This window comes from Pinus tabuliformis, chromosome 7 (assembly GCF_031772625.1).
Source record: "Pinus tabuliformis cultivar Carrire ecotype Pingquan chromosome 7, CPIR1, whole genome shotgun sequence".
In the NCBI taxonomy this organism is placed as follows: Eukaryota; Viridiplantae; Streptophyta; class Pinopsida; order Pinales; family Pinaceae; genus Pinus; species Pinus tabuliformis.
Window position 1 is genome coordinate 1,721,774,192 of NC_142293.1, and position 288,358 is coordinate 1,722,062,549.

The 288,358-nt window shown below is 39.9% G+C and overlaps 1 pseudogene; it reads left to right on the top strand.

Annotated features, from left to right (window-relative positions):
• The first annotated feature begins 19,422 nt into the window (after positions 1-19,422).
• On the top strand, positions 19,423-19,911 carry LOC149255209 (expansin-A10 pseudogene; annotated as a pseudogene).
• The last annotated feature ends 268,447 nt before the right edge of the window (positions 19,912-288,358 follow it).

Genomic DNA, 288,358 nt, shown 5'->3' on the forward strand with positions numbered 1-288,358 from the left:
AACCTGATTCATTAGAGAAGGCATTCAGGTTAGCAAGAAAAATGGAAAGCAAAATTATGGCAACCAGGAAGCATACCACTCACAACTATAAAGACGGAAGTGTTGTTGCCCCTAGTCTTCCACAACCTATAAGGTTGACACCACAACAATTGGAAGAAAAAAGAGCAAAAGGGCTTTGTTACAGTTGTGATAGCAAATACACTAAAGGTCATAAGTGTGCTGAGAAGAAATTATTCTACATAGATTGTGAAGAGGAAGAAGAAAAGGAGCAAGAAAGGTCAAAAGAAGAGGATATACTCCAGGAACAAAGCCTAGATGAAGAACAAATAAATCCGACCATATCTTGTAATGCATTGGCGGGAATTACCACTCCTCAAACCATCAAGATAGAAGGACAAATCAAGAAGAAAAAGGTAATAGTGTTGATTGATTCAGGAAGCACCCACAATTTTATTCATTGTAGGGTAGCAAAAGAATTGAATTGCTTCCTATATCCAGCACCAGAGTGTCAAGTGATGATTGCAAATGGAGGAACAATAAATTGCTCTGGAAAGTGCCATAATATCAAGCTATCCATGGGAGAATATGTATTGACTAGCCCAATGCTTTCCATTCCAATGGGAGGTGCTGATGTTGTACTAGGAGTCCAATGGCTACAATCCTTGGGTACAATAGCTTTTAATTTTCAAGAACTTTTCATCAAATTTTCTACAGAAGGAAAGGAAGTTGAATTAAGGGGTATTGCAGGGAAACCAGGAAAGATAATCAGCTCTAATGGTATGACAAAGCTTCTAAAAAAGGAGCAAAGAGGTGTAATTGCACAATTATGTTCGCTAGATGTTTCCACATTGGAATCATCTATTTCTCCAGATCTCCAAAAAGTCCTGGACAATCATTCCAAGGTATTTGAGACTCCCAAAGGTCTCCCACCTATGCGTGATCATGATCATGCTATTCATCTGATTCCAGGAAGTGTTCCTCCAAACATCAGGCCGTACAGATATCCCTATGTCCAAAAAAGTGAAATTGAACGTATGGTTGCAGAAATGCTAGAGGCTGGTATAATTCAACCGAGTCAAAGTTCTTTCTCTGCTCCAGTAGTATTGGTGCACAAGAAGGATGGATCATGGCGCATGTGTCCGGATTATAGGGAGCTCAACAAGCTCACTATTAAAGATAAGTTCCCCATTCCTGTCATTGATGAATTACTGGATGAATTGCATGGATCAATTTACTTCACCAAGTTGGATCTTCGTTCAGGATATCATCAAATCAGAATGAAGATTGAAGACATTCCGAAAATAGCATTTAGAACTCATGAGGGTCATTATGAATTTTTGGTCATGCCTTTTGGCCTTACCAATGCACCTTCAACATTTCAAGGTTTGATGAATTCAATTTTCAAACCATTCCTTAGAAAATTTGTGTTAGTATTTTTTGATGATATACTAATCTACAACAAGTCTTGGAAGGATCATGTTGAACATGTTGACAGGGTGCTACAACTATTGGAGGAGAAACAATTATATGCAAAAAGATCCAAATGTTTCTTTGGAGTCCAGGAGGTGGAATATTTGGGTCATATTGTATCTCATGAAGGAGTTAAGGTAGACCCTAGCAAAATTAAAGCCATTAAGGAATGGAAAATCCCCACATCCATAAAGCATCTGCGAGATTTCTTGGGTTGACAGGGTATTATCGCAAGTTTGTTAAGAATTATGGGAGAATAGCAGCACCTCTAACAACATTATTGAAGAAAGATGCATTTTCATGGACTCCGGAAGCAACAAAGGCCTTTGAACATCTTAAAGAGGCAATGTGCCAAGCACCGGTCTTAGCTACACCAGACTTCACAAAAACCTTTATTGTGGAATGTGATGCTTCAGGAAATGGAATTGGTGTTGTTTTAATGCAAGATGAAAGACCCATTGCTTTTGAAAGTCGTCCAATCAAGGGAAAGTTTTTAAGAAAAGCTATTTATGAGAAGGAAATGTTGGCAATACTCCATGCACTTAAGAAATGGCGACCCTACCTAATGGGAAGACACTTCAAGGTAAAAACGGATCATGATAGCCTTAAATACTTTTTAGAACAAAGATTATCCTCTGAAGAGCAACAAAAGTGGGTCACAAAGATGTTGGGTTATGACTTTGAAATCATCTACAAAAAAGGGAAGCAAAATGTGGTGGCAGATGCACTCTCAAGAAAGGATGAGGATGTGGAAGCATTGTTGTGCGCCATTTCTATTATCCAACCAGATTGGATAAATGAAGCAAGGGAGGAATGGAAGAATGACGAAGAAGTGTGGGCACTTATTCGAAAGCTACAACAAGATTCCAGTACATCTGATACATTTAGCTGGAAAAATGATTCGTTATGGTACAAAGATCGCTTATACCTCTGTAAGAATTCCCAGCTAAAACAAAAGATTCTTATGGAATTGCACACTTCTCCCTTAGGAGGGCACTCAGGATTTTTAAAAACTTACCACAGGGTTAAGAAGGAATTTTTTTGGGATGGCCTTAAATCAGATATTCAAAAGTTTGTGGCAGAATGTTTGGTTTGCCAACAAAATAAAGTTGAAACAATTAAGACACCGGGTCTATTACAACCTTTATCCATTCCAAGCCAACGTTGGGAGGAGGTTTCAATGGATTTTATCACAGGTTTACCCAAGTCTGAGGGAAAGAGTGTCATCATGGTGGTAGTTGACAGACTTACCAAGTATGCACACTTTTGTGCATTATCACATCCATTTAAAGCCAGTACAGTTTCTACTGCATTTATGGAAACAATTCAAAAGCTACATGGAAACCCAAAGATTATTGTAAGTGACAGAGATCCCATTTTCACTGGAAATTTTTGGACAGAATTATTTTCTTGTCTTGGTACTCAGTTAGCTCATAGCTCATCTTATCATCCTCAATCTGATGGGCAAACTGAGATAGTAAACAAATGTTTGGAAGGATATCTTCGTTGCTTTGTATCTGATAAACAAACACAATGGGTCAAATGGTTGCCTCTGGCTGAATGGTGGTATAACACTTCCTTTCATACAACAACAAAAATGACCCCATTTATGGCACTTTATGGGTATCAACCACCATCCATCACATCATATTTAAGAGAAAATTCTAAGGTTCAGGCAGTGGAACATCACATCGAACATCAACAACAAGTCCTCCAACTCTTAAAGGATAACCTCGTGTTGGCACAGAATAGAATGAAACAACAGGCAGATCAACATCGCAGTGAAAGAAGTTTTGATGTAGGTGATTGGGTATTCCTACGGCTACAACCATATAAGCAAATGTCCCTCAAGCAAGCTAAGAAGGATAATAAATTATCACCAAAGTATTATGGTCCGTACAAGGTGTTGCAAAAGATTGGTACTATGGCATACAAATTGGAGCTTCTTGCAGCTTCTCGATTGCACCCAGTTTTCCATGTTTCATGTTTAAAGAAGGTTATAGGCGACAAGCTCCCAGTTCAAACAATATTGCCAAACTTGACGAGGAAGGAAAAATTATATTGGAACCGGAAGCAGTTATAGAAACAAGAACTCGACAGCTACGAAATCGATCAATTTCAGAGTATCTTATCAAGTGGAAGAACTTATCCGCTGAAGATTCCACATGGGAGGATGAGAATTTTATGCAGAAGTATCCAGAACTACTCAAGCGTTGAGGAAAACACTTTTTTGAAGGAAAGGGGCATGTTGGGTCCCTATAATACTAGTGATTGCCCCGTTACTATTGTAGTTATACCCCTTATTTATACTGTTGTGCCCCCATTGCCCCCATATTGTTATTAATGTGCCCATAGAATCCCTCTATTGTTATTTTTGTGGCTTTATATTATTATTGTTAGGTCGGCTGGATTCTATTGTGACTCCTTAGACTCCTATATATAGAAAGGAGGTTTTGTCATTTGAATCATCCAAGAATTGTTCATTTATGTAATGTAAAGGAGGTTGCCCCCTCGAAGAGGCTGAATTCTAAGGCGTTGATCTATCTCTTCTATCTTTTCTTGAGCTGGTTTCATAACATCATCTCTGTTGTAAATTCTCTCTACTCTCTGTGTATTTAAATGAGAACAGAGATCAAAGAGAGGAGGGAGATTATTAGAGATAGGATAGGAAGGTGGAAAGTGTTGAAAATTGGCAACAAGAAATTTATAAAAATAGAAGTGCTAAAAATAGCACTGCTATAGATAGCAGTTTGGGCATCAGCGCCGGATTGGGCAACAAGGAATGAAAAATGAAAGTGCTAAAAATATAAGATCTATTTTTAGCAGTTTAGTGTGGATTCCTATTTTAGTCAGTCCCTAGACTAGAAATAAGAAGTAAAATTTGAATTTGGTCTTACTAGTAGTTTGAATATTTATTAATTAATTCAATTTGAGTTAATTAGTTAAGGAAAATCAAACTTGAAGTCTTTGTGAGAACATGCAATAATTTCTCCACTGATGTGTCCTTGATTTTCTCCACTGATTGAGGAATTAAGGATGAGTTCTATATTGAGAGGATCAGTTGACTTTGTTTAACTTAGTCAAGTCCAGTTAGATTAATTTAACAAGTTGTTAAATTAATGAGATTCAGTTTGTTGATGCTTGCATGCATGTGACAACTGGTATTTTGATATAACTGAGTATTCACTCATGGATAACTGTTGCATGGCAGTTCAGACAGAGACCCAGTTGAGATCAGATGAGGGACAATGTACTATGAGTTGCTAGGATATTCCAAGTGAATATTCCTTGCATGAGGAAGGAATATTATGCCTTCTAGTACTGCGTAGTTGGACCTAAGGTGACAGCACGTATGATTTGGCCAATTCACACATGTTATGTAATTGGACCCCAATCAAAACTCTGCAAGGAAATAGGGGCTTGGAGGACTTGTGAAGCCTATATATATAGGCCTAGGTAGTTGTTAGAGGGAAAAGTGTCTATGTAGAACTGCTAATTCCACTAAGGTGTGGTAGCTACCTTAGAAACAAACAAAGTAAAGCTACTTTCATTTTCCTTTATGAAATATAGATGAGAGAAGAATAAAGGAGACCAACCTCTGTCTTGTGCTTGGTTCCTAATTCGATTCCTCCCTCTTCTGATAGTCCTTTTCTACTTGCTTCCTTGTACACCCAGCTTCACAGAGTACCTGTAGAATCAAAGTAGCATAACACTATACAAGAACATGGATCTATTATCATAAACAATCTAGGATCAGATGTAAATTGACCATACAAATGCATGAAACATAAATGACACAAGAGTATGGAGGAAAACTTAAATAACTTTATTGATAATTAGGAAAGAGCCAAGAGAGTTACAACCAGTTGTTCTGACCCAGCATCATCCTCTCAGCAAGTAAGCCCTTCTTCACCTAATGCAAAGCTTAGATCACCCAACATTATGATGTTGCCTCAAGAAACCAACAGCAATTCCTTACAAGATGCAAAATTCCAGCCTATAGATCTCTGGGATGAGGGATCCATATATAGATATCTGTAAGGGAGATGATTCAGCTTGTGATTTGATTAGTGTCTTCCCTCTGATAGTTCTTGCTTCCACTTGGAGATTGATGATCTCTTACTCATCCTTGGTAAAATTCAGAATGGCAAGTGTCACAAGAGAAGTTTCTGGAAGATTCCATGCTTTTCCACCTCGCGGATTGACACTGCCATTTGTCACTTCTCACCCATCGCACCCCATAGAAGGGATTTTTGAATGCAACGCACCCACTGAGTGTACTTAGGTGAGATGCAGTGCACTTTTCCTATGGAGTAGGTGAAATGATCCTGTTTTGACCAGTTCTGAGTGTTCTTTCATGGAGAACTTCTGGGAGAATCTGTAATCAGTTGACCTTGTTCCTTTAGGGGTTGGAACAACACTTTTAGGGACTTAGGAGCCCTTGGTTTATGGACATTTTATGCTTGGGGTTGTAGTGCCCAAAAATGTATATAACATTAGTCCATGAGCTACATCATCAGAGTACAGAGAGAGCAGGATAGCTTTTGAGCTGATTCTTTTTGTATGTTGTTGAGGATTTCCACTTGATTGATAATACAGTGTTGGGGTTTTATGCTGGTGCTTTCCCCAGTGATATATTCAGTGTTATGCGTGATTGATTCCTTCTTATCAGTTATATGTGTTCATTCTTGATGTTTCTCATGTTCACTTAAGCTTCCGCAAAGTTTATGGTAGATGTAGATCTAATATTATGCTTTAGTACATTGCATATATCAGTTGGATCTACAGGTGAAATTTCTACATGATATCAGTGAGCTAGATGATTTGTAGAGAAAATTATACCTGGTATCAGAGCACAGGTGATTAAGGAAGAATAGTATACAAGAAGGAATTCGAAGTTTATCAATTGGGATATATATCTAAAGTTCTTATCACATCTATTTCACCAATGGCATTCTCTGGTATGAGGCTTGAGTATGCCCTTGATGGCATCTCAAACTATATAGCATGGAAGGATCACATGGAGGCAATATTGGAAGATAACAACCTTAAGGACTTCATTGATCAAGAAGTCCCTAAGCCTACTGATGCTACTCAACTGACGGAATGGAAGAAGTGTGTGGCTAGAGCTAGGAGAATTCTCTTGGAGGGAGTGCGAGATCACATTGTCTCGAGCCTCCATGGGGAGGAAACTCCGTTTTCGATGTGGAAAACATTGAAAGATATTTATCAAAATAGCAGTGATCGGAGGAAGCTGGCACTGAAGGACAAACTCGAAAGATCAAATGTGAAAAGGATGACACGATCTCTATGTATCTGAACAAGCTCACCTCATGCAGGGATGAGCTTGCAATTGTAGGGGTTGTGACAAATGATGATGATATGGTGAGTCTAGCACTCCTTGGCCTTCCTAAGAGCTGGAATAGCTACTAGGACTTAGTTAATGGGAGGGAGAAACTACCAGATTGGGAACAATTATGGTCGGATTTGATGCAGGAGGATATCAAACGGAGCACTAGAGACGGTTCTTCATCCATGGAGGATGAGGAGAACTGTGCCTTTGCAAGTAAGGCAAAGAAGGGGAAGGAGAAGGTTTCTCTTTTCAAATCTAGTGCTTCCAATGTTGGGAAGAAGGTTGATAAATCGAAAGTGCGATGCTTTTGTTGTCATGAGGTGGGCCATTATGCTGCAAATTGTCCACAAAGGAAATTGAAGAATGGATCCGGGGAAGGATTTGAAGGTGAGGCACTTGTTTCACAGTTTGAGTTGGATTTCACACTCTTCGCATGCATGGTGTCATCCATGGTGGGAAGTGGTTGGTTTCTTGATAGTGGAGCTTCTTTCCACATGACTGGTGACAAGAGTTTATTCAGTACTTTGGAGGAGAAAGATCTCCAGATACTCATAGCGATGGGTAATGATGAAAAGCATAGTGTCTAAGCTATAGGCATGGTTATCTTTTAGAGGGAGCATGGAGCTCGCCTTACCTTGACCGATGTCAAGTACGTACCAGCACTGAAGAGAAACTTGGTGTCTATCGCGATGCTGGAAGATAGAGGCTGTGATGTAGTATACAGTAAGGGAAAGGTTTTCCTTAGACACATCATCACTAGACAGGTGAAGCAAATTGGTTCACGGGTCAAGAACTTGTATGCTCTTGAGGTTCAAGATGCATGCAAAGCCTTGAGCAGTAAGGCAAAGGTTAGATACTTGGTGGTTGAGAGGAAGAGTACATTACCTCTCAACATGTAACACCAAAAGAAGTCTCAGACAATTGTGGAGGAACCACAATTGGTGAAGCAGCTTCAGGAGGTTGTGGAGCAGCCACATCTAGGGAAGCCTAGAGGAGATAGATTGGAGGCATCCACTCATGCAGAGACCTCTAGTAGGGGGAAACTTCGAGCTAGGTGGGTTGAGGGATCACTTTAAACTATACCTCTAGGTAGGAGGTGGGGTGATGTGGAGTGATCATCCCAAGGAGGGGCAGGATCCTTGAGATACCCAACCTCTTTGATTCAAATTTGTTACAGGAGCCTTGATGAGGAGTAGGAGGACTGATTGATTGGGTAGAGACAGATGTTGATGGAGTGGCAGAGAGAGCTACAGTGGAGGAATCCCAAGACAGCGCAGAGCTAGCAGGCTGCAGCAATGCAAGAGGCACAAGTGTGTTGCAACAGTGTAGGATGGCACAGAGAGGTGTGCAACAGTGCGAGATGCATGGAGATGTTACAGTAGCGCAGAGGTCAAAGAGGGAGCACTTGTCAGCAATAGGTAGAGCTTTAGCATCAGAGTATGTTTCTAACCCAACAGAGAGGTCAGTTGGAAGTTTTTTTGTTCTGAGAGTTGCTGGAGAAACCACACTTGGTAGATGTGTTGCATGCAGAAAATTCCAGAGGTATAGGATTGGGTTCGAGAGGAAGCCTTTCTTGTTGAGAGCAAGTGTTGAAAACTTGCAAAAAGAAATTGTTAAAAATAGAAGTGCTAAAAATAGCAGTTTGGGCATTAGTGTTGGATTGGGCAAAGATGCCCCATGAGAGTTGTGCTTTGAGGAACACGATCATATTGTAATGAGGATTGAGTTCAATTATTAATACATAATTTACATTGCTATTCATTTGTATCCTCTGAAGTAGCTCAACAGTATTCATTGGTGGCTAAGGGCCCGGCCTCTGGTGGATCAAACTGCTAACCCTTTGTGTTATATTTTCTAATTTACGCAAGTTTGAATGGTTTGATGTTTTCCATTCTCTGTGAGTTTCTCTTATTTGTTATTTATCGATTTCCTGTATTGAAGTTAGTTTACCTTCCTTATGTGATTCACAACTTTGTTATTTAATTCCATTTATGCTTACTGTAGATTAAAATGATCATTATTTAATGCATTGAATCTTGTTGAGTGTGGTTATTATAGAATTAGCTGAAAGAGATTGGTTAATGCTACTAGACTCTCGGTTGACATCATTTCCATTTGAATTGCTTAATTGAGATCAAGTGTGGTTAGTATAGAATCAACTGAAAGAGATTGGTTAATACTACTAAACTCTCGGTTGATGCTATTTTCAATTGAATTGCTTGCTTTAGATTTGATTATGATTTCAGTTGAAGATTAAGTCTTGATGCTTGGATGTAATATTTCCATTAACAGTTGTAGCTTGAGTTTTATAAATGCATCCGTTTACTCTTGTATCAAGTTTTATAGTTCAACTTAAAAAGCATTACTCTATGGATTTATAGCTTGCACATATTGTGTACACTCTTGAAACAAAAAGACTTACCCAGGTTGATAATTAATGTGAAGCAATTATGAGTTTTAAAAAACACCCTTTACCACCCAATATTTTGGCGAGAGAGTGTTGCCATTTCACAAAGATTGATGTATGTTTGATATTTGTTGCTGGGAAAGAATTGGGTATTAAAAATGGAAGGTAAGAACCTAAGTAATTGTTAAACACACACATGGCAGAAAGAGTATGAAAGATAAAACATGAGAGTACATTTTTTATTAACAAATGATCTACATTTATAGTACATGGAGTGACCGTTAGGTTCCACGTGCCAAGGTCTCTTGGAATTCCTTAGTCTATTCGGCTTCCACACTAACCCTTAGAGGATTAGGTGTCCAACATTCCCCCCCTAATCGGAAGGGTTATGTATGAGTGCAAGAAGAGAGATGTAATACAAAATGTGCAAAAATGCATGGCAACACTAGGTTGAATGTGCTCTCTAAAATGTTGGTATAAAAGGCAGTGGTTTAAGGATGACCACCGACACTGGAACGCTTAGTGCAGTTCCAAAAACTCTTCCAAGTCTAGCATGAAGCTCAAGTCTTCTGCTAGAGGAAGTGCTCTTGATGTTTTGAAGAGGGAAACCTTCAACCAATAAAGGGAGGTCTCACCCCGCATAAAAGGGAGACATTCAACTTGAAAAGGGAAGTCTCAACTTGTGATGGTTTAGGGATTACCACCAACTTTAGAATGCTTAATGCAATTCCTGGAAATCTTCCAAAACTAGCAAGAAGATGAAGTCTTTTGCTAGAGGAAGTGTCCCCAATTCTATTCCTGGAACTCTTCCAAAAATGGCAAGAAGATGAAATCTTCTGCTAGAGGAAGTGCCCCAAATTCTTTGAAGAGGCATTACCAACTGAAGGCATGCTCAGGGGCATCTTTGTCTCTGGCTACAACTCTAAAACTGATGTGGTAGGTTGTGGCTCAAGCTCGCTTGATGTGGCTTTGAAGCTTGTAGATGACCATCATTTCCCCCCCGTCAGGTACAAGGTGAGATGACGGAGAAAACTCAATTGCAACACTGTTCAATACTCTAGAACAAGTTCTAACATGTGACTGGAATATTTTCTTGGCTGTTGATGCCCATTGCCAAGAAGCGATCCATCTAAGATGAATCTTTGTTCTTGCAGGACGTTTGTTTCTGAAGCGTTTGTTTGAAGAATGACTAGTTTTATCATAGTGCTTACATGGATTGATCTGATATTCACCCTATGAGTGACATCAGTTAAAGATTTATTTATTTAAAGTTATTACAGACTCATGTGATGGTGTGTGTTCTATGTTATTGAAGCAACAGATCGATCAGATTTCCAATACACAGACAATAAAATGGAAAGACAGCAGAGAAATACAGTAAGCAAACAAAAAGACACAAGAAATCAATAAGGAGTTCACCCTATTCTACAGGGCTACATCTCCGGTCCAACGTTCAGTGGTGGCCTTGTTTTATTGTGCCTTTAAGCAGAGAATTACAATACAGGGACTCAATGTGAGTTCTCCTAAAGAAGGTTTTGCTTGGCAGGGTGGTTCCTGGATTCCCCAAGCCACTAGAGTGCATAGACTCTTCTTCTTCCTACCAGCTCTGTGACCTTCTAGTCTACAGTGGAAAGAGCCAAATGTGGTGCTTAGTCTAGACAGATTCCTCTATGGAATGGCTTAAATCTCTCAAGCTCTCTGCTGCTCGATGCTGCCTCTGGTTAGCTCGGCCCTTTGTCTTCTTTCTGCTTTGCTTTACTCTTCTTTCTCTGTGTTCCGTCCTCCTCTCGGGATTCTGGTCTCTCTGTCTTTGGGGTTCTCTGTTCCTCTCTTTATCTCTCGGACTCCTTGTGTATCATGTCTCTGTTCATGGCCTTTAGGACATCTATTCCAGAACTGTTCGGTTCCTCTTCTGCCTCTATCGATTCACCTTCTGCAGCTGCGCTTGGATTTCCCTATTCGTCATCATAATTAGCACTCAGGGAGTGGCCACATGTCCTCCTCTAAATGGCGCTAGTGTGCTTCGTCGGTTTGTTTCTTCAGCTACATTGCGGATGAAGTCTTTCCTCCACTGTGGTGGTCAAATAGATTCCAAATCCTTCCAAAACACAGTGTATTCCCTTGTTGATTCTGCTTCCTCCATCGAGTGCGATCTCAGCCATCCAATCTGGGTCCTCCAAATCCAATGACATATGCATGTTTCATGTGGATGACTTGCTCGACCGATAGTGCGTGATAAATGGTGGTTTTCTCTCACCTCCACTTGCCATGCATCGATCGATGAATGGAATCGCTCTGCTCTCGTCCAAAACCTTTTACTGTTTGAGGGCACTCCGATCAAAACCACTGGTTTCTAGAGCGCAAGACCTGCCTTTGTACTTTCAGCACTTTTTCCTTTCTACCCGCGGTTCTTTGGATTCCCATGCGTCTGTGTGCTTGGGCTTCTTCCTTCACGGCCCTGTTCGCCCAGCGATGTGCGATTATCACTAAGTGCTAATCATGCATCAAAAATCACCTTATTTTCCCGATCCGGGGATCCCAGGGGCTACTTTGACCTCCTGCGTAGTCTCCACGGGCCTCGGTCAATGCACTTTGACTGAGGTCCTCTTCATCCCATGTTGGCTACATTGCCACTGGTTCAAGGTGTTTTTGATCGCTATTTTGGATTCTTTAGAGATTTGTTCCAACCTGATACAATCATGGTTCTTTGACAGTCTTCTATGGATCCAATTCGGATAATGGCCTTCCCACTGAAAAATCTTTTGGACCACCAAAAGTTGGTTTTCAAGCATCGAATAAGTGAGGGTATTTCTTTCTCATTTGTCCAATCTCAATCCACTTTGCACTGCTTGGCTTCAAACCTTTGAGCCCAATCTTGAGGTATTCAACATCTCCCCTACACGTCATCCTCACCTTCCTGTCCAGCATTGTGTCTTCCTGCAACCCATTAAGGTATTCAGGTAGCAGGTCATCAATAGAAAGAAATTGACTTTGCTCTTCATGGTCCTCAATCATTGAAGGTTCAAACAATCTCAAGCAATCTACATTTACGACTGAGTAGATGTGCATGTAAGCTGGTAGATCAAGGTGAAAAGCATTTTCACCAATATTCTCAAGTATCCTAAAAAGTCCATACCTGATAGGCTTTAGCTTTTTACCTTCACCTTGCATCCTGTCCTTGCTGATATACAACTAGACTTGGTCTCAAAATTGAAAACTATGCTCCATTCGATGCTTGTCATGCCTAGCCTTGTACTTGGCTTGGCTCTTTTCTAGCTATTCCTGTACTGCATGGTGGATCTCCTGGATCTGTTCAATGAACCTAGTTGCCTTGTCCACATCACTGTGTCCATCAACCATGGTATCTTTACCAAAGACAAAATCCAAAGGAGACCTTGGTGTGAAACCAAAATAGGTCTCAAAAGGAGATCTCCGTGTAGAAGAGTTTTTGGCTCTATTGTAAGCATGCTGTACATAACGCAAGTGTTCATCCCAAAGCTTAGGATGTTTACTGCAATATCCTCTCAGTAACCGGATCACTATCCTGTTTACTACTTCTGTCTAGCCATCTGTTTGTGGATGAAATCTATGCTTTTCTTCAGTTTGGTGTCCATTAGTTCCCACAAACTTGACCAAAACTTCCCCACAAATCGGGTGTCTCGATAATATACAATGGAAGTGGGTAATCCAAAATGAACCCATACATGTTCAAAGAACAATTTTGGAGTTTGTTTAGCTGTAATCTGCTTACTAAAAGGTACCAAAATACACATCTTGTTGAACCTATCCACAAAAACATATAGATAATCATGACCTTTCCTAGATTTAGGCAGTCCTCCAACAAAATCCATGGAAACACTTTCCCAAGGGTGAGAACGAACTGGCAATGGAGTGTAAAATCCTAGTTTTCTATTGTTGGGCTTGCGCTTAGCACACATGGCACGCCCTCTTACATATCTAGAAACTATCTCATTCATTTTTGGCTAATAGCAAAATCTTTGCAGCTGTGCAACTGTTTTACTTACCCCAAAGTGACCTGATATCAAAGAAGTGTGTGCTTCCCTAATTATCTTTATCCTCTTCGTTTGTGGAATGCAGAGTTTCCCACAATGGTATAAGAGTCGGTCCTTCACATGATAGTCTAATTCTTCTACTCTTTTGCCTTGACTCAAAGTTGCATAGACATCTTTAAAGTCCATATCCTGAGCATATTGTTCTACGTAACTTTCATGCAGCACAAAATTATGATTAAGTATGGTAGATGCATTTATAATGGGTCTAGATAACATGTTTGTAACCTTGTTATGTATGCCCTTTTTATATCTGATGACTAAATGAAACTGTTGTAGAAAACCCATCCATCTGTAATGTCTTGATTGTTGCAACTTAGTTTGGGAGTGTAGATATTGAAGTGGCTGATGATCAGTATGTATTACTGTCTCTTTGCCCATTAAGTAATGTTTCCACTTTTTCACACTCTAAACTAATACATACAATTCTTTATCATATGTAGGATAGTTAACTATTGCAGGATTAAAAGTCTCAGAATGATAACATATGGGTTTACCGTGCTATGTCAACACTGCTCCCATGGCATAGTCACTGGCATCAGTTTGGATCTCAAATGGTCTTTGCAGATCATGCAGTGCTAGTATAGGTGTTGTACTAATCTTTTCTTTCAAGGTGTCAAAGGCTTTCTGATGCTTGCCTCCCCACTGAAACACCTTATCCAATCCTGTTAAAGCATGTAAGGGAGCTGCAATTGAGGAGAAGTTAGAAATGAACTTTCTCCAATATTGTGCTGCTCCTAAGAAGCTTCTCACTTCTGTAGTAGAGCTGGGTTTAGGCCAGTTCACAATGACTACCACTTTAGAGGGATCTATTTTCAATTCACCTCCCCCTACTATATGACCCAAGTAGTTTAGAGATGTTTTTCCAAATTCACATTTTAAGAGTTTAACATAAAGTTTTTCTCTTTTCAAAACATATAATGTCCACTTAACATGCTTTAAATGTTCTTCCCACGTTTTACTAAAAATCAGAATGTCGTCTAGATACACAATAACGAAATCATCAAGAAAAGGTCTGAGTACATCATTCATTAATCTCATGAAAGTAGTAGGAGCATTAGTTAAGCCAAAAGGCATAACCAGCCATTCATACAATCCCTGCTTTGTTTTGAAAGCAGTCTTCCATGCATCTTGCTCTGCAACTCTGACCTGACGATATCCACTATGCAAATCCAGCTTGGTGAAATAAACATCTTCCTTTAATTGATCTAAAATATCATCTATGTGAGGAAGGGGATAATGATTTTTTATTGTTATCTTATTCAATGCTCGACAATCAATGCACATTCTCAACGAGCCATCTTTCTTTCTCACCAAAATGATTGGTGACCCACATGGTGATGTGCTAGCCATGATGAACCCTTTCTCAAGCAACTCCTGCACTTGCTTCTTGATCTCAACATTCTTTAAAGCAGACAACCTGTACATCCCAATGTTAGGAAATGGAACATCTTGCTGCAAAATAATATCATGTACTATTCCCTTTCTTGGTGGCAAACCTTTAGGTTCTTGAAACAAGACATCATACTCTGAAACAACCTTTTCTATATTAGCTTTGTTCAGCATTACAACCCTCAAATACATTTGTTTTATGAGTTTTCTTTTCCTTTACAACCACCAGTAAGAATTGTTTGCATGAATTTATCAGTCTTTTCATTTGCCCTGAGTTTATGAGAGTATAATTATTCTTGAGCTTATGAGCTCTTACAAATTATTCGATTCCATCTTTAACAAGTAGATACTTGTTCTCAACTCTATAGAAAATAGCCTTTCTATCATACAAGTAAGGACTTCCTAAAACAATTCCACATATATCCAAAGGAATTATGTCTAACTCAACCTCATCTACAAATGCTAACCCAAGAGAAAACTTGAGTTTGCACTGTCTAGTCACTTTTTGTTGTGCTTTATCATTCAACCATCCTAATGGGTATGGTTTCTTGTGAGGTGTAATTGCTAATCCTAATTTCTTTACAATTGCTTCAGAAATTAGATTTACTTGTGAGCCACTATCAAACAAAGTATCAATCTTTTGATTTTTAGAAATAACTCGAATATGGAAAAGCTCATGTCTTTTTCTCTCGTTTTCTTCATCAATTATAGATTGAGCAGAATTACTAGTGGATGCTTTAGAATTCTTACCTTTTATACCTGTGGCTGCTATAGTTCTTTCATCTCTTGAGTCTGACCCCAAATATTTCTAAATAGCTGCAGTAGTCTTCTTCTTCTTACCCTCGGACTTCTTAGGTCTTAGCTCTGGATGCAGAATCCAACAATGCTCATCATCATGGCCCTCCTTTTTACAGTGAGTGCATGAAGCTTTGGCTTTCTGTGTAGTGTTAACCTTCCTTGCTTTCCACTTCTTTTTTCTTTTCTCCTTGCTCTTGCTTACAGTGGGTTGGGATGGTCCCCCAACTTCGGGATTTCCATTGTTTCCTCTAGCTTCTAGATGAGTAGCTTGTACATATACCTCATCTATACTAGTGGGATTAAACATGAGGATGGTATGCCGCATGTAGTTGTGTAGAGCACCAATGTACTTCAAAAGAGTCTCTGGTGAGTCTAGTGAGATACCCAACATCAATGCTCTCTTTCTAAATTCTTGAGTATACCCTTGCACACTTTTCCCTTTCAACTGTCGAAGAGTTTGCCAACTCATCTGGCTTGTTGCATGTAGGCCAATGGATAGAATTGCTTTTTTATTGCAGCAACAAATTCACTCCAGATAGATATGGTCTTGCCATGTCTTTTCATATCAGCTTGGGTTCTGCCTTCCCACCAAACCAAGGCAATGGCTCCTAGGCATAGGCTTGCTAGCTAAATATTACTCTTGTCTGAGTCTATGTTCTGTACCCTGCAATACACATCAATTTGTCTAATCCAATTGTCCAACTTTTCAGCATTTAGCTCTCCATCATATATAGGCAAATCAAATTTAACATCTAGCTTAATCAAAGATGCTTTCTTATTATGCATAGGGCTATTCATAGGTGTGATAAAGATTTCCTCTTCCCCTTTCCTTTTGGAGTGTTCATGGAAGTGAGACTCATCTTCTTCCTTATCTTGTTTAGAACCTGATGAATCTTCTACCTTATGCTTTCTAAAGTCTCTGTACATTTCTTCTACCATAGACTTTATAGCTAGGAAACTCTCTATGAATTGAGGGTCTGGCCCCATAGAACCTTCCTCTGACATTCTCTTCCGAGGATAGACTCTCCCAATTTCAAGATTAGTTTCCGCCAACTCTCCTTCTCCTAATTTGAGCTTTGATCTAGTGAGCATTCATAGCTAAACCAACACAAGCTTGTCTAACCTTACAGCCTAAAGCTCTAATACCACTTGAGCTGATATTCACCCTATAAGTGACATCAATTAAAGATTTATTTGTTTAAAGGTATTACAGAATCATGTGCTGGTGTGTGTTTTGTGTTATTGAAGCAACAGATCGATCAGATTTCCAATACACAGGCAATCAAAAGAAAAGACAGTAGAGAAATACAATAAGCAAACACAAAGATGCAAGAAATTAATAAGGAGTTCACCCTATTCTACAGGGCTACATTTCCGGTCCAGCTTTCAGTGGTGGCCTTGTTTTATTGCTCCTTTAAGCAGAGAATTACAATACAGGGACTCAATGTGAGTTCTCCTGAAGCAGGTTTTGCTTGGCAGGGTGGTTCTTGGATTCCCTAAGCCACTAGAGTGCACAGACTCTTCTTCTTCCTACCAGCTCTATGACCTTCTGGTCTACAGTGGAAAGAGCCAAATGTGGTGCTCAGTCCAGACAGATTCCTCTATGGGATGGCTTGAATCTCTCAAGCTCTCTGGTGCTCGATGCTGCCTCTGGTCAGCTCGGCCCTCTGTCCTCTTTCTACTTTGATTTACTGTCTTCTTTCTCTGTGTTCTATCCTCCTCTCAAGATTCTGGTCTCTCTGTCTTTGGGGTTCTCTGTCCCTCTCTTCGCCTCTCGGACTCCCTATGTATCCTGTCTCTGTTAATGGCCTTTAGACCATCCGTTCCAAGACCGTTCAGTTCCTCTTCCACCTCTGTCATTTCACTTTCTGCAGCTGCGCTTGGAGTTCCCTATTCGGCATCATCATTAGCGCTCAGGGAGTGGCTACATGTCCTCCTCTAAACAGCACCAGCCTGCTTCATCAGTTTGTTTCTTCAGTTACATCGTGGATGAAGTCTTTCCTCCACCGTGGTGGTCAAACAGATTCCAAATCCTTCCAAAACGCGGCGTATTCCCTTGTTGATTTTGCTTCCTCCATCGAGCATGATCTCAGCCATCCGATTTGGGTCCTCCAGATCTAATGCCATATGCATGTTTCGTATGGTTGACTTGCTTAACTGATAACGTGCGATGAACGATGATTTTCTCTCACCTCTGCTTGCCATGTGTCGATCGATGAATGGAATCGCTTCGTTCCCGTCGAAAACCTCTTACCGTTTGAGGGCACCCTAATCAAAACCGCTGGTTTCTAGAGCGTGGGTCCTACCTTTGTACTTTCAACACTTTTTCCTTTCTGCCCATAGTTTTCCGGCTTCCCATGCATCTATGTGCTCGGGCTTCCTCCTTCATGGCCCTGTTTGCCCAACGATTAGCACTTAATAAGCACTAATCGCGCATCAAAAATCACCTTATTTTACCGATCCGGGGCTCCCATGGGCTACTTTGACCTCTTGCGTAGTCTCCATGGGCCTCGGTCAGCACGCTTTGACTGAGGTCCTCATCATTCCATGTTTGCTGCCATTGCCGCTGGTTCAAGGTGTTTTTTATCACGGTTTTGGATTCTTTAGAGATTTGTTCTGACCTGATACAATCATGGTTCTTTGACAGTCTTCTATGGATCCAATTCGGATCATGGATGAAGATCAAAACAATGACTTTCATATGGCCAACTCGGTCATAGTGTTGGCATTTCACAATCTGTTGTTGTTGCTGTGGAAGAGGAGTGAAATCTGGAACAAATGGAGATGAACTGTCATGAAGGAATCTAGCACTCTGAAATTGGACTGGTTTGGAGTAGTCTAGAATATGAAAGGACATGTCCTTGTCATATCCAAGACTAGTTCTATGCTTGTTGTGGACAAGCTCTTCCCAAGGTCTGATGATGGGCTTGGGAAGTGTAGACTGAATTTCTACATCTGCATGTACAACTGCTACTTTATTGGGCACTGGATATGAATGAACTTGTTGCTTATGGGAGTCTGTTTCAATGTTATAAACAAAAACAGGTTCATAATGATGATTCCTTTGTTTTAATTCTTCTTGATGAAGCTGAGATTCAAGCTCTAAAAATTCAATCTTGTCATGTACATCTTGTAAACAAATGTGAATATAAATGAGAAAATCCTTGCTGATTTTGATTGTATTATCCATAGTAGAGAGTATTAGACTGTCTAGTGACTCTACTATTGCACCAATTGGAGTCATCCTCCAAAAATACTAAAACAATGAAGATCTCAACTCACTCCAAATTCTAATACAATGCTAAGACAAAGAAGCTCTCAATAGTCTCCAATCTCCAAATTAGTTCAAATATCGAAAACCCCACATGCTATTCTGTCCATAAAATGAATTGATAATTTTGCATTAAGATAGAACATGGATTTTTTTTTTACCACCATCCAAAAATCTCATTATATAACCATTATATACCACCATCCAAAACATTTCAACGAACTTTAATAGACTACCACCATCTTTAAGGGAACTTAATCCACATGAGTGATGGCTTTAAAAAGGATTTACCATATGTCTATTATAACCCATATACAACCAATTCTAATCCATTTTCTGTACGGTTTCAAGGTATATTTGACACCATCACACAACTTCAATCAAAATAAATACATACCAATTTCAATGAACAACAATCAACAGAGGGTTTGGCGCCATATGGTATCCGTTCATGTGCAGGAATCATCAATGAATAGCGTTCCAACACCATTTTTTTTTAATACACAACAACATGCACAGTTTGACCAATGTTCACCAGCAACCGAATATCACAAATCCACTTTCAATACCCACTTTCAATTCAGGTTTCGATGGAAAAAGTCAGTCCGCGAACAAATCCAACATGATGTCCTTCAACAACATGCATATCCATTCCCTGCTCTTCAGTATCAGTATCAGTTGAAATCTGTTGCAGTTTTTATTGTTTTCTCTGGAAATGGCGTTTCTATGGCTGGTTTCATTGGGTCTCCTTTCAATGCTCCGAGCTGCGCATGGTTCCGGATGGACCAGTGCTCATGCTACGTTCTACGGTGGTGGTGACGCTACTGGCACAATGGGTGGTGCTTGTGGTTATGGCAATCTGTACAGCCAGGGCTACGATACCAACACCGCGGCTCTGAGCACTGCATTGTTCAATAATGGTTTCAGTTGCGGTGCTTGCTATGAAATCCAGTGCAACTATGACCCGCAATGGTGCCTTCCCGGCTCTATCGTTGTCACTACTACTAACTTCTGCCCACCCAACAATGCGCTTCCAAATGACGACGGTGGTTGGTGCAACCCTCCTCTAGAGCACTTTGATCTCTCGGAGCCCGTTTTTCAGCACATTGCTAAGTTTCGACCAGAATCAACAGAGGGTTTGAATCTTTAATGCTGTCAACACATATGGTCTGCTTCAATCCATGACTTTAATCAATGGAGAGCTTATATACCAGTATATACAATTTCACTTTAGAATTAACTCACGAACTAGGCTTGGGTAACTACACACCAGATTTTCCTTTATATGCCATGGATTACTACCAAATTACAAAGCATAAAAGCTCGATTTCACAGCGCAAAATTTATTCAGCTCTACTATCTGAAACCGAATTCAATCACAGGACTGCTAAATTCAGCGATCTGGAAATGGCGGAATGGGGTATGGCTGAGGTGAGCAGCGCAGCGTGGGAGGAGAGGCGTTCAAGGCAGCGTTAGAATTGAACAATGCCCGCAGGGTCTTCGCTATGTCCTTCAATGTTAAATCACATCTTTCTTTCATCTGAGCATTAGATATCAAGTCCAAGATAGTTTTCTGAAAATGAGAGAATGCTGGCATTCACCACTGCAAGCTGGAGTTTTGCGAACACAACAGATTCAAAACAATATAAAACCACATCGTATACCACAACTTCAAAACAACCAGGTGCGGTGAGCGTGGAAATGGAAGCAGAGTTCAGGACCTTCATTCAATGTAACTGGAGCATGCATCATACACTATGTCCGATACCATTCCGCTGCGCCATCACCAGAACGACCTTCAAATGAATATTCCGTGGCACTATCACTAGAACGACCTTCAAATGACCATCACCAAAATGACCTTGTTGTTCAACGCAACATATATACCACAGTCTTCGCATAGTTCAATGCAGCATAGGTTGGTTTGCTATGCCAGATTTCAATATATTTTGACCGTAGCCCATTTGCATCAAACAACTTCTTCAATTCCGATAGCGCTTCCAAAAAATATTCGACGCATAGTTAAAGGCGACGGTAAGAGCGACGTTATTAGACTATGTCAGTGAGCATTTTGTATGCAGGTGGAGCAGCGACAGGAGCAGCGTAGCAGAGAATTATAGTGAATAATGCGTTCAGGCCAGTGGAAGCGTCAGAGCTGCCAGGCTAGCCAGTCTGCATAGGATTCAAAATACCATAGGCAGAATAAGGAGTTACAAAGCAGAGGGAAGCCAAAAATGGCGCTGGAGAAATGACAGAGGTTGCAGCTAGAATTTAGCTGAGAAAATATTCATGAAATGTAGAACTGATGGCAGAAATGACCTGCATAGAAAGGCCATAAAACAAATGGCTCAAAGTAATTATGCAGGGCAGGAATACGCCTGCTCTGATACCATGTTAAACACACACATGGTAGAAAGAGTATGAAAGATAAAACATGAGAGTACATTTTTTATTAACAAATGATATACATTTATAGTACATGGTGTGACCATTGGGTTCCACATCCTAAGGTCTCTTTGACTTCCTTAGTCTATTCGGCTTCCACACTAACCCTTAGAGGATTAGGTGTCCAACAGTAATGACCAAGTAATGTGCTTGCTCCTCTGCCCGCTTTTCAGCACAATTGCATAAAAGTTGAAGTAGGTGTTTGATGTTTGTCTGCTGTGAAAAAATTGGGTATTAAAAACGGAAGGTAAGAACTTGCGTAACGAGCAAGTAAAGTGCTTGCTCCTCCGCCTGCTTTTCGGCATAATTTCGTAGGAAATTTAGAGGTAGGATTTTTGAAAAAATCTCATAATTCCACTCAAGTGGTGATGTAAGCACCACCCATTTCACTAACCAATTTATAGGAACATTTGAAAGAGGAGCCTCAAAGAAACACGTGAAAAACATCTTCTATTATCGTAAGAAATGGATCACATTTCTACTTTTGAATTCTCTATCAGAGATCTAGGAGGAGTGACACAAATGCACATAATTCCCCCATCTTCTCTACCAAATTTTCATGGTTTGACAAATGAAGATCCAAATACATTCTTATTTGAGTTCAAAGTACTTTGTAGAGGATATGATTATTATACTAATGATCAAAGGTTGAAATTGTTTCCTCTTACTCTAAAAGGAGCATCTCTCTGATGGTTCATGAGCCTAGGTGGGAACTACATCCAAACATGGGAGGACATGAAGAACGTATTCTTGAAGAAGTACAAGGACTATTTCAAGGAAAATGAAGATATTTTTGATATGATACAAGGGGAAGATGAAATCTTGGAGGACTATGTGGAGCAATTTTGATACAACCTTCAAAAATCAAAGCATAAGTATTTGGAAAAAGAGATCTTAAAAACACTCCTATTCAAAGGAATCAAAGATGAATTTTCAGAAATCTTAAATCTGATAGAAGAAGGTGATGTTTTTCTGTTGTCATATGATGATGTTTTTGAATTATGCATAAGATATTCAAGAGGAATATCCAAGGCTGATATGAATTCTAGAGAATTTTCTTCTTTATTTTCCAAATCTAGTACAAGAACAGGAGACATAAAAGTTGAAATCAATGATTTATTCAAAAATTTTAAAATTGATTTTATTAGCTCTCTAAATTCAAAATTGGATGTTTTGTAAGTTTAGAAAATCAAGAATTTGATGAAGTGTTTTTCCCTCATTACCGAAAGGAGCATCCCATAGATAGTCACTCTTCCTTATCTAGGATGGAAGTAACATATCAAAGAGATGTGGAAGCTGCAACAAGGTCAAAACCATGGAAAGCATGGCCTATAGGTATGGTTCAAAACACTTCCTCTCCATCTTCTTACTTGCATAATCCATTATGGAATACTCATTTTTTAGGGCAGCCATGTCCATCTCAATATAACCACCACCAGGCTTGTCTACAAGTTTTGCATGGTTCATCTTATGATTGCATGACTACTCTCCCTCATCTTGTAGCACAAACACATCCTCCATATTATTCACCAGCTTTTTCATAACATCTTTCTTGCCTATCAAAATCATCCACTCAACCCAATCAACTACATCATCAAAATGATCCATTCCCTACATAATTTCCTACTCAACTCATTCCACACCCTCACCAAACCAGTACAACATGCTTATAGTGTTGAACTACAAAATTTACCCACCCTTCCCACCCATTCTATCTCACATGCACCATTGGAGAAAACTTATATTGAGATTCAAAATGTTTCAAATTCAAAAATTGTAGAAGTTATGGAAGAAAATGAGGTTTCTTTTAGTCTGCATCAACAAGCCATTTTAAAAGCTCAAGAACTTCATGATATGATGGCTACAGGAAATCAAGAAAGTAAAAATTATATTGAATATTGGTTTCACTCCATCATTTGTTTGCAGCATCACTCCATACTTCAACAATTTTTTGACACCATCTTTTCAAGGGAAGTTGGTTTCTCATACCCTAATATTTATTAACATGCATTTTTCAAATTTGAGTATGTACATACTTGAAGCCTTATTTCAAAAATGGTTCCACTGGAAGTAATCTTATATGTAATCATATTCATTTTTCAAATCATAATAGGTTAGTGTAGAAAATAAAATAAATAAGGAAATAAAATAAACACATTTTTTTAATGAAAAAATAGTTGTTTTTGTTACAACACGCTATGGAAATCAACATCGGTGATAAATATTTTAATTTATTTATGGATGTACATGTATTATATTGAAAATAAAATTTTCTACAAAAACTCATATTCATTTTCATCACCAATTTGGAAAAAATTCTTGAATATCATATTTTTTTGGCTCATGGGCTTGATGAAATTTATGAAAACACAGGCGGGATAATCATGTTTTGAGGGACAAAAAGGGAATATTTTTTTAAAAATATTTCTATCCTAAGTAGCTCTTGATGTCTACTTTCCAACCCAATTTGAAGCACTCAATTTGGATTTGAAACTAAAATGTTAGAACCAAAACATTGAAAGGGTGTCTATTTGGCAGCTTAGGAATAGAAATGGGACAGTCAGTTTTTGGGGGACTAAATGACTATATTTTTAAAACCTATTTCTATCCTAAGTATCCCTTGATGTTTAATTTCTAACCCAATTTGAATCACTCAATTTTGATTTGAAACGAAAACGTTATAACCAAAACATCGACTAGGTGTCTAGTATGCAGCTTAGGAACAGAGTTGGGACAGTCCGTTTTTGGAGGCCTAAATAACTATATTTTGAAAACCTATTTCTATGGTACATTCCCCTATGAATATAGTTTACAATTCAATTTGAATCACTCCTTTAAGATATCGTATGAGAAAGTTATGACCAAAATATTGACTATCTACTGTAAATCAACACTCTTAAAACTTTGTTTTTCCGGCAGATCATTAGAGTATTTGACCCATCAATTATTTTTGTTTTCAAAACCTGTCTCTATTAGTGATAAATTAATGAATATAATTTCATTTCCAATTTGAATCATTCGAATCTGTCATCAAACAAAAAATCTATGCTTAAAATATCCATTGTTGTTCTATGTGGGGAAATCGAAAATGACTCTGTTATGCAGGTTGTTCTAAGTAAAATTAACATATCATATCATGGAATTTTCAAAACCTATTTCTATTTGTGATATAATTTTGAATTAGATTTCACTTGGCTTTTGAGTCACTCGAATCAGACCAAAAAAAAAGGAGTTGTGATTAACCATCGCTGGTTAGTATGATTGGCCACTGCTCTCCTGCAAGTAATAAATAAATTTTACTTTGTTATTTTTTCCATAGATTTTGTTTTACAGAGTAACTCCTTGTTAGTTTTTCTGCATAATTCTTGGATTAGGGGAGCCCGGTCACCTCTCTTTCTCCATGATTTAATGTTTTATTGCAAGTAGACACTCGTTTTTGCAGGTCTTAGGAGAATAAAGAAGGTCAATTTATGGACGAACAATTCTTGAAAGAAATTTTAATGAAAGAAGGGAATTTCATTCAATTCATCACCTAACGAATTCATAAAAGAAGAAAAGAAGAATTGATTTCCATTTGAAGATTCATGTCACTGCTGCCAAAACATTTTTCCAAGAGATCATTTTTTTTCCATTGACATATTGATATTCCCTTAGGAAATAACATCATAGCTGTTGTAACTTAATTTACTTATTTATATACTATTTTTTTAAATAAAGTGTTGTTTATTTTATGTTTTTGTGTTTTAGATGTTGCTTCCTTCAAATTGTAGTTTCCGCTCCATTGACGATTGAACAATGAGGATCCCACCATGCAAGTTTCAGTTGCAGAAGGTAACTCTTCGACAACACCAGTCCAATAAAGAATTTATTTTTGAAACTTGTACATACAATTGTTTTTCTAGTTTCTTTCTATTCGATTGTATTTGCTTAGAATAGTAGAGATGATTGTTTGTCGGTTTTTTTCCTGATTTTTCTTTGTTGTTCCCTACAGGGAACAACTGATGTTCCCTATAGGGAATAACACTTTTTGTGTGTATTTTTCCTTGCTGTTCCCTACAGGGAACAACTGTTGTTTCCTATAGGGAACATCACTTTTCATGTGCATTTTTCTTTGTTGTTCCCTACAGGGAACAGCTGTTGTTCCTTATAGGGAACAACACTTTTCGTGTGTATTTTTCTTTATTGTTCCCACTTTTGACGTGTAGTTTTCTTTGTTATTCCCTACAGGCAACAACTGTTGTTACCTATATGGAACAACACTTTTCGCATGTGATTTTCTTTTTTTTTCCCCATAGGGAATAATTGTTGTTCCCTAGAGGGAAAAACACTTTTCGCGTGTGTTTTTATTTGATGTTTCCTACAGGGAACAACTATTGTTTCATATACGAAATAATACTTTTGGCATGTATTTTTCTTTGTTGTTCCCTATAGGGAACAGCTGTTGTTCCCTATAGGGAACAACACTTTTCGCATGTTTTTTTCTTTGTTGTTCCCTACAAGGAACAACTACTCTTCCTGTTGGGTAGCGGAGGCCTCGCGTAACGGTTTTGGGTCTTAAAGCCTAGAAGTTAGGGAAATATTATTGTAAATCTCCAACATGCGCAGAGCGTTCAATGTAATAAGTCGAGTTAAGGGGTTTTCCGCCCAAAAAAAAATATAGAATAATATAAAGTAAGTCGGTTTGCCCATGGTCTGTGGACCATGGGAATGTATAAATAGAGCGAGGCTCTAAGGGTAGAAGGCAGTTTTTGGTTCTAGATTCAAGCTGATGTATTATGGGTTGTTGAAAGAAATCAGAGTCTGCATCTGTAAGTTCAAGTGAAGGGTGTTAGTGGGTAGATAGAGGCTCTGCAGCTGTGTGCGCAGAGGCCTAATAGTGTCTGCAGTTGTGTGCGGGGACCCCTACAACTGTGTGTGTGGGGAAGAAAGAAGGTTGTATTGGAAAGAAGATAGTAATAAAGATAAGTTGTTTCTGAAATATTGCAGATCTGTTGTATTCTAGTTTATGCATCTGTTATATGAATTTATACCTTTTTATGGTTGCACACACTGGGTTTATGGTTAAATGTTTACTTAAAGACTGTATAAGAAGATCAGATCTATAATAATTTCATTAATAAGAACGTACACCTGCGCGGATCTACGCAGAAGCCTGATACTAGTCTAGAGTGGTGCGAGGCCACAGAACGGTTCGTGACCCCTCCAGACCACATCAAGACATCCCAAGGTGCGGGAACCTGGTTCCAACACCCTCCCCTACTACCTCAAGTGAGACCTTAGTCTGCACTCTGCGGGATTTGTTTGGTTAATAACTCTTCCGAACCTGGGTCAGGGCCCAATAAGCCAACAAATGGTTTCGTTACTGGGACCGAGATCTGCCTAAAGGATGGTTGATGTCGAGAGTTTGGAACTATACGAAGAAAGAGATTGAAGATTGATTGGATCGATAGTGGTACGAGTTCCTAGGTGGCCTGAGTACACATGCGCGCAAACTAGAAGTTTAGCATGGTGAACGCAATCAAGTTTCTTGTATTCAAAGGAGCAGGAAGTGAAGACCCAGAACAATTTTGATTCATCATAAGAGCAATATGGGAAGTTCATGGAGTTACAGATGATAATATTAAAAAGGTTATCCTGGTGAGTGCACTACAAGATCACGCACTGACTTGGTATATTAATCATTGTAGCGATCACCCCAATGCTGGAATAGCAGAGATCCGGGATGCGCTAAAGAAGGTGTTTAGTTGACCGAAATCAGAAACGCAGTCGATTATAGGATTCAAGGAGATCGTGATGCTGCCAAGGGAAACCCCTTGGCATCTAGATCAGAGATTGAAGAGTACGATCCGAGAAGCTAAAATGATGCTAATAGATGCACAACATCACGCATGTTTTGTGGCATCTTTAACGCCACACTTGAGGACAGTGTTGTCATAGCAGAAGATCTCGACCTAGGCTGAAGCATTAGAAATAACGATGAGGTTGCATGAGACTCCAATACAGGATCCTGGGTTGGGATTTCAGTAGATCTACGCACAAATATAAAGTCTATTCTTGGAAATGCAGAGTCTAAAACAGGAAAAGGCACCCAGGCCAGAAGTATGCAAGGAGGTATGGTGCATAAAGTGTAGAGGCCAGAGCCACGATAAGGATCATTTTCCGATATTCACAAACAACTTTACATTAGGGGGACTAATGTTGTTGCGACCAGAGGCACAAACAGGGCCAAGAGTGGCACCCTTGATCTGGTGTGCAATCTGTCAGGTGGGCAGAAAGCACAACATGGGCAACTGTCATCTACTGTAAAATTTTACCTAGACCCCCCAGTAGTTATTTTGCAATTTTTCAAGATCGGTGGGCCACGATGAATGAGACTGCCATAGTTATGAATTACTAATGGACCACACTCTTTCCTATAGGATGCAGACAGAAGCACAAGGTTAGGATCTAGCTGCGATGGCAGCGCGTAGTGGTTGCAAGGGCAAGGACTAGGACGAGGAGGAATGAAGCTAGGAAGGGGCCACGGGCAGCTAATTTGTTACAACTGCGGAGGACCAGGGCACTACGTGCAAGCTTGTACCAACCCGACCAGAATATCATGCCCCTATTGCGACCAGTTCGATCATGAAATGATAGATTTCCCCACACTGATAACGCAGATTCATGAGAAAAGGGTAGCACAACCTACAACGACAAAAAACATCCAGATGATGAGGTTCGAACCGTGTGAGGAAGATCCTAACGTGAACATGATGCTCAGAAGTGGCACAGCCACAAGGGAAGATAAGGGGGACCTAACCAAGGAAGATGCAGGGGTCCACAAGGAGACATGTCTGGAAGCTAGGAAGAGCTTCGCGGAGGTCTCTACCCCAGGTAGTAAGGATCAACCTGAGCCAGAAAGGGATCCCTCGATGCTAACTACCTTTTTAGAGACATGTATAAAATTTCTTTGTGACAATAGGGCGGTTAAAGGATTACAAGAGCTAATAACTAGGTGCCCAGGGTTGGGTGAACCTCCCGTGGTATGAAAATTTGGGAAACATGCTTCGTGTACTGGAGGGAAATGCGATTAATGGCGTAGATTGGTGACTATGAGATGGACTAGATCATTCTAGACTTAGGCTCAGATGCAAATGTATTACCTAAACAGACCTGGAACGCATGGGCAAGCCCTCACTACAATGGTCTCCTATCCAATTGCGGATGGCAAACCAACAAAAGATCCTTCCCATGGGAAGAATGCAGGGAATTAGAGTAGATATTGAAGGCGTGAGCACCCAAACGGACTTTGAGGTAATAGAAATCGTGGATGAAAGTAGCCCTTACTCTGTGTTGTTGGGGATGGACTGGGCCACTGATATGAATGGGGTTATTAATTTAAAGAAGTGGAAAATGATATTTGAGAAGAATTCACTCCGCGTAGTCATTCCGCTAGACCTGGCTGAAGGACCACATTACAGTGAACCCGTGCGCGATGAAGGAAGCAATGATGAACTGGATTGTATCTACAAGATTACTGCTTGAAATCAAGATTGGGTCAATCCAACTATGGAAGGAAGAATATCATGTGGGCATGCAGAGTCCCGCACCGAAGATTCAAATGAAGAAGACGAGCAGTGGCATAATCGATTGAACAAAGTAACAATGTTAAACTGCAATATGCTAACCATGTCGTTGTATTTTGTAAAAGCTCAGGATCGCAATCTGCCAATGTATGATGGGCTGACAACAATAGATGAATTCCTAACCACGTTTGAGAGCATAGTACTAAAGCACAAATAGGCACATGATGCAGATAAGATTTGGGAAGCTGGAATTACGAATAACTAAGAAATATGATGGATGTGATGACCTGCACATGCACCTTACCAGATGGGTCCAAGCCTATGGAGAAGAGCCTCAACCAAAGTGGGTACACTTGTTTTATCATTCCCTGGATGTCATCCCAAGGAACTGGTACACTGAAACAGAGCTCCGACATGGTATAGGCGAATGGGATATCTTGCACGAAGGGTTTTTATTAACATTCTTATTTGAGGACCAATGGATGGACACTGTTGACAATGCGTTGCAAGTAGTAAAGGCTGCTATTTTCAAAGTACCAGTGGAACTGGAAGAAATAGTGCAGCCAAACTGGTCGCACCAGCTGAGCTGGGCCCTTGAATGTTACAACGTATAGATCGAAGATGATGAGGACGATCCTAGAAACATCAATATCCCAGAAACAAAGGGGAGTCGCGAGGTGCGCAAACCGGAAATCGAGGACCTTGACATCACCGCGTCGCTGAAAACGAAACAAGTGAACATTGGTATGGAGGAGGAACTGAATTATGCAACACTTGGGTACTATTGGGATGATGCGACAGTGGATAAGGTTGTCGAGTTACTTCGTGAATATCAGGATTTATTCCCAACCAAAATCACGAAGCTAAAAGGAATCCTCGATGACCTGGGGATGATGTAGATAACTCTGAAGCTGGATGCGAAGCCAATCAAGCAGTAGCCCTATCAGTTGAATCCTAAATATAAAGCAAAGGTCCGTGAAGAATTGGATAAAATGCTTGCAGTAGGAATAATTGAACCAGTAGAGGAATCTGACTGGGTAAGTCCTATGGTTGTATAGGAGAAAAAACAGAAGGGAGAAATATGCATCTGTGTGGATCTCAGGAAGCTCAACGATGCATGTGTTAATGATCCATTCCCAACGCCATTTACAGATGAAGTCCTGGAAAATGTTGGGGGACAGGAAGCCTACTCCTTTACGGATGGTTTCTCGGGGTACCACCAGATCAAGATTGCGCTGGAGGATAGGAGTAAAACAACTTTCGCTACCAAATGGGGTTGTTTTCAGTATACGGTGATGCCCTTTGGACTAAAGAATGCACCGGCGATATTCTCGTGCATTGTGGTAGCTGCATTCAAGGAATTTATACATAAGTTCTTAGAGGTATATCTTGATGATTGGACTGTATTTGGGCTAGTTAAGAAACATACCGCGAGTTTACAGTTAATGTTGGATACCTGCCGATGGCACCAAATTGCACTAAATATAAATAAGTGTACTTTCCTTGTCCCCTTCGGGAACTTGCTCAGCCATGTGGTATGCAAGCAAGGCCTGATGGTAGACCCGACGAACATTGTTGCCATACTCAATTTGCAAGCGTCGCGAAGTGTCAAGCAGCTGCGCGCCACGCTGGGACACACTGGTTACTATCGAAAGTTCATCAAGAGCTATGAGCAGATTAGGGCATCGATGGAATAGTTGTTGAAAAGGGATGCTAATTATTGCTGGAATGAGGAATGTAACAAAAGTTTGGAATCGCTCAAGGAAAAGATGGCATCAGCTCCTAAATTGGTCTTTCCAAAATGGGACATCAAAAGTCATTTGCATGTTGACGTGTCGTGTATCACACTGGGCATAGTAATCACACAAGAAGGAGCAAAAGGAATTGATCACCCGATCGTGTTCGCAAGTCGAAGATTGTCCAAAGCGGAAAAGAACTACTCCACTACTAAGCATGAGGTATTGGCAATGGTATACGCACTTCAAAAATATCACCACTATCTACTCGGCGGAAACTTTAAGATGTATACTGATCACTTTGCGCTAAAATACCTAGTGAATAACCGTGTGTTGGGGGGGAACATTTTTAGATGGTTGTTATTGTTTCAGGAATATGATTTTGAAGTCATCATAAAGCTGGGGCGTATAAGCATAGGACCAGACCACTTGTCCCGAATTAAGAATGGCGAAGAACCCACGAATCTGGAGGAGGGACTATCGGATGCACAACTCTATGCAGTGTGCGTCATGGATGGCCACTTTGAGGATATAATCCACTTCTTAACCATAGGAACCATGCCACAAGGATATTCAGTGCAGCAGAAGAAGGAATTGGTGATATGCACAACAGACTTTACTTTATTGCAGGGCACCTCTACAAAATGGGCAATGATGAAATATTATGCAGATACGTACCGGAATTTGAGTGAGGACAGATCCTTGCTGAAGTGCATGGGGGGGTTGTAGGAGGACATTACATAGGGCACACTATAGCACAAAAGATTCTTTGCGCAGAGCTTTGGTGGCCAACGCTACATCAAGACTCAAAAGTGTACTGTCGGGCCTGTGACGTATGCCAACGAACGGGGAAACCATCGTAGAGGGATGAGATGCCACTCAAGCCACAGATGACATTGCAGCCATTCAAGAAATGGGCAATCAACTTTGTATGGCCTATCACACCTCTAGGAAAGACGGGGGTGCGCTATATCATCACTACGACATAAGACTTGACCCGATGGGCATAAGAACAGCCGATTAAGGATTGCACGGCCACTACAGTAGCGAAATTTTTGTTCAAGAATGAGTTAACACGGTTTGGATTTCCAAAAATACTAATGAGCGACACTTCCTAAATGAGACTATCAGTGCACTCACTAAGGAGTTCTAGATATATCATCAACAAATCACACTATACCATCCACAGGCAAACGGGACCGTTGAAGCTTTCAACAAAATCTTGGAGATTGTGTTGACAAAGGTATGTAATGCACAGTGGAATGATTGGGATTTGCACATACCTGCTATGTTAGGGGCATACCGAACAACGTGCAAGAAGTTGGCGGGCCAAACACCATTCCAGTTAGTATATGGAAAGGAAGTCGTCATGCCAATGGAATACATTGTACCTAGTTTGCAAATAGCAGCGATGATAGGCATGGTAGACCACGTGGCTTTGGAGGAGAGGATGGTGCAACTAGAAGAATTTGAGGAGGAATGGTTTCTTGCAGGATTCTATCAGCAGGTACAGAAGTAGAGGGAAAAAGTGTGGCATGATTGCCATACCAAGATCTGCATGTTCAAAGAAAATGATCTAGTATTATTCTACAATAGCAAGTTCGAGAAATTCCCTGGAAAGCTCCGAATGCATTGGTTGGGGCCTTATGTAGTACAAGAAGTCACAGATGGTGTGCGGTCTAGCTTGCCAAGTTGAATGGAGAACCTTTCCCAGATAGAGTAAATGGCATTCACCTGAAGCTTTACATGGGTAGGCCGACCGCATGACTAACCGACCGAAGGACAATCTTGTTGGAAATAATACTGAGAGGGGGGGTGAATCAGTATTATCAGATTAATCAAACTTTTCAAATGCCCAGAAACATATACGCTACTTCAGTTAAGTGAACCAGCGTGTACACGCTACTGTGACGAAGTAAAACAGCGTATAAGCAGAAAACTCACAATTTAGTTAGCTTATTCTTCAATTAAGTGCATCAGGACATTATTCATCATATTAACAGTAAACATGTGCAGTATAACAGAACAGATAAAAAGCCACACACATGAACACCAAGATATAAGGTGGAAACCCAATGTGGGTGAAAACCACCTGCTGCAAGTTGTCTCTATCTTTCTTAATATGAAACTTCAGTTTACAATCTTTTGTACTGGTGCAGCCTTATACCAGTACGCAGGCTACAACCTGCAGAAGGCTTCAACCTTCTCTCGTTCTCCAAACTTCCTTGGAAGGGAGCTCCAACCCCCTTTGCTCTTGTACTAGCCAAGATACTAGTACGTAGGTGCTGACCTACAATCTTCCTTCTTCCAGGTATCACTTTTCATACATTTTCAGACTTGGATATTCCTGAAGCACAACATTACAATCTGAAGACCACAATTCATTCAATTTCCACAACAGATCATTGAAGCATAAAACAACCAAACTTTGAATCACTGAACCACTGAACCCTGTCAATCACCAGTTACCAGAACACAGAGCAGACTACAGAACTCTGCAATAACAGTCAGACCCCACTGTAAACCCAAATCAAGCTTCAAAAGATATACGCTACTTTAATGAGCAGAACCCGCGTATACACGCTCTTTTACCGAAGCCAACCTGCGTACAGATATAAAAATAAACTTTCTCAATTTGCAGCTGTACCAGACATTAGTTAGACTCAGAACGTAACATTGCGACAATATGCAGATCTAGAAATACGCATAATCAACCATATCATGATAGTGCATTTCAAACCATTAGATCCCGATCTATCCTTAGATCTAGTCTTCCATTAACCGATGTGATCTCTCCTTGGCTTAGATCATGCAACTCAGAACCTGCATATCAGATCTCTTTCTTTCTTAGATATTCATGCCTTGTCGAAAGATGATTTTGCCTAATGATCTTCTTCTCCTTATATAGCCTTAGGCCTTTCTCAATACCAAGAGCCAAAACCATAGTAACACAATACCATCAACTTTAAAACTAGGGATCGACACGCCCGTCGAGGCATAATGGTCCGAAATCATAGGCACAACTTCCAAGGACTAACCACCATGAACCAAAGGAACCTTTCCACATACACGCGCTTTTTCTGAATCGAACTAGCGTGTACACGCGACTTGGGCTTAACGAAACAGCATGTATGAGCTTCCTTGGCATGCTGTACTGAGATCTGTCTTCTGATTAAGTTGCCATCACCTGTACTAACCTCGGAGCACCTGTACCATCCACTGAGTGAGTTGCCATCAAGGACAACACTTGAATCATAATGCCAACAATCTCCCCCTTTGAACTTGATGGCAACCACCACACCAAGTCACTCTCCCCCTTTGACATCAAGGGCAAAGGGCTATGCTCCCCCTGAGGACATGCTGATACTGGCTGTGCTGACTCGTGCTCCCCCTGACAGTAGGCCAGATCTGCAAAAGATGTTCTTCAACAAGAACCAAGACTTATCCACCATATGGGACCTTTCTATCACCAAAGGACTCAATACATACAACCATAACATATCAGAAACAACCAATTATATGACAGCATTCATCCCAGGCATAGTGGGGAAACCAACAAAGGCCGTTACATGACCTTGACACCATAAAAGAGACAAGAGAGATACATGACATAGAGACAACAGATCTAGACCAAGACTTAGGAAAGACATCAGCAGCATCTGATAAACATCTTGTTAGATCAGCAACTAGAATTTCTTTCTGAGCTCCTTCTCCTGAAACCAACAACCAAAAACATCTGAATGCCAACAATGCTTTATGAGACTTTTGAGCTGCTCCCCCTGAACCTGTGCCTGTTGCACTCCCTGAAACTGTGCCTGAATAATTCTGACATTCCTATTGCTGTTCAGAACTTCATATACGCGTTTTATCCTGTATAAAACAGCGTATGTACGCGGATATTCTTTCTGCAACAAGCGTCCAGCATACACGCGACTTACCCATCATGAATCCGCGTGTATACGCTCATATCCCTTCCGTAACCTGCGTATACCAACTTTTCTGTAGAACAAACAAATTTCAACAACAGGATGAAGCATTAACTACTCCCAGCTTTTGTCTGAGATATTCAAAAGTTTCCCTGCGCAGTGGTTTTGTGAGAATATCAGCAACTTGCTCCTTAGAAGGAACATACTCCAACTTGACCTTCTGCTCAAGCACTTGTTCCCGAAGAAAATGGTACTTGATTGGTATGTGCTTGGTCTTTGAGTGCATGACTGGATTCTTTGAAATGCTGATTGCACTTGTATTATCACATAAGATAGAGACAGGTGGAGTGCAAGTGATTTGAAAGTCCTGCAAGGTCTGCATCATCCAAAGAAGTTGTGTGCAACAAGATGCTGCAACCACATATTCTGCTTCAGCTGTAGATAAGGCAATCGAACTTTGTTTCTTGCTGAACCAAGATACTAATCTGGAACCCATGAAGAAAGCACCTCCACTTGTGCTTTTCCTATCATCCACACTTCCAGCCCAATCTGCATCTGTGTAAGCATGAAGAGTGAGATCTGTATTTCTAGGATACCATAAGCCATAGTTTTGGGTCCCTTGAAGATATTTGAAGATTCTTTTGACTGCCTGAAGATGAGTTTCCTTTGGGTTGGCTTGAAATCTTCCAACCATTCCTACTGCATGTGTAATATCTGGTCGAGTACCTGTCAAATAAAGCAAACTCCCAATCATGGATCTATAAGTGGGTTGGTGGACTGCTGCTGATTCATCATTTGCACTGAGGCTGCATCCTGTAACCATGGGTGTACATACTGGTTTTGACTCTTCCATGCCATACTTCTTCAAGATCTGCTTGAGGTATTTGGTTTGAGACAAGAAGATACCTCCTTCATTTTGTTGGATTTGCAATCCAAGAAAATATGTCAATTCTCCAAGAAGTGACATTTCGAATTCTTTCTGCATAACCAAGGCAAAGTTTTGACTCATAGTCTCTTCATTGCTGCCAAAAATAATATCATCTACATAAACAACAAGAATTAGCAATTTGTTATTTTCAACTTTTATATAGAGATTGCTATCTGCTGATCCTTTTGAAAAGCCTTGTTGGTGAAGATATTTGTCCAACCGATAGTACCAAGCCCTTGGAGCTTGTTTGAGCCCATAGAGAGCCTTTTTCAATCTGCATACAAGGTTTGGATCATTCCCAAGAATGAACCCATCTGGCTGCTCAATATATACTTCTTCTTCTAAGTCTCCATTCAGGAAGGCTGATTTCACGTCCATTTGAAATACCTTGAAGTTTTGAAAGCTTGAGAGAGCAAGGAACATTCGGATGGCCTCTAGTCTTGCCACAGGAGCAAAGGTCTCTTCAAAATCTATTCCTTCTTGCTGTGCATACCCTTTACAAACAAGTCTGGCCTTGTTTCTAATTACTTCTCCATTTTCATTTAACTTATTCTTGAAGACCCATTTTGTTCCTATTACATTCTTATCTTTTGGTCTAGGAACTAATTCCCAAGTGTTGTTCCTTTCGATTTGCTCAAGTTCTTCATCCATTGCTTTGACCCAACATTCATCTTTGCATGCTTCTTTCACATTTTGTGGTTCAATGGAGGAGAGTAGAGCCAAGTAGCTTGAAGCTTCTGCAAGTGTCCTTCTTGTTTGTACTCCTGCTTCTTTCTGCCCCACAATCTGAGTTTCTGGATGATTCTTTTGGACATATCTGGATGGAGTCTTCTCTTCTATTCTTGTCTGCTCCTCTGGTTCTTCTTGAGATTCTTCTTCTTCTTGAGGTTCTTCTTCTTCATCATTTCGCCTTTGAGAGTAACCTTCATCTTCTTCATGATGAACTTGCCTAGGAATATATCCCTTCTCATCAACCACTATATCAATACTGTCAACAATTCTGCCAAGTCTTTTATTGTAGCACTTGTATGCTTTGCTATGTGGAGAATAACCAAGAAGAATGCCCTCATCTGCTCTAGGTTCAAGTTTGCCAAGTTGCTCATCAGTATTCTTAATATAACATTTGCTCCCAAAGATTTTGAAATGCTTCACGGAAGGAGTTTTACCACTCCAAAGCTCATGAGGTGTTTGAGTGCTGTTTACTCGGACATTTGTTTTGTTAAGAATGATAACAGCAGCATGTGCGGCTTCTCCCCAGAAGGTTGCAGGAGTACCTGATTCATCGAGCATAGCACGAGCCATTTGTTGGATAGTTCTGTTCATTCTTTCCACAACCCCATTTTGCTGAGGAGTTCTAGCTGTAGAGAATTCTCTTCTTATCCCATGTTCATCGCAGAAATCAAAAAATTCATTTGATGTGAACTCCCCACCTCTGTCAGATCTGAGGCACTTGATTTTGTGTCCTGATTCATTTTCAGCCAATGCTTTGAAGGATTTGAATTTTTCGAATGCTTCATCTTTGTGCTTCATAAGCCCTAACCAAACAAACCTTGAGAAATCATCAATGAATAATATCAGATATTCTTCTCCTCGAGGTGTCCTTTTCCTAAATGGACCACATACATCTGTATGGACTAGCTCAAGAGGCAAGCTAGCTGATCCTTCCTTCTCTGGAAAGTTAGTTCTGGTTTGCTTTCCAAACTGACAAGATTTGCATATGGTGTTGTCTGGAATTTTGATATCTGGAAGATCGCGAACTGCCTGATATTTGCATGCTTTCCTTATTTGTGAGAAGCTTAGATGTCCCAACCTTCGATGCCATAACCAGTGCTCTTCATCCTTGCTAAGATAGCATTGTTGTTGTCCTTCTTCAAATATGTACAGATTATTTGGAGTTCTTTTGCCTTTGAGAACTGTTTTACCTGTATCAAGATCACGAACAAGACATCCATTCGATCTGAAAATAACCTCTGTTTTTTGATCACACATCTGGCTGACACTTAGAAGATTATGCTTCAATCCATCAACATACAAAACATTTCCAGCCTTGACCTTTTCTTTCAAAGGAGCAATACCTTTTCCTTTTATAGTTGCAGGAGTATCATTTCCAAAAGAAACTTTCTTTCCCTTTTCTAAAGTAGAATAAGATTCAAGTTTTTCTTTATCACCTGTCATATGTTTCGAACATCCACTGTCAATGTACCATAGATTTTCCTGTCCTTCTGCATAAAATGCTATCCCACATCTTTCTGTTTGAGGTTCCTTTATTCTCCATGTTTTGGTGCTTGTGGCTTGTTCCTTTTTCTCCTGAAACCTGCTCCTGCATTCAGAGTCTTTATGACCAAAATTATTGCAAATAGAACATTCAACTTCATTTTCAAGCACCGAAAAGTTGTTATAGGTCCTTTTTGTAATCCCTGTCATACTTCTTTGTTTTTGAGCTTCCCTAGTCATGATTGTTTTATATGCAACACATTGAGCTGCTCTGTGACCAAAGTTGTGGCAAGAAAAGCATTGTCCATTGAAGAAGCTTCTGCGGTTATTGAATCTACCAGCCAACTGATTGTAATTTCTATTTTCATCTATTCTTGAGCCAAACTGAGAAGATTTTACCTGTGGTTGGTTGTAGCTTTTGTTCATCCTTAAGGAGGATTGTCCCTGATAGTTTCTGTTTGTAACTCGTCCCTGCTTTACCTGATTATCTTCATTGTTCTTTCGCTCATTTCCTCTTGCTGCATCAAGATAACTTTTTGAGGTGGATGCTTGAGAGGTTTCTCCATTATAGCCCAAACCTGTCTTGTTTAGAGGAGACCGCTGCACACTGATAATCTCATCCAAAGTTTCAGATCCTTTGACAAATTTAAGATTAATAGCTTTTGTTTTCTCAATTTCTTTTCTGAGACCAACAATTTCACCTTCTAGTTTTTCAAGATGTTTTTCCTTTTCATCAATCTGAAATTGCAAAGTATCAATGATCACATTCTTTTCTTCTATGCCTCTCTTGAGTCTAGTGATTTCATTATAGAGATTATCCACATCTATAGCATCCTCATAATCATCATCTTCAAATGCCATTAACAGCTTATATTTATTACCTTGTTCATCTTCATCACTGTTTGATAAGCCATCACTATCTTCATGGGTGTAGTAGCTTTTCCTATTTGCACTTTGTTTCTTGTTCCATCTAGCAGGTTCTTTTCCTTTATCCTTATAAGGACATTTTGCAGCATAATGACCTACTTTCCCACAAGCAAAGCATTTGAAAGGTAGCTTACCTCTGAACCTTCCAGAACCCCTTTGAAGATTTCTGACAAAATTTGATTCTTCTTCCTCTTCTTCTGGAACATGGCTTGCTTCATAGTAATCTTCTTTTCCTGATGCCTTAAAAGCAGCTTCCCTTCTGTCAGATGGACCTCCCTTTCTCATTTCATAAGCGGTTAGAATTCCATGTAGCTGAGACATAGTGAGAACACGGAGATTTTCTTTTTCTTCTATTGCAGATACTTTAGATTCAAACTTGGGGGATAAAGATCTTAGAATCTTTTGAACTACTATAGTTTCTCTTATTTCTTCACCCAAATTTTTCATACAATTAACAATCTCATCTACCCGAAGAAAATAATTAGCCACACTTTCATCATTATACATCTTGAGAGTCTCATATTGAATCCTGAGTGTTTGAAGTTTAGCTTGCTTTACCTGTTCATCTCCTTCATAGCTAGTGATCATTTTGTCCCATATTTCTTTTGCTGATTTGAAGTGCATGACCTTCATGAATTCTGTTTGAGATATACTTCCTAATAGAGTACTGACTGCTTTTGCATTTGTTTCATATGCCTTTTTCTCAGCTGGATCTGTAGGAGTAGCTGAAGGAAAAGCATAGCCTGTTTCTACAATGTCCCAAACTTCTGTACCAAGAGATTGAAGATATGCAGTAACTCTTACCTTCCAATAATTGAAATTTGTTCCATCAAAAACCGGTGGCCTGATTGATGCTTCTTTCTCGTAGTTGCTCATGATGAATGATCTTCCTTCAAGCGATCAAGCTTCTCTGAAGGACCTGCTCTGATACCAATTGTTGGAAATAATACTGAGAGGGGGGGTGAATCAGTATTATCAGATTAATCAAACTTTTCAAATGCCCAGAAACATATACGCTACTTCAGTTAAGTGAACCAGCGTGTACACGCTACTGTGACGAAGTAAAACAGCGTATAAGCAGAAAACTCACAATTTAGTTAGCTTATTCTTCAATTAAGTGCATCAGGACATTATTCATCATATTAACAGTAAACATGTGCAGTATAACAGAACAGATAAAAAGCCACACACATGAACACCAAGATATAAGGTGGAAACCCAATGTGGGTGAAAACCACCTGCTGCAAGTTGTCTCTATCTTTCTTAATATGAAACTTCAGTTTACAATCTTTTGTACTGGTGTAGCCTTATACCAGTACGCAGGCTACAACCTGCAGAAGGCTTCAACCTTCTCTCGTTCTCCAAACTTCCTTGGAAGGGAGCTCCAACCCCCTTTGCTCTTGTACTAGCCAAGATACTAGTACGTAGGTGCTGACCTACAATCTTCCTTCTTCCAGGTATCACTTTTCATACATTTTCAGACTTGGATATTCCTGAAGCACAACATTACAATCTGAAGACCACAATTCATTCAATTTCCACAACAGATCATTGAAGCATAAAACAACCAAACTTTGAATCACTGAACCACTGAACCCTGTCAATCACCAGTTACCAGAACACAGAGCAGACTACAGAACTCTGCAATAACAGTCAGACCCCACTGTAAACCCAAATCAAGCTTCAAAAGATATACGCTACTTTAATGAGCAGAACCCGCGTATACACGCTCTTTTACCGAAGCCAACCTGCGTACAGATCTAAAAATAAACTTTCTCAATTTGCAGCTGTACCAGACATTAGTTAGACTCAGAACGTAACATTGCGACAATATGCAGATCTAGAAATACGCATAATCAACCATATCATGATAGTGCATTTCAAACCATTAGATCCCGATCTATCCTTAGATCTAGTCTTCCATTAACCGATGTGATCTCTCCTTGGCTTAGATCATGCAACTCAGAACCTGCATATCAGATCTCTTTCTTTCTTAGATATTCATGCCTTGTCGAAAGATGATTTTGCCTAATGATGTTCTTCTCCTTATATAGCCTTAGGCCTTTCTCAATACCAAGAGCCAAAACCATAGTAACACAATACCATCAACTTTAAAACTAGGGATCGACACGCCCGTCGAGACATAATGGTCCGAAATCATAGGCACAACTTCCAAGGACTAACCACCATGAACCAAAGGAACCTTTCCACATACACGCGCTTTTTCTGAATCGAACTACCGTGTACACGCGACTTGGGCTTAACGAAACAGCGTGTATGAGCTTCCTTGGCATGCTGTACTGAGATCTGTCTTCTGATTAAGTTGCCATCACCTGTACTAACCTCGGAGCACCTGTACCATCCACTGAGTGAGTTGCCATCAAGGACAACACTTGAATCATAATGCCAACAAATCTCACCACTCTAGGCAGTTGAAAGAGAGCACGGGATGTTAAAGCAGTTTGTGGGGAAGATGCGCGACAATCAAGGGCTATGCAGAATTAGTATGTCACCTAGGTCGCGGTTGCGCATAAGGGGCTGCACTGCTGCATGGACAAGCACAAAGGTGACCGTCGCTGACACTATTCATGACAAGATGTTTGACTTATGGCAAAAGGGAGTAGGTGGCGGCTAGTTAAGAGACACGGTAAGAGTTAGATCTCGAACGATCTATCGTAGGTTTAACATTATGGCACAAAAAAAAAAAGGGAACCGACGAATTTGAATTTCGAAATGCCTATAAATCACAGGGGGGCATCTGCCAAACGATCTGGAATTTTGAGGAAAGTAAGTTGTTGTGCCTCCCCGCCGAGATGGAATTGTTCATTATTTACACTCAAGGAGTAAGCCCATGGGTTGTGATATGGCCAATGATGATACAGGAGTTTCTGCATATTATGGTGTTGCCAGTTGCGGGCATCGCGCAAAGTTTAGCACCATCAATAGGGGATGTGCCAGAAATTCGTAGACATGAAGCAGAACTGGTCCGGATGTCGTTGCCTAACCCCTGGGTTGGACGACAAACCATCAAAGAGAAGGGAAAGCCTATAAATATGGAGCAAAATGATGGAATTGCAGTTAATAGTTTGTCTCTTACACACCTTGAAGATTGTGATCTCGCGGATAGTAGCAATTGTCTTGCAAAATTGCAACACAGGTTGCAGAAGATAGTGCGTATAGGCGACTAGAAATTGGAGACTGGCTGCATTGGCACGAGGAATTCCCGTATGTGGCACCCTAGCTAGAGCTAAAATCCTATGAGGGGGTGCTCTGTATTAACCAAGCAGAGCAGAATGAGCATCATCAGTTGCACAAAGTAGTGAAGGCAATGGATCAGGAGCTAGCAGAAGAGTTGCAGGAGACAAAGAGGGAGCAGCAGCATGAAGTGTGTCACTCACATGGATGGTGGACTACGAAGCCTAGGTAGTGCATACCACTACACTGATGAGTGACTCAAGACGAGTCACGATGATTGTGTTGGGGGCCTGTTGGGTAGCGGAGGCCCCGCGTAATGGTTTTGGGGCTTAAAGCCTAGAAGTTAGGGAAATATTATTGTAAATATCTGACATGCATAGAGCGCGAAATGTAATAGGTCGATTCAAGGGGTTGTCCGCCCAAAAATAATATAGAATAATATAAAGTAAGTCGGTTGGGAATGTATAAATAGAGTGAGGCTCTAAGGGTATAAGGAAGTTTTTGGTTCTAGATTCGAGCTAATGTATTATGGATTGTTGAAAGAAATTAGAGTATGTGTCTGTAAGTTCGAGTGAAGGGTGTTAGTGGGTAGATAGAGGCTCCGCCGCTATGTGCGCATAGGCCTAATAGAGTCCGCAGCGGTGTCCAGGGACCCCTGCGGCTGTGTGCGCGGGGCAGGAGGAAGGTTGTACTGGAAAGAAGATAGTAATAAAGATAAGTTTTTTATGAAATATCGTGGATTTCTTGTATTCTGGTTTATGCATCTGTTATATGAATTTATATCTTTTTATGGTTGCGAACACTGGGTTTATGGTTAAATAACTGCTTAAAGACTGTATAAGAAGATCATATATATAATAATTTCATTAATAAAAATGTACACCTATGCGGATCTACGCGGAAGCCTGATACTAGTCTAGAGTAGCGCGAGGCCACAGAACAGTTCGCGACCCCTCCAGACCACATCAAGACATCCCAAGGTGCAAAAACCTGGTTCCAACACCCTCCCCTACTACCTCAGCTGAGACCTCAGCCCGCACTCTACGGGCTGTTGCTGAAAGGACCGGTAGCTGCAGGATTTTTTTGGCTAATAACTCTTCCGAACATGGGTTAGGTCCCAATAAGCCAACACTTCCCTATAGGGAACAACACTTTTGGCATGTATTTTTCTTTGTTGTTCCCTATAGGGAACAACTGCTATTCCCTATAGGGAACAACACTTTTCGTGTGCATTTTTCTTTGATGTTCCCTACAAGGAACAACTGTTGTTCCCTATAGGGAAGAACACTTTTGGCGTGTATTTTTGTTCGCTGTTCCCTACAGGGAATAGCTATTGTTCCCTACAGGGAACAACACTTTTCGTGTGTGTTTTTCTTTGTTATTCCCTACAGGGAACAACACTTTTCACGTGTGAATTTCTTTCTTGTTCCCTACAGGAAGCAACACCTTTTGCAAGTATTTTTCTTTATTGTTCCCTAAAGGGAACAACACCTTTTCCATGTATTTTTGCTGTTCCCTCCAGGGAATAGTTAGGAACAGTGCTTTCTACGAGTATTTTTTTGTTGTTCCCTAAAAGGGAACAAAATTTTTTTATGTATGTTTTTTGTTGTTGTTCCCTCCAGGGAAAAACTATTGTTCCGTAATGGGAAGAACACTTTTCCGAGTGTTTTTGTTGTTCCCTTAAGGGAACAACACTTTTTTGGAGTGTTTTTTTGTTGTTCCCTCAAGGGAACAACACTTTTTTCAAGTGTTTTTTGTTGTTCCCTCAAGGGAACATCAATTTTAGAGTTTTTGTTGTTCCCTCTAGGGAACAACTCTTTTTTTAGTGTTTTTTGAGTTTTTGTTGTTCCCTCTTCGAAACAACATTTTTGCTTCTTGTGAAGTTTTGTGTGTTGTCAATAGCACCTTTTTCCTCTTATGGGATTATTCCTAGTTCATCTCAACCACATTTTACTGATTCCCTTTCATGGCATGAAGTACACTACTTTTCTGAGGACAAGAATTATGGATTCTATTGAAGCGAGTTAATATCATTCACGTTATGATCTTTAACATGACAACTCTTGGATGAGAGATTCTTTTTAAGAAAAGGGACACAATTATTTATATACTACTTTACTGCATCATTTTCTGTTGTACATGATACTAATTGATCATCTTAATAACATGTGGGTTTCACCCTTCTTGGTTATAATTTTCTTTGTCTATAATAAATGGGATTATGGGTATAGTTTTTTCTATTGACATCTTCAACTTCTTCCAACATCTCTACTCTCAAGGAGTAATGAGCCTCCCTTTATTTATCATAAAAATGTGTAATATCAGCAAAGTTTTGTTTGCAGATGGAGGATAGGGGTTCTCATTAAGAGCCAGCCTACCATGTTCATAAGGTTGTAACAGAGTGACATTCCCATTATGGCCACCATACCAGGGTTATGATCCATTGGATAGCTAAAATATCCTTGGAATAGGAGGTCTCATCATGAGCCAGCCTGCTCAATTTTGCTACATCCCAGTGAATGGTAGTGTGGTTATCTGGTTACCACGCCAGCAAACTGATCTCTTCTATAGAACAACACTAGAACTCTCCATTTATAAATTGAAGATCCTGGCTCATATGGGTTAAAAAGAAACCCTACCGAGGCTATGGATGCTTGTTGGCAGCAGAGGCTCTGCTTATGGTATTGAAGTTATATATTATCGTCAATTATTACTATAATACCCTTTTCCTATTCTTTTTTTTTATTGGAGAAGTTATTTCCCTAATTTTTCCCTGTTTTCAACCTTTACGCATGAGAAATTGTTTTCCAATCAATCACATCATTTTTAGCTAGAAGACCATCAGCAAAACATATTTTTGGCATATTGTTCTCCTTTTTCTTTTTCGCATAACTTATCATCGATCCAAAGCATCCTATCTCTTATTCATAACTATCTTTACACACTCTGCTCTCATTATAACTATACCTCTTGCTGTCCTATCGTTGATATGTGTACTCTACTTCATTTACTATCATACTATTCATTCCCTTGCCTTGCCATCAGAACAACACTTTTCCTATGCTTTATGGTCATGAATTCCCTTTTCCAATTGGAGGGGGAAGGTTATTCAAAAAAAAAATCTAATTGAAATTTTTGCATGTGATTTATATATTTCTATTCAAAACTAAAACTGTGGATTCAAGAAATTTGCATACAACGTAGTGATTTGTTTATAGGAGAACAACAAGTATGGGGGGGAAACTATATTCGCAATAATTCCACACTATTGCAACTAACAGAAGAGGCTCGAGAAATTCACGAACGCGAACAATTGTTCATACATGATGTGCTTGCCTGGATTCCACCTTTTGCATCACTTTCGGCGTCAACTCAACATACATCATCTTCAACAAATGCTAGTCCATACATGTCATTCCACATTTTTTCAGAGGTAAAACTTGAGGTAAAATAGCGTAAGTTTCTGATTTATTGAAAATTTTGGAGAATTTCATGAAAATTCATTGAACATTATTTATCATCATTCATTCCACATCTTGACCACTTCCCATTTTTCAGAGACATATAATCTTTCAGTTTGGAGGAGTGTTCCTTTCACTTATTTATTTACTATGACCATACCATTATTATTCTTTATCATCCATTGCTCTTCTTATTCATTCTCAACACCTCCCTTATTCCATGTTGTTTTACACCAAGCATAGATTTCAATAGCTTGTAGCAACCACCTCCATTTGTTTTCTAGCATTGCATGAGGGCATGCTAATTGATCTGGATTTAAATAGGAATGAAACAAATTATAGAGATAACCATAAACACATATATGCAGTGGAAATAATACTTCATTTCATTAATGTAAAATACTGAAATATGCTTACAAACAGTAATGGAAATAAACTAGCTAGGGCGATGGTAGCTTATCTCTGAGAAGAGATGTGGTGGCTACATGCCTCTGAATTGTGTTACAATGAGGCTTGAAGGCCTATTTATTGTTGAGAAACAATGGAAAACCCTTCACATCCAAAACCCTAACCCTAGAAGATGAAATGCCAAATTGTGGGCCCCATTTGGGTAAATTGGTACATCAATTTCCGGGGGTTGTAACTTTGGCATACACTCTCCGTTTGACGGGTATAATAGCTCGTTAGAAAGATCTATCCAAGCACTACAACTTTGGGAAGGGAAAAATTGGTACATGGACCCATGTTACCCATAGATTTCCCAAGAAACGTCATTTAGGGCTTCAAAGTGGCTCTGGAAGTTTAGGACCCAAAAAACTGCTAAAAATAGTAAACTGTGCTACAATTTAGGAAACTGAAAAACTGAAAGAGACAGTTGTGGGGGTCCAAATGGGATAGGTGGGTGGCCATCAACATCCACCTGGATCATTCCTCCCCCCTTAGGAAGCAATGGTCCCCATTGCGTTGAGTTCCTCCATCTGCTGAACTTGGTCCCTGGTGAGTTGTTTTACAATCTCGAATGTGTCCAGTAATGGTGGGAAGCATGGCCGAGGGCAATAAACATTGAATACTTGGTGTAGGAAAAGGAATGGAGGAATTTTGTGCTCCAAATCATTCTTTCCCACAACCTTAGTAATGGTGTAGGAACCATGTCAGTGTGGTCGAAGCTTTTGATGGGCTCTTGTAAGGCGTTATTTTGGCAGATGCAACCAGACTTTGTTGCCCACCTGAAGCTTGTGTGGTACCCCTGTGGGTGAGGAGAAGTTGTTCCTGTGTTCTGTCATGACCGTATTCCTTTGTTGTTGCTGCTATGTGGAGGAACCCTTTGCGGGGGTCATGGATGTGGTAACGATATTCCCCTTACTTTGGGAGTGAACCAGACAGATGAATTTCCTAGTTTGGGAGATCAGCTTGCTGCCTTTCTTAGGAGTGATCAAATAGGTGGCGATATGTGGGGCTACCTCTGGTATTCTGTATAATGAATCACCCAAAGAAATGATGACAGAGCGAGGCCTTGACTCATACATAGCATGTTGCCTCCACAAGTATGGTTGGCCTAATAGTACATCACAAACATCCAAAGGTGTAACATCACACAATACCTCATCTATGAAGGGCTTCATGCTATAGGGAAGGCGACACTACTGGAAAAATTTGAGATCTCATCCTTCATGAAGCCACCCGATACTGTACGACTGTGGGTGTGGTGTAGTTGATAGGTCCAACCGCTTCACGACCTCTACTGAAATGAGGTTCTTTTGGCTGCCACTATCGAGAATGAATTGCAGTGGTGAACCCTTCACCCACATCTGTGAGTGGAAAAGATGTTCCCCCTCCTCCAGATCTTCGGGCTCATTTTTCTGTATCATGGCAGTGGCAACAGTGGCATTGGGATCTGCATCAATGATCTCCTTCCCTTTGCCATTTCCCTTCTCGAGTTCTAGCTCAGGGTCAGAAAATGCATCTAATTCAGAAGCCTTCAACTCGTCCCGCAGCGACTGCTTGGTCCGACACTCACTTGTGTTATGAGTGGGACTCTTGTGGAACTCACACCACTTTCCTGTGTCCTTCTTCAGCTTCGTGATGTTGTTCTTTTCTTGCGGCTTCAACAGGTTGTCTTGCATCACCCCGCCTTGGCTTTGTCCTTTGGGCTTCAGATTTGCAGATCCAAAGTCTCGATTCTTCTATTTGAACTTTTGCTCGATTTTAACAACGTATTGGTACATCGTGCCGAGCGAGGAGATGCTCAGAAACTCCATCTCTTCCTGTATGCATTTGTGTAGGTATCCACGGTATTTGAGTACCAGATGCAGATCAGAATCTTTGATACCCAACTGTGTGTGAAGGGTATGAAAAATGTTTGTGAACTCTGGCACATCTTGGTCCCTTCTCTGCCGTAGCATGGTCCACTTTATGTATTTGTCCTCATAGCTTTTGACAGGGTAGTACAGCTCCTTGATGGAATCTCGGAATGAATCCCAAGTGGGTGTGGCTGAAAATAGTGAGCCTGTGCTTTAATTCTTATGCTCACAGTAGGTTTCCCACCAGTCCTTGATGTGGGGGGTTTCTTTGAGAAGAGTGAAAACAATATTTTCCCGACTTGAAAATTCATGAATAGAAAAACACCCATCTAGCAGATTTAACCATTTATCTACAACATTTGCATCTATTTGACTCTCGAAGATGGGGATTTCAAAATTAACTTGTACCTTAAATGGTGTGGTGTTTCCAGAGTAGCTATTGGTAGTTGATGCGTCGCCTCTATATAGCCGCTGAAGGATCTGCGTAAAGCTATCCATCATCACGTTCCTTTGTTGCTCGAGGGCTTCTTCGAGCAAGATTTTGGTAGGATCTCCTACCCCCTTGTCTTTCTTCTCATCCGCCATGGGAGGCTGTCGGCATTTGCGAGGCTAGTCTTGCAAAGGTTCGACCAGTTCAAGCCCTAACTCCTTATATCCCGACCTTGTTGGGGCAATGCAAAGAAAAACATAGAAAAAGTAGACCACTCTGATACCACTGATCCGGATTTAAACAAGAATGCAACAAATTATAGAGATAACCATAAACACAGATATGCAGCGGAAATAATACTTCATTTCATTAATGTAAAATACTAAAATATGCTTACAAACAGTAATGGAAATAAACCAGCTAGGGCGATGGTAGCTTATCTCTAAGAAGAGATGTGGTAGCTACATGCCTCTAAAATTTGTTACAATGACGCTTGAAGGCCTATTTATTGTTGAGAAACAATGGAAAACCCTTCACATCCCAAAACCTAACCCTAGAAGATGAAATGCCAAATTGTGGGCCTTGTTTGGGTAAATTTGTACATCAATTTCCCAGGGTTGTAACTTTGTCATAGATCTCTGTTTGATGTGTATAATAGCTCGTTAGAAAGATATATCCAAGCACTACAAATTTTGGAAGGGAAACATCAGTCCATGTGTTACAGGGAAAAGTGTCTATTTAGAACTGCTCTATCCCACTAAGGTGTGATAGCTGCCTTAGAAACAAACAGAGAAAAACTACTTTTGTATTTCCTTTATGAATTATAGATAGAGAGGAATAGAAAGAACCAACCTGTGTCTTGCGCTAATCCTTTGATCCAATCCCTCTCTTCTTTGATAGTCTCCAGCTACCAGCTCCCTTGCATGCCCAGCTTCACAAAGTACCTGTAAGATCACAAAAGAAGAGCACTATACAAAGACATGGATCTATATTCATAAACAACTTAGGATCAGATTTAAGTTAACCATACAAATGTAACAAGCATCAATGATACAAAAGCATGGAGGAGAACTCAAATAGTTTTTATTGATAAACAAGAAAAGATCCAGGAGGAATTACAACCAGTGGTTCCGACCCAGCATCAACCTCCCAGCAAAGAAGCCCCTCTTCACCTCAAACAAAGCATAAATCACCCAACAATCATATGTTTGTCTCTAGAAACCAACAGCAATTCCTTACAATATGCAAAATTCCACCCTCCAACCTCTGGATCTCTGGGATGAGAGATCTATATATATATATTTGCAGAGTTGTGAGTCAGCTCTGGGTTTTTGATTAGTTTCTTCTCTCTAATAGTTCTTGATGCCACTTGGAGATCTCATTGATCTCTAACTCATCCTTGGGCGATTCTGAGAGGCAAGTGTCCCAGGAGAAGTTTCTGGAAGATTCCATGATCATCCACCTTGCAAACTGTCTCCGCCACTTTTCTTTTCTCGTCCATCACACCCCATAGAAGGGCGTTTTGAAATGCAATGCACTTTTTGTGTGTACAAGGTGCAATGCATCGCACTTTGGCCATGGAGCAAGTGCAATGATCCAGTTTTGACCAGTTCTGAGCAGTTTCTCATGGAGAAATTCTAGGAGAAGTTGTAATCTGTTGACCTTGTTCCTTTAGGGGTTAGAACAACACTTTTAGGGACTTAGGAGCCCTTGGTTTATGGACATTTCATGCTTGGGGTTGTAGGGCACAAAAATGTCTATAACAGTTGCCCCCTAAAGTATGAGGCCGTTAACCTTTTGGTGTCGGGTGAAATGCTTTATTATGAGGGTCCGAAGTTCTTTCAATGCTGGGACGAGACCTGTAATAAGATACAATACAATACATTATCTTCATAATATTTTCATGATCTAGCTGAGGCGGGAATTCCCATGCTCAGCTTTATAAATTCATTTTCATGTACATAGGACAAACAACCGTCTGAGTGTAAACTGATGATTCTGATAGAGCCATCATCCTTTTGATAGGATGATTATCTGTGTTGCAATGATGTACATTTAATGTCTTTATTTCCCTGAATATATATCGCAGCCTGGATGGATGAAACTAGACCGGGGTCTTCAATCTCGTCCAATCTTTACTCGAAGTACAAGTCGATCCATGTGAGAAATGTTCTGAAGTCAAACATGGAAAGGCATCACTTGATTACCAGTCAATGATGTAAACTGTTAACAAGCACGAGAGGAATCACCGATAATGATAATGACCCTCAAGGTACTGCAGTACAATTCACGTGGTGTGAATAAAGGACTTGGCATCGAACACCATGCAAAATCTTTCAGTCGAAGGCCATTGATGTAAACCTGTCGCTGGAAGTGAGAAACTTGCCATTGAGGCATGCAAGCTTCAAAGTACTGAATGGGGTGTTCCTATATCAACTTCTTGGATAATGAGCTGATGTCGACAAGAAGTGCTCCATCACAGGAGGGCCTTAATGAATCCCACATCAATGACACGGAACGGAGCAAATGATTTTAATGGAGGTGAAAACGATCTGGTGATATAAGGTTCAGGGAGGCGGTCATGAAAGAATGGAGTATAATGTATGGTAGTGGGTGAGACACAGGTGACTTCTCTGGATGACTTCTCTTGAACATATCGGTGACACTGATGTGATGGATTGGTAGCATTATCCCTAAATGTGGATGGTATGGTTTGACCATGGTGATGTGACCGGTGAATGAAGCAACCCAACCCGACTCAGACACGGAGTGGAAGTGTCATGTTCAAGAGCGACTTGCTACCAACAAAGTCTCTTTGAGTTTTCTTCCCAATTTTTCCCCATTCATTGCTGACCAGTACCTCTTTATTTTTGTCAAGCTTGATGAGGATAACATATGCTTGTTCTATAATTTGCCCTTCGGGCAAACCCATCGCTATGTTTTAACGAGCCTAGTGATAGTGAAACTCGTTCTCGTCTAAAGACAAGTTTGTCGCTATTGATCTTTTTAACGAGTTTAACGACAAAGATAACTCGGTCCTTTTCAATTTTAGAGAGTCTGAAAAGGAACGTAAAGGTAACTCCAAAATTCCTTTTTCGTCATCTAATCCCTTAAGTCCGAAAAAGTATAAAACAATATAGAAGGGATGAATTTTCGATAGTTTTAACGAGCCGAACAAAACAAGCGCTCGATCTTTTTGTGTAATAATCCCTCAGGTCCAAAAAGATTAAAATCTAGAGGAGGGATAGCACTTCCTGTCCCTTTAACGAGCTGGAGAGGCCAATGGCTTGGCAATCTTTTCATATTTTACGAGTCAGTTGAAAAGAGCTTAAAGGAGACTTGTCTTTTGAGGAACGAGTGATAAGACGGGTAGCAGTTGATTCCAGGTAAGGTTTGGAATTTTCCAATCATAGCAGTGTCACAAGGATGGCTAGTGAAATCACTCTTCGCAGCTGTTCCTGAAAATGGGTAAACAATCAAATGGAGGTGAATGATCGACCAATGAAAAAGTGGAGGTGACGGTGCAAACACGACCAAGGCTTTAACGGTTGAAGTACTACATTCACGATGGTTATTTACCGGGGAATAGTTCATTTTTTAACAAGCTTAAACGCGGGTGGAAACATTTGCTCTTGTCTTATGTTTATTTTTTAACGAGGTTGAACTATGTGCTAAAACTGCTCGATGCAGGTTTATTTTTTAACGAGCTTGAACCCTGCAGTAACACTGCTCGTGGTGGGTTTATTTTTTAACAAGCTTGAACCCTGCAGTAACACTGCTCGTGATAAGTTTGCATGCCCCCAGCATAATAACGAAAATCGAGGTGCATGCCCCCCAAGCTTCATTGCATTCAACTTGTTGGTTGGAATGAAGGTTTACCTTCGAGATCTTCGAAAGACTCGACTTTGATTTTACGAGATCGTAATCAAAGACTCGATTTGGAAAGGGAGTCGTTTCATTTTTTAATGAGGTTGACATAGTAAAAGAACTATCCTCACGACTCCTTGTTTCATTTTTTAACAAGGTCGACACGAGATAAGAACTGTCCTTGGAATCCACCATATTTACAGTATTTGATAGAGAATAAAAAACTAAAGGATGATTAAGGTTGCTGGAATAATCTTCGTGGTAATTTGGAAGACGGGAGCGATGGTGGTAATCTTCCCATGGTGCCTCTCCTATCATTGAATGAATGATTCCTTCGTCTGTTGAATTTACATGCGACGAAGGATTTGAAGAGGTGCCATATTCCTTGGACCTATCTATCCAAATACTCGATGAGCGTTGATTTTGGTTTGCCCCCCAGGCCAAGAAAATTGATTGCTACAATATTTCTAAAATGGCGATGATCCATGCTGACAAAATGTTTTAGGAATCTTCTGAATCCATTAGATATAGAAGATTTCATATTCCACTGTGGCCACTTCCGCCAGATTACTTGGAGGCGGTAGGGCAAAAGTACCCATCAAGGCAAGGTCTTTTAGGAGACCTACTCCGATATTTTGGAGGGAATGATTGCTTCCATGGATCATTGTAATTCTTCCCGTAACTTGTGAACTGTTGGGGAGAAATGTTTGTTGGTCGACGATTGTAATTCCTCCTTGGAAGGGAAATGAAATCTTCCTAAATTAGGTCGACACAACTGCGGCCATGGCATATATCCGGGGCTTCCCAGTAGGATGTTGTAATCGAGGTTTCCGTCGATTACTTCAACATCAATTTCTACTATTTTACCCCCCAGTTCAACTTGCAAGTTACTTAAAATTCAGTATGGAGTGTATGATCGTCCATCAAATGCTTTTAACATTGTTGACGATTGCGACAAGGGTGGTGAGCCTAAATTTTTCCAGCAACTCATCGACATAATACATGTGGATGCCCCCTCATCAATAATTGTTCGATGAACAGTTTTGTTGAGGGCTTTCACTTGAATAAGGAAAGCTAGTTGAGCTAGTAACTGAGGGTCATATCCTTTATGATCAAAGGCCACAAGATTGGAATCCATTGGGTCAATCCCACCTATTGCTGATAATAAAGCTTGCTCTTGGGTGAGGCAATTTTGCGGTACCTCAAGTGTCGACATATTGGACGACGATTGGGCCAGGTCCTCTATTATGTTATAATTCTGTGCTATTTTTTCACGAGGATTAAATGTCGATTTGTGTACTACTCCCTTTGGCGACTTTATCATTTGTTCAGGAATAATGGGTGGCACAACTTCGGTCAAAGTTGTTGTCGAACTACTAGGTTGTTCATTAGCCTTGTTATTCGACAACTGTGGATTCCCGTAATCTTTATTCCTTGTCAAAGCATCATTTTGCTGCTTTGAGATAGACAACATAAGGACTTGGGATCGGGAAGCATTTTGATTAGCAACCAGTTTGGTTCCCGGGTTTGGAAACGGATCAGTCAATACTGCTGAGGTTTTTGAACTCTTAAAGAGTTTCTTAACTTCATTTTTATGTGGACAATCTCTCTTCCAATGATCCTCATCGCATATAAAGCATGGATTTTTTGGTTTCCTATCTCCAGGAGGGTTTGAAGAAGATTTTTCAGGTGATGATTCCTCTTGTTTCTTCTTCTTCCCTTTGCCTTTTTTCTTGCTCCCTGGTTGTTTGGTTTCTTTGCCTTTATCTGTCGATATGGCATTTACTTCCGAAGCAAGAAGTTCCTCATTTGCATTTTGACTAGAAATCTTACGGGCCTTTTTGGATGTAGCCTTTGTCAATTTCGCGTCTGTTGCGCCAATCACGCCATCGTCGGCATGAGAGTCATTGTTTGATTTAGGAGGAGGAGGAACTGAGAATTCTAGTCTAGGGGCGTCAGGTATTTTATCGTAGAGCGTGTCAGACTAAGTGTAAATCAAGTCCAAATATTGCGCACGAGCGATAACTTGATCTTCTGTGACGACTCCCCCTTTTTCCACATCATCCGTGATGGAAGGTAGTAATGACTTGATAAACCATTCAGCTAAGAGCTGATCGGGGACATATGTTTTTACCATTCTACGACGACGTCGCCACTCATGTATATGATCAGATATGTGAGTGGCCATTGTCTGTTTGAAATTGGTAAGAAGTTCTGTTCCCGTTTCATACCTTATTGGTAACTGAAAATGGGTTAAAAAGGTTGTGGCTAAGATACTAAAGTTGTCGAACGAAGCTCTAGGCAATTCGATGTACCATTTTGCTGCCGGACCCGTTAACGTCCTCTGAAAGAGGCGAAGTCTTATCGAATCATCATTCAGGTTGTTTGATGAACACCATAGATGAAAGGTCATCACGTGATTCGATGGATCTTCACCCGGATTTCCATTAAATTTAGGAATATCTGATGGAAGTTTATGCGGAATTGCTGGCCACCAAGAGGCATAAGCAATTGGATCATTCGTCAGCCGGTTTAGATCTGGTAATTCTAGAGTTGCTACAAAGGGAAACTGTTGATTCAGGTTAGGCGAAGCATACCCAGGATAAGATGGAATCACCTGAGCAGTGGGTCTTTGCATACCAGCATAATGTATTTGATGCTGGCAGATTTGACAAGGTTGATGGGCATAACCATTATAGTATGGTTGTTGATAACCGCTTTGGAAATGCAGTTGCCCATTACTTACAAAGACTTGTTGCTCAGGTCCTTGATATGATTGCTGGAATTGCGGTTATTGAGATTGAACCAGCCCTGGTTGTTGGACCATTTGCTGTTGTCCAATACTGGATGATTGACCAAGATGAGGAGTCATAGTACTTGTTTGAGCCTGAGTCGCTCCAGATAAGGAGGCACTAACCTGAGGTTTTGATTGAGTCGTTGAGACAAGAGGCTGTTGTATTGCAACCTGAGAAACTTGGGGTTAACATACAACAGGTAGCGCTTGTACTTGCGACGCAATCACCATAGCAGGTATAGTGGGAATATTCGACACAGGGTGGAATAGTTGCATTGAATATACAACCCTTGGTTGCTAAGGCAGTATTGGTACCCAACCGCTGGATGTAATTCCAGTTTGACCTAAATTTTGTTGTAAACCCCCACATGGTTGTTCTTCAGGAGGGAACAATGAAAAGGTATACTGCCCTCCATATGGTGGTAATCCAGTACTTAAAGGGTATATTGGCCTTTGAAGACACATTGGATCGATTTGTTGAGTTTCAACATAAGAAATACCAGATGATAATCCGGATGAAGAAATAGGAACTGACCATGTCGTCGAAATAGTCCCTGATTGGACTCCGGCTTATTGTTGATAACTTGCCGGGACAGATGATATACCATCAAACATCATTGGAGTAGCAGCAGGAGGCTCTGCCGCTACTGCGTCGGCTGACACAGTCCTGGATGTCGATTGTTGTTCAAACATATCTAGTCTATCCAAAATATTTTCTAGCGATTCTACAAGAACTTGCGATGAAAAGAGACTGACTTCGAAGACCAACGAGGGAATGGTGATGATTATTCCGTTTAAAATAAATTTTAGACGCTTTGACACAACTTGTTTTTTCAATTTTTAAGAGTCGAGAAAAAACAAAAGATGACTCTAGTCTCCTTCAATTTTTAATGAGCCTAAAGTGAGAAGTGCTCAGATGGACCTTTTCCGTTAAAGAGTCTGAAAAGGAACGAAAGGGACTACTCTGGAAGTCTAGGTAGAGGGAGTACCAAACCAATCGCAAAACTGTAGAATAATTTTTACGGTACGGCAGTCAATCTTCCCGAATGCTGTGTTCATTGCGTTGCGATCGATAGGGCGGCAGACACAGCTTCCTATGGATAAAGGATTTAAGCCTATAGGGGTCTCCCAAAATATAATCGACGGTACGTGGGAGCACAAGTCCGTACTGGCACTTATCATCTCAAAGTGGAGGAATCACCCAACTATCAGTGAGGACAACAGTTACCAGGCTTTACGACGCCGGAATACGTCTCTAGCCTAGACCTCTAAATGTTGTGCGTTAAGTTCCAAAGCGTTGTTAGATTCATTGAATTTATTTTAAGTTGATCTTGTTTATGAAGTTTTCCTTTCGGGTTCACCACGAGATGTAGATGTAATTCCTAAAATGCAATCTAAAGATGATAAACAAACTTTTATCTCTTTTGTGCAATGAAAATCCTAGCTACTAGGGGAAAAGAAAGACAGAATCTTTTCACAAAGAGCAAAGAGCACATTATAAATGCACTTTCCTAAATCAAGCCAAACAGACTGTCTATATGCAAATGCACATGCATTTATTTGTTTTCGACTTTCTTAGTATTGATGCTAAAAAGAAAGTTGATGTACAAATCTGAATTTCTTTTCAAGCGACAAATATAAACAAGCTCTTTTTCGAAATCAAAAAACAGAGATGATTACGACACCTTACGATTTTGAAATGAACACTCGTTCTTGACACTAGAAAATTACAAATTCAGACCAAAGGCAATAGTAACAGTATAATCGACCATCAACAACAATCAAACTTTCTCCTATGATCGAAATCGACACTTGCGACAGATTCAAATCAAAGGATGACAGTACGACTATTCTACTTTTGCAATGGAAAATTGTAAACGACTCAACAAACACACAAAAACATCTACAGTTCTTTTATACAAAGGAGGCGGAATAACAGCAAGGAAAAGAGGTTTCAAATAGACATATACTGATCACTGGCAGCAAAATTCAAGGATAGAACTGGAAAGAATGAAGCACAAGAACCACAACTGCACAGAGCGAGTCTGATCAGCGCACCTGTAACACAGAGAATCTGAAATGCAGCGCAGGTTGCCCCTTCGGGAAGTGCGCTGAAATTCAGGATCTCTGAACAGTACCTACGCTGGGCCAGAAACGAGACTCTGTCCAGGTTCCGGGTCACAGTTTGCAGTTCATTCCTTGGTTTTTGGCCAAGTAAAAAGCAATCAGTAATGCAACAATCAGGGGTAGATCTAAGGAGGATCTAAGAGCTATCACAAGGGCAATCAGATAGTTTGTGAATCAGCTATTTAAATCATAAACAAATCCAGTGATTGGATTGAAGCAGCAGTTATCTACTTTGCATTTGTTATGGCAAATGTAGTTCGAAAGCTACTTATAAGTTTATGAAACAAACAACAAAGAATGATACACAAACAAACTAATTAGACATTCCCCAGTCGAGTCGCCATTTTGTTATAGGGAAAAGTGTCTATTTAGAACTGCTCTATCCCACTAAGGAGTGATAGCTGCCTTAGAAACAAACAGAGAAAAACTACTTTTGTATTTCCTTTATGAATTATAGATAGAGAGGAATAGAAAGAACCAACCCGTGTCTTGCGCTAATCCTTTGATCCAATCCCTCTCTTCTTTGATAGTCTCCAGCTACCTGCTCCCTTGCATGCCTAGCTTCACAAAGTACCTGTAAGATCACAGAAGAAGAGCACTATACAAAGACATGGATCTATATTCATAAATAACTTAGGATCAGATTTAAGTTAACCATACAAATGTAACAAGCATCAATGATACAAAAGCATGGAGGAGAATTCAAATAGTTTTTATTGATAAACAAGAAAAGATCCAGGAGGAATTACAACCAGTGGTTCTGACCCAGCATCAACCTCCCAGTAAAGAAGCCCCTCTTCACCTCAAACAAAGCATAAATCACCCAACAATCTGATGTTTATCTCTAGAAACCAACAACAATTCCTTACAATATGCAAAATTCCAGCCTCCAACCTCTAGATCTCTGGGATGAGAGATCTATATATAGATATTTGCAGAGGTGCGAGTTAGCTCTGGGTTTTTGATTAGTGTCTTCTCTCTGATAGTTCTTGATGCCACTTGGAGATCTCATTGATCTCTTACTCATCCTTGGGCGATTCTGAGAGGCAAGTGTCCTAGGAGAAGTTTCTGGAAGATTCCATGATCATCCACCTCACAAACTATCTCCGCCACTTGTCTTTTCTCGTCCATCGCACCCCGTAGAAGGGCTTTTTGAAATGCAACGCACTTCCCATGTGTACAAGGTGCAATGCATCGCACTTTGGCCATGGAGCAAGTGCAATGATCCAGTATTGACCAGTTATGAGCAGTTTCTCATGGAGAACTTCTGGGAGAAGCTGTAATCTGTTGACCTTGTTCCTTTAGGGGTTAGAACAACACTTTTAGGGACTTAGGAGCCCTTGGTTTATGGACATTTCATGCTTGGGGTTGTAGGGCACAAAAATTTCTATAACACCATGGACCCATGTTGCCCCCAGATTTCCCAAAAAACGTCGTTTAAGGCTTCAAAACGACTCCAGAAGTTCAAGACCCGAAAAACTGCTAAAAATAGTAAACTATGCTACAATTTGTGAAACTGAAAAACTAAAAGAGACAGTTGTGGGGGTCCAAATGGGATAGGTGGGTGGCCATCAACATCCACCTGGATCACTAATTCTCCAGTTTGGGGGAGGAATTGCTACACATGATGGATGTTTCTACTCTCTTTCTCATTTAAGACATACAATTTCATTTTTATACAGTGCAAAAATGGATTTGCGTATATCTTTAAAACTATGAATTGAATTCTTATTATTTCTGGAAAACAAAGAGGTATGATTAAAATACACAAACCTAGAAAATTTCAAGTTAAATTAGTTTGTCAAATTTCAGAAATCATGCACTATCACCTACAACTATTTTGTTTATATCTCATGATCTGTGCACCACAATGATTTAATTTTTGGATCATAGAAGCATTACTATAGTGAAAATATACTTGCAAAATTTCAGCAAAATCGCATTTGTAGTTTTTTGAGAAAATTGTTAATGAAATTTGTTGTTACTTATACCATATTTTGCTGCAACTTCATATGCATATAGTTGAACGTCAATGTAAAAATTGTTACGCCTTCATCAACATTGATAAAATTGAATATTCATTATTTGAGGAAGAAATCATTTGTTCCATCCATTTCATGAGTTGGGATGGACAATTTTTGTATTATTTCTTGGTTAATATAGAGTCCTTGGGTTGCATGAGGACATGCAATTTATTCAGTTTGGGGGTATGTTGGGCTGCTAGTTTGTCATTATTATTATCACTTTTTAACACCTATTTCATCCATTTCTACCCTTCTTTATCACATTATTTAGCATGATTTATCATATGATTCCATTTTATAATTATTTATGCTCTTATGGATAAATATTATTTCTTCTCCTTTATTTTTAATAAATTAATGATTATTATGCATGATTTTACCAATGATAGTTTATTAATAAATTTTTTGTAACATCACTCACCATTTTAGCCTCCAAGATATTTTCCAGATTGCAGATTTGATCTCCAGCTCATCATTAAATATTCCAACTCAGAAATTCGCTAGAATAAGAAGTGACAGTTTTGTATTAGACGTTTTGGGCAAATGGAGAAGAATCTGGAAAATCCAAAACATGGGTTTTGTTCAAAACGAACAAAATTAGTTTTGTGATAAGTAGTTTTCCAAAATTTAGTCTGTATTAAGAGAAATAAAAGGTTCTCTGAAGATTTTTTTCTCAGATTCACTGTTGTGGTCGGTTTCCAAATTATCTTAGTTGCAATACCAAATTCGACCTATTCTTATTGAACGCTAATGTAAAGATATTTTAGATATGATCTTGCTAATCAATTTGTTATGAACAATCCAATTTTGTTATGGGAATAATTTTGTAATCATCTCTGTTGTAACTTCTCTCTACTCTCTGTGTATTTAAATGAGAACAGAGATCAAAGAGAGGAGGGAGATTATTAGAGATAGGATAGGATAGGATAAGATAGGAGGAAAGGGGATCGATCTCTGTTTATTTCAAATTGTAATTTTAATTTACAAACTGGTGCTTTGAGGAACATGACTGTATTGTAATGAGGATTGAGTTCAATGGTTAATACATAATTTATGTTGTTGTTCATTCGTATCCTCTGAAGTAGCTCAGCAGTATTCACTGGTGGCTAAGGGCCCAGCCTCTGGTGGATCAAACTGCTACCCCTTTGTGTTATATTTTCTAATTTACACAAGTTTGAATGGTTTGATGTTTTTCGTTCTCTGTGAGTTTATTTTATTTGTTATTTGCCGATTTCCTGTATTGAAGTTAGTTTACCTTCCTTATGTGATTCACAGCTTTGTTAGTTAATTCCATTTATGCTTACTGTAGATTAAATTGATCATTAGTTAATGCATTGAATCTTGTTGAGTGTGGTTATTATAGAATCAGATGAAAGAGATTGGTTAATGCTATTGAACTCTCGGTTGACATCATTTCCATTTGAATTGCTTAATTGAGATCGAGTGTGGTTAGTATAGAATCAACTAAAAGAGATTGGTTAATACTACTAAACTCTCGGTTGATGTTATTTTCAATTGAATTACTTGCTTCAGATTTGATTATGATTTCAGTTGAAGATTAAGTCTTGATGCTTGGATGTAATATATCCATTAACAGTTGCAGCTTGAGTTTTATAAATTCATCTGTTTACTCTTGTATCAAGTTTTATAGTTCAACTTAAAAAGAATTACTCTTTGGATTTATAGCTTGCACATATTGTGTAAACTCTTGAAACAAAAGACTTACCCAGGTTGATAATTAATGTGAGACAATTAAGAGTTTTAAAAGACACCTTTTAGCACCCATTAGGGCTTAGTTAAAGAATAATAGTAATAATAATAATAAAAGTCAAAAGTATGGGGATGAGTGCAAAAATCTAAATGTTGGCTCAATTAATAATAAAAATAATAAAATTCAATTTGTTATATTTTGATTTTGTTATTAACTTGTGAATAGGTTTTGTTACAATACCATGAGCCAATACCATGGATTATCAATACCTCAAGTCCAAAAACCATAACTTATTTCACAATCAAAATATTTTATAACAATATGACAAGATTCTTAACCATGGATATTCACCCCCCACTTTATAGTGGATATTATTAACTTGTAAAAAAATGGTTTTGTTATAATATAATGGGCCAATACTATGGCTTATTAATACCACATGCTCTAAAAACATAACTTATTTCACAATCAAAATATTTAATAACAATATGAAAATATTTTTAACCATGGATATTCATTCTCACTTTACCATGGATATTATGAACCTGGAAATAGACTTTGTTACAATACTATGGGCCAATATCATGCCTTATCAATACCACATGCCCAAAAACCATAACTTATTTCACAATAAAAATATTTTAATTTAATTTAATTTTATAACATTTTCTGTTTGAAGCTAATAGGAAAAGGGTTGTAATTAGTTTTGAGATATATATAAACCCTTGATGAGCCCCATAAATGGGTAATTATATGGGCTCATTTTGTCTCCTAACATAGTTAAATCAACCATTCTCTTAGCTTATTGCATGTTTTTGGATTATATTTATGCTTATGGAGTGAGTTGGGTTAGTTATGATGCCATTAGGTCTAATATGTGTTTAATGCATATTTTTGTTGAATTTTGAAGACAAAGTCAAAGATTCAATGGACAATTAGTAGCAATAATTCAAAGTGGAAAAAGGAGAGGATTTATAGGAGGGAATCTCCCTCATTTATTACTCCCCACTTCGAATTATCCTTCATGCAGCTTGAAGCACAAACAACCAAATCAATGCACTAGGAGGCAGCAGAGCAACTAGAGGATAACATATGTTTATCTCGAGTTTTGGGAGCCAAGCCTCCCCGATTTTAAATAAGATGTTGGTAGCTTCAGTTGTATAAGTAGAGAGGCCTAGGGCCTCACTAGGGAGTTGGTCGAATTTCTGTTGAATTTTTGTTGCAGTTTTGCTCTGCTCAACTTTGAGCTTACTTTTGGTGACAGTTTCATGTAATCCTATTACCATTTTGATAATAAAGATGAGATTCTTCTTGAGCTAGCACTGATTTGCCTCAAAGGGTTGAAGCTCTTGGGTTAGATCGCAATCCAAGTAGCCAAGCTCCTCTTGTTTTTATTTATATGCTTTGTTTCAGTTTATGGATTAGTTGTTGTTAGATGAATTTCTTTCTTGGTTAAGAATAGGTTTCTTTTGGTGATTTAGAAGGTTGTTTCCATTGGTGTTTTCTATAGCAGGTTAAATAGTGATAGAAAGAAGATAAAAAAGGCCAGAAATAGTGCCTTGGCCTCCTTTCCTCCCTTCGGGACCTATTAGAGTCGGTCTGGTCAACCTTCCGTCAAAGATCAAAGCTCTTTGTGCATTTCAATTTTAGGTGTCCCGCTCCATCCACGTAGCTGCATTTCGCTAGGGACATGCCATGATCTGACAGAGAAAGTCATGCTACTCATTTCCCCTCATGTCTGGCCTCTACTGGTTCGTGAATTGGTCCGTAATCAATGAAATTCATGATAGTCAAGGACTAGTCATATTGCAGGACAGAGTCATTTTTTATTGTTAGGGTCTAGAAATTCATCAGTTTGGTCTTTGAAACACATGACCAGAACAAGCCATGCAGGCCAGAGGGAGACCTTATACAGCTACGGTTTCGAAGGCTTCATCATCACCTGAAAAGACAACTACTCTTCTTCAAAACTCTGTTTTGAAGAAAAGTCAAACAAGGTCAACTATGAGAAAATTTTCCAAAAAATCGACAGTTGACATTTTCAGACGCAGTCATGGATTTCAAAGCCAGAGGCCCAGTCACACAGTCCCCGCAAAGAAATGCTAAAATTTTTATCATGAGAGCCAAAATTTCAAAGAAAAAGGAAAAAAGCAGAGTGTTTTAAAGTGAACAAAAAGTGCAAAACATAAACATTATAAAGTGGGTTTGCAAAGAAGAAAAAATCAAACTCACCTCTCCCTAGCCTATATATACATGTTATGGCCCAAAACAAAAATCATTTGTGCTTTGGCAAGCTTGGAGAGAAATTAGAAAAGTGAGAAAGCAAATTCATGATGGTTTGAGTGGAGGAGAGCTGGTTTCCAAAGGGCGCGACGCATACACCAGGTCGCACAACGCACATGGAGGGCGCGACGCATTGGCAACCAACCCACAGTGAAAAACCAGCAAGGGTGCGATGCACTCACAGTGCGCAGTGCACTGGGCTTGGCGCACGATGCACACAGCTAGGGGCATAAAAACAATGCCAAACCGTCTCAAATCTTTCTGAAAGCTATCAAATCACGAGGTAGGCCTTATGACACCTCTTCTCCATCAATTTGGTCAATGTTTAGCTGTTTGTAAGATGTTTGAAAGGTATCCAAAAGAACAATGGCCTTCCATGGAAAAAGCAACAAGAGAAATGGTTGATGGGGTTGCCAGATGGTAATGATTAGCACCAAGGTCACTTTCCTTCCCTTGTCCCCTCACTCCTCATCCTTTTCACCTCCATTCCTCCTTGTCTCCCAGGAAAACCCCCTAGAAAACTCCACTAAGCCCCTCCCCCTATTTTTCAAGCAAATTCGGGTGAAATAAACAGTGCGTGGCGCACACCCAAGGTGGCGCGGCGCACTCAGGGCGTGCAGCGCACTCAGGATGCACGACTCACTCAGGGCACGCGGCGCACTCAGGGCATGTGGCGCACTCAGGGCGTGCGGTACATTGGGAGCCCGGCCATAGTGTTAACACTGCACTGGCGTGGCGCATACCCGGCGCGCGGCGCACTGGGCAAGGCGCGCGACGCATAGGCCTGTGAGCCTAAAAAAGCACCAAATCTCCCAAATTTTTGTAAATTGGTTCTCAACATTGCAAAAGTGCCCATAAATCTTCTAACCATTGATCCTTAACTCAAGGAAAAATATGTTGCTGACCATGAAATCAAAAGCAAATTTTTTTAACCAATCCCAAAAATGACATAAAGGAGGACAAAAAGCTAGGGTTTTTGCTACAGTAACATGATAGCTTGATATGCTCCTATCCTATCTCTATCTGTTAAATTCTCCTGGAGCAAGTTTTCCTAATAGTTACCCTAACTACATTGCAAACATACCCCTTTGTCCCTTTACTCCAATAGCTCAAAATGTCCTTAACCCTACCCCATTAAAACCTTACCCCAAACACTCCCAAATCCCTGATAAATTTCTCCTTTAAACCCCTATTCCCCTTTTCATCATTCCCCTCCTAACACTCCCCTATTTTACTGTCCCCTTGGTAATAGATTTTCAGAGCATTCATCAGTGTCATTGGATTCAAAGGGCGGCACTAAACTCAGGGTACAAGCAACAGTGATGGCATCAGAAAATTCATCAGATTATGAGGGGAATACACATAGTGACACATCTTCAGGAGAGAGAGCCCATAGGAGACATCACCGGAGTGGCAGACATCTCAGAGACGAGCCCAACACCCTCACAGAGCTACAGGCATGCCGACTTGCCATGTCTTGTTTCCAGCACTTGGCATGTTATGAATTTTTCCAAAGGGTGGCAAATCTTAGAGCACATCATGAGTTGGCCCGCCTTTTTGCACTTCATCTATAGGGAGGCAAATCTGTCCTGGCTGGGGTGACTTTCACCTTGACAGCGAAGGCTATATCAGTGGCAACAGGGATACATAACATTGGAGAGCAGTGGCATAAGAAGAAGAAAGTGGAGAGGCATCACTATGAGCCTTATATCAAGAACAACTGCTTGAGCCAGCTCACTAGAGTTTTTCCATTCATATTTTTGATGGAAGAGTATGCCCCACACATGAGATTGATCATGAAGTATTTCAGTTGTGAGGGGAGGTTTTCTCACCTTTATGCCTATCACATCCGCTTGCTCATGCATTTCACCAGGGTGAAGATGATGAGCCTCCCATTTTTCATCTGCAAAAACATTGAGAAGATGAAAAACTTCATGCAGCGTAAGACCCCACGACAGTAGCTAAGCAGTGTCTATCATTTTTCTCTCATCCGGATTTTAGTGGACCATCATTTGGGATTGCAAGGTATTGCTTGGGAGGACTTCATTTCCCGTGATTTCTTCAGTGCTCCACCGGTGATGTTATCACAAAATCAGTACTAAGGGCTGCAGCCAAGCAAGATTTCATGTAACTCTTTCAACCAGACTTTAGACCAAGGATTAGCCTCCTTGATCAGAGAGGGCTCTCTCACAGACTTTTGATAAAAATCAATCACAACAACAGATGGCTAACTCTTTACAAATTTATAAAAACAAAGCTGGTTGGACACATATCAAATTAGTCTTCATTGGGCTATGGAGTCTCACACACTTAGTAAACAAAAGCACAGTCATTTCATGGAAGTCAAGGCTCTTTGCATTAGATGTTCAAACATACTTCACAAAAACCACAGCTTGCCAAACACACAGGAAGTCAGAGCATAAGATATGAATTCTGAGTGATTGTGCTATAACAAGGCTGTAAAAGAACATTAAGAAAATAAAACACTATCACATTTGAACAATATAATCCATTGAGAATCTTGAGAAGAAACAACCACTGTTTTACTATTACTGTAATAAGTCTTTACATTGGCCCAAATAAACTCTGTTTTTGTATAAAATCTCCAACCCCTATTACATCCTAGTTTTCACCATATATAGGAAAACCCCCAAAACTATCACTATCTTGAGTCTCCTCAACAAGCATGAAGGGAGAACTCGATGATCTACCATTAATTACCCTTATCTATTTCTAAACCAACTCATTAAATACATGAAGTGTTGGGCTGTAAATACATAGAAATATTTCAAATCCAACTCCATCTCCTCGTATGCATGATTCTCCTTGGATCCTTGACAGCTGTACAATTTCTGTTGTGGCTGAGACATGTTGAGGAACATTCACTGAACGAGCTGACCCTCGGGTGCTAGCTGTATAGATAACTCATAAATTGGCAAACCTGAACACCCTATTTTCATGGTCCCTGTCTTCCACTTTTCTTTACCATTTAAAGAGCACACTCCAAGTTCTTTAATACCTTTAATAACCACGCATAACACCATATGCTTTATGATCTGGATGCCTTGTGGAGTGAACAGGTGTGCTAGCCAAAATCTCGGTAACCCTACCAGAACCCTAATATTTCGGTCATAAAGTGCCTTTAAGAGAACTTTTAGCAAAAAACAAAATATTTCACTTTTTCTTCAAAACTCACACCTGTCACTATTTGAGCTGCTATGATATCCATGTATAATCTCCCTCCTATCCTCGAGACATTCTTTTCAAAATTCGCTGACCTCATCATCAAATTTCATTATTTCTTTATAAAACAGCGTTCTACAGTAGTTTCGTAGCGCGCTACGAAACTACTGTTTCTTGCCAAAACAAAACATATTCATCTTGCAGCGCTTTCAGCTTAAACTCATGACTTCTTCAGATATTTGTATAGGTGCATAGGGACCTACATAACTTCAAAATGATAGAAGTTGAACCAAAATTTATCAAAACTTTGAAAAGTACCTTTCTTCTTAAGTCAGTGAGCTAGTTTACCTAGCTTCTTCTTCAAACTGCTAACCTCTTTCTTCAAAGCCTTATTTTCTGATCTCAGGCTCATGTTCAGCTTTCATCAAGGGTATCTTCAACAACAGCTTTATTAGCACTATCATTTGAGAAAACTTCCTTCACTTCAGCTTCATATTTAACCCATAAATCTGCAATCGAACCAACTACTCCCATATGTTCTGGCTGAAAAATATGTCTTGAGACAGAGCTCGTAATTTCTCACAGAAGACGTATTTGGAAAAACTGAAGGAGGTTTTTGTGAACCCATCCGTGATTAACAAAAACCTCTTTTTTTTTTTTGAAAAACTACTCCAGCTGCCCAGAATCGATCCTTGAAGAAGATGTGTAAAACAGGAAATTAGAAACTGCATCTACAACAGTTTCGTAGCGCAACCTTTAGTCACTCGTTTCTCCCAGCTCATAATTAATTTCAAGAAAATGAAAGAGGTTTTTCTAGTTCAGTATGTTAGAAATAAAAACCTCTTTCAGTTTTCGAAAATATTCTTTCAGCCGCGCTAAATACCTCATGGAAACTGACTGCTTAAAACAGAGAAATATGCCTTATTTGCCTTGTTTCAATATCATGATGACAGGACCTTGAGTCAACACATGAAGCCTGAATGCAAACATTTGTTACAATATCATCTGCTAGTTCAGTGCCAACGGCAAAACTCAAGTTTTCTTCACGTTGTCTTGGAGAGAGAAAGCATGTGTGCTTGAAATCATAATCATTGTAATACAATGGTGAACCTTCCAAAATGCAGAGAAACTTGGGCATGTCTCAGCAATAGCACGAAGTGATGATGGCACCAAATGGTGGAAAGAGGACCACTCCTGCTCAAGCCTAGGAGAAATTGAAGCAAAATCATGTGTCTGAGTTGTGAAGATCTCATTGCCAGCCACTTGAATGAGTCGTTGCAATCGATGCTTGTCCTTCAAAATCCGTTACCAAAACAGAATTGCACAAAAATTTGCCATAAGAGTCTTTGTATGATATGAAGAACCAACAGATCCATTAGCATCATTATAATAGCTGTCCACATATTTATTGAACAAAGATTGCTGCCCAAATGGCTGTATGATAGGCATTGGTCATGCATCCATCAATAAACCAATTATTGCACCCTCTCTAAGAAACCCACACTGACCAAACTTAATGACAAGCATTGATGCCTCCAAAGAAAGGGGAAGACTCCCAAGCAAATTGCCATACAATGTTGGTTCATACTTTCCCCTATGATGAGATGGTGCCTTCAGAGCATCTAAAGAAACCAACAAATCTAGTACATCTTGAAAAACAGAACGCTACACTAAGGAACTCGGCAGTGCAATCACTTCAACCCTTTCATTCTTACCAAGATCTTTAATGTAGTCCCTGTATCTTGTTATATCTGCACCTTTGGGGATTAGGTTGTTTTGCAGCTGCAATACCTCAGACTTTTCCTTTGTCTCTGCTTGGCAACAGTGGTGGATGCAAAGCATAAAAGTTACCATCCCACTCAAAACACTCCTTCACCTGTAATATTTCCCTTCAGATTCAGAACTGATGACAAGCATACATGCAGGAGCTTGAGAACATGCCACCTGTAAAATGCATCCACCCCAGAGCTATTTTGCATGAGAGTTGCTATGGATTCGAACAAATCCCCAATTTCGTAGCGCAGCCAGTGCAAAATATGGATTATGCGCTACGAAATCACCTAGAAGATGTTGCGCTGCGAAACTGTCTTCAAGCTAGTCTGAGAAATTTTGGCATTAGAATTTTTAGTGATAACAGTGGCTCCACTTGGGATAGTGTGCCCTTGTGGTACACTAAGAACCTGCAGTTTCAGTGCCTTATCCATTTATGACAAACAGAAACTTGCTTGACAAGCATGACTGGAGGAGAAAGAAAACTACATCTACTGAAAAATGCTCAGTTGACCTTGAGCTTATTTGCGTTTACCTACCTACCTACCCTAACAATTCAAACTTCCTTCAGCTCAATCAATGTGAAATTTCCAATGCAGCCAATCATTTATCTTATCTGACATTTGAGTCCTTTGGCTGCATCGGAGTTCAGAGCTACAATGATATTGTGATGACTGCTGCCACTGGAATTGTCTCTGATCTTTATAGGAAAACTGAAACTGAAACACTGAAGAGTAGAATTCTTCCATGTAATCAGCTATAGGATCCCAGAATATATTATCAGCTTGATGACTCTTGTGACTTTCAGGTTGTGCAAATTGATCTTCAACAACAATACACAGCTCCTTAAACGTGAAAGAGAAAGGAAGTGGCACTTTCTCCTTGTGTTCTGCAGAGTAAGGAAACGACAGTCTCTCTCTCTCCTTGTGTTCTGTCATAGATAACTTCTGAAAATAATGATCATGATCATGAAAATTATATGCCTGAATTTGACCTTCTAAACCTTCAAGGTCTTTCTCAATGTCCTTGGCAAATTCATCAAAAAATCTCATCTTATCCTCTGCTTTACAGTCAAAGGACTTTAGATACGAGGACAAGGACAAAGAAAAATTTTCACCTATTTCTTTATTAATATGATCATCATTCCATTGTTTGAAACCCTCAACTGAAGGAGAGTTTGACACCAACTCTGACCTATCTATCCATTCCTCCAAAAACATGAGCCAAAGGTCTTGAAATGACTTAATGGACATGGCCGGAAAGCATTCAACCCACTGTTTGCACTTCCCTTGAAGTGAATCATAGAATAACCTTATACAAACATCCTCATGTTTAACTCTCAGAAGCTCTAAAAATTCACAAAAATCTGATATATGATTCAAGGTTAAACTCAAATCTTCTCCGTTGTATTTGGGACCATTCCTTAGAAAATATGCATCCTTGGGAAAATGATTTGGGAAACCATGAATTCCTGAGAAATCTATGCATGCATACCTTGAACAAAGAATGGCAGCTTCTGGGTCCTTCATAACTCCAGTGGAATCACCATGAATGTATAAACCTTGAATTCTTCAACAATGGAGTCGCCAAGGTAGTTTTGTAGCCTCGAAAATCATTTTGAACTCCTGCTACCTTCAGAAATCCAATCTTCAAATTTCGGGAGAGAGTAAGCTTCAGGCTCCCGGCAGACGCACCAAAATGTTATCACAAAATCAGTACTAAGGGCTGCAGCCAAGCAAGATTTCATGTAACTCTTTCAACCAGACTTTAGACCAAGGATTAGCCTCCTTGATCAGAGAGGGCTCTCTCACAGACTTTTGATAAAAATCAATCACAACAACAGATGGCTAACTCTTTACAAATTTATAAAAACAAAGCTGGTTGGACACATATCAAATTAGTCTTCATTGGGCTATGGAGTCTCACACACTTAGTAAACAAAAGCACAGTCATTTCATGGAAGTCAAGGCTCTTTGCATTAGATGTTCAAACATACTTCACAAAAACCACAGCTTGCCAAACACACAGGAAGTCAGAGCATAAGATATGAATTCTGAGTGATTGTGCTATAACAAGGTTGTAAAAGAACATTAAGAAAATAAAACACTATCACATTCGAACAATATAATCCATTGAGAATCTTGAGAAGAAACAATCACTGTTTTACTATTACTGTAATAAGTCTTTACATTGGCCCAAATAAACTCTGTTTTTGTATAAAATCTCCAACCCCTATTACATCCTAGTTTTCACCATATATAGGAAAACCCCCAAAGCTATCACTATCTTGAGTCTCCTCAACAAGCATGAAGGGAGAACTCGATGATCTACCATTAATTACCCTTATCTATTTCTAAACCAACTCATTAAATACATGAAGTGTTGGGCTGTAAATACATAGAAATATTTCAAATCCAACTCCATCTCCTCGTATGCATGATTCTCCTTGGATCCTTGACAACTGTACAATTTCTGTTGTGGCTGAGACATGTTGAGGAACATTCACTGAACGAGCTGACCCTCGGGTGCTAGCTGTATAGATAACTCATAAATTGGCAAACCTGAACACCCTATTTTCATGGTCCCTGTCTTCCACTTTTCTTTACCATTTAAAGAGCACACTCCAAGTTCTTTAATACCTTTAATAACCACGCATAACACCATATGCTTTATGATCTGGATGCCTTGTGGAGTGAACAGGTGTGCTAGCCAAAATCTCGGTAACCCTACCAGAACCCTAATATTTCGGTCATAAAGTGCCTTTAAGAGAACTTTTAGCAAAAAACAAAATATTTCACTTTTTCTTCAAAACTCACACCTGTCACTATTTGAGCTGCTATGATATCCATGTATAATCTCCCTCCTGTCCTCGAGACATTCTTTTCAAAATTCGCTGACCTCATCATCAAATTTCATTATTTCTTTATAAAACAACGTTCTACAGTAGTTTCGTAGCGCGCTACGAAACTACTGTTTCTTGCCAAAACAAAACATATTCATCTTGCAGCGCTTTCAGCTTAAACTCATGACTTCTTCAGATATTTGTACAGGTGCATAGGGACCTACATAACTTCAAAATGATAGAAGTTGAACCAAAATTTATCAAAACTTTGAAAAGTACCTTTCTTCTTAAGTTAGTGAGCTAGTTTACCTAGCTTCTTCTTCAAACTGCTAACCTCTTTCTTCAAAGCCTTATTTTCTGATCTCAGGCTCATGTTCAGCTTTCATCAAGGGTATCTTCAACAACAGCTTTATTAGCACTATCATTTGAGAAAACTTCGTTCACTTCAACTTCATATTTAACCCATAAATCTGCAATCGAACCAACTACTCCCATATGTTCTGGCTGAAAAATATGTCTTGAGACAGAGCTCGTAATTTCTCACAGAAGACGTATTTGGAAAAACTGAAGGAGGTTTTTGTGAACCCATCTGTGCTTAACAAAAATCTCTTTTGGTTTTTTGAAAAACTACTCCAGCTGCCCAGAATCGATCCTTGAAGAAGATGTGTAAAACAGGAAATTAAAAACTGCATCTACAGCAGTTTCGTAGCGCAACCTTTAGTCACTCGTTTCTCCCAGCTCATAATTAATTTCAAGAAAATGAAAGAGGTTTTTCTAGTTCAGTATGTTAGGAATAAAAACCTCTTTCATTTTTCGAAAATATTCTTTCAGCCGCGCTAAATACCTCATGGAAACTGACTGCTTAAAACAGAGAAATATGCCTTATTTGCCTTGTTTCAATATCATGATGACAGGACCTTGAGTCAACACATGAAGCCTGAATGCAAACATTTGTTACAATATCATCTACTAGTTCAGTGCCAATGGCAAAACTCAAGTTTTCTTCATGTTGTCTTGGAGAGAGAAAGCATGTGTGCTTGAAATCATAATCATTGTAATACAATGGTGAACCTTCCAAAATGCAGAGAAACTTGGGCATGTCTCAGCAATAGCACGAAGTGATGATGGCACCAAATGGTGGAAAGAGGACCACTCCTGCTCAAGCCTAGGAGAAATTGAAGCAAAATCATGTGTCTGAGTTGTGAAGATCTCATTGCCAGCCACTTGAATGAGTCGTTGCAATCGATGCTTGTCCTTCAAAATCCGTTACCAAAAAAGAATTGCACAAAAATTTGCCATAAGAGTCTTTGTATGATATGAAGAACCAACAGATCCATTAGCATCATTATAATAGCTGTCCACATATTTATTGAACAAAGATTGCTGCCCAAATGGCTGTATGATAGGCATTGGTCGTGCATCCATCAATAAACCAATTATTGCACCCTCTCTAAGAAACCCACACTGACCAAACTTAATGACAAGCATTGATGCCTCCAAAGAAAGGGGAAGACTCCCAAGCAAATTGCCATACAATGTTGGTTCATACCTTCCCCTATGATGAGATGGTGCCTTCAGAGCATCTAAAGAAACCAACAAATCTAGTGCATCTTGAAAAACAGAATGCTGCACTAAGGAACTCGGCAGTGCAATCACTTCAACCCTTTCATTCTTACCAAGATCTTTAATGTAGTCCCTGTATCTTGTTATATCTGCACCTTTGGGGATTAGGTGGTTTTGCAGCTGCAATACCTCAGACTTTTCCTTTGTCTCTGCTTGGCAACAGTGGTGGATGCAAAGCATAAAAGTTACCATCCCACTCAAAACACTCCTTCACCTGTAATATTTCCCTTCAGATTCAGAACTGATGACAAGCATACATGCAGGAGCTTGAGAACATGCCACCTGTAAAATGCATCCACCCCAGAGCTATTTTGCATGACAGTTGCTATGGATTCGAACAAATCCCCAATTTCGTAGCGCAGCCAGTGCAAAATATGGATTATGCGCTACGAAATCACCTAGAAGATGTTGCGCTGCGAAACTGTCTTCAAGCTAGTCTGAGAAATTTTGGCATTAGAATTTTTAGTGATAACAGTGGCTCCACTTGGGATAGTGTGCCCTTGTGGTACACTAAGAACCTGCAGTTTCAGTGCCTTATCCATTTATGACAAACAGAAACTTGCTTGACAAGCATGACTGGAGGAGAAAGAAAACTACATCTACTGAAAAAAGAAATGCTCAGTTAACCTTGAGCTTATTTGCATTTACCTCTACCTACCTACCCTAACAATTTCAACTTCTTCAGCTCAATCAATGTGAAATTTCCAATGCAGCCAATCATTTATCTTATCTGACATTTGAGTCCTTTGGCTGCATCGGAGTTCAGAGCTACAATGATATTGTGATGACTGCTGCCACTGGAATTGTCTCTGATCTTTATAGGAAAACTGAAACTGAAACACTGAAGAGTAGAATTCTTCCATGTAATCAGCTATAGGATCCCAGAATATATTATCAGCTTGATGACTCTTGTGACTTTCAGGTTGTGCAAACTGATCTTCAACAACAATACACAGCTCCTTAAACGTGAAAGAGAAAGGAAGTGGCACTTTCTCCTTGTGTTCTGCAGAGTAAGGAAACGGCAGTCTCTCTCTCTCCTTGTGTTCTGTCATAGATAACTTCTGAAAATAATGATCATGATCATGAAAATTATATGCCTGAATTTGACCTTCTAAACCTTCAAGGTCTTTCTCAATTTCCTTGGCAAATGCATCAAAAAATCTCATCTTATCCTCTGCTTTACAGTCAAAGGACTTTAGATACGAGGACAAGGACAAAGAAAAATTTTCACCTATTTCTTTATTAATATGATCATCATTCCATTGTTTGAAACCCTCAACTGAAGGAGAGTTTTCCACCAACTCTGACCTATCTATCCATTCCTCCAAAAACATGAGCCAAAGGTCTTGAAATGACTTAATGGACTTGGCAGGAAAGCATTCAACCCACTGTTTGCACTTCCCTTGAAGTGAATCATAGAATAACCTTATACAAACATCCTCATGTTTAACTCTCAGAAGCTCTAAAAATTCACAAAAATCTGATATATGATTCAAGGTTAAACTCAAATCTTCTCCGTTGTATTTGGGACCATTCCTTAGAAAATATGCATCCTTGGGAAAATGATTTGGGAAACCATGAATTCCTGAGAAATCTATGCATGCATACCTTGAACAAAGAATGGCAGCTTCTGGGTCCTTCATAACTCCAGTGGAATCACCATGAATGTATAAACCTTGAATTCTTCAACAATGGAGTCGCCAAGGTAGTTCCAAGGCAAGAATCAGGAGCCTAAAGGCAAAATTGAGCAAAGCGAGAAAAGAGGCAAAAGAGGCAAAGGAGGCAAAGGAGCAAGATCGGCTTCAAATCTTGGCTGAGGCTTCCTTGGCACAGCAAAGCACTTCATAGGGAACCTCCAACCAAATTTCAAAAAATTTGGGCAAATTTTGGTCACAGGCAAAATTTTTGGGCACAAAACAGGAAATTCCTCCATGTGCGCCGCGCCACTGGCGCGACGCTAAAATTCTAGCACTCTAATCGAGCTAAAATTCTAGCACTCTAATCGAGGAATGGCTTACATATTTGGATTCAGTATCATCTACTAGTGTTTGGGCAAGAAATTTTGACAAGTTTTGGGTCTCCCAAAGGTCAAAAAACACCCAAAAATGGCCTCTCTACCACTGTTTGGACACACAAAATGCAGTCTTGGGAGAATGAAGTTTTTGAGGGGAAAGTTAGCTTCAAATTCAGAAATTCTAGTTGGGTTGGAAAGTAGACAGGATAGGCTTTCCAACAAGCCCACTTGGGCACATTTTGGACACCTGCAAGTGCCCCAAAATAGGCTCCAAATTGGCGCGATGCACAGGGAATTTGGCGCAGCGCACAGGGGAAAAAACGGCCAAAATGCTCCTGTTTCGCGAAATTTCGGGTCGCGACTTCTCCAAGTGGGCCCGGTCATCTACTCTTTGGTTTTTTGGCACCAAGGGTGGCTTTTAAAGACTTTTCTCTCCAGGTGGGAATCTATCCAAGTGGCAAAAGAATGCAAAGGGTCACCATAGCCAAATGTCATGCTTGAGAGTGTTGCACCTGTAGCTGATGGTTGGCTCTCCATCTCCTTTTCGAAATGATTTGAGTAACTTCCCAACCCCTGGGCATTTCATCTCTTCTCTACACTTTCTATATATTGTATGCAAGTTATTTGCGAAGGGTTGGCTGGCTTGTAACTTCTGGGAGACTGTGGGAAAGAAACTTTGTTTCTGCACTGTGTATTTTTGATAGAGAATTAATGAAAGGCAGCGGCTCTGTTTCATGAGATTCTTGTGGTTGTGAGTGTATCAAATGTGTTCTTATGTTCCATATGTATCTCGTTATGTTCCATAATTCATTTCATGTTTCATTTCACTGAAATTTTCTATGTGAGATTAGGTAGAATTCAATTTATATTGCTCTGCCTGTGGGAAAATTTCATGTGCAGTGTTATTCTTCTGTTGAAAAGGATTCATGCGACCATGCCCTTTTCACTATCTTCAGCAATCTTTCCATTCTGCGTCACCTTAAGTTGAAATTTCTACGCTTCCCGCCTACCTTGCCTCACGGAATAATCTGTGCCTTCATTCTCAATTCTCTGTTCTTTGCTAAGCGCCAATCCCATATACATCCCAGAAGCTCAGTCACTTTCAAAAATCTTTTCCAAAATCACGTTTCATTTACTAGCCTAAGGTAAACATCACATTGTAAGTCATCTCAGACCATTTTGCCTATTCATTCATTGAGCGTGACTCGGAGAGAGCCCTCTCCTGCTCTGGTAGGGCTAGCTGCCAGACTGAGCATGGTTTGTGGTTACCCTAATTTTTTCCTTCCTTCGGCCTAAGGCAGATTTAGGTGATAACATAGTGCCGACTCCACTAGGGATCTTAAGTTGAAAATTAAATCCCCTTGTTTCATAAGAATTCTAGGCTCTCGGATGATGAGCTTAGGATTGGAAAGGTTGAGTAAGTTGGTTGTGTCCCGTAATTCCTCTCAATAGCACGCTGGCTTCAAGACGATACACCAGAGTGAATCTGGACCCGGACCCTCCTCACATTTACGAAAATCCAAGTTTGATACCAAGACTCCTTCGTCAAGAAAGCACCATAACCCTCGTATTCAAATCCCCTTCATGTCCCGATATTTTTTAGTATCTTGAAGAGCTTGAGTTTGACGAATGATTTGAGATATCACTGTTTGAATCTAAATCCGAAAAGGCTATCGATTACACCGTCTGTTACAGGGAAAAGTGTCTACTCAGAACTGCTTATCCCACTAAGGTGTGAAAGCTACCTTAGAAACAAACAGAGTAAAGGTACTTTCATTTTTCCTTTATGAATTATAGATAGAGAGGAACAAAAAGACCAACCTCTGTCTTGCGCTAATCTCCTGATTTGATTCCTCTCTTCCTTGATAGTCTTTCGCTACTTTTTCCCTTGCACGCCCAGCTTCACAAAGTACCTGTAAGATCACAATAGCATAGCATTATACAAAGACATGGATCTATAATCATAAACAATCTAGGATTAGATGTAAATTGACCATACAAATGCAGCAAACATCAATGACACAAGAGTATGGAGGAAAACTTGAATAGCTTTTATTGATAAACAAGAAAGAGCCAAGAGGATTTACAACCCGTTGTTCTGACCCAACATCAACCTCTCAGCAAGGAAGCCCCTCTTCACCTCATACAAAGCTTAGATCACCCAACAATCTGATGTTTGTCTCAAGAAACCAATAGCAGTTCCTTACAATATGCAAAATTCCAGCCCCTGGATCTCTGAGATGAGGGATCCATATATAGATATCTGTAACGGAGATGAGTCAGCTTACGATTTGATTAGTGTCTTCCCTCTAATAGTTCTTGCTTCCACTTGGAGATTGATGATCTCTTACTCATGCTTGGTCGAATTCAGAGAGGCAAGTGTCACAGGAGAAGTTTCTGGAAGCTTTCATTGCCTCTCCACCTCGCGGAATGACACTGCCATTTGTCATTTCTCACCCATCGCACCCCATAGAAGGGATTTTTGAAATGCAACGCACCCACATAGTGTACTTAGGTGAGATGCAACGCACTTGGCCAGTGCAGCAGCTGAAATGATCATGTTTTGACCAATTCTGAGTAGTTTTTCATGGAGAACTTCTGGGAGAAGCTGTAATCTGTTGACCTTGTTCCTTTAGGGGTTAGAACAACACTTTTAGCGACTTAGGAGCCCTTGGTTTATGGACATTTCATGCTTGGGGTTGTAGTGCCCAAAAATGTCTATAACAGTTGCCCCCTAAACCATGAGGTCATTAATCTTTTGATGTCGGGTGAAATGCTTTATTATAAGGATCCGAAGTTCTTTCAAGCTGGGAGGAGACCTGTAATAAGATACAATACAATACATTATCTTCATAATATTTTCATGATCTAGCTGAGGCGGGCATTCCCATCCTCATCTTTATAAATTCATTTTCATGTACATAGGACAGACAATCGTCTGAGTGTAGACTGATGATTCTGATAGAGTCATCATCCCTTTGATTGGATGATTATCTGTGCAGCAATGATGTACATTTGATGTTTTTATTTTCCTGAATGTATATCGCAGCCCGGATGGATGAAACTAGATCTGGGGTCTTCAATCTCGTTTGATCTTCACTCGAAGTACAAGTCTATCCATGTGAGAAATGTTCTTAAGTCGAACATGGAAAGACATCGCTTGATTACCAGCCAATGATATAAGCTGTTAACAAGCACGAGAGGAATTACCGATAATGATAATCAACCTCAAGGTACTGCAGTACAATTCACGTGGTGTCAATAAAGGACTTGGCGTCGAACACCACGCAAAATCTTTCAGTCGAAGTTCATTGATGTAAACCTGTCGCCGGAAGTGAGAAACTTGCCATTGAGGCATGCAAGCTTCAAAGTACTGAATGGGGTGTTCCTAGATCAACTTCTTGGATAATGAGCTAATGTCGACAAGAAGTGATCCGTCATAGGAGGGCCTTAATGAATCCCACATCAATGATATGGAATGGAGCAAATGATTTTAATGGAGGTGAAAACGATTTGGTGATATAAGGTTCAGGGTGGAGGTCATGAAAGAATGGAGTATAAATGTATTGTAGTGGGTGAGACACAGGTGAATTCTCTGAATGACTTCTCTTTAACATATCAGCGACACTGACATGATGGATTGGTAGCATTAACCCCAAATGTGGATGGTAAGATGGGACAATGGTGATGTGACCGGTGAATGAAACAACCCAACCCGACTTGGATGCGGAGTGAAAGTGTCATGTTCAAGAGCAACTTGCTACCAACAAAGTTTCTTCAATTTTTCTTCCCAATTTTTCCCCAGTCATTGCTGACCAGTACCTCTTTATTTTTATCAAGCTTGAGGAGGATAACATATGCTTGTTCTATAATTTTCCCTTCGGGCGAACCCATCACTATGTTTTAACGAGCCTAGAAATAGTGAAACTTGTTCTCGTCTATAGACAAGTTTGTCGCTATTAAAATTTTAACGAGTTTAACGACAAAGATAACTCGGTCCTTTTCAATTTTAGAGAGTCTGAAAAGGAACGTAAAGGAAACTCCAAAATTCCTTTTTCTTCATCTAATCCCTTAAGTCCGAAAAAAGTATAAAACAATACAGAAGGGATGAATTTTTGATACTTTTAACGAGCCGAACAAAACAAACGCTCGATATTTTTGTGTAATAATCCCTCAGGTCCAAAAAGATTAAAATTTAGAGGAGGGATAACACTTCTGGTCCCTTTAATGAGCTGGAGAGGCGAATGGCTCGACAATCTTTTCATATTTTATGAGTCAGTTGAAAAGAGCTTAAAGGAGACTTGTCTTTTGAGGAACGAGTGATAAAATGGGTAGCAACTGATTCCAGGTAAGGTTTGGAATTTTCCAATCACGGCAGTGTTATAAGAATGGCTAGTGAGATCACTCTTCGCAGCTGTTCCTCAAAATGGGTAAACAATCAAATGGAGGTGAATGATCGGCCAATGCAAAAGTGGAGGTGACAATGCAAACACGACCAAGGCTTTAACGACTGAAGTACTACATTCACGATGGTTATTTACCAAGGAATAGTTCCTTTTTTAGTGAGCTTAAATGCAGGGGGAAACATTTGCTCATGGCTTATGTTTATTTTTTAATGAGCTTGAACTATGCGCTAAAACTGCTCGATTAAATGGTATCTTTTTTACTTTACCATAAATAGCTTTGTTCTTTCAAAGATTGTATTGTATTCTCACTTGCTTCATAAAACTAGTCAAAAATGAACAATATATGCTTGAAAACTAAGTTAGAACACTAATATTTTACTTTGAACTACGTAAAAAGTAATGAAAAATTTCTTTCACCTCTCATTTTACCATTTCATTTGAACTTTGGTTTGTTGGAGCTTTGGAGGTGCTTTCCCCATTTGATTTTCATCAGCTGATTTCGGGAGATTCTGTGGATGATTCTTGGTGCCGTCTGGACCAGGTAGGAGCTAAACCTGAGCTCTTTCATTTCATGCTTTCCATTTTGCATTTTGAGCTTGATTCCTGGTTTTCCTGAGCCTCTGGGGTTTGAAAAACTCGTTCTTCCTTTAGAGCACCCTCTGTGTATCGAAAGGTGCGTTGGATGTTGGCCTGTTCACTGGCCATTTAACATGCAACGAACCCAGAGCACTACTGTAGGTGCGATGGGCGTAGAGAAGGAATTTTATGCACAGTTTTTGATGGAAATTTTTCCTGTTTCTTACCAAAATCAGGATCTAACTCTTCTCTTGTTTGTTTTTCAGAGATCTTTGGAGTAAGATGACTATTACATGGTGAGAACGTGAGCATGAAGAAGAGGACATGCTTGCCCTACATGATCCGGTTACAGTAAACGCACTGCGGAACTGTGGCTTGCTGAAGTTTTTCCGCATTTCTAGCATGAGACAACAGATCAACTTACTGCAGTATTTGCTCGATGCTTGGGATCCTACCAACCAGGTTTTCCAGATCAGGGGCAAATCCATCCCCTTGACTGTAGTAGACATCTATTTCTTGACTGGCTTGTCGAGGTGGGGTGCCCCCATCTCTTTATCAGGTTCGGCCCGAGGAGGTGAATCTGTGAGAGATTATGTTCGCCGGTATTGCATAGAGGGATCTCAGCTGAGTAAAGACGGCAAGATCATCATCCGTGATGTCACTGACAGGTCCCTCAGGAGTATTCTGTTTACTTTTTCTGGGATGGCTGGTGGTGCGGCTCTTCATGTAGCCAATCGATCTTATATGCAGTATGCCTTGGAATGCCTCCAACCGAAGGTGTTCAACTGGTGCGATGCAGTACTTCTTGTGACGAAAGAATAGTTGACCAAGGTAAAGACCGGGAGGTTGAAGAAATTTGGGTATGGTTCTATTTTGACCGCCTTTGCCTTGGAAAAGATACCAATGATGCAGCCGCAGTGTATTTCACTCGATTTACCTTCACCTACTGAACCACATATGCAGAGATGGGTTGACCATATGTCTAGGAATGCTGGTCAGTCTCAGATTTCATTTTCTGATACCTTCTTCGGGTGGTTTTATCGTCAAGAGATGGTTTATTCTGAGTATCTATATGTTGGCATGGACTTCCGGGGTGATCCAGATTTATTACTACTGGATGGCGAACAGTGGGGCGCCATTGGTAAATTCTTTGACCATATTCATGTTTATCGTTTTTCATTTATAATGTCCTTGTGCTTTATTCTGTCAAGACTTAATCAAACTCATGTGTTCATGCAGATGTTGGTCCTGTTCATCCAGTAGCACGCCTGAGAGTGCCAGCTGCCGCCCCAGTAGGAGAGGCTGTTGGAAAGGCTATCCTTCGCGACCTCGATGTGGCTGAGACTCTCACAGCATTACGAGAGCAGGTTGAGGACCTCACTCTTGGTATTCCAGATGTGAGGACTGACGAGCTGCCCTTGAGGTTGCAGCGGCATACTACTGGTGTGCCAAGATGATGGACTCGTCTCTTATGCATGATCGCATAGGCTGTGACTTGCTATCACGAGCATCATTAGACTAGGGTGCCCCCTAAGATTTTGAGTTTTTTGGTCATTTGACCAATTTTGTCTTGGTTACAGAACATTATGTGTAAACCATAAACAGTTATATATATTTTTGATTTTCAGAGTTTTATTTTGGTTAAGTTACATGATCCAAATGCAAACATTTATGGGATGCTACTTTTTATATATGTTGCAAATGTCTATCTAACACATAATTTTCCAATGAGTCAGTTAATGTGTTTAAGTTTCTGGAAATATGTTGATATTGAATAAAATCAAATTGTCTTTCCAAAATCTTAACCCTTAGGAACATGCGATAAATAGCTGGATTTCGAACAGAGTAGATACCAGTGAGTTGGAGTATGACAAGTTGTGAGTCTAGCCTGACAATCAGTCGGCGTATACCATGTGTGATGGCATCAGAGAGAAGTTCTATCAACGCGCTATATTCAGTGATGTTATTCGTTGATCGACCAATACATACCCCTCTGGAACTTACTAACTCGCCGCTTGGATCAAAAATGGCCCAGGCCGCGGAAGATAGGTTCCGTGAACTACGACTCGCTCCGTTGACATATCCAACACATGACTCCAATAGGTTTGACATTTGCAATAAATGTAAAAAGTGGATTACGTGACCAAAATAAACACTTTAGCGAAAACAAAAACATAACAAAGGCATATAGGTTACCATACTGAATTACGCATAGTAATGCTTGAGGTACAACCCGTTACGAGGTTGCGCCAGTGGAATTTCATCATAATCCATTAACTCGTAGGCTCCTTTTGCTAACACTCACTTAACAATATAGGGGTGTTGTAGGGAAAAGTATCCGATTCGGATGACCCTATCCCACTCTAAGGGTGATAGTACCTCAGTAACAACTGTAAAGAAAACTACTTAAGGTTTACTTCTTTATGAAAGCAAGAGAGAATGAAGAGATGCACTAACCGTTGTCTTGCGCTTAATGTCGAATCCAAACTCTTCTCTTTGCTTGCTTGCTCCCAGCTCCTTGCTCTTTTGCTGGCCCAGCTACAATGAGATCCTGCAAAATAACAAAGAAGGAAACTACAAGAAGCATGCAATCATAACTGATTCAAGGATTAGCATAAATCAAATATACAATTATCACAATACATCATTGAAACAAGTGCATATAGAAGAACCTCAATAGCTTTTATTAATGGAAGAAGTAAAGTTCTGAGAGTGTTACAACCATTGAAGGCCCCAATCCAGCAACACCTCCCAACAGAAAGAATTTCTCCTCTTCACCTCCTTCAAGCAATCACCCAATAGTTCTATAGTGAAACCAACAGCATATCATTACTTTGCACAAAATTCCAGCCTCTTGAGCTCATAGGAGAGAGCTCAATATATAGATGAATTGAGAAAGGATGAGTCAGCTTGCAACTGATGTGTAGCTGCCTTGTGTCCTCTCTCTCTTCAGTTGATCTTCGGTTATTAAGTCCACTTGGAGAACCTTGCTTCCACTTGGAGAAACAGAGCCTCTGACTCATCACAAGGTGAAATCCCTGATCCAAGTGTCATTTTTGGAAGATCCCAGAGCAATGACTCAGTGTGCCACTTGTCCCATCTCGCTCAGCGCAGGTGGCCTTTGTTCTACTTGCTTTACAACGTAGGTACACCATGGAGGAGTTGAGTTTCAGCGCAGAAGCCTAGTGGAGCACCTTCTTTGATTTCAGGATTGCTTGTTTTTTAGTGTTTTCAGGTGGAGAACTGATCTGAGAGCTGTTGGTTTGCTGACCTTGTTCCTCTAGGGGTAGGAACATCATGTTTAGGGACTTTGGATCCCTTGGATTATTGACAATTCATGCCTGATGCTGCAAGGCACAAAATTGTCTATAACAGATGCCCCCTAAAGTATGAGGTCGTTTATCGGGTGAAATGCTTTATTAGGAGGATCCGAAGTTCATTCAATCTGCTGAGAAGTGTCCTGTAATAAGATACAATACAATACATTATTTTTTCATACTTTTTCATGATCTAGCTGAGGCGGGAATTCCCATGCTCAGCTTTATAAATTCATTTCGGTACATAGAACAGACGATCGTCTGATGATAGACTGATAATTCTCTGCTGAAATTATCATCCTTTGAGAAGGATGATCATCTGCTGCAATGATGTACACATCAAATGTCTTTATATCCTGAATATATATCGCAACCCGGATGAATGAAACTAGATCCGGGGTCTTCAATCTCTTCCGATCTTCACTCGATGTACAAGTCGATCCATGTGAGAATTTCTTGAAATCGAACATGGAAAGACATCGCTTGATTACCGGTCAATGATGTAAACCGTTAACAAGCGCGAGAGGAATCACCGATAAGGATGATGACCCTCAAGGTACAGTAGTACAATTCACATGGTGGGAATAAAGGACTTGGCGTCGACCACCATGCAAAATCCTCTGGTCGAAGGTCATTGATGTATACCTGTCGCCGGAAGTGAGAAACTTGCCATTGAGGCATGCAAGCTTCAAAGTACTGAAGGGGTTGTTCCTAGATCAACTCCTTGGATAATGAGCTGATGTCGACAAGGAGCGATCCGTCAAAGGAGGGCCTTAATGAATCCCACATCATTGACACGGAACGGAGCTAGTGATTGTGATGAGGTGAAAACAAACTGTGATGTATGATTCAGGGTGGCGGTCATGAAATGGATGAAGGACAATGTATGGTAGTGGATGGGACACGGTTGACTCTTTGCAGAACAACATCTCTTGAACATATAATGACACTGATGTGATGGATTGGTAGCATTACCCCAAATGTGGATGGTGTGGCGAGGACCATGGTGATGAGACCGGTGAATGAAACAACCCAACCCGATGTGATACGGAGGACAAAGTGTCATGTTCAAGAGCGACTTGCTACCATTAAAGCTGTGAGGTTCTCCCAATTTTTCCCCAGTCATTGCTGACCAGTACCTCTTTATTTTTATCAAGCTTGAGGAGGATAACATATGCTTGTTCTATAACCTGCCCTTCGGGCAAGCCCATCGCTATGTTTTAACGAGCCTAGCGATAGGGAAACTCGTTCTCGTCTAAAGACAAGTTTGTCGCTATTTAATAATTTTAACGAGTCTAACGACAAGGATAACTCGGTCCTTTTCATTTTTAGAGAGTCTGAAAAGGTACATAAAGTCAACTCCAGAATTCCTTTTTCGTCATCTAATCCCTTAAGTCCGAAAAAGTATAAAACAATACAGAAGGGATGAATTTTCGATTGTTTTAACGAGCCGAACAAAACAAGCGCTCGATCTTTTTGTGCAATAATCCCTCAGGTCCAAAAAGATTAAAATCTAGAGGAGGGATAGCTCTTCCGGTCGTTTAACGAGCTGGAAGGCCAAAACTCGGCAAACTTTTCATATTTTACGAGTCAGGAGAAAAGAGCTCAAAGAAGACTCGTCTTTTGAGGAACGAGTGATAAACAGGGATAGCAGCAGATTCTAGGTACAGGTTGGAATATTCCAATCACGGCAGTGTCACAAGGATGGCTAAGTGAAATCACTCTTCGCAGCTGTTCCTCAAAATGGGTAAACAAACATATGGAGATGAACGATTGGCCAAATGAACGGATGGAGGTGAGACTGCAAGAACACGACCAAGGGCTTTTAATATGGTTGTCAAAGGTTACATTTACCAAGGTTATTTACCGGGCTGGGTTCGTTTTTTAACGAGCTTGAACACTGCTCAACCTTATGTTTATTTTTTAACGAGCATGAACTATGTGCTAAAACTGCTCGGATCTTGCGTTTATTTTTTAACGAGCATGAACTGTGTGCTAAAACTGCTCGAATATACCAGTCATAATACAAGAAACGCCTCAGGTGAGATAGCTATTTTTTAAGGAGCTTTATCTCACGAAGCTATGCTCCTATTTGGCAAGTTTTGACTTTTGCCCCACATCCTTTCTTTATGCAAGCTGGAAACGGCTAATCCTACGAGTTTAACGGGTTAGACCTACAGGTTTAAAGGGAGGACCTAAAAATTTAAAAAATAAATAGTCGACCCGTGCTTGCATTCCAAAAGGTTTGCATGCCCCCAGGTATAAAGTATAATTTCGAGGCGCTGCCTCTTTCTTATTATCCAAAAAATGGTTTTATTTGCTGCCGCAAACTGAACTCTCTTTTCGGCGATGTCTATCATTAGGTTGCTAAGGATGGTGACTACTTGTTGTAGCAATTTCATCTCTTTCTTTGGAGGCTGCCCCTACTTATCCTTCAAAACATATGTTTTAATGGGTGAGGCTTGCCTTCAAAGATGGTGGCTACTTGCTGCCACAAATGGATCTCCTTCCTCAGGAGAGCCTACTTACCTAGACAAGGGGAGCGAGAAGCTGATTATCTCACTCACATAACTTTGACAAAAGAATCTTATTCTAGAACAACCCTCTCTTCCTTCCTTCGGACGGGGTACAGACTAGTCATATTCTTCTGCGGAAATCAACTTTATACCCAAGGTTTCCTCTGCCCAAGGCAGGCCAGGGTGCATGCCCCCTGGGTCCCAGTTACATCTTTCCGAATCACTCGCATTCATCGGGAAGTAGAACCGGGGGTGGAGGCATTCCTTGAGTGAATAAACCGTTAAGGGATGGTATTTGACTATTTGCGATGCGTGATCCTAGAAATGAAAGTTGGTCTACGAGCTTGACCATTCTTCCTTCGTGCGGAAAACACATAACTCTGAAGAGTGAGGACACTATTGCCTCCATGCAATATATATAGTCTCGTCCAAGGAGTAAGTTATACACCAAGGGTCCTTGGACGACCATGACGTTCATATGAACTGTCTTCCCCTTCAATGTAACGGGAACATTGGGGAGAATCCCTAACGGGCGACTGGTTCCTTTATCAAAACCTGATAGATTTCTCATCTCAGGTAAAAGCGCCGGGGAACCCAGTGCTTTCCAAGCAATAGAGGAAAGGATACTCATAGAAGCCCCTTCATCAATGATAGTTCCAGCCATCACCATTCTGTAGATTTGGACGATGATTCTGAATGGGATACTGGCTGGTAACCGGGGTCTGCCTAGTTGATTCCAATCAAAGGACACAACCAGGTTGCTTGGTGGTGGGACCGAATACACGGCCGGATACGACCCTGACGATGTTCCTTCCTGCGATAAAGGAATGGGCGCGTTGCCCTGATGCTCATCAGAGTCTGTGTTGATGAAAAGAATCTGGATGGTGTCATCCTTATTCTCTTCAGTGAGGGTGTCATTCGAAGATGAATCTTCAACGACGGTGTCATTTGAGGATGAAACCTCTGAAGGAAGAACCGGGTCAACTGCCGTTTCGACCTTTAGACTTTCGTCTGGTCTGGATTCAGTAGGTTCATTCTCAATGACGGACACTTCAGCTGACCACTTGAGCGGGCCAGCTGGATTTTCAACTATCGAGGGAATAGGCACGAGTTTTTGGTATCCAGGAGGAAGTCGTAACGGTGATACCGGACGATCTTCCAAAACTCTCTTCGCCTCATCTAAGAATGGACATCGGTGGATGGCGTGATCGCCTTCACACAACATACAGGGTGATCTTGGTCTCCCTTTTCGTCCTTCACTCTCGCTAGTTGATGGACTGCAATCAACATGACTACCAGAGGTTGATGCTACCAGATTGTGCAACCTGGGGGACCAGTCCCTTAGTATCCGAGGAATACAAGGACAATCACGATGGAAGTGGGTCCCTTTGCAAATGACACATGGCGATTTAGGCCCGGTCGGTGCAGTGTGTGGATTTTTGTCAGATGTCTTTTGCTTGCCCCCAGTCACCTTTGCCATAGGCCCCTTCTGCTTCTTTTCTCTCTTCTTCTTTTCCTTCTTCTCCATGGGAGGCTGACTTTTGCCGGCTCTACCCTGCGAAGATGAAGGATCAGAGGAAGAATTGTAAGAGGTGGAAGGCTGGTGGGTAGCTCGAGACTGGTCTGACTGTTGATTCGACTGCTCAGGATTAGTGGCGATTTGAACTACATTAGTTGAAAAGAGCCATACAGGTAGGCCAATTGTCAATCCTGGAAGTGACAATGTGGCCATATGAGGCGCACCAACATCTCCCCAAGAGGAGAAGGGATTGGGACTTCCACCAAGGTGACTTCCTTGGTTGGTGGGTTCCATACTTTTCAACTGAAAGATCAATGTGGGAATAACAGGTGATTATGTTCCGATTAAAATAAATTTTATTAACGACGCTTTAGACACAACTTTGCTTTTTCATGTTTTAAGAGTCGAGAAAAAGCTAAAGATGACTCTAGTCTCCTTCGATGTTTTAACGAGCCCGAAGTGACAAATGCTCAGATGGAATTTTTCAGTTATAGAGTTTGAAAAAGGCCAAAAGAAACTACTCTGGAGTTCTAGGCAGAGGGTGTGCCAAACTTTTCGCGAAACCACAGAATATGTTTTACGGTACGGGTGGTCGATCTTCGTGAATGCTGTGTTCACTGCATCGCGATCAGTAGGGCGGCCGACACGGCTTCCTATGGATAAAGGCTTTGTTCCTATAGGGGTCTCCCAATATATACGCGATGGTACGTGGGAGCACAAGTCCGTATTAGTGCCACCGACTCTCAGGAGGAATCACCCACCTTCGTAGAGATCGACAGTCACTACGTTTAACGACGCTGGAACACGTCTCTACCTAGACCTCTATGTGTTTGCGTTATGTTTCAAAGCGTTGTTATGTAAATTGGATTTATTTTAATGTTGATCTTGCTTAGCAGTTTGCCTTTAAGGATCACCACGAGATGTATATGACAAATTCCTGATGCAGTCTAAGATGAGAAGCAAACTTTTCAATCTTTCAACTTTGAAAATCTTAACTACTGAGGGAGAAGAAAGGCAAATCTTTTCACACAGATCATAGAGCACACACTAATGCAAAATTTCCTAAATCGTCATGCAAGCAGTCAAATGCAAAATGCACAATGCATGTATTTTCTTTTCCCTTTCTTAACGTTGATGTATTACAAAAAGAAAGTTGTTATATAACTTTGATTTCGATTTAAAGCGAAAACAAACAAGCTTGTCCAAAATCAAAAGACACCTTAAGATTTACTTGTTTAATCACTGGAAATACATGAAATCAAACCATAATGACGAAAGTAAAAAGACTAATCAGCTATGGACAGCAAACAAGCTAACTCTTTAGACCAGCAAAATGCCTAACACAGGTTCAGATCTAAGAGGCCAAAGCAAGACTAGTTTACTTTCGTTATGGGAAATTGTAAATGATGTAAGAAATACAAAAGAACAAGTACAATTTCGTTATATAACAGAGGCAGAATGATGGCAAGTAAGGTTGGTTTCAGAACAGGTATAAGACTGGTAACTGGCTGCAAAATCTATAGTGAAAACAGGCAAGAAAAAGGGAGGAAACCCCAAATGCACAAGGCAAATTTGGGCCAACGCAGGTGCTGTACAGCCAGTCTGGCTCTCAGCGCAGGTAGCCCCTTCGGGACCTGTGTTGCAAAGCAGGTAGCCTGTGTACTACCTGCTTTGGAAAACGAAAGTTGCGTTTTCTCAGTTTCCGGGTCACAATTTTCTCAAAAATTCACAGTTTTTGCTCAAATCAGAAGCTATCAGTCAAGCACACACTAAGGGATGACAAGGAAGATGAAAAGCTATCACTAAGAGCTTACAAGGATCCTTGTAGATCAGCTCTTCAAATCATGAACATGCTCAGAAATGAGCTAGAGTAGCTTCCCTCTACTTCGCTTTTGATATAGTCAAAAGCTTTTCGATTTGGTACTCTTTTGTTCAGGAAATGAATAGCAAAATACTACAAACAATCAAACAGATACGATCCCCAGTGGAGTCGCCAGTTTTTTGTAGGGAAAAGTATCCGATTCGGATGACCCTATCCCACTCTAAGGGTGATAGTACCTCAGCAACAACTGTAAAGAAAACTACTTAAGGTTTACTTCTTTATGAAAGCAAGAGAGAATGAAGAGATGCACTAACCATTGTCTTGCGCTTAATGTCGAATCCAAACTCTTCTCTTTGCTTGCTTGCTCCCAGCTCCTTGCTCTTTTGCTGGCCCAGCTACAATGAGATCCTGCAAAATAACAAAGAAGGAAACTACAAGAAGCATGCAATCATAACTGATTCAAGGATTAGCATAAATCAAATATACAATTATCACAATACATCATTGAAACAAGTGCATATAGAAGAACCTCAATAGCTTTTATTAATGGAAGAAGTAAAGTTCTGAGAGTGTTACAACCATTGAAGGCCCCAATCCAGCAACACCTCCCAGCAGAAAGAATTTCTCCTCTTCACCTCCTTCAAGCAATCACCCAATAGTTCTATAGTGAAACCAACAGCATATCATTACTTTGCACAAAATTCCAGCCTCTTGAGCTCATAGGAGAGAGCTCAATATATAGATGAATTGAGAAAGGATGAGTCAGCTTGCAACTGATGTGTAGCTGCCTTGTGTCCTCTCTCCCTTCAGTTGATCTTCGGTTCTTAAGTCCACTTGGAGAACCTTGCTTCCACTTGGAGAAACAGAGCCTCTGACTCATCACAAGGCGAAATCCTTGATCCAAGTGTCATTTTTGGAAGATCCCAGAGCAATGACTCAGTGTGCCACTTGTCCCATCTCGCTCAGCGCAGGTGGCCTTTGTTCTACCTACTTTACAATGCAGGTACACCATGGAGGAGTTGAGTTTCAGCGCAGAAGCCTAGTGGAGCACCTGCTTTGATTTCAGGATTGCTTGTTTTTGAGTGTTTTCAGGTGGAGCACTGATCTGAGAGCTATTGGTTTGCTGACCTTGTTCCTCTAGGGGTAGGAACATCATGTTTAGGGAATTTGGATCCCTTGGATTATTGACAATTCATGCCTGATGCTGCAAGGCACAAAATTGTCTATAATAAGGGGCCCATCCACAAAGACTTAAATTTACTTGCTCCCAATTTATCAGATTCTTAGTCATAAAGCAAGACCAAGTCACCTTCTGAGAAGACACGGGGTTTGACATTTTTTTCGAACTGCACTTTGACTCGTTTCTTATGGGCTTCATTAGCCAAAGTGGCATCACGACGGGTTTCATCCAATTGGATTAGTTCCAAGAAAAGAGCTTCTTCTTCTGAAGTTCCGGGGAGGAGATCAATTGCGAGTTTGAGAGACGAGATTTTGCACTGGATTGGTAAGACTGCTTCCAGGCCATATACCAGTTGGAAAGGTGTAAACCCAGTTGCATTCCTTACCGATGTTCGATAAGCCCACAAATCTAAGTACAGGATTAGGTGCCATCTTCTTTTGTGAACTCCAATCATCCTTTGCAGCATGCGTTTTAGGACCTTGTTGATTGCTTCAACTTGTCTGTTGGATTGCGGATAATATGGAGTAGAGCTGTCGTGAGACAACCCTATTTTGGCAGCTAATTCGACCATCATGTGATTGCGAAAATGTGATCCATGATCTGTGACTATAGCTTGTGGTATGCCGAATCTGGCGACTACATGATTGAAAAAGAAGAGGGCAGTTGTTTCACGAGTATTATCTAATGTAGGCATCGCCTCGGCCCATTTGGTAAAATAGTCAACTGCGACTATGATATACCCATGCCCCCCGGTCGAGGTGGGGTTACATGTCATGAAATCGATGTCCCATTTGGCGAATGGCCCGACAGCAACTATTGGATGCAGAGGTGCGGGTGGTCTTCTGGTTTTGCTATCGAAAATTTGACAAGCATGGCAACTTCTGACTGCGTTTATGCAATCTTTAAACATTTTTGGCCAGAAGTATCCTGCTCATAATATTTTTTGCACTGTAGCATAACCGGATTGATGCCCCCCACACGTTCCTGAATGGCAATCATGCAGGACTTTTTCGGCCTCCTCATGCGTGAGGCACCTTCTGAGAACTGTATCGATACCGCGACGGTAAAGTGTATCACCGACAATCATGTAGTATTTTGCTTGGTATCGAATATGTTTTTGTTCGGAGCGGGAGGCATTTGGCCTATATTTTTGGGTTTGGAGATAAATTATTATATCTCCATACCGCTCATTGCTTGAAGATATCAGAAACAAACTTTCGTCCACGATCGTTTCTTCAGATGTTTCATCGTTGGACGACGATGGGAGATCGCATAATAATTCTGTGAAAACCAGAGCTTTCTTTGACTTGGATTTTACAAATTCCAGATCAAAGTCTTGTAGGATTGCTATCCATTTTGAATATTTTCCCCCCAGCAACTGTCGCAACAATATATAAGTGATGGGGTTGCAATCTGACAGAATGGTAGTTTTTCGAAAGAGGACATAGTGTCGAAATCTCTGTATCGCTTGAACAGCTGCGAGCGCTAGCTTTTCAACATAAGAATATTTACTTTCTATATCATTTAAGTTTTTACTTAAATAATATATAGGATTTTCGATTCCGTCGTCTTCTTGAACTAAAACCATTGCGATGGTCGTATCTGCTGCAGCTAGATAGAGGTTAAAATCTTTTTGATAATCAGGAGCGTACATTAATGATGCTTTCATTAGGGATTCTTTTAAAGCATCAAAGGAAGCTTGCGCAACCTGATCCCAGACAAAGGGTACTTCCTTTTTCAAAAGACGCATATAACCTTAAGCAAGTTCGATGTAATTTGGAATGAACCTCCTCAGAAAGTTTGCTTTCCCTTGGAGTTTCTAAATCTGAAGCAAATTCGAAGGTGGAGGAAAATTTATGATTGCCTGAACCTTACATGGGTCGAGACGAATCCCGTCCTTTGAGACTACGAAGCCAAGTAAACGACTAGAACTGACGCAAAATACACATTTGTGTGGATTGAGTCATATCTTGTAGTGTCGGCAATGTAGAAATATCACTCTTAAATGCTGCGGGTGATCAGTCCGCTTTCGCGAATGAGCCGGAAGGTCGTCGAGGTATGGTTGAACGATGTTTTTGATGTCATGGAAGGCATAATTCATTGCCCTCTGAAACGTCGCCCCTGTGTTCTTTAAACCAAAGGGTAATTTTCGATATGCCAATGTGCCCCATGGACAAATAAATGCAGTCTTTGACTTGTCCTGTGGGCAGATATTTATTTGATTATACCCGGAGAATCCATCCATGAATGAAAAGATTTTGCATTCGGCGCATTCATCAATTATCTGGTCGATGAAGGGTGTAGGGTAGTTGTCTTTTGGACAAGCTTGATTTACATCCCTATAATCGATGCACACTCTAATTGTTCCTTGTTTTTTCATAACAGGGACAATATTCGATACCCAATCGGTTAGAGGAACCAGGTAAATGAAACAAGCATGGAGAAGTTTCTCAACTTCTGCCTTAATGGCAGCGGCTTTCTTGGGGTGCACCTACCCTAGCCGTTGTCGTACTGGTTTGACATCTGGATACATTTTAATTTTGTGTTCAACGATACTCGAGTCAATGCCTGGCATTTCACTATATGACCAAGCAAAGACATCTCTGAATTCGCGAAAAAGAGAGTCATATATTTCCAGTTCTGAAGGAGAACAAAATTTGCCAACATAAATATTCTCTACAACATCTGTTTTGGTCGAGATATTTATGGCAATAGTCTCTTCAATGTTGGACAAGTTTCGCTCAGAATCCACCGTGTTTACAGTATTTGATAGAAAATAAAAAACTGAAGGATGATAAAGGTCATCAGGAGTATCTTCTCCACAATCCGGAAGAAGGGAACGATGGTGGGAACCATTCCATGGTGCTCCTTCAATTACCATTGATTGAACAATTCCTTCGTCGGTGTCATGCACTGTCAACCAAGGATCTGAAGGGGTGCCATATTCCTTAGACCTATCTATCCAAACACTCAATGAGTATTGATTTGGGTTCGCCATCCAGGCTAGGAACATTGATTGCTACAATATTTCCGTTGGGCTCGGAGGCAAAACCATCACATGATCCATGTCGATATCATTTTCTGAGATCTTTTTAGAAGATATCATATTGTAGGTTCCTACCGACACTACTTCCGCCAGATGGATTGGAGGTGGAAGGGCGAAAGTTTCCATTAATATAGGATCTCTTAGTAGGCCTACTCTGATATTTTGAAGTGAATGGGGGCTTCCATGGATCATAGGAATGCTTCCTGTAACTTGAGAACCATTGGGGAGGAGGTTTTGTTGATCGACGATTGTAATCCCTCCTTGGAAGGGAAATGCAATCTTCCTAAAATAGGTGGACACAACAGCAACCATAGCATATATCCATGGTCTTCCTAGTAGGATGTTTTAATTGAGATTTCCATCGATTACTTCAACATCTATTTCTACTATTTTCACTCCTAGTTCAACCTTCAAGTTACTTAGAATACCATATGGGGTATATGTCCTTCCGTCGAATGCTTTTAATGTCATCGAAGAATGCGACAAGGTTGGTGATCCTAAAGTTTTCCAGCAACTCATCGATATAATGCATGTAGATGCCCCCTCATCAATAATTGTTCAATGAACAGTTTTGTTGAGGGCTTTCACTTGAACAAGGAAAGCTAGTTGAGCTGGTAATTGAGGATCGTATCCTTTATGATCGAAGGATACAAGATTGGAATCCTTTGGGTCTATCCCACCAATGGCTGATAATAAAGCCTGCTTTTGGGATGGGCAATTTTTTAGTACTTCAAGAGTCGACATAGTGGATGGTGATTGGGCCAAATCTTCCACTATATTATAATGTTGTGCCGCTCTAGCATGGGGATTAAATTTCGACTTGTGTACTACTCCCTTTGGCAGTTTTATTGTCAATTCAGGAATGATGGACGGCGCAACTTCTGTCGAAGTTGTTGTCGAACTACTAGGCTGATCTTTATCCTTGTTGTTCGACAACTGTGGATTCCCATAATATTTGTTCCTCGTCAATATCAAAACATCATTTTTCTGTTTTGAAACCGACAACATTAGCACTTTAGACGAGGAAGCATTTCCACTCTCAACCAGATTTGTTCCTGGATTTGGAAACGGATCAGTTAACACTGTGGAGGTTTTTGAATTCTTGAAGAATTTTTTAAGCTCAACTCTGTGTGGACAATCTGCGGTCCAATGATCCTCATCGCATATAAAGCATGGATTTTTTGGTTTCCTATTTCCAGGAGGGTTTGCAGAATATTTTTCAGGTGATGATTCTTCCTGTTTCTTCTTCTTCCCTTTGGCTTTCTTCTTGCCCCCTCGTTGATTGGTTTCTTTTCCTTTATCTGTCGATACGAAATTTACTTCCGAGGCAAGAAGTTCATCTTTTGCATTTTGACCTGAAATCTTACGGGCATTTTTGGATGTATCCTTTGTCGATTTCGTGTCTGTTGCGCCAATCACGCCATCGCCGGCATGAGAGTCATTGTTTGATTTAGGAGGAGGAGGAACTAAGAATTCTGGTCTAGGGGCGTCAGTTATTTTATCGTAGAGCGTGCCGGACTGAGTGTAAATCAAGTCCAAATATTGTGCATGAGCGATAAATTGCTCTTTTGTTACGACCCCCCCCCCCTTTGCCACATCTTCCGTGATGGAAGGTAATAATGACTTGATAAACCATTCAGCTAAGAGCTGATCAGGAACATATGTTTTTACCATTCTATGACGACGTCGCCACTCATGTATATGATCAGATATGTGAGTGGTCGTCGTCCGTTTGAAGTTGGTAAGGAGTTCCGTTCCCATTTCGTACCTTATTGGTAATTGAAAATGGGTTAAAATGGTTGTGGCTAAGGTACTGAAATTGTTGAATGAAGCTCTAGGAAATTCGATGTACCATTTTGCCGTCAAACCAGTTAATGTCCTCTGAAAAAGGCGAAGCCTTATCGAATCATCATTTAGGGTGTTTGATGAACACCACAGATGAAAGGTCATCACATGATTCGATGGATCTTCACCCAGATTTCCATTAAATTTAGGAATATCTTATGGAAGTTTATGCAGAATCACTGGCCACCAAGGGGCGTAAGCGATTGGATTGTTTGTTAACTGATTTAAATTAGGTAACTCTAAAGTTGCCACAAAGGGTAACTGTTAATTCAGGTTAGGTGAAGCATACCCAGGATAAGATGGGATTGCCTGAGCAATTGGTCTTTGCATACAGGCATAATGCATTTGATGCTGGTAACTTTGGTAAGGTTGGTGGGCATGACCATTGTAAAATGGTTGATTTCGACCGTTTTGAATATACGACTGTCCACTATTTGCAAAGATTTGTTGCTCAGAACCTTGGTATACTTTTTGGAATTGCGGTTGTTGGTATTGTACTAGCCATGGTTGAGAAGCCATGTGCTGTTGCCCGATACTAACAGTTTGACCAAGATGAGGGGTAATTGTACCCATCTGAACTTCTGTCATTCCACCAGTCGGTGGTTGTGGTTGAGTTGCAGGGTCAAGGGGCTGTTGCATTACAACCTGAGAAACCTGAGGTTGGCATACAACAGGCAGCGTTTGAACATGTGACACTGTCACAATAGTTGGCGTAGTTGGTATATTTGACATAGGTAAGCATTGCTGCATCGAGTATACAACTCTTGGTTGTTGAGGTAGTATTGTTACCCAACCACTAGAAGTAATTCCAACATAACCCGAATTTTGTTGTGAACTCCAATATGGTTGTCCCCCCGGAGGGGATAACGAAAGGGTATACTGCCCCCCATACGGTGGTAATCCAGAACTCAAGGGAATGGTTTTCCCTTGAGGGCCGAACTGCCTAAATTGACCTCCAAATGGATCAATTTGTTGAGACTCAACATAAGAGTTTCTGTATATTATTCCGGATGAACAAACAAGAATAGACCATACTATCGAAATGGCCCCTAAGTGGGCTCCTTCTAGCGATTGAGAGCTAGTTGGGACAGATGGTATACCAACAAACATTGTTGGAGTGATAGCAGGGGGTTCTGTCGTCACTGTGTCAGACGACACAGTCCTAGATGTTGACGGTTGTTCAGACATTTCTAGTCTATCCAAAAGATTACCTAGCGATTCTACAGGAGCTTCCGCTGGCGGTAGACTAACTTCTGATGAAGAAGGATACAGAGTGATCCCGACTCCAAATTGCGATGGAGTACTAGTTGGAGGATCTTCCACAATCTCTTCTATGGCAATCAAACTAGGTGGAAGGGGTAGACCGTCAGGTCCGTAGAATATTTCTGGTGCCGAAGAAGGTATGGAATCGGCAGCGACAGATGTTTGAGGAGCAAGACTCTCTGAACCGGTTGTAAATGGAACTGGTTCGGTAACACAAGTGTTTACCCTCAGACTAGGATCAGTACTACTGTCCTTCTGTGGCTGCTGAACTTCTTCTGTAGAGGCAGGGATTCTAGAAATGTTTGGAGTAACCAGAGTCTCTGATGTTGTTGGAACACTTGTTCTAACTTTAACAGGAGATTTGGAACAGGTTAAACAAGTTCGCTTTGTCCGTACTAGCTTCGATTCTGGAGACAAAGACGGTTGACTCGTAAGCCTCCGCAAATGACGGGGTTTCAATTGACTTTCTTCCACGATTTCGGATTACTCGATCAACTAAAAATAAAGGGGAAGTATGTTTCCGAATTAAATGAATTTTAGACGCTTTGACACAACTTGTTTTTTCAATTTTTAATAGTCAAGAAAAAACAAAAGATGACTCTAGTCTCCTTCGATTTTTAATGAGCCTGAAGTGACAAGTGCTTAGATGGACCTTTTCTGTTAAAGAGTCTAAAAATGAACGAGAGGGACTGCTCTGGAAATATAGGTAGAGGGATTACCAAACAAATCGCAAAACTACAGAATACTTTTTACGGTACGGCAGTCAATCTTCCCGAATGTTGTGTTCAGTGCATTGCGATTGATAGGGCGGCAGACACGGCTTTCTATGGATAAAGGATTAAGCCTATTGGGGTCTCCCAAAATATACTCGACGGTAAGTGGGAGCACAAGTTCGTACTGGCACTTATCGTCTCAAAGTGGAGGAATCACCCAACCATCAGTGAGAACAATAGTTACCAGACTTTACGACGCCGGAATACGTCTCTAGCCTAGACTTCTAAATGTTGTGCGTTAAGTTCCAAAGCGTTGTTAGATTCATTGAATTTATTTTATAGTTGATCTTGTTTATGAAGTTTTCCTTTCAGGTTCACCGCGAGATGTAGATGTAATTCCTAAAATGCAATCTAAGATGATAAACAATCTTTTTATCTTCTTTGTGCAATGAAAATCCTAGCTACTAAGGAAAGAAAGACATAATCTTTTCACAAAGAGCAAAGAGCACACTCTAAATGCACTTTCCTAAATCAAACTAATCAGACTGTCTATATGCAAATGCACATGCATGTATTTGTTTTCAACTTTCTTAGTATATGAATGATAAGAAGAAAGTTGATGCACAAATTTGAATTTCTTTTCAAGCGACAAATATCAACAAGTTTCTTTTCGAAATAAAAAATGGAGACGATCACAACACCTTACGATTTTGAAATGAATACTTGTTTTTGACACTAGAAAATTACAAATTCAGACCAAAAACAATAGTAACAGGATAATCGACTATCAACAGCAATCAAACTCTTTCCTATGATTGAAATCGACACTTGCGACAGTTTCAAATCAAAGGACGACAGTACGATTATGATACTTTTGCAAAGGAGAACTGAAAATGACCCAACAAAAACACAAAAACATTTACAGTTCTTTTGTACGAAGGAGGCGGAATAACAGTAAGGAAAAGGGGTTTCAAACAGACATATACTGATCACAGGCAGCAAAATTCAGGAATAGAACTGGAAAGTATGAATCACAGAAACCAACACTGCACAAAGCCTAGTCTGATCAGCGCACCTGTAACATAGGGAATTTGAAATGCAGTGCACCTTCTCCACTCGGGAAGTGCGCTGAAGTTCAGATTCTTAGAACAGTACCTGCGTTGGGCCAGAAACGAGACTATGCTTGGGTTCTAAGTCACAGTTTGCAGTTCAGTTCATGGGTTTTGGCCGAGCAAAAGGTAATCAATAATGCAACAATCAGGGGTAGATCTAAGGAGGATCTAAGAGCTATCACAAGGGCAATCAGAGAGTTTGTAAATTAGTTGTTTAAATCATAAACAGATCCCGTAGATGGACTGAAGTAGCATTTATCTACTTTTCATTTGCTATGGCAAATGCAGTTCGAATGCTACTTGTAAGTTTATGAAATAGAAAACAAGGAAGATAAACAAACAAACTAATTCATCCCCAGCGGAGTCGCCATTTTTTTACAGGGAAAAGTGTCTACTCAGAACTTCTTATCCCACTAAGGTGTGACAGCTGCCTTAGAAAAAAATAGAGTAAAGCTACTTTCGTTTTTCCTTTATGAATTATAGAGAGAGAGGAACAAAAAGACCAACCTCTGTCTTGCGCTAATCTCCTGATTTGATTCCTCTCTTCCTTGATAGTCTTTCGCTACTTGTTCCCTTGCACGCCCAGCTTCACAAAGTACCTGTAAGACCACAGTAGCATAGCACTATACAAAGACATGGATCTATAATCATAAACAATATAGGATCAGATGTCAATTTACCATACAAATGCAGCAAACATCAATGACACAAGAGTATGGAGGAAAACTTGAATAGCTTTTATTGATAAACAAGAAAGAGCCAAGAGGAGTTACAACCAGTTGTTCTGACCCAGCATCAACCTCTCAGTAAGGAAGCCCCTCTTCACCTCATACAAAGCTTAGATCACCCAACAATATGATGTTTGTCTCAAGAAACCAACAACAATTCCTTACAATATGCAAAATTACAGCCCCTGGGTCTCTGGGATGAGGGATCCATATATAGATATCTATAATGGAGATGAGTCAGCTTATGATTTGATTAGTGTCTTCCCTCTGATAGTTCTTGCTTCCACTTGGAGATTGATGATCTCTTACTCATCCTTGGTCGAATTCAGAGAGGCAAGTGTCACAGGAGAAGTTTCTGGAAGCTTCCATTGCCTCTCCACCTCGCGGAATGACACTGCCATTTGTCATTCCTCACCCATCGCACCCCATAGAAGGGCTTTTTGAAATTCAACGCACCCACATAGTGTACTTAGGTGAGATGCAACGCACTTGGCCAGTGGAGCAGCTGAAATGATCATGTTTTGACCAATTCTGAGCAGGTTTTCATGGAGAATTTCTGGGAGAAGCTATAATCTGTTGACCTTGTTCCTTTAGGGGTTAGAACAACACTTTTAGGGACTTAGGAGCCCTTGGTTTATGGACATTTCATGCTTGGGTTGTAGTGCCCAAAAATGTCTATAACACCGTCCCCGATCGCAATTTCTTGTAGACCTTGAGACGGAAAGAGCTAATAGATTAATTGATAAATACATTGCCACACAGCCCCAAACTCCAAGTGCAAGCCACTTGCAAACTTTGCACACTCCTCCAACACCTCCAAGGCCAAATCCACCAAGAATGTTGGCTGCCCGTTTTGCTCCTCTTGTTCTACCCCAAGTCCTAGATGACATGCCAAATGACTATCAAAGTAAAATCTCGTTTTCTGATGGCACTCCTAACAATATTAAAGCTCAACAACATGTGGATAAAATGGCAGATTTCTATGAACTTCATGAGATCGATGCGGAGAACGTGGCAATGAGGCTCTTTTTACAAACATTAGTAGGTGATGTGAGGAAATGGTTCAGAGGTTTGACGGCTGCAAGCATCACCACCTTGGCTGAGCTACAAAGACAATTTTTGAACAGGTGGGAATTAAAAAAGAATCCCCTTCAAATTCTGGCCGAGTATGAACAAATCAAGCGGAATGCCGGTGAGTCGGTCCAAGATTATTATGTTAGATTTAATGCAGTCTACAATGATATCCCAGACCATCTAAAGCCACCAGTGGGACTAGCAATGATGAAGTTTTCGGATGGTTTTGATGCTGATATGGCGTACCAATTACGAGAGAGAGAACCGGCTACAATGGAAGATATGCAGAAAATTGCAGTCAGCGTTGAGGCTAACCTGCTGTCCAAAAGAGAAAGAGCAAAAGTAGAGAAGAAAACCATGGTGAAAGAAGAATCTTCTTCAATGGATCAGCTGCTCAAGAAGGTAGAACAGATGCTTGAAAGGGTAAAACTTGACAAGCCAGAGCCACAAGTTAGGAATCCTAACTTTCGTGGCCAATAGCAGCCACAATATAGGATAAGACAAAGAGATCAACGGACTCAAGAGTAGACAGCACAACAGCCAATACAAACACCTTTGCAGCAGAATTTTGTACATGGACTGGAATCAGGTGAGGACAAGAATGTAATAGGCGAAGAGAACCATCTATTTACTCCAGATGAGCTGCCTACTTACATCACTGAAGAAGAAGAATGTGCAGTGAAATCAGCTACACACCAAGACAACGATTTTATCCTAGCTAACGAAACCGTGTTGGAAGAAGAGTCAAAAGAATATCAAAGGGGGTATATGAATGCTTTGTCCACACAACAACAGTGATATTCCCTTCGAAACAGAGATGTACTAGCTAAACAAATTTAGAAAAAGAAGGAGGATGAAACAACAAAGAAAGATCTATCAGCTACACAAAGAAAGGGAAAGGAGGTAGTTGTTCCAGAGAGCAGCAAATCGAAATCAGCGGAACAATCACAACAACCGACCACCTCAAAAGACAAGGAAAGGAAAAAGATCCCAGTAAAAGAGGTAGAAATAACTCCCACTTTCAGCCTAGAGAATGAGATTTCTAAGCTAAAGGTATCCATCCCTTTAACTGAAATCATGAAGAATAGCAGCTATAGAGGACAGATTTCTAAAATGTTGAATTTCGACCCAATGTCCGACATGGTAAATGTGGAAGATGATCAGCCTGAAATGATTTTTGGGCCAGCAATAAATGGTGAGTCCCCTGAGAGTGAGGTGCCACCCTTCTATATCAGTTTACGATTGCATGACTTTGTGCTACACAATGCCATGTTCAATTCCGGAGCCTCTCATAATCTCATGCCCAAGGCTATCATGGACAAGCTTGGTCTGGACATCACCTGCCAATATCATGATCTCCATTCATTCGACTCTAGTAGAGTAAGATGCATAGGGCTCATAAAAGACTTAGTTGTGAGTCTAGATCAGCTTCTTCTGAAAAATGTTCTGATGGATGTGGTGGTAGCAGACATTCCTTCTTTCTAGGGTTTGGTATGCTTCTTTCTAGGTCTTGGGTGGCAAAATTGAAGGGGACACTACAGCTGAATTTCTCCTATGTGACAATCCCGGTGTTTGGACAGATGAGGAAATTATATCAGGAACAAAAGATGAAGTATATGATCACAAGCAAGGAGAAACCGATAAATCATCCTATAAACTATGTACATACAGATTTAGAGTCTTTTGTTTTGTTTTCAGATAGTTTAAATGAAATAGATAGTCAGATGGTAGAAGCAAACGACATTCCAGAGATAACAGAAAATTTTAGAGAGATTTTGAAGAAAGAAAGACAAGAAAAGCAACAAAAGATTGGGCAATCAGTTGGAAACGATGGATAGCAAATGAACGATGGACAGTAAACGAACAATGGACAACAAACAAATGATGGACATTAAACTAACAATTGACAGCAAAAAGATTTTCAGCACTTGCAAGAAGAAGAGGAAGGCTTATGGTCCATGGATTTTGATGGAGCAGTAGGGAATGATGGAGCTGGTATTGGTATTTGGGTACGCAGTCCTTTCTCCACCCCAAACAAAGTACCTAGTAGCATGCGAGTTTGCTCCTACAAGCTGGCCTTCGAATGTTCCAATAATGAAGCTAAATATGAAGCTCTGATTGCTGGCCTGAAAATTATTAGAAAGTTGAATGCAAAGAGGATTTCAGTCTATGGCGACTTCGAGTTGGTGATAAAACAGGTCAGAGGTGAGTACCAAGCAAAACATCCTAGGATGCGGGCCTGTCGTAATGCAGTTTGCACATCTTGAAGCTATTTTCCGAATACACCTTGACATGTGTGCCACGAATACAAAATAGTATTGTTGATGCTCTTGCCAAGGCAGCGAGCAGCTTGAAGATCCCCATGAACTCCAGCAATAAGTTCGAAATCCATGTCAAGCACCATCCAACCATTCTAGACAATCAGCGACATTGGCAAGTGTTCCAAGATGATGAGGAGATTAAGGATTTTCTGCTCAACAAAGGCAAGTTCAAAGAAACCTTAATCGATGTGGAAAATGATCAGAATAGAGGGAATGGTACAGAAGAAGTACAAATCAATCAAATTGACATATTGCAGCTGAAGAACAACATCATTCCTAAAGGCTTGATACCCCTAGAAGAACTTTTCAATCAGGATGACGTAGCCCACAAGCCAACTTTGCAGCCCACAGAGAAAGGTGTAGAAGAAGTCAACATCTGTACAACAGTAAATCCAAAATTGGTAAAATTGTCCAAGACACTACCGCCAAAGATCAAGGACAAATATATCAGTTTGATTGCTTCATTTGCAGATGTACTTTCTTGGGATTATTCTGATTTAAAGACCTATGATACGAACATCATTCAACACACCATACCTATCAAGCCCAATCAGAAACCATTTAGACAAAAGCTAAGAAGGATCAATCCAAAGTTTCTGCCATCCATCGAAAAAGAGGTAAATAGGTTGTACAAGTCAGGTATCATTGTGCCTATCAGATTTTCAGATTGGATATCTAACTTAGTGCCTGTACGAAAGAATACCGGTGAGATCCGCCTATGCATTGATTTCAGAAATCTAAACAAGGTCTCATTGAAGGAGAACTATCTGCTACCAAAGATGGACCATATACTTCAGTGAGTAGTGGGGGCATCTCGTATTTCCTTGCTTGATGGTTATTCAGGATATAACCAAATTTCAGTCCAAGAAGAAGATAGGGATAAGACAGCATTCACAACTCCATGGGGACATTTCACTATGCCAAAATTCCATTCGGTTTGAAGAATGCAAGTGCCACATTTCAGCGTGCAATGGACTTGGCGTTTGCAAGTGAGAAGGATGTGCTTTTGGTGGTGTACTTGGATGACTTGACAGTGTTTTCAAAATCTGATGAAGAGCACATGCATCACCTAAAAATTGTCTTTCAGAAGTGCAGGAAATATGGCCTATCTCTGAATCCTAAGAAGAGCTTGTTCGCCATGGAGGAAGGGAAATTACTTGGGCATATCATTTCAAAAGATGGCATCCACATAGACCCAGCACGTGTCCAATCAATTCAAAAAATCAATCTGCCTACGAACAAAAAGGAGATATAGTGATTCAATGGTAAGATGAATTTTCTGCGTCACTTTGTGCTGAATCTTGCGGAACACTTGAAAGAAATGACCAATATGCTTAAGAAGGACAACCAGGTGAAATGGAAAGATGAGGCTGTAAAATATTTCAACTTGGTCAAATTGGCCCTCTCTTAAGCTCCGGTCCTAGTCAGCCCGGATTACACTCAAGATTTCATATTGTTTTCCTTTGCTTCTGAGCACACTATGGCAACGGTATTGTTGCAGAAAAGGGATGATCATGAAAGACCCATTGCATTCTTCAGCAGGGCTATAAGGGATGCAACTTTGAAGTACAACATCATTGAGAAGCAAGCCCTGGCATTGGTGAAGGCATTGAAAGATTCTGGGTGTATATCTTACATTCTCACATTCTAGCCTATGTTCCTAATACTGCTGTGAAAGATGTTTTAGTGCAGACCAATCCGGAAGGGAGAATGGGAAAATGGATCACAGCCTTGCTTGAATACGATGTGGAGATAAAGCCTACAAAGCTGGTCAAAGGACAGGGATTGGTGAAGCTAATGGCTGAGTCAAATTTTCATGCATTGGACATAAATCTGATCGCTACCATGTCCAATGAGAATGAAGAAGGAACTTCAGTTTAGGTATCCGAAATGTTTGCTTTGTCCCCATGGTATTCTGATATAATCTATGTGCTGAAAAATCTATCACCACCACCTGGCATGGTTAGAAACAAAGCGAGAACACTTAAATTGAAGGCTGCCAAGTTTTGTATCTTGAATTTTGCACTGTATTGGAAAGATCCCGGTGGGATTTTACTAAATTGTCTGGTGGAAGAGGAGGTAAAGAAATTCATGGAGGACTTCCACGAAGGAGAGTGTGGTGGACATCTTTTTTGGAAGTCAACAGCGAACAAAATCTTGAGAGCGGGGTACTACTGGCCTACTTTGTTTGTGGATGTGCATAAGATGGTAAAGCACTGTCATAAGTGTCAAATTTTCGAAGGAAAACAGAAACTACAGCCTTTGCCACTCAAGCCTATCGAAGTGAGCGCTCCATTCCAGCAGTGGGGGTTGGATTTCATTGGGGAAATTCATCCCGCATCTTCCAGACAACATAGGTGGATACTTACAGCAACGAACTACTTCACAAAGTGGATTGAGGCAGCACCTACCAGACAAGCGACAGACACGGTAATCATCTCATTTCTCGAAAATAACATCTTGTCTTGCTTTGGTTTTCCAAACAAAATAATCACTGATAATGCAGCAGCCTTTAAATCGAAAAGGATGATAAAATTTTGTCACAGATATCACATAAGTTTTGGTCATTCAATCGCCTATCATCTGCAAGGCAATGGATTGGAAGAATCTTCGAATAAATCTTTGGTCAACATCATCAAGAAGCTGCTCGAAATAAATAAGAAGAGCTGGAACAAGAGGTTGGTCCATGCACTTTGGGCAGACTGGATTAGTCAGAAAAAGTCTATTGGCATGTCACCGTTTGAGCTGGTTTATGGTGTGGACACAGTATTTCCCGCTTCCCTTGCTGCCCCGATGGTCAAACTTCTTCAGGAGACCAGCAGTGAGGAAGATCCCATGCAGAGAAGGCTGAATCAAATGATCCACTTGCAGCAAAAAAGAGAAGAAGTTTTCAAAAACACATCCAAATTGCAGGAGAAGATAAAGAAAATTTATGACGAAAAAGCTAAAGCGGACAAATTTCAATTGGATGATGTGGTGCTGAAGTGGGATGCAAGGAATGAAGAGAAAGGCAAGCATGGAAAGTTCAAAAATCTGTGGAAAGGTCCTTTCAAGATCACAGCATACGGGGTCAAAATGCCTTTCTTCTTAAAGAATTGAATGGGGAAGACTATCCTAGAGGGTCGATCAATGGTCGCCTGCTCAAGTGGTATAATTGTTGATCTATTAACGCTACTTCCACTGTCATTGTAAATACCATTTTTATTTCAGTTTGGTTTCAGTATGTACAGTCAATTTTTGAGTTATTCCAATTGTCAAGTTTGAGTCAACTTCTTGGTTACTTCAATTTTTTAAATAAGTCAGAGTCTTGTGCTGTTTATCAAAATGATGACTCCATAGCCCAATGGAGCCAGAGGCACTATCTAGCTCCTCCAAAGATCTTTTGTTCTTGACACCTCCAAGGAGCTACCATCCCCCATTGGAGCCAATGTTAGAGTTGGTCTGGTCAACCCTCCATCAGAGATCAAAGCTCTTTGTGCATTTCAATTTTAGGTGTCACGCTCCATCCACACAGCTGCATTTCGCTAGGGACATGCCATGATCTGATGGAGAAAGTCATGCTACTCATTTCCCCTCATGTCTGGCCTCTGTTGGTTCGTGAATTGGTCCGTAATCAATGAAATTCATGATAGTCAAGGACTGGTCATATTGCAGGACAGAGTCATTTTTTATTGTTAGGGTCTAGAAATTCATCAGTTTGGTCTTTGAAACACATGTCCAGAACAAGCCATGCAGGCCAGAGGGAGACCTTATACAGCTACGGTTCTGAAAGCTTCATCATCACCTGAAAAGACAGCGACTCTTCTTCAAAACTCTGTTTTGAAGAAAAGTCAAACAAGGTCAACTATGACAAAATAATCCAAAAAATCAACAATTAACATTTTCAGATGCAGTCATGGATTTCAAAGCCAGAGGCCCAGTCACACATTCCCCACAAAGAAATGCCGAAAATTTTATCATGAGAACCAAAATTTCAAAGAAAAAGGAAAAAAGCAGAGTGTTTTAAAGTCAACAAAAAGTGCAAAACATAAACATTATAAAGTGGGTTTGCAAAGAAGAAAAAATCAAACTCACCTCTCCCTAGCCTATATATACATGTTATGGCCTAAAACAAAAATCATTTGTGCTTTGGAAAGCTTGGAGAGAAATTAGAAAAGTGAGAAAGCAAATTCATGAGGGTTTGAGTGGAGGAGAGACGGTTTCCAAAGGGCACATCGCATACACCAGGGCGCACGACGCACACGAAGGGCGCGATGCACCGGCAGCCAAACCATAGTGAAAAACCAACAAGGGCACGACGCACTCACAGTGCGCGGTGCACTAGGCTTGGCGTGCGATGCACACAGCCCGGGGCATAAAAATCGTGCCAAACCGTTTCAAATCTTTGTGAAAGCTATCAAATCACGAGGTAGGCCTTATGACACCTCTTCTCCATCAATTTGGTCAATGTTTAGCTGTTTGTAAGATGTTTGAAAGGTATCCAAAAGCACAATGGCCTTCCATGGAAAAAGCAACAAGAAAAACGGTTGATGGGGTTGCCAGGTGGTAATGATTAGCACCAAGGTCACTTTCCTCCCCTTGTCCCCTCACTCCTCATCCTTTTCACCTCCATTCCTCCTTGTCTCTCAAGAAAACCCCCTAGAAAACTCCACTAAGCCCCTCCCCCTGTTTTTCAAGCAAATTTGGGTGAAATTCACAGTGCACGGTGCACACCCAAGGTGGCGCGGCACACTCAGGGCGCGTGGCACACTCAGAGCCCGGCCATAGTGTTAACACTACATTGGCGCGGTGCATACCCGGCGCACATTGCATTGGGTAAGGCACGTGGCACACAGGCCGTGTGAGCCTAAAAAAGCACCAAATCTCCCAAATTTTTGTAAATTGGCTCTCAACATTGCAAAAGTTCCCATAAATCTTCTAACCATTTATCCTTAACTCAAGGAAAAATATGTTGCTAACCATGAAATCAAAAGCAATTTTTTTTTTAACCAAACCCAAAAATGACATAAAGGAGGACAAAAAGCTAGGGTTTTTGCTACAGTAACATGATAGCTTGATATTCTCCTATCGTATCTCTATCTGCTAAATTCTCCTGGAGCAATTTTTCCTAATAGTTACCCTAACTACATTGTAAACATATCCCTTTGTCCCCTTACTCCTATAGCTCAAAATGTCCTTAACCCTACCCCATCAAAATCTTACCCCAAACACTCCCAAATCCCTCATAAATTCCTCCTTTAAACCCATATTCCCCTTTTCATCATTCCCCTCCTAACACTCCCTTGTTTTATTATCCCCTTTGTAACAGATTTTCAGAGCATTCATCAGTGCCATTGGATTCAAAGGGCAGCACTAAACTCAGGTTACAAGCAGCAGTGATGCCATCAGAAAATTCATCAGATTATGAGGGGAACACACACAGTGACACATCTTCAGGAGAGAGGGCCCATAGGAGACATCACTGGAGTGGCAGACATCTCAGAGACGAGCCCAACACCCTCACAGAGCTACAGGCATGCCCACTTGCCATGTCTTGTTTCCAGCACTTAGCATGTTATGAATTTTGCCAAAGGGTGGCAAATGTCAGAGCACATCATGAATTGGCCCGTCTTTTTGCACTTCATCTACAAGGAACCCAATCTGTCATAGCTGGGGTGACTTTCACCTTGACACCGGAGGCTATATCAGTGGCAATAGGGATACCTAACGTTGGAGAGCAGTGGCATAAGAAGAAGAAAGTGGAGAGGCATCACTATGAGCCTTACATCAAGAACAGCTACTTGAGCCATCTCACTAGTGTTTTTCCATTCAGATTTTTGAGGGAAGAGTATGGCCCACTCATGAGATTGATCATGAAGTATTTCAGTTACGAGGGGAGGTTTTCTCGGCTTTATGCCTATCACATCCGCTTGCTCATGCATTTCACCAAGGTGAAGATGATGAGACTCCCATTTTTCATCTGCAACAACATTGAGAAGATGAAAAACTTCATGCAGCATAAGACCCCACTACAACAGCTAAACAGTGTCTATCATTTTTCTCTCATCCGGATTTTAGTGGACCACCAGTTGGGATTGCAGGGTATTGCTTGGGAGGACTTCATTTCCTGTGATTTATTCAACGCTCCATCGGTGATATCAGAGGCAGAACATGAGGTGGGAGGTCCTTCACATCAGTTTGAGCCTGAGATGGGAAGTGCTACACATCTGTTTGAGAGCCATGAGACTGCCACCATGCCAGTTTTCATCACATATCAGATAGGTTATCCGAAAGGCACCAGACCGTTATTTGCAGCAACAAAGCGAGTGTTATCTCCACCCAGGGTGGAAGGGGACTCGCTTCCGCCATCAGCAACATAGGAGCAGGGCAACGGAAAGGAGCCAGTGCAGGAGGAGGGGCCATCAGCTGAGCAAGAGACCAAGTTTGTTCTCCTCCAGGATGATGAGCCGAATGCAGAACCTACCACTGAGGAGCTAATAGAGATCATCAAGGAGAAGCAATCAAAGATTGAAGACTTGACCATTGATTTAAAAGGGCCAAGTGGAACATGAAGTACCTGGAGCGAAGAAAGAAATAGCTTGAGGACCAACAGATGATCATGGAGTTGCAGAACATCCGTGAGCAACGCCAAGTTGCTCAAAGAAGAAGGGTTCCACTCACATATTTGGAGCAAGAAATCAATGAAGACCGGGAGTCCAACCTTGAGAGGGTCAACATGCATTTGGAGAGGCTGTTGGACAAAGCAAACAGGGAGAAAGACATGCAGAGGTGCATGAATTATCACTACCAGGCCTGCAACATGAGTTCCAAGGCAAGAATCAGGAGCCTAAAGGCAAAATTGAGCAAAGCAAGAAAAGGGGCAAAAGAGGCAAAGGAGGCAGAGGAGCAAGATCGGCTTTGAATCTTTGCTGAGGCTTCCTTGGCATAGTAAAGCACTTCATAGGGAACCTCCAGCCCAAATTTCAAAAAATTTGGGCAAATTTTGGTCACAGGCAAAATTTTTGGGCACAAAACAGGAAATTCCTCCTTGTGCGCCGCGCCACTGGCGCGACGCTAAAATTCTAGCACTCTAATCGAGGAACGGCTTGCATATTTGGATTCAGCATCGAAAAATATGTCTACTGGTGTCCACACAAGAAATTTTGACAAGTTTTGGGTCTCCTAAAGGTCACAAAACACCCAAAAATGGCCTCTCTGCCACTTTTTGGACACACAGAAAGCAGTCTTGGGAGAATGACGTTTTGGAGGGGAAACTGAGCTTCAAATTCAGAAATTCTAGCTGGTTGGAAAGTAGATAGGACAAGATTTCCAACAAGCCCACTTGGGCACATTTTGGACACCTGAAAGTGCCCCAAAACAGGCTCCAAAGTGGTGCGATGCACAGGGAATTTGGCGCGGCGCACAGGGGAAAAAACGGCCAAAATGCTCCCATTTCGCGAAATTTCGGGTCGCGACTTCTCCAAGTGGGCCCGATCATCTACTCTTTGGTTTTTTGGCACCAAGAGCAGCTTTTAAAGACTTTTCTCTCCAGGTGGGCATCTATCCAAGTGGCAAAAGAATGCAAAGGGTCACCACAGCCAAATGTCATGCTTGAGAGCGCTGCACCTGTCGCTGATGGTTGGCTCTGCATCTCCTTTTCGAAATGATTTGAGTAACTTCCAAACCCCTGGGTGTTCCATCTCTTCTCTACACTTTCTATATATTGTATGCAAGTTATTTGAAAAGGGTTGGCTTGCTTGTAACTTCTGGGAGACCGTGGGAAAGAAACTCTGTTTCTGCACTGTGTATTTTTGACAGAGAATGAATGAAAGGCAATGGCTGTGTTTCATGAGACTCTTGTGGTTGTGAGTGTAGCAAATGTGTTCTTATGTTCCATATGTATCTTGTTATGTTCCATAATTCATTTCATGTTTCATTTCAGTGAAATTTTCTAAGTGACATTAGGTAGAATTCAATTTATATTGTTCTGCTTGTGGGAAAATTTCATGTGCAGTGTTATTCTTCTATTGAAAAGGATTCATGCGACCATGCCCTTTTCACTATCTTCAGCAATCTTTCCATTCCGTTTCACCTTAAGTTGAAGTTTTTGCACTGCCCGCCTACCTTTCCTCACAGAATAATATGTGCCTTCATTCTCAATTCTCTGTTCTTTGCTAAGCGCCAGTCCGATATACATCCTAGAAGCTCGGTCACTTTTAAAAATCTTTTCCAAAATCGCTTTTCACTTACTAGCCTAAGGTAAACATCGCATTGTAAGTCATCTCAAACCATTTTGCCTATTCATTCGCTAAGCGTGACTCGGAGAGAGCCCTCTCCTGCTCTGGTAGGGCTAGCTACCAGACTGAGCGTGGTTTGTGGTTACCCTAATTTTTGCCTTCCTTCAGCCTAAGGCAGATTTAGGTGATAACAGGACAATAAACTGAGGCTAAGACCTTCTTGTTGCCACAAAAACCTGAATTTTCCTTCTCCATAGGATTTCTAGTGTTGCAGTTTGTTAGAAGGTTAATGCTTTGCTTTAGATCTCTTTCACCATGTTCATTTCTATCTTTGCAATAAGTCCTCTTCCATGTTTTCTCTCATTATAGCATTTTTCAACATTTCTTCCCATAGCTCATAAGTAGATTAGCTTGATGAGAAATTATGTTTTTTGATGTACTTAATTTCCTTGCTTGCTTGATTTCATTGTTCAACTGTCAGTTCTTTTGCAGCATATTTCTTCTCACAGTAGGTCAGCCTATCAGCCGTCACATTCTCTCCCTGATCTATGCCCTACAGGTCACCCAAAGTTCACCTCAAATCTACCTTAGTTTTCTATGTTTTTCCATAGGATTTCTTCCTCTCTCCTGACCATATTTCCCTTTCCTAGTGATCCATGGTGAACCCTAGGCACCCTAACACATCATCCCAGCCTTCATCTACCATTTCCACCCACTCTCGCACCTTTAAAACCTTCCAAACTACTCTCAGCATCCTCCTATAGACCTCTTGTAGATCCCCTGTGTCCTCGTGTAGATTTTCCTGTAGGCTTCCTTTTCAAATCCGATTGCGGGAAAAGCCTCCAGAATGCCTCTTGAGACCTCCTATGACCCATCCACACCATCCTACATCCTCTCCAGACCCAAAACCACCCTCCATCACCACCTATTCACTACCACATTCACAAACAAATAAATTACATGCATGACAAATTCACATAAAAATACATAAAAATCCAAAAAGATGTTTTTTCCTCATTTTCTTCTAGAAATAGCTTGAGTAGATGTTTTTTACTTCCTTGAGTAGGTAATGGCATTCATTTCATGGTTTTCATATTTCTTTCTGCAAAAGTAGGATTAGTTGGTTAAGTAGGGTTTGCTAGGTTTACTTTACATTTCAGTCTTTTTCCTTTCTGCAAGTAGAGTAGCCTCTGTAGAGTAAGCTTCCTTTCTTTCATCCCATATAGAGCTTCTGTTGGAATCCATAGAAGTTGGCTTGAGCTCCTAGTGATCTTGCGCCCACTAACCAAGTGACAACCTGTAGTAAGAACTAGTACTTGTGCATACAACACCGTTGCTTCCAAGTTTGTTACGAACTACCAGGTTGATAAGAGTAAAGTAGGCAGCCCAGGAGTTGTAGCATTATTGCTGCAATATTGGTGCTCACCACTTTTTGGCATCGTTGCCAGGGAAGCATCAGAGTATTCTATGATTAGATAAAGATTTCGGCGTAAATCACATGAAAAGTCATTTGTCGACGCGTTTCAAACCAACCAGTGTGGTTCATCGTCAGGACAAGATGAACCACACTGGTTGGTTTGAAACGCGTCGACAAATGACTTTTCATGTGATTTACGCCGAAATCTTTATCTAACCTAATATGGATCACAGAAGCCTAAACTCTATTATTCTATGATTACTGCTTTCTTCTATTTCTTCTTGCAAAATTCTGCTAAGTAGTTTATTTGAGTAAAATTAGAATAGTTGTTTCTTTCAGTTTTTTCATTTCCTTGCTTTCCTTTTCAATTTTGCAAATTTCATTTCAGCGAAAGTAGAATAGTTTTTTCTTTCAGTTTCTACATTTCCTTGCTTTCCTTTTCAATTCAGCAAATTTCATTTTAGGAAAAGTAGAATAGTTGTTTCTTTCAGTTTCTTCATTTCCTTGCTTTCCTTTTCAATTCTGCAAATTTCATTTCAACAAAGTTCGTTTCAGCTAGTTGTAATTTGTATTGTTCAATCCATTTCAGTTTTGCAGGTACAATCAGTGAAAAAAAAACAAAAACAACCAAATTGATTTCCTTTCATGCCTCGTAGGAATAGAGATAATGAAGGAAAATTCTTGCCCAACACCCCCACTACATCACACAGCCAACCTTCTCTCTTCTTTGGTGGCAGTGATCAAGAAGAACGCTTAGGTGAACAACCAGAGATATTTGAAGAACCTATAGGGGAAGAAGAGGAAGAAAACATCCCTCCTGAGCCAATGGCTAAAAACAGAAATGCTAGGGGAAATGGAAAGAGAATAGAGGGTACCTTTCCCATTCAGGAGACCAATGGGGACACCAAAATGAAGAATATAAGTCCTTCAGCCCTACCTCACTTCCATGGTTTGAATACAGAAGATCCTGACACCTTCTTGTTTGAGTTTGTTGTCATCTATTGAACCTATGACTATGCAGAAGATGAGCAAAAGTTGAAACTATTCCCTTCTACTCTCAAGGATGCAGCATTGCACTGGTTCATGGGGTTACCTGGCAATAGCATCACAACTTGGGCTTAGATGCAGTAGGCCTTTAATAACAAATATCGAGACTACTATAGGTCAAGATATACCAAGGAAGAAATCTTCCGAATGACCATGGGAAGTGATGAATCCTTGGAAGATTATGAAGAGAGGTTCTAGCACAGTTACAAAAGGGCCAAGTGCACACTTGACCCTGAATCTCTAAAGTTGGTTCTGCTCAGGGGAATCCCAGAAGACCTTGTAGACACCCTCCATCTACTGGCCAGGGGAGACATCTGCCAACTATCTCATGAGGACATAAAGACTGTCTCTAGAAACCATTGTAAAGCAGCCATAAAGAGAGGTAGGGGGAGTCAACCCATAGCCAGTACCTCCTCTTCCAATTCATCCATCAAAGTTGAACTTGGAAGCATGTTTAAAGACTTCAAAAGTGAGATGTTGCAAACTCTTGCCATGCAAATGGATACCTTGCATATCAAAGGAAACAAGAGGAAGCAGAGAGGGCTTTGGCCATATTTTTTCCTAGATGCACCAGGAGGCATCCTAGGAATGAATTTCCATTGAACTCTATAGAGGTTTGTTCAGTCTGTGAGGAAGATCATTCTATAGATAAGTTCCCTTCCTTTCCTAGAGTTGAAGCTATATACTAGGGCACCGAAGGAGCCACTGAACCACTCTATTTCATGAACCAAAGGAAACTGCATGGACCTAGACCATACTAGCAAGGGATGCAAGGGACATCTCAGACATACTACAACACCAACCAAGTCACTTCCATACCTTCTCGGGGACCCCCTGCTCATCCTTCCTAGTCCACACCTCCTCCTTGGTCCTTTCTATCTCAATATCATGCCCAACCAGCTGCTCATTCATTTCAATCCTATGCTCAGCCACAACCTCAGTGGAATGCATCTCATCAGGGGTGGAGGCCCCAGTACAACTCTCCTCCCGCTCTTTTTCTTCCACTACCTGCTCAACCACAACCATTGCCTCCTGCTACACCAAGGAAACCCCAAATTCCTGCCCAGCCAAACCCGAACCTGAAAAACAGACAGGCTCAGTAAGTATATAGTGGGGAACCATCATGCCCAACTTATGTTGTGGAGATTCAGGAGATTAACTTACAATCTAGGAAGGTTCTCCCACATAGCCAACCTCCACCAAGGGAGGTTGAGGAAGATAAAGAGGAAAGTGAACCTAAAGCAATTCCATCCTTTCCTGAGAGACTATCTAGGACAACGCATCCTACCCCATAAGAAAATGAACTTCTGGAAGAATTGAAACAGTTATGTGTGAAGATACCACTTATCTAAGCCATAAAAGATGTGCCTATATACAATAGGTTGATCAAAGAGAAGTGCTTTAGGCATCTAGGAAGGGCAAGAGAGATGCCGTAACCATCAATGTCATAGGACAACTGTCCGACCTGATGTTGGGACAGGTAATCTGTCCAACATATTTGGACCTGTTATCACCCCAAGAAACTCTCCTAGGTTGTATATCAGAGATGCTCGAGAACATTAAAAACTCAACAAAAAATGTTGGAAAATGGTGGATGAATGAAACAAATGCTGCATATTCAAGCCAGATAACCAGTTCTACTATGCTTAACACCAGACATGGGTGAACACCCCCAGACTACAAGGCTTTAGACCACCAATTACTCACATTTTAAGGAAAATGTGATGATGGAGAAGACTGACCACACCAGCAGATGCACAGGACCCTGTGATGGTCGGCCGCAACTAGTTTAAAGGTCTGTAAATCTATTTCCTAATGCACAGACAGGATGACCGCTCTCTGGCATTAAAACAACATAAACCTACATACATATTCAATAATACATGCTAAATCCTTACATAGAGGTGGGATGACAGCCCCTCTAATGATAAACATTAACATCACATGAATAAATGCATAACAGGCACAGCCTAGAACAAGAAGGAGAAGTGTAAAGTGAGTATTAACAACAAAATAAGCTTGCATTAGCTAAAAATGAAGACCAGATGCTACAGGTATCACAATAGTTACAGTCTCCAGAAGTTGAAGCTTACAACAAAATAAAATTCATCAACGTCTTACATTCTGTTTCTGGGTATATATGGAGGTTGATTACAAACAATCTCTGCTAACCTATGCGTGGAGGTGTATTAATGGACCACCAACCACATTTACAATTAGATATGGTCTCTGCTACACTACTAATTTTAATGGACAAAATCGACCTTTTCTGGTGCCCTGCAATTCTCCTCTGATCAGGTGGAGTACTGACTGATACAAACCCATAACTGATAGATGATGTTATCTGCTCGAGGTTGTCCATTTTCCTCTTGGCCATGATCTTCTTTAAATGTATTTGGTTGCAGATTGAATGTGCCGGGTACAGATAATTGATGGTTGATTTCCTTCGTGAGCTCGAGAAAGTCAAAAGGAGTTGAGATTTCATGGCGGAAGCATGCACAGGGCGTGAATAAAGCTCAGCTGTTGGATCGCATAGATCAACGGTGGAGATCACATCAGGAGGAGCTATCGGGAGGCGGACAGGCAAAGACAATCGTCAGCCGTCAGATCGCGGGTGGGCAGATCCAACGGCGATAGGGATCGGAAGGTGTGTGAAGTTTAAACGGCGGGGACGGTGGTTTTTTGCAGCGGGCGGTATTCCCCGCACTGCCTATTGGCCCAAGGCAGTTTCCGTATAACGGGCAGCGATCCAATAAGAAAGCACTGCATGGCAGATGAAAACTGCTGCCCACGCAGGTTAACACGCACACAAGTCGCGCAATCAGGCAAAGCGTCCACAGTTGATCTTGCGATGGACAACCATATGATAGGGGATGAGTGTGAAGTTTAACGCTTGGGCTGGGGAGACGGGGACCATTGGATCAGGATGATCAACAATCGCGATTAAAGAAGCAACGAAGGGTTATATGGGTGTGATTACACGAGTTAAGCGCCCGGGGACTAAGGAAAAGGGGCTACAAGGTAGTATGATCTTGGCGCCCGGGAGTTAAAGAAAACGGGTTTATGCGTGGTTTTGGAATAAATAGAGATAGTGGGGGGCTTAGGAAATATGAGCCGGGTGAAAGGGAAAGTGGGTTTAAAAAGGATTTGAAGTTAACAGAAGAAAAGCAGAGATCGAGGGGTTAAGAGGGTATAACGAGACTTGAAGGAGCAGAAGGGGAACGACTACTGCGAGCTGCTTTCTCGGCACAAACCAGCCACCAAACCTGAATTTAACCTTTAAACACTGAAGTTGTAGCAGAGCTAACACTGGCTCCTTCTGGGGATGAGATCCTCCCTGTGAGGTCTCAAGAACTGCAGACCAATGCCTTCATACAAAATCAGCTTCCAAAACATGTCCTAGTATCCATTGGGCATGGAGTCAAATCATGTCTACATTAAAACCTGAAAAAGAAACCGCTTACAATCAACACAATTACTCAAAAGTTGGCCAACTGATAGGCCATCAGAATTGTTTCTCCTTCTCTCGACCCCTTCATCATAGAGTTGCAAAACATGATTTATTTGATCATCCACCTCAAATAGTTTAGGACATTTGAGCTTAATAGTGAGATATGGATCAAATTTCATTTCCCTTCTGTGTGCTCTCCTCCTTGGATGTTCTTCACAGGAGCCTTTGTACACCTGCTAAATAACCACTATTGTTGCGTACTTATCTTTGTCACCTGTGGCCTGCACAATATATATAAATGGTGTACCAATGTGTTCATGTGTGGAGGACACAGGGACATTATCTTCTCCTGAATCTTTGTTTGAACAATCCTCATCCAAGTAGGAATCCCACATCTATACACCCTCTTCCTCTGTCATCTGATAAGTTGCCCTTTCAATCTGTGTGGAGGCCATCTGAGCAGGTTTCAGAATATTAAGACTGAGATGATCAGTTTCATCCTTGAGCATTGAATTTTGTTCTGCCTTAGTGTTTAAGTGGCAGCTGTGAGGGAATTTTACTTGAGCAGACAGAGGGACAAAAGATGATGGGGAGCTTTCTTCTCCCTTCTTGATCACTGTGCTGGGAATGATAACAGGCTGGCTAATTTGAAAATCTACATAGCCATGTGAAGATGAGCTGTCCTCGAGCACAAATCCTTGGAGGTTTAAGGGATCTACTGTTGGCTACCACTGCTGGTCAACTTGTTGTTCTGCAGCTATAACAAATTGTTGAGCAATGCCTTTGGATAATGCTTATTCATAGGAAGCTCTGGTTAGGAAAGGAGCACCTTCCAAACCATGGACCTTCTCCTCTTCTTCATATTTCACTTATTCCATGACTATATTCTGTAAAAGGGTCTTCACCCCTTTAACTTCATTTGTAACTTTATTTCTTTGCAAAATCTGGAAATGCTCATGTGTTTCTCTACATGGATATGGAGTTGGAAAAGAAAAGGAACAATGAGCTCCTACTTCATCAAAATGCTTCTCAACCTTTAGCTTGGAAACTTCAGAGGCCAAAAACTCAATCATCCTAGCTAATTCATCTATCTCAGGCTCTAAGGATGATGAGGATTCACCTCCCTATCTTCGCCTTTCAGCATCACCTTCGAGTCTCTCTGTAACAATGATATTTGCTTCTATTTCAAAGGTTGCATCTTGCATATCAGCCAAAGAAGCACATTTTCTTTCTCTTAACAGCAAGTAGAACTGAGAATCGAAAGCATTGGCATAAGTAATCATTGTAGAAGCAGGGGTAGGTCTTACTTCAGCTGGCATTCTGTTGTACATAAGATTGAATCTGATGTTGAAATCAGACAGCAACTCACCATCTTCTCTCTACAGGTTTCCAAATTCAGTATGATAAAAGAGCAGATCTTTATTGTTTCCCCAGTGCTTTAAAAACACATCACCTAGGGTCTCAATGTCTGCAATAGACCTAGGGTGTAAATCTCTAAACCATTTTCTAGCCTCCCCATCTAGGCTTTGCACAAAAACCCTCATCCACACATTCTCTTCATTAATATCTAGATTATCAGCATAACAATAAAAAGATTCGAGGTGCCCTTCTACTGATACTCCTTCTGTACCAGTAAACCTTGGCATAAATTCTTGATAATCTCCTGCAGGCATGGCATTCAAAGGGGTAGGCAAGACTAAGGGCCCATACCTAGCAGCAACTATTCTTTCTATCTTTGTGAGGGCTTGTTGGCCTGCCATGACTGAAGTAAGTGGAAGAATACTGGTAGACTGAGTGGAATGGATCAGTGAAAAGAATGACAGAAACAGAGGAATACGATGGACAACATGGAAAGCTTCTTTCTACTGAGGACCGAAAGGGAAATGAATAGCAAGGAGCTATATGAATCTCTAAAGGTATTTCTACACTAGCAGAGATACATAAAAATGACAAGGCTTACCTGATCTTGATGCTCCTTTATACAAGATTATCTTCTACTTAACGATCTTCTTAGGATCAGGCACTGGTTCAACTGATGGTTTCTAAGGATTTCTGCAAGCATGCCTCACCAACTCCGCCAGAACTGCAATGTGGAGTCGCCAAAGGATGGTCTTCCTCCAGTGGAGTTGCCAGATAGATGATTACAACCAAATTATATGCCCAGACCTTATCTATCATCAAAATTTGGAATTGTGTCGTTCTCCTAGGGAAGCTGAGCTTTAATTCTCCTTTCCCCGTCAATGGTGCCAATTAATGTTGTCAGCCCAAGAAACTCTCCTAGGTTGTATATCAGAGATGCTCAGGAACATTACAAACTCAACAAAAAATGTTGGAAAATGGTGGATGAATGAAACAAATGCTGCATATTCAAGCCAAATAACCACTTCTACTATGCTTAACCCCAGACATGGGTGAACACCCCCAGACTACAAGGCTTTAGACCACAAATTACTCACAGTTTAAGGAAAATGTGATGATGGAGAAGATTGACCACACCAGTAGATGCACAGGACCCTGTGATGGCCTGCTACAACCAGTTTAAAGGTCTGTAAATCTATTTCTTGATGAAGAGATAGGATGACAACTCTCTGGCATTAAAACAATAGAAACCTACATACATATTCAATAATACATGTTAAATGATAACATAGAGGTGGGATGATAGCCCCTCTAATGCTAAACATTAACTACACATGAATAAATGCATAACTGGCACAGCCTGGAACAAGAAGGGGAAGTGGAAAGTGAGCAATTAACAGCAAAAGAAGCTTGCATTAGCTGAAAATGAAGACTAGACGCTACAGGTATCACAGTAGTTACAGTCTCCAGAAGTTGAAGCTTACAACAAAATAACATTCATCAACCTCTTACATTCTGTTTCTGGGTATATATGGAGGTTGATTACATAAATTCTCTGCTAACCTATGTGTGGAGGTGTCTTAATGGACCACCAACCACATTTACAATTAGATATGGCCTCTGCTACACACTGCTAATTTTAATGGACAAAATCGACCTTTTCTGGTGCTCTGCAGTCCTCTGATCAGGTGGAGTACTGACTGATACAAACCCATAACTGATAAATGCTGTTATCTGCCCGAGGTCATCCATTTTCCTCTCAGCCATGCTCTTCTTTAAATGCAGTTGGTTGCAGATTGAATGTGTCGGGTACAGATAACTGATGGTTGATGTCCTTCGCGGGCTCGAGACAGTCAAAAGGAGTTGAGATTTCATGGTAGAAGCATGCACAGGGTGACAATAAAGCTCAACCGTTGGATCACATAGATCAATGGCGGAGATCACATCGGGAGGAGCTATCAGGAGGCGGATAAGCGAAGACAATCGTCAGCCGTCGGATTGCGTGTGGGCAGATCCGATAGCAAACGGGATCGGAAGGTGTGTGAAGTTTAAACGGCGGGGAGGACGGTATTATGCAGCGGGCGGTATTCCCTAGACCGCTTGTCGGCCCAAGGCGGTTTCCATATAATAGGCAGCGATCCAATAAGAAAGTGCCCCGTGGTGGATGAAAACTGTTGCCCCCACGGGTTAACGCGCGCGCAAGTCACACGATCGGGGGAAGCGTCCACTGTTGATCTTGCGATGGACGACCAAATGACAGGGGACGAGTGCGAAGTTTAACGTGTAGGCTCGGGTGATGGGGACCATCAGATTAGGATGATCAAAGGCCATGATTAAAGAAGCGACAGAGGGTTATATGGGCGCGATTACATGAGTTAAGCACCTAGGGACTAAGGAAAAGGGGCTACAAGGCAGTATGATCTTGGCACCCGAGATTTAAAGAAAATGGGTTTATGTGCAGTTTTGGAAAAAATTGAGATAGATGGGGGGTTAGGAAATATGAGTGGGGTGAAAGGGAAAGTGGGTTTATAAAGGATTTGAAGTTAACAGAAGAAAAATAGAGACCGAGAGGTTAAGAGGGTATAAGGAAACTTGAAGGAGCAGAAGGGGAATGACTGCTGCGAACTGCTTTCTTGGCACAAATTAGCCACCAAACCTGAATTTAAGCTTTAAACACTGAAGTTGTAGCAGAGCTAACAGGACCCTAGAAGCCCAGTAGTTGATGTCCACATCAATGGCACCATGATCCCACATACCTTGATTGATCTAGGAGCTGTCATTAATGTGATGACAAAGGACACAATGCTCAAACTTAACCTCGAGGGCTCCTTAAGGAAGACCACGACAATACTGTAGCTAGAAGACCGCTCCACCATGACCCCTGAAGGGATTGTGGAAGATGTGATGGTATCCATTGATTCTTGGGAGTACCCTGCTGATTTCTTAGTTCTCCAGCCGAAGGCAAAGCTCACTGGGTATCGTCTCACCCTGGGAAGACCCTGGTTGGATACTACCGATGCTTACATCAGCTGTCAAGCTGGGAACATGACCATCAAGAATGGGCATATGTCGAAACAATTAATCCTATACCCTCCTGCCCAACCCTTGCTAGAACATGATCTACCTCTCTGGTTGGAGGAGGAGGACGAGGATGAAGTCTATTCTGCACCGCTTTGTGCATTAGAAACTGCCATGGGGGAGAAACTGCAAGATGAGGATGATATGATTGAAAATTTGATCCAAAATCCACCCCCTAGTGTCTTACCATTAGAGGACATGGTGAGAGAAACCCAACACAACACCTTAACTGATCTCTGTGTGGCTGACCCGACCTCTATCCATGTTAAGAATATAGAGTTCCACCCAGAAAGAACCTTGAAAATCAATCCATCCTTATCCACTTCCCAGGAGAAGGAGTTGTGTAGCTTATTGAGAAAACATCTCGATGTCTTCGCCTGGAGTTATAAGAAGATGAAGTGAGTGCACCCCTCAGTGTGTACTCATCATATATACATTAAGAAAGATTGCAAACTAGTTAGACAACCTCAAAGGAGGATGAATCCAGCACTTAAAGACATTGTTAAGGAAGAGTTGCAAAAATTACTTGATGAAGGATTCATCTACCCCATCTCTGATAGTGAATGGGTCTCTGCTTTGGTGATAATGCCAAAGAAAAATGGTAAGGGGCGAATCTGTGTCGACTGTTGAGAATTGAACAAAGCCACTAAAAAGGACCTTTTTCCTTTGCCTTTCATAGATCAAGTGTTACATGGTCTGGCAAGGAAAACGTTTTTCTCCTTCCTAGATGGGTTTAGCGGGTACAATCAGATTCAAATCAGCCCAGAGGACAAAGATAAGACCACTTTCACTTGTCCTTGGGGTACCTTTGCATACCGATTCCTTCCTTTTGGTTTTTGCAACACTCCCTCCACTTTCCAGAGAGCAGTATTGAGTATATTTTCTGAACTAGTTCATGATGCAGTGGAAATATATATGGATGATTTTACTACTTATGGTTCTAACTTTCAGGAAGCTTTATCTAACCCAAGAAAAATTTTGGACAAGTGTATTGAGATGAACTTGTCCCTCACTCTGGAAAAATGGGAATTTTTGATGTCAGAAGGGACCGTGCTAGGTCACAATATCTCAACAAGGATTGCAAGTGGACCCCAACAAGGTTGCCATCATCCAAAGTGTCCCACCTCCTCAAAAGGTGAGAGATGTCATAAATTTGCTAGGCTTAGATATGTATTACTGAATATTCATTAAAGATTACAACAAGTTAGCCTCTCCATTGTTTGGTCTTCTAGGCAAAGATGTCGAATTTGTATAGTCGAAAAACTGTCAAGAAGCCTTAGATACCTTGAAGAGTAAACTTGTGACGGCCCCAATTTTGAGAGGCCCAAACTAGGCCCTACCTTTCCACATTCACACAGATGCCTCGAACAAAGCAATAGGAGCAGCCTTAGGTCAAATTGATGGAAAGTTACCTTATGCCATATACTTTATAAGCAAAAATTTGTCAAAGGCATAGTTAAACTATAAAGTGACCGAGAAGGAACTCATAGCTATTGTGCATTCTTTAAACAAATTCAGACATTATATCATAGGCTATCAAACCTTCGTGCGCACTGATCATGTTGTAATTAGATATTTAATGAACAAACCATATGTAAATGCTCACATTATTAGATGGTTGCTTTTACTGTAGCAGTTTGATTTCACCATTGTTGATAAGCCTGGTAAAGAAAATGTTGTTGCTGACTTTTTGTCTAGAGTAAATTTTCCTGCAGGTGAAGAAGGAATGATGGATGATCAAATGCCAGATGAACACCTATTTTCAATCTCAATACTCTCTCCATGGTTTTCAGATATAGCAAACTACTTGGTTTCAGCACAGTTCCCACCACACCTGTCCTCGAAGGAGAAGAGCAAGATAGTGAGGAAAAGTTCCCCTTTCACCTGGATTGAGGGTAATCTCTTCAAACTTGGCCCAGACTAGATCTTGAGAAGATGTGTCAGGGAGGAGGAAGTTTTTGACATCCTCCTGACCTATGATGACGGGCTGTGTGGAGGTCATTTTGCAGAAAAGAGAACTGCCTTCAAGATCTTGCAAGCGGACTACTATTGGCCCACTCTTCATCAATATGTGACGAGATACACTGGCTAATGTGATTGGTGTCAAACGATGGGGAAGCCTACTCTAAAGGATGAGATTCCCATGCAACCTCAAGTGACCTTTGATCCATTTGAGAAGTGGGGCATGGACTTTGTGGGTCCTATCAACCCTCCTTCAAAACTGAAGTAATACATCATTGTCTGCACCGATTACCTAACAAAGTGGGCAGAAAAAAAGGCAATCAAAGAAGCAACAGAGGAAAAAGTAGTTGAGTTTTTGAGAGAAAACATATTCTACAAGTTTAGGTATCCAAGAGAATTGGTCATAGATCGAGGCAGTCAAATCACTTACAATTTGACTGAAGACCTGGTCACACATCATAAATTCAAGAACAAGGCCTCCACCCCTTACTATCCACAAGCCAATGGGCAGGTGGAAGTCACTAACAGAGCTTTGAAAGGAATTCTGACCAAGGTAGTGAGCAGCAGCGAAAAATATTGGGTGGACAGATTAGTTGAGGCCACCTAGGCCTACAACACAGCATGGAAGACCACCACAAGGTTCAAACCCTATGAATTTGTCTATGGGAAGAAGGCTTTGCTATCAATAGAATTTGAACTCAATACACTAAGGATGGCAGCTTAGCTGGACCTAGACCTTAGCCATGCACATAAGGAAAGACTACTCTAGCTCAATGGATTGGATGAACAAAGATTGCAGGCCCTTCTCCATACAAAAGTAGTTCAACTTCAGAGGAAGATATGGCATGATAAAAATATCAAGGAGAAGTAATTCCAAGAGGGATATTGGGCACTTCTCTATGATTCAAGGTATAAAGACTTCAAAGGAAAGATGAGGACAAGATGGCTGGGACCCTGCACTGTGGAAAAATGTAATGACAATGGTTCAGTTCTGATTAGAACCATTGATGAGGAAGCCATCCCCATGCTTGTCAATGGACATAGGTTGAAAATTTACAAGAAAGCGAGAATTCATTGAAGATCTGAATAAGAAAATGATGGTAGTGGAGCATGTCTTAGCCTCCATTTCACCCACTCACTAAAGAAACAAAAAAGAGAAATAAAAAATAAGGACTCAAGTGAAAACCTCCATGAGGTGCTTGAGTCCCATCATTGAGTTGAAAACCTCTTCTAAGGTAGCTCAGTGATGCCAAAAACAAAATAAAAAATAAAAGAAAATGAAAATAAGATCCCTGGGTCAAAACCTTCCTTGGATATGCCCAGGCCAAGCAATTAGGGTGAAAACCTCCTTGAGGCGCTCTAGTTGTTTTCAAAAAAAAAAAAAAAAGAGGAGAAAAAGAAGAAAAGGAAAATTGAATTTTAATGTGTATTGCAGGTTACAGGAGGACCATAGGGAGCAAGAGAAGATGGCAAAGAGCCTATTTTACCTCCTCCACACTCTTCTCCATCATTTCTGGCCTTTCTTCCACCCCACTGTGTTTTTTTCCTGGAAACTGTGTGTTCTACAGGAGGCTCCTATAGGAATCACTGAGAGCCAGAAATGGTTCCGAAAAGTAGTTTGAGGGGTTGGGAAGATTTATGAAGAACATGAAAACCCTCATACAGCTATCAACCCTCCTTTCCATCCATTCCACAGCTGCATCACATCATCATCATCATTTTTTCCCCTTCCTATCATAGAAAAACACAGAAAACCAATTTTTAGCAAAAAAAATAAATAAAGGAAGCAACACCTCAAATATCACCTACAACTTACCTAGTACCTCTCCATCTCCATCAACATCTATAACATCATCCTCATAGCTTTCAGTACAAAAATAAGCTGAAATTTTAAAGGGAGAAGCAGCTACAGGAGCTCCTGTAGGAATTCCTGTAGCAGCTGATCCTATTAAAATCAAGCCACAGCAGCAAAAGAAGTGCAATCATGGGATTGAAGGAGACATATGAAGCTTATATCTAGCCAAAGGATACCTACACAAGAGAAACAGCCACACATCAGAAAGTAGAGAGCATGCAACAAAGGAAATACAAGCATGCAACAGTAGAAGGAGCCAAAATACCTCACAAAACATACATTCGACTCACAAGTAAATGACTAACCCACTCCTCTATTGCATTTGTGTAATTGAAAGATATGAATAAGAAAATGAGATGGTTGGGGTTGAACGAGAAAAGGTGGCCAGTTAACTTGGGAACCTTCATCCAGTTGACTACACTCATCCGAAGATGTCATAGCACGTGCGCATAGTCAACTTAGAGAAAGATCCCAAGGACAGGTAGTGGAGGGTTTGAAAACACCGAGGTAATGATGAGAGGTGATTAAGGGAAGAAACCATGATGACAAGTTAGGTGGGGACCAACGGTCCAAATATGGCCAATGTACCTTTTTTCCAGCTCACCCCATCACCAGAAATATTTAAAAGAAAAAATAAGTACTCTCCTCGAAACATTCTCACCACATTTTCTTTCATTCTATCCTCATCCACTTAGCTGCAGCAAGTTCCTTGCCACCCCATAGCCTCAAAACCATTGTACTCCATCGTTCTCATCCACCCTCCTGCTATCAGCATTCTACAAGAGCACTTACAGGCAGTTCTACAGGAGGGTCAGTGAGCTATTTTTAAGAAGAAAACATGGCGTTTTTGCTCAATTTCTGGCTTGAGGATGTAGGTTCCATGCATACCCACCTTGATTATCAATATGTGCAAGAAATTATATCATTTCAAGGAAGAATTGAGTCCATAGAAGAAGAGGAATTACATAAAAAATTTCTGCATGTTTTCTTAAAAAAAGACAGTTTTCCTTTGTTTTCCTATTTTCTTCAAAATTCTTATCTCCATCTCTACATTTGGTGTTCAAAAGGGGTATAAGCACAATGACAGGAGGATTGATGAGGAAGGATCCCAGTAATTCAACCAGGCTCCATGAACATCCCCAAGTAGTAGCCATATTCACTAGGGAAAATTCGATGACATTTTTTGAGAAATTCTAAGAGTTTGATGAGGAAGTTTCTTAGGAATTTTCCCTTTCTTTAGTCCCTCACTCAAGAACCCATGCCATTGTCACTCTTAGAGGTATTTCCATGGAAATCACCCCAGAATTTATCAGTAGGGTTAATACCCTTCCTCTTGGATTACCTTGGAGAAAATCTGAAAAACCAATTGGACAGGCTGCCAAGAAAATCTTCTTCCAAATCAATGAACATCCTACAGAAGATAAAAATGGCATTAGAAGGACAAGCATACCCTACCCTTGGGATGAGGTTAGTTATCAAATCATGAAATATGTTTTCTGTGAAGGGAGGTATAGCATAGTCTATGGCTACCATTTTAGAATCCTTCATGAGCTGAGATATGGCATGGACACTCCAACACCCCAGAAACTCAACATCCCCTATTTCCTCCTGCAGTCCCTCATAGACTCCACCATTAAGTTCAAGGCAGGGAATCCAAATCAGCGGGCTCACCATGGGTTAATTAAAATTTTAGTGGAAGAGGCCTTCCATACATTCACAATCCCCATAACATGGGAAATTTTCCGAAACATGATAGCAGATGATGACATAAAGGCCCTCACCTATGATATCATTCCTTCTGATAGTGAGGAGGAAGAGTAACAAGGGGGAGAAGGGGAAAAAATTGAGGGACAATAAGGGAAGAAGAAGAAACCAAAATAGAGCAGGAAGAAACAAAACAAACAGAGATAGAGAAAAAGATAGAAGGAGGAGGAAAACGGCAGAAAAGACAGAAGTGTCCCTTAAGACCCTAGAAAGAGAGGCAACCACTACTATCACTGCCCTCAACACCCCAACTAAACCAAAAAAAGAGAGGAAGAGGCAGATCTCATTGTATTTCAAGGCCGGGAAAAGCACAAGGTTCAAATTAGGGAAACCCCAACCATCTTTAACAGTGCCCATTACAATTGAAGATTCACCCACTGTAAAATGGGAAGAGTCTCCCTCTAAAACCCCTATCACATATGAAAGAGGAACTCCTAGATCTTCCACCCTGGAAGGAAAAAGTGCAACTACAAGACTCAAAAACAGTTCTATAGGAGCCACAAGCTGTTCTACAGGAGACCCTGTCAAGACTACAGGAGACTAAAAATCTTGAAAAAAGGATAGAAGGACAGCCAAAGGGGAAGGAGGAAGCTACAGAGCCACAAGAATTTGATCCTCAACCCAACCTTGCTTCCTGTTACCATCTCATTGAAGGAGGAAGGATAATTCCACAAACATTTGCAATCCCCCTATTCTTTGAATTAGAAAAGGAAAGAATAAGAACACATAGGTGGATGCAAATAGCCAAATCCAAGGGAGTTAAGGATGTTGGCCACATGGATAACAAGCTTAGAGAAATGGGCAGGGAGTTCAGTGCTGTCAGACATAGGGAGGCAATTGCAAGAAGCCAACTCCAAACTGAAAATGAATTGCTAAGAAGACAACTAAAGGAAAAACAGACACAATTGGCATGCATGGCTAGCTAGTCCGTGGAGGCACTGCAATGTAGAACACTAGAAAAATCCTATGGATTATACCTCAAGGACCAATGGCTACAGTTTCAGATAAAGACTTTGGCACAGAGAGGCACAATGCATTTTCAAGATTACAAACAGTTTATGGACCTGTGTGACCAAATCTCATCAGAAGACAAGGCAAAAATAGCAGAATTCTATCTGCATAACATGGCCCTCACAGACATGAATGTGTGGGACCCCAATGCTAGGCTAGGGGACCTGCAACTAATGGCCATGGCCTCATGGATGAATCATGAAGAGTTAAGGGTAGCAGAAATAAGAAAGTTGATGATAAAGGAGAAGAATGAGCCACTAATGATCAAAGCTGAGCCATCAGATCCCATGGCTCTCATCAACACACACCAACTACTTGCAAATAATCCCCAAATTGCCCCTAAATATATCAATGATCAGGCTCAAGCCATTGCACATTTTGAGGATATGGAAAGGTTACTTGGGGATGACTGTATTCATGCTTGTATGAGGAGGTGGAACACCCTACCACACAGTTTGCAGATCAGGGAGTATCACTCCCCAACAAGGATGAAAGAGGCATTAGGGAGAGTGCCATTGTACAAGCACTCCATGCAGAGTTTGAAGGTCAATTGGATTGGCCTCAAATTGAGTCCCCCGCTGCTTCTAGGCATGCTAAAAGGTAGAAAAGAGGAAGAAGAGCAACAGTAGTGGGAAGAGGTGGACAGAAAGGTAGGATTCCATGACAAATAAGAGGAGATCACATCAGAAGCATGGGATGTTAGGGAGGCCATCGGGGCCATCAAAGATTAGGAGATGGACTAAGTTTCTCAGAGGATGAGCAACACCTTCAGTAGGGGGTGATGATGAGCCCCATAAATGGGTAATTATATGGGCTCATTTTGCCTCCTAACATAGTTAAATCAACCATTCTCTTAGCTTATTGCATGTTTGATATCATTTTTGGGATTCAACTGCGTTAAGAAAGTCATTCAAACGTATGACCATTTCCATGAGAGGTAGTCGTAACTGACTAATTTCTCATGATTTTTGAATAGTTCACTTAGCACTCATTGCATCGGGTGATGCTCACAGGGGTGAAGAAGTGGGATTGAAACTAGTGAAATGTGGAGAACGAATCACATAGCATCAATCATCACTTCCGGGGCTTGCACCCGGTAACCAGGACTTCCCAGGAGGTCACCCATCCCAGAACTCCTCTGGCTCAAGCGCGCTTAACTGTGGAGTTTTCCCCACAATCAAGCCCACTTAGCTTGCTACCCCATTTGCAAAAACTTAGCAAGTATTGTGCCTCATGAACCATTCAAGTAGAGATCCCTTGACTCTTTTTGAATTTAAGTATGGGGGATTACGTAGTGCATTATATTAGATATCATTTTTGGGATTCAACTGCGTTAAGAAAGTCATTCAAACGTATGACCATTTCCATGAGAGGTAGTCGTAACTGACTAATTTCTCATGATTTTTGAATAGTTCACTTAGCACTCATTGCATCGGGTGATGCTCACAGGGGTGAAGAAGTGGGATTGAAACTAGTGAAATGTGGAGAACGAATCACATAGCATCAATCATCACTTCCGGGGCTTGCACCCGGTAACCAGGACTTCCCAGGAGGTCACCCATCCCAGAACTCCTCTGGCTCAAGCACGCTTAACTGTGGAGTTTTCCCCACAATCAAGCCCACTTAGCTTGCATGTTTTTTTATTATATTTATGCTTATGGAGTGAGCTGGGTTAGTTATGATGCCATGAGGTCTAATATGTGTTTAATGCATATTTTTGTTGAATTTTGAAGACAAAGTCAAAGATTCAATGGACAATTGGCAACAATAATTCGAAGTGGACAAAGGAGAGGATTTATAGGAGGGAATCCCCTTCATTTATTATTCCCCACTTTGAATTCTCCTTCATGCAGCTCGGAGCACAAACAACCAAATCAATGCACTAGGAGGCAGCTGGGCAAGTGGAGGATAACATATGTTTATCTCGATTTTTGGAAGCCAAGCCTCCCTGATTTTAAGGAAGCTATTGGGAGCTTCAGTTGAATAAGTAGAGAGGCCTAGGGCCTCACTAGGGAGTTGGTCAAATTTTTGTTAAATTTTTGTTGCAGTTTTGCACTGCTCAACTTCGAGCTTACTTTTGGTGACAGTTTCATGTAATCCTATTACTATTTTGATAATAAAGATGAGATTCTTCTTGAGCTAGCACTGAGTTGCCTCAGAGGGTTGAAGCTCTTGAGTTAGGGCCCAATCCAAGAAGCCAAGCTCCTCTTGATTGTATTTATATGTTTTGTTTCAGTTTATGGATTAGTTGTTGTTAGATGAATTTCTTTCTTATTTAAGAATAGGTTGCTTTTGGTGATTTAGAAGGTTTTTTCCATTGGTGTTTTCTATAGCAGGTTAAACAGTGATAGAAAGAAGATACAAAAGGCTAGCAACAGTGCCTTGGCCTTCTTTCCTCCCTTTGGGACCATGAACTGAGGCCAAGACCCTCTTGCTACCACAAAAACACAAATTTTCCTTTTCCATAGGATTTCTAGTGTTGCAGTTTGTTAGAAGGTTAATGCTTTGATTTATATCTCTTTCACCATGTTCATTTCTATCTTTGCAATAAGTATTCTTCCATGATTTCTCTCATTATAGCATTTTTCAGCATTTCTTCCCATAGCTCATAAGTAGACTAGCTTGATGCAAAATTTTGTTTTTTGATGTACTTAATTTCCTTGCATGCTTGATTTCATTGTTTAACTGTCAATTCTTTTGTAGCAAATTTCTTCTCACAGTAGGTCAACCTATCAGCCATCACATTCTCTCCCTGATCTATGCCCTACATGTCGCCCAAAGTTCACCTCAAATCTGCCTTAGCTCTCTCTGTTTTTCCATAGGATTTCTTCCTCTCTCCTGACCATCTTTCCCTCTCCTAGTGATCCTTCGTGAACCCTAGGTTCCCTAACACACCATCCCATCCTTCATCTACTCTTTCCACCCACTCTTGCACCTTTAAAACCTTCAAAACTGCTCTTGGCATCCTCCTGTAGACCTCCTGTAGATCCCTTGTGTCCTCCTGTAGATTTTCTTGTAGGCTTCCTTTTGAAGGACGATTGCGGGAAAAGCCTCCAGAAGGCCACCTGAGACCTCCTAGGACCCATCCACACCATCCTACATCCTCTCAAGTCCCAAAACCACCCTCCATCACCAACTATTCATTGCCACATTCACAAACAAATAAATTACATGCATGACAAATTCACATAAAAATACATAGAAATCCAAAAATGTGTTTTTTCCTCATTTTCTTCGAGAAATCGCTTGAGTAGATGTTGTTTACTTCCTTGAGTAGGTAATGGAATTCATTTCATGGTTTTCATATTTGTTTCTGCAAAATTGTGATTAGTTGGTTAAGTAGGGTTTGCTAGGTTTACTTTACATTCCAGTCTTTTTCCTTTCTGAAAGTAGAGTAGCCTCTATAGAGTAAGCTTTCCTTTCTTTCATCATATATAGAGCTTCTTCTGGAATCCATAGAGGTCAGCTTAAGCTCCTAGTGATCTTGCGCTAGCTGACCAAGTGACAGCCTGCAGTAAGAACTAGTACTTGTGCATACAACACCATCGCTTCCAAGTTTTTACGAACTACAGGGTTGATAAGAGTAAAGTAGGCAGCCCAAGAGTTGTAGCATTATTGTTGCAATACTGATGCTCACCAACCCTCTATCCTCCGGACTACTAAAATTATTCCCATATAAATTAAATTAAGGTTTTAATAAAATTAAAAATGAGAAAACTTTTGTATTTAAAGATGTGAAAATTATATAATACAAATACTAGTAAGAACCAACATAGATCTATCTTAACTAAGGATCCAAGTGATGATAGCATGAAAAGTGAAGGGAAGAGATGGGGAGGGAGATAGTGACAAAGATGGAGGGTGGAGAGAGAGAGAGAGAGAGAGAAAGAGAGAGTGAGAGAGTGATGGGGGGAGACAGAGAGAATGAGGTAGGAAGAGAGAGAAGAAGAGAGTGGGGGAGAGAGAGGGAGGAAAGAACTAAGGCATAGTGAGATAGAGGTGGAGAGAGAGGGAGGAAAGAACTAAGGCATAAGGAGATAGAGGTGGAGAGAGAGGGGGAGTGATGAGGGATAGATGGATAGAGAGAGAGTGAGAGAGAAGAGAGGAGGGGAGAGAGAGAATAGGTGGGGATAAAGATAGGGAGAGAAGGGAAAGAGAGAGAGAGGGAGGCACAAATATGGAGGGTGGGAGAGAGAGAGAGTGATGGGGGGGACAGAGGGAGGTGAGAGAGAAAGGGAGAGAGAGGACTAAGAGAGAGGAGAGAGATATGAAGTTAGAGGGGGAGAGAGAGGGAAGGAAGAAGAAAGACACAGACGAAGAAAGGTAGAGAGAGAGAAGGAGTGAAAAGGGAGCGATGGAGAGAGGAGAGATAAAAGGAAGAGAGAGAGGCGAGGAGGAAGAGGGAGGGAGAGAGAGATAGATATGGAGAGAAAGTGTGTATGTTTGGGGGGTGAGATAGAGAGAGGGAATATGAAAGAGACACATAGATACAAATATAGATATTATATAGTATTATATAACTATCATAGATCCATCTTAATGTGGATCTACCAAGCACCAAAAAAGAGGTTTGCACATCGAGAGATTGGATCCCTCTTGGTGCTTGATAGATCTGGGTTAAGATGGATCTAGGTTGGCTTAATAAGTTTGTATTTTTATTTGATAGACTTAACACTTTTTTATGGTTCTATTTGAAAACTTTTTTCCATATTTGGTGTATTTATCATAATAATAATAATAACATAATTTTAATTTAATTTTAAGTTTACCTTTTTTATGCAATGATTTTGTTGTTATTTTATAGAGATAGATATGTGATACTTTTGGAATTTGAAAAGGAAAAACATGCTCTTAACTTGGTTGTATTGAAGACATTTAAGTGTAAGAAAGAAACATGCCCTCTTAACCTGGTTGTATTAAAATCATAAGTGTTCTTGTATACTAGGTGGGTGCAAACAAGAGAGAGTATGTGGTAAGTGGATTAAATAGTTAAAAACAAATGTTAGTTAAGGAGAAAGTTACAAAAATCTAACAAATAGGCTAGGGTTAGGATATCACTGTTTTGGGACATATAAAGTTGAAGGTACATTTTAAGGAGGTGTAGTCTAAGCCCTTGGGTGTATGGTACATATTATGGGTATCTTGGACATTTGGTGTGTGTTAGTGGTGTCAACTAGTGGTGGAGTGTCTAACCAATGAGTGGGAAAAGTTTTTCATTTACAAGGTTGGCATCAATCAAGTATTATCCCTCTCTACCCAACTCTAAGATGAGGAGTGTGCATGATGGACTTGTTATTGTAACAAATTTTAAATATTTTATTATATTTAAGTTCAAGGGCATGAAGTGGCTGCCTCAACCTACAAATCTTTAAAGGAACTATGTGTTTTTCAATTAAATCCTTGTGTTCAAGGAGCTGCTAAAGAGGAAGGCCTTATGGCTATTTTTAAGGGGTTGTAATAACCCTCCTCTTGTGGTAAATATGTAGATATGATGCTAATGGTCCTGATCTTAGTACATTCACGTATATAATGTAAATATTTTCCTATCGCCTTGCGTTGTGTAGATATGATAAATATTTTGTGGCTACCCTGATGTACATGTTGAAGTTCCACTTGCATGATTATGGGAAACACTTCTTAGTTATCCTTGTGTACATGGGGAAGATCATAATTACTCTATACGATAAAAACACCTAGTAATATTTTCACACTGAAAACTATACAATAAACATAACCCTAATATATTAGTGAAGAACAAGTAACTAGCTAGACTCTGGAAGGGTTTTTGGATTGACTGTTAGTGAAACTCATTGCATTTAGGTGTGCCAATGTGTGGTGAGTGTTAGTGAGTGCTAGGGAAACATAAGGGAGCACTAGGTCAAAATGCATGGAAATGAATGAATAAGAGTGTGTGATAGGGAGTGTCAATGAGTTCCAGGTGTGGTAAGAGGGGAGTGACATGGTATGCTAAGCAGTGCTAAGTCATTCTAGCATGCCAGAGTAACATGCAACCAATATGTGCTAGGTGCCAAGGTGTGCCAAATAGTGCTAGGAAGTGTTGGGGAAACACAAGGGAGAACTACGTGAAAATAATGCATGCAAATGAACGATTAAGAGTTTGTGACAGGAAGTGTCAATGATTTCAGGGTGTGCTAAGGAGGGAGTGACAAGGTATGCTAGGTAGTGCTAAGGCATTCTAGAGGCCAGGGAAAGATGAAAGGATGTGCTAGGTGCTAAGGTGTTCCAATGCATGCCAGGGTGAGTTATGGAGTGTCAGGGAAAAACAAGGGAGCACTAGTTTCAAATGCATGGAAATGAATGAATAAGAGTGTGTGACAGGGATTGTTAGCGAATTCTAGGTGTGTTAAGGAGTTAGTGATAAGGTATGCGAGGTAGTTCCAAGGAATGCTAGAGTGCCAGGGCGACATCCCAAGATGTGCCAAGTCCTAGGGTGTGCCAACGTGTTTTAGGGAGTGCCATGAGAACATAAGGGAGAACTAGTTCAAATTGCATGGAAATGAATAGATAAGAGTGTGTGATAGGGAGTGTCAGCAAGTTCTAATTGTGTTAAGGAGGGAGTGACAAGGGTATATGCTAGGGAGTGCTAAGGCATGCTAGAGTGTCAGGGCTTGTTAGGGAGTGGTAGGGTCTGCTAGGGAGTGGAAAATCATGCCAAGGAATGCAAGTGATGATAATGTGTGCCATGTAGTGCCAGTGGATTGTTATATGTGCCAGATGTTATGGCATGTGAAGATGTAAACTATGTTGCTTAGTTGTTTTATTGGCACTGTTGGATGTAAGCCTTGAATTGGTAACTTGTTAAGTGGGATGAGTTACTATTGGACATGGTAAGCCTAAGATGATTTATAGTCCATGAGGAGAAAAATGGATATTCTAGTTGTAGTACATGTAAATTGGTAAAGTTGTTGTATTCGAGGCAGGACTTGGTTGGGTTCCTAAATCTAAGAGAAAATAAGGGTAGTTATGAGGGAATGATAATTTAGGAGTGTCATGGCATGCCAAGGAATGAAAAGGAATGTTGACATATGCCAAATAGTTTCAATGCATGTCAAGGAGTGTTTGGGAGTGTCAGGGAATCATAGGGGAGAACTAGGTCAAAGTGCATGGAAATGAATGAATGAGATATTATGTGAGGGAGTGTCAAAGAATTCTAGGTGTCCCATGGACAAAGTGTGTTAGGAGAATTTCATATTAGGACTTGTAGGAGGAAAGCCTATGATTGTAATAAGAGGATGCAAAAAGTATTTTGAGACAAAGGGAGACTTTGGATAAGCATAACACTTTTTTTTCAATGACTTGGTTGGGTTCCCAAGTCACAAAAAGGTAAGGTTATCTATGAGGGCATGAAAACTAGGGAGCGCCAAGGTGTGCAAGGAATTTCAGGAAGTGATAACACATGTTATAAAGTTCCAAGGAATGTTAGGCTTGTCAAGACATGCCAAGTGCTAAGGAATTCCAATGTGTGCTAGGTTCTAGGATGTGGCACCAACACATGCTAGGGATTGCCAAGGCAACACAAGGGAGCACTAGGTCATAATGCATGGAAATGAAGAATAAGAGTGTGTGGCATGGAGTGTTAGTGAGTTCCAAGTGTGTTAAGGAGGAGTTACAAGGCATGCTTGGCAATGCTAAGGAATGCTAGAGTTCTAGGGCGACATGTGGCCAAGATGTACCAACGCGTGTGTTTCTAGGAAAAATAGTGTCCATTCAGAGCTACTAGTTCCACTAAGATGGGTAGCTATCTTAGAAACAAACAATTCAAAGTAACTTGTGTTTTCCTTTATGAGAGATAGATGAGAGAGAAGCAGAGAGTACCAACCTCAGTCTTTCACTTGGCTCCTTGCTTGTTTCCTGTCTCCTTTGATAGAGCTTTGCCACTCCTTTCTCACTTGTCCCGCTTCAAAGAACACTTGTAGAGTCAAAGCAGAAAAATACCATCAAAGCATAGAGATCTATAACCATAAACAATGTAGAATCTGATGTACATTAACCATACAAATTCATACACAAATACAAGATTCATAAATATACAAGTATATGGAGGAAAACTCAAATAGCTTTATTGATAGAAGTAGTAGAAGAGAGGATTACAACCCAGCTATCTGATCTAGCATCATCCTCCCAGCATGAAAGCTCTCTTCACCTCATGAGAAGCTAGATCACCCAACAATACAATGTCTCAAAGAGAAACCAACAGCACTTCCTTCCAAATTACGAAATTCCAGCCTTTAGATCTCTAGGATGAGGGATCCATATATAGATATTTGCAAGGGAGTGAGTCAACTTCTGGGATTTTGATTAGTGTCATTTCAATGATAGTTCTTGGTTCCACTTGGAGATTTCATGATCTATTACTCATCCCTGAGCGAATTCAGAGAGGTAAGTGTCATATGAGAAGTTTCTGGAAGATTCCATGATCATCCACATAGCAAATTGTCTCTACCATTTGTCTATTCTCACTCATTTCACACAACATAAGGCCATTTTAGTATGCATCGCACCCATCGTGTGTAGAAAGTGAGATGCATCGCACCCTAACCATGGAGAATTTAGTATGGTCTAGTTTTGGCCAATTCTGAGTAGTTTTTGAAGTAGAACTTCTGGGAGATGATGTAATCATTTGACCATGATCGTTTAGGGTATGAAATAGCACTTTTAGGGACTAAAGAGCCCTTAGTTTATGGACATATGAGTTTGGGGTTGCGATGCCCAAATATGTCTATAACAGCTGCCCCCTAAAGCATGAGGTCGTAAATCTTTTGATGTTGGCTGAAATGCTTTATCATGAGGATCTGAGGTATTTGAACTGGAAGGTGACCTGTATAAGATACAATACAATACATCATCATCATATTATTTTCATGATCTAGCTAAGGCGAGCATTCCCATGCTCAACTTTATAAATCCATTTTCATGTACATAGGACAGATAATCGTATGCTGTTGAAGACTGGTGATTCTTCTCATGAAGAGTCATCTTCCCTGGCTTAGATGACTATCTATGCAACTTCTGTGTACAATTGATGTATTTATTTTCTTGAATATATCATAGGCCGGATGGATGAAACTAGATCCGGGGTCTTCAAAACTTGTTCAATCTTTGCCTGATGTACAAGTCAATCCATGTGAAATGATGTTCTGAAGTCGAACATGGAAAGACATCACCTGATTACCAGCCAATAATGTAAGCTGTTAATAGATGGGAGAGGAGTCATCGATAAGGATAATGACCCTCAAAGTACTACAGTACAATTAACGTGGTGTGAATATATGAGCTGATGTTGAACGCCACGCAAAGTCTTTCGGTAGAAGGTCATTGATGTAAACCTGTCGCCGGAAGCGAGAAACATGCCATTGAGGCATGCAAGCTTCAAAGTACTGAAAGGGTTGTTTCTAAGTCAAATTCTTGGACAATGAGATAATATCGACAAGAAGTGACCTATCATAAGAGGGCCTTGATGTATCCCACATCTACGACGCGAAACAGAGCAAATGATTTTTGTGGAGGTGAAAACGATCTGATGATATGAGGTTCAGGAATGGAGGTCATGAAAAATGAAGCGTGGATATAATGCAATGGATGAGGCATTTGTTGGATGGTGAATTCTCTGAATGACTTCTCTCGAACATATTGGTGACATTGATATGCACTGGTAGCGTTAACCCCATTTATGGCACGGCGGACCAATGGTGATGGTGAACAGAAACCCAACCCAACTCAATCACGGTGATGGAGTGAAAGTGTCAAGTTCAAGAGCGACTTGCTACCAATAGAGTTCTTCAAGTTTTCTTCCCATTTTTCCCCAGTCATTGCTAACCAGTACCTCTTTATTTTTGACAAGCTTGTGGAGGATAACATATGCTTGGTCTATAATTTGCCCTTCGGGCAAACCTGTCGCTTTGTGTTTAGTGAGCCTAGCATTAGTGAGACTTGTTCTTGTCTGGGTGGACAAGTTTGTCTCTATTGTTCTAATGAGTTTAATGACAAAGATAACTCGGTCCTTTTCTTATTTAGAAAGTCTGAAAATTGGACAAAAAGGAGACTCCAACAGTCCTTTTTCGTGGCATAATCCCTTAAGTCCAAAAAGTGTAAAATAATAAGAAAGGGATGACTTTTCGATAGTTTTAATGAGCTGACAAAGACAAGCGCTCAATCTTTTTGTTTAATAATCCCTCAGGTCCAAAAATATTAGAATATAGAGGAGGGATGGCACTTCCAATCACTTTAACGAGTTGGAGAGGCCAATTGCTCGGCAATATTTTCATATTTTACGAGTCTAAAAAGAGCTTAAAGGAGACTCGTTTTTGAGGAATGAGTGATGTTTTCGGATAGCAACTGGTTCCAAGTAATTTTGGAACTTTTCAATCATGGCAGTGTAAAGAAGGTGGCTAATAGAATCACTCGTCACAGTTGTTCCTCAAAAGGGTAAATAATCAAGTGGAGGAGTATGATCGGCTAAAAAGGTGGAGGTGATGGTAAGAACACGACCAAGGTTCAAAATCTGATAGCAATGCGATCACAAAGGTTATTTACCGAATGTGGGTTCATTTTTTAATGAGCTTGAACTCTGGGGGAACATATGCTCATTGCTGGGTTTATTTTTTAAAGAGCTTGAACTTTGCAGAAACATTGCTCATTTTCCTTTTTATGTAAGCTAGGAATGACCAAACTATAAAGCTAAAAAGCTAAAAATGCTAAAAAGCTAAAAAATGAAAATGGTCGTTTTTGCTTGTATAAAAAGGTTTGCATGACCCCAGCATAAGAAAGGTCTTCAGTAACCATAAGGAAACTTATTGTGGTTAAGTAGGATGATTTTCTGTCAATACTTAGACAAAAGACTTCCTGCACTTTGTCCATCAAATAGACAAAGGTGAAAGGTCACTCAGACCGATCACATAACTTACAGGGAAACTTATCTCTACAGCTAGGTTTGTCTACAAAATAGACAAGGGTACATGTCCCCTAAGCTTCGTTACATTCACCAGACTACTTGCGATAATTAGGTGGATGGAATGAAGGTTCCTTTACGAGATTAAGTGAAATACTCGACTTGGAACTTTGCTCAGCCTTGTTTCATTTTTTAACGAGCTTGACACAAGATAAGGAATACTGCTCAGATCCTTGGTTTCATTTTTTAATCAGGTTGACACCAATCAATGAACTATCCTCTGGCGACCTTTGATCACAACTCATAAGGGGTCATGAAGGGAAGATCTAGTTCCAATGGCCCCAGTACATATTGTACCACATCACTTAATTGAGTCATGTCAGTCGGTTTTTCAACTATGAAAAGCTCACTGTGATCGACACTATCAAAATGGTCAGAATCCTTATTAATATTTGATGATGTACAAGATATCATATGATAGGTTTCCACTGTGGCCACTTCCACCAGATTACTTGGAGGTGGAAGGGCAAATGTACCCATTAAGGAAGGTTCTTTTAGGATACCTACTCCGATATTTTGAAGTGATTGAGAACTTCCATGGATCAATGAAATGCTTCCAGTACCTTGTGAACTATTGGGGAAAAAGGTTAGTTGGTCAACGATTGTAATTTCACCTTGGAAAGGAAATGCAATCTTTCTAAAATATGTTGATACAACAACAGCCATAACATAAATCCAGGGCCTGCCCAGTAGGATATTATAGTCAAGGTTTCCACCAATGACCTCGACTTCAATTTCTACTGTCTTGCCCCCCAGTTCGACTTGCAAGTTACTTAATATCCCATACAGTGTGTGTGTTCTTCCATCAAATGTTTTTAATGTCGTTGATGATTGTGACAAGGGTGGAGAGCCTAAAGTTTTCTAGCAACTCATTGACATGATATAGGTAGATGCCCCCTCATCAATGATTGTTCGATCAACAATTTTGTTGAGGGATTTTACCTATATGAGGAAAGGGAGTTGGGCCAGTAACTGAGGTTCATATCCTTTATGATTAAAGGCCACTAGATTGGAATCCACTAGATCAAACCCACCTATCGCTAATAACAAAGCATGCTTTTGGGAGGGGCAATTTTGCAGTACTTCAAGTGTCGACATAACGGATGGAAATTGGGCCAAATCCTCCACTATATTATAATTCTATGCTACTCGAGCAAGATGATTAAACGTCGATTTATGTACTACTCCCTTAGGCAGTCTTATTGTTATTTCGGGAATGATTGGTGGAACAACTTCTGGAAAAGTTGTTGTCGAACTACCAGGTTGATCTGTAGCCTTTCCGTTCGACGACTATGGATTTCCATAATCTTTATTCTTTGTTGATATCAAAGCATCATTTTGCTATTTTGAGATGGATAACATAAGCACTTGGAATGGAGAAGCATGATCATTAGCAACTAGGTTTGTTTCTGGGTTCGGAAATGGATTAGTCAACACCGCTGGTGTTATAGACATTTTTGAGCATTGCAACCCCAAGCATAAAATGTCCATAAACCAAGGGCTCCTAAGTCCCTAAAAGTGTTGTTCTAACCCCTAAATCAACAAGGTCAACTGATTACAGCTTCTCCCAGAAGTTCTCCATGAAAAACCACTTAGAACTGGTCAAAACAGGATCATTTCACCTGCTCCATAGGCAAGGTGCGTTGCATCTCACCTAAGTACACTTTGTGGGTTCGTTGCATTTCAAAAAGCCCTTATATGGGGTGCGATGGGCGAGAAGTGACAAATGGCAGTGTTAATCCGCGAGGTGGAGAGGCATGGAATCTTCCAGAAACTTCTCCTATGACACTTGCGTCACTGAATTCGACCAAGGATGAGTAAGAGATCATCAATCTCCAAGTGGAAGCAAGAACTATCAGAGGGAAGACACCAATCAAATCACAAGCTGACTCATCTCCCTTACAGATATCTATATATGGATCCATCATCCCAGAGATCCAGAGGCTGGAATTTTGCATCTTGTAAGGAATTGTTGTTGGTTTCTTGAGGCAACATCATAGTGTTGGGTGATCTAAGCTTTGCATGAGGTGAAGAAGGGCTTACTTGCTGATAGGATGATGCTGGGTCAGAACAACTGGTTGTAACTCTCTTGGCTCTTTCTTGATTATCAATAAAGCTATTCAATTTTTCCTCCATACTCTTGTGTTGTTTATGTTTTATGCATTTGTATGGTCAATTTATATCTGAACCTAAATTGTTTATGATAATAAATCCATGTTCTTGTATAGTGTTACGCTACTTTGATTCTACAGGTACTCTGTGAAGCTGGGTGTATAAGGAAGCAAGTAGCACAGGACTATCAGAAGAGAGAGGAATCGAACTAGGAGCCAAGTGTAAGACAAAGGTTGGTCTCCTTTATTCTTCTCTCATCTATATTTCATAAAGGAAAAATGAAAGTAGCTTTACTTTGTTTGTTTCTAAGGTAGCTACCACACCTTAGTGGGATTAGCAGTTCTGCATAGACACTTTTCCCTGTAACAAAATGTCGACTCCACTGGGGAGAAACTAGGTTTTTTGTTTATCTACCTTGTTGTTTACTTTATAAACTTACAAATGGAGCCTGAAGTTGAGCCAGGTAGCTTTCAAACTGCACTTGCTATGCAAATGCAAAGTAGATAAATGCTGCTTCAGTCAATCTGCAGGTTTTGTTTATGAATTAAACAACTGATTTACAAACTCTCTAATTGCCCTTGTGGTGGATCTAGTAACCTCTTTAGATCTACCCCTATTGTTGATTTACTGATTACCACTTGCTCGGCCAAAATCCCTGAACTGAACTGCAAACTGTGACCTCGAACCTAAGCAAAGTATCATCCCTGGCCCAGCGCACTCTCTGTTCTGTGAATCTGAACTTCAGCGCACTTCCTGAGTGTAGTAGGTGCGCTGCATTTCAAACTCACTGTGTTACGAGTGCGCTGATCAGACTAGACATTGTTCCTAAATGTTGGTTTCTGTTCATTCTTTCCAGTTCTATTCATGAGTTTTGTTGCCTATGGTCAGTACACCTCTGTTTGAAACTCCTTTCCTTGTTGTTATTCCCCCTCCATTGTGAAAATAACTGTAAATGTTTTTGTGTATTTGTTGAGTCATTTTCAGTTCTCCTTTGTAAAAAGTAACGTAATTGTACTGTCGTTTCTTGATTTGAAAGTGTCGCAAGTGTCGTTTTCAGTAATAGGAGAGAGTCTGATTGCTCTTGATAGTCGATTACCCTGTTACTATTGTATTTGATATGAATTTGTATTCTTTCTAGTGTCGAAAGCAAGTATTCATTTCCAAACTGCAAAGTGTTGTCATTATCTTCATTTTTTATTTTGAAAAGAAACTTGTTAGTAATTGTCGCTTGAAAAGTAATTCAGATTTGCGCATTAGCTTTCTTTTTATCATTCACATATTAAGAAGGCTGAAAACAAATACATGCATGTGCATTTGCATTTAGACTGTTTGATTGGTTTGATTAAGGAAAGTGCATATAGTGTGTGCTCTTTGCTCTTTGTTGAAAGAATTCTGTCTTTCGTTCCTTAGTAGCTAGGATTTTCATTGCACAAAGAAGATAAAAGACTGTTTATCATCTTAGATTGCATTTTAGGAATTGTACATCTACATCACACGGTGAACCTGAAAGGAAAATTTCTTAAGCAAGATCAAATATAAAATAAATTTAATGAATCTAACAACGCTTTGGAACCTAACACACAACATCTAGAAGTCTAGTCTAGAGACATATTCCGACGTCATAAAGCCTGGTAACAGTTGTTCTCACTGTTGGTTGGGTGATTCCTCCACTTTGAGACGATAAGTGCCAGTACGGACTTGTGCTCCCACGTATCGTCGAGTATATTTTTGGAGACCACAGTAGGCTTAATCCTTTATCCATAGGAAGCCATGTCTGTCGCCCTATCGATCGCAATGCACTGAACACAGCATTCGGGAAGATTGACTGCCGTACCGTAAAAAGTATTCTGCAGTTTTGCGATTGGTTTGGTAATCCCTCTGCCTAGATTTCCAGAGCAGTCCCTTTCGTTCCTTTTCAAACTCCTTAAAGGAAAAGTTCCATCTGAGCACTTGTCACTTCAGGCTCATTAAAAATCGAAGGCGACTAGAGTCATCTTTTGTTTTTTCTCGACTCTTAAAAATTGAAAAAACAAGTTGTGTCAAAGCGTCTAAAATTCATCTAATTCGGAAACATACTTCCCCTTGATTTTTAGTTGATTGGGTAATCCGCAATCATGGAAGAAAGTCAATTGAAACCCTGTCGTTCGCGGAGGCTTACGAGTCAACCGTCTTTGTCTCCAGAATCGAAACTATTCCGGACAAAGAGAACTCGGTTAACCGGTTCCAAATCTCCTGGTAAAGTTAGAACAAGTATTCCAACAACATCAGAGACTTCGGTTACTCCAAACATTTCTGTTATCCCTGCCTTTACAGAAGAAGTTCAGCAGCCACCGAAGGACAGTAGTGCTGATCCTAGTCTGAGGGTAAACACTTGTGTTACTGAACCAGTTTCATCTACAACCGGTTCAGAAAGTGTTGTTCCCCAAACATCTTTTGTTGCAGATTCCATGCCTTCTTCGGCACCAGAAATATTTGACGGACCTGACGGTCTACCTCTTCCACCTATTCTGATTGCTATAGAAGAGATTGTGGAGGATCCTCCATCTAGTACTCCATCGCAATTTGGAGTCGGGATCGTTCTGTATCCTTCTTCATCAGAAATTAGTCTACCGCCAGCTGAAGCTCCTATAGAATCGCTAGGTAATCTTTTGGATAGACTAGAAATGTCTGAACAACTGTCAACATCTAGGACTGTGTCATCTGAAAGAGCAACGACAAAACTTCCTGCTATCACTCCAACAATGTTCGCTGGTATACCATCTGTCCCAACTAGCTCTCAATCACTAGAAGGATCCCACTTAGGGGCTATTTCGACGGTATGGTCCATTCCTATTTATTCATCCAGAATAGTATACGGAAACTCTTATGTTGAGTCTCAACAAATTGATCCATTTGGAGGTCAATTTGGGTAGTCCGGTCCTCAAGGGCAAACCATTCCCTTAAGTACCGGATTATCGCCGTATGGGGGGCAGTATACCCTTTCATTGTCCCCTCCGGGAGAACATCCATACGGGAGTTCACAACAAAATTCAGGTTATGCTGGAATTACGTCTAGCGGTTGGGTACCGATACTACCTCAACAACCAAGAGTTGTATATTCGATGCAACAATGTTTACCTATGTCATTTATACCAACTATGCTAGCTATTGTGACGGTGTCGCAAGTACAAGCGCTGCCTGTTGTATGCCAACCTCAGGTTTCTCAGGTTGTAATGCAACAGCCTCTTGACCCTGCAACTCAACCACAATCGCCGACTGGTGGGATGACACAGGTTCAAATGGGTACAATTACCCCTCATCTTGGTCAAATAGTTAGTATCGGGCAACATCACATGGCTTCACAACCATGGCTAGTGCAATACCAACAACCGCAATTCCAACAAGTACACCAAGGATCTGAACAACAAATATTTGCAAATAGTGGGCATCCGTATATTCAAAATGGTAAAAATCAACCTTTCTACAATGGTCATGCCCAACAACCTTACCAAAGTTACCAACATCAAATGCATTATGCTGGTATACAAAGACCAACTGCTCAGGCAATCCCATCTTATCCTGGGTATGCTTCACCTAACCTGAATCAACAGTTACCCTTCGTGGAAACTTTAGAGTTACCTGATTTAAATCGGTTAACAAACGATCCAATCGCTTACGCCCCTTGGTGGCCAGCGATTCCACATAAACTTCCATCAGATATTCCTAAATTTAATGGAAATCTGAGTGAAGATCCGTCGAATCATGTGATGACCTTTCATCTGTGGTGTTCATCAAACACCCTAAATGATGATTCGATTAGGCTTTGCCTTTTTCAGAGGACGGTAACTGGTCCGGCAACAAAATGGTATATCGAATTGCCCAGAGCTTCGTCTGACAACTTCAGTACCCTAGCCACAACCTTTTTAACCCATTTTCAGTTATCGATAAGTTACGAAACAGGAACGAAACTTCTTACCAATTTCAAACAAACAATGGCCACTCACATATCTGATCATATACATGAGTGGCGACGTCATCGTAGAATGGTAAAAATGTATGTTCCTGACCAACTTTTAGCTGAATGGTTTATTAAGTCATTATTGCCTTCCATCATGGAAGATGTGGCAAAAGGGGGGGTCGTCACCGAAGAGCAGGTTATCGCTCGTGCACAATATTTGGACTTGATTTACACTCAGTCTGGCACGCTCTACGATAAAATACCTGGCGCTCCTAGACTAGAATTCTCAGTCCCTCCTCCTCCTAAATCAAACAATAACTCTCATGTCGGCGATGGCGTGATTGGTGCAACAGACACGAAATCGACAAAAGCTACATCTAAAAAGGCCCATAAGATTTCCAGTCAAAATGCAAAAGAAGAACTTCTTGCCTCGAAAGTAAATTCTATCTCGACAGATAAAGGCAAAGAAACCAAGAAACCAGGGGGAAAGAAGAAAAGCAAAGGGAAGAAGAAGAAACAGGAAGAATCAACACCTGAAAAATCTTCTGCAAACCCTCCTTGAAAAAGGAAACCAAAAAATCCATGCTTTATATGCGATGAGGATCATTAGACAGCAGATTGTCCAGATAGAGCTGAGCTTAAAAAATTCTTCAAGAATTCAAAAGCCTCGGCAGTATTAATTGATCCGTTTCCAAATCCAGGAAAAAATCTGGTTGACAGTGGAAATTCTTCCCCGTCTCAAGTGCTGATGTTGTCGGTTTCCAAACAGCAAAATGATGCTTTGATATCGACAAGAAACAAAGATTACGGGAATCCACAGGTGTCGAACAACAAGGATAAAGATCAACCTAGTAGTTCAACAACAACTTCGACAGAAGTTGTGCCGCCCATCATTCCTTAGTTGACAATAAAACCGCCAAAGGGAGTAGTACACAAGTCGACATTTAATCCTCGTGCTAGAGCAGCACAACATTATAATATAGTGGAAGATCTAGCTCAATCACCATCCGCTATGTCGACACTTGAGGTGCTGCAAAATTGCCCATCCCAAAAGCAGGCTTTATGATCAGCCGTCGGTGGGATAGACCCAAAGGATTCCAATCTTGTATCCTTTGATCATAAAGGATACGATCCTCAGTTACCAGCTCAACTAGCTTTCCTCGTTCAAGTGAAAGCCCTCAACAAAACTGTTCATCAAACAATTATTGATGAGGGGGCATCTACATGTATTATGTCGATGAGTTGCTGGAAAACTTTAGAATCTCCAACCTTGTCATGATCTTCGACGACATTAAAAGCATTTGACGGACGGACATATACACCATATGGTATTCTAAGTAACTTGAAGGTTGAACTAGGAGGGAAACAATAGAAATAGATGTTGAAGTAATCGATGGAAACCTTGATTACAACATCCTACTAGGAAGACCATGGATATATGTTATGGCTTCTATTGTGTCGACCTATTTTAGGAAGATTGCATTTCCTTTTCAAGGAGGGATTACAATCGTCGATCAAAAAACCTTCCTCCCAAATGGTTCTCAAGTTACGGGAAGCATTCCAATGATCCATGGAAGCCCCCATTCGCTTGAAAATATTGGAGTAGGCCTACTAAAAGACCCTATATTAATGGGAACTTTTGCCCTTCCACCTCCAATCAATTTGGCAGAAGTAGCGTCGGTAGGAACCTGCAATATGATATCTTCGATTAAAAAGGTCTCAGAAAATAATATCAACATGGATCATGCGCAGGTATTGCCTCCAAGCCCAATAGAAATATTATAGCAATCAATGTTCCTAGCATGGGAGGCAAACCCAAATCAACGCTCATCAAGCGTTTGGATAGATAGGTCTAAGGAATATGGCACCCCTTTAGATCCTTGGTCGCGAGTGCATGTCACCGACGAAGGAATTTTTCAATCAATGGTAATTGAAGGTGCACCATGGGAAGATTACCACCATCGTTCCCTTCTTCCAGATTGTGAAGAAGATACTCCTGATGACCTTTATCATCCTTCAGTTTTTGATTTTCTATCAAATACTGTAAACACAGTGGATTCCGAGTGAAACTTGTACAACATTGAAGAGACTATCGCCATAAATATCTCGAACAAAACAGATTTTGCAGAGAACATTTATGTTGGCAAATGTTGTTCTCCTTCAGAACTAGAAATATATAACGCTCTTTTTCATGAATTCAAAGATGTCTTTGTTTGGTCATATAATGAAATGCCAGGCATTGACTCGAGTATCGTTGAACACGAAATCAAGATGTATGCAGATGTCAAACTAGTACGACAACGGCTACGGCAGGTGCACCCCAAGAAAGCCGCTGCCATCAAGGCAGAAGTTGAAAAAATTCTCCATGCTGGTTTCATTTACCTGGTTCCTCTAATCGATTAGGTATTGAATATTGTCCCTGTTATGAAAAAACAAGGAACAATTAGAGTGTGCGTCGATTATAGGGATGTAAATCAAGCTTGTCCTAAAGACAACTACCCTACACCCTTCATTGACCAGATAATTGATGAATGCGCCGGATGTGAAATATTCTCATTTATGGATGGATTCTCCGGGTATAATCAAATAAATATCCGCCCACAGGACCAGTCAAAGACTGCATTTATTTGTCCATGGGGCAGATTCGCATATCGAAAATTACCCTTTGGTTTAAAGAACGCAGGGGCAACATTTCAGAGGGCAATGAATTATGCCTTCCATGACATCAAAAACATCGTTCATCCGTATCTCGACGACCTTCCGGCTCATTCGTGAAAGTGGACTGCTCATCCGCAGCATTTAAGAGCGATATTTCTGCGTTGCCGACACTTCTATGTCAGTTCTGGTCATTTACTTGGCTTTGTAGTCTCGAAATACGGGATTCGTCTCGACCCATGTAAGGTTCGGGCAATCATAAATTTGCCTCCACCTTCGAATTTGCTTCAGATTCAGAAGCTCCAAGGGAAAGCAAACTTTCTGAGGAGGCTCATTCCAAATTATGCGAAAATTGCTAAAGGTTATACTCGTCTATTGAAACAGGAAGTGCCTTCATTTTGGATCAGGTCGCGCAAGCTTCCTTTGATGCTTTGAAAGACTCCCTAATGAAAGCATCATTAATGTACACTCCTCATTATCAAAAAGACTTTAACCTATATCTTGTTGTAGCGCATACAACCATCGCAATGGTTTTAGTTCAAGAAGACAATGGAATTGAACATCCTATATATTATTTAAGTAAGAACTTAAATGATACAGAAAGAAAATATTCTTATGTTGAAAAGCTAGCGCTCGCAGCTGTTCAAGTGATACAGAGATTTCGACACTATGTCCTCTTTCAAAAAACTACCATTCTGTCAGATTGCAACCCCATGACTTATATATTGTCGCGACAGTTGCTGGGGGGAAAATATTCAAAATGGATAGTGATTCTACAAGAGTTTGATCTGGAATTTGTAAAATCCAAGTCAAAGAAAGCCCTAGTTTTCGCAGAATTATTATGCGATCTCCCATCGTCGTCCAACGATGAAACATTCGAAGAAACGATTGTGGACAAAAATTTGTTTCTGATATCTTCAAGCAATCTGTGGTATGGGGATATAATCATTTATCTCCAAACCCAAAAATATAGGCCCAATACCTCCTGCTCCAAACAAAAACGTATTCGATACCAATCAAAAGACTACATGATCGTCGGTGATACACTTTACCGTCGTGGTGTCGATACAGTTCTACGGAGGTGCCTCACCCATGAGGAGGTCGAAAAAGTCCTGAATGATTGCCATTCAAGTGCGTGTGGGGGGCATCAATCCAGTTATGCTACAGTGCAAAAATTTTTACGAGTAGGATACTTCTGGCCAACAATGTTCAAAGATTGCATAACCGCAGTCAGAAGTTACCATGCCTGTCAAATTTTTGATAGCAAAACCAGAAGACCACCCGCACCTCTGTAGCCAATAGTTGCTGTTGGGCCATTCACCAAATGGGGCATCTATTTCATGACATGTAACCCCACCTCGACCGGGGGACATGGGTATATCATAGTCGCAGTTGACTATTTTACCAAATGGGCTGAGGCAATGCCTACATTAGATAATACTGGTGAAATAGTTGCCCTCTTCTTTTTCAATCATGTAGTCGCCAGATTCGGCGTCCCACAAGCTATAGTCACAGATCATGGATCGCATTTTCGGAATCACATGATGGTCGAATTAGCTGCCAAATTAGGGTTATCTCACGACATCTCTACTCCATATTACCCGCAAGCCAACGGACAAGTTGAAGCAATCAACAAGGTCTTGAAGCGCATGCTGCAAAGGATGATTGGAGTTCACAAAAGAAGTTGGCACCTAATCCTATACTCAGCCTTGTGGGCTTACTGAACATCGGTAAGGAATGCAACCGGGTTTATACCTTTCCAACTGGTGTATGGCCTAGAAGCAGTCTTACCAATCCAGTGTGAAATCTCATCCCTCAAACTCGCAATTGACCTTCTCCCTGGGACTTCAGAAGAGGAGGCTCGTTTCTTGGAACTAATCCAATTGGATGAAACCCGTTGTGTTGCCACTTTGGCTAACGAAGCCCATAAGAAACGAGTCAAGGTGCAGTTCGACAAGAATGTCAAACCCCGTGTCTTCTCAGAAGGTGACTTGGTCTTGCTTTATGACCAAGAATCCGATAAATTGGGGGCAGGTAAATTCAAGTCTTTATGGATGGGCCCCTATATTGTTAAGCAAGTGTTAGCAAAAGGAGCCTATGAGTTAATGGATTATGACGGGATTCCACTGGCACAACCTCGCAATGGGTTGTACCTTAAGCCTTACTATGCGTGATTTAGTATAGTAACCTATGTGCTTTTGTTATGTTTTTGTTTTCGCTAAAGTATTTGTTTTGGTCAAGTAATCCACTTTTTACATTTATTGCAGACGTCAAACTTATGGAGTCATGTGTTGGATATGCCAACGGAGCGAGTTGTAGTTTGCAGAACCTATCTTCCACGGCCTGGGCCATTTTTGATCCAAGCGGCGAGTTAGTAAGTTTCAGAGGGGTGTGTATTGGTCGATCAACGAATAACATCACTGAATATAGCGTGTTGATAGAATTTCTCTTTGATTCCATCACACATGGCATACGCCGACTGATTGTCAAGCTAGACTCACAACTCGTCATACTACAACTCACTGGTATCTACTCTGTCCAAAATCCAGCTCTTTATCGCATGTTCCTAAGGGTTAAGATTTTGGAAAGGCAATTTTATTTTATTCAATATCAGCATATTTCCAGAAGCTTAAACACATTAACTAACTCATTGGCGAATTATGTGTTAGATAGACATTTGCAACATTTATAAAAAGAAGCATCTCATCAATATTTGCATCAGGATCATGCAACTTAACCAAAATAAGACTCCGAAAATCAAATATATATCTATCTATATATATATATATATATATATATATATATATATATATATATATATATATATATATATATATATATAATTGTTTATGGTTTACACATAATGTTCTGTAACCAAGACAAAATTGGTCAAATGACCCAAAACTCAAAACGCTAGGGGGAACCCTAGTCTAATGGTGCTCGTGATAACAAGTCACAACCTGTGCGATCATGCGTAAGAGCCTAGTCCATCGTCTTGGCACACCAGTAGTATGCCGTTGCAACCTCAAAGGCAGCTCGTCAGTCCTCACATCTAGAATATTGAGAGTGAGGCCCTCGACCTGATCCTGTAATGTTGTGAGAGTCTCGGCCACATCGAGGTCGCGAAGGATAGCCCTTCCAACAGCCTCTCCTCCTGGAGCGGCAGCTGGCACTCTCAGGCATACTACTGGCCGGATAGGACCAACATCTGCATGAACATGTGAGTTTTGATTAGTCTTGATAGAATAAAGCACAAGGACATTGTAAAAGAAAAACGATAGACAGGAATATGGTCAAAGAATTTACCAATGGCATCCCACTGTTCGTCAGCCAACAGTACTAAATCTGGGTCACCTCGAAAATCCATACCAGCATATGAATACTCGGAATAAACCATCTCCTGATGATCAAACCACCCGAAGAAGGTATCAGAAAAAGAAATCTGATACTGACTAGCATGCCTAGACATATGGTTGACCCATCTCTGCATACGTGGTTCAGTCGGTGAAGGTAAATCGAGTGCAATATACTGCGGCTGCATCAATGGTATCTTTTCCAAGGTGAAGGCGGTCAAGATAGAACCATATCCAAAGTTCTTCAATCTCCCACTCTTCACCTTGGTCAACTGTTCGTTCATCACAAGGAGTACTGCGTCACACCAATTGAACACCTTCGGTTGGAGACATTCCAAGGCATACTGCATATAAGATCGGTTGGCCACATGAAGAGCTGCACCACCAGCCATCCTACCAAAAGTGAACAGAATAGTCCTCAGGGACCTGTCAGTGACATCTAGGATGATGATCTTGCCGTATTTACTCGGCTGAGATCCCTCTCTGCAATACCTGCGAACATAATCTCTCACAGATCTCGGGCCGAACCTGATAAGGAGATGGGGGCACCCCACCTTGATAAGCCGGTCAAAAAATAGATGTCCACTACAGTCAAGGGGATGGATTTGCCCCTAATCTGGAACACCTGGCTGGTAGGATCCCAAGCATCGAGCAAATACTGCAGCAAGTTGATTTGTTGTCTCATGCTAGAAATGCAGAAAAACTTCAACAAGCCACAATTCCGCAGTGCGTTTACTGTAACCGGATCATGTAAAGCAAGCATGTCCTCTTCTTCATGCTCACGTTCTCACCATGTAATAGTCATATTGCTCCAAAAATCTCTGAAAGCAAACAAGGGAAGAGTTAGATCCTGATTTGGTGAGAAACATACAAAATTTCCATCAAAAATTGTGCATAAATTTCCTTCCTTGCGCTCATCGCACCTACAATAGTGTTCTGGGTTCGTTGCATGTCAGTTGGCCAGTAGACAGGCTAACATCCAACGCACCTTTCGATACACAAAGGGTGCGTTGAAGCTAGGGTGAGCTTTTCAAACCCCAAAGGCTCAGAAAAACCAGAAATCAAGCTCAGGATGCAAAATGGAAAGCATGAAATGAAAGAGCTAAAGTTTAGCTCCTACCTGGTCCAGACGGCGTAGAGAATCGTCCATAGAATCTCCTAGAATCAGCTGATGAAAATCAAGGGGGAAAAGCACCTCCAAAGCTCAAACAAGCCAAAGTTCAAATGAAATGGTAAAATGAGAGGTAAAAGCACTTTTAAATTACTTTTTACGTAATTCGAGTAAAATATTAGTGTTCTAACTCATTTTTCAAACATATATTGTTCATTTCTAACTAGTTTGATGAAGCGATTGAAAATGTAGTACAATCTTTGAAAGAACAAAACTATTTATGGTAAAGTCAAGAAATGACTGTTGTATCGAGCAGTTTTAACGCGGACTTCATGCTCGTTAAAAAATAAACATAAGCAATGAGCAAATGTTTCCCCCAGTGTTTAAGCTCAATAAAAAATGAACCAATTCCCAGTAAATAGTCATCGTGAACGTAGTACTCCAGCCTTTAAAGCCTTGGTCATGTTCCCATCATCACCTCCACTCTGTATTGGCCGATCATTCACCTCCATTTGATTGTTTACCTCTTTTGAGGAACAGCTGCAAAGAGTGATCCTGCTAGCCATCCTTGTAACACTGCCATGATTGGAAGATTCCAAACCTTACCTGGAATCAGCTGCTACCCGATTTTATCACTCGTTCCTCAAAACACGAGTCTCCTTTAATCTCTTTTCAACTGACTCGTAAAATATGAAAAGATTACCGAGCCATTGGCCTCTCCAGCTCATTAAAGGGACCGGAAGTGCCATCCCTCCTTTAGATTTTAATCTTTTTGGACCTGAGGGATTATTACACAAAAAGATCAAGCGCTTGTTTTGTTCAGCTCGTTAAAAGTATCGAAAATTCATCCCTTTTGTATTGTTTTATACTTTTTCGGACTTAAGGGATTAGATGACGAAAATGGAATTTTGGAGTTTCCTTTACGTCCCTTTTCAGACTCTCTAAAATTGAAAAGGACTGAGTTATCTTTTTCGTTAAACTTGTTAAAACCTAATAGCGGAAAACTTGTCCATAGCAGACAAGAACGAGTTTCACTATCGCTAGGCTCGTTAAAACATAGCGATGGGTTTGCCCGAAGGGAAAATTATAGAACAAGCATATGTTATCCTCCTCAAGCTTGAAAAAAATAAAGAGGTACTGGTCAGCAATGACTGGGGAAAAATCGGGAAGAAAACTTGAAGAAACTTTCTTGGTAGCAGGTCGCTCTTGAACATGACACTTTCACTCCGCATCCAAGTCGGGTTGGGTTGTTTCATTCACCGATCACATCACCATGGTCCCATCACACCATCCACTTTTGGGGTTAATGCTACCAATCCATCACGTCAGTGTTGCCGATATTTTCAAGAGAAGTCACTCAGAGAATTCACCTGTGTCTCACCCGCTGCAATACATTTACGCTCCATTCTTTCATGACCGCCACCCTGAACCGTATATCAGCAGATCGTTTTCAACTCCATTAAAATCATTTGCTCCATTTCGTGTCATTGATGTGGGATTCATTAAGGCCCTCCTATGACGGATTGCTTCTTGTCGACATCAGCTCATTATCCAAGAAGTCGATCTAGGAACACCCCTTCTAGTACTTTGAAGCTTGCATGCCTCAATGGCAAGTTTCTCACTTCCAGTGACAGGTTTACATCAATGGCCTTCGACCGAAATATTTTGCGTGGTATTCGATGCCAAGTCCTTTATTCACACCACGTGAATTGTACTGCAGTACCTTGAGGGTCATTATCATTATCGGTGATTCCTCTCGCGCCTGTTAATAGCTTACATCACTAGTTGGTAATCAGGCGATGTCTTTCCATGTTCAACTCCTGAACATCTCTCACATGGATCGACTTGTACTTCGAGTGAATATCGAATGAGATTGAAGACCCCAGATCTAGTTTCATCCATCCGGGCTACGATATATATTAAGGGAAATAAAGACATCAAATGTACATCATTGCTACACAGATAATCATCCAATCAAAGGGATGATGGCTCTACCAGAATCATCAGTCTACACTCAGACGATTGTCTGTCCTATGTACATGAAAATGAATTTATAAAGCTGAGCATGGAAATGCCCGCCTCAGCTAGGTCATGAAAATATTATGAAGATAATGTATTGTATTGTATCTTATTACAGCTCTCCTCCCATCTTGAAAGAACTTCGGATCCTCATGATAAAGCATTTCACCCGACATCAAAAAGGATTAATGACCTCATGCTTTAGGGGGAAACTGTTATAGAAATTTTTGGGCACTGCAACCCCAAGCATAAAATCTCCATAAACCAAGGGGTCCTAAGTCCCTAAAAGTGTTGTTCTAACTCCTAAAGGAACAAGGTCAACTGATTACAGCTTCTCCCAGAATTTCTCCATGAAAAACCACTCAGAACTGGTCAAAACAGGATCATTTCACCTGCTCTGTAGGCAAGGTGCATTGCATCTCACCTAAGTACACTCTGTGGATGCGTTGCATTTCAAAAATCCCTTCTATGGGGTGCGATGGGCGAGAAGTGACAAATGGCGGTGTCAATCCGCTAGGTGGAGAGGCATGGAATCTTCTAGAAACTTCTCCTGTGACACTTGCCTCTCTGAATTCGACCAAGGATGAGTAAGAGATCATCAATCTCCAAGTGGAAGCAAGAACTATCAGAGGGAAGACAGTAATCAAATCACAAGCTAACTCATCTCCCTTATAGATATCTATATATGGATCCCTCATCCCAAAGATCCAGAGGCTGAAATTTTGCATCTTGTAAGGAATTGCTATTGGTTTCTTGAAGCAACATCATAGTGTTGGGTGATCTAAGCTTTGCCTGAGGTGAAGAAGGGCTTACTTGCTGAGAGGATGATGCTAGGTCAGAAAAATTGGTTGTAACTCTCTTGGCTCTTTCTTGATTATCAATAAAGCTATTCAGGTTTTCCTCCATACTCTTGTGTTGTTTATGTTTTATGAATTTGTATGGTCAATTTATATCTGATCCTAGATTGTTTATGATAATAGATCCATGTTCTTGTATAGTGTTATGCTGCTTTGATTCTACAGGTACTCTGTGAAGCTGGGTGTACAAGGAAGAAAGTAGCAAAGGACTATCAGAAGAGAGAGGAATCGAACTAGGAGCCAAGAGCAAGACAGAGGTTGGTCTCCTTTATTCTTCTCTCATCTATATTTCATAAAGGAGAAACGAAAGTAGCTTTACTTTGTTTGTTTCTAAGGTAGCTACCACACCTTAGTGGGATTAGCAGTTCTGCATAGATACTTTTCCCTGTAACAACTGGGGTATTTTAAGTTTTTAAAAATTTCATCACCTTAGCTTTATGTGGACAATCTTTCGTGAAATGCTCGTCGTCGCATATGTAACATGGATAACGAGGTTTCTTTTGCCCAGTAGGTTTTTTAGAAGATTTTTCAGGAGGTGAATTTTCCTGTTTCTTCTTATTATTTTTCCCTTTCTTCTTGCCCCCTAGTTGCTTAGGATTTTTGGCTTTGTCGGTTGACACAGCATTGACCTCCGAGGCGAGAGGTTCTTCATCTACTTTTTCACTAGAAACCATATGGGATTTCTTAGATGTAGCCTTTGTTGTTTTCATGCTTGTCGTACCTATCACGCCATCGCCAGCATGGGAGTATTTGTTTGATTTAGGAGGGGGAGGAACGGAAAATTCCGGTCTAGGAGCATCATGAATTTTGTCGTAGAGCGTGGCACATAGAGTATAGATCATGTCTAAATATTGTGCATGCGCAATGACTTTCTCTTCAGTGACAAATCCTCCCTTAGCCACATCCTTCGTAATAGAGGGTAACAATGACTTTATAAACCATTCAACTAAAAGTTGATCAGGAATGTACGTCTTCACCATTCTTTGATGATGACACCACTCATGAATATGATCAGATATGTGAGTGGTTGTTGTCTGTTTAAAGTTTTTAAGGAGTTCTGTCCCTGTTTCATACCTTATGGGTAGTTGAAAATGGGTTAAAAATGTGGTGGCAAGGGTGCTAAACTTATCAAACAAAGCTCTAGGAAATTCTATATACCATTTAGCTGCCAGACCAGTTAACATTCGCTCAAAAAGGTGAAGCCTAATTGAATCACCATTCAAGGTGTTGGATGAACACCAAAAATGGAATGCCATTACATGATTTGATGGATCTTCACCTGGATTTCCATTGAATTTGCGAATATCAAAGTGAAGTTTATGAGGAATCACAAGCCACCAAGGGGCATAAGAAATTGGATCATTCGTCAAACGGTTTAGATCTGGTAATTATAGAGTCGCTACAAAGGTCAACTGTTGATTTAGGTTAGGCGAAGCATATCTAGGATAAGATGGAATCGCCTGAGCAGTAGGTCTTTGCATACCAGCATATTGTATTTGATGTTGGTAACTTTAATAAGGTTGATGGGAATAACCATTATAGTATGGTTGTTGATAACTGCTTTGGAAATGCGATTGCCCATTACTTACAAACACTTGTTGCTCAGGTCCTTCGTATGATTGTTGGAATTGCGGTTGTTGATATTGAACCAGCCATGGTTGTTGGACCATTTGTTGTTGTCCAATACTAGATGATTGACCAAGATGAGGAGTCGTACTACCTATTTGAGCCTGAGTTGGTCTAGATAAGGAGGCACTAACCTGAGGTTGTGATTGAATCGCTGAGACGAGAGGCTGTTGTATTGCAACCTGAGAAACTTGAGGTTGACATACAATATGCAGTGCTTGTACTTGCGATACAGTCACAATAGTAGGTGTAGTGGGAATATTTGACACAGGATGGACTGGTTGCATTGAATATACAACCCTTGGTTGTTGAGGTAGTATTGGTACCCAACCGCTGGATGTAATTCCAGTTTGACCTGAACTTTGTTGTAAACTCTCATATGGTTGTTCTCCAAGAGGGAACAATGAAAAGGCATACTGCCCCCCATATGGTGGTAATCCAATACTTAAAGTGTAGATTGGCCTTGGAAGACACATTGGATCAACTTGTTGAGTTTCAAGATAAGAAATACCAGATGAGAATCTGGATGAAGAAATAGGAACTGACCATGTCGTTGAAACAGTCCCTGATTGGACTCCGACTTGTTGTTGATAACTAGCCGGGACAGATGGTATACCAACAATCATTGTAGGAATGGCTGCAAGAAGCTCCGCCGTAGTTGTGTCGGTTGACACAGTCCTAGATGTTGATGGCTGTTCAGACATGTTTAGTCTATCCAAAAGATTTCCTAGCAATTCGACAGGAACTTGCGATGAAAAAGAACTAACTTCTATAGTAGAAGGATATAAGTGGATCCCAATTCCAAAATGCACTGGAGTACTGGGTGGAAGATCCTCTACTATCTCTTCTATAGCAATCAGTCTAGGTGGAAGAGGTAGACCGTCAGGTCCATAAAATATTTCTGGAGCCGAAGAAAGTGTAGCTTCTGTAGTAACTCCAAATAAAAAGGGGAAAATGTTATTCCGAATTAAATGAATTTTATGACGCTTTGACACAACTTTCTTTTTCAATTTTTAAGAGTTGAGAAAAAGCTAAAGATGACTTTAGTCACCTTTGATTTTTGATGAGCCTGAAGTGACAAGTGCTCAGATGGACATTTTCTTTTAAGGAGTCTGAAAGGAACGAAAGTGACTACTCTGGAAATCTAGATAGAGGGATTACCAAACCAATCACAAAACTGCAATATACACCTCGGTGGTAAATTATAGAGAAATTACCGAGGACTTTATGTACAGCAGTCAATCTTCCCGAATGTTGTGTTCAGTACATTGCGATCGATAGGGTGGCAGACATGGCTTCCTAAGGATAAAGGATATTAGCCTATTGTGGTAGCCCAATATATACTCGACAGTACGTGGGAGCACAACTCCATACTGGTACTTGTCATATCAAAGAGGAGGAATCACACAACCCACGATGAAAATGATAGTTACCAAGCTTTATGACACCGGAATACGTCTCTAGCGTAGACTTCTAGATGTTGTGCGTTAGGTTCCAAAGCATTTTTATGTTCATTGAGGTTTATTTTATAGTTGATCTTTCTTAAGAGATTTGCCTTTCAAGGTTCACCACGTGATGTAGATATGAAATTCCTAAATATGCAATCTAAAATGATAAAAAGTTGTTTATGTTCTTTTAGTAATGAAAATCCTAGCTACTAAGGAAAGGAAAATATGATTCTTTCAACATAGAGCAGAGAGCACACACTAAATGCACTTTTCCTAAATCAATTTCCGCATGCAATATAAATGCAAATGCACATGCATGTATTTGTTTTTCAGTTCCCTTAATGTGAGAATGACAAAAAGAAAAATAAGTATAAATCTGAACTACTTTTCCTCGAAGTGACACTTTAACAATTTCTTTTCAAAAAACGAAAGGAATACTAAGACGACACTTTCTCTTTCGAATGGAAAACTGTTTTTGACACTTCAAAGAATTGATAATTCAAATCAAATATAATAGAAAAAGTGTAATCGACTATCTAAGAGAGGAAGACTTTATGACACTCTTTTTCTTGACTAAAAACGACAGTTGCGACACTTTCGAATCAAAAGACGACAGTTTGATTAAGCTAATGTTTGAAAAGGAGGACTATAAATGATGAAAAATACATAAAAAAACATTCACAATTCCTTATCAATGGAGGCTGAATAATGTGAAGGAAGAAGGTTTCAATAGTGATATACAAATCATAGACAGCAAAACTACTGAATAGAGCTTAAAACAATGAAGAAAAAACCAAAATTTGGGAGGTAGAAATAGTCGCATTCAATCATCGCATCTGTCCTTAAGGAAAACAGGGATGCACCTCACTTGCAGCACACACAAGGTGTGATGCATCTAGACCACCAATGAGAGATAGTGTGATAGTCCAGGGATGAGACTGAGCTTGGTTTTCACCCATATTTTGCAGCTAAGTTCAAGGATTTACGCTGAGCTTATGATAGACAGTAAACACAAAGTATAGGGGCTGATATAATGAGGTTATTGAGCTACCACCAGGCACTCAGGATGTTTTCAAGTCAGATGTTCAGTTCATAAACCAACCCAGAGATTGACTGAAGCAACGTTGATCCACTTTGCGTTTGCATAGAAAAAGTAGTTCGAAGGCTAGCTGGCTTAACTTTAGGCTCTGTGTGTAAGTTTATAAAGCAAACAATAGTAACAAACAAACAAACTATTCGCTCCCCAGTGGAGTTGCCATTTTGTTTCCAGGAAAACTAGTGTCCATTTAGAGCTACTAGTCCCACTAAGACGGGTAGCTATCATACAAACAAACAATTCAAAGTAACTTGTTTTTTCCTTTATGAGAGATAAATGAGAGAGAAGCAAAGAGTACCAACCTTAGTCTTTCGCTTGGATCCTTGCATGTTTCCTCTCTCATTTGATAGAGCTTCGCCACTCCTTTCTCACTTGTCCCGCTTCAAAGAACACTTGTAGAGTTAAAACAACAAAATACCATCAAAGGATAGAGATCTATAACCATAAACAATGTAGAATCAGATGTACATTAACCATACAAATGCATACACAAATACAAGATTCAGAAATATACAAGTATATGGAGGAAAACTCAAATAGATTTATTGATAGAAGTAGTAGAAGAGAGGACTACAACCTACCTATCTAATCCAGCATCATCCTCCCAGCATGAAAGCCCTCTTCACCTCATGAGAATCTAGATCACCCAACAATACAATGTCTCAAAGAGAAACCAACACCACTTCATTCCAAATTACAAAATTCTAGCCTTTGGATCTCTAGGATGAGGGATCCATATATAGATATTTGTAGGGGAGTGAGTCAGCTTCTAGGATTTTGATTAGTGTCATTTCACTGATAGTTCTTGGTTCCACTTGGAGATTTCATGATCTCTTACTCATCCCTAGGCGAATTTAGAGAGGCAAGTGTCATATGAGAAGTTTCTGGAAGATTCCATGATCATCCACTCAACAAACTCTCTCTACCATTTGTCTATTCTCACTCAGTGCACCATATAGAAGGTCATTTCAGTGCTCATCGCACCCCCCATGTGTAGAAAGTGAGATGCATCGGACCCTGGCCATGAAGCAGTCAGTATGGTCCAATTTTGGCCAGTTTTGAGTAGTTTTTGAAGTGGAACTTCTAGGAGTTGATGTAATCAGTTGACCATGATCCTTTAGGGTATGAAACAACACTTTTAGGGACTAAAGAGCCCTTAGTTTATGGACATATGAGTTTGGGGTTGCAGTGCCCAAATATGTCTATAACAACGTGTAAGGAAGTGTTAGCTGGGAGTGCCGGGGAAACACAAGGGAGAACTATGTCAAAATGAATGGAAATGAACAAATAAGAGTTTGTGATTAGAAGTTTCAGTGAGTTCTAGGTGTGCTAAGGACAAATTGACAAGGTATGCTACGCAGTGTTAAGGCATGTTATAGGCTAGGGCGACATGCCAAGATGTCATAGGTGGTAGGGTGTAGCAACACATGCCAAGGAGTGATGATGAGTGCTAGGGAAACACAAGGGATATCTAGGTAAAAATGAATGGAAATGAATGAATAAGAGTTTGTTACCAAGAGTGTCAGTGATGTCTAGGTGTGCTAAGGAGAGAGTGAGAAGGTATACTATGTAGTGCCAAGGAATGCTAGAGTGTTAAGGTGGTAGGCCAAGATGTGTCAGGTGCTAGGGTGAGCTAGGGAGTGTTAGGGGTGTCAATTAAGAATAAGGAAGAACTAGTTCAAAATTCATGGAAATTAACGAATAAGAGTGTGTGAGAGGGAGTTTCAATGAGTTCTAGGTGTGTTAAGGATGGAGTGACAATGTTATAAGCCAGGCAATGCCAATATATGATAAACTACCAAGGCATGTCATGAAGTGCCATGGTGTGCTAGGGAGTGTCAAAGCATGCCAATTAATATATGGGATGTTAATGCATGCCACATAGTGCTAAGGCCTTCTAAGACATGTCAGGTGCTATGGCATGTCAAGATGTAAATTGTGTTGCTTAATTGTTTTAGACCAAGGTTGGATGTGATGAGACTTGTCTTAGTAACTTGTTAAGTGGGATGAGTGAGATTGTACATGAGTACCCTAAGATGAGTTACAAGTAGTTCTTAGGTGAACAAGGCATATGTTGAATTTCCATGACACATGAGAATCCAGGTTCGGCCTTAGAATTTTTTATGCGAACAAACTCAAGTGCCACGACACATCTACTATGCAGAATGAAATCTGCCATGAAAGTAAAATTAATGGACTGAATGCACATAGTTTAGGGTCTATACAACTTCATATGTTAATGCTTATGATTGTGATATAAAATAGCCATTTATATTTCTAGTGTAAGACTCCTCTGGAGATTTCTATCTAACAACAAGATCTTTGTGGTAAAAGCTATACTGTCAGAGGTTTCTGCATCAAAAATAACATCCAAAAGGGACCTTACTGTGCACATAGATGAAGAATTAAGAATATTGTTATCTATGAGTGCTGATGTGGAGGTATGGGAAAAAATTACACAGGCAACGAACCTTTTTGTTCAACCAATCAAGATCTCAAAATGAAAATGTGTGATTATATATACATGTGTGATAGTATTTGGAGAAATGCCAACCTAACCCACAATTTTGTTGACATTTTGCTGAAACTGACCTATAATTTTTCCTAAATTTAATAAACATGTAAAATAAGACTAACTTTTCAATACAAAATATAAATTGATAGGAACATGGCCAAATTATGAAAGTGTAAAAATTGGTATGGTTTAAAGGGACCAATCCCTTTGAAAAGTCTTAAATGTGGTAATGAAGGTTGAGCCTCGTTCTAGAAGCCCTTTGGGGATCCATCTTAGGAATTGGTGTAGGATGAAACACTTCAAAATAATTTTTGTAGTAGTTATGTCAACACTTGTATAGTGACATGGGGTTGGAGTTGGCCTTTCAAAGCTCATTGGTCTACTTTGGAAATTCTCTATGGTAATGCCTTAGATGATTTGGAGTACGAGGGCATGATTTGATATTTAGTTTGCATTGAAGAAGCTTTGGAGGCTAGGTACTACAGAAAAACCCCTTGTTCTGAACAGGGAAGCACATGCCACTAAAGGAAGTAACAAAAAGTACACAGATTTGAAACTCAAATCACATCACTATTTATTTCTCTTCGAAACAAGAAATAACTAAATATTTCAAACACTACTATTCACTTTTCCTTTAGTCTAGAAGGTACAATGAATCTGGAAACGTGTACAACAATGTCTCAACTTTCTTAACTCCTAATCCTAATGCACCTTCCTTGCATGGATAAATAAGACAATTAAAGCCTATCGCTAGTGAATATGATATGAGATATGCAAACATGTTTCCTTATCTAAGGCTGAGAATTAATAACTAGGGAAGTGCTCCTTTTAACTGTGCATGGAAAAACTAAATAAAGCAAAGAGTTTCGCTACTCCAGGTGCTAGAAACGAATCCACTGCCTAAGGTAAGTGCTTTGCCCAAAACAAGATATTAAGGACTCAAAAACTTTGTTGCTTCCTTCAACAGAGATGTATGTAAAACAGAACTAAGCTATGATGCACTATCCTCCAAATTCATTAACCTTTAATAGAAATATTTTTCCCAGAAAAGACAAGAGACCAATATCCAACAAAATTCGCTGACCAGCTAGAGACCCTTGTGCTTAAACAACGAGAGAATAAGGGAATGTCAACTAGGGTGGAATATTTCACCACCGAAATTGACAAGAGATATAAGGGGTCAAAAACTATCAGACCTAATGCTCAAGAACAAATGAATTAATCCACACTTGGTGATCCAAAATGAATTCAATCCTTCTTTATTTATAGATTTTGTAGAGGGGTTTCATATTCTTAAGTGATTGAGTAAACCTTATTCCAAACCCCAAATTTGGTTTTTTTTAAGCCCAGTTTCCCAAAAAATTGCCCAACAATGGGTATTTTGGGGTTTTTTACCCTTTATGGAGGACTATAGTCTATGGGGATGGATAGGATATTACGTCCCATTCATCCTAAATTTGTAGAGGACGTTACATGGCACATAATAAAAGAAATAGTGCTTTAGTTTAGGAGGTAATAACTAAATGCTTATTTCTTTCCACATAAGACATCTTGCAAAAATGATCATGGGGTACAAATACTACAAAAGTCCTAAATCTTACTAGCATTGTCATAGTCCAAGAATAAAAACCCTTTCAAATGAATCAAGGTCAGTACCACGTACTACAAGCACAAATGAAAAATTCAAAAACAATATACTTATTCAATGAAATAATGATGAATCATATTAGCGCACTTTAAATTTAATAGCTCTTGAGTTTCAGTGTCAATCAAAATTTCTCAGCTTGGATCATAATTAAGTACTCAATGTTTTTTTGGGTCCAATTTGGGGAAAAGGAGGAGCTCTTGGTGACAATGGGATGATCAGGCTTTTCATAAGGGAGCTCTGCTATACTTTTCAACATACAAGCCATTCATTCTAGTGGAGGAGATATAGAGAATCCTTTAATAAGGACCTTTCCAAGATAAATTTGGACAAAATTCCATTTTCAAAGCTTAAACATAGTTCTAGATGCAAACAAGAGTAGTCATTTTTCAAAACAATTATTAATTCCTAAGAAATTGGAGCCAAGGTGGCATGTTGACCGTTTATTCTTCTACTGGACAAGGAAGCAATTATGAAAATTCCTTGGCCCTTTGATCCAGTATTTGATGTAAATCTCTTGATTAGAAATGTAATAAGAGATGCAGTTTATATTAAGGAAACGAGAAAAGTAGAGGGCTAGTTAATAATTATCTCTAAAAAACTCTCAATAGAATCCTAACATATTTGAAATGGAAAAGGATAACTCCATCGTTATTTTTTTCTTTAGAAACTTTTTTAATTCCCATGATTGAAGCATGTATTCATGCTTTGAAAGAAGCTCACAAATGCTTTTGATATTGGTTGAAGCAAAGAAAATGTGCAAAGCTACACTCAGATGTATGGAAAAAATGTATGTGGAGTTTGTTGTCCTAGACTCGAAACAAAGAATGGACCAAAGGTGAAAAAACAAAATCAAAAGGTATTTGTAGTTTTTGTCATGTGGAGGTAGGTGTTAAATTCACACTTTACAACAAAGCTTTGTGGCGCAAGTGACACAAAGGTTTGAATGCAGAACTTTGGATTAAAAGTAGTGGATCTTGATGCTACATGTCCACTATTACCCCACTTTTTGTATGAGTTACAAGAGATAAAAATAATGAGATATAGGAGATACAGAGTAGATACTATTTTTATTCAAATTTAATAAAAAAGATTAGTATGTCTTCCTCGACATAAAAGAAACATCTTCCATAAAATACTTTTTCCATGAACTTGATTTAAAATGAATCTCTTCCGTTGATGCACCCAGCCACAAATAGAAATGATGCCGATGGGCCAATTTCAATTTAGAAAATTCATAATTAGTTTCAATTGTAAGATCTCCTATTTTCAGTGCAAATTTCAGTTACAAGCAATGAAACAAAACTCGCCGATCAATCGTGATTAATCATGAGTTGGAACCTGCTGGCTCTCCAAATGATATGATCTAAATATTTGCAAGTCTAACTCATGTTGACCATGTTTAACTCATGGTCAATGCAAGTTTGACTCGAGACTTGCTGATTAAAGTAGATTCATACAATTGATTCCAATTTATTCGATTTTTAGCCTTGACTCGACGAGCACGTGTTTTTGAAGTTTAGGTATGGCACATTGCTAAAAAATAAATGTCAGTCATTCCAAAATTTATTTCTCATTTCTCAGGCCCAAAACTCATACATCGAGACCTTCAGTAATCAATCACTACTCATTATTACACAGCCCAAACTCAATATCGAGGAACCACCAAGGTAAGCCTAAGTCCAGACTCCACATCGGGCAGTCGCCAATGTGTGATCTATCCATACTCCATATCAACCTTCACGCAGTCGCACGTCACCTTCAACATGTGTTACCTTTAGGCTTAGCTGCTTCACTATTCAACAATCGAGGTACATTGGCACTTGGCTTAAATAATAGGTATATTACTATATTGAAGCTTCAATGTTGTTTTCAATGGCCAGTTTCAAGTTTCACTATTCAGCAATCGACTATTCAACATATTCCTTTGGTTATGACTTTTCAACCTTATAAATTGGGCTTAAATAGATTTAAAAAATGCACTAAGAAATGGTTTCATACCAGTCATCGACCAAGTCATCAAGCATTCCTTCCTTGGTCAATGTCTTGCAAACTTCAAAGGCTTTAACCATGCATTCACAACTTTGGGTATTTTTGTTCTTCCAGAATCTATTATTGATGTATTGGTTCAGTTGTCTTATGTAAAACGAACTTGAAAATTCAAGATTACAATGCAATATATGTTGATAATATTTCCTTTATGTAGAATTTCCTCATATATGCCTAATTGTGTTTCAATCTCATAATGATATATCAGGTTGAAATGTGCTTGTGTTGCTGGATAGACTCCTCTTTGATCCTTAACAAAACCTCATATCCTTTAAAACCAACCCATTTTTTGAGAAGTTATATATGGAATTTTTAATTTTAATATTTTATTGTATTTTACAAGAGCCAAATTAAATAGAAGGCACAACTCCAAATCTAAACAGAAGCCACACTTTAAACACAAGTCCAAAACAACAACAATGCCGAGGGAGAAGGACTTTGTTTGGGCTTATTATGACAAGATTCTTGGACACCCTAAGATCCTTTGTAACTTTTGAAAAGAGAAATGTAATGGAGGCATTTATAGACTCAAGTACCACCTTGCACAAATACCTAGCCATGATATAGGTCTCTGCAAAAACGTTGGCGAAAATGTCAAACACCAAGAAACATTGGCCATTGATATGTTGAGTTAGCATAATGCAAAGAAAGAAAAGCGAAAAACAGAAATAGGAACTCTTGGAGTTGACAATATTTCTTCCACTACCCCATTGTCATCTCCCTCTGTTGAATCCTTAATGTAGTTCCCAAGTTTCCCACACATGCCTCCAAGTCCAAGTCAAACTCAAGGCCAAATGAATCCTCCTGCATTTAGCATTGGAGGTGGAAACATAAACACCTTTTTTTCTCCCTGCACAAAACACAGTTCCTAACCTACCTTGGAAACGACTGGTTGGAAAAAAAATATCCATAGTCAGGCAAGGAATCCCATTGCTAAATTTTGGTACTATTCTAACATACCTTTCCACTGTGCCATAAGTGGGTATTGGCAAGGTATGATTGATGCAGTTGCTATTGCAGGTCCAGGGTTCAAAGCTCCTTCATTAGAGAGAATTAGGACAAATTTGCAATCAAAAAGTGTTGAAGATGCCATGCTTGTGCTATCTGAGTTTCTTTCATCATGGATAGAAACAAGGTGCACAATCATGAGTGATGGATGGAAAGATCAGAGGAATAGAACTTTAATAAATCTCCTTGTATCTTGTCAAGCAGGTACAATGTTTCTCAAATCAGTGGATGCCTCAAACAAGGTTAATACTGCACAACTTACTTGTGAAATGATGGAGGAATTCGTTCAAGAAGTGGGAGAAGAACATGTTGTACAAATTGTCACCAACAATGCAGCTAATTATATCGTTGTTGATAGACTTTTTGAGATTAGAAACCCCACTATTTTTTCAACCTATTGTGTTGCCCATTCTATAGATTTAATGCTTGAGGACATTGGTAAGCTTCATTGGATACATGAGGTTGTGGAGAACAAGAAATCCATAAACAAATACCTATACAACCACATTATTGTCCTAAACACCACGAGAAAATACACTGAAGGTAAAGAAATTGTTTGACCTGTAGTGACTAGATTTGCAACAAATTTCATATCTTTGTAATTTGTGGTTGAGTAAAACATAAATCTAAAGAGGATGTCCTTGCGACTTGAGTGGATGGCATCTAAACATTCCAAGACCATTGAAAGCATTGAAGTTGTTGCACTTGTGTTTAATGACAGTTTCTAGAAAGATGTTGAAGAGATTATTGTTGTGATGGAGTCCCTTGTTAGAGTTCTTAGGTACTTCAAGTCTTTTAACTTTTTAATGTTTTAAATTTCATTTCAAGCTTCTTTTTATTTTCAATGTTTCATATTAATTTAAATTTGAAAGCTTGAACTTTCAGGACGGTTGATGGTGGCAAACTTGCTATGGGTTACATTTATGAGGCGATGGATCTCACAAAGGAGGTCATCAAAAGAAGATATGGGGATTATATGCCTCTTTGGGAAATTATTGATGCACATTGGGACAGGAAATTGCATTCCCCCTTACATACTGCTAGGTACTTCTTAAAACCATAATATTTTTATGATAAGAGAAAATTTAATGAGGATGGAGGACTTATGACATGCAAGGAAATGTGCTTCCCTGATCTAGAATTTCAAAGTCGTGTCTTTTCCCAACTATAGGATTATATAGCACCATCTAAATTATTTTCCTATACTAGTGTTATACGAGAAAGCTCTAAGGTATTGCCAAGTACCCTTTGAGGCTTGAAGGCTTTATCAGTTCATTATGTTTAAAATTTATTTTGTATGCTAAATGTTTTATTAAATTTTGTTGTCTTTTTAAGTTCTTACTATTTAGTATTTAGTACGTCTACTCACGAACCCTTGCCACTTGCTAGGTCTTTGGTGGCAAAACTTTTGGAGTGATACGCCATATTTGAAGAGATTTTCCATTCAAATATTAAACCAAGCATGTGGTGCTTCAGGTTGTGAGTGAAAATGGAGCATGTTTGAGAAAATACATTCTAAGAAGTGCAATGGGTTGACACAAAAGTGCTTAAATGACCTTGTATTTTTCCATTACAATCTACAGCTTCACAACAAGAAAATACTAGGTGAGAGCTTGAATTTGAAGGTTTCATAATCTAATTTGGAATTTAAAGTTTAAACTTTAAAGGTGAAAGTCAAACTTAAATTCACATTTCAATGTCTCATGATAATGATAGGTTTCGATCATTCACCAATAGACATTGAAGGGATAGATTTTCAAACTACAAATGCAACAGATTGGGTCCAATTAGAGGAGGCTCTTCTTCTAAGCCTACATGACTTGAAGAACTTTGAGAGTCAAGCAAGTGGAGGAGTGGGAGGAATTGCTTGTAGTTCTCACTCTTAAGAGTCTTAGACTCTTAGTTACTAATTTTTTCTAATTAGTATGCAGTGGTTTGCAAGCTTCTAGAAGCAGTTGATTCTAGTTCTATGTAGTCACTAGTTAGGAGTCATGACTTAGTACTTTGGATCATGTTTGGACTCATAACATATATGAGATGCTTATTCATTCATGATATTTTGGACATCTATTGATATTATGAATTTTTTGGACATCGCTTTATTGAATACCAATGAAAAATGTTTTTTTTTTTAATTCAATATATGTGTATATTTTTATTTATTGAATTCACTCATTTTTTCCCAATTTTTTCCCGATTTTTTTTTCGATTTTTCCCCAATCTGATTAAAACTCTTAGCTATTTTTCCTCGTCAATTTATTGTCTATTCCGAGTCTGGTAACATTGGTTACAAGTTTCATTCTTCACTTATGAGTGCTAAGGTGTGCTAGAGAGTGCCAATGCATGTTGAGGAGTGTTAGGGAGTACTAGGACAACACAAGGGAGTACTAGGTCAAAATGTATGGAAGTGAATGAATATGAGGGTGTGTTGGGGAGTGTCAATCAGTGCTAGTTGTCATGCCAAGGGAATTGCAACACATGATAGGGGAGTGCTATGCTATGCTATGCCATGCCAACATGTGCTTTAGTGTCCTACTCATGGCAAGATGTTCTAGGTATAAAGATGTTTGAGGTACAAAGATGTTCCAAGACATGTGAGATGCCAAGGAATGTTAGTGTATTGTTCCAAAGCATGTTAAGGTGCACCATGAGTGTTGAGGAGTGCTAGGTCTCTCTCATTAATAGGATTGATAGAGCTTGATTATGTATTAAATAGTATAGTTCCTACACACAATAGTGGAACTTTATTTAAAGGAAATTTGCTAGATAATAAACCTAGTAGAGATGAATCATGTGTTAACTCATAGGAAGACTATATTCTTATGACTTGAGGGAAATGATACACACTAATTACTTCTTAACAGATTGACTAGCTATTATAACCACTATGACCATGGACACATAATGAAAAATATTCCACAACAATGCTCTTAAATCATTATATTTTCACAAAAAATATAGTAATAGGTACATAGTGTCATCAAAAACTCATTGGACTGATCAATGACGACGAACATTTTTTGAATGTCACCAAAAGTAACCAAAAAAAATCATTGGTGAGGGTCAATAAAAGATCGTCACTAAAAGTGTCACCAAAGAGAGAATTAGTGAAGGGAATTTAACGACCCTCACCAAAATTGTCATTGAATGGCTTTGGTGACAAATCGTAAAGGACTGTCACTATATACACTTACAACAATGCTTTTTTAAAGACCATCACCATATGTGACATTGGTGATGGAATTTAAAGGTTTGTCACAAGCATGACCCTCAACCAATGAACTTTTTTCTTGTAGTGACTATTTGAAAGGGTGGCGTAGTAATAGATTTCTTTGTAGTAACTCTGTCAGCCCAAAGTGCATTGGTTAACTTTTTATGCCATGCTTTTTTGTTCTCTTGCAATATCTTTTTAATAATGTTGACCAAAATTTTATTGGAGGATTCAACTAACCCATTACCCTGGGGGTAATAAGCAGTGGAATGCCCCAACTTAATATGGTATTTGTTATAAAAGTCAATCATATTCTTGGATTTGAAGGCTACATCATTATCAGTTATAAGTTTAAGAGGACAGCCAAACCTCGACAGTATATTGGTTTCCAAAAATTGGATAATCACAGAGTCAGTGGCTTGTCTGGTAGGGATGGCTTCTATCCACTTAGTAAAGTAATCTGTAGCAGTCAGGATCCATTTATGTTGTCCAGAGGAACTTGGGTGGATTTCACCAATGAAGTCTAAACCCCATTGTTGAAAAGGGGATTCAACAGAAATTGGTTTTAGGGGAAGAGGTAACAATTTTCTTTTTCCTTCAAAGATCTGGCATTGGTGGCAAGAAGTGACTTTCTTATGGACATCAACAAATAGATTTGGCCAATAAAAGCCAGCTCTAAGGATTTTATTAGTAGTGGATTTCCAGTATAAGTGTCCACCGCAGTCTCCTTGATGGAACTCCTCCAAAACCCTGTCAACTTCATCTTTCAACAAACAGATTAGAAAAATACCTCCTACATCTTTCCAATACAAATTTTCATCAAGAATAAAAATTTTTACTGATTTCATTTTTAGGAACTTGGCTTTTGTTTTAGACAAACTAGGTGGAGCATGTAAATTCTGTAAAACAAAAATAATATCAGCATACCATGGTGATGTGTTGAATACTTTTGAAATCAGTGGAGTCGCCAGCTCTACCTGCTCATCTAACTCAGAAATAAAATTTATGTCTAATAAATTGCAATTAGATTATGCCATAAGTTTAGCTAAACCTTGTCCCTTAATGAGTTTTGTAGGTCTGATTTCCACATCATATTCTAAAATGGTAGCTATCCATTTTCCCCTCCTGCCATCAGGATCTATCTGAGTAAGTATATCTTTTACCACTGCATTAGGAACAAAAGCAATAATATGTGAATGTAAAACATAGACCCTGAAATCTTTGAGTGCTTTCACTAATGCAAATGCTTGTTTCTCCATTATGTTGTATTTCAGTGAAGCATCTCTCAATGCTCTACTGAAAAAGGCTATTGGCTGCTCATGTCCTTCAACATTTTTTTGCAGCAATACAACAGCTATAGTATGGTCAGATGCAAAAGAAAAAACCATAAAATCCTTTGTAAAGTTGGGACTTATTAAAACTGGTGCAGTAGTTAATGCCTCTTTAACTTTAACAAATGAATCCTTGGCATCATTATGCCATTTTATCTCAGCTTCTTGTTTTATCATATCAGTAATGGGATTTAAAATCTCAGCTAAATTCGGTATGAATCTCCGAAGGAAATTTATTTTTCCAATGAAAGATTGGACTTCCTTTTTATTCCTAGGGGGATCTATCTTCAAAATTGCTTCCACTCTGCTAGGATCAATTTTTATACCATCCTTTGAGATGATATGTCCCAACAACTTTCCTTCTTGTAGGCCAAATAATGTTTTCTTAGGGTTTAGGGAAATGCCAAATTTCCTACACCTTTTGAAAACTTTCCTTAGATGGAGTAAATGTTCCTCATCTATTTTAAAAAAAACAGTTATATCATCCAAATATATAATGATGAATCTACCTAGTTCATCAGCAAAGGAAAAATCCATTTCCCTTTGAAATGTGGCTCCAACATTCATTAAACCAAAAGGCATTTTCACATACACGGAAGTGACCCAAAGTGTAGTGAAAGTTGTCTTTTCTTGGTCATCTTGGTGAACTAAAACCTGATTATACCCAGAGAATCCATCCAGCAAAGAAATTATCCCTGATCCAACTACTTTTTGAAGAATGTGGTCCATTTTAGGCAAAGGGTAGTTATCTTTCAGGGAAGCCTTGTTTAGATTTCTGAAGTCAACACACAACGTAATCTCTTCCTAGTTGATCTGAATTTGAAACTACTTGAAATTTGTTTGCAAGGTATTCAATTCAAAATTAAACATGTTTAAAAGATTTTCATGTCTTGCAGAAAGAAAACACATGAAATTTTCAGCTGTTCATGACCCATTTAAGCATAGCAGAGTTATTTCCTTTTACTGTTTAACACATTAAAATGAATTTGATCTGCAAAATAAATCAACCACAAATGCAAAAGAAGTTGATAAAGCAGTTCACCCCCTCCATGGCTACGTCTGCTGGGTCCAAAGCTCCCAACCGGGCTTGTCCTTTTTTTTATTAAATGATCAAATTGAAAAAACAGCTGAATAGAAGAATATACAGGAGAAACAGATGGTAAAAATGGATTCAAAACACTTGAATCCTTCAGGATTGACTATTGGATCACCCCCAATGGATACCTGCAACCTATACAGTCTTCACAAAACTAGGCCCTAGTGGCTCCTAGAATTGTCACAGCTCTAAAACATCTGTAAATGACCTCAAATGGCTGTAATACCTGCACCAATGGCTTCAAAAGGTCAAAAATACCCAAAATAAAAAAAAAATTCGTCCAAAACCAACTTTCCTAGCCAATGTTATGGCCATTTAAAGTTTCTCCAGTTTGCCCCTAGAAAAACTCCAGCTAACTTTAGTTAACTCCAGTTAGCTCCGCCAATTATGGCGGGTCCGCCAAATTTGGCGCTCCTGCCAAAATTCTGCCAACTTAACTGCAGTTACATTTAATGTTTGGGTGGTTGCCTCGGATTTCGTGCTGGCGAAATATTCCTTTTTTAATTTTTTTTGAAAACTTAAAATTTCTAATGTTATGGACAACTTCTTCTTTTTGCCATAACTTCCTCATACGGCGACCGTTTTTCGAACCGTCTACGGCGTCAGAATCGGGAAGATGAGCACTTTCCAGTCATCTAACTTTGAACCAGTTCTAAGCACTTTAAATTTTGAGCATTTTACGACACTTAGGACATGAGCACCTGATCACGCCTCCCCATTCGGAAGCTTTTGGACCCCAAAAGCCTTCAACTACATGTTAAAGAGGTGAGGGTACAGCTCCCTCACTCTATCCACCTCCATCCTCTGACTCTTCATATTTGATTGAAGTGGAGTCGCCATCTTGGTCAACTTTTAAATCAAGAGCATACGATAGACGATCTACCCTTACATTTTTCAAAAAGAAATTGTAATCCTCATCAACGACATCAGTATCAACTTCATTTCTCACACCAACCTCCGCAATTCCGAAGTTATCCATCTTCTTTTGGAATGCTGATGGAACCTTGAAGTCCTTATGCTTAGACCAAATGGCATCATTGCCATCTCTGCTAAATGCAGTACAAAAGACTGAAGATTCAGTTTTCATTTTCACCAACCTTTCTCTGTCCCAACCCATGGTTAATATAGACCCTCATGTGTTGGGTTTAGACATGCAGTACATGCCTATGTTTGGAAGAGGACAATCTGGATGCAAATGGATTTCATCTTGAATCTCCCTCTTAGGAGGCAAACCTGTTGGCTCCTGAAACATCTCATGATATGCATCAACTACATCATAAAGATCTGATTTAAGTTTTGGAACACAATTGTCAAATGACTCATGATTCACATCAACCTTGGGCTTAATCATAAGAAGAACAAAATTCTTACTTGAATTGACCAGCCTTTCTACCTGTCCTGCATTCAGCATCGCTATATTTGTCTTCTTGCGATGAGCTCTAACAATGAACTCCTTGCCATCTTTGAACATATGATATTTGGTAATAAGGTATAAGAAAATTACTTGGACGGAAGGTTCCAAACATCCACATGAAGGAGAGGGCTCTTCAGGCGGTAAGAAGGATGATGATCATTCCAAGAAAGGACATGGAGGAAATGGTGATCCACCACCCCCATATTCACCTTCTTCCTCTTCATCCTCGTCTTCTTTTGTTCATAAGCATAGATCCTCTGGAAAAAGTTATTTTTTGAAGCTTGATGTAAAATTTGAATTACCCAATCCTGACATGGGGAGGTAGTGACAATAAATAACAATACTGGGCTCATCAAGTCTAGTAATTGGAATGAGTACAATCTAAATCCCTTAATGAGGATCCATTGGAGGGCAAGTCGGTTGCCAGTAGCCGCGGTAATTCCAGCTCCAATAGCATATATTTAAGTTGTTGCAGTTAAAAAGCTCGTAGTTGGATCTTGGGTCGTAAGGGTCGGTCCGCCTACTCGGTGTGCACCTGCCCTTTCGTCCCTTTTTTCGGTGGCATGCTCTTGGCCTTAATTGGCTGGGTCACGGTTCCGGTGCTGTTAATTTGAAAAAATTAGAGTGCTCAAAGCAAGCTTATGCTCTGATACCATCTTGATCTGAATTTGAAACTACTTGAAATTTGTTTGCAAGGTATTCAATTCAGAATTAAACATGTTTAAAAGATTTCCATGTCTTGCAGAAAGAAAACACATGAAATTTTCAGCTGTTCATGACCCATTTAAGCATAGCAGAGTTATTTCCTTTTACTGTTTAACACATTAAAATGAATTTTATCTGTAAAATAAATCAACCACAAATGCAAAAGAAGTTGATAAAGCAGTTCACCCCCTCCAGGTCTACGTTTGCTGGGTCCAAAGCTCCCAACTGGGCTTGTCCTTGTTTTTATTAAATGCTAAAATTGAAAATACAGCTGAATAGAAGCATCTACAGGAGAAATATATGGTAAAAATGGATTCAGAACACTTGAATCCTTCAGGATTGACTATTGGATCACCTCCAATGGATACTTGCAACCCTATACAGTGTTCACAAAACTTGGCCCTAGTGGCTCCTAGAACTTTCACAGCTCTAAAACCTCTTCAAATGACCTTATATGGCTATAAGACCTGCACCAATGGCTTCATAAGGTCGAAAATACCCAAAATCAAAAAAAAAATTGTCCAAAACCGACTTTCCTAGCCAAAGTTATGGCCATTTAAAGTTTCTCCAGTTTGCCCCTAGAAAAACTCCAGCTAACTTTAGTTAACTCCAGTTAGCTCCGCCAATTATGGCGGGTCCGCCAAATTTGGTGCTCCTGCCAAAATTCTGCCAACTTAACTGCAGTTAAATTTAATGTTTGGGTGTTTGCCTCGGATTTCGTGCTAGCAGAATATTCCTTTTTCAATTTTTTTTGAAAAATTAAAATTTCTAATGTTATGGACAAATTCTTCTTTTTGCCATAACTTCCTCATACGGTGACCGCTTTTCAAACCGTTTGTGGCACCGGAATCAGAAGACGAGCACTTTCCAATCATGCAACTTTAAACCAATTCGAAGCACTTTAAATTTTGAGCATTTTACGACACTTAGGACATGAGCACCTAATCACGCCTCCCCATTGGGAAGCTTTTGGACCCCAAAAGCCTTCAACTACCTGTTAAAGAGGTGAGGGTACAGCTCCCTCACTCTGTCCACCTCCTCCTCTGACTCTTCATATTTTATTGAATTGGAGTGGCCATCTTGGTCAACTTTTAAATCAAGAGCATACGATAGACCATCTACCCTTACATTTTCCAAAAAGAACTTGTAATCCTCATCAACCACATCAGTATCAACTTCATTTCTCACACCAACCTCCGCAATTCCAAAGTTATCCATCTTCTTTTGGAATGATGATGGAACCTTGAAGTCCTCGTGCTTAGACCAAATGGCATCATTGCCATCTCTGCTAAATGCAGTACAGAAGATTGAAGATTCAGTTTTCATTTTCACCAAACTTTCTCTGTCCCAACCCATGGTTGATATAGACCCTCATGTGTTGGGTTTAGACATGCGGTACATGCCTATGATTGGAAGAGGACAATATGGATGCAAATGGATTTCATGCTGAATCTCCCTCTTAGGAGGCAAACCTGTTGGCTCCTGAAACATCTCATGATATGCATCAACTATATCATACAGATCTGATTTAAGTTTTGGATCACAATTGTCAAATGACTCATGATTCACATCAACCTTGGGCTTAATCATAAGAAGAAAAAAATTCTTACTTGGATTGACTAGCCTTTCTACCTGTCCTACATTCAGCATCACTATATTTGTCTTCTTGCAATGAGCTCTAACAATGAAATCCTTGCCATCTTTGAACAGATGATATTTGGTAATAAGGTATAAGAAAGGTACTTGGACGGAAGGGTCCAAACATCCACATGAAGGAGAGGGCTCTTCAGGAGGTAAGAAGGATGATGATCATTCCAAGAAAGGACATGGAGGAAATGGTGATCCACCACCCCCATATTCATGTTCTTCCTCTTCATCCTCATCTTCTTCTGTTCATAAGCATAGATCCTCTAGAAAAAGTCCTTTTTTGAAGCTTGATGTAAAAGTCGAATTACCCAATCCTGACATGGGGAGGTAGTGACAATAAATAACAATACTGGGCTCATCGAGTCTGGTAATTGGAATGAGTACAATCTAAATCCCTTAACGAGGATCCATTGGAGGGCAAGTTTGGTGCCCGCAGCCGCGGTAGTTCCAATTCCAATAGCGTATATTTAAGTTGTTGCAGTTAAAAATCTCGTAGTTGGATCTTGGGTCGTAAGGGTTGGTCCGCCTACTCGGTGTGCACCTGCCCTTCCGTCCCTTTTGTCAGCAGCATGCTCCTGGCCTTAATTGGCTAGGTCGCGGTTCTGGTGCTATTACTTTGAAAAAATTAGAGTGCTCAAGGCAAGCTTATGCTCTGATACCATCTTGATCTGAATTTGAAACTACTTGAAATTTTTTTGCAAGGTATTCAATTCAGAATTAAACATGTTTAAAAGATTTGCATGTCTTGCAGAAAGAAAACACATGAATTTTTCAGCTGTTCATGACCCATTTAAGCATAGCAGAGTTATTTTATTTTACTTTTTAACACATTAAAATGAATTTGATCTACAAAATAAATCAACCACAAATGAAAAAGAAGTTGATAAAGCAGTTCACCCCCTCCAGGGCTACATCTGTTGGGTCCAAAGCTCCCAACCGGTCTTGTCCTTGTTTTTATTAAATGCTCAAATTGAAAATACAGTTTAATAGAAGTATCTACATGAGAAATAGATGGTAAAAATGGATTCAGAACACATGAATTGTTCAGGATTGACTATTGGATCACCTCCAATGGATACCTGCAACCCTATATAGTCTTCACAAAACTGGGCCCTAGTGGCTCCTACAACTTTCACGGCTCTAAAACCTCTGCAAATGACCTCAGATGGTTGTAAGACCTACACCAATGGCTTCAGAAGGTCGCAAATACCCAAAATCAAAAAACATTTCGTCCAAAACCGACATTCCTAGCCAAAGTTATGGCCATTTAAAGTTTCTCCAGTTTGCCCCTAGAAAAACTCCAGCTAACTTTAGTTAACTCCAGTTAGCTCCGCCAATTATGGCGGGTCCGCCAAATTTGGCAATCCTGCCAAAATTCTGCCAACTTAACTGCAGTTACATTTAATGTTTGAGTGGTTGCCTCGGATTTCGCGCTGGCGAAATATTCCTTTTTTAATTTTTTTTGCAAAATTAAAATTTCTAATGTTATGGACAAATTCTTCTTTTTGCCATAACTTCCTCATACGGCAACCGTTTTTCGAACTGTTTGCGGTGCTGGAATCGGGAAGAAGAGAACTTTCCAGTCATTCAACTTTGAACCAGTTCTAAGCACTTTAAATTTTTAGCATTTTACGACACTTAGGACATGAGCACCTGATCACTAGTTGGGACTAAGTTAGATACCCAATTTGAAAATCTCAAAGGTACAATGATTTTAGCATCATACAATTTTTTGACCTCTTTCTCAACTAGGGGCATGAGCATAGGGTTGATCCTTCTCAGCTTTTGTTTGAATGGTTTCTGGTCAGCCTTAGTAGGAATCTTATGTTGAATTATACTAGTGTCATAGGATTTTAAATCCTCATAACTCCAGGCAAAGACATCTGTGAATTCCTTAAAAAGTTTGATATATTTCTGTTTTGCTGTAGGAGGTAGAGTTTTGGATAATTTGATCATCTTAGGGACTTGTTTCGTTCCTATGTTGCAGTCTTCTACATTTGTTCCAATGGGTTCAATTTTGGGTTTCTTTGCAACATCATTAAAGTCAAACAAGTCCTCCAAAGGAACTAATCCTCTAGGTAAAACATTATTCTTTAACTGCAAAATTTATGTTTCATCTTGTTCTTTTTCTTCTTCATTCAATTCATTCAATTCTAATGTATTTACATTCTTATCTACAACACTATTTGCATCATTATCAAAATCTATACTAGCACACTCAAATTCATTTTTTAATTGTAAAATTTTTTGGATCTACTCATCACTGTTGAAAATCTGCCAATACCTGATATTATCAGGAACAACCGGTTTGTTTTTCACTTCAACTAAGTACTGGTGACTAGGCCGATAGGGAATTTTGCATGTACTTGCTGAAATAGCCAGACCATCGGCTAAGATGTTTTGGCTTCTTGGAATCACAGATAATTCATATGCAACAAAGTGTTCAAGGAAATCTAACACAACATTTCTATAGGCTCTCAACCTTGGATGCTTGGTTGAGTATTATCCCTTGATTTGATTAATTATTAACTCAGAATCTCCATGTACTAAGATCCTCTTGGCTCCTAATTTTTTCAAAAGATGTAAACCTAGGAGTAAAGCCTCATATTCTACAATATTGTTTGTGCACTGAAACTTTAGTTTATATGAATGGCCTTTGGTTTTATTGGTCTGTGAATTTACCACCCACACACCTGCTCCTGATCCCTCTTTTCTTACAGCTCCATCAAAATCCATGTTCCATAAGGGTTCATTTTTCTCTTCTGGTTTAAAATTATCTGTTTTAATTTCTTCTACCTCATATAGACCATTTTCTGATTTAATGCTTTGTTCTTTTACATCTTCATCATTATATAGGATAAAAGAATCCAAGTCAGAGTGTAATGAATACAAAGGATAATTATTGGGCCTATCTTGACTGCTAACCATGTATTTCATGAGATTTTCTTTGTAAAGTCTCCTAGGTTGGCCAAATACAGGTATAGTAGCATAACTCATATCCATCTGTAATGTACCTTGCAGTTTTGCACCCCATGACCTAGATAGTAGCATTCCATACTTTGGAGGTATGTTTGCCACTACAATGTCCATGACCAGCCTTTTGGCAGGTATTTGAGCTAAGGTTACACAAAGGTCTTTGATAAGACCAAGGCATCTTACCTTGCTGGAATCAAAGGAATACAAATCTTTGTATGGCCTGGTAATGTCCAAATTTAATTTTTTCATTATGGCTCGGGGCATTAAATTATGTGATGCACCTGAATCAAGCATGGCATTGTGAAGTGTTTTGTCATGGATATTAAGGCTGATGTAAAAGGGAGGGACTATTCCATCCTGAAGTTTACCCTCTACCTCTGGACCAAACAAAATTTTAGGTTTGTCATCAGTAAGGTTCACTGTATCAGTTTCCTCTCCTACTTTCAAAACTTTCATAACCTGTGTTCTGTAAACATTTTTGTTTATTAATTCAGTGAGGGGGATTGAAATTTTGACCTTAGCTAATTCGTTTTCAATACTGAAAGAAGTTGATGGTTTTTCTACTTCCTTGATGCTCTGCTCTTTCTTTTTCAGGTTCTCTTTTTGAGGATCTATTTTAGACTAGCTGGAGGATGGAACATCCTTAGTTTGGCTAGAGGAAGGGATATCAATCTGTGTTTTCTTGAATGGATTTTCAACATATTTTCTGGAAAGAATTTCAGGGGTCTTTTTAGGAGGAGCATCAACAATTTTTCTACTCCTAAGGTTGTATTGCTTATGAATTTCCATGATGGAATTTTGGTAACCCTGTTTGTACTCTTCATATTGTACTCTAGTTCCACTTCTTCTTCTACATAGTTTTCTTGGAATGGAGGCCTAAGTGGTTGATCATTGGGGCCTTGATTCTCTCTTTGTTTAATTAGAGGTGGATTTCTCCTAGGATTCTGATTTCTGTTTTGGGGATTACCCTGGTTTTCTCTAGGATTGTTTCTCTCACCCATTGTCATTTTGTCCATCATTTTCTCCATCGTTCTGACTAGATTATCTATTTTAAAATCTGATGAAGAAGAGGAGGAAGGTTCCTCCTTGTTAATTTTAGGTATGTTCTATGCTAGAGAAATTTATTTCAATTTTCATAGTTAGCTCAATATCTTTTCCAGATTAGCAATCACATCAGCATTAAAGTAAACTGCAGATAGAACATAAATATAAATCGCAGTAGACAAGCCAAGATAAGAGGACAAAAAATGTGGTGCTAGCCAGGGACAAACCCCAATGTGGGGAACTCTTGATCAATTATTCTTATATGTTCTTCAATAGTTCAACAGAGAGAGAGAGAGAGATAGTACATTTACAAAAGAAGTCAACACTTTGACTTATCTAGATAAGAGAATAGATCATCTCTAAGAAGATGATACATGAGATCAGTTCAAGACATGCTGCTTCAACTAATTCTCCAAGGTGACTCCTTCACCTATCATTGTGCTGCATTTCATCATCATGTTGCACCTCACTGTGCTGAACCATGCTGCACCCATCATCAATATGTTGTATATCATCAAACATCATTAATCATGACTGTACCCATCATTGTACTGCATTGTGTGCCATTTCTTCACCATGTTTCCATCCTGACCTATGTGTTGGCTGCACATTGCTTGCTTGTTGTCCCTTGCTTGCTTGTTGTCACTAAAATGCTTGTTGTCCTTACCATGCTTGTTGTTGCATGCTAGTTGTCCCTTGCATGCTAGCTGTAACATTGCATGCTTGGTGTATTTTCTGCTAAGTACCATACAACTGTCCCAATGTTAGTTAGTTGTCCCTTGCATGCTGCTCTCCTTCGGAGATAGATGCTCTGGCTATTTCGGCAGTTCCTAGTAGTTCCAGCTGTTCCTGGCAGTTCCAGCAGTCCCGACAGTTCTGGCTTTTTCGACAGTTTCGTCTTTTCTGAAAATTTTGCCTTTTCCTACAATTCCAGCTTTTCTGGATTTTCCAGCTTTTCTGGCAATTCCGACTTTTCCAGAATTTCTGACTTTTCTGGCATTTCCAGCATTTCTGGATTTGCCGGATTTTCCGAATTTTCCGGTAATTCCGTCTTTTCTGGCAGTTCCAGTAGTTCCGATTTTTCCGGATTTAATGGTAGTTCTGGCAGTTCTGTCTTTTCCAGCTATTCCAGTAGTTCCAGATTTTCTAGCTTTTTTATAGTTCCAACAGTTCTGACTTTTCCGGCAGTTCTAGCTTTTCCAACTTTTCCTGCTTTTTCGGCAGTTCTGGCAGTTCCGACTTTTACGACAGTTTCGGCTTTTTTGGCAGTTTCAGATTTTCTGGCTTTTTAGGCTTTTTGAGCAATGTAGATCTTATTCTCCCATGTCTACATTCAGATCTAGGGCATGTTATCTAGGGCAGCATATACCTTAGGGCACTCCCTCTAGCTCTCATCTTCATCAAACCCAAAACAGGATGAAGTGAGATCGCAAGAGTGAGTGTGTGTGTTTCAAATGACTTCAAGTACTCTTCTATTTATACTAAAACGTAGAGGTTGAATGAACATGACTGTTGGGCTTCTGAGCCTACATAAGTTGTTGGTTGACTTGACAATTTATCCATAATCAAAATAAATTCATATCTTCATAAATACTTATCGGAATCGGATGATCTTTAGATCAATTCTACACCTCTCGATGAGAGGGATCCAAGAAAAATATCAACTGCCATAAATAAGATGATCCACATGGAGTTTGGCCCTATTTTCCAATTTTAACACTCCCTCTCAACAATGGAGAACTCCATCCGCTGATCCATATGTGCGATTGTACTATCTCTGCCATTAGTGCCCTGCACTACTCTGCTATGCTCTGATCTATTGAGCTCTGCTCTGTTATTTTCTTCTCTACTCTGTTGAACCATGAAGAAGAAGAATTGATCGAGAATGTCTCATACCATTCTCTACTGACCCAAAGTCAGTTTCATTTGAAGAGAGTGTGTCACATCACTCTTACTGACCTAAAGTCAGTTTTATTGATCCCAGATCAATATCACAAGAGAGTGTCTCAAACCACTCACACTGATCCTAGATCAATGGAGGTCATCTTAGCATAGGGAGTACATTAGATACAACGATGTGTCCATTGATAGAACTACTATGGTCCCTATCCTCATTTCCCTGCTCATTGATCAAATGAGAGGTATTTCCCATGAGTCCCAGACTGCATGGGTAGGATGCCTCGGTAGGAGAATGAATCATCCTGTCCACAGGAGAATGAATCATCTTGTTAGTGGATGCCATGGAGAACGAATCATCCTGGCCCACAGTCACCATGGAGAGTGAATCATCCTGGCCCACAAGAGAACGAATCATCCAATTTCACAGTCTCCATGAAGAATGAATCATCCTCGCCCATAAGAGAATGAATCATCTTGTTCTACAGTCGTCATGGAGAATGAATCATCGTGGCCCACACGAGAACGAATCATCCTGTTCCACAGTCACCATGGAGAACAAATCATCTTGGCCCAAAGTAGAATGAATCATCCTATTCCACAGTCGCCACGGAGAATGAATCATCTTGTCCCACAGGAGAACGAATCATCCTGTTCCACAGTCTCCATGGAGATCGAATCATCCTGGCCCATAGGAGAATGAATCATCCTGTTCCATAGCACACCACCAGGGGAGGGTAAGTCACCCTGTGGTCATATGTTACTCCAGTAAGTACCCCAAGCCCCCTAGAGCTCCTAGAGCTCAATGCATGCAACATGCAGGACCCTTATAAGAAGGTCTCTTAATGACTCCAAGTCATTTGGGAAAGTCACAGATTTGACCTTTCCCGGGGGCTTTTACAAAATGTCTGCGACCTATACATCAATCTCAATGTGATGGAGCCTCCTTGCTCATAGACTTACCATATCCCAGATAAGGCAGTATCTGATTTCTATCTTCTGGAGCAATCATCGAATATGGGATTCCTCAATAATCGAATCCCACCTCTAGCTGTCATAGAGAGTCATAGTGGTATTCATCATGTGTACAAACAACTCACTTAATAGATTCTGCAACCATGTAGCTTCACACGAGATCATACTCGTAGCTGTGTATTCAGTCTCGGAGGTGCTTATAGCAACCGATTTATGCTTCCTACTCATCCATGATATCAAAGCATAATCCAAAGAGAACCAACATTCAGAAGTTCTCTAGTGATCCTCCACACTTCCTTCCCACTAAACATTCGAATAATCATGCAGTTTCATATTTCGAGAAGTGTATCTCAATCAATGAGAGATTGTGCCCCAGATATATCTCAGAAGATTCTAGGTACTAATCTAGTGAGGCTAAACTAAATATGAGCTCACCATGCTAACTACAAAACATATTTTCGGATGAAAGTTCACCAAGAACATCAATGCAAATGAGTTTATGAAACTCAGAGGCATTTCCCAAATCTGGTCTGACATCACTACCATATAACTTCTGAAAGTTAATATCCTTAAGGTAGTCATAGGCTTGCAATTTATCATTCCACATTTGGAATCCAACTCCCTCTTACTTCTGCAAATGAGAGGGTTTGCACCTGTAAGAAATAGGTCATCCTCATAAGGTGTTGGTATGAGAGTTCTATCATCCAAAACCTTTGGGTAATGGTTTGGATCGCTTTCACTCCTAGTGAATCTCAGCTTCATCAGACATCTATCAATCATCTCATACTATGATTGGGGTGTTTTTCTTCAAGCCATAGAAGGCTTTCTTCCACATGTATACATGAGATTCCTGATCATGAATCTCAAACTCCTCGGGTTGTTCCAAACCTATGGAATTGCTACATGAAGGGAATGGTCCCCTTATAAGATTTTCTTCGGTACATCTCAGACATGTACTTTCATGCTCTTTTTGAATTCAAGCATCCTTGTCACCATCTGATTCACAAACCTTCAGTGCTATGTGTCAATGGACATGGTCCCCAGTGGACTTTCTATAACTTGATACAACCCTGAACTCAAAAACATATTTGAAAATTCTATTTTCAAACACGTAACTTTCCATCGATGAATGCCACCCTGAAACCTTTGACATCCATGGCTGAAATGGACACCAGGTTCTTCTTACAATCAGGTACATAAAAGAGATTTTGTAAATGAATTGAGTTACCCTCATTCAATTGAGGGAGAACATTCCCTACACCCTTTCTGGGATAGGTGGCATCGGCTCCAAGTATAATCCCACGATTGTTTCCATCTCTACCAAATTAGAGAAATCACCCATCTATCTGATGAAGTGCCTTGAAGCACTACAATAAATAAGAAAATTCCAAAAGAATATGAAGGATTGGGACAATAAAAGAGAACGCTTTTTTATCTTATCAAAAATAACATTTGATTCTTCATACCTAGGGTTCCTTGCTTTCTTTGAAGAGTCGACCATTTCCATGATGACCTGCATTACCTGTTATTCCTTTGATCATTGAAGATGTCCTTGGAATGATTGTTATCTTCATCAAGAGATGTGTCTCTACCATTTGGACACTCCTTGGCATAATGGCTGAACTTATTGCAACCTAGGCATCCACCTTTCCTTCCACCCTTAGATCTGAACTTCCCAATGAAATGATCTTTAGGTAGGCCATCAGAAACTTCTGCTATGCCATTCTAATAATATTCTCTTCTTTGACTTCACCCTCGATGAATTTGAAGAGGGATGAGGAATCCACTGATCCTTTTTTCCTTTCCCAACTGTCTTCGGTGATTTCTCTTTCACTCTTGCTTGGTCATTGTCTTCACCTCATCTCTGATACCATGTTAATTTTAGGTATGTTCTATGCTAGAGCAATTTATTTCAATTTTCATAGTTAGCTCAATATCTTTTCCATATTAGCAATCACATCAGCATTAAAGTAAACTACAGATAGAACATAAATATAAATCGCAGAAGACAAGCCAAGACAAGAGGACACAAGATGTGGTGCTAGCCAGGGAAAAACCTCAATGTGGGGAACCCTTGATCAATTCTTCTTATATGTTCTTCAATAGTTCAGCAGAGAGAGAGAGAGAGATAGTACATTTACAACAGAAGTCAACACTTTGACTTATCTAGATAAGAGCATAGATCATCTCTAAGAATATGATACATGAGATCAGTTGAAGACATGCTGCTTCAACTAATTCTCCAAGGTGACTCCTTCACCTATCGTTGTGTTGCATTTCGTCATCATGTTGCACCTTACCGCGCTGCACCATGCTTCACCCATAATCACTATGCTGCATCTCATCACACTTCATTAATCATGACTGTACCCATCACTGTACTACATTATGTGCCATTGTTGTGCCATGTTTCCATCCTAACCTATGTGTTGGCTGCACCTTGCTTGCTTGATGTCCTTAGTATGCTTGTTGTTGCATGCTAGTTGTCCCTTTCATGCTACTCTCCTTCAGAGATAGATTCTTTGGCTATTTCGGCAGTTCCCAACAGTTTTGGCTATTCCTGGTAGTTTCGGTTATTCCCAATAGTTCCGACAGTCCCGATAGTTCTAGATTTTCTGGTAGTTCTGGCTTTTCCTGTAGTTCTTTCTTTTCCAGATTTTCTGGCTTTTCTAGCAGTTTTGAATTTTCCAACATTTCCGGCTTTTCCAACATTTTTGGCTTTTCTGGCATTTCCAGATTTTCTGGCATTTTCAGCTTTTCCAACATTTCTGGCTTTTCCTACTTTTCCAATAATTCCATCTTTTTCAGCACTTTCAGTAGTCCCGGATTTTTTGGATTTTCTAGCAGTTCCAATAGTTTCGTCAGTTCTAGCTTTTTTAGCTTTTATAGATTTTCCGACAGTTCCGTCTTTTCTGACAGTTTCAGCAGTTTTGGCTTTTCCGGTAGTTTCGGATTTTCCAGCTTTTCTGGCAGTTTCGGCAGTTCCGGCTTTTCCATATTTTCCGGCAGTTCTGGCAGTTCTAACTTTTCTGGTAGTTCCGACAGTTCGAGCTTTTCCAGCTTTTACGGCGTTTTGAGAAACATAGAGCTTATTCTCCCATGACTGCATTTAGATCTAGGGCATGTTATCTAGGGCAGCATATGCCTTAGGGCACTTCCTCTATCTCTTATCTTCATCAAACCCAAAATAGGATGAAGTGAGATCACAAGAGAGTGAATGTGTGTGTGTCAAATGACTTCAAATCCTCTTCTATTTATACTAAAACGTAGAGGTTGAATAGACATGACTATTGGGCTTCTGAGCCTACATAAGTTGCTGGCCAACTTGACAATTTTTACATAATCAAAATAAATTCATATCTTCATAAATACTTAACGGAATCGGATATCGTTAGATCAATCCAAAACCTCTCGATGAGAGGGATCCGAGAAAAATATCAGCTGCCATAAATAAGATGACCCACATGGAGTTTGGCCCTAGTTGCCAATTTTAACACTCCTTGATAGTAACCCTACGCTCAGTTTTTACTTATTCTTTTTTGGCTAATAAATTAGCCTCTACTTTAACAACATTAGCTTGCATTTCCTCTAGTGTATTAGGGTCTCTCTCTCTCAATTGGTAGGTCATGTCAACATCAAATCCTTTAGGGAAATGAATAAGGGCCAAACTTGGTGGAGGTTTAATAGCAATTGGAATTGCATTATAAACTTTATTAAACCTAGCACAATATTCTTCAACAGTTTCATTAGGTCCTCTTTTTAGGTTTTTATATTCATTCAAGATCTGAAGGGGATTCTTTTTGGTTTCCCACCTATTGAGGAAAGCTTGATGAAAGGCAAGAAGGTCATTTATAGAAGTTGCTGCTAGAGATTTAAACCATTTCCTAACTTCTCCATTCAGAATTTGGGCAAAAAGCCTCATCTTTACATCATCTTCATCAACTTCCTGAAGATCAAAGTAATCATTCATTTTATCTACATGTTGTTGTGCAGTGATAGTTCCAGTGCCATCAAATTGAGGAATTCTACTTTGATAATCTTGGGGCATATTATGCAATTTCCCAGGTAGGACTAAGGGAGCATAACGAGCTGCCATGATGGGTTTGCAGGGTTGGACAACTGATGAACTAGTGATAGGTGTGGAGGAGCTGGTTTGTGAGGTTGTTGGGGGGGTAGTGGAGATTGTGGATGTTATGGAGCTAGTGGAAACTAAAGACAAAGTTTGAGAAATGGGAGGAAAATCTATCAAAAGAGATGTAAGTTCAACTAGTTGTTGAACATAAGCTTTGTCAATGGCTTGGTTGAGATCAGTTACTAAGTCTTCTAACTTCTCCAGTTGTTGGAAAGCTTTTTGGTTTAAATCTTGATCTACTGGTTTAGGTTGAGGTTTGAATGGGCTTAAAACAGACTCATCAAGGATAGTTTCATCAACAAAGGTTTCTGATTTGGTTCTGAATAAGGTTTGTTCAAACTTTAAGTCAAACTACAAGTCTTCTAAAGTAAGCAAACTCTCAGGAAGAGAATTGGCTCTAATGGGAGGGCTTCTACTCTTTTGATCTTCAGTGAGGTTTTTCTTTCTCAAGAGTTGCTCAGGATTGTCAACGATATTAGGAGGATTTGGATCTGGGTGAGCTCTGGTATGAATCCTCTTGGGAGCCAGATCTATATATTATTTGATCACACACTAGCAGTATATATTTGAAATCAAAACTATAAAGTATTTAATCACACAGTTGCATTATATACAAAAAATTTACAGCCTTGACCAGGGACAAAATTTTGTCAGTTAAGATCCATTCATTTAGTCTCTAGCATGGTCACTAGGATGTTATCACTCTATCATTTAATAATATTGGGAAATAATTGCAGAGGTAACGACAAAAACACTTTGGGAGTTGGGAATGTAGCCCTTCCAACTCCATAAAGGGATATCTCTATATAATTTAGCTATGTTCTTCTGAATAATATTAGGCTAGATATTAGGTTCAGGTTTTGGATTTTAGAATTGAGTTGGGTTGAAACAAGGAAGATAAGCCATTGGGAAATGGAGTCACAGGTTGAGTTCAATCAAGACAGGTTCTACAGGCAACCTTACAGGGCAGGGTAGGCACCTTTGCTGGATTCTTAAGGTTGAGGTGTGATTTAGAAGAAAATATGAGGGAATCAGATTATACCAGAGAAGGTAAGAATTCTGATATTAATCATCAAGTAGAAAACATTAAGATTATTACTAAGCTGGAAGTAGAGTGTATTTTGCAACAAATTTTGTTCGTTTACTTCTTAGAATAATCTAGAATTAATGAATAACATATGAAAAACAGTGAACACAAAGATACAAAGGTAAATGCACTTCACCAGCATGAGTGACATGAGAATCCTATAATTTCTGCAACTGTATTACTGAAGTTTGATCAAATGAGGCCTTGTGAGCTACTTTACATCAATGAGTCATTCTTCTCAAAAACGTTCCAACCCATAATGCTTCAAAGTTTGAAGTATGTATAGGTTAGTATTTACAAAATATATTGAGTAACATAAATATATAATAAACAAACCCATTTTTTTTTCATTCTTACATACAATAGGAATTTGAAATCATCACTAAAGTGACTAAATTCCTCTTCAAAACATCAAAGGACAGGTTCAATAAACCTAAAACTAAAATGCAGAAAAATAGGGTTGCATTTATTAATGAAAAACTATTTTAAAACACTATATAAATGACAATTAATGCTAATAAATTCACCTGATACATCCTATTACATGCTTGCATCTCTCAGCGACCTCATATTCAACCTTTCCTTTCAAAAAAATTGAAATCTTGACAATGACTAGGCTGATTGTCATGTCAATTTTCTCTAAAAAACTGTAACGATGGTTCTTAATGTTACCCCAATAACATTCAAAATTTATGCCTTGTGTAAAACATGAGATAGGTCATTTTAATTTGCTGTCTTAGGAACAAAACCCTCATTTGGTTTCCCAAAATTCAGCTTTGGTTATCGACAAAACAATTTTCAAAATGATGATCGAAATAGAGAAATGTCTAATATTTTTGTGTAGTCAAAGTGTAGTCAAGTGCCAAATTTGGTTTTTGAAGAGGGCTGTTGACCATTGCTATAGATCCATGGATGGAAGGAGGTGTTATTTTGCTGATGTAACTCTGAAACACCTTCCTAAACTGTAAAAATTGCAAAAAGCACCCTTTCAGACTTTGCACAATCAAAATGAAGTCATGGTCAAAATTGTCTACTAACTACCTTCAAGGCACCAAAATGTGTTGCATCTGGTAGCTTTTCCTTGAGAAAATCCTTATGAAACCAAGTTAGATTTAAAAACATAAAAAAACCTTAGCATTTTATGTAAAAAAACCATACTAAAACTCTCAGGGTAAGGTTTTTCAAGTTTCTTTCTCAAAATTGCAAATGTGGCTAAAAACTAATTAGCATCTCCCTTAGCCAAAATGTCAAGGCTACTTCCTCTCCCTCCAGTCTTTGATTTCTTGATATTTCTTGGTTTCCTCTTAGTCTTCTTCAGTTTTCTCTTCATCACTCTTATCCTTTCTTTAAGACTCAGATTGATAGCATAGTAATGCCTTGTTAGGTTTCTCTAGAGGTTAATGTCTCTATTGGCCTTTGTTTCTGGGAAAACTAGTGTCTTTTCGAGTGACTAGCCATCTAGGTTTGGAAACTACCCTAGAAACAAAAATTTAAAGCAATTCACGATTTCTTCTATGTATAATAGATAAGAGAAAGGCAATGGAACCAACCTAGAACTTCCGCTTAATCCCTTACTTGATCTCTCTCCCCCTTGACAGAGCTTGCAACTCTTCCCCACACTTATCCCGCTTGGAGAGTACCTATAGAAACACAGTAGCAAAGAACCATCAAAGAATCTTGATCTATTATATCACAAGCATTATAGAATCAGATATATAATGAACATATAATAGCATTCACAATTGCATAATCATATGGAAGAAAACTTGAAGAACTTTATTAAATAGAAGGGAGAATTACAACCTAGTTGTCTGATCCAACATCATCCTCCTAGTATCAATCCCTCTTCACCTCATGAAATAGCAATATCACACCAACAATACAATTCTCTTTCCTCAAATACAAACTATCAACACTTCCTTGAAATTCACAATATTCCAGCCTCCAGATCTCTTAGATGAGGGATCCATTTATAGATATGTGCAAGGGTGTGAGTCATCTCTAGGTTTTGATTAGTGTCATTCCACTTGTTATAATTGGTTCCACAAGAGGAGAGATAACTTAAGTTTAAATCTCTTACTCATCCTTAGGCGAATTCAGAGAGGCAAGTGTCATAGGAGAGGTTTCTAGAAGATTCCATGAGCAACCACCTAGCAAACTATCTCGGACATTTGTCCATCCTTGCCCATCGCACCCTATAGAAGGCCCAAACAGTATGCATTTCACCTAAGCAGTGTATCACTCAGTATGCATCACACCTGGCCAGTGTTGCTGTCAGTATGGTTTAGTTTAGGCCATTTCTGGATGGTTTTTCAGGTGGCACTTTTGGGGAATGATGTAATCAGATGACCATGTTATTTTAGGGTATGAAACAAATATTTTAGGGGTTGATGAGCCCTATTTTATTGACATATAAGTTCTGGTTTGAAGTCCCCAAATATGTCTATAACAGATGCCCCCTAAAGCATGAAGTCGTAAATCTTGATGTTGGGTGAAATGCTTTACCATGAGGATCCAAGGTTTCAAAACTAGAAGGTAACCTGTATAAGATACAATACAATACATCATCATAATATAATTTTCATGATATAGCTGAGGCGAGCATCCCCATGCTCAGCTTTATAAATTCCTTTCATGTACATATATTAGATAGTCATCAGCAGATGTAGACTAGTGATTCTTCAGATGTAGAGTCATCATCCTTGATTTGGATGACCATTTTTTCAGCATCTTTGTACATTTGATGTTTTATATCCCTGAATATATCGCATCCCATATGGATGAAACTAGATCTGGGATCTTCAAACTCGTTCAATCTTCGCTCGATGTACAAGTCGATCCATGTGAAAAGATGTTCTGAAGTCGAACATGGAAAGACATCGCTTGATTACTAGCCAATAATGTGAGTTTTTAATAAACACGAGAGGAATCATTGATAATGATAATGACCCTCAAGGTACTATAGTACAATTCACTTGGTGTGAATATATGATCCGATGTCAAACACCACACAAAATATTTCGGTCAAAGGCCATTGATGTCAACTTGTCGCCGGAAGTGAGAAACTTGCCATTGAGGCATGCAAGTTTCAAAGCACTGAAAGGGTTGTTTCTAATTCAACTTCTTAGATAATAAGCTGATGTCGACAAGAATTGACCCATCGTAGGAAGGGCTTAATGTATCCCACATATACAATGTGAAACAAAGAAAATGATTTTCTGGAGGTGAAAACGATTTGACGACATAAGGCTTAGGAATGGAGGTCATGAAAGATGAAGGTATTGCAGTGGATGAGACATTAACTGTATGGTGAATTCTCGACTGAATGAATTCTCTTGAACATATCGGTGACACTGAGATGAATTGGTAGTGTTAACCCCAAAAATGGATGGTGTGGAAGACCAATGGTGAGACGACCAGTGAACGGAATAACCCAACCCAACTCAATTATGGGGATGAAGTGAAAGTGTCATGTTCAAGAGTGACCTGCTATCATAAAGTTTTCAAGTTTTCTTCCTTTTTTCCCTAGTCATTGTTGACTAGTACCTCTTTAGTTTTGTTAAGCTTGAGGAGGATAACATATACTTGTTCTATAATTTTCCCTTCAGGAAAACCTGTCGCTATGTTTTAACGAGTCTAATGACAGTGAAACTCGTTCTTGTTTGGTTGGACAAGTTTGTAGCCATTTTTTTAATGAGTTTAACGACAAGGATAACTCAGTCCTTTTCATGTTTAGAGAGTTTGAAAAGGGACTAAAAGGGGACTCTGTCTTGTCTAGAATTGAAAAGTTTATTGCTATAATTTTAACGAGTTTAACGACAAGGATAACTCGGTCCTTTTCATATTTAGAGAGTTTCAAAAGGGATGAAAAGGAAACTCCAAAAGTTCTTTTTCATGGAATAATCCCTTAGGTCTGAAAAAGATTAAAATAATACAAAATGGATGACTTTTCGATCACTTTAACGAGCCAAAAAAGACAAGCGCTCGAACGTTTTCGTGAGATAATCCCTCAAGCCTGAAAAAGATTAAAATGTACAGGAGGGATGGCACTTCCAATCACTTTAACGAGCTGGAGAGGCCAATTGCTTGACAATATTTTCATATTTAACGAGTCTGAAAAGGGTTTAACGGGGACTCAATTTGAGGAACGAGTGGTGTCTAGGGTAGCAATTGGTTCCAGGTAATCTTGGAACTTCTCAAAACATGGTCATTTATGTGAAGAGGTTGGCTAACAAGACCACTCGTCGTAGTTGTTCCTCAAAATGGTAAACAACCAAGTGGAAGCATATGATCAGCCAAAAGAATGGAGGTGATGGGAGGTACACAACCAAGGCTCAAAAGGCTGATAGAACGGCAATCACAAAGGGTATTTACTCGAAGGTGGGTTCATTTTTTAACGAGCTTGAACCCTGGGGGAACTATGCTTGGATTTAGTTTCATTTTTTTACAAGATTAAAACGGAAAGATATGCTTGAACTAGTTTCTATTTCTACGCAAGCTCAAAACTAAAAATCTAGAAACGATAAAGCTAAAAAGGTAGAAAAGTCAAAACTAAAAAGCTAGAAACGACAAAATTAAAATTTAAAAAGAAATTGAAAAAAGGTTTGCATACCCACAGCATGATGAAAAGGAGAGTCTCCAGTAGCCATATGGAAACTTACTGAGGTTAGGCAGGATGGTTTCATCTGTAGAATAGACAAAACACTTCCTTAGCTTCATCCGTAGAATAGACAAAGGTGAGTGTTGTGTCAGACCAATCACATAACCTACAGGGAAACTTATCTTTCAAGCTAGGTTCGCCTGCAAAATAGACAAGGGTGCATGCCCCCTAAGCTTCGTTACATTCACCAGATTACTCATGGCAGTCAAGTGGAGGAATGAAGGTTCAAGAGATACTTTTGATGCAAAAGGACTATTTAGGGATGATTATTGACTTTTAGCTATGCTTGAACCAGGAAATGAAAGCTCGTCAATGGTGACAATCTTGCCTTCATGCGGGAAACACATCACTGAGGAGAGTGTTGAAACAATAGCCTCCATGTTATAAACATAGTCACGTCCAAGGAGTAGATTGTAATCTAATGGTCTTGGGACTACCATCACGTTCAACTGAATGGTTTTCCTTCTCAAAGTGATCTGTAACTTAGGAAGGATCCCTAACGGTCGACTGGTTCCTTTGTTAAAGCCTAACAGATTCTGTGTAATAGGCATAAGTGATGGCGATCCAAGCACTTTCCAAGTAGTTGAGGAAAGGATACTCACTGATGCCCCTTCATCTATGATAGTGCCAGATATGATCATTTTGTAAACTTGTACTATGATCCGGAAGGGTATATAAGAAGGAAGGAGGGATCTTGCTAGTCGATTCCAATCAAAGGAAGGGGGTACCGAATAAATGGTTGAATTAACCCCTTGAGTTTCAAGAACTGGAGGATTTTCCTCCTTTTATGAAGGAATGGGTGGATTGCCCCCAAGTTCATCGGATTCTGATGTAACAAAAATAATTTGAATGGTATCGTTCTCACTCTCTTTGGGAAGGGTGTGATTTTCTGAAGGTAAATCTGGGTCAACTGTCACTTCGACCTATTGACTTTGGTCGGGTATAGACTCATGAGATTCACTTTTAGAGAGAGTGATTTCGACCGACGGTTGATTTAAGTCAGTCCGTTTTTCAACTAGTAAAGGACTTGGGGAGAGCTTCTGGTAACCAAATGGAAGCTGTTGCAGTGAAGCAAGACGGTTATCTAAACCTATTTTGGTTTCATCCAAAAAAGGACAATGGTGAAGGGAATGATTACCTTCACATAACCTACATCGAACTTTGACTTTTCCCTTCTGTCCATGAGCTTTCCTATCACTAGTCGAAGGAGTGTTACCAACATGATCACCAGCAGTTGATGACACTAGACAGTGTGAACGGGGAGACAATTCTCTCAAGATTCAAGGAAAACAGGGACAATCTCTATGAAAATTGTCTCCTCTACAAATTATGCAAGGAAATTTGGGTTTGGGAGCTTTAGCATGCAGATTTTCACCAGCTGATGCATCCAAAGCAATGGTTGCTTGGATGCCCCCTTTCTGAATTGGCTTTTTCTTCTTCCCCTTCCCTTTATTCTTCTTCTTAGCCACCTGGTTATTAGCATCACTATTCTCACCAAGCGAAGGGGAAGAAGGGGAGGGAGAAACAAACGAAGAAGAAGGCGAATGGTCAACTTCAATATGAGCTATAGGTTGATTCGATTGTGGAGGAATCACGAAATTTGAACCACAGAGGTTGAGAACAGCCATACCGACAGGCCAATGGTAAGTCCTGGAAGAGAAAATGTGGCCATATGAGTAGCACCAACATACCCCCAAGAAGTAAAAGGACTAGGATTCCCCTTAAAAGGGATTCCTTGATTGGTGGACTCCATATATCTCAACCTAAGATTAGCTAATGAACAGAGATGTTATTTTGAATTCAATTAATTTTAATGACGCTTTGACATAACTTTGCTTTTTTAGATTTTAAGAGTCGAAAAAAAGCTAAATATGACTCTAGTCCCCTTCGATTTTTAATGAGCCTGAAGTGACTAGTGCTCAGATGAACCTTTTCTTTTAAAGAGTCGAAAAGGAACGAAAGTGACTACTCTGGAAAATCTAGATAGTGGGATTACCAAACCAATCGAAAAACTACAAAATACACCTTGGTGATAAATTAAAGAGAAATTACCAAGGACTTATGTATGGCAATCAATCTTCCCGAATGCTGTGTTCAGTGCATTGCGATCAATAAGGTGGCAAACTCAGCTTCCTATGGATAAAGGATATAAGCCTATTGTGTTCTCCCAATATATAAGAAACAGTACGAGGAGCACAAGTCCATGCTAGCACTTGTCATATCAAGGAGGAGGAATCACCCAACCTTCGATGAAAATGATAGTTACTAGTTTTTACGACGCTGGAACACGTCTCTAGCCTAGACCTCTAGATGTGTCACATTAAGTTCCAAAGCGTTGTTATGTTCATTCAAATTTATTTTAAAGTTGATCTTCTTTAAAGTTTGCCTTTGAATGGTTCACCACATGATGTTGATTCGAAATTCCTAAAATGCAATCTACAATGATAAAATTGTTGTTTATTTTGAGCAACGAAATTCTTAGCTTCTAGGGAAAGAAGATTACAATTCTTTCAAACAAAGAGCAAAGAGCACACACTAGTGCATTTTCCTAAATCATTTTTTCGCACACAAAGTAAATGCAAATGAAAATGCATGTATTTGTTTTCCATTCCCCTTAATGTGAAAAATGGCAAAAAGGAAACCTAAGTGTAGCAAAGATCTGAAATATTTCTTTCAAAGAGACATTTTCGAAAATTTCTTTTTCAAAATAGAAAGGAAGACTAAACGATACTTTTCAATTTTGAATAAAAAATTCTTTCAACACTTCGAATATCAACAAATCAAACCAAATACATGACGAAAAGTTCGATCGACTATCTCGGGAAGGAAAAATCCATGACACTTCTCCTTTTGACACAAAATGACAGTTGCGACACTTTTTGTACCAAAACGACAAATCGATTTAAGAAACTTTTTGACAAAGGATTGTAAATGATGAACAAATACAAAAAACATTCACTAATCCTAATCAATGGAGGCTGATCTATGTGATGCAAGCAGGCTTCAATAAGGAGGCAATGTTTAGAAGCAACAAAAAACAACTAAACAGAAATGAAAACAAGGACAAAAACCCCTATTTCTTAGAATGGAAATAGGTTCAATCAGTCATCACACCTGGGCTTCATAGAAACAGGGATGCATCACACTTAACACACTCAAGAGGTGCGATACATACTGGGTTATAGTGACAGACAGTGCGATGGGCCAGGGAGCGCAATTGAAGTGGGTTTTGGTTCAGATTTGCAGTTGTTTTCAATGAGTTAAGCTGAGCTATGATGGACAATAAAGAGAAAAGTACATACGAATGTCTTGACAGGTTACTGAGCTACCAAAAGGGCATCTAGAATGCTTGTAAGTCAAATGTTTAATTCATAAACTAAACCAGAGATTGACTAAAGTAGCATTCATCTACTATGCAATTGCATAGAAAGAGAAGTTCAAAGGCTACCTGGCTGAATTCAGGCTCTGTCTATAGTTTATAAAACAAAAAATAACAACAAACAAACATCTATTCACTCCCCAGTGGAGTCGCCAATTTGTTTCTAGGAAAACTAGTGTCCTTTCAAGTGACTAGCCCTCTAGGTTTGGCAGCTACCCTAGAAACAACAGTTTAAAGCAATTCACGATTTCCTCTGTATAATAGATAAGAGAAATACAATGGAACGAACCTAGAACTTCTACTTAATCCCTTACTTTATCTCTCTCCCCTTTGACAGAGCTTGCAACTCTTCCCCGTACTTATCCCGCTTGGAGAGTATCTGTAGAAACACAGTAGCAAAGAACCATCAAAGCATCTTGATCTATTATATCATAAGCATTACATAATTAGATATATAATGAACATACAATAACATTCACAAATGATAACATTCACAATTGCACAATCATAAGGAAGAAAACTTGAAGAACTTTATTAAATAGAAGGGAGAATTACAACCCCATTTTTTGATCCAGCATCAATCCTTCCTCACCTCATGAAATAGCAAGATCACACCAACAATACAATGCTATTTCCTCAAATACAAACTATCAGCACTTCCTTGCAATTCACAATATTCCAACCTCCGAATCTCTTAGATGAGGGATCCATTTATAGATGTGTGCAAGGGTGTAAGTCATCTCTGGGTTTTGATTAGTGTCATTCCACTTGTTAGAATTGGTTCCACAAGAGGAGAGATAAATGAAGTTTAGATCTCTTACTCATCCTTGGGCAAATTCAAAGAGGCAAGTGTCATAGGAGAGGTTTCTAGAAGATTCCATGAGCAACCACCTAGCAAACTATCTCAGACATTTGTCCATCCTTGCCCATCACACCCTATGGAAGGCCCAAACAGTATGCATCACACCTAAGCAGTGTATCACTCAGTATGTGTCACACCTGGCTAGTGTAGCAGTTAGTATGCTTCAGTTTAGGCCATTTTTGGATGGTTTTTCAGGTGGAACTTTTGGGGAATGATGTAATCAGATGACCATGTTCTTTTAGGGTATGAAACAACTCTTTTAGGGGTTGATAAGCCCTAGTTTATCGACATATAAGTTTGGGATTGAAGTTCCCAACTATGTCTATAACAGCCTTGTGCAGTAGCCTCTCTAAATGGTCATTCACTCTTTCCAACCAATACTCTTTATCCTCTTCCTTGTCTACCCACACCTTATTTTCGATGGTATGTTGTGCTTGAGGTAGAGGCACATCCTCAATGTTTTTTTCTTTCTTGGCCATTGCTTTGGTCCTTGGTATTTGAGGCGTTGTTTCAGGGACATCAACCTATTCTAGATCAATCACCTATTTTCCTTTGTCTTCAGAAGCAAGTGATGGTAATTTGGGCACTGTTTCATGTTCCTTTTGTCTTTGTATCTCCCTAACTGTGTGTTGTAATTCTTTTTTTTCCTTTTGTAGAAAGGCAATGGTGTAGTGAGACTTTCCTAATTTTTCCTGTAACTCAACAATCTTAATGTCTCTTTCATCTTATTTGCTGGACTACCCTTCTTCAAATTGAACTTCTTGACCTTCATCCCAAATCTATTAATCTTCATACCACTGTGTCAAAGTTCTTTCAGAAGAAATGATATCTTTCTTGGGAATGGATTCTTTTTGATCTTTGTGGAACCTTGTTCTTCTCAAAAACTACAACTCGTTTTTCCCTTTGGAGTTCGCTTGCTTTTCTATTCTTTGCCTGTGATCTAGTGGTTATCCTTTGTCTTGAAGGCTCCTCAAATTAATCATCTTTCCATGCTGTGTCCTCAATGCCTTAGGTGTGGATTTTTTCTCTTGAATCTTTGACATGTCATACTGGTTTATGAAATTTGATGCTGCCAAGAAGTCCTCCCAAGTGCTACCTCTCTTTTCTAGCTCCTTCAAAACTAGCATCTTGATGAGGGAAAAATGAAACAAGTTGGCCTCATGCTTCCCTCCTGTATTTTGCACCTTTTCTGCCATCTTACCCAAAATTTTAAACAAATAGAAAGGCATGTTAAGGCTCTTTCTCCTAGTGAAATTCATAAGAATCCTAATATGTTATTGGTAGATCCTACTATTGGCTTATAGGGGCTTAACCCAGGTTCAGAGGCGATTTAGCCAAAAAAATCCCGGTACTATTGGCCCTTTCAGAAATAGTTCGTGGAGCATGGACTAAGGTCTCACCCGAAGTAGTATGGGAGGGTGCTAGAACCAAGTTTCCGCACCCTAAAGATGTCTGATGGCTTTTTAGTGGTCCGCAGTTTGACCCTGCATGCACGTTGCTACGTGCATCTATGAGTACCTTGCAGCCTACAATGTTGTCTTTGTGCAGCCCTTTTCAAGGCGCGATCCGTGTTATTACCCAAGTTGCTTACTATTAACCTCATAGTATCTGATTATTTAACTTATCTGCATGAGCCCAATTATACTTAACAGTGTTCTGTATTCATATAAGTGCATGATAAACAAAACAATATAAATGCATAGAAAATCATACAAAAATAGATACACAGTATTTGGAATAAAAATTCTCTTTATTATTCTTCTTCTTGGGTTACAGACTCAACTTCGCCCTGCGCACTCAGCTGCAGGGGTCTGCACAGTCAGCTATGGATTGTACTAGGCCTCTACACACTTAGCTACAGAGCCTCTTCCTACTACTATGACCCAAGACACTTAGACTTCTTCTCTATGCTCTACTAGATCATTACATCAATTTATTTATTTTTTTTAATTTTTTTTTCTAACTTTATACTTATCCTCCTAATATATATATATATATATATTAATAATAATTATTATTATTAACATATATCTATCTATTTATATATCTATATATATATATATATATATATATATTATTTATATATAAATATAAACAGATAAAGAAATAATAATAATTAAGCAAATAATTTATAATTTTAAGAGTTATATATTTATATTTCCATTTTTCTAGTTAATTATTTTTAACTTTTTATGAGACTACCAATTTAATTAAATTTACTCATGTAATTTAATAAAAATTTACTCATGTAATTTATATAGAGGTCCCTTGCTTAATTTTATTACGGGTTTAGTTGACCTTGGTCCCTAGTCAAATGTAGACGTTGTCCTAGTTAGCCGTTGGAAGCTCTGCTCTAAGTATTTAATTGGTAAAGATAGATCTGATTTTTCAACTTGTCCTGATGATGAACCACACTGGTTGGTTCGAAACGCGTCGACAATGATTTTCTGAATGTGATTTACGCCGAAATATTTCTTCTTATAATTGTTATGGATCAAAGAAGCCCTAATTCAACCTTAGAGCCTCACTCTTATTATACAATCCCATGGTCTGCAGACCATGGACAGGCCAACATGACATTACATTACATTACAAAACTTAGGGCAAACAACCCTATGACTCAACATACATTTCACGCTCAAGGCCTGCAATTCGCAGAGTCTTACAACATTATTTGACCAAAACTTAGGCTTTGAGCCCCAAAACAAGCTATGGGGGGATTCCATGCCCAACAGGCCCCCAACACAAACATCGGGACTCGTTCTCGAGTCACTCTGGCAGCGCAGCGATCTTGGCGTGGAGTCCCTCCAACTGGTCACAAACTTCTCGAAGGTCCGCAACGCACTGCTCTGTGGTTTGCTGGACCTGCTGCATGCGCTCTTCCGAAGCCTCTTTGTCAAGAGAAAATTCCTGCCTTAATGCGTACATCCCCTGCATAAGTGCGATTTTTCCTTTGATATCTACCGTGATGGTGAAGGCCTGATCAATCCATGATTGGACATGTGCCTTGAGAGCTGCCTCTTTTTGTCGTGCCACATCCACCTACTCCATTAGTGCCTTAGCTTTGTTACAGGGAAAAGTGTCTATTTAGAACTGCTCTATCCCACTAAGGTGTGACAACTACCTTAGAAACAAACAGAGAAAAGATACGTTTGTATTTCCTTTATGAATTATAGATAGAGAGGAATAGAAAGAACCAACTTGTGTCTTGCGCTAATTCTTTGATTCGATCCCTCTCTTCTTTGATAGTCTCTAGCTACCTGCTCACTAGCATGCCCAGATTCACAAAGTACCTGAAAGATCACAGAAGCATAGCACTATACAAAGACATGGATCTATATTCATAAACAACTTAGGATCAGATTTAAGTTAACCATACAAATGTAACAAGCATCAACGATACAAAAGCATGGAGGAGAACTCAAATAGCTTTTATTGATAAACAAGAAAAGATCCAGGAGGAGTTACAACCAGTGGTTCCGACCCAGCATCAACCTCCCAGCAAAGAAGCCCCTCTTCATCTCCAACAAAGCATAGATCACCCAACAATCTGATGTTTGTCTCTAGAAACCAACAACAATTCCTTACAATATGCAAAATTCCATCCTCTGGATCTCTGGGATGAGGGATCCATATATAGATATCTATAAGGAGGATGAGTCAGCTTGTGATTTGATTAGTGTCTTCTCTCTGCCAGTTCTTGCTTCCACTTGGAGACTGAGGGCCTCTTACTCATCCTTGGTCGAATTCAGTGAGGCAAGTGTCACAGGAGAAGATTCTGGAAGCTTCCATTGCCTCTCCACCTCGCGGAATGACACTGCCATTTGTCATTTCTTGCCCATCGCACCCCACAGAAGGGAGTTTTGAAATGCAACGCACCCTCACAGTGCATTTGGGTGAGATGCAATGCACCTAGCCAGTGGAGCAGCTGCAATGATCCTGTTTTGACCAATTTTGAGTAGTTTTTGATGGAGAACTTCTGGGAGAAGCTGTAATCTGTCGACCTTGTTCCTTTAGGGGTTATAACAACACTTTTAGGGACTTAGGAGCCCTTGGTTTATGGACATTTCATGCTTGGAGTTGTAGGGCACAAAAATGTCTATAACAGTTTCCCCCTAAAGTATGAGGCCGTTAACCTTTTGGTGTCGGGTGAAATGCTTTATTATGAGGATCCGAAGTTCTTTCAATGCTGGGAGGAGACCTGTAATAAGATACAATACAATACATTATCTTCATAATAATTTTCATGATCTAGCTGAGGCGGGCATTCCCATGCTCAGCTTTATAAATTCATTTTCATGTACATAGGACAGACAACCGTCTAAGTGTGGACTGATGATTCTGATAGAGCCATCATCCTTTTGGTAGGATGATTATCTGTGTTGCAATGTTGTACATTTAATGTCTTTATTTCCCTGAATATATATCAGAGCCCGGATGGATGAAACTAGATCCAGGGTCTTCAATCTCGTCCGATCTTCACTCGAAGTACAAGTCGATCCATGTGAGAAACGTTCTGAAGTCGAACATGGAAAGACATCGCTTGATTACTAGTCAATGATGTAAACTGTTAACAAGCGCGAGAGGAATCACCGATAATGATAATGACCCTCAAGGTACTGTAGTACAATTCACGTGGTGTGAATAAAGGACTTGGCGTCTAACACCACGCAAAATCTTTCGGTCGAAGGCCATTGATGTAAACATGTCACCGGAAGTGAGAAACTTGCCATTGAGGCATGCAAGCTTCAAAGTACTGAATGGGGTGTTCCTAGATCAACTTCTTGGATAATGAGCTGATGTCGACAAGAAGTGATCCATCACAGGAGGGCCTTAATGAATCCCACATCAATGACATGAAATGGAGCAAATGATTTTGATGGAGGTGAAAACGATCTGGTGATATAAGGTTCAGGGTGGCGGTCATGAAAGAATGGAGTATAATGTATGGTAGTGGGTGAGACACAGGTGACTTCTATGGATGACTTCTCTTGAACATATCGGCGACACTGATGTGATGGATTGGTAGCATTAACCCCAAATGTGGATGGTATGGCGTGACCATGGTGATGTGGCCGGTGAATGAAACAACCCAACCCGAATCAGACACGGATTGGAAGTGTCATGTTCAAGAGCGACTTGCTACCAACAAAGTTTCTTTGAGTTTTCTTCCCAATTTTTCCCCAGTCATTGCTGACCAGTATCTATTTATTTTTGTCAAGCTTGAGGAGGATAACATATGCTTGTTCTGTAATTTTCCCTTCAGGAAAACCCATCGCTATGTTTTAACGAGCCTAGCGATAGTGAAACTCGTTCTCGTCTAAAGACAAGTTTGTCGCTATTAATCTTTTTAACGAGTTTAACGAAAAAGATAACTTGGTCCTTTTCAATTTTAGAGAGTCTGAAAAGGAACGTAAAGGTAACTCCAAAATTCCTTTTTCGTCATCTAATCCCTTAAGTTCGAAAAAGTATAAAACAATACAGAAGGGATGAATTTTTGATAGTTTTAACGAGCCGAAAAAAACAGCGCTCTATCTTTTTGTGTAATAATCCCTCAGGTCCAAAAAGATTAAAATCTAGAGGAGGGATAGCACTTCCTGTCCCTTTAACGAGCTGGAGAGGCCAATGGCTCGGAAATCTTTTCATAATTTACGAGTCAGTTGAAAAGAGCTTAACGGAGACTTGTCTTTTGAGGAACGCGTGATAAAATGGGTAGCAACTGATTCTAGGTAAGGTTTGGAATTTTCCAATCATGGCAGTGTCACAAGGATGGCTAGTGAAATCACTCTTCGCAGCTGTTCCTCAAAATGGGTAAACAATCAAATGGAGGTGAATGATCGGCCAATGAAAAGGGGAGGTGACGGTGCAAACACGACCAAGGCTTTAATGGCTGAAGTACTACATTCAGGATGGTTATTTACCGGGGGAATAGTTCATTTTTTAACGAGCTTAAACGCGGGTGGAAACATTTTCTCATGTCTTATGTTTATTTTTTAACGAGCTTGAACTATGTGCTAAAACTACTCGATTAATCTAGTCTTGTGATAAGAATGTCTCATATAAAAACGGCAATTTTTAGAGATTTGCCCCACATCCTTTCTTTATGCAAGTTAGGAAACGACCAATCCTACGAGTTTAAAGGGTTAGAGGTCCTAAAAATTAAAAAAAAAAAAAATAGTCGCTCTTCGCTTGCATTCCAAAAGGTTTGCATACCCCCAGGTATAAAACAGAGTTTCAAGGTTACCCCTTCTTTAGTCCGTTAAAACATTTGTTTTATCGAGAGAGGCCTACCTCTTACAGGTCACCCAAAGATTGTTCTATTCACAGCACAAACAAAACACTTCTTTGGCGATGTCTACCGAGATAAACAAAGGTGAGCGGCGGTGCTCGCCAACTCACATAACTTTGACAAGAGAATCTTGCTCCAGTCCAACTCCCCCTTCCAATCACGGACGGGAGTACGGAGGTCATATTCTCTCGCGGAAACCTACCCTATACCCGAAGTTTTCCTGCCGAAGCACGCCAGGGTGCATGCCCCCTGGGTTTCAGTCATGTCCCTTCGAATCACTCGTGCTCATCGGGAGGATGGACTGGAGATTGAGACATTTCTTGCGTGAAAAGACAATTCAGGGATGGTATATGACTATTTGCTTTGTATGATCCGGGAAATGAAAGTTGGTCCACGAGCTTGACCACTCTTCCTTCATGCGGAAAACACATTACTCTAAAGAGTGAGGAGACAATTGCTCCCATGCAATAAATATAGTCTAGTCCAAGGAGTAGATTGTAATCCAAGGGTCGTTGAACTACCATTACATTCATGTGAACGGTTTTCCCTCTCAATGTTATGGGCACATCAGGAAGGATCCCTAACGATCGATTGTTGCCTTTATAAAAGCCTGTCAGATTTCTCATTTCAGGCAAAAGCAGTGGCGAACCAAGCGCTTTCCAAGTAGTTGAGGAAAGGATACTCATAGAAGCCCCCTCATCTATGATGGTACCAGCCATAACCATTCTATATATTTGAACAATAATTCGGAATGGTACACTAGCTGGTAAACGGGGTCTACCTAGTTGATTCCAGTCGAAGGAGAAAACTAGGTTGCTTGGAGGTGGGACCGAATAGACGGCTGGGTACGACTCTGACGAACTTCCTTCCTGCGGTAAAGGAACGGGTAAATTGCCCCCATGTTCATTGGAGTCTGTGCTTATGAAAAGAATTTGGACGGTGTCATCCTTGTTCTCTTCAGTGATTGTATCATCTGAAGATGGAACCTCTGAAGGCAAGACCAGGTCAACTGCCACCTCGACCTTTTGACTTTCTTCTGGTATGGATTCAGATGGTTCATCTTTAATGACAGATGCTTCAGCCGACCACCTGAGTGGGTCAGCCGGATTTTCAACTAGTGACGGACTCGACAAGAGTTTTTTATATCCAGGAGGAAGTCGTAACGGTGAAACCGGACGATCATTCAAAACTCTTTTAGCTTCGTCTAAGAAGGGACAACGGTGGACGGCATGATCGCCTTCGCACGGTTTACAAGGAAATCTATATTTTCCTTTTTGTCCTGGGGCTTCACTTTCACTAGTTGACGGTGTGTTTTCAACATGATCATCAGAGGTTGACGACACCGGGTTGTGCAAACGAGGATACCAGTCCCTTAAGATCCGAGGGATGCAAGGACAATCTTTGTGAAAGTGGTCTCCTTTGCAAATGACACATGGCGATTTAGGCCTGGTCGATGCAATGTGTGGATTTTCGTTAGACGACACTTGTTTGCCCCCATTCGCTTTTGGCTCCTTCTTCTTCTTCTCCTTCTTCTTCTTTTCCTTCTTCTCCTTAGGAACTTGACTTTTGGCTTTACCAGCCCCATCAAGTGAAGAGGAAGGAGGAGAGGAAGAATTAGAGGAAGTAGAAGGTTGGTGGGTAACTCTGGACTCGTCTAATTGCTGATTCGATTGTTCAGGAATAGTGGTGTTCTGAACGACAGAGGTTCAGAAGAGCCATACAGGTAAACCAATTGTCAGTCTTGGAAGCGACAATGTGGCCATATGGGGTGCACCAACATCTCCCCAAGAGGAGAAGGGACTAGGATTTCCTCCAAGGGGAATTCCTTGGTTGGTGGACTCCATTTCCTCAACCCAAGATCAACGTAGGAAAGGGGTAATGAATATTCCATTGAAAATAAATTTTTAGACGCTTTGACACAACTTGTTTTTTTAGTTTTTAAGAGTCGATAAAAAACAAAAGATGACTCTAGTCTCCTTCGATTTTTAGTGAGCCTGAAGTGACAAGTGCTCAGATGGACCTTTTCCGTTAAGGAGTCTGAAAAGGAATGAAAGGGACTACTCTAGAGATATAGGTAGAGGGAGAACCAAACCAATCGCAAAACTGCAGAATACTTTTTACGGTATGGCAGTCAATCTTCACGAATGTTGTGTTCAGTGCATTGCGATCGATAGGGCGGCAGACACGGCTTCCTATGGATAAACGATTTAAGCCAATAAGGGTCTCCCAAAATATACTCGACGGTACATGGGAGCACAAGTCCGTACTGGCACTTATCGTCTCAAAGTGGAGGAATCACCCAACCATCAGTGAGGGCAACAGTTACCAAGCTTTACGACGTCGGAATACGTCTTTAGGCTAGACCTCTAAATGTTGTGCGTTAAGTTCCAAAGCGTTGTTAGATTCATTGAATTTATTTTAAGTTGATCTTGTTTATGAAGTTTGCCTTTTGGGTTCACCACGGGATGTAGATGTAATTCCTAAAATGCAATCTAAAGATGATAAACAAACTTTTTATCTCTTTCGTGCAATGAAAATCCTAGCTACTAGGGAAAATAAAGACAGAATCTTTTCACAAAGAGCAAAGAGCACACTGTAAATTCACTTTCTTAAATCAAGCCAAACAGACTGTCTATATGAAAATGCACATGCATGTATTTGTTTACGACTTTCTTAGTATTGATGCTAAAAAGAAAGTTGATGTACAAATCTGAATTTGCTTTCAACCGACAAATATAAACAATCTCTTTTTCGAAATCAAAAATAGAGATGATTACGACACCTTACGATTTTGAAATGAACACTCATTCTTGACACTAGAAAATTACAAATTCATACCAAAGGCAATAGTAACAGGATAACCGACCATCAACAGCAGTCAAACTTTCTCCTATGATCTAAATCAACACTTGCGACAGATTCAAATCAAAGGACGACAGTACGATTATGCTACTTTTGCAAAGGAAAACTGTAAATGACTCAACAAACACACAAAAACATCTACAGTTCTTTTGTACAAAGGAGGCAGAATAACAACAAGGAAAAGAGGTTTCAAACAGACATATACTGATTACAGGCAGCAAAATTCAGGGATAGAACTGGAAAGAATGAAGCACAGGAACCACAGTTGCACAGAGCTAGTCTGATCAGTGCACCTGTAACACAGAGAATCTGAAATGCAGTGCAGGTTGTCCCTTCGGGAAGTGCGCTAAAATTTAGAATCTCTGAACAGTACCTGCGCTGGGCCAGAAACGAGACACTGTCCGGGTTCCGGGTCACAGTTTGCAGTTCAGTCCTAGGTTTTTGGCCGAGTAAAAAGCAATCAGTAATGCAACAATCAGGGGTAGATCTAAGGAGGATCTAAGAGCTATCACAAGGGCAATCAGATAGTTTGTGAATCAGCTGTTTAAATCATAAAAAAATCCAGTGAATGGATTGAAGCAACAGTTATCTACTTTGCATTTGTTATGGCAAATGCAGTTCGAATGCTACTTATAAGTTTATGAAACAAACAACAAAGAATGATAAAAAAACAAACTAATTATCTGCCCAGCGGAGTCACCATTTTTTTACACGGAAAAGTGTCTATTTAGAACTGCTCTATCCCACTAAGGTGTGACAGCTACCTTAGAAACAAACAGAGAAAAGCTACTTTTGTATTTCCTTTATGAATTATAGATAGAGAGGAATAGAAAGAACCAACCTATGTCTTGCGCTAATTCTTTGATTCGATCCCTCTCTTCTTTGATAGTCTCCAGCTACCTGCTCACTAGCATGCCCAGCTTCACAAAGTACCTAAAAGATCACAGAAGCATAGCACTATACAAAGACATGGATCTATATTCATAAACAACTTAGGATCAGATTTAAGTTAACCATACAAATGTAACAAGCATCAACGATACAAAAGCATGGAGGAGAACTCAAATAGCTTTTATTGATAAACAAGAAAAGATCCAGGAGGAGTTACAACCAATGGTTCCGACCCAGCATCAACCTCCCAGCAAAGAAGCCCCTCTTCACCTCCAACAAAGCATAGATCACCCAACAATTTGATTTTTGTCTCTAGAAACCAACAACAATTCCTTATAATATGCAAAATTCCAGCCTCTGGATCTCTGGGATGAGGGATCCATATATAGATATCTATAAGGAGGATGAGTCAGCTTGTAATTTGATTAGTTTCTTCTCTCTGTCAGTTCTTGCTTCCACTTGGAGACTGAGGGCCTCTTACTCATCCTTGGTCGAATTCAGTGAGGCAAGTGTCACAGGAGAAGATTCTGGAAGCTTCCATTGCCTCTCCACCTCGCGAAATGACACTGCCATTTGCCATTTATTGCCCATCGCACCCCACAGAAGGGAGTTTTGAAATGCAACGCACCCTACCAGTGCATTTGGGTGAGATGCAATGCCTAGCCAGTGGAGCAGCTTCAATGATCCTGTTTTGACCAATTTTGAGTAGTTTTTCATGGAGAACTTCTGGGAGAAGCTATAATCTGTTGACCTTGTTCCTTTAGGGGTTAGAACAACACTTTTAGGGACTTAGGAGTCCTTGGTTTATGGACATTTCATGCTTGGAGTTGTAGGGCACAAAAATGTCTATAACAAGCTTGTTGCATTTTCACAAGCCGTTGAGTGAGGACTAATGTCTACGCAATTCCTCGGACACTATCGTACTACACCTGAAGTTTGCGTGCCTTTTTTTCCAGGTGTTGTATGTTGGGGTCCTCCTGCAAAGATGTGAGGATCGCAAATGCTTGTTCCAACATACCAGTACAGTCTTGTACTGCACGTCCAATTTCTTCCAACCCTATTTGGATAGTGCTAGCGCGTTGTTCTCTGACTTCTAGGGGAGTGGAAGGTTGCACCTTCAACCGTAGCTCGGCTATTTGAAGGTTCATCTCCAGCTGAACCTTTGTCGTTTCTACTCTGGCTTCGAGGATGCCTGATGCCAACCTATGGATTTGCTATGCTACTGGTAGATATGCTGGGGCAGCCAGCTCCCAGACGCCTTTGCAAGCGTTGTCTACCACCTGTTCCAATTGCTGAGTCTGTGATACTAGTTCATCATGTTGCAGGCTGGTATGTTCGATGTTTATCTTTTGCTCACTCAGAACCTGTATCGCATGGCCCTCCCTGACATAGAGTTCTGCTATTATTCCATCCTACAATTGGTACAATGTTTCTCATGAAAGGGCAACCAAATTGAGGTCAAGTCCTTTGATCCTGCCAATCACAACTCTATCGATCTCATTTGCTATTGCTAGTGCTCCTTCTGGTAACACTATGGTATTGTCCATCCTTGCGCGTAGCATCTATTTTGTTGCTGATGTACTTACTGCACTGTAGGTGGACAAGGTTGCTTGCTGCGGGGGTCGCATCTGTAGTTCCTATAGTTGCACCCTTAGGGCCCCCAACACAGTCTCCCGCTCCGTCATAACTTCTTGGAGTGCCTCCTTGGTGACATCGCGAACTGTCTTGCCTATGTCATAGAGGTCTCCTTCAGTTAATGTGATCGGGTCGATGGCCAGTTTCGAGGCCTTGACCTTTTTCCGCCGACCCGATCTCTCTGGGACGCATGACTGTTTGAGTTGGGTCAAAGTGGTTCCTTGGTATGCGCCCTCTTCTAAAATGTATGTGTCCTCTGCTTCTTGTCCTGCAGACACTTCCTGGCTCTCCTCTACCTTCTCTGTTGCGGCCTCTGCTATCTGTGCTATTGTTGCTGCTTCAGTGGCCTTCTTTCTCTCTGTGGCTATCTGTGCTACTTCGTGGGCTGCCTTGACCTTGGCTGCTACTTTTTCATTGTACCTTTTCTTTGCCAGTTGGATGACGCATAGCTTGGAATCCTCCTTCCTTTTCTATGCTACTATCTTCTCCAATTCCACCAAATCCGGGGTGCTCCACTTGGGAGGCCATGTCTCTAACATTGTAAAGATCACGTCATTAGCGGATATGAATGGTAGCTTTGTCCACTACTTTGTTGGATCCTTTCACGCCCTAATGTAAATATTGTGCATGTCTGCCTTGAAGTCTGCAAAACTATGCAGACTGTTGTGCACCCTGGGGGACAAGCACGGCCTCCTATTAATCCACATCTGGATGCTCGCCTCCATTAGAACCCAAAACATCTTTGAATTGTGAATCCGTTTCGTGTCCTTGGTAGCCCAGAGTGAAGCGTACTTCACAGCCTCTGGTAAGTCATGCTCAATGCTTGAGAAGTGACTATCCTCCAGCAGTTCTCCCGCTACCAACAAGATGGACAAGAGAAACCACATGTAGTGGAAGGTCTTACCCTACTCTTGGGTCTCCTTGCAGTTGAGAAAAATTTCTTCACAGAGGAACTGGACCCCTTCTATACACTGTTTGGCCAATGTAACTACTGGCGCTGTCAATTCATCGCCACGACATTTTCCCATTACTTTACTAGCCAGGAGTTGGGTGGCTACACGCACCCCTTTATACTTGATACTGTTGATGGTGTAACCCCTCTTTTTCTTCTTGAGCTTATATTTTTTTCTTCATGGCTTCCATGAGAGCCAAATCACCACTTTTTCCTGCTATCATCATGGGGTCCTTTACCTTACACGACAACTGAGAAATTCTGTGGATGAGATCCACCATGATGGGAATAAGCTCCTTCAACCATAAGTACCCATCATGCACCACAAAAAGCAGCTGCTTGATGACAAAAATGGCAATGGGCACGTGGTGAAAGTGTGGTATCCAGAGCAGATGAAGCAACCCAACCTTCTCCACACCGTGCAACCATTTTTGTCGTTGTAATGTGATCATCGGCCCCTCCGTATTCTGTTTCGTTATGCTCTCCGTTTCTAAGTGTGGGAACTTCTCGCTGTTTGCGAGGTCCCAGTATTCAAATTTCACGGTAGGCACACATTCTAGGAGCATATCCTCAAAGGTAATTCCATCGGGGAGGAGTGAGGTTTGGAGTGCACTCTTTGTTACATCCAAATCCTTTGGTACCTTAGCTTTCCCTTTTCACGGAGGGACATACTCAGGCAATTTTGCAGTAGAGCGCATTGGTTTGATGTCCACCTCCATGTCTTCTTCTTCCTCTACCTCAGGAATTAGAGTTTGTGAGTCCTCCTCCTCTTCATCTCTCTCAATGGTGATAGCCTTTCCCTTTTCCTCCACTGATAGCTTATTGAACCATAGATTCCTTGGGGACATGTGGATTAGTCCCATTGCCTGCTTATCTTTTTTCAGTCTTGGGGTCCGAGGTGATTTCAGGATTTCTGGCGCAACCCCAATACCTTTGGGAACATTGTGTACCATATGGGTCAGTGCAGCCTCGCCGACAGTTCCTTCTTCAAAGCCCAAACCTTCTCTAGTATCTGTCATATTGTATGTACTGTATGCGGTCTTTTGCAAACTTAGGGGCTCGAATATTGCTTGGCACTCAACACTCTGTGCTCTATTCAACTGCTCAAGTCTCAAGTGAACAAGTGTTGTCTCGTGGATAGCTCCTATAGTTTTATAGCACCTTTCAAATTCAAATTCGACTATTCCCCCCAATTCCGGGCCATCAATGCTTTCTTGGAGGCAAATTTTCCGAAATCTTGCCCATAACTGTTTTCATAAATTTTTGTCACCCACTCTATTTAGCCTTAAACCGGACATCCTGTCATGAACAGTGACACCAACGGTCACTTCCCAGCCTACCCATGTGGCAGCGCACCCCCCTGCGCGGGTACGAACCTTGTCACCGACTGTTCCTGTGTGCATCTGTCAAAGTGTGCAACTGTTAGGCATAATCATTTATAGATCTGCACTGTCTTCCAGCTACCTGGAGTGCTAATACTGTGCTTCTTATGGCTATTTAGGTGGTTGCACTGCCTGTGCGAGGCTCCATCTTGCCTTCCAGTATAGTCCACAAAAAATCCTTAATTTTCCTCATGACAGTTGGCACCACACACTCTAGTGTATGCAGTGTGTTCCCCTGGTTACTGCGTTTGGTGATATGTGGTCCTAGCCATGGTAGTAGACTAATCAATTCTTGACAATAGTCTTCTAATTCATTGGTATGATCATTCGCATCGTGCCTTGCCATCCTTGGTCTATCGATGAGACATGCTTGCTTGATCTCATTTTCCAGCCTCTTGACCTCTGCATCCATCAAAATTCTTTTCTTCCTTAGTCGTACCCGGTCTTTTTGTTGTTCGTGAAGTCTAAGGTTCCCTTGCCAAATGGCTTCCTGAAGTCTTACATGTGCTACTTCGCATAACTGTGTGATTTCTTCATCCTCGGCTTCGCACACTATCACACCTGCAGGTGCTATTATGTGTGGATTCGTAATTACATGTCCCTAAGAAATTACGGTCCCTACCTTGTTCCGCTACCTTGGAATTGTCTTCATAGTCAGGGTTTCCACATGGTGCTGTAGGCCCATCGAACTACCGGTAAGCACAAGTCCTAGTCAGTGCGTTTCACTTGGTGAACCTTATTCAGAACTTCGCACACACTGTCGAATGCTTCTCCGTGGATAGTCCTTCTCGCGCTTCACCTTTCTTGCTGCTACGTTTTGTTCTGATTCTCTATTCTGGGAGTGGTGTGCGCTTTTGTGGGCTACATGTCATATGTCTGTACCCATCGAGAAAGGTGGGCGTGAAAGTTGTTTTGCCCCTAGTAACCAGCTCTCATCCTTAGCTGGGGTTTTCTGAATCATAGGTGCATCATCCTCTTACATCCACACCAGTCCTCAAAACTTCTCTGATGTGTACCCCACCATCTTGCGGGTGTCGCACGCAGTGCCCATTTCAGAGAATTGAACCGCTTATGTTCTGGTACTATGCTTTCAAATTTGTTCAGGAATTCACCCACTTCTATCAATCCATCATACGTAGGCAGATCCCTTACCTCTGTCTTCACATAGCGCATTGATCTAACCATCATCTTGCAATTAAGCGTTGTTACTTCGTGCAACCGATTCTTCCATCGCTCTATATCTTCGTCTAAATCCAAAGTGCAGGAGTTGTTACACTTCACGAAATCCTACCATCTGCAGTTGGGTTTACCCAATCCTGTTCTCACACAGTTATCTTGTAGATGCAATCGAGATCATCATCACTATCATCATCACGCACCGGTTCAGTGTATCGCGCTCCTTCAGCTGAATCTAGTGGTAGTACTATGCGTAGTGACTTTTTCTCAAAGATCATTTGTGCTTCTTCAGATTTATGACTCTGTTCATTTTAATGGCCCTCTCTATCCATAGTAGCGTGGGATAGGGATTGTTGTCGCTGGAAATCTCTATTACTTCAAAATCCACCTGTGTACTCGCACCTTCAATATCCATCGTTACCCCTTGCAATCTTCCCATGGGCAAGACCTTCTGTTGGTTTGCCATTTGTTTAGTCAATTTAGTATGTCCTAAATTGCTACATTAATTATCAATCCGGGAGTCGTAAACTGATGAAGTGTGGTGCGCTATATGTGCAAGACAACCTCTTTCTTACTTTTTATTGTTTGCAATTATATCTTTTTTGGGGGGGTTTTATCTTGGTTTGTCTCCTAATGCAAATGGAAATCCTATTCCTAAGTTTTAAGAATAGTTTAGAAGTCAAGTTTGGCTATATATTTTAAGGCAATTATGTCCTTTATGATGACTTCCAGAACTTAACACTTCAAAGGATCTCAAAACATTCTAGTGATGAAATTGATACTTGAACAAGAATGTAAATGTGCAGCTACTTGAGTAAAACAAATGATGAACTACTGATCATGAAATCTCTATCTCTGCTTCTCATCTAAATACAGAAATAAAAGTTAATCTATTGCACTCAAACAAATCAAAAACTGTGAACTAATAAAAGTAAAACCAATTCACTTCATTTATAGTCCGATAGCTCACCAAGTAGCTTTTCCGGGTTAAGCCATGGCTCTAGAGATAACGTCAATAACATGAGGAATTGATATCTAAATTATCTACTTGCAAATAAAAATAAAATGAAGTCTCTTCACTTATAGTCCGATAGCTAGCCAAGTAGCTTTTCCGGGTTAAGCCATGGCTTTGGAGATAACGTCAATAACATGAAGAATAAAATCACTTCACTCAAAATCCGATAGCTCGCCAAGTAGCTTTTTAGGGTTAGGCCATGGCTCTGGAGATAATGTTAAATGACATGAAGAATTTGATATTTAAACTAACTGTCAACAGCAAATGAATAAGACTGAAATCAAAGCATAACTAAAATTGAAAGCTAAGAAAAACAAAGTCAGCAGAGAGGACAATCTCATGTCAATATTAACTGCAAAAATTGTATGAAAATTCTCGGGCCTATCCTAACTTGAAACACACTGATCAGTGTTAGCAAAAATATACAATGCGTGGAAAATCATGTACAGGAATGAAACATTAACGCTATAACTGAAATGTGAGATATACACAAGTGCACAAATTACGAAATATCTACAATGGAAATAAAACAACAACACATGAAAACTTTACATAAATAAAAGAACGAAACCTTAGCCAGTAGGGGCCCTCTGCATGGCCTTGGTTAACACGCTGTCAAAACAAGATTATGCTCACACAATCATATAAAACAGAGTCTTCTTATATTGCAAAACAGAGGAAGGATCCTCTCGTTACCACAGTAGGGCTAGTGTCATGGCACAATACATAAACTTAACAACGAGATTACATTAAAAAAAAAACTAGCTACATGCATTTGCAAACACGTTATTTATAAGGGAAATTACATAATTGTTTTTCCTATGGAACTACTTCAACGGAAGACACGTAAAAAGACAACATCCATGAGCTTAGCGTGTTGGTTGCCATGATCATTCAATCTACCAAAAGATGGCTATTGGATTTTCATCGTGGAGGCAGTCTATGACTGTCAAAATGAATCCACGGATCTAGGAACGGTCTCAGACCCTTTTACATGTTGAAACAGAGACCTGTTTTCCATAGGACTCCTCGTTTGACCACCGTTTGACCACAACTTTCCTCTATGAATCTGGCTAAACCAATAGGACCTGGTCCATGTCTAGATCATTCCTGACCCGCCCACGTGCCTTGTTTTGCTTGCTGACACCTACAACCTATAGATTAACAAAAACAACTGCGGAATCTCAAGTCAGCTGCGGAAAGTGGCTACATTCTGCAGCTGATGAGAAAAATCTAAGTCAAATAGCAAACACAAAAACATAGTTAGAAAACCACTTAAATGTACTCTCAGAATCAATATATAATGATTTTTGATTGCTTGTGAGGCACTGGTGAGGGGGAAAAGTCTAGAAACGTGTGTAGAAGAGACGTAGTTTCAGAGCTCAACATACCCCAACTGTGAAGGTGTTGCATGTCCTCATTCAACCAAAACTGTGATCATCCTTCCTTCCGTTCATGTGTTCTGAGACCTCTGCCAACACATCCAGCCTTCTTTTCTTCTTTCTTGGTACCACTGTCATCCTCGACTTCCTCAGTAGGCACTTGAATTTGAGGTTGATGAGAGCTCTGCTCAACCTCCTGCTCTTTTTCTTCAATTTTCTATTTTTCTTCTGCCAAAGCCCAACATGCAACATGGTGTTGTCGTGAATAATCTTACCCAACTTGCTCTGTTCTTTCAATGTTTCATTTTCTCTTTTGATGTGTCTATTTAGGACCTCTAGTTTAAAAACTTCCTATTTTAGTGATTGGATTAGAGCTTCCTGAGCTGTATTAGGCTAGGCAGATGAAGTGCCTTGATCTGTGGTAGTCTTCTCCAACAACTCAATAAAATCATACATTTCTTATTGGGTTGGATCTATCTCAGGTGTTGCCTTTCTTGGGTTGTCCCCAAAATCTGACTGAGAAGGACTGATCTCAAAATCTGGTTGAGAAATAGGAGTATGGTGTGGGATACAGCCAGGAGGGATTGCTAGAGGTTGTTCCGTTGTTTCCCCTCCTAAATCAATGAAGTGGGGCCCCTTAGTTTGTACTTTTCTCAGTTTTCCTTTAATTCTGGAGCTCCTCCTTAGATTTTGTGAGCTAGTGTCTCCTTTCTCCACACTCTGTTTTTATTTCACTTTCCTTTTTGCTGCAACTGATTATTCCTGAAGGTAAAATAGTCTTTCAGAAAGTATTTGGTGGTCATCTTCTGAGGAAGGTTCTGGGGTTTGATAGACAGCTTCAATATTTCTTTTCCTCATTAATTTTCTTTGCTTCCTAACCTCAGTTCTTTCATTCCTACTTTCAGACAACTTCTCTTCCTTATTAGTTTCTTTAGCTATGTTAGTAGGAGTGTCCTGAATTTTCACACTTGTTTTCCTTCTTTTACTTTTCCTTGTTGAGTTGCTCTTGGGTGTTTCAGGTGGATCTTGAAAGAAGTTTCTAACCAAAAAATGTTCCCAGGTGTCCTTCTTTTCTTTCAACTGTTTTTCATTCAAAATGTTTACAAGGTCGTGATGGTACAGGTGGGGTTATATGTCCTCTAGATTCTTTTGTACAGTTATGGACATCTTTTTTAGGCTATTCAATAAAAGGTAAGGCAACTTTATGGTTTGATTTTCTATAAAATTCATTAGCAATCGACTTTGGTACATATACATGGAACCAAACCATCCTTCACATGTAATAAACTTCTGGATTATCAATGATAGACTAGTCCACTTTTCCTCTAAAGCTGAGACAGGGATTCCACATTTGAAAATGGTTATATCCATACCTGGATTGTGTAGGATAATTATCCAGGCCCTCTCATCAATGTTTTTGTTTTTGAACCACCGTTCCCGCTCCTGTGGGAGTTCCATTGTTGCTGAGATAGATGCCTCTGTGACTAATAATTTAAGATCTCCAACCTCAACTTCCACGCCATTAAAAGACCTCACAAATGTCTTCGTAACTTCTTTATTGTAACCTCTAAATTTCTGGATGAACTGTAGCCACCATGCCTTCCTTAGTATGCTTTTCAATTGTGGATACCCCTCCATGAATTTAGTCCCTTCCGGTTCTGCTCTTAGCAAATGCCCCATTCTTCCTCTTGCCTTAAAATATGCCTGAGTGAGTAATGGATTGACGGAGGTGAAACGGTTGTGTTAGCGGGGAATGGAGAAGGTTTGTGGAGAAAAAAAACCAGTAATCATAAACGAAAAAGTAGAGACAAGTAATGAGAATGAGTTCACGGGGATGTAAACAGGCTAGAAATAACAAACAGGATAGTATGGGAATAGAGTGAGCTCGACTTTTGAGATAGAAGGCTGCGGAATAGGCATGAGCATGTTCTCAAAATGGCTGTGGATTTGTGTGGTGGGACAGAGCCGTGATCAATTAGATTACGTCCACATAATTACCCGGTTAAGTAGGTGGAATGCCAACGTACAAATAAACACGAGTTAAATTTGGAGGCGGATCATGAGGCTGTTAAAAATTAATGCAAGGTTCGTGGAGAATCATGTAAAGGCCATGGAGCGGTTATGAAAGCTATCAATGATAATCATTAGATATAATTGAGTCGTGGTTTCATAACTATATAGAATGTGCTTTAAAATGCTATTTGAAATGAATTTTGCTTACCTTAGAATCTTACCTCTTCCACTCACTAACCATTGATTGGCTGCTTCCTGTTGGTACTTTAGGTGTTTTATATCTTCAACATATTTTCCTTTGTCATACCTTCATTTGGTTCCCATCATTATTTGTCTAACATCTGACTGTCAGTGCTGAATAACAACGTGTTAGATGCGGAATCAACAACTAGCTATGGAAACTGAATTCAGCTGCGGAAACTGACACAATGAACACATGACTGAATTGGAGATGGATGGAAATGAATGATGGTTGAGTGAATGATATATGAAAACTGGTCATAAAAGGAATTTTATTGGTGAAATGGGATGATGAAATGAAATGAAATGAAATGGAGTGAAGCAACATGAAGTGAAATGACATGAAACTATGAATAAAAAGATTTTTTTTTGAAAAATATAGGGCGTCAGAAGTTTTTGATTTTCACCCTGTATTTTCTGTATAAGACTGCCAATCAGTGATTGGTTTTCAGGCTTATATAATTTTTTTTTTCAAAACAGAAAAGAACAAAGACTAGGCCGGTGGAGAAGAAGGATTCTTCTTCACCAGCCTTATTGCAGAATTATCTTGAAAGATTTTGACAAATTCCTCCTTTGAGAGTGGCTTATGATAGATCTTTAATCTGTGGCCATTCACAATAAGAGGATTTTGATGTTCATCAATGGTTTTGATTCTTACCACTCCATTGCTAAAGACTTTGTCAATATCATATGGCCCAGGCCAATGAGTCTGAAATTCACCTTTGAAATCTTTAAACTTGGAATCAAATAGCAATGCCCAATCTACTTCATGAAACTTTTTCTCCTTGATGTATTTGTCATGCCACTTAGCTCTTTGATATTGAAATATATCAGTTCTTAGGATTGCTTCTTGTCTGATCTCATCTAGTTCATTCAACTATTCCATTCTGTGCTTTTGGGCTTTTAATAGATCCATTCCCAATTGAACTGCCATCTTGAAGGTTCTAACTTGGAACTGAATGGGGAGCAGAACTTCTTTTCCATAAACAAGTTCATAGGGAGAATGTCCTATTGTATTCCTCCATGTAGTTCTGTATTCCCATAAGGCTTCAAGAAGCGTTTCTGCCCAATCTCTTCTATGTAGATGAACAGTCTTGGTAATGATGCCTTCAAGCTTTGTTTGTAGATTCCATTTGACCATTTTCTTGTGGATGGTAAGGAGTAGATTTTCTGTGCTTGACCTTGTACTCTTCCATCAGCTTCTCCACCAATTTGGATGTGAATTGACCTCCCTAATCTGTCACAATTTCTCTTAGAACACCAAAGCGAGTAAAAATATCCTCATAAAGAAAACTAACAACTGAATGCTCAGTAGCAGAAAATAAGGCTTTGGCTTCTACCCATTTAGTGACATAATCAGTACATACCAATATATACTTTCTTTGTTTAGATGGTGGGTTAATAGGTCCAATGAAATCTAAAGCCCATTTTTCAAAGGGTTCGATGAGTACCTGTGGTTGTAATGGCATTTCATTTGGCAGCTCTCACATCTTCTGACATATTGTTTTGCATCTTTGAAGAGGGATGGCCAATAATATCCTAAAGAGAGGATTTTATAGGTTGTCCTTTTGTCAGCAAAGTGTCCACCGCATGGTACATCATGACATGCTTTGAGAATATCAGGCATATCATCTTCCCTAACACATATTTTGATTCAAGATCGGGCCCTGTTTTAAACAATTCGTTAGAAATCCATGAATATTTTGAACTCTCCTGAATAATATTTCTTCTTTCACCAGGAAATAAATGTGGAGGTAGTTTCCCTGTAACCAAATAGTTAGCTATATCTGCATACCAAGGAGTCTCAGTAGTTATTGCAAATAAATATTCATCAAGAAACTTGTCCTCTACAGGAGAATCTTCTTTAGTATTCTGAATCCTAGACAAGAAATCAACTACTGTGTTTTGTTTCTCTGGTCTATCTATCACAGTAATATTGAATTCTTGTAAAAGTAGGAGCCACCTTGTAACTCTGCAATTAGTAATGGGTTTTTTCATTAGATATCTAATTGCAGAATGATCAGTATGAATAAAAGTTTCATAGCCTGTTATATAATGTCTAAACTTATTGATTGCATGAACAATAGCTAAGAACTCTTTTTCAGTCACAGTATAGTTCAACTCAGTAGGAGTTAAATTTTTACTGGTATAGTAAATGGCATAAGGAACTAAATCTTTCTGTCCCAATACAGCCCCTAGAGTTGTATCTGAAGCATATGTAGAAATATGGAAAGGAAGTTTCCAATTTGGTCCTTTCAAAATAGGCGCTTCAGATATTCTAGTTTTCAAAGTTTCAAATGTTGATTGGCAATTAGGACCCCATTTGAATTCACAGTCTTTTGTAAGTAGTTTGAAAAGTGGAGATGCTATTTTGGTGAATTTTTCTATAAATCTTCTATAATATACAGTAAATCCCAGAAAACTTCTAACATCTTTTTGACAATTTGGAATAGGTAACTTGGAGATGACTTCAACTTTCAATCTATCAACTTTAATCCCATCCCCTGAAATATGATGTCCTAAAACAATACCTTCAGTAAACATCATAAAGCATTTTTCATGGCTTAGTGAAAGGTTTGTTTCTTTACATCTTATAAGGACTTTTTCCAAATTTTCTAATGCCTCTTCAAACGAATTACCATAAATTGTAAAATCATCCATATATACCTCTACACAATCATGGATTAGATCAAAAAAAATTCCTAGTACTGCTATTTGGAATGTTGTGGGTGCATTACATAATCCAAAAGGAAGCACTCGATAAGAAAAAATTCCCCATGGACAGGTAAATGTGGTCTTATCCTGATCTTTAGGTGCTACCTGAATTTGATTATAATCACTAAAACCATCCAGAAATGAAAAGTAATTTTTGCCTGCTAATGTATCTAATACTTGATCAATAAAGGGAAAAGGAAAGTGATCCTTCAAAGTTGCTTTATTCAATTCCCTTTAATCAATGCATACCCTCCATTTACCATTCTTTTTGGGTACTATAACCAAAGGAGAAACCCATCGGCTATCTGAAATTGGGTAAATGAAATTTACATCGAGTAGTTTTTGGAGCTCTTCTTTCACATTCTCCCTAAGATTTGGATTCATCCTTCTTTGAGGTTGTCTGATTGGTCTATTGTTTTCCTCGATATAGATATGATGGATGCAAGTCTTAGGTTCAATACCTTTCATATCAGTATACTCCCATGCAAATGCAGTAGAATGTTTTTGCAAGATTTTGGTTAGCTCTTCCTGTTGTGACTTTTCCAAATTTTTGTTGATATTCAGTGTTTTTCTTGGAAAAATCTCAATGGTAGAGCTACCAAACTCTTCCATAGAGTAAAGAGACGTTTGTCTTGATGATAGATATTCAATATCAGAATCTAACTAAAACTGTGTGTGGTCATATTCTGAATATGTTTCAAAATTTTCTAATGTGTTCAAAATTTGAGTATCTTCACTAATTTTAGAGACAGTAAAGACAGGTTGTATAATATCTTCATCGTCGACCCATTCGTTGTCTCCTACTTCTGTAATTGCCTTTGCTGGAGGATACAGGTTGAATTTCTTTGTCGAACTACCATCAGAAATGTACATATCTCTAGATCTACAACTAATGAAAGCATCAGTTATGCCTAGCCAAGGTCTTCCTAAGATGAGTGGATGCCCTCCTAAATTACTCTTGGGAGTCAAAATCATGAAATCTACTGGATATTCCCAAGAATCTAAGGAGACTGAAATATCTTCTAGTACACCATCTGGTTTAATTATTGATCTATCTGCAAGTTGAAGTAAGCTGGCTGTAAAAAGAAGATTAGGAAGTTTACGTTGTTCCATAGTCTGTCTACTCATAATGTTGATAGCAGCCCCTAAGTCAATCCAAGTGTTTGGAATTTCTATCCCATTTATATCTGTCTTGACAATTGGACAACCTGGATCCACATATTGCTGCATGGTAATTTTTCAATCATGATATCTGCAATTTTTCCTACCAGGTGGATTCCTCTTGTATCTCTTGGTTTCCTTCCTGGTCTTTTAAGACTCAACTCCTTTATTGTTTTTGCTAGAATAGGAATCTCTCTAATGGCCTGTAGCAAGGGGATCTTGATACAGACATTATTTAATTCATCTAGAAAATCATAGTCAGGCAAAAAGATTTGTTTTTTTCCACCCCTTTGTCAATTTGTAATCTTTCAAGGAAAGGAGGCATGGATGAAGATGCAGGTTGCTCAACTATAGGAGTTGTGGGGGTTGACTCTTTTTCTTTTTCTTTTTGAATGATTGGGTTTTGAAGAGATGCTTCCTTAGAACCTTTATTGACTTTAAGGGAATCCTCCTCAGAGGTACCTTGCTCTTGAACATCTATAGAAGGTTTTTCTAAAACTCTACTAGATCTGAGTTGAACATCATTAAGAGGAACAATCATATAGGTATGAAATTGTTGTCCTTCTACCATGTAAGCATTCTGAGGATTTTTGTTGTTGGGGTTTGGCAATGGCTGGGCTGGTAGTTGATTTGTTTTTTTTTGAAATGGAAGCAAGAGTTGAGAATTTGGATTTTGTTGAGAAGGTTGTTGTTGTGGGAATGGCAATGAAAATTGTGGGTTTTGATTTGGAATTGGTGGATTTTGTTGATTTGGAAAGGATGGAGGATATTGATAGAATTGAGAAAATATCCCATAAGGATTTTGCATCCCTTGTGCCCATGATTGGTATGGATTTTGAGGTTGGGGCCAAGGTTGTTGCCAAGAATTCCAATTTGGCGGGAGCTGAAAGTTCATAGGATTGTTAAATCCTTGATTTTGTTGCTGCTGCCATGGTCTTCTTGAAACAAAACAAAGAGACTCTACTGAATTTGGATCTTCTTGAAAGACAACTTTGAGCCCAGGAATTGAAGGAAAATCCTTGGTCTCATGGCTTTCTGAGCAAATCATACATTTTTCTACAACTTTTGCTTCCAAGGGGCATTCCCTTAGAGCGTGTTTCTTTCTACATTTAGGAAAAAAGATGGCCAAGGCATCAACTTCTGCTTTCTTCTTGTTTTGTATTTTAAGGGTGTCTAGTTGTTCACTAAGGCTCCCTAGAATATTAGTTTTGAACTCATCAAGCATATTGCCAATCTCTGCCCTACTTACTGATCTAGTTGTAGCTTTGTTTGCTTTAATAAGAGAAGGATCTCTTGGCCCTTTTCCAGTTTTAGATTTTCCCCTTGAGAGATGGACACATAGTTCTTCTATGTCATGAAGTGGAAGTTGAGAAATATCTCCCTTCCCCATCATGTTTAAGATGTCTATCCATTCATCTCTAATGGCTTTTAATAGAAGGGCTTTCAAGGTTTCCTCATCTAAATTACTCATTTTTTCTCTCTTTAAGTTGTATTGAAATCTTTCAAGTAAATCCTCCAAGTTTTCATCTTCTCTTTGCATCATCTTGAATACCTCATCCATATGATTGGTGGGCATAGAATAATCTAGGTATCTATCCAAAAATGTTTGTTTCATATCATTCCAAGTCCTAATAGATTGAGTGACTAATCCCGTTAACCATTTCAAAATAGCTCCTTTCAATGTTGAAAGAAACATTTTGAGTTTTTGAGAGTCTTCCATATAGTCATAGGTTCGGCACAAGACTTCAAACTCAAATAGAAATGTTTCAGGATTCTCACTTAGCAACCCATAAAAGTTTGGGAGGACAGATGGTGAAATTTTTTTCGTTGTTGTATGAGTTTCCTCATCGGCTATAGGAAATCCAAATGAGTTATCTCCATCCCTATTTCCCCCATTGTTACCTCTACCTCCTCCATTATTTCCTCCTCCTCTACCTCTACCCCCTCCTCCAAATCCATTTACTACTTCCTCTGTCATGATAGTTTCCTCAGAGTCTTCTCGTTCTTCTATTAATGGTGAACGAGGAAGAGTTTCTCCCTCCTCTTCTTTAGGTGATTCTACTTCTTTGATTACAATATTTTCCCCTATAGAAGTGAAGAAAGGTTCTTCTCTTAGATTAGATTTAGTAAGTAGTGTGGGAGAATCTCTTAATTCGGCTGCTGCCCCTTGAATTCCAGGAATCCTAAGGCTAGGAGTATGAGTCGGAGATGATGGAGGTGTATCTTGTCTATGCCTTGAAGTAGCTGGAGTTGTGAAAATCAAACTTTTGGCCCTAGCTACAAACCTTCCCCTAGAATCTCTTGCTCTATGCATGTCATTTTTTTATTATTTTTTTTATTCTTAAGTTGGGCTAATAATTCTCTTTCTGATGTTCCAGGTCACACTAGGTGCAAGAAGAGAGCATAATCAAGAAATTATTGAACTAATAACTCTCTTTTCTGATCCTCCAGATCACACTAGGTGCAAGAGGAGAGCATACTTCAATAAGTTATCAATTTTTCCCTTCCTTTTTTTTTTGTAAGAGATCGGCTACCTAGTTACACTTCCCTGGCAACAACGCCAAAATGTTTAGTCAATTTAGTATGTCCTAAATTGCTACATTAATTGTCAATCTGGGAGTCATAAACTGATGAAATGTGGTGCACTATATGTGCAAGACAAACTCTTTCTTACTTTTTATTGTTTGCAATTCTATCTAGTTTTTGGGGGTTTTATCTTGGTTTGTCTCCTGATGCAAATGGAAATCCTATTCCTAAGTTTTAAGAATAGTTTAGAAGGCAAGTTTCGGTATATATTTTAAGGCAATTATGTCCTTTATGATGAGTTCCAGAACTTAACACTTCAGAGGATCTCAAAACATTCTAGTGATGAAATTAATACTTGAACAAGAATGTAAATGTGTAGCTAAACAAGAATGTAAATGTGCAGCTACTTGAATCAAACAAATGATGAACTACTGATCATGAAATGTCTACCTCTGCTTCTCATCTAAATACAGAAATAAAAGTTAAGCTATTGCACTGAAACAAATCAAAAACCGTGAACTAATAAAAGTAAAACCAATTCACTTCATTTATAGTCTGATAGCTCACCAAGTCGCTTTTCAGGTTTAAGCCATGGCTCTGGAGATAATCTCAATAACATGAGGAATTGATATCTAAATTATCTACTTGCAAATAAAAATAAAATCAAATCTCTTCCCTTATAGTCCAATAGCTCACAAAGTAGCTTTTTCGGGTTAAGCCATGGCTCTGGAGATAACGTCAATAACATGAAGAATCAAATCACTTCACTCAAAATCCGATAGCTCACCAAGTAGCTTTTCGGGGTTAAGCCATGGCTCTAGAGATAATGTTAAATGACATGAAGAATTTGATATTTAAACTAACTGTCAATAGCAAATGAATACGACTAAAATCAAAGAATAACTACAATTGAAAGCTAAGAAAAACAAATTCAGTAGAGAGGACAATCTCATGTCAATATTTACTCCAAAAATTGTATGAAAATTCTCGGGCCTATCCTAACCTGAAACACACTGATCAGTGTTAGCAAAAATATACAATGCTTGGAAAATCATGTACAGGAATGAAACATTAACGATATAACTGAAATGTGAGATATAAACAAGTGCACAAACTACGAAATATCTACAATGGAAATAAAACAACAGCACATGAAAACTTTACAGAAATAAAAGAACGAAACCTTAGCCAGCACGGTCCCTTTGCACGGCCTTGGTTAACACACTGTCAAATCGAGATTATGCTCACACAATCATATAAAACAGAGTCTTCTTATATTGCATAACAGAGGAAGGATCCTCTCGTTACCACAACAGGGCTAGTGTCACGGCACAGTACATAAACTTAACAGTGAGATTACATTAAAAAAAAAAACTAGCTACATGTGTTTGCAAACGCGTTATTTATAAGGGAAATTACATAACTGTTTTTCCTATGGAACTACTTCAGTAGAAGACACGTAAAAGGACATCATCCGTGAGCTTAGCATGTTGGTTGCCATGATCATTCAATCTACCAAAATGTGGCTATTGGATTTGCGTCGTGGAGGCAGTCTACAGCTTTCAAAATGAATCCACGGATCTAGGAACGGTCTCGGACCCTTTTACGTGTTGAAACAGAGACCTGTTTGCTGTAGGACTCCTCGTTTGACCACCGTTTGACCACGACTTTCTTCTATGAATCTGGCTAAACCAATAGGACCTGGTCCATGTCCAGATCATTCTTGACCTGCCCACGTGCCTTGTTTTTCTTGCTGACACCTGCAACCTAGAGATTAAAAAAAACAATTGCGGAAAGTGGCTGCATTCCGCAGCTGATGAGAAAAATCTAAGTCAAATAGAAAACACAAAAACATAGTTATAAAACCATTTAAATGTACTCTCAGAATCAATATTTAATGATTTTTTATAGCTTGTGAGGTGCTGGTGAGGGGAAAAAGTCTAGAAAAGTGTGTAGAAGAGATGTAGTTTCAGAGCTCAACACCATTTGCAACCGAATAGGAGACCATTGTAGCGTGGTCTACCCATGCGTTCCCATGTTTTTTTTGGAAGTACATTTATGTCCGAGCCAAGATCCAGAATTACCTGATCCATTTCATACTCGCTGATTTGCAGTCAACATCATTTCCCTTCATGTGCGCAATGCATGCTTTCCAAGTTTTCGAACCACGCGCGGTTCTCCCGACCCCCTGCACTTAGTGATAAGTTCTTGTAGTCCTTTTACTACATTGCTGTCGCGTAGCAATTTCATGCATGTCTCTAGAAAGGTAGTGAGCGTTGAAGGATCCATACCTAGTTCTAATTGATCCTTACTACTTGAAATGGAGGCCTCTGTGAAGCTCGTCTTAGCTTCCATGAATGTCTCCTTCACGTGTTCTAAATGAAATTCAAGTTCCTTTGTAGGAGCCTTGTGAACCCATGCACTTTCTTCTAACTGCTTACCTTTATCATCGCCAGTGGTCATACCACTCCTGAGCACTGTTTTTACATTTGGGTCTTCTTCGCATAGCTCATATCTCATCATTTGCAAATTCTGAGTAGGAGGAGGCTGGAGTACCCCTTTTTCTCACAACCACGCTTTCAATGTAGGGCAGTCTTTTGGCTCATGATCAAACCGAGTATCGTACAGACATGATGTCCTTGTCAAGTTTGTAAAATCGTGGGCATAGTGCCCTGGCCCTCCATAATTGTAACAAATTAGTTGTCCGCGACCCCTTCCTGGTCCCATTCCACCTTGACCTCGTTCGCGCCCCTAAAATCCAGCGCGCGTGATGAGCACCATAAATGGGTGATTATATGGGCTCATTTGGCCTCCTAACTTAGCTTAATCCACCATTCTCATTAGTTTATTGCATGTTTTTTATTATATTTATGCTAATAGAATGAATTGGGTTAGTCATTATGCCATGAAGTCTAATGTGTGCTTTATGCAGATATTTGGTCAATTTTGAGACGAAGTCAAAGGTTTAACGAGCATTTGGCAGCCAATATTCGAGGAAAACAAGGGATAGGATTTGTAGGAGGGTGTCCCCCTCATTTACGACCCCCTACCTCAAATCCTCCTTCAGAAAGCTCGGAGCACAAGCAGCCACATCAATGAATCAAAGGGGAAGTCGAGCAAGTGGAGAAGAATTGTTGTCTATCTCTAGTCTTGGGAGCCAAGCCTCCTTGATTTTAGGAGAGCTGTTGGAGGCTCCAATTGTATAAATAGGAGGGCTTAGGTTCTCAGTAGTTGAGTTAGATGTTAGTCAAATTTTCACACTTTTGTTACAGCTTTTGCTCAGCTCATTTTGAGCTTACTTGTGTGAACAAATTTATGTAATGTAACTATTATTTTGATAATGCAGATGGATTATTTTCTGAGCCAGCACTGAGTTCTTCCAAGGGGCTGAAGATCTTCGGTTAGGGCCCAACCCAAGCTGCCCAACACCTTTTGTTTTGTATTTATATGTTTTTCTTCAGTTCATGAATTAGTTGTGGTTAGATAGATTTCTTCCTTAGTAGAATAGGTTGCTTTTGGTGGTTTACATAGATGTTTCCATTTTAGTTGCTGAAGTAGGTTAAATAGTGGTAAGAGAAAGATACAAAAAGGCCATCAATAGAGCTTGACCTCCTTTCCTCCTTTGGGGACAATGAATTGAGGTCAAGATCTTCTTGCTACCATGAAACCACAGTTTTGCTTTCCCCATGCAATTTCTAGTGTTACAATTTGATTTAGAGGTTAATGCCTTGGTTCAGATCCATTTTTCCATACTTATTTTTGTTTCTACAATAAATCTCTTTCCATGATTTCCTTTCCATATATCATTGTTCAACATTTTTTCTAGATCAAAGTTTAGATTAACTTGAGATATAGTTCTGTTTTCTTGGTGTAGCTAGTTCTTTTCTTGCTCAGATTCAGTGTTTTGATATGGAGCTCTCTTACAGTACATCTCTGCTCATTATGAGTCAATAAAGCAGCCATCACCATATCTTTTGCTGCATGTTTCACAGGTCATTCACAGCCCTTCACAAATCTGCCCTAGTTCCGGCACTTATCTAATAAGCTTTCCTCTCGTCTCTTGAACAAATCCAACCATCATTTTGTTGGAGGGAAATGTTCCCCTAGGGCTTTTTGGGTTGAAACCCTAGAAGACTGAAAGTTGTCTATTCAAAGAAGCACACATTCACACAACCATTATGCTATTATAAGAAAATTCTATTGTAAAGGGTACGTACCTTAGGTCCTATGTTTGAGAAGACCTTTAGGGTCCAAACCCTTCTTGGAGTTCCCTTCTTCTCTTTCATCCTGCAAAACAACCAATTCAAAGAACACAGCAGTAATGGACAAATACTTATAAAGAAACCATCTTCATGTTATAAGTAAAGGTATTTAGTTATGAAATCCAAATAACCATTTACATGTGAATTCTAAACATGAATATCATTAACATAAAGAAGATTTATTTCGGGGACCAAGACATGTGTTTCTTTTATTATAGACAAATAAAGTACATAAAAAAGGAATATTTTCACCTGAATCACCTTCAACAGGCTCCAAGCAAAGCTTCCTTCTGGATCCGTTCCAACCTCAAGCCTTTAACAAACTCCTTCCATGACTCTCTCCATGATGTCATAAATGGTGGATGAACATCAACACACAAGGAAACAAAGGTTTCCTGGACAAATGGGGGAAGTGCAGAAGGCACAAGGGACTTTGGACCTGGTCAGGGGAAAAATATCAGCATAATAACCTTTCTCTCTATTCTCTCCTCCCTTAGGCCTTCCCTTTGAGGTCTTTTTATACCCCTCCCAAAGTAGTTTTTTAGTTGGGAGTTGGTTGGGAACAGTTGGGCCACGGGCACTAATAGGTGATTAGCAGGTAAAACCCGCGATCTCCGCCCGAAAATAAGGAGTTTTATATTTTTTAAGTGTTTTAATACATATACGCGGGTTGGATATACATATACCTGCGTATACACGCGTCTAACTCAGGGCAATGTCGCGTATAAGGGATAAAACACTGTTTTTTAAATTTTAGGACCAGGTCTGGAAGGAGGGGTTGCCCTAAGCCATGAGTACAACATCACAAACCATAAGAGTGAGATTTGGAGCTATAACAGATGCCCCCTAATATATGAGGTCAAAAAGGGTACATGATGGCCTAAATATATTATGCAAGTACATGGAAAGGAAGCCTGTCAAAAACCGAGGAGGACTTCACCAGAATTTAGCCTGCCAAGCCACCAAAGGAGATCAGAAAGAAACACTGTCTGAGGCGGGCATACCCATGCTCAGAAAAAGTAAAGCATGTCCGCATATCAAGTACAAGCAGATCCACTAAGTATACAAGTATAAATGACTGAAAGATACATAATGGACCATCTGATCATAATAAACAAGTACATGTCTGAATATCACATATAAGATTGTCAATGATGATGAAAGATGCAACGGATCACTGATATCAAAGACTGATCCCAAAAGGTACCAACTGAACATGATGGAATAGGATGGTACTACACTGCAAACTCAGGTGCCAGCATATAGAATGTCGCCATGACTGACTGCAACATACAAAGTGGAGTGGTATCAACTAGCAGCAACAGGAGCAACTGTCAAGTGAACCAATGAATGCTGATACAACCTGAGGTCTTCACCGACCGCCGTCGTACATTTCTACACCATGGGAATAAATGATCTGAAGTTGACCATGTGAGAAATCGTTTGATTACCGGTCATTGATGTATACTGTTAACAAACGCGAGACTACTCACCGATAATGATAATGAGCGTCAAGGTACCCAGTACAATCTAACAACTGTGAATAGATGAGCTAGAGTCGAACACCTGTAAGAATCTATCGATCAGGAGACAATGATGATTTCCCATTGTCGATAGCGAAGGATCTGCCACTAATGACTGCAAAACCCAATGTACTGCCAAATGGACTCTAGATCTTTGCCCCAGAGCAATAAGTCGGAGTCGATAGGGAAATATTTTCTAGAAGGAAGGCATTAAGGCATCCTTCATCAATCTAGCACGAGTGTAACCTGTAAGCCAATAATGTGGAAGGAATCAGACGAAAAAGATGTAGTAACCCAACCGAAGTACGTTTCCGGCGTACACAAGATGTGGCTAGCGCATGACAGAAACCCTCTGAACCAACCAATAATGAAAGCTGACACAGAGGTGAGGTATCCACCAATAGGGTCAAATGGAAACCAAGGTACTGCACGAATCCCAATGTGTGATAATGTAAGCTGATGTTGAACACAAGGGAAACCACTCAGTCAAAGACCCATGATACTGATCGATGCTAAGCACAAGGTGACCTATCAATAATGAAAATAGGGCCAGGGTGCAGCTCTAGGCCTGCCCTCAGAGCAAGGTGTTGTCGTCGATAAGGACAAGACCCGCCAGCAAGAAGTCAATGGGGACCTTCTCAAACCAACACGAGTAAAGGACCAATATAACTGATGTGATGATAGACATGACACTGACAACCAGGGATGGCCGACTGAAAAATGAGTCAAGGGACACCGCAGAGAGGCCGACTGAGGGTAACTTCCCTTGAACAAAAGCACGACTCAATGTGACTATGTGGCAACATATGATGACTCTGTATAAGTTCGCCATGCAGGAGGCACGAACGAACCCTCCATATGATTGGAAGAGATAACCAATTGGGGGAGAACTGACTCAACAACAAAGTTATGGCGTACCCAAGTCAAACTAAATCCCACCCATGCGAAGGAGACTTTGTTTTGAGTGCTTTTCTCAAGGGTGACACGACTGACTCCAACTGCCAACAATAAATGGAAATATTGTCCCGTTCCTGCTCTTTTTTGGAATATTTAATTTTTTTTGTCTTTTTCTGTTAAGCCGAAAAAAAAATAAAAGAATGCTATGGTACAGTGGAAAGAACGAGTGTCGGTGAAACAGATGATCTAGTTCCTGGGAATGGAACGTTCCTATGCTCAATGCAGGGAGGTGAAAACTGGTCAGTGACACTGAAAGGTGTGTTCCTTCCATGGGTCAAGGTGTGTCAAGCTGCAGAATTCAAAGGTATGAAAGGTTGATTTTGCAGTCGTCATGCTCAAAGTTTGGCTTAAACATGAGTCCAAGTGAAGCCGGCTCTAGGCCAAAAGGTGCAAGTGGTCAACATGCAATGTAGTTGTACAACTCAACACAAAGGGAGCCTCCAGGGTATAAGGCCAGAACAAAGCAGAGAAGCTAAGAGGAATGAGTCTTCAACGCATAAGTCATGGCGGGACTACAGAGGACTCCCGAGCCTACTCAATGGAGCAGCATGGGCAACAAATGTCAGTGAGGTGCTAACTACGATGCCCATGTAAAGGATGGCTCTATCATCATGTCATGATTTAAAGAATCGGCGAGTGAAGATGGCTTATGAACCATAACACGATGGGATCGACCCTATGGCAGATGTATCGGCAAATGGAGGCTAGCATGCATAATGCAATGGAAAAATGGTGTCCCTAACCTATATGCCAGTGAGAAAATGATACCTGCCATGACGGGTCAGCAGTCATGGAACCGTCTCGAAACTGAAAAATGTCCAAAATGTCCTGAAAAACAAACCATTCTCGACATTCCAAGCTCCCAAGTTAAAAGTGACATGAAGCCAAACAAAATAAAATTTTGAAAAAAATTTGCATTTTCAAAACTTTTGAGTTTGAGAGTAAAGGATTTGGGGCAAAAGGAGCAAACTTCCCATAGCCAGATTCAACCGTTCAAATTCGTCAAAAACCTCCAGGTAACTCTTATACTTAGCTTGCAATTGATTGTGATAGGTTTTAATATTTTTGATTGATGTTTCACCATTGAACTTTTGTCAAAAATTTCCTCGCGATGTATACGCGGGTTGGTAATATTGAACCCGCGTACGCGCGGGCCCTATACGCGACTGTGTGCACAGGGACCCGCGTATACGCCGCGAACCATTTTTAAACAAAAACTAACGGTTTTAAATTGATTTTTTCTCAGGATTCCTATCACGTGGCGTGAAAGAGAGCATGCAGCAGTAGATAATGAAGTTATGAACAGTCCTGAAGCGTTAGATGCCCTACGGGGATGCGGTTTGCTTAAATTTTTCAAACTTCCAAATATGAAAGTGAACACGCATTTGCTTGAGATGCTCATTTATTATTGGGACATCGAGGACGAAGCCTTTATGATCAATCAGATGCCGCTCAGGGTAGAAGTGGAGGATATCTATTTTATCACGGGCCTTTCCCGAAGGGGAGAGGTAGTACATTCCCGGGGCAGGACACGAAGTAGCCTCACGATAGAGGACTATGTGGAGATATACTGCCCGAGACATCCCAAGAAGGTTGGGAGCCAGATTTCCATCACACATGTGGCGAGTTTGTCACTTATGATAATCCTGTTCACCATAGCTCGAGTGAACGGATCATCCTCTCTACATTAGGTGTCACGTGTCATCATGAGCATGGCAGTTGACTATCTCACTACTGTGTTCGACTGGTGTACTCCTCTCCTAGACAACATGAAGAGCCAGCTCACTTCTATTAGGAGGGGACAGACCAAGAACTTTGGATATGGGACTATCCTGTGTACTTTCTTTTTCGAGAAGGTTCCCGCACTCCGCCCCAGGGTAGCAGTTTCCATCAGCACCCCACGCAATCCACGCATGGGCCGGTGGTCCGATCTGATGAAACGTCTGGGGGTGGGGAGGTCCCAAGGACTTCCTTCGATGATGATTTCTTCACCTGGTGGGATCAGTAGATCATCGCCGTGGATGACTACCCTATGTTGGGCTGGATTTCCGAGGAGATCTTGATCTAGTGTTACCACCAAATGCAGCATGGGGCGAAATTGGTAAGAATTTTTTGATTTTATGATTTTTTTGGATTTTTCAAATATAATGATTCATTTTGAAAAATATTTTTGATGAGATTCAAATGACTGATATGATGATCATGTTCTAGACATTGGGCCAGTACGACTAGATGGGTTTCCATGGCATGGACGGCGTGGCCGAGGAGCCAAAGAGGCGGCTGCTGATACAGAACGGAGTCTAAATAATGTCGAGCGACACTTGGCGAGACTGAGCTGTCGAGTACTGATGGCCACCATAGAGGACCTTCCTGAGGATATGCAGCGTCATGTGGTTGGCATGCCACGTGACTGGGTTCGCACTTTTCGGTGTGTTGCCACTGCGATAGTTGCATACTTAGACGCTCATCTTGAGCCGAGGCATTAGATATGCCGGACATGATTATGGGCATTTAAGTCCCAAATTTTGTATATTTTGGACATACATATGTACACTCGAGACGCTTTACAATATATATATATATATATATATATATATATATATATATAGATATATATATATATATATATATATATATATATATATATATATATATATACAGTTTGACTTTTTGATGCTTGATTTTATTATGATGAATGTTTGATGTGCTAGTCTAATGCCTGATTAGCAATAGAATCAGCTAACCAATTATGAGATCTTGGAATGTGCAAATAATTAATATAAGTAAATGATATTTGCAACAACCTCATCCTTAAATATTGGCGATATAATGATGGATCACGTACCCGATAAATGTTGTTTAATTGAGACACTATCAATTGAGAATCAAGATACACTACCAACGAGTCGATCCCATGAGAGATTACCTCGGATAATAAATTAATAACGGTAGTATACTCGGCCATATTGTTTGAAGCAGGACCGATACACATGCCTTTTGATGCCATCAATTGACCAGTTGGATAATAGAGTACCCAAGCTGCGGAAGCGAGGTTCCAAGTGTGTCGACTAGCACCATCGGCGAACCCAAAATAGACCAAATCATCCATCAACACCTGCCACAGCAGACCAAAAGGTGCTGATATCAGAAAACTCTCGACGATATATGTACAAATATACATAAACTACAAAGAATTCGTTGCCTGGCCAAAACTAAGCAAAGTACTTCTTTAGGTAGAGCCCGTTTTGGGGCTCCACCAGCTTGTTTCCTTCAAAGTTGATTAACTCACACGACCCTTTTTCTAAAACTCGTTTAATAATCAAAGGACCGTACCACATAGGCTTAAATTTTCCTACCCCCAATGTGTCTTTATCTTGGTCATAGACCAAGACAAGGGCACCTTCAGAAAAGACTCGATGATGGACAAATTTATCATACTAGGTTTTAAACCTTTCCTTATGAGCCTCACTCATCGTGGCGGCATCTCGACGCTGCTCATCGAGATGTTCCAAGAGAAGTAGGTGCTCTTCGAGACTCGAAGTCTCTGGAAGGAGCTCAACAGCCAATTTAATAGATGGAATTTCACATTCAACTGGAAAGATAGATTCCATCCCATAAACCAGCTGAAAAGGTGTAAAACTAGTAGTCGTTTTCAGGGAGGTTCGGTATGCCCAAAGAGCCGAATACAACATAACGTGTCAATTGGACCGATTTTAATCGATTGTCCGTTGGAGTATCGTCTTAAGAGTTTTATTTACTGCCTCGAACTTTCCATTGGCCTGAGGATAATAAGGAGACGAGTGCTCTTGGCGGAAACCCAATTTGAGAGCCAATTCAGACATCAATTGATTCTGAAAATGACTTCCATGGTCAATGACAACCTCTCTCGGGATACCGAATCTTGAGATAACCTGATTGAAAAGAAACAATGCTGCCTTGTCACTATTGTTCTTATAAGTAGGCATGGCCTCAGCCCACTTCGTAAAGTAGTCTACAGCCACGATAATGTACCTGTGATTCGCTGCTGAAGGCGGATTACAAGTCGTAAAATCAATACCCCACTTAGTAAAGGGACCGACGGTGACAATGGGAAAAAGAGGAATTGGATGCGCGCACATCTTCCTAGTAAAAATTTGACACAGGTGACAGTGTTTAACCGCTTCCACACAGTCTTTAAAGAGTGAAGGCCAAAAATATCCGGCACATAAGATGCGCTGGGTTGTAGCAAGCCCTGATAGATGACCAACAAAAGCTCCACTGTGGCAGTCATTGAGCACTGAATCTTCTTCCTCTAAGGTTAAACACCGTCGAAGGATTGAATCAACCCCTCGATGGTATAATGTGTCACCAATGATAACATAGTTTTTAGCCAGGTGACATAGTTTTCGACGTTCATCCTTGGAGAAAGTAGAGGGAAACTTCGATGTCTGGAGATAGAAAATGATATCTCCATACCAAGGGTCGAGTGAAGAGATGAGGAATAAATGTTCATCGGGAAAACTTTCCTCATAAATAGTATCCTCTCCACAAGGTAGCTCAGAAACTAGCTCCGCGAAAACCATGGATTTCTTAGACTTGGCAGACAAGAACTCGAGATCGAATTCTTGCAAAATGACTATCCATCGATTATATTTGCCTCCAATCACTCGCCTACTGAGGAAAAATTGAAATGGATTGACTACCGCTAAGACAAAAGCTTTGCGTAGCAGGATATATTGACGGAGCCGCTGGACAGCATGGACAGCAGCCAAGGCCAACTTCTCAACCGGAGAATAGTGAAGTTCAGGACCTATTAAGCCTCTGCTCAAATAATAAATCACATGCTCAGTGAGAGCATCGTCCTCCTAAATGAGAACCATACCAATGGTTGATTCTGCTGCCGCGAGATATAAAAGGAAGTCTCTACCATAATCCGGTGGACTCAAAAGTGAGGCAAAGATTAATGCCTTTTTCAAAGCATCAAATGACCGCTGCGCAAAGTCGTCCCACACAAATGGAACTCCTTTCCATAGCAAATGCATGAACCCTTTAGTGATCTCGGCATAGTTTGCTATAAACCGTCTTAAGAAATTAGCCTTCCCTTGAAGACTTTGAATTTGTTGAATCGAGGACGGGGGAGGCAACTGAACTATTGCCTCAACCTTGAAGGGATCAACCCGAATCCCTTCATTGGACATGATGAACCCTAACAACCGACTGGATGTAACCGCGAAAACACACTTGTTGGGATTCAACCAGATTTTATAAAAATGACATCGCTCAAAAACCAATCGAAGATAACTAGGGTGATCAGTTCTCTTTGGAGAACGAGCAGCGGGATCATCCAAGTATGCCTCGATGACATGTTTGATGTTGTGGAAAGCATATGACATGGCCCGCTAAAAAGTGGCTCCAGCATTTTTAAGACTGTTATCTCAAAATCAGGCCCTGATAGGCTGCTGGTCAGGTTGACTCTAAGTAACTATTTCAAACCTACTTTAGGCTGAGGCTTAGCCTCCTTAGCCTGAGAGGGCTCTCTTAAAGGGTTAATGATATTTATTAAAGATATGGATAGATGGCTAACTCTATGGTTTGGATTTTATATGTTTGTAGATTGGAAGATGGAGACTTGCTACCATTGGGCTATGGAGTCAGTGACAGAGATAAGGACAACAAATAGCTCTTCTTATAAAACTGAGGCTTGTATATACTTCAATGAAAGAGTGACACATTCAAGAAAGTCTCAACAAATTGAAGTTCATAGGAGTTAGAGCATGTGGGCATGAATTCTGAGTCAACAACACCTCAATATAACAATGAACTCAACCTTACATGGAAGTCAGGGCATTCAACATTTAAACATTCAGAACATAAACTCATATGGGACCACACAGTTTATGAATGTATACAGGAAGTCAAAGCACATTCAGTGAATTCTGAGTGATTATACATCCATACCACTGTAAGAATTAAAAAAAGGACAACATCACATATTCTGAACATAAAAAATCCCTCATGAATCCTGAGAAGTAAAGTCAAGCATGTATTAAGATTGAACTCAATTCACCATAGTTTAACACTTAAAGGAAGTCAGAGCATGTTCCTCCATGAATTCTGAGTAATAAGCATTAAGACTATGGAAGTAAATCATTTCAAAGATAAAAGATGAAGCTCACTGAAGTACACTAAGAATCTCAGCTTCAGAAAAGTCCAACTGCTTCTGTATATATCAATCCCTGCATAGCAATTACAAAAGTAGTCTTTTTCTCTAACATTTTCCAACCCTGATTAAATTAGATCTTCTTCTATATATAGAGCTCTTTACATAACTGATATTCCTCCTCCAGCATGAGGGAAATTCGAATTCATCCTACTATGACACCTATTGATACATAAAACTAATTATTAAATGCAAATGACACCTAACTAGCAGTCCTAGAGACCTAATACAACTAGGAGTGTAACTCCTTATCATGATTCAACAACATTATCTAAGCATTTAAAGCATTATTTGACAACTTGCAACCTCAAGAAGTCGAATTTGATGAAGCCTCCCACGTGGTCACCCAACTGCTGATGACAAACCCTAGAAATTAGGGAACATGTTTCCCTGTTTTTAGGTTTAGATCCTTGAAAATTGGCACGTGGGACAGAGCCTTTATCTCTTCATCCATGACACATTTTACGAAACTGAAGGATGTTTTTGTAGCCCATGTTGTCCAGAACAAAAACCTCTCCTGGTTTTTGAACACATTTCTCCAGCTGTCCAGAAACTGTCCTTGAAAAACACGTGGAAAACAGGAAAAATCTGTTTTCTGAAATTAGGGTTTCAAAGAAAGCTTATTATCTCCCAACTGAAAACACTTATGAAGAAATTGAGATAGGTTATTGTAGTAGGAACGTTGATGAAGATAAACCTCCTTCTAAATTCTAAAATACCCTTTCATGTGACCAGAAACTGATTTTGAAAAAACAGGTGTAAAACAGAGAAATATGCCTGTGGAAAACTTGCACCTACAGCAGTTTCGTAGCGCAAGTTTGATCATAAATTCCTCCCACCTCAGAATGGATTTGAAGAACATGAAAGAGGTTTTTTTAGTTTGGTATGTTAGGAATAAAAGCCTCTTTCAGTTTTCAAAATTAAGTTTTCAGCTGCTCAGAACCCCTTCCGGAAATTTACTAGTAAACGTAGAAAGCAGAGTTTTTTCTGCTGAAACAGGCTGCTACAGGGGTTTCGTAGCGCGCTACGAAAACGCCTAGTTCAGTGATTTCGTAGCTACTTTCAAAATTTCTCCAAAATTATGTGAGATATGACTTACAAAATCATGGTGAGGCTTCTAGGACATGAGGCTGTCAAACTTTGATGGAAAAGAGATATGACCTTGAAAGACTTCTAACCTTATGACCTAACTCTTAAAGCATGAAATGACCTAGAGACCCTTTAACACCATGACTAGAAGAAGGGTTTGTAAATTAGAATGACACTAATTGTGATGAGATGACTCAAAAATTATAAGACTATGACTAGAAACAAGGCAACTTACCAAAGCTTAGAGACAAAGATTTTAGGGTGATAACAGTGGCTCCACTAGGGATAGTGTGCCCTTGTGGTATACTAAGAACTTGCAGCTCCAGTACCACTATCCATCCTCTAGAATAAAACTCTGAACTTCTGCCCAATTTGCTCCTCAAGCCTTGAATGATTTTTTGTAAGAAGAATTCAAACTGTACCTACTGAAAGAGATGCTCAGTCAACCTACCCTGAGCTTATTTGCACATTCCTACCTACCCTATCAGCTGCAATCTCCACGTGTAGCTCAAGGAACATGAAACTTCCAATGAAGCCAATCATCAATCTCATCTGAAACTTGGATCTCCTTACTGTGCTTGAAGCATAAATAAACCAGATACTGAAATAACCAAGGAAGCATGAGGTGTAACTGTTCTTCAAGATGAACATATAATTGGAAGCCTGAACAGTAAATCTTTTCCATGTAGTCAGCTATAGGGTCAAAAAACACATGGTTAGTTTGATGATTCTCATAACTTTCTGGTTGTGCAAACTGATCTTCAACAACAGTGTACAGTTCCTCAATCGTGAAAGAGAAAGGAAGCAACACTCTCTCCTTGTGTTCTGCCATAGAAAGCTTCTGAAAATAATGACCATGAATATGAAGACTGTATGCCTGAATTTGACCTTGTAAACCTTCAATGTCTTTCTCAATGTCTTTAGCAACTTCATCCAAAAATTTCATCTTATCCTCTGCCTTGCAGTCAAATGATTTTAGATAAGAAGACAAGGACAAAGAAAAATTTTCGACTATTTCTTCAATAATATGATGATCATTCCACTGTTTGAAACCTTCAATTGAAGGAGAGTTTGCCACCGCATCTGATCTATCCATCCATTCCTCCAAAAACATAAGCCAAAAGTCTTCAAATGACTTAATGGATTTGGTAGGAAAGCTTTCAATCCATTGTTTACATTTCCCTTGAAATGAATCATAGAACAACATAATGCAAACATCCTCATGTTTAACTCTAAGAAGCTCTGTAAAATCACAAAAATCTGATATATGCTTCAAAGTTAAACTCAAATCTTCTCCGTTGAATTTTGGACCATTCCTTAGAAAATATGCATCCTTGGGAAAATGATTTGGGAAACCATGAATTCCTGAAAAATCTATGCATGCATACCTTGAAATAAGAATGGTAGCATCTGGGTCCTTCATAACTCCAGTGGAATCACCATGAATGTATGAATTTCGAATTCTTCAACAATGGAGTCGCCAAGGTAGATTGCAGCCTCGAAAATTCTTCTGAGCTCCTGCTACCTTCAGAAGTTCAGTCTCTTGATTTCGGGAATGAATAATCTTCAGGCTCCCGGCAGACGCACCAAAATGTTATCTCAAAATCAGGCCCTGATAGGCTGCTGGTCAGGTTGACTCTAAGTAACTATTTCAAACCTACTTTAGGCTGAGGCTTAGCCTCCTTAGCCTGAGAGGGCTCTCTCAAAGGGTTAATGATATTGATTAAAGATATGGATAGATGGCTAACTCTATGGTTTGGATTTTATATGTTTGTAGATTGGAAGATGGAGACTTGCTACCATTGGGCTATGGAGTCAGTGACAGAGATAAGGACAACAAATAGCTCTTCTTATAAAACTGAGGCTTGTATATACTTCAATGAAAGAGTGACACATTCAAGAAAGTCTCAACAACTTGAAGTTCATAGGAGTCAGAGCATGTGGGCATGAATTCCGAGTCAACAACACCTCAATATAACAATGAACTCAACCTTACATGGAAGTCAGGGCATTCAGCATTTAAACATTCAGAACATAAACTCATATGGGACCACACAGTTTATGAATGTATTGTTAGGGTCCCACCCTAACCCCCTTATTTATGCCATGGGATCACGTCATAGTCAAGAGTCAATAAAGCCCATATTAATAATTGTAAGTGGTTAACCCACAATTAGTGACGGGACCACAGTTAGTTGCAAATGGGCGGAAGTATTAGTTAGATGGTAAATAGGCGGTAGTATTAGATAGGTGGTATTAATAAAATCCACGATATTGGCTCGTGGTATTGCATGTATGAGTCATATATAAAGGATAGAGACTCCCTGCGAGGAGTATTGTGTCTTGTTTTGTAATCGAGCTCTGCTCTATTGGAGGTTGCCCCCTCGAAGAGGCCTGTGAACATTTCTCTCTGGATAATAAAATCTTTGCTATTCTGTGCTCTGGGTATATTTTCTTCGCATATTTTGTGTCTCGGTATCTTTTCTTCGCTATTTCTATGTCTGGGTCTCGCTTTGCAGGATCAGAGGCATAACAAGTGGTATCAGAGCACTTTCCAGGGCTCGGTGGGATCGCCAAATTTTAGCAAATTTTTTTTAGGCTAGAGACGTGTTCCGGCGTCTTTAAACCACGGGATCTGTCGTTAAGCGCATAAACCTGCGGATTTGGGGAGGCATGCACGCAGGAAATACAAGAGGTGGTCACGTCTGTTGGACTCCCTTGTAACCCCTGTGGGTACCCCTTCGAGTAGTAGCGCATTAGACAGAACCGCGCACGGACTGTCTTCCACGTACCCTCTGGGTATATAGGAAGCCCCCTAGCTCCCTTGAAACCTCGCCATAGATAATCCTTCGGCCGTCTTGTTGCTACAGTACACCGAGAACAGCACTCGGAGAGATTACTCGCCCGTACGATAGGGTAGTCGGGTTGTACGGCTAAGGGTACGGTCGATCCTCCTTAGTTAGAGCCCTGAAACATTGGGCCGAGTACTACTGTCAGACCCTTATGTATATTGCGATCTGTAGCACCTGACACTCCCCAAGACCATAGTTCCCTTTTCTATTGGGGGATCACACATCATCTATTCCAGTCAGGAGCGGCAGTCGTTCAACCATTCAGATCTCTTAGATCCACCAGATCGGATATTTCAGATCAGCAGCGGCAGTGTTCCACCATTCAGATATCTCAGATCCATCAGATCAGAGTAGTTGCGAAGGGTTCCTGTACCTGCATATGATTTTCGCAGGACTTTTGGTGGCATTGACATTTTGAGGATTTGGTGACTGCAGTATTGATCAGAAAGGAGTAAAACTCCGTTAGGAGTTTTCCAAAAAAAAAAAAAAAAGAGTCTGAGATCTTCCAAGGCGCTTATTGGTGACCTAGCCCATCAGAATCAGGACGACGAGCTGAGCAAGGTGGTACCATTCAATTCTAAGTGAAATTTTTTCGGCGGTCCCAAATTTTCATCAGACGGGTGTATGGTAGAAACTCGTGCTCAAGCAATGGCCAGTGAACGGATAGACAAACTAGAAGAAAAGCTGGACTCCCTCCACTCTACGGTGACAAGCCTCGAAAAGCATCTTAAAGGCTTCGAAGGCATGATGAAGGATAAGGAGCCAGCACACGAGGAGGCGTATAAGGGTCATGAATACCATGAGGGGGAGTCTAGCCACTCTCCTCACCTCTGGCACACCCATCCACCACCCAATCAGAGACCTCCCAAGTTGGATATGCCTAAATTTGACGGATCTCACACGTCCGCATGGCTAGCACAAATGGAGCAGTATTTCTTTTTGAATCATATCATAGAGGAGGGGACTAAACTTATGGTGGGCACCATGTACCTGGACAGTGAACGATGGCAATGGAAGGAATGGTATGAGCGTTGCAATGGACAATTTAAGAATTGGGGCCAATTTACCAAAGCTCTTCGAAATCGCTTTGAACAGGAAGACTCTTTTTTGGGTCGTCTCACTAAGTTCCGACAAACAGGTTCAGTGGATGAATATATTACAGCTTTTGAAGCATTAGCTTTCCGCACTAAGGGTCTCACAGATGAATTCTACATGGAATGCTTTGTCAGCGGTCTTAAAGAAGCCATCAAAGCTCAGGTTTTACTCCACCACCCCCCCACATGGAACGAGGCTTGCCAGGTAGCCCGTAAAGTGGAACGATCCTTAGCAGCTCAATCCAGCCGCCCCAACTTTCCCGCTAAAGGGCGTTCCCTACAAGCCCCCAATATGACCCAAACACTCAAGATTCAAAAGGTGTCACCTACAGAAATGGCCGAAAGAAGGAAGCAAGGACTATGTTACTACTGTGATGAAAAATATTCCCCGGGTCATAAATGCAAAGAGCACAAGTTTTTTCAAATAGATGCCACTGACTCCAGCCAAACCGAGGAAGATCCACCACTTGAGGAACCAGAGGAGACTGACGAAGATAACCAACAGGAGATGGTATCTGATGAACCAATGATTTCGCTACATGCACTGGCAGGAATTTCTTCACCTCAAACTCTCAAAATCAGGGGTTATCTTAAACATCGGCCACTAATAGTTTTGATTGATAGTGGAAGCACCCATAATTTCATCCACCAAAAGATCGCTGAAGCAGCACATTGTTATGTCCGAGCAGTTTCTAACTTTCAAGTCCAGATTGCAGATGGAGGCACAATGAAATGTGCAGGTCGCTGTGACAATGTCAAAATTCAAATGGGGGATTATCACTTGAAAACCCACCTGTTTGCAATACACATGGGGGGTTGCGACATTGTCCTAGGTGCGGAATGGCTCCGCACTCTTGGGCCAATCACAATGGATTTCAAGGAGTTATATATGAGTTTTAAGCAGAACGACTACACACATACTCTCCGTGGGCTACAAGCGGGAGACCCTTCGATCATAAGCTCACATCGTATGGAAAAATTGTTAAAAAAGGGCCATCATGGAGTAGTAGCTCAATTTAATGCCATCCAGGTGGTAGATACCATGTCTTCACCAATTCATCCGGAGATGCAACAGATTTTGAATAAACATCGGACGGTCTTCGACAAACCTCATGAACTTCCACCCTCGCGAGGGGAACATGACCATAGCATCACATTGGTACCAGGGGCCCAACCCCCAAATGTGCGGCCATACAGACATCCGTTCACCCAAAAGAATGAAATAGAAAAAATCATCAAGGAATTGCTGGAAGCAGGTGTCATTCGTCCTAGTATTAGTCCTTACTCATCTCCAGTCGTCATGGTCCTCAAGAAAGATGGGGAGTGGCGGATGTGTCCCGACTTCAGGGCCCTCAATAAGTTAACAGTCAAAGATAAATTCCCCATTCCAGTGGTTGACGATTTGCTGGACGAACTCAATGGGGCCCAGTTCTTCACCAAATTAGATCTTCGCTCAGGCTACCACCAAATTCGCATGAAGGAAGTTGACATCCCCAAGACAGCTTTCAGAACTCATGAAGGCCATTATGAGTTCTTGGTCATGCCATTTGGTCTCTGTAATGCCCCCTCTACTTTTCAGAGCCTTATGAATCACCTCCTCAGACCATATCTCAGAAAATTTGTCCTGGTCTTCTTCGATGACATCCTCATCTATAGTGGCAATTGGGCGGCACATCTTAAGCATGTAGATATCCTCTTGCAACTGCTCAGTCAGCATAAACTATTTGTCAAAATGTCTAAGTGTGCGTTTGGCATGGAAGAAGTGGAGTATTTAGGCCACATTGTGGGCTGTGAAGGTGTCAAGGTTGATCCCAAAAAGATCCAGGCAATGCAAGAATGGCCTCAACCTAAGACCTTGAAAAGCTTGAGAGGATTTTTGGGTCTCACAGGCTACTATCGTAAATTTGTCCGCAACTATGGCCGCATAGCGAAGCCCCTGACACAACTTCTCAAGAAAAATTCCTTCTTCTGGAACGAAGAAGCACAACAGGCATTTACCGCTCTCAAAACCGCCATGTGTTCCACTCCGGTCTTAGCACTACCGGACTTCACAAAAACATTTGTCATTGAATCTGATGCTTCGGGAACAGGTATTGGAGCAGTCTTAATGCAGGAAGGGCGACCATTGGCCTTCACTAGCCAACAACTAAGTGGGAAAAACTTGGGCCTATCTACCTATGAGAAGGAAATGATGGCCATCTTACATGCAGTTGAGACCTGGCGACCTTACTTGTTGGGGCGACGCTTCCAAATCTGCACAGATCATCACAGTCTTAAATATTTTTTGGAGCAACGCCTCTCTTCCCCCCAACAAAATAGATGGTTAGCCAAAATGCTGGGTTATGATTATGAGATCATTTACAAGAAAGGGAAAGACAACAGGGTAGCAGATGCCTTGTCACGCCAATTTGAGGAGGAAAGTACTCTGCTTGCAATATCCCTCCCCATTCCAGACTGGATTGAAGAGGCTCGCAGGGAATGGTTTTCACATCCTGAGCTCTCTCAACTCATCTCTCACTTACAGGCAGATCCTAATTCCAGCAAGGGCTACTCATGGCAGAATGATATTCTTCGCTACAAGGACAGAGTGGTCATCTCACCAACATCCACCCTCAAAACTCGCATTTTGGCCGAATTGCACTCCTCTCCCATTGCAGGACATTCGGGCTTTCAGAAGACATACGCCCGCACCAGAAGATCATTTTTTTGGACTGGCATGAAACAGGACATCCTTACTTTTGTAGCAGAATGTGACGTCTGTCAACGCCACAAGGGGGAAACAGTCAACACACCAGGTACATTACAACCATTGCCCATTCCGGCGTCAATTTGGATGGAGGTCTCCATGGATTTCATTACAGGTCTTCCAAAATCTGGGAACAAATCCGTCATCATGGTGGTTGTGGACCGACTATCAAAGTATGCTCATTTCTGCGCTCTACCCCAACCATTCACACCTACCTTGGTTGCTCAAACTTTCATGGATCAAATCTTCAAATTGCATGGCATGCCCACTTCGATTGTGTCCGACCGCGACCCAATCTTCACCAGTAATTTTTGGCAGGAGCTCTTCAGAATACAAGGCACTCAACTCAAACTCAGTACTTCATATCATCCGCAAACAGATGGTCAAACCGAAGCCGTCAACAAATGCCTAGAAACTTACCTTAGGTGTTTCACTTCAGAAAAACAACACCTTTGGGCACAGTGGTTACCTCTAGCAGAATGGTGGTATAACACCAACTATCATGCCACCACCAAAATGACTCCCTATGAAGCAGTCTATGGACAACTTCCGCCGTCCCCTACTTCTTATCTCACGGGGTGCTCCAAAGTACAAGCAGTGGATCAACTCTTACAACACCGTGCAACCATGCTGGCCCACTTGCGCGAGAATCTTCATCAAGCTCAGAACCGTATGAAGCAACAGGCTGACCAACATCGCTCAGAGCGCCAATTTCAAGAAGGGGATCAGGTCTTTTTGAAGCTGCAACCATATAAGCAAACATCACTCAAAGACAAGGGCTGTCAAAAGCTCTCTCCAAAATTCTATGGACCATATCAAGTACTTCAGCGCATTGGAGAAGTGGCTTACAAGCTGGCTTTACCACCTACAGCAAAAATCCACCCAGTTTTCCATGTATCGTGCCTCAAGAAAGTGATTGGGAACAATTGCCGAGTTCAAACCAGTCTACCGGAATTGGATGAAGAAGGATCAATCTGGCTTCAACCTGAACAAGTTCTAGACACACGAGACAAGCACCTGCGTGGCCGCGTGATTAAGGAGGTCCTAGTCAAATGGAAAGACACCTCGCCAGAAGATGCAACTTGGGAACCAGCTGCTATTCTTCAGCAGTTTCCGCAGCTTCAGCCTTGAGGACAAGGCTAGTCTTAAGGGGGGGGCATGTTAGGGTCCCACCCTAACCCCCTTATTTATGCCATGGGATCACGTCATAGTCAAGAGTCAATAAAGCCCATATTAATAATTGTAAGTGGTTAACCCGCAATTAGTGACGGGACCACAGTTAGTTGCAAATGGGCGGAAGTATTAGTTAGATGGTAAATAGGCGGTAGTATTAGATAGGTGGTATTAATAAAATCCACGATATTGGCTCGTGGTATTGCATGTATGAGTCATATATAAAGGATAGAGACTCCCTGCGAGGAGTATTGTGTCTTGTTTTGTAATCGAGCTCTGCTCTATTGGAGGTTGCCCCCTCGAAGAGGCCTGTGAACATTTCTCTCTGGATAATAAAATCTTTGCTATTCTGTGCTCTGGGTATATTTTCTTCGCATATTTTGTGTCTCGGTATCTTTTCTTCGCTATTTCTATGTCTGGGTCTCGCTTTGCAGGATCAGAGGCATAACATGTATACAGGAAGTCAGAGCACATTCAGTGAATTCTAAGTAATTATACATCCATACCACTGTAATAATTAAAAAAAGGACAACATCACATATTCTGAACATAAAAAATCCCTCATGAATCCTGAGAAGTAAAGTCAAGCATGTATTAAGACTGAACTCAATTCACCATAGTTTAACACTTAAAGGAAGTCAGAGCATGTTCCTCCATGAATTCTGAGTAATAAGCATTAAGGCTATGGAAGTGAAGCGTTTCAAAGATAAAAGATGAAGCTCACTGAAGTACACTAAGAATCTCAGCTTCAAAAAAGTCCAACTACTTCTGTATATATCAATCCCTGCATAGCACTTACAAAAGTAGTCTTTTTCTCTAACATTTTCCAACCCTGATTACATTAGATCTTCTTCTATATATAGAGCTCTTTACATAACTGAGATTCCTCATCCATCATGAGGGAAATTCGAATTCATCCTACCATGACACCTATTGATACATAAAACTAATTATTAAATGCAAATGACACCTAACTAGCAGTCCTAGAGACCTAATACAACTAGGAGTGTAACTCCTTATCATGATTCAACAACCTTATCTAAGCATTTAAAGCATTATTTGACAACTTGCAACCTCAAGAAGTCAAATTTGATGAAGCCTCCCACGTGGTCACCCAACTGCTGATGACAAACCCTAGAAATTAGGGAACATGTTTCCCTGTTTTTAGGTTTAGATCCTTGAAAATTGGCACGTGGGACAGAGCCTTTATCTCTTCATCCATGACACATTTTACGAAACTGAAGGAGGTTTTTGTAGCCCATGTTGTTCAGAACACAAACCTCTCATGGTCTTTGAAAACATTTCTCCAGCTGTCCAGACACTGTCCTTGAAAAACACGTGGCAAACAGGAAAAATCCGTTTTCTGAAATTAGGGTTTCAAAGAAAGCTTATTATCTCCCAACTGAAAACACTTATGAAGAAATTGAGATAGGTTATTGTAGTAGCAGAGTTGATGAAGATAAAACTCCTTCAGAATTCCAAAATACCCTTTCATGTGACAAGAAACGGATTTTGAAAAAACAGGTGTAAAACAGAGAAATATGCCTGTGGAAAACTTGCACGTACAACAGTTTCGTAGCGCACGTTTGATCATAAATTCCTCCCACCTCAGAATTGATTTGACGAAAATGAAAGAGGTTTTTGTAGTTTGGTATGTTAGGAATAAAAGCCTCTTTCAGTTTTCAAAATTAAGTTTTCAGCTGCTCATAACCCCTTCCGGAAATTTACTAGTAAACGTAGAAAGTAGACTTTTTTCTGCTGAAACAGGCTGCTACAGGGGTTTCGTAGCGCGCTACGAAAACGCCTAGTTCAGTGATTTCGTAGCTACTTTCAAAATTTCTCCAAAATTATGTGAGATATGACTTACAAAATCATGGTGAGGCTTCTAGGACATGGAATGAGGCTGTCAAACTTTGATGGAAAAGAGATATGACCTTGAAAGACTTCTAACCTTATGACCTAACTCTTAAAGCATGAAATGACCTAGAGACCCTTTAACACCATGACTAGAAGAAGGGTTTGTAAATAATAATGACACTAATTGTGATGAGATGACTCAAAAATTATAAGACTATGACTAGAAACAAGGCAACTTACCAAAGCTTAGAGACAAAGATTTTAGGGTGATAAGAAAGACCAAAAGGCATCTTTCTATATGCAAAGGTACCCCGGGGACATATAAAGGCTATCTTATGTTGATCTTCAGGACGGATAGAAATTTGATTATAACCCGAAAAAACCATCCATGAAGGAAAAAATCTCATTACCCGCACACTCATTGATAATCTGATCAATGAATGGCGTGGGGTAATTATCTTTCAGACAAGCTTTGTTTAAGTCCCTAAAATCGATGCATACTAGGATTGTTCCTTGCTTTTTATCCACAGGGACTAGATTAGAAACCCAATCAGTAAGAGGAACATGGTATATGAAACCTGCCTTTAGCAGCTTCTAAACTTCAGCTTTGATAGCTGTTGCTTTCCTAGGGTTAACTGGTCGAAGCCTTTGACGAACCGGTTTGGTGTTCTCATACATCTTGATCTCATGTTGAACTATAGAAGGATCAATGCCAGGCATTTCCCCATAAGACCAAGAAAATTCATCTCGAAATTCCTTAAATAGGTCGGTGTAAATTTGAATTTCTTCAAGGGAACACTCAATTCCGATAAAGAGATTCTCGATGACGTTAGGGTCCCTAGAGATGTTTATAGGTATCGTTTTTGAAATTACCGACATATTACCTTCAGCACGAATGTGTGCTGGAGCCAAAGGATTTGACACCGTACAAACATCACTAGTAAAGAGCTCGGAGAATCTAGATTCTACTTCCTGCAATGGAGGAAGAAAGTACAAACGATGGTGTAAGTCTTCCCAAGGTCGATCTATACCCATCATTTCTTCGAGGATTGCTTCTTCAGAAGGTAAAACCATATCTAAGCAGTCCAAGGCAGAGGTAGAATCAAGGCTCCAAGCTGGAGCCACATCACCATCTAACTCCTCTTTGGAAAAAGGAGCAGAGTGGTTGTCTACAGAGTCTAGGATAGACTGATATCTAAGCTTACTGCAGATATAGGGAATGCCATTCCATTTACTTGTCCTTCAAATATTGTGGTCGTAGGTGAAGGCAAGGTCCAAGGGTCTGAAAAATAACGAGTTCGGAAGAACTCTTCTCAAGAGGACTCCTTAGATGATGAAAAAGCATTGATTTTAGCGAAAGGAGAGGGAAGATCAAAGCTACCCATTAATGAGGAATACATTCCCACTCCTAAATTCTCAGTAGGCGTGCGAGGGTTATCCATTAAAGGAACAGTAGAGTCAGAGCTTGCTTGAGGATCGACTGGACAATAATCCATTTGATCAACCTTAACGATTTTCCCCTCATGAGGAAAGAAAATGACACGAAACAGAGTCGAAACAACGACGTCCATTTCATATGCCCAGTTCCTTCCTAATAGGAGATTATAGTCTAGGTTAGCATCTATGACTTCTACTTCAATATTGACGAGCTTCCCCCCAACACATATAGGAAAGGCCGGGATAATCCCATGCGGCTTATGAGAATGACCATCAAATGCAGTTAAGATGGTGGGTGAAGGAACAACCGATGGTGATCCAATAGCCTTCGAACATGACATCGACATGACACACATGGAAGCTCCTTCATCTATAACGGTACGAAAAATATTGATTTTCTGGTATGTAGACTTTATTTGGAAAGCCATATGATGAGGGAGTCGCTTTTTGACATTTAACATGTCAAAAGTGAGCACTAAAGAATTAGCTGGATCGACTACTCCAATCGCGGAAAGTAAAGCACTTTGCTGAGCCATACACGACTGGAGAACCTCTAAAGCAGACATGGCGCATGGACTCTGAGCCAGATCCTCCACAATGGAGTAATTCTGGTCGACTCTGGCATTAGGATTAATAGTCGCGTGTTTATCGGAACCTTTCGGTATCCTTGGTATAGTCTCAACAGGGGGTCGCTCAATATGAAGGTCAGTACTTCCGGGAACAGTCTTGTCCTTGGAAGTTTTGGCTTCACCATAATCATGTGACCAAGTAGTCACATGGACGTTAGAACCCATCATGAAAAAATATGATGATTTTTCCCCTTCTTGGTTGCCCCTTGCGGAGGTTCCAGGGTTTGAACTCGCGCTAGCAAGAAGTTGCTGCCCTTGGGGAAACGGGTTAGTTAACACAGCTTGAGAACTAGAAGTCCCTTGTTGTCCTAACAAGCGCTGAGCATCTTCAATATTAGGCCAGGGATGAGTTAAGTGGTCTCCACTGCACAACTTGCATGGAAACTTGACTTTCTTTCTCGGCTCATTTCTACCACCACCAACGTTGTTGCGGGATTTATTTGCATCAGGCTTCCCATCCTGGTTCTTTTTCTTACCTCGTCCTTTCTTTTTCCCATTGGAATTTTGATTTCCTTTGGGGTTATCAGATTGGATGGCATTAATTGAAGAAGTTTGGGAAGCCGGGGGATTAGACGATGTGACTTGGTTGTTAGAAGCAGTTTGTAAGGACAACTGCTGCAATTGATTCAACAAGTTCATGGTAGTTGTGTCTACTGACCCGACGATACCATCCGTGTGCGGACCTGGCTTCGACTTAGCTATGTCAACCTTAGACCCAGGAGCATCTGGCAAGTATTTTTGTAGGATCCCAGACTGAGAGTAGATCAATTCTAATTGTTGGGCCCTAAAAATGGCTTGCTCCTCAGAATAGACCTGAGACATGGAGACATCCTTGGAGATCTTGGGTTGTAAAGATTTCAAAAACCACTCGAGGTAGTAATCCGGAGGGATTTCGGCTTTAATGAGCCTCTTTCTCCGTCTCCATTCCTGAATATGGTCAGAAATGTGAGTTGCCTTATCCTGACGAAAAGTGGTCAGAAGTTCAGTTCCGGCATCATAGCGGACATGCAACTGGAAATGATTTAAGAAAATATTGGCTAAGTCAGCGAAAGATGTGAAGCTACCCCTTGGAAACTCTATATACCATTTGGCCCCATTACCAGTCAAGGTGCGCTGAAAGAGTCTCAACCTAATCGAGTCATCGATAAGGGAGTTAGAAGAGCACCACAAATGGAATGTGGTTACATGGTCGCCTGGGTCTTCACCGCTATTCCCTTCAAATTTTGGAATGTCTGAAGGGAGTTTGGTTGGGACCGGAGGCCAGGCCGGATTGTATTTGATTGGGTCATTTGTTAACTTAGTGAGATCTGGCAAGTTCAACGTTGCCAGAAACGGAAGCCTAGGAGGACCTTGGGGATTCCACCCAGACTGGGCAGAGCTCCCAAAGTTCTCAAAAGATTGTCGTGGGTTTTGGGAGGCACTAGGCTACTCGAAGTAACCCGTAGAACCGGCTGAACCAAAAGGCAAGCCTTGTGATCCAGCAATATTCGGAGTTTGACCAATTCCAGCCACAAAACCTCCATAACCAACAAAGTTTCCTCCTAAAGGATTATAAGGGGTTGATAACCCCTGATAAGGATTCCAAGCTGAAGTTAGGGGAGGAATAATTTGAAATGAAGTAACCATGGAGTACGGCCTATTCCCTTGTTGGCCGATAAATGGATTCCCTGTTCTCACACCACTAACCCCAGGGTTATTCCAACCTTGGAAAGGATTGCTGCTTTGTCCTACAGAAGAAAAAGGCATGGATCCTATCGTTGGGTTGGAATGTGGTATATGACCACTTTCGAAGGGAAAACCCTGGAATGAAGCCGATCCGCCCATCATGGATGTAGCGGCACTAAAAGGAACCGATGGAATACCTTGTGAGTGGGTGCCAAATGGGAAGAATCCAGTACCAAAAGCATTGGTTTGGGCATTTCCACTTGTGGACGGAATGGAGGTAGACCCAACTAAAGATGTGCTAGCAAAAGATCCAAACAAGGAAGCAGAGGAGATGGAAATGGTTCCTCCCCCTTGCACTGATGTTGGGGTTTGCATAGTCATAGCACTTGTAGAAGCCATGCTTCTAGTAGTGGTCATCGATGGTAAGTGCGTAGAATAACCTGGACTTGACCGTCTATGCGTCGGAGTCCCAACGTATTGCAATATGTCTGGATGACTAAATGGAAGTGGAGAATTCGGAGCCGCTAACGACTCTGAGAGTTCTTCTACCTCTATGCTATTCTCTGCATGAAAGAGAACTCGAGAAAGGACTGGAGTGTCCCTCTCTTGTTCAGAAGTTCCAGGCCTTGCTTGAGCACTAATGCCCCCGAGAGGAGGATCAATCCTTGATGCGTCAACTGGCGTAGTTCTGTATACCAGCTTCATCTTGTTTATATTCTGTTGAATTGCTCTGTTGAACGATCACCACTATTTTGGTATCAGAGCCATACCCTGTTCCTAGGAAAACAATTCTGTGACGAAATACATTCTATAGACAGAATCTGAAGAAATCCAGGAAGCCTTTGAAAAGCATCTTTGTTTTACATTGTGCTGAGTAGATAAAAGCTCCTTCAGTCGATTTCTGGAATAGATTGTATCAGTCCATTATGGCTAGATTTTTGAGATCCTTTTCTACCATAGATAAAGATCAATATCAGAAGTAGAAAATAGAACTGTTGAGTCAAATATAAATGAACATGAACAAGTTGAAGATCCTGAGAGCTGGAACCCTCCTGCCTTAGATACTAAAGAAGTCTATCCGGTTCCAATGATGTTTAAGCTTTCAAAGAAATATTACTTCAAAGAAGTTGAAGTTAAGATCAGAATTAAAGGTCCACATGTATAGATAATAGGGTTAAATATATTCTCAGAAGATGAAATAAAAAAGTTTAGAAAATATGCTAAGGAAGGAAGATTTCATTATTTACATTTTGGAGCAATAAGGATTGGTTTGGCTCCTCTGTTTAGACATGGATTAAATACTCCCTGCATAGCAGAATTGTTTGATTCAAGGCACAATGAATATGATCATGCAAGAATAGGAACAATACTTGGAAATCTGATGTCTGGTTTTCAGTATGGAACAATTTATCCTAATTATGCTATCAACCTGACAGATATTCATCTTAAAGAATGTTGGAAAGCCTTGATAGGAGTACAAGGATTGTCTATGGCAGATGAAAGTGAATTTTTGTCTGTAATTGTTCAAACTTCCTTTCAGTTAACAAATACAGTACATCCTAAACTAAAACAGCCGGTGTTGAAAGACTGTGTGACAGTCGGGATAGGAAATGCACAGATTGAAGGTGTGCATTATGATAAAGAAACACTACCCGATCACTGGTACATCCAATATAAGTCTTTGGCTTCAGATAATGCAAGCAGTAAAATTAAAAGATTGGCTCTTGAAGATGGAGGGGTAAAAATTATTCCAAATCAGTCTATTTACCCAAGAATTCCTAAGCCAATAGTCTTGCCAGAAAAACATGTATTACCAGTAGAAAGTCTAGTCCAAAGTGGAAGAAAGTCTTTTTACAGACAGTTGACCATACCAGAGGAACAACCTTCTACTTCCACAAGTACACCCCGGTCTGAAAAACAATTGTATATACCTGAGGAAAAACCATTTTTAGCTGTAAATAAAATGTTTAGAACTCATGTACATACTTTTCCACCTATGGAAGAATATAAGTATGCTAACAAAAGATTTGTTAGAGGGGGAAAATGGCCACCAAAAACAAAATTTTGTGTCTCTTCATCATTGTCAAAACAACCCGCTACAAGAGCAGACTGTGCACCTTTGCTAGAACATGACTCTCAAGATCCCAATGACTTGGAGCAGGTCTATCAAGTAGGAAATTATTTGACTACTTGGTGTTCTCATGCCGAAGATGTTCTAGATAATTTAGGACAACAAGCAGAATTGATAAATGCAAATCTAAAATTGTTGTATGAAGAGAAACAGGAAGAAAAAAGAGAACGAGAAGAAAGAAGAAAAAGAAAAACGAAGAAAAAGGCCAAGAAATTCCCTAAATTTCATGTAGATATGTCAGCCCCAAACTACTGGGATTTAGAAGAAGAACAAGAAGAAGAAGCACCAGAAACAAGTGCTGGAGAAGGGACTTCTAAAGATACTGGAAAATTAACCAGTGGATCTTCTAGAACGTTCAAGGCAGAAAAACCTTTTGAATCCAAGAAGGAAGTCATGACTTTAGAACAAGCTGCAATAAAGTTTCCATCCTTCATTATGCCATCAATAAAAAATCAAAATAAAGCTCGCATCCTAAAAGAGGCTATCAAGTATCCTAGAATCGAAGAAGATCTATTTGCTACAAATTCTAGTGGTTACATTCTAGATCTAGATAACTCATCCAATCCTGGAGAGTCTATTAGAATCTGGATAGGAGCCTTATATCAAATGCAGGTCACAACAAAGTTAGACAATGTGTCTATCATGATTCTAGCAGAAAAGAGGATGGCAGGAATTGTGTTTGATTGGTGGATGGGAGGTTCAGAAGCAGAGAGAATAGCGGTCATGGAAGTTGGTTTAGCTACATTAGAAATGTTGTTGAAAACTCAGTTTGTGCCAGAACCAGTAGATGAAAAGAAACAGCTATTCACTGACCTTAGCCGTATGGAATTAAAAGATCTAAAATATTTAGATCAATTCAGTAAAGATTTTATGGCTAGAGTCTTTAAAGCTAATCTGTTCAATGACCTTGCTCAAAAAGTTTCTTATTTATCAAAATTACCAGGAAACTTAGGAGATCTGATAATGAAAGATCTTGAGGTTCAAATGAAAAGTTTAGATCAAGTTTATTGGGTTGATCTTCTGTTTAGAGTGTCAGAAAAAGTCAAATATTTATGTTGGCAGAAGAAGGCGCATGACATCACCCCAAGCTCATATGTCTGCAAAACTGTACTACCATGGATGCCTTTTAAATCAAAGAAGAAGAAATACAAAAGGTATGGTAGATACAAACCAAAAAGAGTATCAAACACGAAGAGACCTTTCAAAAAATTCAGATATTTGAAAAAGAGAATTGCTCCAAGGAGCAACAATTGTTGTTTCATTTGTAAAAAGGAAGGAAATTTTGCCAGGAAGTGTCCCCAGAAATCATCCAGTAAACTCAAAGCTTGTATAGATATTGAAGAGTTTCAAGATGATTGGTCTGTAGTAGAATCGGATGAAGAAATTTCTGATGTATATATTCTTACAGAAGTTTCAGATAATGAAGATGAAGAACCTGTACAGAAAATGAATATTTGTTTAAATTGTTCTGATGATGATTTTTCTAGTGAACAACACTATAGTGAAATTGAAAGTTCTTCAACTGTTGAGTCATCAAGTGAGACAAAAGATGATTCAGAGGAAGAATCCAATTCAGAGGAAGAATCAGAAGAAGCAGAAACATCAGAAAGACCAAACAAAGGTAAACAAATTGCATTACCTTTGCCTCAATTAAATTATTTCTGACCATTTGAAAAGAAAATTGCACCATCAACTAGTATACCACTGCCAAAGATTACGAGAAATGAACAAAACACATTGTTGAAAAATATTGTCAAAACAGATAGCTTGATTTACATCCCAGTGGAAGTACAAGTCAGAAATGAATGGATTTCAGTAGATGCATTTGTAGACACTGGAGGATCAAATAATCTAGCTAGACCATCTTTGTTCAAACCTCTCTGGAAACCATTAAATAATATACTAGTTTCAGAAACAATTGGAGGATCTGTCCAGCTTACACACTATGTACACAATATTTCTTTAAAAGTTGGGGGGAGTATTGTAAAAATTTAAGCAATTCAACACTATGACCCTTCAACAAGTTTGATGTTAGGCATGCCATTTATAAACTCTGTGCTCCCAGTAACTATCAGCCAAGACAAGCTGATAATAAATTTGAAGAAAAAAGCTATATCTGTGCCTAGGCTAAGTATTGCAAACTCTGAAGCTAGGCGCGAGAATAGCCAAAAGAAAGTAGGAACTAGAAGGCCGTCTAAAGATTCAGATGACTGGCAAGAAGTCCTACAGATTTATGAAGCTAGAGCAGAAAAGGTAAATAAACAATCGGCATGCATTGAAGAAAATTGGTCTACAGAACAGAGAGATATCTACCAGAGACTTCTAAAAAGCTGTTCGGACAACCCGCAACAGTTTTGGGAAACTGAGAGTCCGATGCAGGAGATAGTCACCTTACATGACAATGGAGTAAAAGGAAAAGTGATTCCTTGCACACCAGCTGATGAACAAGAAATGAGGAATCAAATTCAAGAATTACTAAAGATGCAACTTATAGAATCTAGTGAATCTCACTATGCATGTTCTGCATTTTTAGTTAGAAATCATTCTGAGATAGTAAGAGGTAAACCACGGATGGTTATAAACTATAAACCTCTTAATGCCATTACTCAGAATTTTAATTACCCATTGCCAAGACCAGAAGTGATTATGCAAAAAATTCAGCATAGTAAGGTGTTCAGTAAATTTGATATGAAGTCGGGTTACTATCAGATACAGATTCAACCAGAGGACAGACATAAAACAGCTTTCATATGTCCAGCAGGATTCTATCAGTGGAAAGTTGTTCCATTCGGTTTGAAGAACGCTCCAGCCTTCTTCCAAAGAAGGATGGATTACATTTTTGCTAAATATGATTTTATAGTTACATATATAGATGATATTTTGATTCATAGTCCAGATGTACATACTCATTTGAAACATCTAGAGATTTTTCTTGAAGAAGTTAAAAATCATGGCATTGTTTTGTCAAGAACTAAGATGTCCTTATTTCAGGATAGCATTGATTTTTTGGGGATAAATGTTGCAAATGGTTCTATTCAAATGCAGCCCCATGTGCTAACTAAATTGACACAGTTTCCTGATGAACTGAAGGACAAAAAGGCAATTCAAAGATTTATTGGAGTTCTGAATTACTTGCACAAATACATCCCAAATCTCTCAGAAAAGACAACTCCTATAAGAAGATACACCAACGGAGGATGGTCAGAAGAAGCTACTGAAGCTGTAAAGAAGCTCAAAGAAGAATGTCAGCATCTACCAAAACTTCAACCACCAGGTGACGGTTTATTAATTTTACAAACTGATGCTTCACTTGATTTTTGGTCAGCTGTACTTTTAGAGAAAAGAAGAAATAGTAAAGGAGAGATTGAAGAAAATTTGTGTGGATATGCTTCTAGGGAGCTTACAACAAGTCAAAAAAACTACTTCATAGCTGAAAAAGAGACGTTAGCTATCTTCAACGGAATTCAGCGGTTTGAGGTATATCTAACCCCGGTTAAGTTTTTAATCAGAACAGACTCCAAAAATTTTAAGTATTTTCTGTCAGCAAAGATTTCAAGACAACTTGCAAAAGGCAGAATTTTGGCCTGGCAAATCTAGTTTCAGCAATTTGAATTTGAAGTTGAGTGGATACCAGGAAACTCAAATTTCTTAACAAACATTCTAACCAGAGACATGAGTAAAATGTTCATAACCTGTAAATATTCAGTTTTTGAGATTTCGGGCAAAAGCCCTGCATATGATAGTTTTGCCATGTTTGTAGACAGATTTAGAATTTTATAAAATCATGCAAGTTTTGTGACAGATGAAATCAAGAAAGTAGTCGGTTTCAGACTAAGGAGAAATTGGTGGATTAGAAGATGCCAAGCATGGCAGTCAAAGAATTTGGGCATATCTTTAGGCCTTGATGAAAACTTGGTAAAAGTCTTTTCTTTACCAAATATGAAGGTTAAGCTTTTCTTCAGAAGATTATCTGATTTATGGTCTAGTGTCTACACACAAGAAATGATCTGGACACTCCGAATTTTGAACTATTATCAGATCATAGGAAGTGTTGATTTTTCCCTCAGTCTTTTCACAGGTGCCAAGATTTTTCATCTAGAAGAAATTCCCATAAGAGAGGAAATGATAAAATATCTGCTTTCTTTAAGAATTCCAGATATATTTGAAGAACTAGAGTCCTCTTTCCTTCAAAGGATTGATGAGAATTATGCAAATACTGATACTTTCCCTCAGTATGAAATATTTGAGAATTTTGCACATTGGAGAATCCAAGAAGGAGAATGCAAAAAAAGCCAAGTTACCAGAGTATCCCAGTGCATACAAAGATCCTTACAGTATTTGATGACATATGCTTATCAGTGGGATTTTCATAGTTTAAGAATTAGAGACAGCATAGAACCAAATCCTTTTCCTCAAGTATTCAGTCATGAAAGGATTGGTAATTCCGAAACTGGTAACAATCAAGAGTTAATCAAACAGCATGCTGAATGGTTCCACAAGTTTGGAAACTTAAGACTAGTAGAGAAAATTCAAATTCTTAATAAAATGGATAGTCTACAAGGAGAGCCAAAATCTTTAAAATTTGCAATTAATCAAAAGGCATTAATCACCATCTCAGTTTTATCTCCAAATTGGAACAATAATGTTGTCCACATTATTATCTTGATGATATCCAAAAGGATATGCACGTCAATGATTTTTGAGTTAGGATGGTAGCATAGAGACTGTTTGAGTGAAAACTGTAGGTTATGGATTCAACACGCTATCGAGAGCTCAACCAATATGTTTCAGATATTCAAATGGGAATCATTAGATGGTGTAGAATTGGCAGTACAAAGATCACCTGCAACACGCAATGCTTTTAAAGATTCTTTCCTGGATATTGAAATAAGTGCTCTTCCTTTTTTAAACAAGTGGGAAAAACAAGAATTGATGCATACACCACAACAGCCAGGACTTCACAAGATCAAAACAAATATCATAAAGGGAGAATCATCATCTGCAGCATCTCGCCGTATGACAAGGTCGCCAAAAGAAAAAGAAGAAATGACAGATGCACAAGATCCAAATGAAGGAATCGAAGAACAGTATGACCGACTTATGAATAGATACCATCAACAGCTCATCGATGAATACGAACCATCTGCCGGATCATCTGAAGAAGATTTATGGGAAACTAGGAGTCCGATGGGACCCTGGTAAAAGAATCTCTTGTCAGCAATGTGACAGTGTTGGTCACATGTTGTGACAAGAATCTGTTGTACAAAAGAAAGATTGAGTAGACACCGTCGGTGGAAAAAGATACCGACAGGACCCTCAATTATTTCTACTTTATGTCATGTCTTAGCTAAGTTTAGATTCGTTTTAGGTCTATTTAAGAATGAGTTCTCATGAGTTCAAGGCATCGTTCGATTGAGAGCATGTGTGTTGTAATGAACTCTGAGACGCTTCTATTGTAATAAGCTTTGTATTCTGTTCTTGCTTTTTATTAATATCGAAGCCTACTGGGTCGTCTGTCTAAGGACAGTTCTGCACGTCTGAGAATAGTTTCTGAAAGCCGAAAGAGGTTGAACTGTAAGGGGCTGGAGTAAAGAACCGTGGAGAGAGGTCGTTTGAGACTCGTGCATGTTCCCTGAGGAGAAGAACTAGAGAGTCAGACTTTTATTTCCAGAAAGCTGCGAGATTTTAGGAAGTAAGTTCTATATACCAGCTTCATCTTGTTTATATTCTGTTGAATTGCTCTGTTGAACGGGGGACGGAACCCACCGGTAATATTACCTCTACGCCTTCTAGGAGAAGGCTATAAACTTGGTGGTGAAAGACCATGAAGTCTTCGAGACCTTCTGGGAGATTGGTCAACCACTTTGAATTTTTTGTTATGATCTAACTAAAGACTCAAAAAAGTGAAAGCTGGTCCAACTAAGAGCACAGAGCACACACTATAAAGTCCCTAAAGATAACAACAAGTCAAACAACTTCCAAGTATTTCTGCTCCGGGTGATTAAGACCGAACACCAAAATACAAGAAAGTGAAATTAAGGGTTCTTCTGAAGATAGTCTAGGATGATGAGGGCCCAGTCTTATCAGCGAAGGTATCAGAGGAAGTTACACTGACCTCCTAACAACAGCCTACGCCGGTGCAAGCCCCCAAGCTTCGCAAGGGTGCCCTCCAGTAGTACTGTCAAGAGTGATGCAATGTTGATCTTAGGTGCCATGGGATTCCCCTCCGCTGCCACCTGTGTAGATCCCTAGGAGTAGCAAATATGGATACCAACTCGTCTCAGAAGCCAGGTGGAACAGTCGTGAGGTAAGTTTAGACAAGTAGGAGAGGGGGTATCTCTCTTCCCTGTCTTCACAGACCCTCATGCTTAACTCCCAGATCCGGAGCTTTCTTGGTCTTCCTAACGCTATTGGATTTTCTTTCATTATTCAAACTCCTATGTTTGACGTTTATATGGCCTTAGAGAGTTAACTTTCCACTCTCCTAATCCAAGGCCCTAAAATCCTAAACTTGTTGGTGTAATTGACTAAAACAAAAGTTCTAGTGAATTTTAGTTAGCGCTTGATTTTAAAATAGGCTGTTCTTTAAGCCACAAGGTAACAGAAGTGAAACTAGTGGTGTTTTTTTACACAAAAGAAATTAATAAAAACTTAACTACATGCACATGCACTTTTTCATTTTTCGATGAAGAGCAATTTCTATAGGGTTCATAGGAACTTCTAATAAAGCAAATTTTTCTTTTCTTTTCGTTAATTCACGCTTCACACTCACAAAAGTTAAAAACTCTATGTATGCCTAAAAAGGGGATGCAAATCTATCCTAATGCAACAAATATATGTGGATGCAAGATTTAAAAACTACTCTAAAACCAAAAAATGAAAGTTGCTTGCTTATCAATCTTTATCTTGCCACTTAAAATGTCTAGATGGAATATGAGATGCCACAATTCATTTTGTCTAAACACTAAAAACAAGTTCTAAGACAAACATAAAGCACTTTCACTCACTAAAAGGAAACCAAATGAAAACCAAGTTCAAGAAAGCAAAACTAAGTTTTTCAAAAGATTTTTCTTCAAAAGCAACCACAAAAGAGTCTTTTCAAAAAATGCTCTCAACAACACTGAAACTTGTGATTGAAGAATAGACAATCAAACACTTTTGCAAGTTGACACCACACAACGGATGAAAACTCAACAAAAATAAATTTGTTAAAAAGTGCTCTTAACAATCAAAAGCAGCAATGAAAGCTTTGGCAACGAAAACCAAAAAGATCAAAAAGACCAATTCCAAGAAAGTGTCAATCAACAACTTTTCATGAAACAAAGAAGTGGATGGTCACAAAAAGCGGTTTTTGTCAAGAAAACAAAAAGTCACCAAAAGCAAGGTTAACATAAAGATTGAGATCAATCTTGCTACCCTAATATATCAGAGCAGCCAAGATTCCTAGCAAGAAATCTTGCGTGCTTTAACAAAAACGATGACGCTTGCAATCAACGAAAAACAAGACCAATACTTCTTATACTCAGAGAGAATTCGGAACAAGATGCTCGTTGTAAAACAAATAACTGATAATGGAAAATGACTGTTTCAGACTGACTCAAACTACCTGACAAACCTTCAGAGACAAAAATATTTACAAATCTTGAAAATTGAAAGATATACGCGACTGTACTTATGTACAGAATGCGTGTATATGCTACTGTAACTAAGGAAACCTGCGTATATGTGGGTTAAATTAAAGAAACATGCGTACATACGCCTCTATAACTAAGAAAAACAACGTATATAAAAGGTTTCAACAAAAATAAAAAACAAACTGAAGAAACTGGCAAAACTTAAAGTTCAAAAACAGACCAGAAAGCAACAGCAAACAAACAGGCAGCTGAGCCTTGATTGGCTTGAAAAACACCCAAATTAGGAACAACAAGAGTGTTGTCCCCAGTGGAATCGCTTATTCTGTTGGAGGGAAATGTTCCCCTAGGGCTTTTTGGGTTGAAACCCTAGCAGACTGAAAGTTCTCTATTCAAACAAGCACACATTCACACAGCCATTATGCTATTATAAGCAAATTATATTGTAAAGGGTACGTACCTTAAGTCCTACATTTGAGAAGACCTTTAGGGTCCAAACCCTTCTTGGAGTTCCCTTCTTCTCCTTCGTCCTACAAAACAACCAATTCAAAGAACACAACAGTATATGGACAAAAACTTATAAAGAAACCATCTTCATGTTATAAGTAAAGGTAGTTAGTTATGAAATCCAAATAACCATTTACATATGAATTCTAAACATGAATATCATTAACATAAAGAAGATTCATTTCGGGAACCAAGAAATGTGTTTCTTTTATTATAGAAAAATAAAGTACATAAAAAAGGAATATTTTCACCTGAATCACCTTCAGCAGGCTCCAAGCAAAGCTTCCTTCCGGATCCGTTCCAGCCTCAACCCTTTAACAAACTCCTTCCATGACTCTCTCCATGATGTCATAAATGGTGGATGAACATCAACACACAAGGAAACAAAGGTTTCCTGGACAAATGGGGGAAGTGCAGAAGGCACAAGGGACTTCAGACCTGGTCAGGGGAAAAATATCAGCATAATAACCTTTCTCTCTCTCCTCTCCTCGCTTAGGCCTTCCCTTTGAGGTCTTTTTATACCCCTCCCAAAGTAGTTTTTTAGTTGGGAGTTGATTGGGAACAGTTGGGCCACGGGCACTAACAGGTGATCAGCTGGTAAAACCCACGATCTCTGCCCGAAAATAAGGAGTTTTATATTTTTTTAAGTGTTTGAATACATATACGTGGGTTGGATATACACAGACCCGCGTATACATGCATTTAACTCAGGTCAATGTCGCGTAAGGGATAAAACATTGTTTTTTAAATTTTAGGACCAGGTCTGGAAGGAGGGGTTGCCCTAGGCCATGAGTACAACATCACAAGCCATAAGAGTGAGATTAATAGCTATAACACATTTCCTTTCCTAATCATCCTTGATGAACTTCAGACACCTTAACACCTCCCTCTAGGCTTTAGCTACCCTTTCCCACCATTTTTACACCTTTAAACCCTCTAAAACAGCTCTCGGCATCCTGTTGTACATCCTCCTGTAGATCCTCCTTTAGATCCCCTACAGCCTCCTGTAGAATTTCTTATACGTGGCTTTTTCAAGTCCGATTGCAGGGAAAGCCTCCAGAAGGTTACCAGAGGCCTCTTAGGATCCCTCCACACCTTCCTACACCTCTGAAAATCCCAAAATCGCCCTCCATCACCACCTAACTGTTGCCACATCCATAAACAAATAAATTGCATGCATAACAATTTCACATAAAATACATAAAAATCCAAAAAAGATGTTTTTTTCTTACTTCCTTCTAGAAACAGCTTGAATAGGTGTAGTTTAATTCCTCAGTAGGTAATGGCACTCCTTTCGTAGATTTTCACCTCTCCTTTTGCAAAAGTAGGTTTAGTCGGTAAATTAGGGTCTTCTAGGTTTACCTCACATTTCAGTCTTCTTTCTCTTTCTGCAAGTAGAATAGCCTTTGTAGAGTAAGCTTTCCTTTCTTTCATCACATGTAAAGCTTCTTCTGGATTTCATAGAAGTTGGCTTGAGCTCTTGGTGATCTTGCGCCAACTGACCAAATGACAGCCTACAGTAAGAGCTAGTACTTGTGCATATAGCATCGGTGCTTCCAAGTTTGTTACGAACTACCGGGTTGATAAAAGTAAAGTAGGAAGCCCCAGGAGTTGCAGCATTATTGCTGCAATACTGGTGCTCACCACTTTTTGGTGCTGTTGCTGGGGAAGCATCAAAGTATTTTGTGATTACTGCTTTTTTTCAATTTTCTATTGCAACATTCTGCTAAGTAGTTTATTTCAGCAAAGTTAGAGTAGTTGTTTCTTTCAATTCCTGCATTTCCTTACTTTCATTTCAATTCTGCAATTTTTATTTCAGCAAAAGTAGGTTAGCCCTTTCAATTCTGCAATTTCCATTTTAGTAAAAGTAGATTAGTCCTTTCAATTTTGCAATTTTCGTTCCAGATTAGCCATTTCCTTGCTTTCATTTCAATTCTGCAATTTACTTTCAGCGAGTTCATTTCAAAAGTTACAATTTGTTTGTTCAATCAATTTCAGTTTTGCAGGTACAAGAAGAAAAAAAACAAAAATCACCCAAAAAGAGATTTCCTTTCATGCCTCGTAAGAACAAAGATAATTCAAGGAAATTCCTACCCAACACCCCCACCACATCACAAAGCCGCCCTTCTCTCTTCTTCGGTGGCAGTGATCAAGAAGAACCTTTAGGTGAGAAAATAGAGATATTTGAATAACCTATAGCGGAAGAAGAAGAATGAAATGTTCCTTTGGAGCCAATGGCTGAAAAAAGAAATGCTGGGGGTAGTACCTCTTCTTCTGATTCATCCATTAAAGGTGAAATTGGAAACATGCTGGAAGACTTAAAGAGTGAGATGCTACAGATTCTTGCCATGCATATAAAAAGAAAACAAGAGGAAGTAGAGAGGGCTTTGGCCATTTTTTGCCCTAGATGCACTAGAAGGCATCCTAGGAATGAATGCCCATTGAACTATATAGAGGTTTTTTCAATCTGTGAAGAAAATCATTCTATAGACAAGTGCCCATCCTTGCCCAGACTTAAAGCTGTATACCAAGGAGCCAAAGGATCCATTGAATAGATCTATTACATAGACCAAAGGAGGCTGCATGGACCTACCCATATCAGCAGGTGATACAAGGCAAATCTCAGGCATACTATAACCCCAACAAAGTCACATCCATACCTTCTTGGGGTCCCCCTGCTCATCCTTCCTGGTCCACACCTCCTCCTTGGTCATACCCATACAATATCATGCCCAACCAGCCACTCATTCATTCCATTCCTATACTTAGCCACAACCTCAGTGGAATGCATCTCATCAAGGGTGGAGGCCCTAGTACAACTCTCCTCTTGCTCTTTTTCCTCCACCACCTACCCAACCACAACCCCATCCACATCCATCTGAAATATACACTCCCACTCAACTACTCGTACCACCATTTCCAAACCTGCACATTGAAGTAGATCAACCCAATTACAATGCTGAGGTACAACACTTCCAAACAACTTCTCTTGAGCTCAATGATATTCACCATAGCTCAGGAAGAGTATTGCAAAAAAGATATTATATTTATATCATTGAAGGACCACATCTAGAAAAGGAAGATTCAAAAGAGAAGATCAAAGAACCATGGGCTGCACTTGATGAAGAGAAGACATCAAAATCAAAGATCGAGAGAGCTCCCTCATGGTTACCATCAAATCCTCCATGTATTCAAGAGAAAAATCAGCAAAAAGAGGAAAATATGAAGGTCATGGTAGAAGAAGAAATGAAGAATGATCCAGATCAGTAGAAGGGCAAGGACATCACAACTATATTGAGATATGGTTCCAGACAGTCACTAAGTTGCAGCATCACTCTCTTCCTCAACTATGCTTGATCCCTTAAAAGTCAAATCATTTGGTCTTTGAAATCCAGATATATGTCAAAGCATACATTTCCAGCCTCCACATCGTTATGTCTATCATCTCAATGTACACATGGCTCCATTGGAAGTATTCTTATACTTGAAAGTGATTTTGTTTTTCAAGTAGGGTAGGGTAGAAAAAAAGGAAAAAGTGAAAAATAAGAGAAAAAATAAAAATCTAACGTGAAAACCTCCTTGGAGGCACCTCAGATTGGCTCATTGATTGAAAACCTTCATGAGGCAGTCAATGGGTTGGAAAGAAGAAAAAGAAGGAAAAAGAATAAGATCCCTGGGTGAAAACCTCCCTTGGAGGCACCCAGGGCAAACAATTAGGGTGAAAACCTCTCTGAGGCACCCTAGTTATTTTCAAAAACAAAAAGAGAGAGAAAAAGAAAAAGAAAAATGAATTTCCATTTGTACTACACGAGGACTTCAGGAAGCAGCAGCCGGTGCCAAGGGAGCTTTGAAACCAATACCAGGACCTATCCTACCTTCCCTCACCTTTCTCCATCATTCTTGACATTCTTTCCACCTCACAACTCTTCTTTTTCGAAAATTGTGTTTTCTACAGGAGGCTCCTATAGAAATTACAGAGAGCCAGAAATGGATTTTAAAAGCATTTTGAGGAACAAGGAAGCTTCATAAAGGGCTTATAAATCCTCCTGCAGTCTTCAAACCTCTCTTCCATCATTTCCAAGCCTACATCACACCCCAAGCTCATTTTTCTTACTATCCAAAAAACTACAAGACGCTCTGATACAAAAATGCATAGAGCAAAAAATTGTTCTTTCTCTAACTTGAAAAGCTTGCGTCCATTTAAAAAACTGTTTCATGGGGAGTTGCACATTGATTATGGTAACATGCTCAAGAAATTTCAGCAACTTCCAGTGCACGGTTACCAAGAAATTGGCCTCCATCACCTTCAGCAATTTTTTCATTTTCTCCATATCCGTGAATCCATTTAAAAACCTGTTTCATGGGGAGATGCATATGGATGATGGTAACATGCCCAAGCAATTTCAGCCAATTCCAATGCACGGTTTCCAAGAAATCGGCCTCCATCACCTTCAACCATTTTCCGTTTTCCGTTTTTCTCGAAATCCATGCATCCATTAACCAAAATTTTTCTATAGGAGATGCATAATGATGATGTAAACATGCTCAAAATTTTTTATGTCAATCCATTCTACCATTTGGGGGATATGGACAAAACAAGTCACTGTCCCATTAAAATCTAGCATCAGTAGCATGAGCTTACAAATCTGAAGGTTGAAGCAGACACTTGAAGCCAGATGCAACCAGAGGGCACTTGTACAAAGCAACTGAGCCACATATCAAGAAGCAAAGAGCATACAACACAAGGGATACAAGCATGTAGCACTGAAATCCAAGCATGCAGCAACAACAGAACCTAGCGGCACTGCAACATGAGCATTCGACATGCAAGTAATTGTCTAACCCACTCCTCTATTGCATCTGTATAATTCAAAAAATGCATGAACAAATGGAATGGTTGGGATTAAACCAGAAAGGTGGCCAATTAATTGGCCACCCTCATCCAGTTTGACTGCGGTCATTCGGAGATGCAAAAGACATGTGTATCTAGTCAACTCATGAAAAATCCAAAAAGATAGGTGGTGATAGATGTTTAAACTCCAATGCAAATGATGGGAAGTGATTGTGGTAGAAGGCATGAAGACTCATGATGACACAACAATAGGGACCAACGTTCTGAATAATGACAACGTACACTTTCTGCCACCTCACATCATCGCTAGAAATATCTCTAGTAAACATAAGTACTCTGCCTCGAACTCATTCACCACCTTTGTTTCCATTTTATCATCGTCCTCACAGCTGCAAAAAGCTCCATACCACCTTCATAACATCGAAAGCACCGTTCTCTGTCATTTTTAGTCCTCCTCCTCTTATCAGGTTCTCCAGGAGCATTATCGGGTTCTACAGGAGCAGTAACAGTTCTACAGGAGAACCTCCAGCCATTTCTACAGGAGGGCTAGTAAGCAGTTTTATAGAAGAGAACATGGGGTTTTCGTTCAAATTCGAACTTGAAGAGGTAGGCTCGGTACAAACCCACTTTGCATATTCATATATACAAAGGGTGATGCAATTTTATGGAAGGACTAAGCCTGAAAATGAAGAGGATTTGCATTCAAAAATTCTTCCTGTTTCTTAAGAAAAAAAAACATAGTTTTTACCTGTTTCCTGTTTCTACAAAAGAAGTGTTGTCTCCTTCTCCACCTTGGGTACTCACATATACAAGGAGTGATGCAATTTTAGGGAAGAATTAAGCCTGAAGAGAAGAGAAATTGCATTAAAAACGTCTGCTTGTTTCTTAAAGAAAAACACAGTGTTTTCTTTGTTTCTTGTTTTTGAAACAATTGGTCTCTCCTTCTCCACCTGAGGGATTCCAAAGGATTATAAACATAATGACAGGGGGATTCATGAGGAAGGAACCCATAAATTCAGTCAGGCTCCATGAACATCCTGAGGCAGTAGGCATTTTTACCAGAGGCAATTGGATGCCATTTTTTGAAAAACTTCGAGGGTGTGATGATGAGGTGACTTGGGAGTTTGCACTTTCTTTGGTACCCCACTCAAAGACCCATGCCACTATTACTTTCAGAGGTCTCACCATGGAAATCACCCTAGAATTTATCAGTAGGGTTAGCATTCTTCCGCTTGGACTACCCCGGAGCAAAGAAGAAAAGCCATTGGGTCAAGTTGCCAAGAAAACCTTCTTCCAACCAAATGAGCATCTTGTAGAGGAAAAAAATGGCATCAGGAGAACAAACATACCTTACCCTTGGGATGAGGTCAGTTACAAAATTATCAAGTACATTTCTTATCAAGGGAGTTATAGCATAGTTTATGGTTATCATTTCAGACTTCTACATGAGCTGAGATATGGCATGGATATTCCCACACCCCAAAAAATTAGCATTCCCTATTTGCTCCTATAGTCCCTTATATATTCCAGCATTAAATTGAAAGCAGGAGGTCGAGGTCAATTGGCTCATCATGTACTAATTAAACTACTGGTGGAAGAAGCCCTCCACACTTTCACAATCCCCATAGCCTGGGAGATCTTTAGAAACATGATAGGAGAATATGATATAAAAGCCCCCACATATGACCTCAGTCCTTCTGAGAGTGAGGGGGAAGAGAAAAAATGGGAAGATGAGGAGGAAACCAAAAAAAAAAGAGAAAAAGACTAAAGCAGAGGAGAAAAGGACCAGAGCAGAAAAGAAGGAACCTAGGACAAAAGAGAAAAAGACTAAAATAGAGGAGAAAAATAATAGAGCAGAGAAGAAGGAACCTAGGACAGAAGAGAAAAAGGCTAAAGCAGAAAAGAAAAAGGACTAAACTAGAGAAGAAAAATACTAAAGCAGAGAAGGAAGAAACTAAACAAGATGAGAAGGAAACCAAAATGGAGCCAGAGGAAACAAAGCTAGCAGAGGTAGAGAAGACAAAAGAAGAGGAAAAAAGGGAAAAGAAGATAGAAGTGTCTCCTGAGACACTATAAAGGGAAGCAAAAGTTGTTTTTGCTGCCCTCAGCACCCCAGTTAAACCCAAACAAAAGAGGAGAGTGCCACCATCAATGTATTTCAGGGCCCAAAAAAACATAAGAATTAAAATAGGGAATCCACAGCCATCCTCAAAAGAGCCTATCATAATTGAAGATCCCCCTACTGTCAAAAGGGAAGAATCTCCATCCAAAACCCCCATTACTTATGAGAGAGGAAGTCCTAGATCTTCCACTTGGAAGGAAAGAGTAAAACTGTAGGACTCAAAAACAGTCCTCTAGGAGGCACAGACTACTCTACAGGAGACCCTAACAAAGCTACAGGAGACTGAGAAACTTGATAAAAGGGAAAAAGAGAAGACCAAAGGGAAGGATGAAACAACAGAGATTCCAGAACCTAACCCCTAGCCTAGTTTAGGCTCTTATTACAACCTTTCTGAAGGGGGAAAAATTATTACACAGAAATTTGCAGTCCCACTTTTCTTTGAACTGGAAAAAGAAAGGGTAAGGAGCCATAGATGGATGCAAATTGCCAAGTCAAAAGGGGTGGAAGACATTGGCCACATGGAGAACAAGCTGAGAGAAATGGGTAAGGAGTTGAGCACTATAATACATACAGAAGCAATTAGAAGATCTCACTTGGAGGCAGAAAATGAAATGTTAAGGAAACAACTGCAAGAAAAGGACACACAGTTGGCATGCATGGCCAGCTGGTCTATGGAGGCACTACAGTGCAGGCAACCAGCCAAATCATATGGAGTATACCTCAAATACCAGTGGCTACAGTTTCAAATCAAGACCTTGGCACAGAGAGGTAGCATGCCTTTTTAGGATTATAAACAATTTACAGACCTATGTGACCAAATTTCAGCAGAAGACAAGGCAAAGTTGGCAGAGTTTTATTTGCATAACATGGCCCTCACTGATATGAACCTATGGGACCCCAATGTTAGGTTGGGGGACTTGCAGTTGATGGCCATGGCATCATGGATGAATCATGAGGATAAAAGGGTGGCAGAAATCAAGAATTTTATGGAAAAAGTGAAAAATGAACCCTTAATGATACGAACTAAGCCTGCAAACCCCATGGTTCTCATCAGTGTCCACCAACAGCTTGCAGAAAATCCTCAAATTTCCCCTAAGTATATCGATGATCAAGCCCAGACTATTGCACATTTTGAGGACATGGAAAGATTGTTTGTAGATGACTTCATTCATGCTTGTATGAGAAGGTGTAACACTACCACACAGCCTACAAATCAGGGAGTATCACTCCCCAAACAAGATGAAAGAAGCATTGAGGAGAGTGCCTTTGTACAAGTGCTCTATGCCGAGTTTGAAGGCCAATTGGATTGGCCTCAAATTCAGTCCTCCACTGCTGCTAGGCCTACTGGAAGGTGTGAAATAAGAAGAAGAACAAAAGTAGTGGGAAGAGGTGGATAGAAAGGCAGGATTCCATGATAAGGAGAAGCATGTCACAATAGAAGCATAAGATGTTAGGGAGTCCTTCAGTGCTGTCAAGGATGAGGAGATAGACTAGTTGCTCAGAGGATGAGCAACACATTCAGTAGGGGGGTGATGATGAGCCCCATAAATGGGTAATTATATGGGCTCATTTGGCCTCCTAACTCAGCTTAATCCACCATTATCATTAGTTTATTGCATGTTTTTTATTATATTTATGCTAATAGAGTGAAATGGGTTAGTCATTATGCCATGAAGTCTAATGTGTGCTTTATGCATATTTTTGGTCAATTTTGAGACGAAGTCAAAGGTTTAATGAGCATTTGGCAGCCAATATTTGAGGAAAACAAGGGAGAGGATTTGTAGGAGGGTATCCCCCTCATTTATGACCCCCTACCTTGAATCCTCCTTTAGAAAGCTCAGAGCACAAGTAGCCACATCAATGCATCAAAGGGGCAGCCGAGCAAGTGAAGAAGAACTGCTGTCTATCTCTAGTCTTGGGAGCCAATCCTCCTTGATTTTAGGAGAGCTGTTGGAGGCTCCAATTGTATAAATAGGAGGGCTTAGGTGCTCATTATTTTAGTTGGATGTTATTCAAATTTTTGCACTTTTTTGGTAGCTTTTGCTCAGCTCATTTCGAGGTTACTTTTGTGAACATATTTATGTAATGTGACTATTATTTTGATAATGGAGATGAATTATTTTCTAAGCTAGCATTGAGTTCTTCCAAGGGGCTGAATCTCTTGGGTTAGGGCCCAACCCAAGCTACCCATCACCTCTTGTTTTGTATTTATATGTTTTGCTTCAGTTCATGAATTAGTTGTTGTTAGATAGATTTCTTCCTTAGTAGAATAGGTTGATTTTGGTGGTTTACATAGCTGTTTCCATTTCAGTTGTTGAAGTAAGTTAAATATTGGTAAGAGAAAGATACAAAAAGGCCATCAATAGAGCTTGACCTCCTTTCCTCCTTTGGGGACCATGAATTGAGGTCAAGATATGCTTGCTGCCATAAAAACACAGTTTTGCTTTCCCCATGCAATTTCTAGTGTTACAATTTGATTTAGAGGTTAATGCTTTGCTTCAGATCCATTTTTCCATACTTATTTCTATTTCTGCAATAAATATCTTTCCATGATTTCCTTTCCATATAGCACTGTTCAACATTTTTTCTAGATCGGAGTTTAGATTAACTTGAGATATAGTTCTATTTTCTTGGTGCAGCTAGTTCTTTTCTTGCTCAAATTTAGTGTTTTGATTTGCAGCTCTCTTACAGTACATATCTACTCATTATGATTCAATAAAGCAGCCATCACCATCTCTTTTGATACATGTTTCACAGGTCATTCACAGCCCTTCACAAATCTGCCCTAATTCCTGCACTTTTCTCATAAGCTTTCCTCTCGTCTCTTGAACAAATCCAACCATCATTTCCTTTCCTAATCATCCTTGATGAACTTAAAACACCTTAACACCTCCCTCTAGGCTTCAGCTACCCTTTCCTACCATTTTTCCACCTTTAAATCCTCTAAAACAGCTCTCTCCATCCTCGTGTAGATCCCCTGCAGCATCTTGTAGAATTTCCTGTACGTGGCTTTTTCAAGTCCGATTGCATGGAAAGCCTCCAGAAGGTTACCAGAGCCCTCTTAGGACCCCTCCACACCTTCCTACACCTCTAAAAATCCCAAAGTTTCCCTCCATCACCACCTAACCACTGCCATATCCATAAACAAATAAATTGCATGCATAACAATTTCACATAAAATACATAAAAATCCAAAAAAGATGTTTTTTTCTCATTTCCTCTAGAAACATCTTGAATAGGTGTAGTTTACTTCCTTAGTAGGTAATGTCACTCCTTTCCTAGATTTTCACCTCTCTTTTTGCAAAAGTAAGGTTAGTTGGTAAATTGGGGTTTTCTAGGTTTACTTCACATTTCAGTCTTCTTTCTCTTTCTGCAAGTAGAATAGCCTTTGTAGAGTAAGTTTTCCTTTCTTTCATCACATGTAAAGATTCTTCTAGAATTCATAGAAGTTGGCTTGAGCTCCTATTGATCTTGTGCCAGCTAACCAAGTGACAACTTGTAGTAAGATCTAGTACTTCTGCATACAACACCATCGCTTCCAAGTTTATTACGAACTACCGGGTTGATAAAAGTAAAGTACGAAGCCCTAGGAGTTGCAACATTATTTCTGCAATATTGGTGCACACCAGCATGCCATTCCTATATTTGGGTCAAGGGCTTGAATTTCGCTCTGCACCCTGTAGGCAGGAGTCCAATCCATCATTAGTTCGTAGCTTCTATAGGTGTGTTCATCATGGCCTACTGATCTACAAAAATTAGAAAACAATTGTTGGGATGTCTGCTATACTTCTGAAATAGATGAGAATTATCCGTAGTATGTTTTCATTCTATCTGACATATCGTGCACCATAGTGCAGGCGCCGTGCTTGGTCCTGCTTGTGCCTCAAGTATTAATGGCATCAGCCCTCCTCCCGCCAAGTAATTCGCAAACACTGGACAATGGTCCTTGTCAAGTCCCTGGCCTTTGCATTTTTTTCACCATACCTCCTCGTGCGCGTTTGGCCGAGGTGTCCTGATGTGTTTCAAACTCTGCATCTCTAGACATAGATTTTGCAGTTATGCATATATTTGTTGGACTCCCAAACGAGGGTCTTGTATAGGGGTCTCATGTAATCTAATTGCCATATCCAAATCTTCGGCCTGGGTGGAAAGATTTTGTTGTGACAACGTCGTCCTTAAATGCAGTGTTAGTGACGCTACAAACCATGCACAATGTTGTCCATTCATCAAAGTCATGTTTGCTTCGTGAATCATACTCTTTAGTTTTTGGTCCAGATCCTAGGGGGTCTCGCCCGAGAGCATCGTGATCTCCTTAAACCTGATAATTGATTGTGTATCCGACTTTGGCCTGCTAAATTCCCTATTCAGCGTGGTCCAGATTTCTCTGGTTCCTGCATTTGGATGGTCATTAGAATGCTTAATGTACCATGTTAATGTGCAATCCTACAATGCGCTTACCAATGTAGCCTTTTTGATATTGTCATCCATGAATCCTTGTGCTTCCCATACCGCCCTTACCATGAACCAGAATTGGTCCAGGCCTTCATTCCCTACTCCTCTGAATACCAGTAGTTTGATCACACTCGCCATACTGAACTGTGGTGGTGGCAGAGGTGAGGTCAGGGAAAATTTTAAGAACCCTCCCTAAATTTACATTTATAATAAATGGGCAAATCTCCATGGTATATAGGAAAAATGGAAGGCGATTTTATTAATAATATTATATGTATATATAATTTTTTGGCGAATCTCTCACCAGGCATGGTGAATATTTTACTCAACTATAAAATCTTGTGTTTATTGAATACACAAATGAAATCATTGCATTTCTTTAAAATATCTTTTGAAATCAAAATTACCGAAGTTACATATCAATAACCCAATGGGTGTAGGATAAAATTCACCCGTGCCATTCACAGAAAGCATGAGAAAAAACCTAATACTATATATAAAACCAAGAAAAATTCAAATTCATCACTTCTAGGGACCTCATAACCACCCTACCAATACACAAGTATGTTCTTGTTTGCAATTAGAAAAATTACCCAAATTACAATCTGTTTACTCCAACATATGTTGGAAAGTTATAGAAGGATGACTAGTGCAATCAATCCATTCATTTTAGCCCTGGATTTGTTTCAGTTTAAAACAGAAGTATATAAATATACTTGTCCAATGTCTAGGCTTTAACCATTCACCTTAAGATGTTTTTACAATAAGTCTATTTAATATCTTCATTATCATAAAAACCAACCTATATCCATCTTAACTCCACATCTACCACTCTCAGGGGGATGAAAGATCACTTGGTAGACCCATAATTAAGATGGATCTAAGATGGTAGAATTTCCCCTTTAAATAGTCTATGCTCACATGAATACCATGGTATTACCATGGGTCAATACCATGGGTTATCATAAACCTGGAGCTTAAAAATTACTATTAGTAATTTATAAAAATTAATAAAGTTAATAGTTGATTTTTATTTTAACCAAGCTAAAATGTTTAACATACATTAAATTACAACATACATTTTTACTCTTGATCGAATCAAATATTTTTTCACTCTATGCTAGTTTGCTTAAAAATTACTATTAGTAATTTATAAAAATTAATAAAGTTAATAGATGATTTTTATTTTAACCAAGCTAAAATGTTTAACATACATTAAATTACAACATACATTTTTACTCTTGATCGGATCAAATATTTTTTCACTCTATGCTAGTTTGCATATCATGATATTTGATACCTCTCGGGGGGTTAGTAGATCCAAAGTAAAGATGCATCTATGCTGCTTTAATTCCCCCATTCAAATAGGCTACATTCCAGGTGAATACCATGGGTCAATACCATGTGCCATTTTGTTGAATACCATGGGTCAATACCATGTGCCATTTTGGTGAATACCATGGGTCAATACCATGTCCCATTTTTATTTTTATTAATACTAATATTAGGGTTATGTTTTTTTGCATGGTATTAATAACAATCTAGTCCATGGTATTTGTCCCATAGTATTTTGCCCATAGGTTTCACCTAAATATAACGATTTTTTTGAGTGTTCGTAGATATAAGGTGACTTATGGAGTAAATATAAAAAAATGTTTTATTTTTTTACCATACCTCTAGTTTATTTATATTTTTATTAATTTACCATACCTCTTTTACGAATATGGTACTTGGCCCATAGGATTCACTTAAATAAAACCTCTTTCTTGAGCCTTCATAAATAGAATGAGGGTTATGGACTAAATATAAAAAGAGGTTTTATTTATTTACCATGTGTCTAGTTTATTTATATTTTTATTTATTTACCATACGTTTTGAGTAAGTATAAAAAGACATTTTATTTATTTACCATACCTCCACTTTACTTATATTTTTATTTGTTTACACCCTTACATGTATATAAGGTGACTTATGGAGTAAATATAAAAAATGTTTTATTTATTTACCATACCTCTCATTTATTTATATTTTTATTAATTTACCATACCTCTTTTATAAATATGGTATTTGGGCCTTTGTCCCATAGGATTCACTTAAATAAAACCTATTCTTGAAAATGGGCGAATGGATTCACTTAAATAAAACCTATTATTGAAAATGGGCGAATGGAAGGTTGTAACTCCTAATTTCAAGGGCTAAATTTACCTTTTTTACCCTCTCCCTTAAAATAAGGTGGGCTATTTGAGGTGATTTGTAAAAATGTACTATGATACAAAATATTCGCCCACTAAGAATTTAAAACCCATTAATTTCGCCAAAGGGCAAACATTCGCCCCTAAAATTTTCTATGGGTGAGAAACTTTCGTGAGCTCTTCCTCACTTTGCCGTGAGGGTAAAATTAAGGGACTAGTTTCTAATTCTTCAGTACCTCTGCTTCTGTAGATCTTCCCACTTCGCGTAGTCCCAAACATTAATTTATTCGCATAACCCACTTTTCACACAATAACATCTTAATCCAAGTGTTCAAATATTTAATATACTTACCTCGCGATCCTTTGAGGAAGCATCACTCCACCTCACTATGGCTGACAGTCGTATCTACCGTGAACTCAGTGATAAATCCCCCTATAATTCGATCGAGCCAATGGTCCATAGCTCACGCGATCTTATCTCCTGATGTTTCTAGTCTACGCATTAATTCCAGAGTCCACATGATTGGTTTGTTGAGCCTACACCTTCCCTAACTGTCTACTAGCTTCGCGATCCACTCATACATATCAGAAGGAAAGGATGCAAAGAAAATTTCATGGATTTCCGTATATAAGTAGTGCTCCAACCACTGTTCCTTAGATACTCGCGGATTCCTATTTTCCTATGCCACGAACTCGTGAATCTTCTTGTCCAACCACCCTTCAATTTATTTCTTTGTTGGATTCCAGTGACACGACATCAGACATCCCTTATGCAGATCCCGGTCCTAGCAATGGAACCATTTGTTGGCTTATAGGGGCCTGACCCAGGTTTAGAGGTGATTTAGCCAAACAAATCCCGATACTACTAGCCCTTTTGGCAACAGTCCGCAGAGCGTGGACAAAGGTCTCACTTGAAGTAGTATGGGAGGGTGCTAGAACCAGGTTTCCGTACCCTAGATATGCCTGATGGTTTTTCGATGGTCCGAGTTTGACCCTGTGTGCACGTCGCTATGCGCATCTGTCAGTACCTCGCAGCCTACAATGTTGTCTTCACGTAGCCCCATTCAAGGCATGATCCATGTTATTACACAAGTTCCTTACTATTAACTTGATATTATCTAATTACTTAACTTATATGTATGAGCCTAATTATACTTAACAGTGTTCAGTATTCATATAAGTACGCGATAAACAAAATAGTATAAATGCATAGAAAATCATACAAAAACAGATACACAGTATTTGGAATCAAGCTTCTCTTTATTATTCTTCTTCTTGGGTTACAGACTCAACTTCAACCTACACACTTAGATGTAGGGGTCCGCGCACTCAGCTGTGAACTCTACTAGGCCTCTGTGCACTCAGCTACAGAGCCTCTTCCTACTACTATGACCCAAGACACTTAGACTTCTTCTCTATGCTCTACTAGATCATTACATCAATCCATCGATTCCTCTTCTTAGAACTTAGAGCCTCACTCTTATTTATACAATCCCATGGTTTGCAGACCATGGGTAGGACGACATGACATTACATTACATTACAAAACTTAGGGCGGACCACCCTATGACTCAACATACATTTTTCACTCCACGCCCGCAATTCGCAAAGTCTTACAACATTATTTGACCAAAACTTGGGCTTTGAGCACCAAAACATGCTGTGGGGGGAACCCATGCCCAACACCGACTGAATCATCCCTCACAAATAAATAACCTTTGGATTGCCTTTAGAAGCCTGTCATATTGGTTCAAGAGGTAGTTTCTTGGGAAAAAACTTCCATAATTATTTTTGTGCTGAGGTTTGAGGAAGGTTTTGTACAAAGAAGGGTCAATCTCCATGATTTTAAACCAATAATCTCCTATCAATGGGGTATCAGTAGCCAAAGAAATAGTCTTTTTTTACACTTCAGACTCTATGTTTCCTACCTTTAACATGTTTCCTTTGAGGTTTTCTGCAAATGTTCTGCCACATGGGAATGAAAACCATGAACCTAACATTTCTTACAAAACATTGTACACCCTACCTGTTAAAAGGCTGACCAAATGGGTGGGTCACTTGTCAACATTTTTATGCTTCTAGGTTCCACTCTGATTGGTTTTTTTGTTATTCTTTTCTTTCTTTCTAAAGTAGACATCTTACTTGGTTGGCTTTGTCACTGTTTTTGAATCTTGAGGTGGAAGATATGACCAATCTTGAACATACACTAATAAATCAACTAAGGAATTGTAAGATAAGGCACAATGAACAAAAATGAGTGTAGCATGGTGTAAATAGGGGCAGTTTTGATTGAATAATGTTACATGGATTTTGATAAAAGTTTTCCTTATCAATGGCTCAAAATTTTTAACAAAGCTGATTAGGAAAATAGGGGTTATACAAAAGTAAGGGCAACTACACTTTTCTACCTTAAACAAGAAATTTGTGGAAAGCAAAGGGTATAACAGAAATTTAGGAGACATATAAGAAGGTTTGGGTATGCATAGGTGAAATGAAACAGGAAATATGAGTGTAAATTCACATTTCTCAGATGCTCTATCTTTGCGCAGTCATATTCAATTTTTTTTTATTGTTTTCATATAAGAAGGGCATTATGGTAAAAACTGAAACATGGGTTTTGAAGGGACGAACCTATGGATGGTGATGAACAAGGTAGATATTTGTGTCCACTCACCTATTCCACTTGGACCCTCACCATTGTTTTTTTTTTTCTTTTTTTTTTTTTAGTTTTCTTAATTGTAGCACAATTTACTATTTTTAGCAGTTTTTTGGGTCTTGAACTTCTAGAGCCATTTTGAGGCCCTATACGATGTTTTTTTGGTAAAATTCCTCCAGTTATTTTAATATAAATCAAACGAGAAATTGTATTCCTGAGAGATATATTTCTAATGAGGTATCATATGCGTCAAATGGAGATAATATGACCAATTTATGACCCTCGGAAGTTGGTTTCCCAACTAACCCCAATGGGGCTCGGAAACTCTTGGTGTTACATCTCCTCGTGTTAGGGTTTTGGTTGTTTATGGTTTTTTCTTATTGTTCAATAATAATAAAGCCCTTGAGCCTCATTGTAACTCAATTCAAAGGCATGTAGTCCCACATCTCTTCTCATCCATAAATTATCATCGTCCAAGCTGGTTGTTCGTCACTTTAATTGCTTATTAATCCAAACAACTAAGTGCTACGTAAATTGTCAACCCAAGGAAGTCTATTTATTTCAAAGGAAACTACGCATTGTATGTGCTTAATCTCAAAAGCAATAAAAGTTGTAGTAATAAATAAACTAGTCACACCTTGCTCTAAGCAAGCTGAAGTTCCACTCTGAGTTACAGCAAAAACAGTCTATTGTAAACAATTACCAAAGAATGCTTAATTTCATTAAAAGAGTAATCTAATGAAAAGGAATCAATATGCAAAGGAAAGCACTAGCTATGTTGTAACAAAGAACATGACCCTATTTCCAAAGTAGGAACCTTCAGCACCTATTTCTGATTAGCATGCTTGCCAACTCACTCTGTAAACTCAATTTCCAATGGAACACTCATGAATTAACTGTAGATGAACTAGATAATGCAACAATCAATTAGAAAAATAGAGTTCAGCAATAATGCATAAGCAACATTCAGTAAACAGAACTTTTAACAAGGTATGTATAGGAAACACACTTAACACATTGCAGAAATATAATGGGTGAATCTTGTGATGAAGGTGGGCCCTGTCCTTCTCACAAGATTCCCCAGGAAACGAGAACTAGAAGGAAATGTTCAAAACAATATTTTATTCATCCATCAATATGTCATGTTACAAAAAGATTCCAGTTCTTCTCCTTCAACTAAACCTTCCCGTAGTTTGTCCATCCCCTTCTAATGTAGATGTATCCTCTTTTTAAAGAGGAGACATCTATTACAATTGATTACATTGTAAGTCCTATCTTTAACCCAATATACCAAAATAGGGAAATTAGTTTTCCCATTAACAAAATGTTGTTACAATGGTTATGGTAATGCTGACTTTGGAATGTGGTAGTTACAGCCAATGTAGCAGCTCCTTCGATGATCTTCTTTTGTTGCTGTCGAATCTAGAATGCAAATCACGGTTGCTTCAGCAACGGGATTTGCTCCTTGTTCTAACTGTTACAGCAACATGACCTGTAATGATAACCCTGCAGTCTTCAGGTTGTTTCAGCAACGTAGACTGCAATGATAACTATTTCAGCAACTATCCATTTCAATCAATAAATTATGAAAGTAATGTAATTGTATGTAAAATAAATTAAACGTATAGTAATGAGAAGAAATATTGTATACCTTTGGAAAAGTGGGTTAAAGCAATAACAAGGACTTTAAATATAGGTTGAAAAAGGATGACATAATAGCAAAATATATGGTCAAAAAGGGACAATGTGATGTCCTAACACTGGTCTTATTTCCATTCTGTTTGTAAGCATATTTTAGTATTTGATATTAATGAAATGAAGTGTTATTTCAGTTATATCTCTGTATTTATGGTTATATCTATAATTCATTGTTCATATTTAAATCTGGATTAATGGTATTAGAGGTATCAGAGCTTTCTTTGCATGTCCCCAACTGTTATAGCACCAAATCTCACTCTTGATGTTTGTGATGCTGCACTCATGGCCTAGGGCAACCCCTCATTCCAGTCCTAATCCAAATACTTTAAAAACAATGTTTTACTCCCTATACGCGACATTTCCCTGAGCTAAAAGCGTGTGTACATGGGTCTGTGTATACCCAACCCACGTATATGTCTTAAAACACTTAAAAAAATTAAATCTCCTTAATTTCGAGCGGAGATCACGAGTTTTACCTACTGATTACCTATTAGTGCCTGTGGCCCAACTGTTCCCAATGAATTCCCAACTAAAAAACTGCTTTGGGAGAAGTATAAAAGGCTTCACTGGGAAGGCCTAAGGGAGGAGAGAATAGAGAGAAAAATCACTCTATTGAGGTTATCCCAGATCAGGTTTGAAGATCCCTGTGCTTGCAACACTTCCCCCATTACAGGAAACCCTTGTTTCCTTGAGTTATGATTTCTTTCCATTTGTTGAGATATCCTTGAGTAAGTTATGGAAGGAGCTTGTTGAAGGCTTGAGATTGGACGAATCCAGAGGATGATTCCGCTTGTAGCCTGCAAAAGGAAGACTCAGGTGAAATAGTTCCTTTCTTTACTTTAGTTGTCTATAATAAAAGAAACACTTGTCTTGTTCCTGATATGCATCTTCTTCATGTTTTTGATATCAATGTTATGATTTACAAATGAATGATTATTTCAATTGAATAACTAACTTTCAATATGATATGAAGTTGATTTCTTTATGATGTTTAGTCCATATACTGTTGTGCTTTCTTAAATTGATTGTTTTGTAGGTTGAAGGAGCAAAAAGAACTCTAAGAGGGTTTGGACCCTAGCTGGATCTTCCCAAACGAAGGACCCCCAGGTGAACCTCTCTTCGCGTAGTTTGTTTATATTAGCATCATGGTTGTGTGGAATTCTTGTTTTTCTTTATAGATAACCCTCGCTCTGCTAGGGTATTAACCCAAGACCCCAGGGGACACTCTCCCTTAACATAATTGGCAACTCCACTGGGGACAATAGTATTGTTGTTCCTAGTTTGGGTTTGTTCAAGCCAATCAGGGCTCAACTATTTATTTCCTAGCTGTGACTGAGTAGTCTATTCCTGTAGGAACTTGAACTATAAGTTTGATCAGTTTCTTTACACTGTTTTTTGTTTTTTCTTGTAACCTGTTATATACGTTGTTTTTCTAGTTTACAGAAGTGTATGTACGCAAGATTCCTCAAGTCAAACTGTGTATACGCAGGTTTCCTTGGGCTAAATAGCATATACACGCAGCTGGCACTAACACAGTCGCGTATACCCTAAAATTTACAAGATATTTCAAATATTTTATTTCTGAAGATCTGTCTGCTGATCTGAATCAGTCCTGAACAGTGACCTTTTTGTGTCATTCTTTATTTTTATAGCAATTATATGATTTCAAGCTCTCTCCGATTGTGGAAAGTGTTGGTCTTTTTTTGTTTTGTTGCAAGCGTCATCATTTTTGTTTAAGCACACAAGATTTCTTGCTAGGAGTCTTGGCTGCTCTGGTCTTCCAAGGCAGAAAGATTGATCTCAATCTTTGTGTCAAATCTTGTTTTGGTGACTTTTTGTTTGCATATCAAAACTACATCTTTGTGACCATCTGCTTTTCTTACTTTCTGAAAGTTGTTGATTCACACTTTCTTGAAAGTTGTATTTTCAATCTTTTTGGTCTTTGTTTCCAAGTTCTTGTTGCTGCTTTTGATTGTTAAGAGCATCTTGAAACACAGTTTTTTGAGTTGTCACTCATTTTGTGTTGTTAACTTGCAAAGTGTTTCATTGCCTATTCTTCGATCATAAAGTTTCAGTCTTGGTTAGAGCACTTTCGAAAAGACAATTTTTTTTTCTTTTGAAGAAAACTTCTTGAAAACTTGGTTTTTCTTTCTTGAACTTTGTTTTGATTTAGTTTTTTTTTGCGAGTGAAAGTGCATTTTTGTTTGTCTTGAAACTTGCTTTTAGTGTGTGGACGAAAATGAGCATTAGCAACTTATACTCTATCTAAACATCTTAAGTAGCAAAGTAGAATTGATAAACAAGTTACTTTCATGTTTTGATTTAGAGTAGTCTTAAGTTTTTCATCAGCATGTACTCATTGCATTAGGATAAATTTGTTCATCTTTTTAGGGCATCCAAAGTTTTGTTAATTTTTGTGAGTGTGAAGCTTGAGTAAAAGAAAAGAGAAGAAAAATTTGTTTCTTTCTTAGAAGTTACTTTGAACGTAGTAGAAATTTCTTTCATCGAAGAAAAAAATGAGTGCATTTGCATTTAGTTTGGTTTTTATTAACTTCTTTTGCGTCAAAACACCACAAGTTTCACTTCCGCTTATTCCTTGACTCAAAGAACAACCCATTTAAAAACAAGCACTAATTAAAATACACTAAAACGTTTTTATAATTGTCAAGTTAGACACACCAACAAGTTTTAAGATATTTTAGGGCCTTGCATTAGGCGAGTGGAGAGAAAACTCTCCAAGGCCATTTAAACTGTCAAACACAGGAGACTGAATAGTGAGTGCAAATCCAACAGTGTTAGGAAGACCAAGAAAGCTCTAGATCTGGGAGTTAAGCACGAGGGTTTTTGAAGATAAGGAAGAGAGATACCCCTTCTCCTACTTGTCGGATCTTACCTCAAGACTGTTCCGCCTGGCTTCTGACATGAGTTGGTAACCTTAGTTACCTCTCCTAGGGATCTACATAGGTGGCTATGGAGGGGAATCCCGTGGCACCTGAGGTCGACGTTGTATCACTCTCAACGGTACTTCTGGAGGGCACCCTTGCGAACTTTGGGGGCTTGCACCGGCATAGGTTGTTGTTAGGACTGGGCTGTCATTATCCTAGACTATTTTCGGAAGGTCCCTTACTTCACTTTCTTGTATTTTGGTGTCCGGTCCTCATCACTCGGAGTAGAAATACTTGAAAGTTGTTTGATTGGCTGAGATCTTTAGTGTGCGCTCTATGCTCTTAGTTGTCCTAGCTTTCATTTTTTCTTGAGTCTTTAATTAGATCATAATAAAAAATTCAAAGTGGTTGACCGATCGCCTAGACGGTCTCGAAGACTTCATGGTATTTCACCACCAAGTTTAGAGCCTTCTCCTAGAAGGCGCAGAGGTAATACTGCGAGTCGGTTTCATTCCATGGCAACTAATGCATCAGGGATCGATCCTCCCCTCGGGGGCATTAGTGTTTAGGATAGGCCTGGTACTTCCAAAGAACAAGAGAGGAACAATCCAGTTCTTTCTTGACTTCTCTTTCAATCGGAAGATGACATAGAGGTATAAGAACTCCTAGAGTCGTCAGTGGCTCCGAATTCTCCCCTACCTTGGGTTAATACCCTAGCAGAGCGGGGGTTATCTATAAAGAAAAACCAGCATTCCACACATCCATGATGTTAATATAAACAAACTATGTGAAGAGAGGTGCACTTGGGGGTCCTTCGTTTGGGAAGATCTAGCTAGGGTCCAAACCCTCTCAGAGTTCCTTTTGCTCCTTCAACCTGCAAAACAATCAATTTAAGAAAGCACAACAGTATATGGACTAAACATCATAAAGAAATCAACTTCATATCATATTGAAAGTTAGTTATGCAATTGAAATAATCATTCATTTGTACATCATAACATTGATATCAAAAACATGAAGAAGATTCATATCAGGAAAAAGACAAGTGTTTCTTTTATTATAGATAACTAAAGTACAGAAAGGGATGATTTCATCTGAGTCTTCCTTTCGCAGGCTCCAAGCAGAACCATCCTCCGGATTCATCAAATCTCAAGCCTTCAACAAGCTCCTTCCATAAATCACTCAAGGATATCTCACGAAATGGAAAGACATCATAACTCAAGGAAATAAGGGTTTCCTGTAATGGGGGAAGTGTTGGAAGCACAGGGATCTTCATACCTGATCTGGGATAATCTCAACAGAGTGATTTTTCTCTCTATTCTCTCCTCCCTTAGGCCTTCCCATTGAAGCCTTTTTATACTTCTCCCAAAGTAGTTTTTTAGTTGGGAATTCATTGGAAACAGTTGGGCCACGGGCACTAATAGGTAATAAACAGGTAAAACCCGCGATCTTCACCTAAAATTAAGGAGATTTAATTTTTTTAAGTGTTTTAAGACATATAGGTGGGTTGGGTATACACAGACCCGCATACACACGCATTTAGCTCAGGTCAATGTCGCGTATAGGGAGTAAAACACTATTTTTTAAGTATTTGGATTAGGTTTGGAAGGAGGGGTTGCCCTAGGCCATGAGTGCAGCATCACAAACATCAAGAGTGAGATTTGGAGCTATAACAAATGCCCCCTAATATATGAGGTCAAAAGGGGTACATGATGGCCGAAATATATCATGTAAGTGCATGGAAAAGAAACCTATCAAAAACTGAGAAGGACTTCACCAGAGTTCAGCCTGCCAAGCCAGAAAAGGAGATCAGAAAGAAACACTGTCTGAGGTAGGCATACCCATGCTTAGAGAAAGTAAATCATGTCCACATATCAAGTACAAGTGGATCATCTAGTCATACAAGTATAAAGCACTCGAAAATACATAATGGATCATTTGATCACGATCGAGTAAGTACATGTATGAATATCACATATAAGAATGTCAATGATGCTGAAGGATGAAGCGCATCACTGATATCAAGGACTAATCCCAAAAGTACCAAATGAACATGATGGATTAATATGGTACTACACTACAAACTGAGGTGCCAGCATATAGAATGTCGCCATGAATGACTGCAACATATAAGGTGGAGTGGTATCAACTAGCAGCAACAGGAGCAACTGTCAAGTGAACCAATGAATGCTGATGCAACCTGAGGTATTCACCAACTACCGTGGTACATTTCTACACCATGGGAATAAATGACCTGAAGTCGACCATGTGAGAAATCGTTTGATTACCAGTCATTGATGTATACCATTAACAAACATGAGACTACTCATCGATAATGATAATGAACGTCAAGGTAACCAGTACAATCTAACAAGTGTGAATAGATGAGCTGGAGTCGAACACCTGTAAGAATCTATCAATCAGGAGAAAATTATGGTTTCCCACTGTTGATAGCAAAGGATCTACCACTAATGACTGCAAACCCCAAGGTACTACCAAATGGACTCTAGATCTTTGCCCCAGAGCAATGAGTCGTAGTCAATAGGGAAAGATCGCTAGAAGGAAGGAATTAAGGCATCCTTAATCAATCTAGCGCGAGTGTAACCCGTAGGCCAATAATGTGGAAGGAATCAGATGAAAAAATATGTAGTAACCCGACCAAAGCACGTTTCTGGCGTACACAAGATGTGGCTAGCACACGACAGAAACCCTCTAAACCAACCAATAATGAAAGCTGACACAGAAGCAAGGTATCCACCAATAGGGTCAAATGGAAACCAAGGTGCTGCACGAATCCTAATGTGTGATAGTGTAAGATGATTTCGAACATAAGGGAAACCACTCAGTCAAAGACCCATGATACTAATCGATGCTGAGCATAGGGTGACCTATCAATAATGAAAATAGGGCCACGGTGTAGCTCTAGGCCTATCCTCAGAGCAAGATGCCATTGTCGATAAGGACAAGACCCGCCAGCAAGAAGTCAATGGGGACCTTCTCAAACTGGCACGAGAAAAGGACCAATATAACTAATATGATGATAGACAAGATACTGACAACCAGGGATGGCCAAATGAAAAATGAGTCAAGAGATACCGCAGAGAGGCTGACTCAGGCTAACTTCCCTTGAACAAAAGCATGACTCAATGTGACTATGTGGCAGCATATGATGACTCTGTATAAGTTAGCCATGCAGGAGGCATGAATGAACCCTCCATATGATTAGAAGAGATCACCAATCGGGGGAGAACTGATCAATAACAGGGTTGAGGCATACCTAAGTCAAACTAAATCCTGCCCATACTAAGGAGACTTTGTTTTGAGTGCTTTGTTCAATGGCGACACGACTGACTCTAGCTGCCAATAACAAGTGGAAATACTATCATGTTCCCACTCTTTTTGGAATATATAATTTTTTTATCTTTTTCTTTAAGCTAGAAAAAGAATAAAAGAATGCTATAGTACAGTGGAAAGAACGAGTGTCGGTGAAACAAATGATCTAGTTCTTGGGATTGGAACATTCCTATACTCAATGCAAGGAGGTGAAAACTAGTCAAAGACACTCAAAGGTGTGTTCCTTCCACGGGTCAAGGTGTCATGTTGCAGAGGTCAAGGGCATGCAAGTTTGATTTTTCAGATGTCATGGTCAAAAGTTGGCTTAAACACGAGTCCAAGTGAAGCCGGCCCAAGGCTAAAAAGTTCAAATGGTCAAAATGCAATGTAGTAGTACAACTCAACACAAAGGAGGCTCTAGGGTATAAGGCCAGAATGAAGCGGAGAAGCAAAGAGGAATGAGCCTTCAGCTCGTAAGTCATGGTGGGACTATAGAGGAATCCTGAGCCTACTTAGATCGAAGCAACATGGGCAAAAAATGTCAGTGAGGTGCTAACTATGATGCCCATGAAAAGGATGGCTCTACCATCGTGTCAGGATTTAAAAATCGGTGAGTGAAGGTGGTTTACGAACCATAACATGATGGGATCAACCCTATGGCAAGTATATCGGAAAATGGAGGCTAGTATGCATAATGCAACGGAAAAAGTGGCTTCCCTAACCTATATTCTAGTAAAAAACAATACCTGCCATGATAGGTCAGCAGTCATGGAACCATCTCGAAACTGTCGAAAAAGTGTCCAAAATGTCCTGAAAATCAAACCATTCTCGACATTCCAAGCTCCCAAGTTAAAAGTTACACGAGACAAAACAAAATCAAGATTTGAAAAAATTTTTCACTTTCAAAGCTTATAAAATAGTTTTTGACTCACCACGTTCACCATTTGGTTTGGGAGCAAAGAAGTGGAGAAAAAGGAGCAAGCATTGCCATTCACCAAAACCGACCGTTCGAATTGTCCCAAAATCACCAAGTAACCCTTAAACTTATCTTGCATTCAATTGTGATTGGTTTTATATTTTTTAATTTAAGTTTTACCATTGAATTATTGTCAAAACATTTTTCGCGGCGTATACGCGGTTTGGATACATTAAACCTGTGTATATGCAGGCCCTACACGCAACTGTGTGTAAAATGGACTCGCGTATATGCCATGAAAACTTCAAACAAAAAATCTTATGGTCTAAATTCATTTTTTCTTCAAGATGCCAGTCACTTCGAGAGAAATAAAGCATACCTTAGTGGATGATGAGGTTATGAACGATCCTAATGCTTTGGATGCCTTACGAGGATGCGGTTTGCTAAAGTTCTTTAAAATGCCAAATATGAAAGAAAACACCCACCTGCTCGACATGCTCATTCACTACTGGAGCATTGAGGATGATGTGTTTATGGTTGATTAGATGCTGCTCAGGATAGAGGTAGAAGATATTTATTTCATCACTTGCCTTTCCCGGAGGGGAGAGGTAGTACATTCCATGGGCAGGTCACGAGGCGGTCTCTCTATTGAGGAATACGTACATATCTATTGCCCGGGTCATCTTGAAAAGGTTGGAAATCGAATTCCAATCAAACGTGTGGAGAGTTTATCTTTGAGAATAATCATGTTCACCATAGATATAGTGAACGGATCAGCTTCTTTGCACTAGGCGTCACGGCTAGCCATGAGCTTGGTGGTAGACTACCTCAACACCATATTTGATTGGTGTACTCCTCTTCTTGCTAACCTGAAAATCCAGCTTACTTCTATCAAGAAGGGACATACCAAAAACTTCGGGTATGGAACTATCTTGTGCTCTTTCTTCTTTGAGAGGGTCTCAACACTTCGTCCTAGAGTACCGGTTTCAATCAGCATCCCACGAGATCCATGAATGGGCAGGTGGGTTGACCTGATGAAATGTCTAGGAGGTGGTGACGTCCCACGGACTGCTTTCGACGATGACTTCTTCTCCTGGTGGGAGCAGAATATCATCGCCATAGATGACTACCCTTATGTTGGGTTGGATTTCTGAGGAGATCCTGATCTAGCATTACCATCAACCACAGCATGGGGTGACATAGGTAACAAATATTTTTTATTTTACGATTTGTTTTTGTGATTTTTCAAATATAATAATTAATTTTGAAAAATATTTTTGATAGGATTCAAATGACTAATATGATGATAATGTTCCAGATATTGGGCTGGTGCGACCAGATGGGTTCCCATGGCATGGACGTCGTGGCCGAGGGGCCGAAGAGGTGGTTGCAGACACAGAGTGACTTCTACACACTGTTCAGCGGCACTTGGTGAGACTAACTCACCGAGTACCAATGGAGGTTGTAGAGGATCTCCCTATAGATATGCAGCGTCATGTGGTTGGCATGCCACGAGACTGGGTTCACACTCTTAGGCATGTGGCCAAAGCAGTAGTTGCATACTTAGCCACTCATCCTGAGCCGGGGCATTAGATGTACTAGACATGATTATGGGCATTTGAGTCCCAATTTTTGTATATTATTTTGGACACACTTATGTACACTCGAGATGTTTTATGATATATATATATATATATATATATATATATATATATATATATATATATATATATATATATATATATATATATATATATAGTTCTGACTTTTTGATGCTTGATTTTATTGTGATGAATGAATGATATGCTAGTCTAATGCTTGATTAGCAATAGAATCAGCTAACCAATTATGAGATCTTGGAATGTGCAAATAATTAATGTAAGTAAATGATCTTTGCAACAACCTCACCCTTAAATACTGGCGATATAAACATGGATCCCTTACCCGATAAATGTTATTCAGTTGTGACACTATCAATTGTGAATCAAGATAGACTACCAACGAATTGATTTCATAAGAAATTGCTTCAGATAGTAAATTAATGATGGCAGTATACTCAGCCATATTATTTGAAGCAATACCAATTCATACTCCTCTTGACACCATCAATTGACTCGTTGGATAATAGATTACCCAAGCTGCAGAAGCAAGGTTCCGAGTGCGCCAACTAGCACCATTGGCAAATCCAAAATAGACCAAGTCATCCATTAACACCTACCACAATAGACCAAAAAGTGTCGATATCAAAAAACTCTCGATGTGATATGTACAAATATACAAAATGTACAAAGAATTCATTGCCTAGCTGCTACCTAAGCAAAGTACTTCTTGAGGTACAGCCTGTTTCGGGGCTCTGCCAACTTGTTTCCTTCAAAATCGATTAACTCATATGCCCATTTTTCTAAAACTCATTTAATTATAAAGGGACCGTACCACATAGGTTTGAACTTTCTTGCCCCCGAGGCATCCTTATCTTGGTCATAGACCAAGACAAGGTCGCCTTGAGAAAAAACTCGAGGATGGACAGCTTTATCATACTGAGTGTTAACCCTTTTCTTATGAGCCTCATTGATTGTGGCAGCATCTCGATGCTGATCATCGAGATGCTCCAAACGAAGGAGGCGCTCTTCGAGACTAGAAGTCTCTGGGAGGAGCTCAATAGCTAACTTAATAGATGGAATTTCACATTCAATGGGAAAGATAGATTCCATCCCATAAACTAACTGAAAAGGTGTAAAACCTGTAGCATTCTTTATGGAGGTTTGGTATGCCCAAAGAGCGAGATACAACATAAAATGCCAATTGGACTGATTTTTGTCGATCTTCCTTTGCAGGATTGTCTTAAGGGTTTTGTTCACTGCCTCGACCCATCCATTGGCTTGAGGATAATATGGGGACGATTGCTCCTGCCGAAAAACCAATTTAAGAGCCAATTCAGACATTAGTTGGTTCCAGAAATGACTGCCATGGTCAGTGACAATCTCTTTTGGGATACTAAACCTTGAGATAATCTGATTAAAAAGGAATAATGTCGCTGTTTCACTATCGTTTTTATAAGTGGGCATGGCCTCAGCCAACTTCGTGAAGTAGCCTACGACCACGATAATGTACTTGTGATTCACTGCTGAAGGCAGATTACAAGTTGTAAATCATTACCCCACTTAGTAAAAGGACCGACAGTGACAACAGGGAAAAGAGGAGATGGACGTACAAGCATCTTCCGAGTATAGATTTGACAAGGGTGACAGCGTTTGACTGCTTCAACACAATCTTTGAAAAGTGAAGGCCAAAAATAGTTGGCACGCAAGATATGTTGGGCTGTAGCAAGCCCTGAAAGATGACCACCACAAGCTCCACTGTAAACAATCATTAAGCACTGACTCTGCTTCCTCTAGGGTTAAACAATGTTGAAGGATTGAATCAACCCCTCGACGATACAATGTGTCATCGATGATGAGATAGTTCTTAGCCAGGTGACATAATTTTCAGCGTTCATTCTTAGAGAAAGTAGAGGGGAACTTTGAAGTCTGGAGATAGACAATGATATCTTCATACCAAGGGTCGAGTGAAGAGATGAGGAATAAATGTTCGTCGGGTAAACTTTCCTCATAAGCAGTATCCTCTCCACAAGGTAGCTCGGAGATTAACTCGGTAAAAACCATAGATTTCTTAGACTTGGCAGACAAGAACTCGAAATCGACTTCTTGTAAGATGACTATCCA